This window comes from Ranitomeya variabilis, chromosome 1 (genome assembly GCF_051348905.1).
Source record: "Ranitomeya variabilis isolate aRanVar5 chromosome 1, aRanVar5.hap1, whole genome shotgun sequence".
Lineage (NCBI taxonomy): Eukaryota > Metazoa > Chordata > Amphibia > Anura > Dendrobatidae > Ranitomeya > Ranitomeya variabilis.
In genome coordinates, this window is record NC_135232.1 from 795,783,404 (window position 1) to 796,071,761 (window position 288,358).

At 42.8% G+C, this 288,358-nt stretch overlaps 3 protein-coding genes across 4 annotated transcripts; all 3 read right to left on the reverse strand.

The window, feature by feature from the left end:
- Window positions 1-53,346: 53,346 nt before the first annotated feature.
- On the reverse strand, window positions 53,347-140,872 carry LOC143799021 (uncharacterized). The gene is made up of 63 exons (XM_077281136.1): window positions 140,869-140,872; window positions 140,663-140,743; window positions 140,447-140,569; window positions 138,523-138,669; window positions 138,081-138,227; window positions 137,654-137,800; window positions 137,220-137,366; window positions 136,793-136,873; window positions 136,577-136,699; window positions 136,053-136,199; window positions 134,932-135,078; window positions 133,562-133,708; window positions 133,140-133,220; window positions 132,924-133,046; window positions 132,303-132,449; window positions 131,876-132,022; window positions 131,493-131,573; window positions 131,252-131,374; window positions 128,021-128,167; window positions 127,576-127,722; window positions 126,159-126,239; window positions 125,943-126,065; window positions 125,510-125,656; window positions 125,136-125,276; window positions 124,707-124,787; window positions 124,491-124,613; window positions 123,385-123,465; window positions 123,171-123,293; window positions 122,738-122,884; window positions 122,364-122,504; window positions 121,938-122,018; window positions 121,722-121,844; window positions 120,636-120,695; window positions 120,119-120,238; window positions 101,065-101,187; window positions 99,886-99,966; window positions 99,671-99,790; window positions 98,494-98,574; window positions 98,279-98,398; window positions 82,814-82,894; window positions 82,599-82,718; window positions 75,669-75,749; window positions 75,453-75,575; window positions 75,024-75,163; window positions 74,874-74,941; window positions 73,787-73,959; window positions 73,675-73,701; window positions 73,414-73,568; window positions 73,270-73,331; window positions 72,335-72,504; window positions 71,796-71,837; window positions 67,147-67,310; window positions 65,879-65,946; window positions 65,148-65,317; window positions 63,960-63,986; window positions 61,947-62,098; window positions 60,901-60,971; window positions 60,212-60,384; window positions 59,717-59,964; window positions 58,864-58,931; window positions 57,417-57,565; window positions 56,821-56,918; window positions 53,347-54,025 (listed from the first exon to the last, which is right to left on the reverse strand). Exons 1-63 carry the CDS (start codon window positions 140,870-140,872, stop codon window positions 53,927-53,929), a joined length of 7,263 nt encoding a protein of 2,420 aa, XP_077137251.1. The 3' UTR covers window positions 53,347-53,926.
- Window positions 140,873-140,962: 90 nt separating this feature from the next.
- Window positions 140,963-159,788, reverse strand: LOC143799037 (uncharacterized). Its single transcript, XM_077281137.1, has 17 exons — window positions 159,761-159,788; window positions 159,447-159,593; window positions 159,020-159,166; window positions 158,585-158,731; window positions 158,159-158,239; window positions 157,943-158,065; window positions 156,932-157,015; window positions 151,060-151,206; window positions 150,629-150,775; window positions 150,203-150,283; window positions 149,987-150,109; window positions 145,000-145,080; window positions 144,784-144,906; window positions 142,941-143,087; window positions 141,952-142,098; window positions 141,525-141,671; window positions 140,963-141,237 (listed from the first exon to the last, which is right to left on the reverse strand). Exons 1-17 carry the CDS (start codon window positions 159,786-159,788, stop codon window positions 140,999-141,001), a joined length of 2,139 nt encoding a protein of 712 aa, XP_077137252.1. The 3' UTR covers window positions 140,963-140,998.
- Window positions 159,789-159,810: 22 nt separating this feature from the next.
- On the reverse strand, window positions 159,811-206,787 carry LOC143768115 (uncharacterized). 2 transcript variants are annotated; one of them, XM_077256896.1, is made up of 8 exons: window positions 205,786-206,787; window positions 183,617-183,709; window positions 183,146-183,238; window positions 169,415-169,507; window positions 169,112-169,201; window positions 160,779-160,859; window positions 160,563-160,682; window positions 159,811-160,026 (listed from the first exon to the last, which is right to left on the reverse strand). In XM_077256896.1, the coding sequence occupies exons 1-8, from the start codon at window positions 206,750-206,752 to the stop codon at window positions 159,863-159,865; spliced, it is 1,701 nt and encodes a 566-aa protein (XP_077113011.1). In that variant the 5' UTR covers window positions 206,753-206,787; the 3' UTR covers window positions 159,811-159,862. The 2 variants fall into 2 exon arrangements, with proteins under 2 accessions (XP_077113011.1, XP_077112946.1); XM_077256831.1 differs by having other exon boundaries at window positions 160,563-160,685.
- Between the last annotated feature and the right edge of the window lie 81,571 nt (window positions 206,788-288,358).

Consider the following 288,358-nt stretch of genomic DNA (forward strand, 5'->3'; position numbering starts at 1 on the left):
TGCCATGTCCCGGCCATGATTTTATTCGTGTTTTTAACTACACATACTTGTTGTGTTTTCCCCTTTTTTATAGGTCCTTTCATATTATTTTGTGTATGTGTCTTTTCTATGTGCTCATCTTTACATTTGCTTTGCCTAGTACCGAAATAAATTCGAACCTCGGAATATTCACGGATCCATCTATTAAGTTCTTGTTTGTGGCTACGTGTCAACATCTTTTTGGGCTGCTGCTATTGTTTATTCTGGACATTTCTATCCTTGGTGCATCACCTTCAATTGTGCATTGTTAGAATTTGGATGTCGGTGTATATTTATGCATGTATGTACACACATAGTCATTTATATATGTACTTTTTGATATAACACTGTATTTTTGTTACCTATGTCTAGTGTCACAGTTATATAATCCTGTATTTGTGTTAGCAAGCTATGTGGGTTCATTACTCTTTATTGACATCTGATATTATGTTTTATGTTTCTTTTCCTTGTGTTATTGTATTTTCTGATGTTGCTTATATATTTTTTGTCTTATTTTTTGTTTGCCCTTACACTTGCCCTTTTTTAATATGGCATCCTTATATGTTTTATTCTGTGCGCATGCGCCTGCTACTTTGCGGTATGGACGCTTCCACTTGCCGTCCGGCGCTTGGTCACATGGGGCCCTGTGTGTTCCTTGTTGCCGGCGGCCATGATGGAGGCGGTCTGTACCGAAGACGTGCAGGTGCGGCAAGTTTGCCTTCATATGGCAATAGATAAAAGGCACATTTCGTCCATGATTTCCCCACCCCCTGAGGAAGGAGCGTTGCGTTAGCTCCGAAACGCGCGTTGGGGTTCGGCCCAGCTGTCCTGCTCGTGCACCGGTCTTGCAGCCTAGGTATGTACATTTCAATATGGTGATTGGTTTGCAGTACTGCACTGCCCATGCCTTGGATATCTATTTATAAGTATGCTTTTGAATTTATATGGGCCTGTGCAGTACATAATTTGGCATAATGTTGTACCTTTGCTGTTGACCTGGTTCATGAGTGGACACCTGGTCCTGTGTTTTGGCCTAGTCATGGTTTTATGGGTGCCCCCCTCCCCTATGCTTTTCCACCTGTTCAATTTTGGTATTTATAATGTTGTTTAAATAAAATCATTTCATATAGGATCCTTATGGCTGTTGTTTCTTGGTTGTTTTGCGTTATATTCCTGCAGCTGATCCTCATCAGTCCTTTCTGCATATTGGATTTTTTCTCCATTTAGGATACATACTATTTATTATTTACTGTAATATGCTTGCCTCAATACTTTTGTGGGATGGAGGATGTGTATGATGGTATATGGGCACGGGACTATGGGATGGAGGATGTGTATGATGGTATATGGGCACTGGACTATGGGATGGAGGATGTGTATGATGGGTATATGGGCATGGGACTATGGGATGGAGGATACGTATGATGGGTATATGGGCATGGGACTATGGGATGGAGGATGTGTATGATGGTATATGAACACTGAACTATGGGATGGAGGATGTGTATGATGGTATATGGGCACAGGACTATGGGATGGAGGATATGTATGATGGGTATATGGGCATGGGACTATGGGATGGAGGATGTGTATGATGGTATATGAACACTGAACTATGGGATGGAGGATGTGTATGATGGGTATATGGGCATGGGACTATGGGATGGAGGATGTGTATGATGGGTGTATGGGCACGGGACTATGGGATGGAGGATGTGTATGATGGGTATATGGGCACGGGACTATGGGATGGAGGATGTGTATGATGGTATATGGGCATGGGACTATGGGATGGAGGATATGTATGATGGGTATATGGGCATGGGACTATGGGATGGAGGATGTGTATGATGGTATATGGGCACTGGACTATGGGATGGAGGATGTGTATGATAGGTATATGGGCATGGGACTATGGGATTGAGGATGTGTATGATGGTATATGGGCACTGGACTATGGGATGGAGGATGTGTATGATAGGTATATGGGCATGGGACTATGGGATGGAGGATGTGTATGATGGTATATGGGCACTGGACTATGGGATGGAGGATGTGTATGATAGGTATATGGGCATGGGACTATGGGATGGAGGATGTGTATGATGGTATATGGGCACTGGACTATGGGATGGAGGATATGTATGATGGGTATATGGGCATGGGACTATGGGATGGAGGATGTGTATGATGGTATATGGGCACGGGACTATGGGATGGAGGATATGTATGATGGGTATATGGGCATGGGACTATGGGATGGAGGATGTGTATGATGGTATATGGGCACTGGACTATGGGATGGAGGATGTGTATGATAGGTATATGGGCATGGGACTATGGGATGGAGGATGTGTATGATGATATATGGGCACTGGACTATGGGATGGAGGATGTGTATGATAGGTATATGGGCATGGGACTATGGGATGGAGGATGTGTATGATGGTATATGGGCACTGGACTATGGGATGGAGGATATGTATGATGGGTATATGGGCATGGGACTATGGGATAGAGGATGTGTATGATGGTATATGGGCACTGGACTATGGGATGGAGGATGTGTATGATGGTATATGGGCACTGGACTATGGGATGGAGGATGTGTATGATGGGTATATGGGCATGGGACTATGGGATGGAGGATGTGTATGATGGGTGTATGGGCACGGGACTATGGGATGGAGGATGTGTATGATGGTATATGGGCACGGGACTATGGGATGGAGGATATGTATGATGGGTATATGGGCATGGGACTATGGGATGGAGGATGTGTATGATGGTATATGGGCACTGGACTATGGGATGGAGGATGTGTATGATAGGTATATGGGCATGGGACTATGGGATGGAGGATGTGTATGATGATATATGGGCACTGGACTATGGGATGGAGGATATGTATGATGGGTATATGGGCATGGGACTATGGGATGGAGGATGTGTATGATGGTATATGGGCACGGGACTATGGGATGGAGGATATGTATGATGGGTATATGGGCATGGGACTATGGGATGGAGGATGTGTATGATGGTATATGGGCACTGGACTATGGGATGGAGGATGTGTATGATAGGTATATGGGCATGGGACTATGGGATGGAGGATGTGTATGATGGTATATGGGCACTGGACTATGGGATGGAGGATATGTATGATGGGTATATGGGCATGGGACTATGGGATGGAGGATGTGTATGATGGTATATGGGCACGGGACTATGGGGTGGAGGATATGCATGATGGGTATATGGGCATGGGACTATGGGATGGAGGATGTGTATGATGGTATATGGGCACTGGACTATGGGATGGAGGATGTGTATGATAGGTATATGGGCATGGGACTATGGGATGGAGGATGTGTATGATGGTATATGGGCACTGGACTATGGGATGGAGGATATGTATGATGGGTATATGGGCATGGGACTATGGGATGGAGGATGTGTATGATGGTATATGGGCACGGGACTATGGGATGGAGGATATGTATGATGGGTATATGGGCATGGGACTATGGGATGGAGGATGTGTATGATAGGTATATGGGCATGGGACTATGGGATGGAGGATGTGTATGATGGTATATGGGCACTGGACTATGGGATCGAGGATGTGTATGATGGTATATGGGCATGGGACTATGGGATGGAGGATGTGTATGATAGGTATATGGGCATGGGACTATGGGATGGAGGATGTGTATGATGGGTATATGGGCATGGGACTATGGGATGGAGGATGTGTATGATAGGTATATGGGCATGGGACTATGGGATGGAGGATATGTGTGATGGGTATATGGGCATGGGACTATGGGATGGAGGATGTGTATGATGGGTATATGGGCACAGGGCTATGGGATGGAGGATATGTGTGATGGGTATATGGGCATGGGACTATGGGATGGAGGATGTGTATGATGGTATATGGGCACTGGACTATGGGATGGAGGATGTGTATGATGGTATATGGGCATGGGACTATGGGATGGAGGATGTGTATGATGGGTATATGGGCATGGGACTATGGGATGGAGGATGTGTATGATGGGTATATGGGCATGGGACTATGGGATGGAGGATATGTGTGATGGGCATATGGGCACGGGACTATGGGATGGAGGATGTGTATGATGGGTATATGGGTATGGGACTATGGGATGGAGGATGTGTATGATGGTATATGGGCACGGGACTATGGGATGGAGGATATGTATGATGGGTATATGGGCATGAGACTATGGGATGGAGGATGTGTATGATGGTATATGGGCACGGGACTATGGGATGGAGGATATGTATGATGGGTATATGGGCATGGGACTATGGGATGGAGGATGTGTATGATGGTATATGGGCACTGGACTATGGGATGGAGGATGTGTATGATGGTATATGGGCAAGGGACTATGGGATGGAGGATGTGTATGATGGGTATATGGGCACAGGGCTATGGGATGGAGGATATGTGTGATGGGTATATGGGCATGGGACTATGGGGTGGAGGATATGTATGATGGGTATATGGGCATGGGACTATGGGATGGAGGATGTGTATGATGGGTATATGGGCATGGGACTATGGGATGGAGGATGTGTATGATGGTATATGGGCACGGGACTATGGGATGGAGGATGTGTATGATGGGTATATGGGCATGGGACTATGGGATGGAGGATGTGTATGATGGGTATATGGGCACAGGGCTATGGGATGGAGGATATGTGTGATGGGTATATGGGCATGGGACTATGGGATGGAGGATGTGTATGATGGTATATGGGCACTGGACTATGGGATGGAGGATGTGTATGATGGTATATGGGCAAGGGACTATGGGATGGAGGATGTGTATGATGGGTATATGGGCACAGGGCTATGGGATGGAGGATATGTGTGATGGGTATATGGGCATGGGACTATGGGGTGGAGGATATGTATGATGGGTATATGGGCATGGGACTATGGGATGGAGGATGTGTATGATGGGTATATGGGCATGGGACTATGGGATGGAGGATGTGTATGATGGTATATGGGCACGGGACTATGGGATGGAGGATGTGTATGATGGGTATATGGGCATGGGACTATGGGATGGAGGATGTGTATGATGGGTATATGGGCACAGGGCTATGGGATGGAGGATATGTGTGATGGGTATATGGGCATGGGACTATGGGGTGGAGGATATGTATGACGGGTATATGGGCATGGGACTATGGGATGGAGGATGTGTATGATGGTATATGGGCATGGGACTATGGGATGGAGGATGTGTATGATGGTATTTGGCACGGGACTATGGGATGGAGGATACGTATGATGGTATATGGGCATGGGACTATGGGATGGAGGATGTGTATGATGGTATATGGGCACGGGACTATGGGATGGAGGATGTGTATGATGGGTATATGGGCATGGGACTATGGGATGGAGGATGTGTATGATGGTATATGGGCACGGGACTATGGGATGGAGGATGTGTATGATGGGTATATGGGCATGGGACTATGGGATGGAGGATGTGTATGATGGGTATATGGGCATGGGACTATGGGATGGAGGATGTGTATGATGGTATATGGGCATGGGACTATGGGATGGAGGATGTGTATGATGGGTATATGGGCATGGGACTATGGGATGGAGGATGTGTATGATGGTATATGGGCATGGGACTATGGGATGGAGGATGTGTATGATGGGTATATGAACACTGAACTATGGGATGGAGGATATGTATGATAGGAATATGGGCATGGGACTATGGGATGGAGAATGTGTGATGGGTATATGAACACTGAACTATGGGATGGAGAATGTGTATGATGGGTATATGGGCACTGGACTATGGGATGGAGGATGTGTGTTGGGTATATGGGCTCAGGACTATGGGGTGGAGGATATGTATGATGGGTATATGGACACGGGACTATGGGATAGAGGATGTGTGATGAGTATAAGGGCATATTACTATGGGATGGAGGATGTGTGATGGGTATATGGGCTCAGGACTATGGGATGGAGGATATGTGTGATGGGTATATGGGCACTGGACTATTGGATGGAGGATATGTATGATGGGTATATGGGCACAGGACTATGGGATGGAGGATATGTGTGATGGGTATATGGGCATGGGACTATGGGGTGGAGGATATGTATGATGGGTATATGGACACGGGACTATGGGATGTAGGATATGTATGATAGGTATGTGGGCATGGCACTATGGGATGTAGGATATGTATGATAGGTATGTGGGCATGGGACTATGGGATAGAGGATATGCATGATGGGTATATGGACACGGGACTATGGGATGAATGATATGTATGATGGGTATATGGGCCCGGTACTATGGGATGGAGGATATGTGTGTGTGTGATGGGTATATGGGCAGGGGACTATGGGATGGAGAATGTGTGATGTGTATATGGGCACGGGACTATGGGATGGAGGATATGTATGATGGGTGTATGTACACTGAACTATGGGATGGAGAATGTGTATAATGGGTATATGGGCACTGGACTATGGGATGGAGGATGTGTATTATGGGTATATGGGCACTGGACTATGGGATGGAGGATATGTATGATAGGTATATGGGCATGGGACTATGGGATGGAGAATGTGTGATGGGTATATGAACACTGAACTATGGGATGGAGAATGTGTATGATGGGTATATGGGCACTGGACTATGGGATGGAGGATGTGTGTTGGGTATATGGGCACTGGACTATGGGATGGAGGATATGTATTATGAATATATGGGCACTGGACTATGGGATGGAGGATATGTATGATAGGTATATGGGCATGGGACCATGGGATGGAGAATGTGTGATGGGTATATGGGCACTGGACTATGGGATAGAGGATGTGTGATGAGTATAAGGGCATAGTACTGTGGGATGGAGGATGTGTGATGGGTATATGGGCTCAGGACTATGGGATGGAGGATATGTATGATGGGTTATGGGCACAGGACTATGGAATGGAGGATATGTGTGATGGGTATATGGGCATGGGACTATGGGGTGGAGGATATGTATGATGGGTATATGGACACGGGACTATGGGATGTAGGATATGTATGATAGGTATGTGGACATGGGACTATGGGATGTAGGATATGTATGATAGGTATGTGGGCATGGGACTATGGGATAGAGGATATGTATTATGGGTATATGGACACGGGACTATGGGATGAATGATATGTATGATGGGTATATGGGCCCGGTGCTATGGGATGGAGGATATGTGTGATGGGTATATGGGCAGGGGACTATGGGATGGAGAATGTGTGATGTGTATATGGGCACTGGACTATGGGATGGAGGATGTGTGATGGGTGTATGGGCACTGGACTATGAGATGGAGGATGTGTGATGGGTAGTGTTGAGCGATACCGTCCGATACTTGAAAGTATCGGTATCGGAAAGTATCGGCCGATACCGGCAAAATATCGGATCCAATCCGATACCGATACCCGATACCAATACAAGTCAATGGGACTCATGTATCGGACGGTATTCCTGATGGTTCCCAGGGTCTGAAGGAGAGGAAACTCTCCTTCAGGCCCTGGGAACCATATAAATGTGTAAAAGAAAGAATTAAAATAAAAAATATCGCTATCCTCACCTCTCCGACGCAGCCGGGACTTCAGCGAGGGAACCGGCAGCGTTGTTTGTTTAAAATTTGCGCTATTACTTGGTTACGTGAATTCCCGGCTTGTGATTGGTCAGGTCGGCCATGTTGCCGGGACGCGGACCAATCACAGCAAGCCGTGACGAAATTACGTCACGGCTTGCTGTGATTGGTCCGCGTCCCGGCAATATGGCCGCCCTGACCAATCACAAGCCGTGACGTCACGGGAGGCTGGACACGCGCTCATTTTAAAATGGGCGTGTGTCCAGCCTCCCGTGACGTCACGGCTTGTGATTGGTTGCGCCGCGGTCAACCAATCACAAGCCGGGAGGCTGGACACGCTCATTTTAAAATGGGCGCGTGTCCAGCCTCCCGTGATGTCACGGCTTGTGATTGGTCAGGGCGGCCATATTGCCGGGACGCGGACCAATCACAGCAAGCCGTGACGTAATTTCGTCACGGCTTGCTGTGATTGGTCCGCGTCCCGGCAACGTGGCCGACCTGACCAATCACAAGCCGGGAATTCACGTAACCAAGTAATAGCGCGAATTTTAAACAAACAACGCTGCCGGTTCCCTCGCTGAAGTCCCGGCTGCGTCGGAGAGGTGAGTATAGCGATATTTTTTATTTTAATTCTCTCTTTTACACATTTTAACATTAATGTTGTTGCGATACCCGATACCCGATACCACAAGAGTATCGGAATCCCGGTATCGGAATTCCGATACAGCAAGTATCGGCCGATACCCGATACTTGCAGCATCGGAATGCTCAACACTAGTGATGGGTATATGGGCACTGGACTATGGGATGGAGGATATTTATGATGGGTATATGGTTACGGGACTATGGTATGGAGGATATGTATGATGGGTATATGGGCATGGTACTATAGGATGGAGGATATGTATGATGGTATATGAGCATGGGACTATGGGTTGAATGATATGTGTGATGGGTATATGGTAATGGGACTATGGGATGGAGGATATGTATGATGGGTATATGGGCATGGGACTATGGAATGGAGGATATGTATGATGGGTATATGGGCACAGGACTATGGGATGGAGGAAGTGCATGATGGGTATATGGGCACGGGACTATGGGATGGAGGATGTGTGCTAGGTATATGGGCACTGGACTGTGGGATGGAGGATGCTTGATGGGTATATGGTCACTGGACTATGGGATGGAGGATATGTATGATGGGTATATGTTCACTGCACTATAGGATGGAGGATAATCATTATAATTTTTCATAACCAGCCACAGTTACATACTATGCCCGGACAACGCCGGGCTCTTCAGCTAGTAGTATATAAAAAAGCAAAGAATCGCAGATCGCCTACAAACACTAGTGTATTTATTAACCCATGTAAACAAGTTTTTGCATGAGATCTACTATTAAGTACCATTATGTTTGCTTTGTGATGTTACTAAAAGCAAATGCACAAATAGTAAGCTGTAGCCACAGCCAACAGTATTGTTATGACACATACACTTGTTAAATTGGACTAGTAAAACAGTTATGCAAAATCTGAACATTTAATTTTACTATTAGTGATTTATTTTTTAAATTATCCCCCAATGACAAGGATGCAACTTGAGTAACCCTAAAATGCTAAACTTAGGTTCCCCACTAGGAAAGAACATGCCACAATAGCATGCAGTATGGGTGTGGGGTATTTGGTTGTTAAATTGGACTATTAAAGCATGTATTCAGAAATGAAAATGTATCCTTATTTAAAAACAAAGACACCCTCGGGCTCTTAACAAAAAAGACAGGACAAGAAAAGCAAGAAAAGCAAGGTATGATCACATCCCAATAGCATATTGGGGTGGCATCTAAGTGTGTATTTTTGGACTATTACAGCCATGAATTGTGCAGTTTTTTTTATATACAACATGCACACTAAACAAGGTAGACAGTTGGATTTAAATTCCTGGAATGTGAAAAAAAAAATTGCGCTTTTAAAAAAATATAGGTTGCCCATCTCACAAGTCAGGGAGCACATTTTCTCTAGCACAAGCCTCGGTTTCAGGATTTTTCTTCGTAAGCAAATACTGGAAAGAGAGTTATTAAACTGCCCTCCTTATTTGTAGTGTGTGAAAATGAAAAAAAGTTACGGTAATAATTGTGCATTACTGCAGCACATCATAGATCATTTGTCACGCAGACTTCCTGTGTCATTCAGATGAACTAGATGTCAGAATTTTCCCATGAGAAGCTGCTGTGCATCACAATTAGCACAGATGCGTGTCTGTGAATAGTTTAGGCCAACAGCAAAGCAAATAATTCCCTCCGGTTATTCACTTCGATCTGTAAGAAAAGATTTTTTCCAAAGACATTCTATATTGTGTAATACCTTCTGAACAGGTCAGCCACTTACTACAGTATTGTGCAGATTTGGGTAGGACCTTTATAATGTTCAGCATTAAAACCAGCACTTTCACATTCTGGGGAAACTTTTCAGCTGTGAAATGCTTATTGATCCGCCTGTCAGTTAATCGTGGACAAAAAAAGATATAAAGCAAAGTGCAAATATCAGCCTCACCAAACATTTTTACTTGTTTTCTATGCTTCTGGCTAAAATAACACAAAATAGTGCAACTAATCTTCAAGGACTAACTAGACTTAATCAATCCCTTTTGAAAAATAGTCAAAAAATGTCAATTCTAAAAATGTTTTTAAAGTAAACCATTTGTCTACAAAGATCCTTCTAAACTACCATGTAGCTATCCTTTTCTTTGTTTCTACATATGTCTTACTGTAGTTCTATGTCTACCAGAATGAGCTTGTTAACAGTACACAATGCATAATGCCCATTCGACTGCCTACAACATTCTCCAGCATGACCGGTTTGGCAGTGGGTCAGTAATGATGTGGGGAGGCATTTCTTTGGAGGGCTACACAGCCCTCCGTGTGCTCGCCAGAGGTACTCTCACTGCCATTAGATACTGGGATGAGATCCTCAGACCCATTGTGAGACCACATGTAGGTACAGTGGGCCCTGGGTTCCATCTGATGCATGACAATGCTAGGCCTGTGGCTGAAGTGTGTCAGCAATTCCTGCATGATAAAGACATTGATGCTATGGACTGTCTTGCCTTTTCCCCAGTCCTGAATTCAGTCACGCACATCTGGGACATCATGTTTCATTCCATCCACCAATGCCATTTTGCACCACAGATTGTCAAGGAGTTGGCTGATGCTTTAATCCAGGTCTGGCAGGAGATCCCTTATTAGGAGAACATCTGCCGCCTCAACAGGAGCAGGCTCAGGTGTTGTATGGAGCTCATACACGCACGTAGAGACCAAACACACTACTGAGCTTAATTTCCTTGACTTGAGACATTTCCACTGAAGTTGGATCAGCCTGTAATTTGATTTTTCCCTTTAATTTTGAGTATCATTCCAAATAGAGGCCTCCATGGAATATTAACTTTGATTTACATTGATCATTTTTATGTTTTATTATGTTCTATTGTTCTCAATGCATTCCACTTTGTAATGCATAAAGATTTGCAACTGGAATATTGAATTCAGTGAAATACTGTACATTTATATATATATATATATATATATATATATACATATATATATATATATATATGTATATATATATATATATATATATATATATATATATATATATATAACAAAAGAGAGATGGTATAAAACAGCATCATATCAGTAATCATATCATAAATCCAGTCTTTCAAATGCATTTGCTGTCAAACTTGCACATCATATAGAACAATCGCCAAAACTTGACAAAAGGGGAGGGGTGATATATATGTATCTTACGTTGCGTTCTTTATTACACAGTGCCCTCTCTTGTTATGCTTCTTTTCTAATGGAGGAGCTGATGGACTAGTCGTCTGGTCACCGGCTGCTCCGTCATTTTATATCTAACAAGAGAGGGGACTATGTAATAAAAGAGGGAGCCATGAATATGAAAAATAAGAATACACTATGTCAGAGACAGCACTGTGCATAACAGCATGGAAAGCTATATAATAAGGGACGGCACCATATATAACTAGAGAAGATGATACGTAATAAGGGACCTGAGATCCCTTCAGCGTGGGGCCCTTCCAAAGTCCTGGGGCCCATGTTGCGGTCATTAGTCCTGTAGTCTTCGGGACCCCTCCTGAGTCCCTGGAGTTCTTGAAGTCCTTGAAGTCCTTAGAGTCCTTAGAATCTGGGGCAACAGACCTCTTCCATCTGGCAGTGCCCTGTCTGTCATACATGTCTGCCCTGGCCAACATATCCGGGCAGTTCTGAGAAAGCAACAGCTTCCTCTCTCCTTGTGGCTGCAAGTCCAGCCTGTCTTCTGCTGCTGGACCAGCTCCTATTTTAAACATTTCTGTCCCTGACTCTACAGTCCTTAAAGGGGAACTTATACAATGCAAAGTATAACAACTACAGCACATACATTACATTAGCAACAGCTTCATCTCTCCTCCTGGCTGCAAGTCCAGCCTCTCTACTGCTGCAGGACCAGCCACTATTTTAACTATTCCTGTCTATGACTCTATACATAGTCATTAAGTTACATAGTTACATAGTTATCAAGGTTGAAGGAAGACTTTAAGTCCATCTAGTTCAACCCATAGCCTAACCTAACATGCCCTAACATGTTGATCCAGAGGAAGGCAAAAAAAAACCATGTGGCAAAGAGTAAGCTCCACATTGGGGAAAAAAATTCCTCCCTGACTCCACATACGGCAATCAGACTAGTTCCCTGGATCAACGCCCTATCAAGGAATCTAGTGTATATATCCTGTAACATTATACTTTTCCAGAAAGGTATCCAGTCCCCTCTTAAATTTAAGTAATGAATCACTCATTACAACATCATACGGCAGAGAGTTCCATAGTCTCACTGCTCTTACAGTAAAGAATCCGCGTCTGTTATTATGCTCAAACCTTCTTTCCTCCAGCTGTAGATGATGACCCCTTGTCCCTGTCTCAGGGTCTCATGATTAAAAAGATCATCAGAAAGGTCTTTGTACTGTCCCCTCATATATTTATACATTAACATAAGATCACCCCTTAGCCTTCGTTTTTCCAAACTAAATAGCCCCATGTGTAATAACCTATCTTGGTACTGCAGACCCCCCCCCCCAGTCCTCTAATAACCTTGGTCGCTCTTCTCTGCACCCACTCTAGTTCAGCTATGTCTTTCTTATACACCAGAGACCAGAACTGTGCACAGTATTCTAAGTGTGGTCGAACTAGTGACTTGTATAGAGGTAAAATTATGTTCTCCTCATGAGCATCTATGCCTCTTTTAATGCATCCCATTATTTTATTTGCCTTTGTAGCAGCTGCCTGACACTGGCCACTAAATGTGAGTTTGTCATCCACCCATACACCCAGGTCTTTTTCATTGACAGTTTTGCCCAGAGTTTTAGAATTAAGCACATAGTTATACATCTTATAACTTCTACACAAGTGCATGACCTTACATTTATCCCCATTAAAGCTCATTTGCCATTTATCAGCCCAAGCTTCTAGTTTACATAAATCAGCCTGTAATATAAAATTGCCCTCCCCTGTATTGATTACCCTGCAGAGTTTAGTGTCATCTGCAAATATTAAAATTCTACTCTGAATGCCCCCTACAAGGTCATTAATAAATATGTTAAAAAGAATAGGGCCCAATACTGACCCCTGTGGTACCCCACTGCTAACCGCGACCCAGTCCGAGTGTGCTCCATTAATAACCACCCTTTGTTTCCTATCCCTGAGCCAGCTCTCAACCCACTTACACATATATTTCCCCTATCCCCATTATTCTCATTTTATGTATCAAAAAATTAAAGGGGAACTTGCACAGTAAAAGGTATAACGATTACAGCACATACACTACATTACACATAAAACATACGGCTGCATAACACATGTGCATAAAGTGCTTGGGGATCACAAGAAAGGAGGAGAGGGCACTACTGAGCGGACTGGCCTCCTCCTTACACTTCCCCCTCCTTAAAGGGAAGGTGCCGCAATTTTGCTTTTGTATTAAAAATGATTGTTTATATAAACAATTATTTTTAATACAAAATAATTTTTTTAAACTTTAATATCTTTTTTATTATTAATTATTTTTGCAGCCACTGGGCGCCGCCATTTTCCTTTGCAGGAGTGTAAGAGTCCCAGCACGACACTTACACTCTGCAAATACGGCAGCCCTGGGCATAGGAGACTGCGGTCGGCGTCCGACCCCATACCTATCATTGAGTTGCTCCCTGCTGTGATCTGACCACGCCCCGTGGGCTGTCTCCACATCACAGCAAAGGCAGGAGGTCGGCGCCATCTTTCTTCAGCCCAGAGCTCACAGTGTACCTGACCTGTGAGCTCCACTGTGACTTGAGAGCTGTGAGAGCTGCGCTGTTATAGGAGGGACAACTCTATCTGTCTCTCCTTTCACACTGTCAGCAGCGGCCATTCCCTGTCCTCTGCTATGCTGCCTGGTGCCCTGGCTCTAATCTCTAGAAAGGGTGAAGTGCTGCTGTCTGATGTCCTCTTATCAGGAGCTGCAGAGAGGTAACAGAGGGGGATGGGGTAGGCTCTGTGCTGCTCCAACATTGCAGCTCCTCATCAGGACATCAGACCGTGTATCTATCACTATACTGTGGTGAGCCGTGTATCTAACCCTCTCCTGTGTGATACTGTCTGCTGAGCCATGTATCTAATCCTATCCTGTGTGATACTGTGATGAGCCGTGTATCTAATCCTCTCCTGTGTGATACTGACTGCTGAGCTGTGTATCTAATCTTATCCTGTGTGATACTGTGCTGAGCCGTGTATCTAATCCTCTCCTGTGTGATACTGACTGCTGAGCCGTGTATCTAATCCTATCCTGTGTGATACTGTGCTGAGCCGTGTATCTAATCCTATACTGTGTGATACTGTCTGCTGAGACGTGTATCTAATCCTATCCTGTGTGATACTGACTGCTGAGCCATGTATCTAATCCGCTCCTGTGTGATACTGTCTGCTGAGCCGTGTATCTAATCCTATCCTGTGTGATACTGTCTGGTGAACCGTGTATCTAATCCTCTCCTATGCACTCCTCTCCCCCCTGCATGTCTTTCCCCATTGCAAACACAACTCAATGTGTGCAATAACAGGAGCTGCAGGGGTCATGCTGTATTATGGCATTATGTGTGATCTATATGACGGTATTATGTGATCTGTATGGTGGTATTATGCTTGATCAGTATTGTGAGAATTATATGGTGGTATTGTGTGTGATCTATATGGCAGTATTACTTGAGATCTATGTGGCGGCATTGTGAGAAGTATGTGGCGGTAATGTGTGATCTATATGGCGGTATTATGTGAGAACACTGGCAGCATTATGTGTGATCTATATGGCGGTATTATGTGTGATCTATATGGTGGTATGTGAGAACACTGGCAGTATTATGTGTGATCTGTATGGTGGTATTATGTAAGAACTGTATGACAGTATTGTGTGATCTATTTGATAGTATTGTGTGTTATCTATATGATGTTATTATGTGAGAACTATAGGACAGTATTATGTGTGATCTGTATGGCGGTATTATGTGAGAACTGTATGATAGTATTGTGTGATCTATTTGATAGTATTGTGTGTGATCTGTATGGCAGTATGTGTGATCTATATGGCGGTATTATGTGAGAACACTATGGCGGTATTATGTGTGATCTATATGGCGGTATTATGTGAGAACTGTATGACAGTATTGTGTGATCTATTTGATAGTATTGTGTGTGATATATATGGCGGTATTATGTGTGATCTACATGGCGGTATTATGTGAGAACACTATGGCAGTATTATCTTCAGAAAGCGGACCCATTCTAGGGTGGTCCTGGCTGAGCAGCTGCACACGGGTCTGGGGTAATAGAGGGGGCAGCATGACCTCCAGTTAGGTGCAGTCAGGGGAAGGCTGGTGAGGCAGCTGAAGAGAGGGGTCTCATTTTTATCATTACCATATGGCTACATTTCCTTCCCAGCGTCACCACGTACTTCGCTTGTCGCTTCGCTTTCACACATCGCCAGGACAGGATGGAGAAGACAGGATCTGAGGAGGGGAATGGGGTCTGCATGCAAAGTCTGGATCAGAACAGGCCATCAATCCACAGAAATGTTTCCTGGATTTCTGTGGAGCAGTCAGTCCATCCATGTGTATAAAAGACAGCGCTCTATGTACAATCCCTGGCTGCTCCGCGCACTGAACATGGTGCCTCCATACACCAGCACACTGCTCTCCTGAAATACTCTGTGCTGCTGTCACCCTGCTCCCTCCACCACATATCTCCCAGAATCCTTGCTGCCTGCCATCCTCTGTGACTGTTTACTTGTCAGTATAACTTTGCAATCACCAACAAAATGGCTGCTCACTGTGTTCCTGAATATCATCCTCTCTTATCCTTTAGCAAACACCCAGAAGGGGAGGAGAGGAGACATCACACACGTCAGCAGACTCCGCCCATAATTACTGCAGTGCAGTAATGTGAGCTAGTTGTACACTAGGTTTTTGTGAAATTTCAGCAGCTGCTCCCCCTAGTGTTTAAAAGTGGAAATTCCAAAACTTTGCAAATTATTTTTCATATTTTACTAAATTATAAACAAATGATAATATTTTTTAAGAAAATGTAAACATTAATTCTTTACATTTTTTTCAATTGCTGTAAAAAAAAATTTTTGATGGCAAACTTGGCAAAACATAAAACAGAAATCCTAACACTCCACAGAGAAATACAGTCAATAGGTCCCAAAAAACGTATGTCTTTATTAAATATACATTAAAATACACAACAACATAAGGAAAAGGTACATAGGACAAAATGGGGCTAGTAGGAAAACAGTATGTCCATGCACAATACACATCGGGCTATGAGATCACATCACCGCAACAACCCATGATCTGCTGATAGTATAAACCACGCAGAGTGGATAAAAACATATCTACAGGCACACCTATGCAGGATAGTCTCCATATGACTAATGCTAGAAGTATAATGCAAGTGCACACAAAAAAACTCTAATCGCTAAATAGCAGCCATCTAGCACAGTGATACATGTCATGGAGATATTACCTGGTGTGCAGTAGCGGTGAGAGACCCCAAGCCCCCCCGACGCGTGTTTCGGAGCACCGCAATACTCCTTCCTCAGGGGGTGTGTCCTGTATTTCTCTGTGGAGTGTTAGGATTTCTGTTTTTCAGTTGTCCCTTCATTTGGTCCTAGCATACACACATGGAACACTAGTGTAGGTATTAATTTTTGATCTAGAGAATATGAGTGCCCCATGTGTGTAATATGTATGCCGCAACGTTATTACTAAAACATAAAACAGCAGATCATAAAACATACTCAGTTCTTTAACAGCTAATTATCCCTTTAACAAGGGCAGCCACAGTCCTTTTCCTGTGTAGGGGTCCATATGACCCTGGTCCTTTTGAAGACAGTCTCCCCCTCCTTCCATGCGGTGGATCACATTTAGCAGTTGTGGTCTGCTTTTACTAACATGGAGCTAGTCCGTGATTTGAAGTGGGGACAAAGTTCAGGAACGGGCAGTCCAGCAGCCACATCCAGAGTCCAGTGCTATTAACCCAATGGGGTCCTTGTCCCATGATCCAGCAGGGGGGAGACCAACGGGTGTAAACAAAATTGGGAGGAGTGAGAAAGCAAACAAATGTGGCCATCAACAGGTGGCCACCTCAAATGGCATCGTCCTTGGCTGTCATGCAAGGTCCATTGTCCTTTTGGAGAAGTGGAACAGTCCCTTTCTCTGGGGGTGCAACTGACACCAACATCAAATTTTAAGAAGAAGAAGAAGGGCACAAGTACATCATTGGATTTCCTGATCTCTTCCTGCACTCTCTACAGCTGCACCCACAGTAGCTACAGCAGCCGAAGATTTGCAGTAGTCCACACTCTGGAATCTGGGTGCCTGAGACCCCTTCAGCACAGGGACCTTCCAGAGTCCTGGGGCTTGTGTTGCGGTCATTAATCCTGTAGTCATCGGGATCCTTCCTGTGTCCCTGAAGTCCTTGAGGTCCTTGAAGTCCTTAGAGTCCTTAGAATCTGGGGCAACAGACCTCTTCCATCTGGCAGTGCCCTGTCTGTCATACATGTCTGCCCTGGCCAACATATCCGGGCAGTTCTGAGAAAGCAACAGCTTCCTCTCTCCTTGTGGCTGCAAGTCCAGCCTGTCTTCTGCTGCTGGACCAGCTCCTATTTTAACCATTTCTGTCCCTGACTCTACACATTCATTAAAGGGGAACTTACACAATGCAAGGTATAACAATTACAGCACATACATTACATTACACATAAAACGTGTGGGTGCATAACACATGTGCATAAAGTGCTCGGGGGGTCACAAGAAAGGAGGAGAGGGAACTATTGAGGGGACCGGCCACTTCCTTACAGGCTCATATAAAGGACTGGGCGAGATTAGGGTACTGGCTTAGCGTGAAAAAAAATTACAATGGTGCACTATATTCAGGGCAGTGTGAGTCCCTCTTTCTTATCATTTAAAGTTAGGAGGTAGGGTTGATGTGGTACTACTAGTCCCAGAACAACAAATTCCAGCTTTTAGTGTTTTTCTTCTTTAACACTGAAGGTTTACATTATTCAATTCCAAGTCTATATCTTATTATAAATGATCTTTTTGGTATTATATACTGGGTACCTTTTACCTATGTCTCATTTGTTTATTGTTACTGATTTTTAAAACTATGATGTCATTGTGTAACTCTTTATTACATTTTAACAATGGATGATAATATCAATATTTTAAATTTAAATTGTACACCACCATGTGTTAGCATTATGTATTATGTACTTTTACCTACAACTTATTTGTATATTTGCACTGACCCATAACCTCATACTGTCATTGTATAACCCTTTTCCTGTCTTTTTTTGTCTATTTATACTCTTATGCTTGTACTGCTAACATGCATACCTGGCCTGGGAGAGACATCTGCCTGATGATGAAATGCCTAGCCTTGTATTTTGAGTTAATTCTTATGAATATCCTTCCTGCCTGTTTGTTATACTCAGTAGTGCTGTATATACCTTCTTTTATTTCTTTTATTTCAACTGTTTATCATCTACATGATGGTACCTGCACCATTCTATCACCTGGGGCTTGCTGCAAAATCTTTATTCCATTTTGCTTTGAAACAGGGTTGTAGCTAGTATTTGCACTTCCACATTTGGTGAGCATACTACCATATAGTGGGGAAGTAAGTATTAGATAGGCTGCTAATTTTGCAAGTTTTCCCACCTACAAAGAGGTCTGTAATTTTTATTGCAGGTACACTTCAACTGGGAGAAACAGAATCTAAAAAAAAAACCAAGAAAATCACATTGTATGATTTTTACATAATTAAATTGCATTTTATTGTATGAAATAAGTATACGATCACCTACCAACCAGCAAGAATTCTGGCTCTCACAGACCCGTTAGTTTTTCCTTTAGAAACACTTCTACTTTGCACTCATTACCTGTATTAATGGCACCTGTTTGAACTTGTTACCTGTATAAAAGACACCTGTCCACACAATCAATTATACACCAAACTTCCCACCATGGCCAAGACCAAAGAGCTGTCTAAGGACACCAGGGACAAAATTGTAGACCTGCACAAGACTGGGATGGGCTTAAGGACAATAGGCAAGCAGCTTGGTGAGAAGGCAACAACTGTTGACATAACTAATAGAAAATAGAAGAAACATAAGATGGCTATCAATCTTCCTTGGTCTAGGGCTCCATGCAAAATCTCTCCCCCTGCTCACACCAGCTCATGTCCAATTCTGTTTGAAGTTCACCAAAGACCATCTGGATGATCCAGAGAAGGCATGGAAGAAGTTCATGAGATCAGATGAGACCAAAATAGAACTTTTTGGTATTAACTCCACTTGCCATGTGTGTAGGAAGAAGAAGGATGAGTACACTCCAAGAACACCATCTCAATCATGAAGAATGGTGTGGGAAACATCATATTTTGGTGGTTGGGGCTCCATACTTTGGTCTGAAAATCAATGTTGCCAAGCAACAGTTCGAAACCTGACAGATCTGGAGAAGATCTGTATGGAGGAGTTGGCCGAAATCCCAACTACAGTGTGTGCAAACTTGGTCAAGAAACACAGGAAATATCTGACCTCTGTAATTGCAAACAAAGGTTTCTGTACCAAAAATTAAGTTCTGTTTTTATTGTATCAAATACTTTTTCCATGCAGTAAAATACAAGTTAATTATTTAAATCATACAATGTGATTTTCTGAATTTTTTTTAAGATTCTGTCTGTCACAGTTGAAGTGTACCTATGATGAAACTTACATATCTCCCCATTCTTTGAAGGTGGGAAAACTTGCCAATTTTTCAGTACTTGTACTTATTTTCCCCACTTGTAGTTAGGTACTGCAGCATGCTTGCCTGCAGTGCCAGATTTGCTTACAGTGCCACATTATTTTTGGAAACAGGCAAAAAAAATTTGCATGTGTCCCTGGCCAAAAGGGGCAAAGCTTGTGCAAACCATGCCCACAAATGGGGTTGCAACTAAAGTGTTAATAAATTGGTATAGCAGTACTTGGGATCCACTGAGAGACAGGATGGAACAAAACTCCAGGGAAAGATTCAGGAAAAGAAGGGAGCAGGGGAGCGTCTCACCATGTCAGGGGTAAGTCAGATAACTAGCATGGAGGACGTGCTTAAGCACGCATAAAACCAAATTTATTAAGGGCTACCTGCTCTCCAGAATACTGTAAGTATGCACATAAGACGAATCCACCAACCCAAGAGAAGGGCTATAGGCACAGGAGGTTAACGTAAGTCATACTCTGTATTATTCCCTCAGGTCCAGTTTAAAATGTTATTCTCAAAATCACAATGTGGCCTTATAATAATATACACATATATTTAATCATTTATTCACAGTACCCTGCCTGAATGATTTTACCTCCTGCCTTCTACATCAGTATAATTGTCTGTGTGGTTTTACTTCATTGATAGCTAGATTGTTGCAGATCTCAACTCACCTGCTGACATAAAATTGCAATTGATGCTTTATTAATGCATATGGAAAAAATAATCTTTTGCCATATACATCAACACGGCAACATTTGCAGTTTCACAATAGTCATCTGTCAATCACAGGCAGCAATGCAATGAATGAGGAATATGGTGGTTCAAAGTCCACTCTGCCCAAGGTTCCAAAAATGTCTTTCAAGGTTTCCAATCTTGTTCATCAGGATCAAACCGCAATGATGAGAGGTGTGAAAATCTTGAAACGTGTTGACAAATAAACAGGAGTGGAGTGGGGGAGAAGAATGATGGGGGTGGTGGAGAGGACACAGTTGTAGTGGGGGAGAGGACAGTTGTTGTGGGGAGAACAATGATGAGGGTGGGAGAGAACAATTTTGAGGGTGGGGGAGAACAATGATAGGGCTGGTGGATATGATACGTGTGGTAGGGAGAACAATAATGGGATGGTGGAGAGGACAATTGGGGAGTGGAGGAGAAAAATGATGGGGTGGAGGAGAGGATAATGAGTGGGGTGTGGAATAGGACAATGAAAGGGGTGGGAAAGAGGACAATGATGGGGGGGTGAAGAGGATGATGATGATGAATGTGGGGGAAAAACAATGATGGGGAGAGAACAATGATGGATGTGGGGGAGAGAACAATGATGGGAGGAGATGACAGTGAAGAGGGTGGTGGAGAGGACAATGAGGGGGGTGGAGAATTAGGATGGGAGTAAGGCGGCTTATAATGGACTTATAAACAGGGGGAGGGGCAGGATGACATTAGATATGATATGGATGTAAAATGAATTGGGTGGTGGAGAGTGTGCTAAGCCCCTGATAGCATCCTCCCCATCTTACAATTCATTATGACACTATCAGTGACCTAAAATGTATTGAGGAGTGGGAGAGGGTAAGATGCATAGGACACTATATAATGAACTGAAAGGTGGGAGAAAAAGCTGTCAGTGACCTGTAATGAATTGGGAGGTGGCGGAGGATGCTCAGTACTTGATAATGTCTTCTCCCACCCCCAAATTAATTATTATGGAATTAGATGTTTATAATGAACTAGACGGTGGCCCGATTCTAAAGCATCGGGTATTCTAGAATATGTATGTTATTTATTTATGAAGATTTAAGAATAATGCAATGAATACACAGGATTTTCCGGGTAAAATATATACTGTACATTATCATTACATTTTATTGCTCAAAGAACTTAATACAACTGAACAAAATTATTAAACAGATCATCAAAATATATAAACCATTACATGAATATCTAACTGTATTTAAATAAATCATCGGACAAAAGAAATACATCGACACTATAATATATTTGTTAACAATATCAACCCAAAATATTTTTGTACACCACATTGACTGACTGAATGTGTTCAGTAAACGTGAGTGAACTATGTTGCACTGTGACTGACAGAACGTGTTCAGTAAACGTGACTGAACTACGTGGCACTGTGACTGACAGAACTTGTTCAGTAAACGTGAGTGAACTATGTCGCACTGTGACTGACAGAACTTCTTCAGTAAATGTGACTGAACTATGTGGCACTGTGACTGACAGAACTTGTTCACTAAACATGACTGAACTACGTGGCACTGTGACTCACAGAACTTGTTCAGTAAGCGTGATGGAACTACGTGGCACTGTGACTCACAAAACTTGTCCAGTAAAGATGACTGAACTACATCACACTGTGGCTGACAGAACTTGTTCACTAAACGTGACTAAACTACATGGCACTGTGACTGACAGAACTTGTTCAATAAACATGACTGAACTACGTGGCACTGTGACTGACAGAACTTGTTCAGTAAACGTGAGTGAACTACGTGGCACTGTGACTCACAGAACTTGTCCAGTAAACATGACTGAACTACATCACACTGTGGCTGACAGAACTTGTTCACTAAACGTGGCTAAACTAAGTGGCACTGTGACTGACAGAACTTGTTCAGTAAAAATGACTGAACTACGTGGCACTGTGACTGACAGAACTTGTTCAGTAAACATGACTGAACTGCGTGGCACTGTGACTGACAGAACTTGTTCAGTAAATGTGACTGAACTATGTGGTGACCAATCAGCAACGCGGGATTTCTGTTACAAAGAGACATAATTAGACGATTATATAGTAGATGATGAGGGGTTACAGGACAGGGACTAAGGCTATGTGCACATGTTCAGGATTTGCAGGAGAAAATTCTGCTGCAGGTCCTAATGTTTTTGCAGGGATAACGCTACATAAAACACATTTATTTTTTCCACGTTTTTTACATGCTTTTGTTGCGTATTTTCCCCTACTTACTAGTATGGGTAAAATATGTATGTGCAGCACCCAGGTGACCGGTTGCTGCAGTGATGTTGCTTTCCCTTCAGGGAGGGTGATATCATGCTCAGAGGCAATGGAGTTCTCTTCATCAGGTAAGGCACCCACACACAACACATTCCAAATACAGGCAAGGAGGGGGAGCTCAGGACCCGAATTTAGGGGAGCTTCCCTAAGCTATATGTATCCTGACCTGGAGCAGGAGCTAGACAGTTGGTTGAGGGAGACCAAGCAGGACAGTCTGAGAGAGACACTGAAGTAGAAGGAAGTCTGGAACTGAATGCAGACAGAGAGGCCTGGCAGCCATGAGGGAGCTGCAGCCTCTGGAAGGAGGAAGACCTGAGGGGTTGAATGTGGAGGAGCCGGAAGGGAAGAAGCAAAGTAGAGGAACAGGGTTCAGAGGGGAACTGTGATTGGGCACCCTCAGAGCCGAAGCGCAGTACAGGGTACCGGGAGCCTGAGGCCTTAGTGGAACTGTATGACACTTGGCAGAACCGGAGGGCTTGGAGCTTTATGTATTGGCCCACACCACGCCTGAGACGCAGCAGCACCTAGGAGCCCGGGGCATGATAGAGTCCCTGTAAAAAGGCTCAAGCTACCCATAATGCAGGTACCTGTCTCAGGACAGGGGGAATAGAGGACTCTGCAGGAAGCTTCAGGCAGCAGGGACCTCATATACAGCAAGCGCTAGTTGGAAAGGCTCACGGACCTCTACTGGAACAAGGGAACCCTCCATTGCCTCTGGGCTGGCCGTGCCTGGTACCCTGGACTGTGGCCTGCTAACTACAGTAAGCCAGTTAAAGACTTACAACTTGTGTCCTTTTCTCATTTACCGGCAACCATCATCACCACCATACACCTTAGGACCCCTGGGGACCCCGCTTCCCCTGTGGGAAGTGTACCATCAGTGCTGCAATAACATCACCCAGGAGACCCCTTTAACACAGCGTCAGTCCCACTATTGACCGAAAACCACAGGTGGCATCACGACAGACTTATAAACACTTTTCCCTTCAAAGACCATTCCCCTTTAATTGGAGGCCCAGGGCCACGGACCGGGTCGCAGCCACTGTGACATCCCCTTTAAGACCAGACCTGGTACCGAGTACCCCGCTGCCCCGGTTGGGGGTGCTCCATATGCACATGCTCCGTCACTCTGACGGAGATCATGGGCTTGCGATCCACCGCCGTGATCCGGAAGAGCATTAAAGAGTGCCCGGTCGGTGACTCATGCGCCGTCATGATGGGACTCTCCCTGCACAGTGCTGGTTATATGATGTAACACACCTACCGTTATTCTTTTTCTTATTGGATAAGACTAGTATAAATAACCTGGCAAATCCCTCCCCCAACACACGCCTCCTGAGGAAGACTAATGAAACGTGCATTGGGGCGAAGGGGTTGCCAATGTTACCAGCCGTTCATTTTGGTAAGTGCCCATTTTTACATTTTTCATCTATCTGTAAGTCAGGATTTAGTCTTATTATGATTTGATATACTTACTCACATTGAGAGTGCTAGCGACTCACTGCAAATATGCTCACACATGGCACTACCACTATTAATTTAGTGACCTATACAACAGGATCCATTATCAGAGCAACCATTGGGCTTTATGTAATTTTCTACTAATTTTTCTGGTGGTATCTTGATACCTTGAATAATATTGCACTTTGCACTTTGTATTTATATTCATATCCCAAGTGCTTTTTGACTAAATTATTGGTCATTGGATTAAATATTTATTCTTTCATATTTTTAGACATTTCTTGTACCATTCATTATTTATTCCATTACTTGTATCTGACCATTACTTGTATCTGATTGTGGATCAATCACGTGGCACTATTTGTAACCTTGGTCTCTGTATTCAGGAATGTAGCAGACTTTTGATTTCACTTTTTTAATTTATAATCTAACAAACAAATATATTTTTATATTTTATCTGGATTATACTCGGCTAGTGATGGTTTTATCATCTCCTCCATATGTAGTGTTATTACTGTAAAACGTTGCATATTTTCCATGTATGACACATGTATGTATATAATGTATGTGACCTTGTTATTTTTAGGGCTGCAATAATCATCATGACAAGACGATTTGTGGATAGGAGATGTCGACATGAGGGTCTGAACAAATGGAGAAGAAACAGCAGAAAACAATGTAAATATTATTCTGCATCTGTATTATGTGACGTGAAGTGATAATGTTATCTGTAAAATCCCTTGTGCCACATTCTCATATTTGTGGGAAATATCTGTGTCCTGCAAGATTTTTTTTATCACACAACACACAAAGTTGTAGAGTTTTATGGGTCCATTCACACATCTGGGAAAATCATGGATCTGTGAAGCAGATCTGTGAGAGTTAGAGAATGTCCTGTTCTGATTTGATTTTGAAGATCAGAATAGGACATGCTCAATGCATCAGTAAAAGCACACCGACACTGCACACAGTGAAATGTAGCCTTATTATGTATAGTACAGTCCTTTAGTATATAGTGTGCTCATTTATTATGTATAGCACAGTCCCTTAGTATACAGTGAACTCACTAATTATGTATAGCACCACCTCTAGATACATAGTTTCCTCTTTTATTATGTATAACACCGTCCCTTATTACGTATTATCCTCTTTAGTTATATATGGTGCCGTTCCAGTATATAGCCTTCTCTGCTGTTATGTACAGTGCTGTCTCTAATAAAGTAATAAACCAAATGAACTGTATAAGATTTTTAAAACAAAACCACAAAAACAAATATAATGGAATAAGACATCACAGGTAAGTTGAAAAAAGAAGCGGAAGACACCTAGTGACTGATGAATAAAGCCAAAGTGGAAGCCTTGCTAAGTAGGTAGTAGATGACATAAATAAAAAGATATATATAATTCCACACAAAATATATGCATTAGCAGCAATTGCATAATTATTCCAAACAGAGGAAAAGCTGGTCAAGCTAGAAAGAAAGGCAAAACAAGCAACACTTCTCAACGTAAGCCACCTAGAAGGACACTCATATGCCTATGTGTGATGGAACAATATGGCATAATAGACAAAAAATGAATACCCACAAATACCAAAAACTAACGGCAAGGCAGGGAACTGGGTCCCACTGCACACAATGTGCGTTTCACAGAAGATGCTTCTTCCAGGGGTGGCGGGATGTTAAAGTGCAAGAGATAAAACATCCAATAAGAAGACTATGTTAGTGACTCTGTACCTGTGTGGAAAAAAGTTACACCATTTGGCTTATCGCTATGAAACAACGATGCCCGCCATGAAAATTGAGCACAGATACCAACAGAAAGGGTAGACCATGGTGGCGCCGTATAGTCACATGGTAAAGCACAAACACATGGTGACCATGACACGGAATGTGGTTATGTGGTAACCGTGATGTGTCAAAACATGTGGCATGGTTAATCAGAAGAGAGGATAGGAGCCGTATGAGTCACAAGAGTTGACATGATCATATGCTAAACGTGGCACGTCTAAGCTACTTAACATGGCTGTTCCCTAAGTAGGAGGTGGAGCTGCAGTGATTTTGCCCAATCACATAATAGGAAACCATATGGTACTGAGAAGTAAAGATAACATCATGTAGGCTGCAGATCAAACCAGATAAAGGACACAACATAATGAAATCACATGATACCACATAATTATACTGTAATCATATATCAAAAGGGTCATCTGGAGAACTCTGGTCCCTAAATATTAAACAGAAATAAGAAAAACAGCAAAAAATAAATAAAAATAATGTTTTGCTTTACTCTTACTTTTCACTCTGCATGTATTGCTACAGTTTATATAAAGTCTGTATGCAATATACAGCTCTGGAAAAAATTAAGAGACCACCACATCAAAACCCTGTGATGGGCAGCCCAATCTCCAGACCTGAACCCCATTGAAAAGCTCTGGATAGTCACAAGCCATCAAAGAAGAACTGCTTAAATTTTTGCGCCAGAAGCAGTGTGAAAGACTGGTGGAAAGCATGCCAAGACTAAATCATGGTTATTTCACAAAATATTAATTTCTAAACTCTTACTGAGTTAAAATATTAATGTTGTTTTTAAATGATTATGAACTGGTTTTCTTTGCATTATTTGAGGTCTGAAAGCACTGGGTTTTTTTTTAATTTTGACCATTTTACCTTTTCAGAAAAAAAAATACAAAATTTATTGCTTGGAAATTTGGAGATATGTTGTCAGAAGTTTATTGAATAAATGAACAATTTACGTTTTACTCAAAAATATACCTATAAAGAGAAAAATCAGACAAACTGAACATTTTGCAGTGGTCTCTTAATTTTTCCAGAGCTGTATAGTTTTGGATCACCACATAGACATTAGTAAACACATTTTTCACTTGTGTTATGCACATAAAAAATATTTTTAAAAAGTGCAAAAATAAAAAAATATATATATGTGGAAGTGGATTTGAACTCATGTTTTTCACATATTGGTGGTGTCAGAGAGTTGGCTTGCTGAATGAGCCATATAGAATGAATGTGAAATGGAATTTCTAAAGAATCATATGGAAATAGTGGATATAAAAGACATTATGACATTAATATTTTGTGATATAAAATTTTGTGATATAAAATAATCTTTTGTGATATATTAATAACTTGCTCAAAATTGTTTGAGCTAATACTGTGTTACAGTCAGGACTCAGGTCACATTTGTTAATTATTGGGGTGCAGCCAAGAGGCCCTATTTGCTAATCAAAATCGTTAGGGCTTATATTAGGGTGCAGCCAGGAGGTCCCATTTGCTAATCAAAATCATTAGTGATAATATTGGGGTGCAGGTGCCAGGCCCCATTTCCTAAGCCAAATCATTTGGGCTAATACTGTGTCACAGTGAGAACTCAGGAGGTCACATTTGCTAAACAAAATTGTTAGGGCTAATATTGGGGTGCAATCAGGAGGCCCCATTTGCTAATCAAAATCGTTAGGGCTAATATTTGGTATGCAACCCGGAGGCCCCATTTGATAATCAAAATAGTTATGTATAATATTGGGGTGCAGCCAGGAGGCCTCATTTGCTAATCAAAAATGTGGTGGCTAATATTGGGGTGTAGGCACCAGGCCCCATTTCCTAAGCCAAATTGTTTGGGCTAATACGGTGTTGCAGTCAGGACTCAGGAGCCCCCATTTGCTAATCAAAATCGTTAGGGAAAATATTGAGGTGCAGCCAGGAGGCCCAATTTGCTTATCAAAAACATTAGGGCTAATATTAGGGTGCAGGCACCAGGCACAATTTCCTAACCCAAATTGTTTGTGTTAACAATATGTGGCAGTCAGGACTCAGGAGGTCACACTTACTAATGAAAATAACTTGGGCTAATATTGGTGTGCAGGCAGGAGTACACATTTCCTAATCAAAATTGCTTCAGCTAATACTCTGGTGCAGCCACCAGGCCTCGTTTCATTATATAAATCCTTTGTGATAATAATGTGCTGCAAGCATCAGGCCTCATTGCATAATCCAAATTGTTTGGCCTAATACTCTGGTGCAGATACCAGACCTCATTTCATAATCAAAATCACTTGGGGTAATATTCTAGTGCAGGCACCAGACCTCATTTCATAATCAAAATCGTTTTGGATAATACTCCGGTGCAGGCACCAGACCTAATTTCATAATATAAATCCTTTTTGCTTATAATATGCTGCAGGCCCCAGGTCTTATTTCATAATCCAAATTGTTGTGGATTCTGTTTTTGGGCTCCCTCTGGTGGTTACAACTGGTACTGGGTGACTTTGGTGGGTTGCGGTCTCTGGTTTCCACCTGTCCATCAGAGGCTGGGTGTTTCCTATTTAACCTGGCTTTCCTGTCATTCCCTTGCCGGCTATCAATGTATCAGTGTGTCTCTGTTACCTTTGCTACCTGCTCCTAGGCCTTCAAAACAAGCTAAGTCTGGATTTCCCTGTTTCATGTTTGCTTTCATGTTTTTAGTCCAGCTTGCAGATATGTAATTCTCTGCTGCTGGATGCTCTAGTGGGCTGAAATTACCACTCATGTACCATGAGTTGGCACATGAGTTCAAGTAATTTCAGGATGGTATTTTGAAGGGTTTTAAGCTGACCGCGCAGTTCACCTTTTGTATCCTCTGCTATCTAGCTTAAGCGGGCCTTATTTTGCTGAATCTGTTTTCATAACTACGTTTGTGCCTTCCTCTCATTTCACCGTCATTATATGTGGGGGGCTGCTATTTCTGTGGGAATATTTCTCTGGAGGCAAGATAGGTCTGTGATTCTTCTGATAGGGGTAGCTAGATCTCCGGCTGGCGCGAGACGTCTAGAGTCCCCCCAGGAACGTTCCCCGGCTGCTGTTAGTTGAGTGTTGAGGTTCAGGATCGCGGTCAGCTCAGGTTCCATCACCCTAGAGCTCGTCCTGTTTTTGCCCGTGTTATGTGTTTAATTCCCTGCCATTGGGATCATGACAGTATAGCCGGCCCACAAAGTGTTAATTGTTTGGGCTGAAGCAGGAGAAAAAGAAGTGTTGAAGGGAAATTTTTTTTTTTTTTTTTCCCTCAGAGTTTTGCTGCCTAGCCCTTAATTGCTGTCTAGCTGCTTCTTACCTCCTCTTAACCCTTGAATGGCTCTGACCTTAGCTGTTTAACATGGATGTCCAGAGTTTGGCTTCCAGCCTGAATAATCTTGCTGCAAAAGTTCAAAACATACAGGATTTTGTTGTTCACACTCCTATGTCTGAACCTAGAATTCCTATTCCAGAGTTTTTTTCTGGAGATAGATCTACCTTCCTGAATTTCAGGAACAATTGCAAATTGTTTCTTTCTTTGAAATCTCGCTCCCCTGGAGACCCTGTTCAGCAGGTCAAGATTGTAATATCTTTCCTGCGGGGCGACCCTCAGAATTGGGCATTTGCATTGGCACCAGGGGATCCTGCATTGCTCAGTGTGGATGCGTTTTTTCTGGCACTGGGATTGCTCTATGAGGAACCTAACCTGGAGATTCAGGCTGAAAAGGCTTTATTAGCCCTCTCTCAGGGGCATGATGAAGTGGAAGTATATTGTCAAAAATTTCGGAAATGGTCGGTGCTTACTCAGTGGAATGAGTGCGCCCTGGCTGCAAACTTCAGAGATGGTCTTTCTGAGGCCATTAAGGATATTATGGTGGGGTTCCCTGCGCCTACAGGTCTGAATGAGTCTATGGCTATGGCCATTCAGATTGATCGGCGTTTACGGGAGCGCAAACCTGTGCACCAGTTGGCGGTGTCTTCTGAACAGGCACCTGAGACTATGCAATGTGATAGAATTCAGTCCAGAAGTGAACGGCAAAATTATAGGCGGAAAAATGGATTGTGTTTTTATTGTGGTGATTCAGCTCATGTTATATCAGCATGCTCTAAACGCACAAAAAAGGTTGATAAATCTTTTGCCATTAGTACTCTGCAGTCTAAGTTCATTTTGTCTGTAACTCTGATTTGTTCACTGTCATCCATTTCCGTCTATGCCTATGTGGATTCGGGCGCTGCCCTGAGTCTTATGGATTGGTCATTTGCCAAACGCTGCAGTTTTAGTCTGGAGCCTCTGGAAGTTCCTATTCCTTTGAAGGGAATTGACTCTACACCATTGGCTATGAATAAACCACAGTACTGGACACAAGTGACCATGCGCATGACTCCCGTTCATCAGGAGGTGATTCGCTTCCTTGTACTGTATAATTTACATGATGTACTAGTGCTTGGTCTGCCATGGTTACAAACTCATAATCCAGTCCTGGATTGGAAAACAATGTCTGTGTTAAGCTGGGGATGTCAGGGGGTTCATGATGATGCACCTCTGATTTCAATCGCTTCATCTACTCCTTCTGAGGTCCCTGCGTTTTTGTCTGACTATCGGGATGTTTTTGAGGAGCCTAAGCTCAATTCGCTCCCTCCTCATAGGGATTGTGACTGTGCTATAGAATTAATTCCTGGCAGTAAGTTCCCTAAGGGTCGTTTATTTAATCTGTCAGTGCCAGAGCATACTGCTATGCGGAATTATATTAAGGAGTCCTTGGAAAAGGGACATATTCGTCCATCTTCGTCCCCTCTGGGAGCAGGTTTTTTTTTCGTGGCAAAAAAAGATGGTTCCCTGAGGCCTTGTATAGATTATCGCCTTCTGAATAAGATTACAGTCAAATATCAGTATCCATTGCCATTATTGACTGATTTGTTTGCTCGCATTAAGGGGGCTAGGTGGTTCACTAAGATAGATCTTCACGGTGCGTATAATCTTGTGCGGATAAAGCAGGGTGATGAGTGGAAAACCGCATTTAATATGCCTGAGGGCCATTTTGAGTATTTGGTAATGCCTTTTGGACTTTCTAATGCTCCTTCAGTCTTTCAGTCCTTTATGCACAATATTTTCCGTGAATATCTGGATAAGTTTATGATTGTGTATTTGGATGATATTTTGGTGTTTTCTGATGACTGGGAGTCTCATGTTCTACAGGTCAGGAAGGTGTTTCAAGTCCTGCGGGCCAATTCTCTGTTTGTGAAGGGCTCAAAATGTCTCTTCGGAGTCCAGAAGATTTCTTTTTTGGGGTACATTTTTTCTCCTTCTACTATTGAGATGGATCCCGTCAAGGTTCAGGCGATTTGTGACTGGACACAACCTACATCTGTTAAGAGTCTTCAGAAGTTCTTGGGTTTTGCTAATTTTTATCGTCGGTTCATTACTAATTTTTCCAGTGTTGTTAAACCTTTGACTGATTTGACTAAAAAGGGTGCTGATGTTGCTAATTGGTCTCCTACGGCTGTGGAGGCCTTTCAGGAACTTAAGCGCCGGTTTTCTTCTGCTCCTGTGTTATGTCAACCAGATGTTTCACTTCCTTTTCAGGTTGAGGTTGATGCTTCCGAGATTGGAGCGGGGGCGGTTTTGTCACAGAGAAGTTCCGATGGCTCGGTGATGAAGCCATGTGCGTTCTTTTCTAGAAAATTCTCGCCCGCCGAGCGCAATTATGATGTGGGTAATCGGGAGCTTTTGGCCATGAAGTGGGCATTTGAGGAGTGGCGTCATTGGCTTGAGGGTGCTAGTGTTGTGAAATTGGATTTTGGGCTCCCCCGGTGGCCACTGGTGGAATTGAACTGGTGTGCTTCATCCTCTCTGTTCACCTGTTTCCATCAGGATGTGGGAGTCGCTATTTAGCCTTGCTCCTCTGTCACTTCCATGCCGGTCAACATTGTAATCAGAAGCCTTTCTGTGCATGTTCCTGCTGCTAGACAACTCCCAGCTAAGTTGGACTTAGTCCTTGTTTGTTTTTGCATTTTGTTCCAGTTCACAGCTGTAGTTTCGTTTCTGTGTCTGGAAAGCTCTTGTGATCTGAAATTGCCACTCTGATGTTATGAGTTAATACTAGAGTCTTAAAGTAATTTCAGGATGGTATTTTGATAGGGTTTTCAGCTGACCATGAAAGTGCCCTTTCTGTCTTCCTGCTATCTAGTAAGCGGACCTCAATTTTGCTAAACCTATTTTCATACTACGTTTGTCATTTCATCTAAAATCACCGCCAATATTTGTGGGGGCCTCTGTCTGCCTTTCGGGGAAATTTCTCTAGAGGTGAGCCAGGACTATATTTTCCTCTGCCAGGATTAGTTAGTCCTCCGGCCGGCGCTGGGCGTCTAGGGATAAAACGCAGGCTACGCTACCCGGCTACTGTTAGTTGTGCGGCAGGTTTAGTTCATGGTCAGTTTAGTTTCCATCCTTCCAAGAGCTAGTTCGTATGTTTGCTGGGCTATGTTCTCTTGCCATTGAGAACCATAACAGTTTGACCGGCCCAAAAGGGTTAAATTAATTGACAGAGAAAGGAGAGAAAAGAGAAGTCTGCTGAAGATTTTTTTTTTTTTTTCCTCAGTTCTGAGTGTGCTTGTAATTGAATCTCTTGCAAGTCTGCCTATATTGCAGCCTTTCTCTCTCTCTCTCTTTCTAATCCTGGAATGGCTCTGTGTTCACCTGTTTAAAATGGATATTCAGAGTTTAGCTGCAGGTTTGAATAATCTCACCACGAAAGTTCAAAACTTACAAGATTTTGTTGTTCATGTTCCTATATCTGAACCTAGAATTCCTTTGCCTGAATTTTTCTCGGGGAATAGATCTTGCTTTCAAAATTTCAAAAATAATTGCAAGTTGTTTTTGTCCCTGAAATCTCGCTCTGCTGGAGATCCTGCTCAGCAGGTCAGGATTGTGATTTCTTTGCTCCGGGGCGACCCTCAGGATTGGGCTTTTGCATTGGCTCCAGGGGATCCTGCGTTGCTCAATGTGGATGCGTTTTTTCTGGCCTTGGGGTTGCTTTATGAGGAACCTCAGTTAGAACTTCAGGCGGAAAAGGCCTTGATGTCCCTATCTCAGGGGCAAGACGAAGCTGAAATATACTGCCAGAAATTCCGTAAATGGGCTGTGCTTACTCAGTGGAATGAGTGCGCCCTGGCGGCGAATTTCAGAGAGGGTCTCTCTGATGCCATTAAGGATGTTATGGTGGGGTTCCCTGTGCCTGCGGGTCTGAATGAGTCCATGACAATGGCTATCCAGATCGATAGGCGTCTGCGGGAGCGCAAACCTGTGCACCATTTGGCGGTGTCTACTGAGAAGACGCCAGAGAATATGCAATGTGATAGAATTCTGTCCAGAAGTGAACGGCAGAATTTTAGACGAAAAAATGGGTTGTGCTTCTATTGCGGTGATTCAACTCATGTTATATCAGCATGCTCTAAGCGTACTAAGAAGCTTGATAAGTCTGTTTCAATTGGCACTTTACAGTCTAAGTTTATTCTATCTGTGACCCTGATTTGTTCTTTATCATCTATTACCGCGGATGCCTATGTCGACTCTGGCGCCGCTTTGAGTCTTATGGATTGGTCCTTTGCCAAACGCTGTGGGTATGATTTGGAGCCTCTTGAAACTCCTATACCCCTGAAGGGGATTGACTCCACCCCATTGGCTAGCAATAAACCACAATACTGGACACAAGTAACTATGCGGATTAATCCGGATCACCAGGAGATTATTCGCTTTCTTGTGCTGTATGGCCTACATGATGTGTTGGTGCTTGGATTGCCATGGCTGCAATCTCATAACCCAGTCCTTGACTGGAAAGCTATGTCTGTGTTAAGCTGGGGATGTAAGGGGACGCATGGGGACGTACCTGTGGTTTCCATTTCATCATCTATTCCCTCTGAGATTCCTGAATTCTTGACTGAATATCGTGACGTTTTTGAAGAACCTAAGCTTGGTTCATTACCTCCGCACCGGGAGTGCGATTGTGCCATAGATTTGATTCCGGGTAGTAAATACCCTAAGGGTCGTTTATTTAATCTGTCTGTGCCTGAACATGCTGCTATGCGAGAATATATAAAGGAGTCCTTGGAAAAGGGACATATTCGTCCTTCGTCATCTCCCTTAGGAGCCGGTTTTTTCTTTGTGGCTAAGAAAGATGGCTCTTTGAGGCCGTGCATTGATTATCGGCTTTTGAATAAAATCACGGTTAAATATCAATATCCGTTGCCACTGCTGACTGATTTGTTTGCTCGCATAAAGGGGGCCAAGTGGTTCTCTAAGATAGATCTTCGTGGGGCGTATAATTTGGTGCGAATTAAGCAGGGGGATGAGTGGAAAACCGCATTTAATACGCCCGAGGGCCACTTTGAGTATTTGGTGATGCCTTTTGGTCTTTCAAATGCCCCTTCAGTCTTTCAGTCCTTTATGCATGACATTTTCCGTGATTATTTGGATAAATTTATGATTGTGTATCTGGATGATATTTTGATTTTTTCGGATGACTGGGACTCTCATGTCCAGCAGGTCAGGAGGGTTTTTCAGGTTTTGCGGTCTAATTCCTTGTGTGTGAAGGGTTCTAAGTGCGTTTTTGGGGTTCAAAAGATTTCCTTTTTGGGATATATTTTTTCCCCCTCTTCCATCGAGATGGATCCTGTCAAGGTTCAGGCTATTTGTGATTGGACGCAACCCTCTTCTCTTAAGAGTCTTCAGAAATTTTTGGGCTTTGCTAACTTTTATCGTCGATTTATTGCTGGTTTTTCTGATGTTGTTAAACCATTGACTGATTTGACTAAGAAGGGTGCTGATGTTGCTGATTGGTCCCCTGCTGCTGTGGAGGCCTTTCGGGAGCTTAAGCGCCGCTTTTCTTCCGCCCCTGTGTTGCGTCAGCCTGATGTTGCTCTTCCTTTTCAGGTTGAGGTCGACGCTTCTGAAATCGGAGCTGGGGCGGTTTTGTCGCAGAGAAGTTCCGATTGCTCCGTGATGAGACCTTGTGCTTTTTTCTCGCGTAAATTTTCGCCCGCCGAGCGGAATTATGATGTTGGGAATCGGGAGCTTTTGGCCATGAAGTGGGCTTTTGAGGAGTGGCGTCATTGGCTTGAGGGGGCTAGACATCAGGTGGTGGTATTGACTGACCACAAAAATCTAATTTATCTTGAGTCCGCCAGACGCCTGAATCCTAGACAGGCGCGCTGGTCGTTGTTTTTCTCTCGGTTTAATTTTGTGGTGTCCTACCTGCCGGGTTCTAAGAATGTTAAGGCGGATGCCCTTTCTAGGAGTTTTGAGCCTGACTCCCCTGGTAATTCTGAACCTACAGGTATCCTTAAGGATGGAGTGATATTGTCTGCCGTTTCTCCAGACCTGCGGCGGGCCTTGCAGGAGTTTCAGGCGGATAGACCTGATCGTTGCCCACCTGGTAGACTGTTTGTTCCTGATGATTGGACCAGTAAAGTCATTTCTGAGGTTCATTCTTCTGCGTTGGCAGGTCATCCTGGAATCTTTGGTACCAGGGATTTGGTGGCAAGGTCCTTCTGGTGGCCTTCCCTGTCTCGAGATGTGCGAGGCTTCGTGCAGTCTTGTGACGTTTGTGCTCGGGCCAAGCCTTGTTGTTCTCGGGCTAGTGGATTGTTGTTGCCCTTGCCTATCCCGAAGAGGCCCTGGACGCACATCTCGATGGATTTTATTTCGGATCTTCCTGTTTCTCAGAAGATGTCTGTCATCTGGGTGGTGTGTGATCGTTTCTCTAAGATGGTCCATTTGGTTCCCCTGCCTAAGTTGCCTTCTTCTTCCGAGTTGGTTCCTCTGTTTTTTCAAAATGTGGTCCGTTTGCATGGTATTCCGGAGAATATCGTTTCTGACAGAGGTACCCAATTCGTGTCTAGATTTTGGCGAGCATTCTGTGCTAGGATGGGCATAGATTTGTCTTTCTCGTCTGCTTTCCATCCTCAGACTAATGGCCAGACCGAGCGGACGAATCAGACCTTGGAGACATATTTGAGGTGTTTTGTGTCTGCAGATCAGGATGATTGGGTTGCTTTTTTGCCTTTAGCGGAGTTTGCCCTCAATAATCGGGCCAGTTCTGCCACCTTGGTGTCTCCCTTTTTCTGTAATTCGGGGTTTCATCCTCGATTTTCTTCTGGTCAGGTGGAATCTTCAGATTGTCCTGGAGTGGATGCTGTGGTGGAGAGGTTGCATCAGATTTGGGGGCAGGTAGTGGACAATTTGAAGTTGTCCCAGGAGAAGACTCAGCTTTTTGCCAACCGCCGGCGTCGGGTTGGTCCTCGGCTTTGTGTTGGGGACTTGGTGTGGTTGTCTTCTCGTTTTGTCCCTATGAGGGTTTCTTCTCCCAAGTTTAAGCCTCGGTTCATTGGCCCATACAAGATATTGGAGATTCTTAACCCTGTGTCCTTCCGTTTGGACCTCCCTGCATCTTTTTCTATTCATAATGTTTTTCATCGGTCATTATTGCGCAGGTATGAGGTACCGGTTGTGCCTTCCGTTGAGCCTCCTGCCCCGGTGTTGGTTGAGGGCGAGTTGGAGTACGTTGTGGAAAAAATCTTGGACTCCCGTGTTTCCAGACGGAAACTCCAGTATCTGGTCAAATGGAAGGGATACGGTCAGGAGGATAATTCTTGGGTGACTGCCTCTGATGTTCATGCCTCCGATTTGGTCCGTGCCTTTCATAGGGCTCATCCTGATCACCCTGGTGGTTCTGGTGAGGGTTCGGTGCCCCCTCCTTGAGGGGGGGGTACTGTTGTGAAATTGGATTTTGGGCTCCCCCGGTGGCCACTGGTGGAATTGAACTGGTGTGCTTCATCCTCTCTGTTCACCTGTTTCCATCAGGATGTGGGAGTCGCTATTTAGCCTTGCTCCTCTGTCACTTCCATGCCGGTCAACATTGTAATCAGAAGCCTTTCTGTGCATGTTCCTGCTGCTAGACAACTCCCAGCTAAGTTGGACTTAGTCCTTGTTTGTTTTTGCATTTTGTTCCAGTTCACAGCTGTAGTTTCGTTTCTGTGTCTGGAAAGCTCTTGTGATCTGAAATTGCCACTCTGATGTTATGAGTTAATACTAGAGTCTTAAAGTAATTTCAGGATGGTATTTTGATAGGGTTTTCAGCTGACCATGAAAGTGCCCTTTCTGTCTTCCTGCTATCTAGTAAGCGGACCTCAATTTTGCTAAACCTATTTTCATACTACGTTTGTCATTTCATCTAAAATCACCGCCAATATTTGTGGGGGCCTCTGTCTGCCTTTCGGGGAAATTTCTCTAGAGGTGAGCCAGGACTATATTTTCCTCTGCCAGGATTAGTTAGTCCTCCGGCCGGCGCTGGGCGTCTAGGGATAAAACGCAGGCTACGCTACCCGGCTACTGTTAGTTGTGCGGCAGGTTTAGTTCATGGTCAGTTTAGTTTCCATCCTTCCAAGAGCTAGTTCGTATGTTTGCTGGGCTATGTTCTCTTGCCATTGAGAACCATAACAGCTAGACATTGTGTGGTGGTCTTGACTGATCACAAAAATCTGATTTACCTTGAGTCTGCCAGGCGTCTGAATCCTAGACAGGCTCGTTGGTCGTTGTTTTTTTCTCGTTTCAATTTTGTGGTTTCATACCTGCCAGGTTCAAAGAATGTGAAGGCAGATGCTCTTTCCAGGAGTTTTGTGCCTGACTCTCCTGGAGACTCTGGGCCTACTGGTATCCTTAGGGATGGGGTAATATTGTCCGCCGTCTCCCCAGACTTGCGACGTGCATTGCAGGAGTTTCAGGCGGATAAACCTGATCGTTGTCCACCAGAAAGACTGTTTGTTCCGGATGATTGGACCAGTAGAGTCATCTCCGAGGTCCATTCTTCTGTGTTGGCTGGTCATCCTGGAATATTTGGTACTAGAGACTTGGTGGCCAGGTCTTTTTGGTGGCCTTCCTTGTCAAGGGATGTGCGCACCTTTGTGCAGTCTTGTGAAGTGTGTGCTCGGGCTAAGCCTTGCTGTTCTCGGGCCAGTGGGTTGTTGTTATCCTTGCCTATCCCAAAGAGGCCTTGGACACACATTTCCATGGATTTTATTTCAGATCTCCCTGTCTCACAGAAAATGTCCGTTATCTGGGTTGTGTGTGACCGCTTTTCTAAGATGGTTCATTTGGTACCCTTGCCTAAGTTGCCTTCCTCCTCTGAGTTGGTCCCTTTATTTTTTCAGAACGTGGTTCGTTTGCATGGGATTCCGGAGAATATCGTTTCTGACAGGGGATCCCAGTTTGTGTCTAGATTTTGGCGGACGTTTTGTGCTAAGATTGGCATTGATTTGTCTTTCTCGTCTGCATTCCATCCTCAGACGAATGGCCAGACGGAGCGAACTAATCAGACCTTGGAAACTTATTTAAGGTGTTTTGTTTCTGCTGATCAAGATGACTCGGTTGCCTTTTTGCCACTGGCCAAATTTGCCCTTAATAATCGGGCTAGTTCTGCTACTTTGGTTTCTCCTTTCTTTTGTAATTCGGGGTTTCATCCTCGTTTTTCCTCTGGTCAGGTGGAGCCTTCGGATTGTCCTGGAGTGGACGTGGTGGTGGACAGGCTACATCAGATTTGGAATCAGGTGGTGGACAATTTGAAGTTGTCTCAGGAGAAGACTCAGCAGTTTGCTAATCGCCGTCGCCGCGTGGGTCCCCGACTTCTTGTTGGGGACTTGGTGTGGTTGTCTTCTCGTTTTGTCCCTATGAAGGTCTCTTCTCCTAAGTTCAAGCCTCGGTTCATCGGTCCTTATAAGATCTTGGAGATTCTTAACCCTGTATCTTTTCGTTTGGATCTCCCAGCATCATTTGCTATTCATAATGTGTTCCATCGGTCGTTATTGCGGAGGTATGAGGTGCCCGTTGTTCCTTCGGTTGAGCCTCCTGCTCTGGTGCTGGTGGAGGGAGAATTGGAGTATGTTGTTGAGAAGATCTTGGATTCTCATGTTTCCAGACGTAAACTCCAGTATTTGGTTAAGTGGAAGGGTTATGGTCAGGAGGATAATTCCTGGGTGGTCGCCTCTGATGTTCATGCGACTGATTTGGTCCGCGCCTTCCATAGAGCTCATCCTGATCACCCTGGGGGTTCTCGTGAGGGTTCGGTGACCCCTCCTCAAGGGGGGGGTACTGTTGTGGATTCTGTTTTTGAGCTCCCTCTGGTGGTTACAACTGGTACTGGGTGACTTTGGTGGGTTGCGGTCTCTGGTTTCCACCTGTCCATCAGAGGCTGGGTGTTTCCTATTTAACCTGGCTTTCCTGTCATTCCCTTGCCGGCTATCAATGTATCAGTGTGTCTCTGTTACCTTTGCTACCTGCTCCTAGGCCTTCAAAACAAGCTAAGTCTGGATTTCCCTGTTTCATGTTTGCTTTCATGTTTTTAGTCCAGCTTGCAGATATGTAATTCTCTGCTGCTGGTTGCTCTAGTGGGCTGAAATTACCACTCATGTACCATGAGTTGGCACATGAGTTCAAGTAATTTCAGGATGGTATTTTGAAGGGTTTTAAGCTGACCGCGCAGTTCACCTTTTGTATCCTCTGCTATCTAGCTTAAGCGGGCCTTATTTTGCTGAATCTGTTTTCATAACTACGTTTGTGCCTTCCTCTCATTTCACCGTCATTATATGTGGGGGGCTGCTATTTCTGTGGGAATATTTCTCTGGAGGCAAGATAGGTCTGTGATTCTTCTGATAGGGGTAGCTAGATCTCCGGCTGGCGCGAGACGTCTAGAGTCCCCCCAGGAACGTTCCCCGGCTGCTGTTAGTTGAGTGTTGAGGTTCAGGATCGCGGTCAGCTCAGGTTCCATCACCCTAGAGCTCGTCCTGTTTTTGCCCGTGTTATGTGTTTAATTCCCTGCCATTGGGATCATGACACCAAATAGTTTGGGATAATACTCTGGTGCAGGCACCAGAACTCATTTCATAATCCAAATTGTTTGGCCTAATACTCTGATGCAGTCAACAGACCTAATTTTATTATGCAAATTGTTTTGGATAATACTCTTCAATTCATAATATAAATAGTTTGGAATAATTGTCTGGTGGAGGCACCAGGCCTCATTTCATAATCCAAATCATTTGACATAGTACTCTGGTGCAGGCACCAGACCTCATTTCATAATTCAAATAATTCTGAATAATACTCTGGTGCAGGCACTAGACCTCATTTTATAATCCAAATAATTTGACATAATACCCTGTTGCAGGCACCAGACCTAATTTCATAATCAAAATCATTTTGGACAATACTCTGTTGCAGGCACTAGACCTCATTTAGAAATATAAATCATTTGTGCTAATAATGTGTTGCAGTGACCAGGTCTCATTTCATAATCCAGATCGTTTGGCCTAATACTCTAGTGCAGGCACCAGACCTAATTTCATAATCAAAGTTGTTTGGGGTAGTTCTCTGGTACAGGCACCAGACCTCATTTTATAATTCAAATTCTTCAGCTTAACACTCTGGTGAAGGCACCAGACCTCATTTCATAGTACAATTTTTGGGGGGATAATTCTCTGGTGCAGGCACCAGGCTTCATTTCATAATATAACTAGTTTGTGATAATTGTCTGGTGGAGGCACCAGGCCTCATTTTAGAATCCATATCATTTGTGATAATAGTCTGGTGCAGGCACCAGATCTCATTTCATAACCTAAATTATTTGGGATAATACTCTGGAGCATTCAATAGGCCTCATTTTATAATCAAAATCTTTAGTGCCAGTTCTGTGGTCCTGCCATCAGTCCACATTTCAGCATCTAAATCCCTTGCGCTAATTGTGTGATCCAGCCAACAGTCCACATTTCAACATATTAAACTTTTGTGATAATTCTGTGGTCTATCCACACTATATCAGCCAATAAATACTGCTTATTAATTTCATGACAGGTGACTGACAGGTCTTGGCCTAGGATTGTGAAACAGCTGGTTAAAAAAGGGGAAGAATTCATCCAACATGAGTGTGGAAAAGCAAGGTTGTGGTGGAAGGGGGAATAGGCTTGGTGTTCAACGTGTAAGTGGGGTGGGTGGTAATGCATCTGAAAGTTCTTCTGAACAAAAACCGGCAGGTCCTATCCAAAGACAACTGACATCTTGTGTTTCTGTACGGGCTACTCAACTCCCTTTCTTTTGCAACTGGCCAACGGTATGTCTTGTAGATGAGGGCCAGAAAGAGCATGTGCTCCAGTGGATGGCAAACGCTGCATCAAGTGGCCTCTCTTTCGCCACCTTAACATCATACACAGTACAGTCCTCAGAGGCAGCACCCCAATTGTCCTTGTCCACCCCAGGTCACAACTCTCTTATTGCCCAATTGACCCAGAGTACAAATAGTATAATTGCGCATTATGGATGCATTGGAAAGGGTCTGGGACAAGGCTTGGACCAGCATTTCTAGCTTAAATATTGATCAGTAACAGATGGATGACTGACAGGTGTAGGCCTGGTGCTCTGAGAGATTTGCCAAATTCAGGCAACACAGATGAAGGAGACCCAACTTGGAGTCCAAACATTTCCAAATATTAGGGGCAGACATTAGGAAAAGTGGCAACAATTGACCCACTTTGTATTTAAGTTCAAATTAAGATGTGGGTGAAGGACCGATGTAGGCCTGCTGTGCTGGTAGCCCTGATACCTCATGCAACAGCTCAAACTGCTTTTCTGTTCAGCCACACCCAGGTGGCACAAATGTCAGCTTCGTAGACTACTATTGTTTAAAAAATTGAAAGAAAGTAACACAGGTAGTTGACTAAAAGTAAGTGCAGGCCTGCCGGTCTGGGAATCCTACTGCTACAGGCAACACACATGAAGGAGACCCAACTTGGAGTCCAAACATTTCCAAAAATTGGGGACAGACACCACTAAAGTGTCATCAATTTCCCCAGAGTAGAAATAGTAAAATGGGGCTCTGACACTCCTTCCACTACAGGCAAAACACCAGATGGAGACACAAGTTGGAGTCTCCACATTTCAAAAAATTGTTTGTAACATCAGCAGCAGTAGCAACAGCAGGCACAGAAGCCACAACAAAGGTGTCACAGACTGCAATAACCTGAGATTAATGCAGCACGCTAAAAACTACATCATCTAGTTTGCTCAGTCTGCGGCTGGGGTGTAAAAGTCATTGGAGATCCATAAGTTGTTCATCTTGAGGAAAGTTAGGTGGTCTACACTTTCAGGGGACAGCTGGATGCGTTTATCCGTTAGGACACCAAAGCAGCCTGAAGACATGTTCTGAGAGAATGCTAGCTGCCAGGCATGACAAACTCCAAGGCATTACAGGCGATCTTGTGGCACTCCTCAATTTTTCAAGACAAAAATGCAAAAGGGTCGAAATTCCCCCTGATGGTATTGATATTGAGTTGAAGATACTCCTGCATTATCCTCTCCAGTCGTTCACAATGTGTCAGACTTGTACTCTGTTCTGCTGGTGAATATGCTGGTCTGAAAAATGTGTGAAACGACTCACAAAAATTGATTATACTACTTACACTGCTGCTGCTCCTAATCTTCTTGTGTTGATGACTCAACGTTTTCAGGGTTGGAAGCCTATAACTGCTCGCTGTGTGCCTGAATGCTGTCTTGTGGAAAACCACTCTTAAGTTTGTGTACAAGGGTGTTTCGATACTCCAGCATGCACACGTACCTTTACAGGAGAGGACGCATCTGGCAAAATACACTCTTGTACTGTGGATCTGGCAACCCAGTAGTCAGTCCTATTTCAAATCTTAACAATCCAGGCCTCATGTTGCAGATAGTGCACCAAGAAGGAGCTCATGTGTGGGGTGCTTTCATGAGGTCCAAGTTCATGGTCTTTTGGTGGCAGGGTAACACTGAAGCTCCCACTAACCATGACAATAGAGGATCATTATCCTCTTCATCTCCTGACTGTTACATGCCCATCACCTCTTCCTCCTCATCCTCCACCATTTGTTCCTCAGCTCCTACACCTTCACTAACAATTTGTCTGGTACCATTACCCTACCTCGATCGCTGTAATCCACTCTCCCATGGCACCTGATTGTGCAAGAGAGTCCAAAACTGCGAGATATTGTTATTCATCCCACATCTTACTCTGCTTCCTCCTCTTCCTCTGGGACCACCGCCTTCTCCCGCAGACTATTCAAAGTGCGCTCCAACATGTAGATGACCGGAAAGTGATGCTGATGACGACATCGTCAGCGCTAACCATCTTAGTAGCCATTTCAAACTGTGCAGAAGGGTGCAGAGGTCCTTCTTCTGTGGTTACTGCACAATCATGATTTGCACCACGTCCGTACTCTGTTGGCCCAGGCTAGGCAAAAATACATATTGCACCAGGGCTCATCACTGATGCTACAGTCACTGCAACATGTGGAGAGTGGAATTCCACCGTGTCAGCACATTGTATATCAAATGGTTAACCGATAGGCCAAAAGACCTCTGTAGCGATGCAAGTCAATGACCTATTTGGTTCAAATGGTGGAAGTAAGAACAAAGCAACCAGTGTGTTCTGCAGCAGCGCATCCAGGCCAAGATAGTGGCAGAGAAATTGCTGTAACTACAGTTGAGGATGTGAGTCATGCAAGGCATTTGTGTGATGTTGCCTCAGCGTAGGGCAGGCAACAGGTTTGCACCGTTAGGTTCTGTGGAGACATCCATTTCTCAAACTCAGCCTGGATAGCTATCTACTGCTCTGTTACTGCAATCTCCAAGGCATATTCATTTAAGTACTGCCTGCTTGCAGTCAGCCCTGGCTATGCAGTACAGAGGTGGGAGGGATTCTCTTTGCATTGTTGGCAAGCATGTCTCATTAAGGGTGAGGAGGTGGAGGAGACAGAAGCAGTGAAGGAATTGTTATATTCAAAGGCTTGTCCATCAAGCTTTGGGGATTTCAAGATTTGGTGTCTATTGGTTTACTTCATCATCCCTTGTTGTATAGTGGTTTAGTTCTCCATACCCTGGTGTGTAGTAGTTTACTTATCCAACCCTAGGTTTTTAGTAGTATACTCCAACCACTGCTATCTAGTAATTTAGTTTTCCATCTTCTGGTGTGTAGTGGTTTAGTTATCCAATCTTAGGTGTTTAGTAGCTTAGCTTTTATCTAATGGTGTCTAGTGGTTTAGTTATCCAACTCTAGGTGTTCAGTAGTTTAGTTCTCCAACCCTTGTTGTCTAGTAGTTTAGTTCTTCATCCTCTACTGTGAAATGTTTTACTTCTGCATCCCCAAGAGCCCTGCAAGCCTTGGGGATTCCAAGACTTGTGGAGCAGCAGCCCCTTCCTCGCCTGCCCCCACAGCCACCAGAGTCACCCAGTGCCCAGTCAATGAGATTTAACGCCCCTGGCCATGCTTTCTCGTCCAGGTGTCAGTGGTGAAATTCAGCCTGGCAGACATTTTTTCAAGCAATGGGTGATGTCTGCAACATGCTGGTGTAACGCAGGCACAGCTTTCTGAGATAAGTAATGTTGTCTGGGCAACTGATACTAGGAGACTGCGACTGGCATCAGCTTTCGGAAAGCGTCTGTATACACCAGGCGGAGATGGTGAAGATCAAGCTTTTAGCTTTTCCATGTGTAGAAGGAAACAATCTTTTACATGACCACAACTGCGGGACCGAGGGTTGGCTGCTATGCTGAGAAGGTGGAGTAGGGTGAACACTACAAACTGCTGGACTGTGAGTGAGGTGCAGGTTGAGATGTTATGGTGGATTAAGAAAGATGTGATGTGCTTGAGCTCTGACAAAAACAGCAGGCATGTCCACTTCTGTAACAGCTGATGGGCTGTCACTCACCCCGACTGTAACGGGTAAACAAGTGGAGGTTCTGCGCCCGGAGACCTATGCGAGGACACTTGCCTCTGTGATGGAGGAGGAAGAAGCAGCAGATGCAGTTTATGGGGCAGCTGGTGGCTGGCGAGGCCCATTTGGCCACAGTTTAGTGCAATGAGATTGCCAAACTAATGCATGTTAATCACCCATATGCCTGTTCATGCATGTAGTAGTCAAATGATTGCAATTTTTGCCTCTACTGAGTATTGTTTACAAAGTTAGCAAATGGCGTGAGTTGGGTCATCCTTTTAGGTCTCAAAAAAGGCCCAGTCTAGGAAACCCTTGCCACTGATGCGAACTGCAGACCCACCACCGCTGCTGGCCACAGCCAGAGATTGCTGAGGAGGTACTTTTTCTCATGGTTGCATGATTCCTTGTCTGTGGGGCAAGCCGCAACATCATTTTACTCCTCCTCTGCTTAGCTACTCAGCTGCATGCCTCTGGGTTTACAAAAAGTGCAATCTACAACCTCATCTCCATCCTCTCTGTTCTCTCATTCCTTGCCCTGAGAGTCACCCTCTTCCTTTTCTTGCCCTGATAGCACAGTATGAACCTCATGCACCTCAGATATCTGACTCTTGTCAGCAACACCTTCACCTCCATGGATTAACGTCTGGCGACAAGGTTCTGGATTCTGCTCGGAATCTAATTCATACGGCCCTGGATCCAACTGAAAAAATGTTGGGCATCGGTGCAGATGCTTTCCTCCTCTTGAGTCTGTGAATATTTGGAGCAGACGTTTGATGCCCACAGGATAGAATGTGTGAACAGTGCTGCAGACTCACATATCTGTGGTTCCCCACAGTCAGTTGGGTGGTTGCAGAATGGAGACACTGGGGAAAACAAAGGTAATTGGGGTGCCTCCTCTAAGGACTGTACTGTGTGTGATGGTAAGTTGTGCTCTACGCTGAGGAGAGGTCAGAGTTTCCATGTAAATTCCCCAAAACCTTGATTCAGACAAAACCCCGGATGGAACCACTCACTTATAAGGCAAATGAGGTCACTTGGACTGGTCTGTGTTCTGGTGGTGTCCCATCATTTTAGGTGTCTTTATAGCACATAAGCGTGGGCGACCACAGATCTGTGCACATCTAAAAGGATGGATGCCAGCGGAGCAGACACCAAATGGAGTACAAAGTGTCTCCATGTGCCTCATGGTAGATGGTTCTGTTGGGGGCTTCGTCTGATTTGCAGTTTTGTGGGATTTACACGGAAAAACTCATGTAAGTGCTCAGTGTAGTACACATGAATGTGATCCAGCCTTATTCTGGAAGCGATCAAAAAATATTATATACCCCAAAATGTTACCAATAAAAACCCAAATTTATCCAGCATAAAACAAGCCCCCACTCAGGTCTGAAATCTCTCCCTGGAACTACAGAGGGTTCCCATATTACCTGTAGAACAAAGACTCTGGAAAAGCGACATGACTTCACCCCTGAAATAAAATCCAGTGAATTCTGCGCTCCAAAATCCTAATGCCCCCTCCTTCCTACTGGGCCTAAACTATAGTAGGCTGCCCCATGTTTGACATTATTACAGTGGGTAGAAAGCACTTAGCAATTTACAAGGTGTGTGTCGCCAGAAGCACAACCTGGGCACAATGTATAGGGGTGCTACACTATGTAAGGGCTCTAAACTGTATTGTGACACAATGTATGGGTACTAGACTGTCAGATTCCCTAGAAAAAAAAACTGACTGACTTCTGTGTATGTTATAGAATAGTCATTGCAGCCATAGATGAATTCATTGAAAGGTGCAGTTTCTATAATGGGGTCATTTTGAGGGTTTTTCTGCTGTTCCAACACCTTTGGGGCTCCGCAAATGTTGCCCATAAACTATTCTACCAAATTCTGTGTTCCAAAAGCCAAAAAGCGCTTCTTGCTTCTCAGCCCTGATGTGTGGCCTAACAGTAATTTCAGACAACATACAGTACAGACCAAAAGTTTGGACACACCTTCTCATTCAAAGATTTTTCTGTATTTTCATGACTATGAAAATTGTACATTCACACTGAAGGCATCAAAACTATGAATTAACACATGTGGAATTATATACTTAACAAAAAAGTGTGAAACAACTGAAAATATGTCTTGTATTCTAGGTTCTTCAAAATAGCCACCTTTTGCTTTGATTACTGCTTTGCACACTCTTGGCATTCTCTTTATGAGCTTCAAGAGGTAGTCACCGGGAATGGTTTTCACTTCATAGGTGTGCCCTGTCAGGTTTAATAAGTGGGATTTCTTGCCTTATAAATGGGGTTGGGACCATCAGTTGTGTTGTGCAGAAGTCTGGTGGATACAGAGCTTATAGTCCTACTGAATAGACTGTTAGAATTTGTATTATGGCAAGATAAAAGCATCTAAGTAAAGAAAAATGAGTGGCCATCATTACTTTAGGAAATGAAGGTCAGTCAGTCCCAAAAATTGGGAAAACTTTGAAAGTGTCCCTGTCACGGGGAGACTAGGTGGGCAAGAGCTAATAACCCCGGCCCCTGCAATTTCCCTCAGACTAGGGAAATCCTGACTGACCCTCTACCTAGAGTTTACACTGATGGTGTGCATTTCTAGGCCTCGACCCTCGCCCTGTCTCCTGTTTCAACCCTAGGCTGAAACCACCGCCCACCACCTAGTGAAAAGATCATACACCAATACCCACAGTTAGAACAGACAAGGATAACGGAAAATATACACCACGCCGCAGTCACTCAGGAATACACTATAAATGCGCAGGGCAAAATAAATACAAATATAGGAAGGAGTAAATAAGACAAAGGGAAATACACCACCAGCAATGATACTCCAACTTCCAGCTCACCACTCCAGACCGAGATAACAACACACAAGACAGAAGCTATAATCCGCGATGCCCAATGTTCAGGAGAACTATTTAAAGGCAATGGGCATGGCCCAGCTTCCAATCCGAGCATCAGGTAAATTAACCCCGGAACAGATAGATAAAATCTAGCCGACGCCAATGAGCACATAGTGGTCAAAAGCGGAATTACCGCTGTCTGTCGAACGACCTGGTCTGAACAGCGTCTGACATGAGAGTCCCCAAGTGCAGTTGCAAAAAGCATCAAGCGCTACAAAGAAACTGGCTCACATGAGGACCGCCCCAGGAAAGGAAGACCAAGAGTCACCTCTGCTTCTGAGGAGAAGTTTATCAGAGTCACTAGCCTCAGAAATCGCAGGTTAACAGCAGCTCAGATTAGAGACCAGGTCAATGCCATACAGAGTTCTAGCAGCAGACACATCTCTACAACAACTGTTAAGAGGAGACTTTGTGCAGCAGGCCTTCATGGTAAAATAGCTGCTAGGAAACCACTGCCAAGGACAGGCAACAAGCAGAAGAGACTTGTTTGGGCTAAAGAACACAAGGAATGGACATTAGACCAGTGGAAATCTGTGTTTTGGTCTGATGAGTCCAAATTTTAGATCTTTGGTTCCAACCACTGTGTCTTTGTGCGACACAGAAAAGGTGAACGGATGGACTCTATATGCCTGGTTCCCACCGTAAGCATGGAGGAGGAGGTGTGATGGTGTGGGGGTGCTTTGCTGGTGACACTGTTGGGGATTTATTCAAAATTGAAGGCATACTGAACCAGCATGGCTACCACAGCATCTTGCAGCGGCATGCTATTCCATCCAGTTTTTGTTTAGTTGGACCAGCATTTATTTTTAAAAGGACAATGACCCCAAACACACCTCCAGGCTGTGTAAGGGCTATTTGACGAAGAAGGAGAGTGATGGGGTGCTACGCCAGACCTGAACCCAATCGAAATGGTTTGGGGCGAGCTGGACCGCAGAGTGAAGGCAAAAGGGCCAACAAATGCTAAGCATCTCTGGGAACTCCTTCAAGATTGTTGGAAGACCATTTCCGGTGACTACCTCTTGAAGCTCATCAAGAGAATGCCAAGAGTGTGCAAAACAGTCATCAAAGCAAAAGGTGGCTACTTTGAAAAACCTAGAATATACACTCACCGGCCACTTTATTAGGTACACCTGTCCAACTTCTTGTTAACACTTAATTTCTAATCAGCCAATCACATGGCGGCAACTCAGTGCATTTAGGCATGTAGACATGGTCAAGACAATCTCCTGCAGTTCAAACCGAGCATCAGTATGGGGAAGAAAGGTGATTTGAGTGCCTTTGAACGTGGCATGGTTGTTGGTGCCAGAAGGGCTGGTCTGAGTATTTCAGAAACTGCTGATCTACTGGGATTTTCACGCACAACCATCTCTAGGGTTTACAGAGAATGGTCCGAAAAAGAAAAAAAATCCAGTGAGCGGCAGTTCTGTGGGCGGAAATGCCTTGTTGATGCCAGAGGTCAGAGGAGAATGGGCAGACTGGTTCGAGCTGATAGAAAGGCAACAGTGACTCAAATCGCCACCCGTTACAACAAAGGTAGGCCTAAGAGCATCTCTGAACGCACAGTGCGTCGAACTTTGAGGCAGATGGGCTACAGCAGCAGAAGACCACACCGGGTACCACTCCTTTCAGCTAAGAACAGGAAACTGAGGCTACAATTTGCACAAGCTCATCGAAATTGGACAGTAGAAGATTGGAAAAACGTTGCTTGGTCTGATGAGTCTCGATTTCTGCTGCGACATTCGGATGGTAGGGTCAGAATTTGGCGTAAACAACATGAAAGCATGGATCCATCCTGCCTTGTATGGAGCATCTTTGGGATGTGCAGCCGACAAATCTGCGGCAACTGTGTGATGCCATCATGTCAATATGGACCAAAATCTCTGAGGAATGCTTCCAGCACCTTGTTGAATCTATGCCACGAAGAATTGAGGCAGTTCTGAAGGCAAAAGGGGGTCCAACCCGTTACTAGCATGGTGTACCTAATAAAGTGGCCGGTGAGTGTAAGACATATTTTCAGTTGTTTCACACTTTTTTGTTTTGCTAAGTATATAATTCCACATGTGTTAATTCATAGTTTTGATGCCTTCAGTGTGAATGTACAATTTTCATAGTCATGAAAATACAGAAAAATCTTTAAATGAGAAGGTGTGTCCAAACTTTTGGTTTGTACTGTATGAGGCAGCACCGCGTTCGGGAAAAATTGTGCAATAAATTGTGGGGTCTAGTTTCACCTATTAACCCTTATGTACCTGACTAATTTGCAGCAAATACAAAAATTACATTTTTACCAGTAAAATGTCATATTTCCACGTCTCAATTAAATTAAATTCTGGGAGGCACCTATGGGTTCACAATACTCACAACACCCTTAGATGAATTCCATGATGGGTCTAGTTTCCAAAATGGGGTCACTTGTAGGGGCATCTGCTGTTTTCATGTCAGGAACTCTTCAAATGCAACATGGCATACACAATCTATCCCAGGCAAATAGCAAGAAGGTTACCAAGAAGGTTAGTACCAGCTCAGCTAACCACCGAGGGGTACAGGGACAATAGGAAGTGTGCAATACCCCCTTATAACCACTGTGAAAGAACACGCTGGACTCAGCTAACCACTGAGGGCTACAGGGGCGATAGGAAGTATACAATACCCCATTAGAATCACTGCAAAAGAACACGTGGGTTGAACTTGCTCTATGGTGCAATACCCTTTTAACCCCACAGGGAAATATAGCATTCACACGGTATGGAAACAGATAGCAAAAACTCAGTCAGCAAGAACATGCACCAAAACCTCCTCTCCGGAGGAGCCATAATTCTGATGGCTTGATGCCAGCCCTGAACTCACACAGCCAATCTCCTTTCCTGAGGTGTCGGAATTCTAAAACAAACACAAGTGACGCTAGCAAGCCCACATGCTTTCCTGAAAGCCCTTTATGCGAGAGGCTCCACCCCCAAACACTCATGCCTAGTATGATGGGGCATCACCTGGGGGCCAATCCAGAGCTGCCACATCACCAGAGCAGTCAGCACCCGAGCACCAATAAGAAGGTGCCACATCACGGACATGCTCAGTAAGATGATTTCTGGACTTAAACTAAAGAGGGTATGGCTGCCTCTGTATACCACTGGTTACCATAGACTTTAGCTTTAGAGCCAGCAGTAGCTACATGGACACTACAAAGCAGTGCAAGAAGCTGGGACTGACATCTGTGCTAAGCAACAATCCCAGCAGCTGGGCCTGAATGGGAGACCGCAGAGGAAGATTAGGCTTGGGATCCATCCTGCACAGCGGAAGAATCCTGGCGCTTAACGCCCGCATCTCAGTAGAAAATGTACAACAAATTTTTGGGTCCATTTTCTCCTGTTACCCTTGTGAAAATGAAAAAAATTGGGGCTAAAAGTTAATTTTTGTGGGTAAAATGTAATTTTGTTATTTCCACTGCTCTATGTTGTAAACTTCTGTGAGGCACTTGGGGGTTACACGTGCTCATTCCACATATAGATAAGTTCCCTAAGGGGTCTAGTTTCCAAAATGGGTTATGTGTGGGGGATTTCCACTGTTTAGACACATCAGGGGCACTCCAAACGTGACATGTTGTACTCTCTCAATTCCAGCCTTTTTTGCATTCAAAAAGTCAACTGGTGCTAATTCACTTCCGAGACCTGCCTGCCTTGCACCCAAACTGGATTACCTCCACATATGGGGTATCAGAATACTCAGGAGAGATTGCACAACACATTTTAGGGTCCATTTTTCCTGTTACCCTTGTGAAAATAACAAATTTGAGGCTAAAGTAAAAAAATTTTGAAAAAAAGTTACATTTTTATTTTTTCCTTCCACATTGCTTTAGTTCATGTGAAGCACCAGAAGGGTTAATAAACTTCTTGAATGTTGTTTTGCGTATTTTGTGGGGTGCAGCTTTTAGGATGGTGTCACTTTTGGGTATTTTCAGTCATATAGGCCCCCAAAGTCACTTCAAATGTGATGTAGTCACTAAAAAATTGGTTTTGCAAATTTTGTTGAAAAAATGAGAAATCACTGATCAACTTTAACCGTTAAAACTTCCTAACAAGAAAAATATTTTAAACAATGATGCAGATGTAAACTAGACATGTGGGAAATGTTATTTATGAACTATTTTGTGCAAAATAACTTTCTGATTTCAGGACATAAGAATTAAAAGTTTGAAAATTTCTAAATATTCAAACTTTTCACCAAATTTCCGATATTTTCACAAATAAAATGCAAGTCATATTGAACAAATGTTACCACTGTTATGAAGTACAATATGTCATGAAAAAACAATCGCAGAATCAGTGGGATCCATTGAAACATTCCCGAGTTATTACCACACAAATTGGCAATGGTCAGATTTAAAAAATTGGCCTGATTAAGGTCAAAATTGGCTTGGTCACTAAGAGGTTAAAATAAGACCAGTATCATCTCTGTACTGTATACAAGCAAGTCTCAAATTTACCCCTGATATCTCAGTCTGAGCCATGATGACCGTGGTGACTCAGGAAAGTATACCTCAAATATTTAGCAAGTATCCCCCGACCCTTTCAAATGTACAGTATGTATAGCTTTTCTATTTTAATATACTAGCATCTCCAAGTGTATTACACCATTTATTTTTGTTTTATATTCTTAAACAGTTGGAGGAGCCGGATATATGCAGTAGAAGTTAATAATTATGTGGCCTGGAGAAGTACCGTATGTGAGAAATGTAGATGTGATGGAATATCATCCATCACAGCCCTAAGAGGGTGCGGTATGTAGATTATTTAATGAGATTCATTTCAAATGTGTACAAAAAAGGGTAGGGTGAGAAAGTGCAGCAGGTTACATGTGACCGAGATGCTGCCCAATTTAATTTCACATTTGTGGGGCCTATCCTAAATGTAACATAACAGTCCCATGGCACATGCATCAGACTTGCTTCATCAATTACACACTTTGCACATCAATGGTTTAGTTGACTATGTGGCTAGAATTGCACAGTTGCAGTGGCCAATGGCCACACAATTTTTTTCAAGTCTTCAAGAAGGAGTAACACCCTTTAAGCAACTCAAAAAAGGGGTTCAACAAAATTTGTCACTTTTTGTCACCGAAAAAAAGAGCGTTATGGCCTCTGATTCCGGGGCTACTCCTGCTACGCCTAGATAACACTACACGTTCATGTTCTAAGGTAAAGTATGTTCTGTCCTTACGGGATTTTGTGACAGTGCAATTGATTTAAAGCTATTCCAATAATTCAGAATGTGGAAACCCAGTATTGAAGTAGGTGGAAAAATGAATGAGCTTTTTTTTTTGCATTAACACATTGATTTATTCATGGCAGATTAAAGTCATGTAAACACTGCATACATGTTTTTTAAAATACATTATACAATTCAATAAAAAAAGTCAAATAATTTTTAAATGAAGAAGAATAAAAAGTACAAATAAAGCTTAAATATTAAAGTTGCGATTTGATTGCTATAGAAAACGACTTGACTAGTTCTAATACACTAAGATTTAAGATGCTGGCTACCCTTTTATGTAAACTTTTAATATTCTTATATGAGGTATTTATCCCACTTGTCTGGCTTATAACATATTAAAAATATTAGCAAATACTTTTCAAGTAATAAATATTTGGGACACTTTGTAGTGCAATTACATCTTGAAACCACTGACAAATCAGCCACCTAAGTCAGAACGGCCTGCGAACCTCTTAGATGCTTTACAGTATATTAAGTTGTGCTTTTTTAGGTCCTGAATACAATGAAAGTGCTGATCTCACCACCATATGGCATGAGAACGTAGTATTAACGAGAGTAATGCAGGTGACGTCCATACATTACAACAGAGTAAGAGGAGGGCAATACTCAATATAGTTTTCTCAAATCTAGGTGCGGGAAATACATCCCATAAAGGCTTTGTTGTACGTCGTAAGATCCTTTACGTTTTCTCAAGCAAAGTAGAAGCTGTGAAAAAGGAAGGAAGATATAATTATTTTAATAGACACATTTGCATATTCACCTTTACTACTGTTGCTTATACGGTGGATCAGAGATTGATTTACCAGCTACGTGATTTATAAAATAGCCCAGGGTAACTACTTTTACAATGACAACTTTCCCATTGATTTGATATGTTGCTATAACACATGTTTTCCACTTCAACAAGAAATATCGCTGGTTGTTCTGGTTTTATAATATGGACATGATGTTTGGGCGGAGTACTACCGAGCAGTGGAATGTTACCGCACTAGAAATCAAAGGATTTACTACTGCAACCACTTAATACTATGTCAGTCATGTACAGGTGGAGCGAAAAACATTAGCAAATAGGTAACTGAAATTGGCAAATAGATTATTCTTATCTCCAAACTCTTCCTCATAGTTTACATCAAATACAATAAATATCATTTTTTTGGCTGAATCATATTAGGGGATTCTTTTAAATCTTTTTTTATGCAAATAGTTAAACATTGGAAAGGAGAATAATGGAAGTAGGCAGTAAATATAATGTACCATGAGGGGGAAAAAAGCAATATAATTTGAGGTAGTGTAAAAAAAGCATACAGTCTACATGCATAATGACAGGCACATGGCAACAAACAGAAAATAGTTAAAGGGTCTTACAAAATTGCAATTTATACTCTATCTATAGAAAAGATGATAAGTTGCTAATCCCATAACTGATCAAACCACGGATCAGAAGAAAGAGGATCTGGAGTTACCCATCTACATATGGTTTCGGTTGAGTATCACACTTCTGCTTCAATAATTAACAGAGATAGTGGAGTGCTCCACAAGCTCCATTGAAACAGATGAGTTGTATTTTTAATGGCACTTTTAAAGAGGACCTTTCACCAATATGAGCATGCTAAGCTGGCCACATAATGGAATAATGGCTGCAAAGCTGAGTAAAAAGTAGTTTTTCTTTTTTAATTTCTCCTCTCCATTGCAGAAGTATTCATTTGTAAAGTTTATGTTATAATTTATGATACGTCCAAGTTTGTGTTACCATATATTTGTCTTTTCAGGTTTGTGTTTCTTCTCCTGAATGATGTTGACTAATCATACAGGGAGAATAAAACATGTCCCTAGAGAAGCTTAGAGCAGGCTTTCTCCTCTGTGAGAAGTAATGATAGACAGCCCTGCTCTCAGCCTTGGTCTCTGCAGCTACTGTGTAAGGAAAACTCAACAATAAATAAAGCACCATGATTAAAGGGATAAAGTGTACGTAAATACAAAGCTAGTCATTATAGTGCTCACATATAGGACATATAGCAGGAGCAATCGCCAAAAATGAACATAACAAAAACAAAGCAAAAAAGCGATCAGAAGAGTCCAATATGATATAAAATAGTAAATATTTTATTAAAGATACACTAAATTTCAGGGAATATTTATCCTTAATAAAGTATTTACTATTTTATATAATATTGGACTGTTTTGATCGCTTTTTTGCTTCTTTGTTTAAGCTACTGTGTAGGGTAGAGCAGAGCTGAGTCAGAAAGCTAGAAGTGTTTGTAATCACACTCAGCTCTGCTGTATCCCCCTCCCCATACTGACTGCTTTGAGATGAGAAATGGAAATGTTTGTAATCACACTCAGTTCTGCTGTCTATCACTACAAGTCTCAAAAGCATGTTCTTCTGACCTTCTAGGGGTGTGTTATTTTTTCTCCTGAATGACGCCTCCTGCTTATGACCTGTCAACACCATGCAGGGGAAAAAAGTGCACACACCAAGAGAAAAATGTTGGTAACTCACATTTTACAAGATAATATCTCTGCAAAGGAGATGAGAAATTAAAAAATATGTTTTATTCAGCTCTGCAGCAACGATTCCATGCTAAACTGGTGAAAGCCCTCTTTAATATATCATGGAATATATTGCAAAATGTGGAAAAAAATTCATTTTGTGGTGGAAAAGTAAGAAGCTGCATTTCCAGCACCGATTTTAGTCATATTTTCATGCTGTTCACAGTGTGTAAGAATGACATATTAATATTATTTTGTGGGTCAGTATGATTATGTTGATGCCTTATAAGAATTTCAGCTTATGTGCTTTGTGTTACCATTAAAATATAAAAAAAAAACTTTGTGTCACTAATTTTTTCACCAATTATGCTGTTATCTATTATTTCTTTTACTTAATTCAGCTGCTTCATGAACAGAATCATTGGAGCCTATATGCAGCCTCAAGGATGCAATAAATAAAAAAAAAACAAGCCCAAATCTCCTATTCCAAATTCTGATGGAACAAGTTTTCTTACAAATAAGAGAAGAAGCATATGACAGCACATGGAGCACATATCGATCTTCAGTACAGAGCAACAGGAGCTCTGTGTGCTGCCACAAAATAAAATTAGAATTTATGAAATCACATACCGGTAATTAAATCATTAGAACCCAATCTAAAAGGACACACTCAGCATCTAGGGGAGTAAATGTCATATCTGGAGTATTGTACACAGTGGTGCCGCTCATCAGACCGAAAGTGCTTCAGTAAATCCAAAAAATGAGATTAGCTGTAAGCCACATAAGCTGTGGCACTCAGCCAGTAAAGTCTTTTATTCATATAATGGACAAAAGATACAGTTAGAATATGAATAAAAGACCATTTTAAAATGACAAGGTGAGTGTCAAACACAAGCCTAAATCCAGTTATGCAATCCATCATGTTCAACAGAGGGAAAGGAACAACCATAATTCAGACACATGAACGGACATGGTTCTGAAAATTAGAAGTTTATATATATATTACTTACCAAAAAGATGAGCAGGAATAGCAATACAAGGGCAAAGAGAACAGCCAAACAAATAAGAATGATTGCCCAAAATGGAAGTTCATTGGTTTGGGCTATTTCTGTTTTAGAAAAAGAGTTCATATTAGAAAAATAACAAGTGTTTTTTTTTTCATACTGTGCATTTACATTATGTAATGTTATGTAATCACTCTACAGTCTTGGTTCCATTTCCTATTCATTAGGTTTTAGCAAAGCACAAGCATTTGCCAAAATGTTTCTTTCTTCTGAAAGAAAGTAGCAGTGCGTTACGACAGACCACACTCCAATGGCAAAATCTTTCTTTATAGGGATCAGAATTTTCTTCTAAAGATGTTTTTGCATCATAAGGGCCACAGAAAACAGATCTACGTTTATATATATAATGTTTTTACTCAAAAATGGGAATGAATTTCAAAACAAATTAAGGTACACATTCTAAAATGTTAATTTTTCCCCTTTCCCTTGTGTCAAGTTGAGGAAAATAAGCCTCTTGTACACGTCTACAAACACCCTGCATCAAAGAGTTTTAATTTACCCATTTTACTTATTTCGGAAAAGTGTTACCAATTTTTTTTTACCTGTGACAGTAATGTCCTTCAATTGATACTTTGATCCTAATGTATTTCCTGTAACAGTCCCTTGGAAAAATTCATTCTTCACATTTGCCAAATTTATAGCCGGGTCATCTTCAAAGTAGCAGTTACATGATGCTATAATAGACCCATTCCTGAAAGTTTAAAAAAAAAAATAGTCACGACTTGGATACATTATTCTCATCTTCTATTTTTCATAGACAATAATTAGGAACTTGCCTATATGCTATAGCAACGTAGCACAGATGGACAGAACAAAATCCTATGAAAACATATTGTAGCCACGGTACTGTGGGTTATTTTAATTTTTTTTTTACCAAGATACAACAGACAATTTATAAAGTTGGATGACACTGCAAAAATCTGTCAGTTCATGACCTGGAATAAAGCCTAAAGTATTTCTAACATGAACAATAATAGTTTACTGTAAAAGAAAATTACACACAATAGGCTCTAAGACATAGACTATCTACAGTATTTAGTCATGTTCTGTCATGACGATTAACACAGGAGCCCAACTGATTGATTAGTGGCTATTCACATGAACTTTTAAGAACTCATGGACTGTTTTTGTCTGAGGCAATGATAAATGGATTGCTATGTATATTTTTTTATCTGCTGTATTCTGTAAAAGTAAGGCCCACGTTTATATAGTAAAACAGCTATATTCATTCTAAGCAAAAAAAATAGGAACTATTATCACTAATAGGAAACTATTACAGAAATGCTATAAATTGCATTAACAAACATAAAAGTAAAATGTAAACTTTACTATGAAGTGAGGAGTGGATAATAATTTATACTTGTCACTAACCAGAGATGAGAGGATCAAGCAAAATAGGAATTTGCCTGGATGCACTAATTTTCCCATAAAAGTTCAATTCGCAGAGAGGTTATTCTCCGCAAATTGAATGCCCCATATTATGCTCTGAGGAACTTTTAAACCCCCCAGCTTAGTAAAAAAATAATGTAGAAAATTTAAAAAACCTTATACTGATCTCACCACTCACCTCTCCAGGCACTCTGCTCCTCACAGTTCCCTGTTTGTTCCTCGTCGTTTTTTCTTATCACCGCAGCAAGCAATGAGCCCTTGGGCATCGTCATACTATGATGGGATTTCTGGCATTGAAGAGGCCTGGGACAGATCTGCACAAGCAGGCATAAGGTCACGTTGTCACAATATCACAACGTGAGCTGTGACCTTGCACATGCATGTGCGGAAACATCTTAGACCTCATCAGAGACTCATTCAGCACTCAAGGTGATAAGAAGATGCAACGAGGACCAGATGGATGATGATGAGAAAAGCAGTAAGCTGTATATTAATATTTATTTTAATGATTTAACCTTTTGATGGCCCTTTACAGTTTAGCAAAATTGTGCTTTAATAAAATATCAATTAATTCTAAATGTCAGAAAGAAAAACAGTTACCTCGCTGAGGCAAGCAGGCAATATTTAAACTTTTTGCCAAGTCCACTATTTTGGTATAACTCATTCATCTAGAAATAGAAAAAATATATACAACAAGATAAAATAACTGTGCCCAAGTACATTTAAGTATTTTCTTAGGTGATCTAAGGGGTAACATTTCTCCTTGAGGAGATTGCCAAGCCGGTGAAAAGAGACTTATAGGCAATGCAATGAAATTAGCCTATTCAAACAGGAAGAGGGCTAGAACTCCAGTGCTACCTTTTAGAGTAGCAATTCTAAAAGTCAATATTGACCCTTTAAGAAGTCTTGCCACATTATGATAAGAAGCAAAACCAGACACTCCATTTACAGACACGTATTTTTGGGTGTTTGCCTCTCATCAGTGCAAACCAAAGGAGTGTCTTGTTTGGCGAGGCTCATTAAAGAGTCAATAATGAAATTTAGCATTGCTACATTCAATACTTGGCATTTGAGTTCCTGTCCTCTTTCTTTCTGAAAATACAATTTATAGTGATCATTTACAAATGCTTAGTTTGCGTCATATTTATTGGGAGAAAATGAGCAATAAGCTGCACAAAGGGCATTTACTATGTATCATATATTTGCATAAAAAACAATATAAAATGATAATTAAGGTAACTTCTAATTTTAGTTGCTATTGATTTGTGATGTACAAGCATACTATGCATCCTGTCCTTAGTGACATAGCGCATTTCTAGAATACCGGTATATTAGGCTATATACTATTTATAATTGGTGATAGTGTCAAACTAATGTTTGTAGATGCGATATTAGCATTCAATACAGTTTTAATTGTATTCTTCATTCTTGTATTAACATTTTTTCAAATCACCTTCTGCACTATGTCCTGTTCTAGAAGTTTCCTCTGTTCAGGGTCGGCAGGCAAAGAATTGTTAGTGATGGTAAAATTAATGGCATAGCCAAGGTAATTATTAGTTGGGATGGCTCCTATAATGGTTGTTGTTGTTGTAGAAGCTGTGGTTGTTGTTGTAGTAGCAGTGGTTCTTGTTGTGGCAGTTGTTGTCGTAGTGGCAGTTGTTGTTGTAGCGGCAGTTGTTTCCCCAACATCTGTTCTGTAAACTAAACAGGGAAGCTAATTAATTGCATGACATAGTAAAACAGGTCACTTACTTGTCAAATATCACAGAATACCAGGATGTGAGCATGTACAATAAAATTGATTCAATTAATTTAATTCCTAGCTAAGATCCACTTTAGAGCATAGTTCTCGCAGGTCAATTTGAGAGAACTGATGATATAGTTCTATCATTGATACTAAGAAGATACTCCATACTGACATATTGTTGAGTTCAAAATTGGAACTTACTATTAACATTAATACTTGAGCTTGTTAAGGTAAAGTTGCCTAGAAGGGTACCATCGTTGGTAATGTTTAAGAGTGCTTCTTTGACATCATCTTCTGTGAAGACTCTGGCCAAGAGATCCACATTAAAAGTGCAGATGGTTTCTGCAGTAGTATTTGTATTAGATGGAGTTGACCTAGAAATATAGGAATCTTCAATTTAGCAGTTTGGTTGAAGAGTGACACTGAGAAATATTGACCAATCAATCATACCTATTGCATAGAAATAGTCAATAATTGGTTGAAACTAATGATGAGCGAACGTGCTCGAATAAGGTTTTGAGAATGCTCGAGTGCTAACCGAGTAACTTCAACGTGGTCAATCAATATGTTCGAGTCCCCGCACCCGCATGTCTCACAGCTGTTTGACAGCTGCAACACATACATGGATAACCTAACAAACAGACAATCCCTGCATGTGCTGGGAGACATGCATGCAAGGGGACTTGAACATATTTTTCGAGCATGCTGAAGACACTTTTTAGGTTTTTTTAATGAAATGGGTAAAAAACACAAACTACGGTATTTTATTCTTACCAAAGTCCAACATGTGTTTTTACTGCAAAGGGAAAAATAACCAAGTGTAGATGAAGGACAGAACATATATTTATGACATAATATAGTACAGCCTTCTATAGATCAAGAATACCTACCTGAACCCAGTTAGTGTACAGGTGGAAAACATGTCCTTTACTTTTGAGTTATTCCTGAAACCATCATTAAGCTGAGGAAGAAATGTACAAAGTCATGAGTAGCAGGAGATTTCAGTCATGGCATAAGTCTTCTTAATCCAAAGAAACATTTGAGTCAAATGTAAGTAAATATAATAAAATAGTAGATCACCTCAATTAGTCTATAGTTGTCTATAAGCTAAGGACTTCTGATTTCCCAGGTCCTCAGCTTATACTGTATCTCCCGAGTGATATATTCACATTGGGATTCTATGCAATTAGTGTGTTTTTAGTCTATTCTGCTCTTATGTCTACGTCTATGTCTATATACAGCTCTGGCAAAAATTAAGAGACCGCCACATCAAAACCCTATCATGGCAGCCCAATCTCCAGACCTGAACCCCATTGAAAACCTCTGGAATGTAATCAAGAGGATGATGGATAGTCACAAGCCATCAACAAAGAAGAACTGCTTACATTTTTGTACCAGGAGTGGCATAAGGTCACCCAAAAGCAGTGTGAAAGACTGGTGGAAAGCATGTCAAGACGCATGAAAGCTGTAATTAAAAATCATGGTTATTCCACAAAATATTGATTTCTGAACTCTTCCTGAGTTAAAACATTAGTATTGTTGTTTCTAAATTATTATGAACTAGTTTTCTTTGCATTATTTGAGGTCTGAAAGCACTGGGGTTTTTTCAATTTTGACCATTTCTCCTTTTCAGAAAAAAACGCAACATCTTTTTGCTTGGAAATTCGGAGACGTTGCAGACGTTTATAGAATAAATGAACAATTTACATTTTACTCAAAAAATATACCTATAAAGAGAAAAATCAGACAAACTGAACATTTTGCAGTGGTCTCTTAATTTTTGCAGGAGCTGTAGATGTCCACATACTGTACATATTAAAATATGTTAATATTCTAAGATGTATATGGAATTTTGCAATCTCCATTATACATCCAAGTAAATCAGTACTAATTCACTTTTTACATATTTTCTCATTTCTGTTACAACCCAACTTACCAGTTTCTCAATAAGCGTTTGCACTTTGATGTACTGATTGGAGCTGTTTATTGTTAAATTGCTGTTATACTTGAGGTTGGTAATGGTGAAGTTAATGAAAAAACTTTTTGGCCCAATAATCTGCATAGTGGTCATTATCGGTGGTTGAGTTGCTAAGGAAAAACATTGAAAGGGTTATAACCAAGTAATGAGATAATTCTGTGACAAGAAATTGGTGTATTGTACATATCCACACAATAAATGATGGCTTTCTTACTGCTACAAAATTCCTAAACACCCATAAGTTACAAATAGGGCGCTATTTACTAAGACCGATGTGCCAAATATGACCTTGGAATAAAAAACAACAAAATGATGTGCCATTCATTTTTCTTCTACTTTTGTAATTATTTTAGGACTTTCCCAAATGTGTTAAGCCAGCGCTACACAGCATATCCGACACTGAAATTGTAATGACACATTACAAGAGTGGATATAATGATTTCCTACGATGCCGCGTTGCGACCTGCCACATATGTTTCGCTAGTCACAATTTGCACGCAATGCACTTGCCACAAATTTCAATCCACGCTGCATGAGACATAAGACTTTCATGCAATTTGTCTGCGACTAGGCTGGGTTTTTTTTGCATCAAAATCTGAGCTCTAAAATAGTCCCGCGGCAGCAAGTCACAGACAAGTTGCACAAATGATATTGGCTTCGCAACCTGTTAGAGACCTATTATCTCAGGACACATCGTTGCTGTGTAGCCTCAGCCTAATTGTCTCTCAATCTGCATTCCCCAGAATTATATTTCAAATTTACTGTCCCCACTTAATTGTAAAGTGCTGCGGAATATGTTGGGGCTATATAAATAAAATTAGTGTCATGGATTTATGGGTGAATTTCATCAAGACTGATGTTTTGTATGCTAGTTTTATCCAGAGTTTGCTGGAAAAAGATGCACAAAATTTGTTAAGAGGGGTGCATTAGACTCTTCTTTAGCCCATGCACTAGTGTCATAAACATACTCCTGTATGTTGTAGATTATGATAAACGTTTTGGGTAGCACTTGGCGATTCCTCTTTTCTATTAGATCTACCCACTTTTTAAAAAATTTAAAATGGGGTTGGGGTTGAAATAAAAACCCTAAAGTTGCTAAATTTTTGTACAACTATTAGTGTTGAGCGATACCTTCCGATATGCAAAGGTATCGGTATCGGATTAGATCGGCCGATATCCAAAAAATATCGGATATCGCCGATACCGATACCCGATACCAATGCATATCAATGGGACACAAAATATCGGAATGGTTCCCAGGGTCTGAAGGAGAGGAAACTCTCCTTCAGGCCCTGGGATCCATATTCATGTATAAAACAAAGAATAAAAATAAAAAATATTGATATACTCACCCCTCCGACGGCCCCGGCTCTCACCGGTCCAAGCGTCTGCCTCCGTTCCTAAGAATACAGAGTGAAGGACCTTCGATGACGTCGCGGCTTGTGATTGGTCGCGTGACCGCTCACGCGACCAATCACAAGCCGTGACGTCATCGGAGGTCCTTCACCCCCTGCATTCTTAGGAACGGAGGCACCGCTAAGAGGCAGGGTTCTCGGAGGGGTGAGTATATCAATATTTTTTATTTTTATTATTTATTTTTTACATGAATATGGATCCCAGGGCCTGAAGGAGAGTCTCCTCTCCTCCAGACCCTGGGAACCATACGCACCGCAAACTTCCGATTCCGATTTCCGATATCGCAAAAATATCGGAACTCGGTATCGGAATTCCGATACAGCAAATATCGGCTGATACCCGATATTTGCAGTATCGGAATGCTCAACATGAACAACTATATATAAAAAAAAATCTAAATTAAAATGCTTAATTAATCTGTAGTAGGAACACAAAAACAAAAAAGACACATAACAAATAGAATATAATGATACTGGAAAATGTTGTAATAAACATTTCCAGCAGCCATATTTTTTCATTATAGTCGACACCTTTGGAAGCATATTAGTTACTTACTTGTTTCAGTCATGACCTTGTTGTAACCTAAATAATAAAAAGAAGGTATCAGAGTGTAACATTTTATGAGTACATATTTATTTTCAGCAATACATATCATTTAACATACAGGTAATCTATTAAAGGGAATCTGTCAGTAGGATCAACCCTCCTAAGTCATCAATATGGGCATGTAGATCATAGGAAGCTGAGTAAAATGATACCTTGATATCTGCAATCTGCTGTCTTATTCCAGAGAAACCCATGTTTTTCTTAACATGCAAATGAGCTGTTAAGATCTAAGGGTCAGACACTGATCTCCCTGAGAATCTGCCTCTAGAGTTTATTTTAAATGAAAGAGAGAATTACCACTGTGAGACAAGAAGAAAAGCCTGTCAGTCATTACATGTCTCACTCACGCTGGTAACACCCTTTCATTTAAAATAATCTCTGGAGACAGATTCTCATTGAGATCTTTGTTCTGCCCATAGATCTTATCAGCTCATTTATGTATTAAGAAAATATGATTTCTCAGGAATAAGACATCAGATCGCAGATATCAAGGTATCACTTTAATCAACTTTCTGTGACTTACATGCCCATATAGACGACTTATGAGGGTTGATCCTACTCACAGATTCCTTTTAAAGCACCACTTCAGCATTTTTTATGTTTCAGTGCTGGAGTGGTACAACTAATCTTGGTTTCCTGTCCCTAGTACTTACCAGCTCTTCTTTTCAGCTGTTCCCCGCACCGCTCCAGTCTCGCCCTGCCATCTTGTGACAGCAACTTCTGACTGACCAGAAGTCAGCGGTTGCGGTCACAAGTTCTCAATGTCACTCTATGAGAGCCTCATTTGTTGGGAATTCTGAATCACCCAGCAAACACTGGTGCGAACCGGCAGGTCATAAACTGCTGGAGACTGAATGGAGCGGCACGGATAACAGATCAAGACTTTGGCTGGTAAGTATAAGACTACGTGCAGGGAATTTAGATTAGCTGAACCACTCCAGTGCTGCAATAAAAAAAAAGACTATAATTATTATAAAATATAAATATAATATAACGTATATATCATATATATTAGAGAAAGACTGCATGTACGATGTGATGTTAAAGTGCAATAATTATTTGTGACCTTTACAAGCATTTTTAGACGTGGGTTGAGTAACTCTCACTAATTCACTTTACAGATACTATTAGTCTTACCATTAACATAGAGGCTGTTCTTGTCCAAAGTATAATTTCCCAGTTTGGTAATGTTTGAAGTTATATTTGCAAATTCATCATAAAAAGCAACTCTATCAAACTGAGCTCCAGATGTGTCTTTCTTGATTCTGCAAATGGAGTTTACTTTTGTGTTGCTTACACCAGAAATCCTGAAAAGAAAAAATTTAATAAAACCAAAATAGGTACAAATACTACTGCACCACAATTTAAGGGGTATTCTCAAGAACGTTCATATAGTGCTCTATGTATGCTGTAGTCTGCACTAATACTTCAGTCACAAGTCATGACTCCCTAGAAAAGACTCCTACGTTAATGTGAACAGTGCCTGGACTGTGGACCATGCTTGGTTTATATGAGGTATTGCTGCTATACTAAGTACTGTATATATGATGAGCTGCTGTGTATAACCAAGTGTAATGGATGAGTGCAGCATTTCCCCTTAGTTGTTTCCCAGCGTCTCCTCCTTCTCGCAGATATTCATTTTTTGCCATCAATGTCACCCAGCAATGAAGCCTCACCAGAGCCACAAGTCAACCTCCTGGGTGTGGTAGGGCCCACACTTACCATTTAGGTGCCTCACGATTCTATTTTTCTATTGAATCAGTAAATCAATATTTTAAAAACTCAGAATTATAAGCCATCCAAACTTCATATTAGCCATATAAATGTGATTAATCCCCCAGCTTCGCCCCTAGGTCTCATATACTTACTCAAAGCTGTCAATGCTACAGCCGATCAGTCTGCTGCTGACTGTGCTGTTCTTTATTAAGCTGGTTATCTAAGAAGAGAAAAAAGCGTCAATTGTTCCTTATAATTCACAGAAAGTTATAGCGTATATTTCTAAAGGTAATACAGATATATTATCATGGGTTTATTTTTTTGTAATCTTAAGGAGAATATATTGTTTATTTAATCTTGGTTTCATCAATGAAATTCAACTTTGTACCTATTCTAAAGTTTTGTTGGAAGGGGCTATATCTGATGAACACACTTCCAACACTTCATACAAGGACTTATCTGTGTATACAGTGTTATTTTCCTGGATTATCTGGCGTCCAACATTACAACAACACAGTCGTTAAATCCCTTAGTCTCCGTAGACACTGTCCCAGTCTACACAGCAAAGCCAGGAAGTGCTACAGACAGCAGAAAAGTCTGTAAATTGAAAGCTTTTTTCTATGGATGGGAACAATTGAAGATCTAAAAAATGCAGAAGATTTAACATTTTCCAATCACATTAAGTGATTTCATATTAGTAAAATGTGTCATCACTTATTGTTGGTAGGGGACAGACCTCTGGGACTACCACTAACTTTTGCTGAGGCCCCTCCGTTCTCAGGATTGATGGGGGTTCCTGGGATCCAACCATGACAAAATATAAAATGATTGTTATATATTGCTGGGATATGCCATCCCTTTATCAAATGAAAATATACCATAACCAGATTCTAGTTCTAATAGTCTGTAAAGTTTGTTGGGTCTAAAAACCTGTTAGAGCAAAATTCCCCAAAAATTAATTTGCGGATAAAAGAAAGCTAGCTGTTTGCTGGGAATTTGACCATTTGGACCCTCAACGATCCTGAGATCGAGGCCCTGGAGCACGGAGAAAGAGTACTGTAGCTCCATTCTGAATGGGTCTGAGGAGTTCATGTGCAGCTTTTACATACATTGTCTAAGGGACTGGCGAATAGATGGCTTGCCTATTTCTGTCAGTCCTATAGAAAAGAAATGGAGCAGAGCCTGTGAATATGCACCAATTTTTGGATTGCTGGAGATCCCAGTGGTCGAACCCCCCCATTGATCAGCAAGTTACATTTTTTTTGCATGCCTTTAAGTTTTTAATTTTTTTTATTTTATTTTAATCATATAAACACAATAATGGCCAGCGCAATACATAATTCTTATATACTGTACAGCCAGCAACATTTTCAATTCTGTCGCTTTTAAAAGCAGTGCGTGTTATCGTGTTCCTGCTTACCAAGGAAATGACATTTTCAGCAGTGGAGTTATAGTTTGCAGAGTTTTTTATTCCAAGGTCAGATGTGTAGATCAGGTTTGTCAGTGTAAAGTTGAGAGTGACGTCTTCAAATACTGTGGATTCAACTGGAGGTTGGGTCACCACCACTATAGGAGGCTCAACCGCTGATAAAAGGAATAAAAAAAGGGAAGAAAAGCTTCAAGATTTGATGATATGATGTGGCATTAAAGGGTATTCCCACCTCCAAGATCATATCAAAATATGTAGTAGCCGGTGTAATAATAATATTATTAGCAAATTCCTCCAATTAGTACTGTAGTATAGTTTTTCTAATTTGCTATGTCTTTTTCCTGATGTGCAGACATTGCAGGACCTTAGGTATCCATGGTTATGACCATTAGCAACTAGTTAACTGTCACTATATGAGTTGTCGTAACCACAGATACCTGCACATAGGAAAGAGACATGTCGAATCAGAAGATTTATACTACATTCCCAATTGGAGGTATTTGCTAATATTATTAATCCACCTACTACATATTGAGATAGGATCTTGTAGATGGGAATCCCCTTTAAATAATCTTTAACCCCCTAAGAAGTGCCAAGGTATTTTGTTTTTTATTAATAAGGTTGTCCGCATTGATTAGGCAGCATAAATGTGCAGAAAATCAGCACAAATGCTATCTAATACTCATGTATTTGTACCAAATAATGGATCCAATGCAAGTCAATGGGAAAGTCTGGGGGCATGAGAAAAAAGCTGAAATGGATGGGATAGATTAGATAGATAGATACATACATACATATAAATGAATAGCCAGCAATACATCTGCTGCATACAGTAAAATCACAGCCTGATAGGTTAGAGTAGAATAGATAGAATAGATGTATACACATAGAATAGTTTATATAGATGTCAGTAACACACATATATGTATACATGTATTACATCTATCTATCTATTTATCTATCTAGCTATCTATCTAAGGAAAGCCAGCATTTCAGCAGCCACGAACTGTAAAATCACAGCAGGAACCAACAGCATAGAATAGATGGATTACATACAGTATATGCATATAGAATAGAGAGTTATACAATTAGTGCAGTGTGTGTGCAGCTCACTGTACATGTATTTAATTATTAAAAGTTTATTTTTCAGAAAAAAAATGGTGTGGGCTCCTGCGTAATTTTCTTAACCAGCAGAGGGAAAGCCGATGTTTGGGGGCAGATGTTTATAGCCAGGGAAGAGGGTAATACCCATGAAGCTTCCCAGGCTATTAATATCAGCTCATAACTGTATTCTTAGCCTTTACTGGCAATTAAAATGGGGGACCCCCAAAAAATGGGGTCCTCCTATAATTAATAACCAGCAAATGCTATGCAGACAGCTGTGGGCTGATATTAATAGCCTAGGAATGGGCCATGGATATTGGCCCCCCCAGGCTACAAACATCATCTCTCAGCCATTTCAGAAAAGGCACATCTCTAAGATTTGCCAATACTGGTACTTAGCCTCCCTCTTCCCACTTGCCCTGTAGTGGTGGCAAGTGGGGTGATAGTTGCCCAGAGGTTAGTAATGGAGAGGCGTTAATAAGACGCCCCCATTACTAACTCCATAGTCATATTGTATAAAAACACAGACACACAAAAAAGTCCTTTAATTGAAAGAATGACACAGACTCCTTTAATAAATCTCAATTAAACCATATTTATGACGTCGCCCATTCCACCGATGCCATTGTCTTTTGCAAAAGAGTTAAAAAACAAACAATATTCCTCATCTTTCCCCATAGAAGATGATAATCCATTTGTCCCATGACAGGTCTAGCTCTTACATCTAGATGGCAGGCTGCATGGTTACATGATGCTACCATACAGCCTGTCATCCAGCAGAAGCACTGAGCAGCGTCTGATACCACTGCCCAGTGTCTCGCGGTGAACTAGTAGATCCTGTCTGACATCACTGCAAGCGTGAGAAAGTTCTCACACTCCTGGTGCCATCAGAATGGTCCTGAGAGTTCACAGCCAATGGACTCACTTCACCTTTCTGATGTCAGTATGATGGCCGATAGAAATTTTGCCACGGCGATCGAGCTAACGTCAAATCGGTGCCAGAGATATCAGTGTCCGTATGTGTAATACATGTGGCACACATGTAGCAACCATGTGCCGCCCGTGTGCCACATCAGTACCACACGGCGGGCGCCAGGGAAGCAGCTGTATAGTAAGCGCTGTTCCCTGTCACCTGGTGCTGAAGACTACTTTCATCATTCTCCCTGCTCTGCCGGCGATCAGCACAAGCAGGGGAGAATGATGAGAGTTATATTCAAGTGACAACAATGATAGCAGGTGGTGGCTGATGGGACTATTACTCCTATCAGCCAACACCTGCAGCCGCTTATAACAGTGACAGCAGGAGTGGCTGATGGGAGTATTCGTCAGCCGGCTCCTGTGCTATAAATAAATAAATAAATGAAAAATCCGATGTGGATTCCCCTGTATTTTCTATAAACAGCCAGGCAAAACTGACCGCTGGGGGTTGCAACCCTCAGCTGTCAGTTTTAGCAAGACTGGTTATCAAGAATAGAGGGGTCCCCATGCCGTATTTTTTAATTATTAAATATTTGACAACCATCCTTGCTAAAGCAGACAGCTGGGGCCATGGATATTGACCCCAAGCCTAGAAATAGCAGCCCGCAGCCGCTCAGAAAAGGCACATCTAGTAGAGGCGCTTTGCCTGGCTCTTCCCACTTGCCCCGTAGCGGTCGCAAGTGTGGTTCATATTTGAGGGGTTGATGTCACCTTTGTATTGTCAGGTGACATCATGTCTATGGATTACTAATGGAGAAGCGTCTATAAGACATCTATCCATTACTAATCCTATAGTTATATGGTAAATAAAGACACAGCAAGAATAACGTCCTTTATTAGAAATAAAACAAAACACGATTTTCCATTTTTATTTAAAAATAACAAACACAGTTATACTCACCTAACGACTAATTCCACTGAATCCCTCATCTCCTGTAAGAAAAATTAAAAATTAAAAAAAATATCCCCCACCTATCCATTTTTCTGTCCCACGCCATAATCCATGTCTGGTGATAAATAGTTTTCAACCTGGATGGTGCCAAGATGCAACCAGGCTGAGAACCACTGGTGAGTGAGCAGCTGCAAGTGCAACGTCAGTGACTAGCAGTGACGTCATTGAAGAAATTCTCATGGTGACCTGCAGTGAAGTCACTGAAGATGAATTGCAGTGACCTCATCACAGACTTTTCCCCACAGTGCTGAGGTCACCGCAGTTCAGCCCGACTGGGAACATAGCCTCAGTGACTAGAGGTAACCTTAATGATGTCACCGCTAGTCACTGAGACTCCGCTCGCAGCAGTTCATTCAATAGTGGTTCTCAGCCAGGACGGTCACATCTTGGCAGTGCACCATCCAGGTTGAAAACTGTTCTGTTTATCCCCAGACATGGATTACGGCTTGGAATAGAACGACGGACTGGTGGGGGATACTGTTGTTTTTTTTTGTTTTTTTACAGGAGACGGAGGATTCAGTAGAATCAGGCGTTGAGTATAACTGTGTTTGTTATTTTAAAATAAAAATGTAAAACTGTGTTTTGTTTTATTTCTAATAAAATACTTTATTCTGGCTGTGTCTTTATTGTGTCTTTATTCTGGCTGTGTCTTATTGATGTCTCTCCATTACTAATCCGTGGGCATGATGTCACCTACCAATACAACTGCTGACCGCTACAGGGCAAGTGGGAAGAGCCAGGCAAAGTGCCAGAATTGGCTCATCTAATAGATGCTCCTTTTCTGGTCAGTTATGGGCTGCTATTTTTAGGCTGGGGGGGTGTCAATATCCATGGCCCCTTAGCAGCTTGAGAATACCAGCCCCCAGCTGTCTGCTTTAGCAAGGCTGGTTGTCATAAATGTGGGGAACCCACGATGTTTTTTTAAACTATTTATTTAAATAATTAAAATAAACAGCTTGGGGACCCCTCTATTCTTGATTACCAGACTTGCTGAAGTTGACAGCTGAGGTTTGCTTTGAGTTTTGCCTGGCTGGTTATCAAAAATACAGGGGAACCCACGCTGGTTTTTTTTAAATTATTTATTTACAGTGCAGGAGCCGGCTGATGAATACTTCCATCAGCTGCTCCTGCTCTCACTGTTATTAGTGGCAGCAGTCGTCAGCTAATGGGAGCAGTAGTCCCATCAGCTGATACCAGTGACCGGAGGTGAACTTTATACCTCTGATCACAGCTGTGTACCGACGCTGTCTTTTGACAGCATGGAAACCGCGGCTGTCTGACCGGCTGTGATGATTTCACTGCCGCTCAGAAGCGGTGTTTACCGCACTGTCATGCACATGACAGCGTGACATATACCCAGTGTTCAGACAGCCAATCACAGCAATGAATGCCACACCGAAGATGGTACAAGCATTACTGCGATTGACAAGCAAATAAAGCGGCAAACACGCTGGGCGGGTCACTCGAATATACCGAGGTGAATACCAAATTACTAGCTGAGTAACGAATAGCCCGAATAGTATACTATTCGTGCGAGTAACAAATAGTGTGGAATATATTTGCTCATCACTATTTTCCATGCCATTTCTTAATTCCTATAACTTACTCTGAGATGGAGCTGGACTTGGTAACACCTTTTCATTGTATCCTTTGCAAAGAAAAAGATGAACATTTTAGTGTTTTGTTGCATTATTCTTAATTATGTTTTGTTTTCAAGATATATCGACATACAGAAGTATTATATAGTATGTGAAATAAAGAAAGAAAGAAAAAGGTTGATAATGAAATAGATGCAGAAATATAGGATAGACAGATAGATAGACAGACAGATAGATAGATAGATAGATAGATAGATAGATAGATAGATAGATAGATAGATAGATAGATACTGTAGATAGATAGATAGATAGATAGATAGATAGATAGATAGATAGATAGATAGATAGATAGATAGATACTGTAGATCGATAGATACTGTAGATAGATAGATAGATACTGTAGATAGATAGATAGATAGATAGATAGATAGATAGATAGATAGATAGATAGATAGATAGATAGATAGATACTGTAGATAGATAGATAGATAGATAGATAGATAGATAGATAGATAGATAGATAGATAGATAGATAGATAGATGGTACCATTGACATAAAGACTATTTGGGTCCAGTGTGTAGACTCCCAACTTTGTGATGTTATATGTCTGATTTTTCAGTTCCTTGTAGAAGTTTACTGTATCAAATACAGGCGTAGCCTTGTTGGAATAGTTGCAGATGGCATCAACTTTGGTGTTATTGTCACTGTTTGTCAAACTGCGGATCAGAAATGAGGCATTTACTATTTACTGAAGCTTGCATTTTTTATAGAGATATACATATATACATACTAATTAATTAAATACATTCTTCCATCAATGAAAGAAAACACGCAAAAATGACAATGCAGTGTTATCTACAGAACAATTTATCGACAAGTGGTGGTCTTCTATTCAATATACAAAGTATAAACATATTTTTAAAAACATAAAGCTCCGATTTACAAAAACTTGTAAAGATGCTTTGTCACCAGGTATAAAGTGTCCAGTTTCTGCTATTATGTTGTTCCCGCTGCTCCCCTTAGTATTCCTTTTTTTAGTTTATTTTAAATCCACCATACAGTTCCAGAGTTATGGGCCTTTTATTTAGTGCTAGATTTTATGGTCTTTGCCAAGAAGGTGTGGCTCACAGGAATCTCTGGCTGAATCCTACAATCACCGCCTCCTTGCTAAAAACCATAATATTTAGCATTAAATAAAAGGCCCATAGCTCTGGCACTGTATAGTGGCTTTGAAAATAAAATAATGGAATACCCAGCAGAGTATTGGGATTAAATAAGAGTAAAAACAGAACACTTTTCACTGGTGATAGGTCTCCAGAAAGGGTGGGTTTACATATTGTGTATATATGCATATGTGTGAAACCCTCAAGCATTCTTGGCTAGAAAGTAAAATATGGCATGTTGCCTCTTGCTGGCTTTAGAACACATCTAGTGGGTGGTAAAATTAGTAAAAATTGCCTACAATGTGCAGTATTTCTTACTTTATTATCCGGCATGAAGGTAAAGAAGATCCCAGGCTGGTGTTGTTTATTACCGCATTTAACTAAAAGGAAGAGAAAAATACCTTTAATTTGATGAACACTCTAAATTATCTTCACTTATGGGAAACAGATCTAAATACTCACTTGACTAGTTATAAAAAGACGTATGATAAGGAAGTTCCCAGAATTTGGGTTCCCAAAGTCCTCCTGATATTTCAGATTGGTCAGGGTGAAATTCACAGTGATGATAGAATTTGGTGGAGAGGTGGTAATAGAGGAGAGGGTGGAGGCCACAGTAGCTGTTCAAGAAATACAAAGATTACACATGTAAGCACCTTTGTAGCAATGTTACTTAGATTTCATAACTGGTTTTCAGTCTCTCATGGATAATGTAAGTTTACTTACTCAAAGATAATGTTGGCTCATTATAACCTGAAATAGAGAGCAATGATAATTATTGGGGCATGGCTTTTTCCAATATAGGTATAGTGTGTGAGCTAAGTCAATCCATTATTACCATCAATATATAGACTGGTGCTATCCAGTGGGTATTTGTCTAGCTTCTTGATGCCACTTGTGAGTTTACTGAATTCCTTGTACACAACTGTCCTGTCGAACGCTTGGCCTACTGTGTTGTTAATGTATGAGCACACCGCATTGATACTGAGAGAATTGGGTATATTTCCAATCCTGCAAGCAGAGACACATCACAAACATAAATTATTTAGGAAAAAATGGTCATATTATTATATATAGCTCATGTAAAATGTATTCAGATATAGTACGTAGTATATCTTCTTTCCTGACTAAGTCGATTACACATCAACATGGTTTCAATCTTTTCCAGTTCACCTGCCAGGGGACTAGAGACAGGCACGTGTACTGTAGCACATAGATAATACTTTGCACTTGATTAACAGCTGTACCTTTATCTCACATATAGTAGTAAAACAAACGGTGATTGTCCTAGCTGGCAAAATTCTCAACTTACGAGAGCCTCTCTTGGCCATCAAAACTTAAAAAGAACCTGTCACTGGATTCATGCTACCTGATCTATTCCAGCATGAACCAGTGCATGGCGATGTATCAGAGAAAATATAATTTGCATAGCGAGTGAGGGACCATAGCTAGAGACTAGAGTAGATCAGTATGGGACACAGTAGGCTTCTCTCTGCACTGATCTAATTGACTGACAGATCTCTCCCTAGATATACAAATGAGAGAGACTTGTCAATCAACTAGAGTGATGACCAGCCTAGGATGGAGTCAGATTTTACCAAGTCTTTATGAAATTGTGTAGAATTATCAGGAAGCTTGTTTTCCTCAGGAAAAATGGGTCAAAAAAGATATTTTACTAACTCTGAAAAATTGTTACAAGTCTTACAGAGGGGTGCAACACTCTTAAAACTGCTAAGATTTTCAGGCGTGACCAGAGAACCATCAAAAGTTTCTCTACCAACAGTCAACAGAATTGCCAAACATTCTGAGGGAAAGTCATAGCAAACTCTCTCATCTTAATCTCTGATCTTAAGCATACGTCATTAATATCCTAAACCAGGATACTAAATTACTTCACCATATTTAGCTGTGAATATAGGCCTTACCTGAATACAAGATTTCTGCAGCCTGTAAATGCTCCACCTATACTGGTATTTTGGAACACTTGGTCAGTCTGTTAAAGAAATGAAAATTTGCTTACCATATACAAATATGATAATGACTTAGATAAATGATTATTATATGACATATCTTACCAGTGATATCATGATAGCTGACATGAAGCGGCTGAAATCGGAAGATGGATCATCAAGCTCTGGGCTGTAGGTCACATTTAGTAAAGTTACATTAAATGTGAAATCCACTAGGTTTTGAGATCCTGGTGATGGAGTTGCAGCTAATAGGAAATACATAATATAAGTATATTAACAGTGCCTATATAGGAAAATGTGTATTCTAGATTAAAAGTAATGATTATTATGTCTGCAGAAGTAAAGTCGTAAAGAAAAAATCTGAGCCATATTCTATTAACAGAAGGGACAATTTTCAATTACAATGACTAATTAGTTAAGCCTATTGGAAAAAATGTCAGCATCTCCTCCCTCTCTAATAATTTATAGATACGTTTTTTTAAAGAAAAACTAAAAGTAATGTAAAAATCTGAGTTGCTGGTAAAGATAGCATACCTGTAGTAGATGGTTTTGATGTAATATTTGTAGGAGATACTGTAGAGGTGGGCACATTGGTAGTGGTAGAAGACTGGCTCACTGTCTGGACTGGTCCTGTACCGCTGACTGTTGGACTCACTTCTGTTAAGAACATAAAACATGAAATGATGTTACTCACCAAGGATCGATCATAGTTACAGATGAGGGAATACATGAGAGAATTTGGTAGCCCACCTGTAGTTGATGCTGCTGTTGTGTTGGGTCCATTGGGCTGCTGCACAGGCGCATTAGTTACCGGAACAATCGGAGCCTCAGCTGAGGAAAGAACATAGGAATTAAACAAAGGGTTCTCGGCAACAGAGAAAATACAGTAATACCTTGTCATCAAAGTAATGAAGATAGGAAAGTATTTTGCAATGCTACGAGACATGACTTGATCCTGTACTTGGCACTAATCACTATAATAATGCAGAAGACTGTGAAATGTTCATGTGTATGACACCTCAAGCTACATAAACAGTACAGTTATTGTTGGCTACCATCTCATAGCCCCTATATCATAAAGACATTTTTTATAATGAATTAAACATCAGAGCTCGGGAGATGCAAAAAACAGGGATTGTTGTGTACTCATCGTAAAATTCTTTTTTCTGAGCCACTCTTTGGGGGACACAGACCATGGGTGTATGCTGCTTGCCACTAGGAGGCAGGCACTAAGTTAACACAAAAAAGTTAGCTCCTCTTCTGCAGTATACACCCTCGTGCTGGCTCCCAGAGAACCAGTATGGTGCAAAAGCAGTAGGAACAAACAGTAACAACATAGAAGAGTACAACACGTCAACTTAAAAAACAGGCAAAAGCCATATAAGCCATTAGGCTAACAGGATGGGTGCTATGTCCCCCAATGAGTGGCTTGGAGAAAAGGATTTTATGGTGAGTACACAAAAATCCCTGTTTCTCCTTCGCCTCATTGGGGGACACAGACCATGGGACGTCCCAAAGCAGTCCCTGGGTGGAAAAACAACACAAAGTATTAGGCTTCATGCGACAACTGCCTAAATGTGCGCCACTGCTGCCTGCAGAATTCTTCTGCCCAGACTCGCATTCACTGAAGCCTGAGAGTGAATATTATAGTGCTTTGCGAAAGTATGTAAATGGGTCCAATTTGCAGCTTTACAGACCTGCTCTGCCGTCGCCTGATGCCAAATGGCCCAAGAAGCCTCCACCGCCCGTTGGGATGGGCTGACTTCTGGCTCGATATGACTCCTGGATGGTGGAACGAATCACCTGGCTATCGTGGCCTTAGAAGCGGCAATACCTTTCCTGTGACCTTCCAGGAGAACGAACAGAGAACCTGTTCTTCTGAAGGATGCCATCCTCGAGACGTACCTTTGCAGAGCTCTGACCAGGTCCAGAGTGTGGTGTGCTCTTTTAACCCTGTGAATAGGAGCCAGACAAAAGGAAAGAAGAGCAATGTCCTCGTTAAGATGGAAGGACGAAACGACCTTTGGCAAAAAGGACGGCCCGAGGACAACCTTGTCTAGATGGAAATTAAAGAAAGGCACCCGGCAGGATAAGGCAGCTAATTCCGAAACTCTTCTGATCGATTTGATCGCCACAAGGAACGCAACCTTCCAGGACAGAAAAACCAATGAAATGTCCTGAAGAGGTTCAAAGGGAAGTTCCTGAAGGGCACTTAGCACCAAGTTGAGGTCCCAAGGCTCTAAAGGCATGCGATAGGGAGGAAAAATGTGTGATACCCCTTTAAGAAAGGTCTTAACCTGAAGTTTTGACGTGATGCGTCTCTAAAATAAGACCGATAGAGCAAAGATTTGGCCCTTGAGAGAGCTGAGTGCCAGGCTAGAGTCCAGACCAGCTTGTAGGAACGTTAAAATGGAGGGAACTGAGAAGACAAGAGGGTAAAGAAAAGACCACCATCCTTGCACCAAGCAAAAAATGTCTTCCAGGTACGGGGATAGATATGGACCGATGTGGGTTTCCGGGCACTAACCATAGTGGAAATGACCTGTTGAGAAAACCCAGCCTGGGTCAAGACCCAGAATTCATCGACCACGCCATTAAACACAGGGCCCCTGAGTTCTGGTGGTAGATCGGGCCCTGGGAGAGCAGATCTGGCTGATCCAGCAGCCTCCAGGGTATGTCGGTGACGAGGCGTACCCACTTTGCAAACCACACACACGTGGCCAATCGGGAGAGACCAGGATCACTGGGACTTCTTCCACCTTGATCTTCCTGATTACTCTGGGGCGTAACGGTAGAGGAGGAAGAATGTACGGAAGGCAGAATTGGCACCACAAAAGAACCAGAGCATCCCCTCCGATTGCTCTTGGATATCGTGACCTCGCTATAAACTGGGGAACCTTGGCATGCAGTCTGGATGCCATGAGATTCACATCTGGGGTCCCCCAGCGAAGTCAGGTCTGGTTGAAGACTTCCGGAATAAGCTCCAACTCCCTCAAGGTGAGACCCTGATGGCTGAGGAAGTCCGCCATCCAGTTTTCCACTCCTGGAACATGCATCGCTGAGATCACTGAGTAGTTGTCCTCTGCCTATTGAAGAATGAGTTACCTCGGACATGGCCGCCCTGCTGCAGGTACCCCCTTGATGATTGATGTATGCCACAGCCATCGCGTTGTCTGATTGAATACGGATGGGGCGACTTGCTAGAAGATGATGGAACTGTTGCAGGGCCAGCCGAATAGCACGGATCTCCAGAACACTGATCGGTAGCTTTGATTCGTGAACTGACCAGTGACCTTGAGTAGTGTGGTAGTGGAAGAATGCTCCCAAGTCCAAAAGACTGGCATCAGTAGTCACCACCAACCATTGAACAGGTAGACTTCCTCCGGTTGAGGGAAGAGTTCAACGTCCACCACCTGAGAGCCTGTCTGACTTGCAGGGACAAGTGGCACCTGCGGTCGAGAGAGAACAGGTTTCTGTCTCTAACTGCCAGAAGGACATGTTGTAGGGGACAAAGGTGCAGTTGGGCAAAATGGACCGCTTCCATTGCAGCCACCATCTTTCCTAGTACCCTCATTGCAAACCGGATGGAGTGAGGGGAAGACTGACGATGCGCTCAGGCTCCTTGTTGAAGGGCTAAGACTTTGTCTGGAGGGAGAATTACCAACCCCTGAGACAAGTCCAGGGACATTCCTAGAAAGGAAATCTGTTGGGCTAGGACAGAAGAGGATTTGCTTAAGTTTATCAGCCAGCCCAGACGAGAAAAGGTATCGCAAGTAATGCGAATTGACTCCGTGCAGTTGTGCAAAGATGGACCCTTGATCAACAGGTCATCCAGATAGGGCAGAATGATCACACTCCGAGAGTGCAGGATGGACATAACAGCTGACCTTCGTGAACACTCTGGGGGCAGTAGCAAGGCCAAAGGGCAGGGCCTTGAATTGAAAATGCTGGTTGCGAATGGCGAAGCGCAGGAATCTCTGGTGAGGGGGCAAAATCGGAATATGTAAGTAAGCATCACGGATGTCGACTGAGGCCAAGAATTCTCCCTCTTCCAGGGAAGTGATAACTGAGTGCAGAGATTCCATGTGGAAATGATGGACCTTGACAAACTTGTTTAGAAGTTTGAGGTCTAGTATGGATCTTACCTTTCCGTCCTTCTTTGAGATGACAAAAAGGTTCGAATACAAACCCTGAAACCTTTTGCTTTCTGGGACGGGGACAATGACGCCATCGTGACGCAATGTGTCTATGGCCTGGGAGGAAGTGTTTGCCCTTGCCTCTGAAGAGAGAGGACAGGAGGGAAAGAAACGTGAAGGGGGCACGTAGCAAAGTTAATCTTGTATGCAGACGACACAAGATTTCAGACCCACTCATCTGAGACGACGGAAAGCCAGACCTGAAGAAAGACAAGTAGGCAGCCACCTACTCTGCCGTTGTCGACCAGATAGCACTGGTAGTCAGCATGAGGAAAATTTCTGAGACCTATGACCTTTAGGTCTCGACGGCTTGGGTCGGAACTTCCAACGTTGGTTAGGTCTATACGAGACCTGAGCTCCTCCATCCCTTCGTGGAGAACAGCCTGGAGTGGAGTGAAATGAATGGAAACGGATTTGTTGCTGTCTCTGAAAGGGACGCCTAAGTCTCTGTTGGGGAAGGAATTTGCTCTTTCCTCCCATAACATTGGAAATAAGCTGATTCATCTTTTTCTCTAAATAAGTGACCGCTTTGATAAAGAAGGGAGGTGAGAGACTTTTTTGATGCAGAGTCCGCCTTCCACTCCCTGAGCCATAATGTCCTTCTGATAGTGATGGCATTGGCTGCTGACTGAGCAGCACAACTGGCCACATCCAAGGATGCATGTACCAGGTAATCGCCTGCCTGGGAAATTGGATTGGCAAGGTGCGCCGCCTCTGGAGGAAAGTTACTGCTCTGAAGTGAAGTAGCTATGGTCTCTGACCAAAAAATCATTGCCTTAGCTACCTATGCTGTGGCAAAGGATGGATAGAGAGCCGAACCTGAGGCCTCAAAGACAGGGCGAGCCAAACTTTCTCTCTGACAGTCTGTGGGATTTTTGATGGATGAGCCATCCGGCACGGACAGAAGAGTTCTCTGAAAATCTGGCGAATCCGGATAGAAGGAACCATCAGATTCACACTCAGATTCGCGTTCACTACTGACCTCTGGAGAGGGAGAGCGAGAAACAGGCTCTGTGGTGACAAAGCACGTGTCTGCTCAGGAGACGTGCTATGGATCCATTTTCTAGGTGCCTGACGGCTTCTAGAGTGCTTTCGGACCCTGCTAACCGACTGCTCCTGGCTTGGGGAGGATCCATCTCCATCAGTCCTGCAAATCCTCCGGGCCCCCGAAGGATCACGGAGGGATTCAATCACTTTGGCCAGCGAAGACATGGATTGAGACAGTGACGAAGCCCACTCAGGGGGACTAGGTACACTGGGCTTGGTGGCGGGCTCCTGAGAGCAGTTAGGGTCACAGGCATTGCAGAGCGGCGAACTCTGGGCCTTAGGAAACACAGACTGGCAGGAGGAGCATGAAGTAAAAAATATAGCCATAGTCTAGTTAGACTTTTTAGATGCCTTAGGCTGGGACATGATGTACCCTTCAATGTGGTCCTATAATAATAGGTGCTGCTGAGAAGGGATACTGCTGAGAAAAGGGTTACAGCAGGAGGATGTGTAAAGCAGCACTCCCTTAACCAGGTCTGTGTCCCCGCTGCTCCTGCGTTTCTCCAACTGCATGGCCCCTGCGCTGAGAACACTTGCTGCCAGGACCTTTCCTTCATGATGGCAGTTAGTGTGTCCTGAGGTGGTCTGGGGGGATAAAGATGGCCCCCGAGATCTCAGAGGCGCTTCTCGTGCTGTGTGAGAAGCGCCAGGACTGGTGGGCGGAGCCTCCACATCGTATCATTGCATGGGCGGAGATAGGGGTTGCGGCCTAGCACAGGGCCGAAGCCGGGGACTAAATTTGCGGCGCCACCTGGCGCTGAGGCAGGATTGTGCGCCCCCGCAGTCAAAACCTTGAAAGGTTCCGTCACCCCTTCATTCCACTTGGAAAAATGTAAAAATTGGTAACAATGTAAAAATAAAATAATAAAGAGCTTTTAGTCTGAAGACCAGACCCATGTGCCTTCTACGGACACTAAGCAAGAACTGGTTCTCTGGGAACCAGCACGAGGGTGTATACTGCAGAGGAGGAGCTAACTTTTTTTGTGTTAACTTAGTGAGTGTCAGCCTCCTAGTGGCAAGAAGCATACACCCATGGTCTGTGTCCCCCAATGAGGCGAAAGAGAAAAGTAGAGTTAATAGTAAACTATATGCCTCAATATAGGTATCAAAATAGGCTGCATCAAATGGGAGGGTGTACAATAGGTACAGAGTCCATATTGCTGAAATCATCTGTCCACTTTGGAAAGAATAACTGAGTCCTTAACTTGCTTAGTTACTATGAGAAAATGTTTAAAACTTGTTGATGTTGACACATCTGAGAAAACATCCCTAAGGGTACTGTCACACAGTGCAATTTTGATCGCTACGACGGTACGATTCGTGACGTTCTAGCGATATCGTTACGATATCGCAGTGTCTGACATGCAGCAGCGATCAGGGATCCTGCTGAGAATCGTACGTCGTAGCAGATCGTTTGGAACTTTCTTTCGTCGCTTGATCACCCGCTGACATCACTGGATCGTTGTGTGTGACAGCGATCCAGCGATGTGTTCGCTTGTAACCAGGGTAAACATCGGGTAACTAAGCGCAGGGCCGCGCTTAGTAACCCGATGTTTACCCTGGTTACCAGCGTAAATGTAAAAAAACCAAACAGTACATACTTACATTCCGGTGTCTGTCCTCCGGCGTCTCAGCTTCTCTGCACTGTGAGCGCCGGCCGGAAAGCGAGCACAGCGGTGACGTCTGACGTCACCGCTGTGCTTTCCGGCTATGGTGCTTACACAGTGGAGAGAAGCAGAACGCCGGGGGACAGACACCGGAATGTAAGTATGTACTGTTTGTTTTTTTTACGTTTACACTGGTAACCAGGGTAAACATTGGGTTACTAAGCGCGGCCCTGCGCTTAGTAACCCGATGTTTACCCTGGTTACCCGGGGACTTCGGCATCACTCCAGCGCCGTGATTGCAACGTGTGACCGCAGTCTACGACGCTGGAGTGATAATCATACGATCGCTGCGACGTCACGGATCGTGCCGTCGTAGCGATCAAAATTGCACTGTGTGACAGTACCCTAAGATCAAGTTGTAAATTTAAGAAATGTTGTCTTGCAAGGGTATTCACACTTAACTCAACTATTTCAACTTGCCAAACCCAGCTTGCAGTTGCTAATGGGCTAATGTTAATGGGGCTGCAGCTTTAGGGAGAGGTATATTATACAGTAAGTATATTAACAGTGCCTATATATGCAAATGTGAATTCTAGCTTATTAGTAAGGATTATAACATCAGCAGTTGTAAGGTGGTAATGAAGAAATCTGATAGATTTTCTCTTGACAGCATGGACAATTTCCCATGACAATTACTAATTAGGGAAGACTAGTAAAATTATTAGATCCTTCAACAGCCCCTCACTGATGGTTTCCAGATATGCATTTTTATTTTATTTTTTTCATTAAACGTAATGTGAAAATGTAAATGGCTCATAAAGGTAACATACCTGTAGTAGATGGTTTTGATGTGACATTTGTAGTAGATACTGTAGAGGTGGGCACATTGGTAGTGGTAGAAGACTGGCTCACTGTCTGGACTGGTCCTGTACTGCTGACTGTTGGACTCACTTATGTTGATAAAATAAAACATGAAATTATGTTATCACCAAGGTCCGATCATAGTTACTGATGAGGGAATATATGAGAGAATTCGGCAGCCCACCTGTAGTTGATGCTGCTGTTGTGTTGGGTCCATTGGGCTGCTGCACAGGCGCATTAGTCACAGGAATAATCAGAGCCTCAGCTGAGGAAAGAACATAGGAATTAAAGAAAGGGATCTTGGCAACAGAAGAAATATAGTAATACCTTATCACAAAAAATATGATGATAGAAAAGTATTTTGCAATACTATGAGACATGACTTGATCCTGTCCTTGGCACTAATTACTACAATAATGCAGAAGGCTGTGATGTGTTCATGTGTATGACACCTCAAGCTGCATAAAGAGTACAGTTATCAACGCGTTTCCGGTGACTAAGCACCCTTGATCATGATTAAGGGTGCTTAGTCACCGGAAACGCGTTGATCTTGGTTTTTAACCCTTTTGTATGCTGATGTTTTGTCCTTACACCATGCTATTTTCGACGTGAAATAAAACTATGGACTTTTCACTATATCGTTGAGCTGGATCTTCTCCTTTTTTCCTGTTTGTTCACGCCCTGACACAGCGGTTCCGTGCTCCGAGACCTGGGGAATGTCGGTATGGTGAGCTGGACTTTGTTCCTTTACTCAGTAAAAAATATAGCCATAGTCTAGTTAGACTTTTTAGATGCCTTAGGTTGGGACATGATGTACCCTTCAATGTGGTCCTATAATAATAGGTGCTGCTGAGAAGGGATACTGCTGAGAAAAGGGTTACCGGAGGAGGATGTGTAAGGAGTTAAAAGCACAAGAAGAGTCTGGGGGCGGTTACCTTCTCGGCTCTGTGCCCGGAACCATTGAGCTGTGCTGCGGGTTCCCTAGGGAGAGACTGATAGACTGGGACAGAAACGAAGCAGCCAGAGGGCGGGAAAGGGACGCACGCAGGAGACAGAGCAGCGTGCAGAGCAGCGTGCAGAGCAGGGTGCAGCTGCGCTCCAGAAGAGAGAGAGAGAGAGCTCCCAGTCTGAGGACAAATAGAGAGAGACTGCCCAGAAAGACTGTATCTCGTGAGTACATAAAGCGGACTCTGCTGTGACTGGAGAGGGGCGCTTTGAGACCCGTTTTAGAGACTACGACACCCTGGTCCCCGCGGTATCAGTACAGAGACTTAACAGTACAGAGCCCCTGACTCCTGGTACAGAGACTTAACAGTGCAGAGCCCCTGTTTTCCTGGTATAGAGACAACAGTGCGGAGCCCCGATTGATTTCCTGGTTGTGCTGTAAAAGTTAAAGACTCAGAGCCTGTGCATACCACATTAACTCCCGAAACCCCAGGCAGCAGGCTCTCAGACACTACTCTGCCCACGGACAACAGAGGGACGACAAGTGCCGCTGTTTCTCGGCGCCTTCGTTGGAGAAGACGACCCTCCAAGCAAGTCATCTTCAGACTGATAAGTGTTCTTTTCTCAAGGAATCCTGCTTAATTATGTTATATTGTTTAACTCCCGTATTTTTGCATTGTTTTATTGTTAGTTATTTTGCATTGCTCCCTCCCTGTGAGGAGAACCTTATTCCTGTTATTAAACCCCTCAACTGTTGGTCTGTCTGTTCCGTGGTGACATACTCAGTACCTGCATCCTATTACATTTGGCGTAGTCGGCAGGATGTCACATGGTAGCGCAGACAGGGCAGACCAAGCAGCTGGGGAAGTTCCCAGGTCTAGCATTTCCCTGGGAGCCATGTTGAATAATTTGCCAAGGTTCACTGGGAACAATGTAATGTGGAGTTGGACAGAGCGTATCCGGGGAATGATGCGTATGCACCCCATGACACCAGCCCTGGAGGCAGAAATTGCATTGATGGCCCTGGAGTGGGAGGCGCGGGATTCTGTCATGCATAGGTCCCCCCGGGAGAGAGATACTCTGGACAAAGTGCTGCGCATACTTGAGGAAACGCATGGGGACCCCACTGACGTAGGGGAACTTTGCATGCGACTGTTTCACCGGGTACAACGGGAGGGGGAGACCGTGACCCAATTCATGAATGCCCTACAAGAGCTTCACACTGCTATCAGATGAAAGGACGGTGTAGGAGTAGGGTCAGTTGATGTGGTGCTCAGAGATTAGCTAGTGACAGGACTGCGTGACGCAATGATGAAACAGGCACTGCGAGAGCGCATGCGAGTAAAGCCAGACATGACTTTCTCTGAGGTTGGCAGTGAGGCGCGTGTGTGAGAACAAGAACAGGGAGTGACGGGGCTGGTAGGAAGGGTGCAGAGCGGGGAGGTAACCACCACCGCAGGCAATATTCCTCAGTGGGTGGAGGACCTGAGAATGGAGATTAGACAGGTCCGTGAAGAAATGGCGGCCACCAGAAGAACTCTGGCAGAGGGGCCAGGCCCTCTGGTGCGAGACAGAGAAGCTGCCCCCCAAAGGGAGGGTGAAACTACCAGGAGGAGAAGCCCTCTTACATGCTACACTTGTGGAGAGTCCGGCCACATTGCTCGATGTTGTCCCCGGCGGAGCCGACCATCCCCACATCCTCCTTTAAACTAGGTGGCTCTGGGCTTGAGGGGCGCCGCTCAGAGCGTGAAGAACAGAGGAGGAGGAGTAAAAGTCCCCACAGCCTTGTTTCCATGTGCCCTCTGGTCTGGGCAGAAATCAATGGAAGAGCAGTGCGATGCTTGATGGACACCGGCTCACAAGTGACCACCATGCCTGAGAGATATTTCCGCCATCACTTCACAGAGGTGCTACGGCCCGAATGGGGCCCTGTGATCAAACTTATGGCGGCCAATCACTTGCCCATCCCGGTCGCAGGGGTGGTATGGATGAACATAGAAGTCTGCAGAAAAGACTTTGGGAGGAGAGGAGTGGTACTGGTGGATGGAGAGGTAGCTAAAGACCATACCGTGACCCTGGGCATGAATGTGTTAAAAGACCTCGGAAGCCTCATTTTCAATGAGTCCCCGGAACAGTTCCTACAACAATGGAGCGACCAAACCCCCCAGAGAAGGGTCTTCCAACAACTGATTCGGACCACCCAGGTTCAGGAAGCATACAGCGACGGAAAGGAACTCGGCAAAGTCGTCGCCCCCGCCTCCGTCAATCGAGTGTTGCCCCCTGGGCAGACAGTGCTTCCCCTGCCTGTACGAGCTGGCATCCCGCTGGAGAGGGTTGAAGTCCAAATTGAGCCCAGCAAAGCCGACCAGTCAGGAATATTGGTCGCACGGTCCCTGGCTACCGTGCGGGATGGAACTGTCCTTGTGCGCTGTATCAATTTGTGGGAGACAGATACAACTTTGCCCCCTAGAAGCGAAGTCGCTCAAGTCCTGGGCCTTCCAAACGAGTTGGTCCCCACTTAGGCGGTACAGCTGACAGCAAGGCCAGAAGACCCGTGGCTGGTGACCGTCAAGGCGGAGGCAGCTCCGGACCCCAGATTAATGCAAGGAGGGTGCCAAATACTGGAACGCATGAGGGCAGAGCTCTCGGAACTTACTCTGCAGCAGGTACCTCAGGTAGAAGCTGTATTGGGGAAATTTCAGGATGCGTTCGCCAAAGATGAAGATGACTTTGGACGTACCACGGCCATCACCCACGAGATACCCACAGGGGATGCGGCACCAATCCGGGAACGGTACCGCCAAATACCCCCACAGATGTACCAAGAGTTGAAGGGAATGCTGACACACATGCTGAAGAAGGGAGTTATACGTGAGAGTCAGAGCCCGTGGGCTGCCCCTATCGTCTTGGTGAGAAAGAAAGACGGGTCCCTGCGGTTCTGTGTGGACTATCGGCGGCTCAACGCTTGCACAGTGCGGGACTTGTACCTACTGCCCAGGATAGAGGAGACCCTGACGGCACTAGGGAATGCCAGATATTTCTCCACGTTAGACATGGCCAGCGGCTACTGGCAGGTGCCCATGTCTGAGCAAGACCGCGCCAAGACGGCTTTCATCCTTCCAATGGGACTGTATGAGTTCGACCGGATGCCCTTCGGCCTAGCAAACGCCCCAGGAACATTTCAGCGACTCATGGAGAGATGTCTGGGAGACCTGAACTTTGAAGCCACTTTGATCTACTTGGATGATATCATCGTCTTTGCCCCCACCTTTGAGGAGCATCTGCAGAGACTAGAGCAAGTTCTGAGTCGGCTACAGAAGTATGGCTTGAAAGTGAAACCCCAGAAATGCCACCTCTTCCGTACCGAGATTGAATACTTGGGACATGTTGTCTCCGCTGAGGGGGTGAGGCCTTCCCAGGAGTAGATCGCTGCGGCACAAGAGTGGCCAACTCCAAAAACGGTGAAAGATGTGCGTGCGTTCCTGGGACTCACTGGATACTTCAGACGCTTTGTAAAAGACTTTACCCGCCTTGCTAATCCACTCCAGGAGTTGTTGAGGGGAGTGCCCTCTTGCGCCAAAAACAGGAACATACAGTGGGGGAAGCATCAGGAGGAGGCATTCTTGGCTTTGAAGAAGGCTTTGACGGAGGCCCCCGTGCTGGCCTACGCTGACTTCACACAACCGTTCATCTTGCACACTGATGGGAGCCTGCAGGGCCTCGGGGCTGTACTGTCACAGATGCAGGACAGGAAAGAGCGCGTCATCGCATACGCCAGTCGGTCTCTGCATGACTCAGAAAGGAATCCAGAAAACTACAGTTCATTCAAGTTGGAGTTGTTGGCGCTGGTGTGGGCAATGACTGAGAAGTTCGCGGAATATCTGGCTGGCTCAGAAGTTCATGTACGCACCGATAACAATCCGTTGGCCCATCTCGAGAATGCCAAGTTAGGCACCCTAGAACAACATTGGGTAGCCCGAATGGCCAAGTTCCGACACAGAATTTCGTATAAAAGAGGAGCTGAGAATGTACATGCGGATGCCCTCTCCCGAGTAAACTATCGCAAACCAGCACCCAGCCAGGATGAAGAACTGGAAGATGTAGAGGTTCCAGGTTTTGGAGAGACTGCCAGGACGGTGGCAGTGGCGCGGGAAATTGAACAGGAAGAGGCCTGTGTGAACTTGCTGGAGCAGCCTCGCGATGAGTGGGTCCGAGTACAGCAGGAGGATCCGGAGCTAGCTCAGTTGAGAAGGTGGGTCGTGTCTGAACAAATGCCCAATCGACATGAGAGGAGGTCCATGTCACCTGAAGTACTGAAGATGCTACGCCAGTGGGAGAGGCTCGAGTTGCGGGATGGTATCCTGTACCGGAAGGTATTCCTGCAAACAGAACTCAGTCTTGTATGGCAGACAGTGATTCCCTCGTCCATGATAGACCAGGTGGCTAAGGAAGCACACGAGAAAGGAGCACACTTTGGTCCAGAAAAGACTTTCCAGTGGTTACAGCGCCTTTTTTATCACCCCCACTTAAGGAACACTGTGGATAAAGTATGTCGGCAATGCAGAAGTTGCGAGCTGGTCAAACCACCAGAACAACGAGCTCCCACAGAGACGGTGAGGTCTTCTGGCCCCATGGACCTACTGGCAATAGATTACTTGACAATTGGACCAGCACACCAAGGTTATGAGCATTGTTTAGTGATGATAGACCACTTTACTAAATTTGCCGTAGTGACGCCCACGCAGGACCAGACTGCCGAGTCTGCGGCTCACGCAATCTGCAAACACTTCATTCAGGTGTACGTGTCGGGTGTCCCAAGCGCATTCATTCTGATCAAGGGGCCTGCTTCCTCGGAAGAGTGATGGAGGAGCTGCACCAGCTGTACAAAATCGATAAGTCCCGGACCACCCCTTATCATCCACAGGGGAATGGGGCTTGTGAAAGATTTAACCGCACTCTGATTCAAATGCTAAGGACCCTGGAGGAGGACCAGAAGGCGAAGTGGACTGAGTCCGTCCCTGAATTGGTGTGGGCGTATAACAATCGTAAACACAGCACCACCGGATTCACCCCCTACTCTCTGTTCTTTGGCCGACCCAGGAAGGGACTGGCAGAGCTGGCGCTGGAACCCGAGGAGGACTACCCACAGACAGAGGGGTGTACTCCTGGGTTCAAGAACATTGTCGTCGGCTGCGGAAAATTCAACATCTAGTGCAGGACCGGCTGCAAGAATTGGAGCATCCCCAGGTAGCTCCTCAAAAGGGGACAGCCCTGCGGCCTGGAGACCGAGTCTAAGTGAGGGAAAAGCGCCCACACAACAAACTAGAGTACCGGTGGGAGAAAAGGCCGTACCGAGTGAAGCGGCGGTTCGGCAACGGGGGTCCCATTTATGAGGTCCAGCCCGAAACAGAAGAAGGGACTCCCACCCGCACGCTGCATGGGAATATGTTGCGTCCATGTTTGTCTCGAGCTCCTGAATTAGTCCAATTGACTCCAGCACCCCCACCGGCGGCGCCAGTGATCAATGTAGATGTGGAAGACGAGGAAGACTCCGAATCTCTTCCAGTGAACCCAGGAACAGGGCTGGTGCCAGATTCTACCAACGTATCGGAGGAAGCCTCGACTCCTCCCACAGCAGCTGACACCACCGACCCTGCTGGTTTGAGACGCTCTGAACGTTCAACGGCTGGTGTACCCCCTGTTCGCTACAATCAGGACGAGTTCATCTGGCAGCAGATTGTGCAAGGACTGGAAGATTGCCAACAGGAACTCCTGAAGATCTCGCCCGTGGAATGGCAAGCAGAAAGAGGGGGGGAATGTAAGGAGATAAAAGCACAAGAAGAGTCTGGGGGCGGTTACCTTCTCGGCTCTGTGCCCGGAATCATTGAGCTGTGCTGCGGGATCCCTAGGGAGAGACTGATAGACTGGGACAGAAAGGAAGCAGCCAGAGGGCGGGAAAGGGATGCGCGCAGGAGACAGAGCAGCGTGCAGAGCAGGGTGCAGCTGCGATCCAGAAGAGAGAGAGAGCTCCCAGTCTGAGGACAAATAGAAAGAGACTGCCCAGAAAGACTGTATCTCGTGAGTACATAAAGCGGACTCTGCTGTGACTGGAGAGGGGCGCTTTGAGACCCGTTTTAGAGACTACGACACCCTGGTCCCCGCGGTATCAGTACAGAGACTTAAAAGTACAGAGCCCCTGACTCCTGGTACAGAGACTTAACAGTGCAGAGCCCCTGTTTTCCTGGTATAGAGACAACAGTGCGGAGCCCCGATTTCCTGGTTGTGCTGTAAAAGTTAAAGACTCAGAGCCTGTGCATACCACATTAACTCCCGAAACCCCAGGAAGCAGGCTCTCAGAGACTACTCTGCCCATGGACAACAGCGGGACGACAAGTGCCGCTGTTTCTCGGCGCCTATGTTGGAGAAGACGACCCTCCAAGCAAGTCATCTTCAGACTGATAAGTGTTCTTTTCTCAAGGAATCCTGCTTAATTCTGTTATATTGTTTAACTCCCGTATTTTTGCATTGTTTTATTGTTAGTTATTTTGCATTGCTCCCTCCCTGCGAGGAGAACCTTATTCCTGTTATTAAACCCCTCAACTGTTGGTCTGTCTGTTCCGTGGTGACATACTCAGTACCTGCATCCTATTACAGATTTGTATTGCAGCACTCCCTTAACCAGGTCTGTGTCCCCGCTGCTCCTGCGTTTCTCCAACTGCATGGCCCCTGTGCTGAGAACACTTGCTGCCAGGACCTTTCCTTCATGATGGCAGTTAGTGTGTCCTGAGGTGGTCTGGGGGGAGAAAGATGGCCCCCGAGATCTCAGAGGCGCTTCTCGTGCTGTGTGAGAAGCGCCAGGACTGGGGGGCGGAGCCTCCACATCGTATCATTGCATGGGCGGAGATAAGGGTTGCGGCCTAGCACAGGGCCGAAGCCGGGGAATAAATTTGCGGTGCCGCCCGGCGCTGAGGCAGGATTGTGCGCCCCCGCAGTCAAAACCTTGAAAGGATCCGTCACCCCTTCATTCCACTTGGAAAAATGTAAAAATTGGTAACAATGTAAAAATAAAATAATAAAGACCAGACCCATGTGCCTCCTACGGACACTAAGCAAGAACTGGTTCTCTGGGAACCAGCACGAGGGTGTATACTGCAGAGGAGGAGCTAACTTTTTTTGTGTTAACTTAGTGAGTGTCAGCCTCCTAGTGGCAAGAAGCATACACCCATGGTCTGTGTCCCCCAAAGAGGCGAAGGAGAAAAGTAGAGTTAATAGTAAACTATATGCCTCAATATAGGTATCAAAATAGGCTGCATAAAAATGGGAGGGTGTACAAAATGTACAGAGTCCATATTGCTAAAATCATCTGTCCGCTTTGGAAAGAATAACTGAGTTCTTAACTTGCTTAGTTACTATGAGAAAATGTTTAAAACTTGTTGACACATCTGAGAAAACATCCCTAAGATCAAGTTGTAAATTTAAGAAATGTTGTCTTGCAAGGGTATTCACACTTAACTCAACTATTTCAACTTGCCAAACCCAGCTTGCAGTTGCTAATGGGCTAATGTTAATGGGGCTGCAGCTTTAGGGAGAGGTACATTATACAGTAAGTATATTAACAGTGCCTATATATGCAAATGTGAATTCTAGCTTATTAGTAAGGATTATAACATCAGCAGTTGTAAGGTGGTAATGAAGAAATCTGATAGATTTTCTCATGACAGCATGGACAATTTCCCATGACAATTACTAACTAGGGAAGTCTAGTAAAATTATTAGATCCTTCAACAGCCACTCACTCAGGGGCTGACTGGCCCATGTGGCAAAGAGGCAAATGCCCCCCGGGCCGCTCCCCCAGCAGCTGTTCAGGGCCGGCTGCCTGGTGGTGGCTACAGCCACACAGCAAATTGTGCGCAGCCATGTCTGCTGTACTGTGACGTGGCTGGCAGCAGACACAGCCGCATCACAGTTAGCACACACGTCTGCGCTGGGGCCAGGAGCTATGCTTGGCTGTCACCTTGACGGCTGCGCAGCTACTGCTCCCTTCATGTTCTCTATACTTCCAGGTTAGCTGTTGGACATGCACGATGGCGTCCTCACGCACACGCCGACATGACCCAGATGCTAGGAGCAGAGAGGCACTGCAGGGGAGCGACTGGTGAGGTAAGTATGAAGAACTTTTTTGTTTTCTTTATAAAATAAATTTAATGGTGGGTAACTGCAAGTTATGAAGTGGGGGGTGTAAGGAGGCTGCACATGATAGAATTTGTGGGTTAAAGGAGACTGCACATGATGGAGTGAGGGGGTAAGTGGGGCTGCACATGAAGGTTGAGTGGGGCTGTACATGGAGTGGGGCTGCACATGATGAAGGGGAGTGGGGCTGCACATGATAGTTTAGTGGATAAAGGAGACTGCACATGATGAAGTGGGGAGAGTGGGGCTGTACATGATGGAATGGGGCAGCACATGAAGGGGGATTGCGCATGATGAAGGGGGAGTGGGGCTGCACATGAAGTGGGGGGTAAGGGGGACTGCACATGATGAAGTGGGGGGTAAGGGGGACTGCACATGAAGTGGGGGTAATGGGGACTGCACATGATAAAGTGGAGTGTAAGATGGACTGCACATGAAGTGGGGGGTAAGGGTGACTGCACATAATGAAGTGGGGGGTAAGGGGACTGCACATGATGAAGGGGGGGTAAGGGGACTGCACATGATGAAGTGGGAGAAGGGGACTGCAGGACTGCACATGATGAAGTGTGTCTGATGTGGGACTGCTCATGATGAAATGGAAGGGGGATAGGGGGCTGCAAATGATGAAGGGTCACTGCAGATGAAGTGAGGGGGTAATCGAGGACTGCAATGAATGAAGTAAGGGGACTTCAAATTAAAGTGGGGGGACTGCAAAATTATAAATTCAGTGTGAGGGACAGGGGACAGCAATTTAATTGAAGGTGGGGAGAGCAAATGATCAATTGAAGAGGGTGGTGAGAGCAAATGATGATCTAGGGGAAGAACAAATAATGAATTTTAAGGGTGGGGAAGTAAATGATGTATTGAATGTGGGGTAGAGCAGTTGATAATGAATAGAGGGTGAGAGAGAAAGACATGACAATGAATTGGGGTGGGAGGGGCATGTAACTATAATGAATTGGGGTTAGGGTTAGAGTGGTACATAGTGCAGGGCGTTGAGGATGAAGTGACTGGTAATGCATTGGGGGAAAGAGTACAGGTGCTAATTAATTTATATATTAAATGGGGAAAGTGGCTATTTATAGTTAGTGGGTGCACAGTGGTGGATTATAATTTATATTTGGAATGGTCAGTTAATAATAATAATTATAATAATTTTATTTCTATAGTGCCAACACTTTACATTTTAGACGGGACTTGTACAGACAATGGACATTAAGCATAGCAATAAACACATAGATCAACAGATACCAAAAGGAATGAGGGCCCTGCTCGCAAGCTTACAATCTATGAGGTTGCATAATAACCAATTATATATTTTGTGGGTGCACCTCTGTATTCAGATGTCTAGTGTACACCATGTTCCAAATTATTATGCAAATTGGATTTAAGTGTCATAAAGATTTAATTGTTTTGTTTTTCAAATAAACTCGTGGATGGTATTGTGTCTCAGGGCTCAATGGATCACTGAAATCAATCTTAAACACATGTGATCATTAGTTTTCCAGGTGATTCTAATTAAAGAAAAACTACTTTAAAATTATGTTCCACATTATAAAGCAGACCACAGGTTTCAAGCAAAATGGGAAATAAAAAGGATCTCTCTGCTGCTGAAAAGCATTAAATAGTGCAATGCCTTGGTCAAAGTATGAAAACATTAGATATTTCACGAAAACTTAAGAGTGATCATCATACTGTGAAGAGATTTGTGACTGAAACAGAGCACAGACAGAGTTCATGCAGATAAAGGCATAATGAGGAAGGTTTCTGCCAGACAAATTCATCGGATAAAGAGAGCAGCTGCCAAAATACCATTACAAAGCAGCAAACAGTTATTTGAAGCTGCTGGTGCCTCTGGAGTCCTTCGAACCTCAAGGTGTAGGATCCTTCAAAGGCTTGCTGTGGTGCATAAACCTACTATTCGGCCACCCCTAAACAGTGTTCACAAGCCGAAACGGTTGCAGTGGGCCCAGACACACATGAAGACTGATTTCCAAACAGTCTTGCTTACTGATGAGTGTCGAGCAACCCTGGGTGGTCCAGATGGATGGAGTAGTGGATGGTTGGTGGATGGCCACCATGTCCCAACAAGGCTGCAACGTCAGCAAGGAGATGGAGGAGTAATGTTTTGGGCTGGAATCATGGGGAAACAGCTGGAAGGGCCCTTTAAGGTACCTGAAGGTTTGAAAATGACCTCGGCAAAGTATATAGAGTTTCTGACTGACAACCTTCTTCCATGGTATAAAAATCATCTTCATGCATGTCAATGCACCATCTCATGCTGAAAAGAATAACTCTGAGTCATTGGCTGCTATGGGCATAAAAGGAGATAAACTCATGGTATTGCCACCATCTTCCCCTGACCTCAACCCTATACAGAACCTTTGGAGTATCATCAAGCAAAAGATCTATGAGGGTGAGAGGCAGTTCACATCAAAACAGCAGCTCTGGGAGGCGATTCTGACTTCATGCAAAGAAATACAAGCAGAAACTCTCCAAATACTCACAAGTTCAATGGAGGCGAGAATTGTGAAGGTGATAACAAAGAAGGGTTCCTATGGTTACATGTGACTTGGCCTGTTAGGATGTTTTGGAGTTAAATAGCTTTTTTGTTCAGTGAATGTGACCTCCTAATGCTGCATATTCCACAAATTAGCATTTTCAGTTCTTTAAAACAGATCAAATGTTTAGAAATTCTACTGTGCCTAATAATTTGGAACAGTGCATTTTGAGTTTTTATTCATTTTGGAGATTATACTGTTATCATTGGGAGGTTTCTCCAATAAAATTCGATGTATACTCTAACGGGTGATGACTTTTATTAGACTGACTGTCATTTGCACCGACCATTTAGGAAAATCTGAGAAAAATATAATTTGCATAATAATTTGGAACATGGTGTAGAAGAAAGGGAAAAAGTGGGGAATGTGGTCTGGAAGCCGTTCTCTAGGTAACTGTGTTATTTTATGCAGAGACGAGTCCTGGCTGGAAGAAGTGATGGCAGTCTGTGCTGGATGAAAATGAAAAGCAAAGATCAAGGACTTCAGCTAGAGACGTCACTAGTGAGTCAGTGTATTACCTGTACACTGACACTATACACTGTATACTATATACAAAGCTCCTATGTATAATGTCACTGGCAGTGGTGATCACTGTATTACCTGTACACTGACACCTTATACAGATCTCCTGTGTATAATGTCACCAGTGATCACTGTAATATCTTTACACTGACCGTAAATACAGAGTTCTTGTATACAATGGCACTTAGTGTTGTGCTTTTTTAAAATTAATGATCAGTATTGTAGTATACAAGTAGTAAAAGTTGTACACTCCCTGACAGAAGTAATGTCGCTTATCCATGTTATGTAAATAAAAGCTTATAACCAGAAGTTAAATTCATCCATTGGTTGCATAAATTATTCTTTTGAAAGCTGAAACCTTCCAAAATGTGGTTTAGGTTAAGAAAATAAATTGACATCAATGCAGAAATATTGATCAGTTAATGGACACAGAATGGTCAGATTTTAGCAAGACAAAAGTTTTGTCGCCTGGTCATATAATGCACCCAATCCTAGATTACATCCTCACCTGTGCTCAGTAAATGATCGGTTATTTAGTGTGTGTGTATAAAAAGAAACCCAGCACCCCAGACCTTCATTTGCACTGCAACTTGAGCTCTTGACAACATGCCAAAAATAAACCCTGCGACCAAAGCCTGGATTATCAAGAGGCTGAAGACCAGATCCACTGCAGAGGTGGCGGGCACCTTTAATGTGTCTCAGCGTCAAGTACAAAGAATTAAAAAAAAGATTTGAAGAGACTGGATGTCACGGGAGTACTGGGTAGACTACAGCTGATTACCCGGACCCCGCAAGACAACTGCTCACGAGGAATGTTTGTTGGTTCGAAAATCCAAAGCAAGCCCCTCTTCCACAGCAGTAGAGCTCCAACAGGTCTGGTCACCTCAAGTCCCTGTGTCAACTAGTTAAATTCACCGCACGTGACATGCCGATCATTAGCAAGGCGCGGGAGCGCCGCTTGTCATAACAGACACTGCAGGTCCACACTACTGGACAGGATCTTCCATAGGCGGACATTTAGATTACAATAGAGCTTATATTGCACCGCTGGGACTTTCCGCCTTCTCTGTGTATCACTATCTTAGCTGGAACAAGCGATTACGTGACAAAGGCTCTGGTTGAGCTGAAACATTGTATATAAAAAAGCGCAGATGCTGTAATATTCTGTTACACTCCCAGTTTATGTATAATAAATTTATACCAGACTTTGCATAAGAAACCTAGAGAGAGTGCAGTGAATTTAACTTTTACTGTTATTCTGGGCCATTGGTCCGTTACACCAGCACCTCGCCATATTAAGGCTGAGTGCACACCTAAACCTTTACCTGTGTCAACTAGAACAGTTTGTAGGATTCTGTCTCAAAATGGCCTCCATGGTCGAATCAGTGCCCAGAAGCCAGCACTAACAAAAGGCAAATAAAAAACCGTGTGGCATTTGCAAACTCCCACAGCCTGCTAAATAGATGGACGCTGGAAAAGTGGCAGAAGATGGATTTCTCTTCAGTAGAATTACACCACAGCTGCCACAAACACTGCAGGAGACCTACTGGAGCCCGTATGGATCCAAAATACACCCAGAAGACAGTTAAATTTGGTGGTTGAAAGATCATGGTCTGGGGTTACATTCAGTATGGGGGTGTGCGAAACATTTGCAAGGTGGAAGGCAATATCAATAGCCTAAAATATCAAGAAGTATTAGCTACCTCTTATATTCCAAATCATAAAAGAGGTCAAATTCTGCAGCAGGATGGTGCTCCATCTCTACAACAAAGTTCCTCCAGGCAAAAAAGATCAAGGTGCTCAAGGACTGGCCAGCCCAGTCACCAGACATGAACATCATTGAGCATGTTTGGGGAAGGATGAAAGAGGAAGCTTGGAAGACAAAACCAAAGAATGTAGATGAGCACCACAACTTCATTCATCAATGTTATGCAACATATATTTGTATTTTAAGTTAATTATTTGTCTGTGGGCAACAAAAATGTTGTCTTGCCAAAATCTGTCCATTCTGTGTCCATTAACTGATCAATATTTCTGCTTTGATAACAATTTATTTTCTTAACCTAAATCACATTTTGGAGGGTTCCAGCTTTCAAAAGAATAACTTATACAACCAATGGATGAATTTAACATCAGGTTATAAGCTTTTATTTACATAACATGGATAAGCGACATAACTTCTGTCAGGGAGTGTATGGTGGCATCATTGGTCTTTGTATAGAATGTAGTTTCATGCAGAGATAATGGTGATATTATAATATTATGTATTCTCTGTGTAGTGGTGATAATACTAGGCACTGTGTAGCTGTATTGTTGTATGTTTGTAAGTAAGCTCCGTTATGGCACCATATCTAAGCAAGCTTGGTTCTGGTACTCTATCAATGTAGTAATCTAGATTATGGTACTGTATGTATGTCGTAATCTCAGTTCTGCTCCAGTTTCTATGTAGCAGACTTGGTTCCATGTAGTAGACTTATTAAGCTCGGTTCAGCTCCCTTATCTCTGTAGTAAGCTCGGTTCTGCTCCCATATCTCTGCAGTAAGCTCAGTTCTGCTCCCATATCTCTGTAGTAAGCTTGGTTCTGCTCCCTTCTCTCTCTAGTATGCTAGGTTCTGCTCCCATATCTCTGTAGTAAGTTTGGTTCTGCTCCCATATCTCTGTAGTAAGGTCGATTCTGTTCCCATATCTCTGCAGTAAGCTCGGTTCTGCTCCCATTTCTCTGCACTAAGCTCGGTTCTGCTCCCATATCTCTGTAGTAAGCTTGGTTCTGCTCCCATATCTTTGCACTAAGCTCGGTTCTGCGTCCATATCTCTGTAGTAAGCTCGGTTCTGTTCCCATATCTCTGTAGTAAGCTCGTTTCTGCTTCCTTATCTCTGTAGTAAGCTCGTTTCTGCTGCCATATCTCTGTAGTAAGCTCGGTTCTGTTCCCCTATCTCTGTAGTAAGCTTGGTTCTGCTCCCATATCCTTGTTGTTAGCTCGGTTCTGCTCCCATATCTCTGTAGTAAGCTCGGTTCTGCTCCCATATCTTTGCAGTAAGCTCGGTTCGGCTCCCATATCTCTGAATCTAGTAAGTTCAGTTCTGCTCCCATATCTCTATAATAAGCTCTGTTCTGCTCCCATATCTCTGTAGTAAGCTCTGTTCTGCTCACATATCTCTGTAGTAAGCTCCGTTCAGTTCCCATATCTGTGTACCAGCCTGTTTTTAAAGCCTGTTATATCTGCTACTTTAATGCAGTGGCCAGATATAAGCAGGGAAAAGGAGGGCCACCGCAACACGAGGGCCACTGCCTTGTGATTGCCCCCCAGGCTGAAAATTGCCAGCCAGCCCCTGCACTCACTGATGGTTTCCAGATATGCATTTTTATTTTAATTTTATTTTTTTCATTAAACGTAACGTGAAAATGTAAATGGCTCATAAAGGTAACATACCTGTAGTAGATGGTTTTGATGTGACATTTGTAGTAGATACTGTAGAGGCGGGCACATTGGTAGTGGTAGAAGACTGGCTCACTGTCTGGACTGGTCCTGTACTACTGACTGCTGGACTCACTTATGTTGATAAAATAAAACATGAAATTATGTTATCATCAAGGTCCGATCATAGTTACTGATGAGGGAATATATGAGAGAATTTGGTAGCCCACCTGTAGTTGATGCTGCTGTTGTGTTGGGTCCATTGGGCTGCTGCACAGGCGCATTAGTTACAGGAACAATCAGAGCCTCAGCTGAGGAAAGAACATAGGAATTAAACAATGGGATCTTGGCGACAGAAGAAATATAGTAATACCTTATCACAAAAATTATGAAGATAGAAAAGTATTTTGCAATGCTATGAGACATGACTTGATCCTGTCCTTGGCACTAATTACTATAATAATGCAGAAGGCTGTGATGTGTTCATGTGTATGACACCTCAAGCTTCATAAAGAGTACAGTTATTGTTGGCCGCCATTTTTCTTTTATGTAAAAACAAGGAATATGGTAATTTTCCTAGAGCAATATTTTCCTCCACTTCTGTGGAGATACTGTGTATAGAGGGTTAAAAGAGACCTAAACCCATCAAATTCAACCTCTTATTCCTACATAGAACAATTAATCCAATGGAAGGTAACAGAACAGGATTTTAAATGTAATTGTCATTTTATAGCCCCTGTACCATGAAGAAATTTTTTATAATGAATTAAACATTGGAGTTTGGGAGATGCAAAAAAGTAGAGTTACGGTAATAGTAAACTATATGCCTCAATATAGGTATCAAAATAGGCTGCATCAAACAGGAGGGTGTACAATAGGTACAGAGTCCATGTGGCTGAAATCATTAGTCCACTTTGGAAAGAATAACTGAGTTCTTAACTTGCTGCTTAGTTACTATGAGAAAATGTTTAAAACTTGTTGACTCATCCGAGAAAACATCCCTAAGGTCAAGTTATCAATTGTAAATTTAAGAAATGTTGTCCTGCAAGGGTATTCACACTTAACTCAACTAATTCACCTTGCCAAACCCAGCTTGCAGTTGCCAATGGGCTAATGTTAATGGGGCTGCAGCTTTAGGGAGAGTTATATTATACAGTAAGTATATTAACCGTGAATTCTAGCTTATTAGTAAGGATTATAACATCAGCAGTTGTAAGGTGGTAGTGAAGAAATCTGATAGATTTTCTCTCGACAGCAGGGACAATTTCCCATGACAATTACTAATTAGGGAAGATTAGTAAAATTATTAGACCCATCAACATCCCCTCACTGATGGTTTCTAGATATGCATTTTTTTTTTCATTAAACGTAATGTGAAAATGTAAATGGCTCATAAAGGTAACATACCTGTAGTAGATGGTTTTGATGTGACATTTGTAGTAGATACTGTAGAGGCGGGCACATTGGTAGTGGTAGAAGACTGGCTCACTGTCTGGACTGGTCCTGTACTACTGACTGCTGGACTCACTTATGTTGATAAAATAAAACATGAAATTATGTTATCACCAAGGTCCGATCATAGTTACTGATGAGGGAATATATGAGAGAATTCGGTAGCCCACCTGTAGTTGATGCTGTTGTTGTGTTGGGTCCATTGGGCTGCTGCACAGGCGCATTAGTTACAGGAACAATCAGAGCCTCAGCTGAGGAAAGAACATAGGAATTGAAGAAAGGGATCTCAGCAACAGAAGAAATATAGTAATACCTTATCACAAAAAATATGATGACAGAAAAGTATTTTGCAATGCTATGAGACATGACGTGATCCTGTCCTTGGCACTAATTACTATAATAATGCAGAAGGCTGTGATGTGTTCATGTGTATGACACCTCAAGCTGCATAAAGAGTACAGTTATTGTTGGCCGCCATTTTTCTTTTATGTAAAAGCAAGGAATATGGTAATTTTCCTAGAGTTATATTTTCCTCCACTTCTGTGGAGATACTGTGTATAAAGGGTTAAAAGAGACCTAAACCCATCAAATTCAACCTCTTATTCTTACATAGAACAATTAATCCAAAGGAAGGTAACAGAACAGGATTTTAAATGTAATTGTCATTTTATAGCCCCTGTACCATGAAGACATTTTTTTATAATGAATTAAACATCGGAGTTTGGGAGATGCAAAAAAGTTGAGTTACGGTAATAGTAAACTATATGCCTCAATATAGGTATCAAAATAGGCTGCATCAAACAGGAGGGTGTACAATAGGTACAGAGTCCATGTGGCTGAAATCATTAGTCCACTTTGGAAAGAATAACTGAGTTCTTAACTTGCTGCTTAGTTACTATGAGAAAATGTTTAAAACTTGTTGACTCATCCGAGAAACCATCCCTAAGATCAAGTTATCAATTGTAAATTTAAGAAATGTTGTCCTGCAAGGGTATTCACACTTAACTCAACTATTTCAATTTGCCAAACCCAGCTTGCAGTTGCCAATGGGCTTATGTCAATGGGGCTGCAGCTTTGGTATATTATACAGTAAGTATATTAACCGTGAATTCTAGCTTATTAGTAAGGATTATAACATCAGCAGTTGTAAGGTGGTAATGAAGAAATCTGATCAGATTTTCTCTCGACAGCAGGAACAATTTTCCATAACAATTACAAATTAGGGAAGACTAGTAAAATTATTAGATCCATCAACGGCCCCTCACTGATGGTTTCCAGATATGTGTTTTTATTTTTATTTTTCATTAAAAGTAATGTGAAAATGTAAATGGCTCATAAAGGTAACATACCTGTAGTAGATGGTTTTGATGTGACATTTGTAGCAGGTACTGTAGAGGTGGGCACATTGGTAGTGGTAGAAGACTGGCTCACTGTCTGGACTGGTCCTGTACTACTGACTGCTGGACTCACTTCTGTTGATAACATAAAACATGAAATGATGTTAGGCTAGTTTCACACTAGTGTTTTGCTGAGCTGCGGAGGGCTGCGCACTTCCTCCGTGAAACCCCACCCACCTCCGCCGCTCAGCTCTGCCTACGTTCGCATGTGGCTTGCGTACCTATCTTTAACATTAGGTACGCAGGTGGTGCGGATGTCTCCGCATGCGTTGTTTTGATGATGCGTCGACCCGCGTCGAACGCAGCTGGTTGGAATTTCTTATTTTCTCTGCATCATCAAAACGACGCATGCGGAGGCATCTGCATACATCCGCATGACCTGCGTACCTAATGTTAAAGATAGGTACGCAGGCCGCATGCGGACGTAGACGGAGCTGAGCGGTGGAGGAGCGGCCGTGGGCAGGGCTTCACGGAGGAATCTCTGAGACCTATGACCTTTAGGTCTCGACGGCTTGGGTCGGGACTTCCAATGTTGGTTAGGTCTGTACGAGACCTGAGCTCCTCCATCTCTTCGTAGAGAACATCCTGAAGCGGACAAAGTAATGATAGTGGCCCAGCCTGGAGTGGAGTGAAATGAATGGAAACGGATTTGTTGCTGTCTCTGAAAGGGAAGCCTAAGTCTCTGTTGGGGAAGGAATTTGCTCTTTCCGTCCGTAACATCGGAAATAAGCTGATTCATCTTTTTCTCTAAATAAGTGACCGCTTTGATAAAGAAGGGAGGTGAGAGACTTTTTTGATGCAGAGTCCGCCTTCCACTCCCTGAGCCATAATGTCCTTCTCATAGTGATGGCATTGGCTGCTGACTGAGCAGCACAACCGGCCGCATCCAAGGATGCATGTACCAGGTAATCGCCTGCTCGGGAAATTGGATTGGCAAGGTGCGCCGTCTCTGGAGGAAAGTTACTGCTCTGAAGTGCAGTAGCTATGGTCTCTGACCAAAAAAATCATTGCCTTAGCTACCTATGCTGCGGCAAAGGATGGATAGAGAGCCGAACCTGAGGCCTCAAAGACAGGGCGAGCCAAACTTTCTATCTGACAGTCTGTGGGATTTTTGATGGATGAGCCATCCGGCACGGACAGAAGAGTTTTCTGAAAATCTGGCGAATCCGGATAGAAGGAACCATCAGATTCACACTCAGATTCGCGTTCACTACTGACCTCTGGAGAGGGAGAGCGAGAAACAGAGCTCTGTGGTGACAAGGCACGTTGTTATGATCCCAGTGGTAGAGGATCTCTGATATTCCGGCAAGATAGCAAAAAACTAAATACTGCTCTAGGGAGGTGGAAACTGGGCTAACCGCATACCTGATCCTAACACACACAACTAGAAGCAGCCGGTGAACGTGCCTACGTTGGTTCTAGACGTCTCGAGCCAGCCGGAGAACTGACTACCCCTAGAGGGAAAATAAGACCTCACTTGCCTCCAGAGAAATTGAACCCCAAAGATATAGAAAGCCCCCAACAAATAATAACGGTGAGGCAAGAGGAAAACACAAACGTAGAAATGAACTAGATTCAGCAAAGTGAGGCCCACTAGTCTAGATAGGCAGAAAATAGATAGTGGACTATGCGGTCAGCAGAAAACCCTACAAAAACATCCACGCTGAACATTCAAGAACCCCCACACCGACTGACAGTGCGGAGGGAGAATATCAGCCCCCCTAGAGCTTCCAGCGAGCCAGAAAATCAAATTTTAAGCAAGCTGGACAAAAACACTGAAAAATGCAAACGATCCAAATTATACAAAACGGACTTAGCTTTTCTTGCATGAGACAGACTGAAAGGAATCCGGAGGAGACCATATAGGTCTGGATACAACTATGCCAGGCAAGAGACTGAGTCCAGAGGAGACTTAAATAGGGAACACCCGCTGCTTAACGACACAGCTGGAGCTCAGGCCTGCAACAAGACATGCCTAACACAATACCGTTAGTGACCACCAGAGGGAGCCCAGAAACACAGTTCACAACAGTACCCCCCCCTTGAGGAGGGGTCACCGAACCCTCACCAAGACCCCCAGGGCGATCAGGATGAGCAGCGTGAAAGGCATGAACCAAATCAGCCGCATGAACATCAGAGGCGACAACCCAGGAATTATCCTCCTGACCATAGCCTTTCCACTTAACTAAATACTGGAGTTTCCGTCTAGAGATACGAGAATCCAGAATCTTCTCCGCCACGTACTCCAACTCGCCCTCAACCAAAACCGGGGCAGGAGGCTCAACAGCAGGAACCATAGGCACCACGTACCGCCGCAACAAGGACCTATGGAACACATTATGAATAGCAAATGACGCTGGAAGGTCCAAGCGAAAAGACACCGGGTTAAGGATTTCCAAAATCTTATAAGGACCGATAAAGCGAGGCTTGAACTTAGGAGAGGAGACTTTCAAAGGAACATGCCGAGAAGACAACCAAACCAAATCCCCAACACGAAGTCGGGGACCCACACCGCGGCGGCGGTTGGCAAAACGCTGGGCCTTGTCTTGTGACAATTTCAAATTGTCCACCACATGGTTCCAAATCCGCTGCAACCTATCCACCACAGAATCAACCCCAGGACAGTCAGAAGGTTCAACCTGGCCCGAGGAGAAACGAGGATGGAAACCAGAGTTGCAGAAAAAGGGTGAAACCAAAGTGGCAGAACTAGCCCGATTATTAAGGGCAAACTCGGCCAGTGGCAAAAAGGTAACCCAGTCGTCCTGATCAGCAGAAACAAAACATCTCAAATAAGTCTCCAACGTCTGATTAGTTCGCTCGGTCTGGCCATTAGTCTGAGGATGAAAAGCCGACGAAAAGGACAAATCAATACCCATCTTAGCACAAAAGGATCGCCAGAATCTGGACACAAACTGGGATCCTCTGTCAGACACAATATTCTCAGGGATGCCGTGCAAACAAACCACATTCTGAAAGAACAAAGGGACCAAATCAGAGGAGGAAGGCAACTTAGGCAAGGGCACCAAATGGACCATTTTAGAAAAACGATCGCACACCACCCAGATGACAGACATCTTCCGAGATACCGGAAGATCCGAAATGAAATCCATGGAAATGTGCGTCCAAGGCCTCTTCGGGATAGGCAAGGGCAAAAGCAACCCGCTGGCACGAGAACAGCAAGGCTTAGCCCGAGCACAAATCCCACAGGACTGCACAAAAGAACGCACATCCCGCGACAAGGAAGGCCACCAAAAGGACCTAGCCACCAAATCTCTGGTACCGAAAATCCCAGGATGTCCCACCAACACTGAAGAATGAACCTCAGAAATAACTCTGCTGGTCCATCTGTCAAGGACAAACAGTCTCTCTGTTTGTGGGCAACGATCAGGCCTATCAGCCTGAAATTTCTGCAGCACTCGTCGCAAATCTGGGGAAATGGCAGACAAAATCACTCCCTCTCTGAGAATACCAGCCGGCTCCGAGACTCCCGGAGAGTCAGGCACAAAACTCCTAGAAAGTGCATCAGCCTTCACGTTCTTCGAACCAGGCAGGTACGAGACCACAAAGTCAAAACGGGAGAAAAACAACGACCAACGAGCCTGTCTAGGATTCAGGCGCTTGGCAGACTCGAGGTAAATCAGATTTTTATGATCAGTCAAGACCACCACACGATGTCTAGCTCCCTCGAGCCAATGTCGCCACTCCTCAAATGCCCACTTCATAGCCAACAACTCCCGATTACCAACATCATAGTTCCGCTCAGCAGGCGAAAATTTTCTTGAAAAGAAGGCGCATGGCTTCATCACGGAGCCATCAGAACTTTTTTGCGACAAAACAGCCCCTGCACCAATCTCAGAAGCATCAACTTCAACCTGGAAGGGAAGAGAGACATCCGGCTGGCACAAGACTGGCGCTGAAGTAAACCGACGCTTCAGCTCCCGAAAGGCCTCCACGGCCGCAGGAGACCAATTAGCAACATCAGAACCCTTCTTGGTCATATCCGTCAAAGGTTTAACCACGCTGGAAAAATTAGCGATAAAACGACGGTAAAAATTAGCAAAGCCCAAGAACTTTTGCAGGCTCTTAACAGACGTGGGCTGAGTCCAGTCATGAATGGCACGGACCTTGACTGGGTCCATCTCCACGGTAGAAGGGGAAAAAATAAAACCCAAAAAAGAAACCTTCTGTACCCCAAAGATACATTTTGAGCCCTTCACAAATAGAGCATTCTCCCGCAGAACCTGAAACACCATCCTGACCTGGTTCACATGGGACTCCCAATCATCAGAAAAAACCAAAATATCATCCAGATAAATAATCATAAATTTATCCAGATATTTCCGGAAGATGTCATGCATGAAGGACTGAAACACAGAAGGAGCATTCGATAATCCAAAAGGCATCGCCAGGTACTCAAAATGACCCTCGGGCGTATTAAATGCCGTTTTCCATTCATCTCCCTGCTTTATGCGCACAAGGTTATACGCACCACGAAGATCTATCTTAGTGAACCAACTGGATCCCTTAATCCGAGCAAACAAATCAGACAACAATGGCAAAGGATACTGAAATTTAACCGTGATCTTATTCAGAAGACGATAATCTATACAAGGTCTCAAAGACCCGTCTTTCTTGCCCACAAAAAAGAATCCTGCACCAAGAGGAGAAGAGGATGGGCGAATATGTCCCTTCTCCAAAGACTCCTTTATATAACTCCGCATCGCGGCATGCTCTGGCACAGATAAATTAAAGAGTCGTCCCTTAGGAAACTTACTACCAGGAATCAAATCTATAGCACAATCACAGTCCCTATGAGGAGGAAGGGCACTGGACCTGGCCTCATTAAATACATCCTGAAAGTCTGACAAAAACTCAGGGATCTCAGAAGGGGTAGAAGAAGCAATAGACACCAATGGAGAATCGCCATGAATTCTCTGACACCCCCATCTAGACACAGTCCTAGCTTTCCAATCTAAAACTGGATTATGGGCCTGTAACCATGGCAGACCCAAAACGACAACATCATGCATTTTATGCAGTACCAGAAAATGAATCACCTCCTGACGTACAGGAGTCATGCACATGGTCACTTGCGTCCAATACTGAGGTTTATTCTCTGCCAATGGCGTAGAATCAATTCCTCTAAGAGGAATAGGATTTTCCAAAAGCTCCAGGACAAAACCGCAGCGCTTGGCAAACGACAAATCCATCAGACTTAAAGCAGCACCAGAATCCACAAAAGCCATAACTGAGTAAGAACATAATGAACAAATTAAAGTCACAGACAAAATAAACTTAGGCTGAAAAGTACCAATGGCGACAGGATTAACAATTTTTTTTAAGCGTTTAGAGCATGCTGAGATAACATGTGTTGAATCACCACAGTAGAAACACAACCCATTTTGACGTCTATGATTTTGTCGCTCGACTCTGGTCAGAATTCTGTCACATTGCATAGAATCAGGTGACCGTTCAGACAGCACCGCCAAAGGATTAACAGATTTGCGCTCCCACAAACGTCGATCAATTTGAATGGCCAGAGCCATTGAATCATTCAGACCTGTAGGGATAGGAAACCCCACCATCACATCTTTAATGGCTTCAGAAAGACCATTTCTGAAATTTGCGGCCAGTGCACACTCATTCCATTGAGTAAGCACGGACCATTTCCGAAATTTTTGACAATATACCTCCGCTTCGTCCTGACCCTGAGAGATAGCCAGCAACATCTTTTCAGCCTGATTTTCAAGATTAGGCTCCTCATAAAGCAAACCAAGTGCCAGGAAAAACGCATCAACATTCACCAATGCAGGATCTCCTGGTGCCAGAGAGAAGGCCCAATCTTGAGGGTCGCCGCGCAAGAAGGAAATAACAATCTTAACTTGCTGAGCGGAATCAACAGAGGAACGAGGTTTCAGAGACAGAAACAATTTGAATTATTCCTAAAATTAAGGAACTTAGATCTATCTCCAAAAAACGGCTCAGGAATAGGTATTTTTGGTTCAGACATAGGGCTATGAATAACAAAATCCTGAATGCTTTGCACCCTAGCAGCAAGCTGATCCACACTAGAAGTCAGAGTCTGGACATTCATATCTGCAGCAGAGTTCCAGCCACTCAGAGAAAAAGGGGATGGAAGAAGCTAGGCAAACTGCAGCAACAAAAAAAAACAAAAAAAAACAACTCAGAACTTCTTTTTAATCCCGCTTCTGCGATGCAATAAACATTTTCTTTCGGCCTGGCATACTGTTATGATCCCAGTGGTAGAGGATCTCTGATCTTCCGGCAAGATAGCAAAAAACTAAATACTGCTCTAGGGAGGTGGAAACTGGGCTAACCGCATACCTGATCCTAACACACACAACTAGAAGCAGCCGGTGAACGTGCCTACGTTGGTTCTAGACGTCTCGAGCCAGCCGGAGAACTGACTACCCCTAGAGGGAAAATAAGACCTCACTTGCCTCCAGAGAAATTGAACCCCAAAGATATAGAAAGCCCCCAACAAATAATAACTGTGATGCAAGAGGAAAACACAAACGTAGAAATGAACTAGATTCAGCAAAGTGAGGCCCACTAGTCTAGATAGGCAGAAAATAGATAGTGGACTATGCGGTCAGCAGAAAACCCTACAAAAACATCCACGCTGAACATTCAAGAACCCCCACACCGACTGACGGTGCGGAGGGAGAATATCAGCCCCCCTAGAGCTTCCAGCGAGCCAGAAAATCAAATTTTAAGCAAGCTGGACAAAAACCACTGAAAAATGCAAACGATCCAAATTATACAAAACGGACTTAGCTTTTCTTGCATGAGACAGACTGAAAGGAATCCGGAGGAGACCATATAGGTCTGGATACAACGATGCCAGGCAAGAGACTGAGTCCAGAGGAGACTTAAATAGGGAACACCCGCTGCTTAACGACACAGCTGGAGCTCAGGCCTGCAACAAGACATGCCTAACACAATACCGTTAGTGACCACCAGAGGGAGCCCAGAAACACAGTTCACAACAGCACGTGTCTGCTCAGGAGACGTGCTATGGATCCATTTTCTAGGTGCCTGACGGCTTCTAGAGTGTTTTCTGACCCTGCTAACCGACTGCTCCCTGCTTGGGGAGGATCCGTCTCCATCAGTCCTGCAAATCCTCCGGTCCCCCGAAGGATCACGGAGGGATTCAATCACTTTGGCCAGCGAAGACATGGATTGAGACAGTGACGAAGCCCACTCAGGGGGACTAGGTACACTGGGCTTGGTGGCGGGCTCCTGAGCGCAGTTAGGGTCACAGGCATTGCAGAGTGGCGAACTCTGGGCCTTAGGAAACGCAGACTGGCAGGAGGAGCATGAAGTAAAAAATATAGCCATAGCCTAGTTAGACTTTTTAGATGCCTTAGGCTGGGACATGATGTACCCTTCAATGTGGTCCTATAATAATAGGTGCTGCTAAGAAGGGATACTGCTGAGAAAAGGGTTACAGGAGGGGGATGTGTAATGCAGCACTCCCTTAACCAGGTCTGTGTCCCCGCTGCTCCTGCATTTCTCCAACTGCATGGCCCCTGCGCTGAGAAAACTTGCTGCCAGGACCTTTCCTTCATGATGGCAGTTAGTGTGTCCTGAGGTGGTCTGGGGGGAGAAATATGGCCCCCGAGATCTCAGAGGCGCTTCTCGTGCTGTGTGAGAAGCGCCAGGACTGGTGGGCAGAGCCTCCACATCGCATCATTGCATGGGTGGAGATAAGGGTTGCGGCCTAGCACAGGGCCGAAGCCGAGGACTAAATTTGCGGTGCCGCCCGGCGCTGAGGCAGGATTGTGCGCCCCCGCAGTCAAAACCTTGAAAAGATCTGTCACCCCTTCATTCCACTTGGAAAAATTTAAAAATTGGTAACAATGTAAAAATAAAATAATAAAGAGCTTTTAGTCTGAAGACCAGACCCATGTGCCTCCTACGGACACTAAGCAAGAACTGGTTCTCTGGGAACCAGCACGAGGGTGTATACTGCAGAGGAGGAGCTAACTTTTTTTGTTTTAACTTAGTGAGTGTCAGCCTCCTAGTGGCAAGAAGCATACACCCATGGTCTGTGTCCCCCAAAGAGGCGAAGGAGAAAAGTAGAGTTAATAGTAAACTATATGCCTCAATATAGGTATCCAAATAGGCTGCATCAAATGGGAGGGTGTACAATAGGTACAGAGTCCATATTGCTGAAATCATCTGTCCGCTTTGGAAAGAGTAAGGATATGTGCACACTTTGCGGTGTGCTCTGTGGGTTCTCCTGCAGCAGATTTGATAAATCTGCAGGGCAAACCCGCTGCGATTATCCCTGCAGATTTATCGCGGCATGTTTTGCGGTTTCCGCTGCAGGTTTTACTCCTATACTATTGATGCTGCATATGCAGCAATATGCAGCATCAATAGTAATGTTAAAAATAATAAAAAATGCTTTATAGTAACCCTCTGACGTCCGGATCTCCTCGGCGCTGCACGCGGCGATCCGGTTCCAAAGATGCTGTGTGAGAAGGACCTTCGTGACGTCACGGTCATGTGACCGCGGCGTCATCACGGTCATGTGACCGCGACGTCACCGCAGGTCCTGCTCGCACACCAACCCTGAGACCGGACGGCCGCGTGCAGCGCTGAGAGGTGAGTATAGCATTATTTTTTATTTTAATTCTTTTTTTTTACATAAATATGGTTCCCAGGGCCTGGAGGAGAGTCTCCTCTCCTCCACCCCGGGTACCATCTGCACATTATCCGCTTACTTCCCACAACGTGGGCACAGCCCCATGCGGGAAGTTAGCGGATTATTGCATTCCTATGGGTGCAGAATCGCAGCGATTCTGCACAAAGAAGAGACATACTGCGGGTTGTAAACCGCTGCGTTTCTGCACGGGTTTTCCCGCAGCATGTGCACAGCGGTTTGCAGTTTCCATAGGGTTTACCTGTAAATGTAAACGCAATGGAAACTGCTGCGGACCCGCAGCATCAAAATCGCCGCGGATCCGCGGTAAAAACCGCAAAATGTGAACATGGCCTAACTGAGTTCTTAACTTGCTTAGTTACTATGAGAAAATGTTTAAAACTTGTTGACACATCCCTAAGATCAAGTTGTAAATTTAACCCCTTAGTGACAGAGCCAATTTGGTACTTAATGACCGAGCCAATTTTTACAATTCTGACCACTGTCACTTTATGAGGTTATAACTCTGGAACGCTTTATCAGATCCCGCTGATTCTGAGAATGTTTTTTCGTGACATGTTGTACTTCAAGATAGTGGTAACATTTCTTCGATATTACTTGCGATTATTTATGAAAAAAATGGAAATATGGCGAAAATTTTTAAAATTTTGCAATTTTCAAACTTTGTATTTTTATGCCCTTAAATCAGAGAGATATGTCACAAAAAATAGTTAATAACTAACATTTCTCACATGTCTACTTTACATCAGCACAATTTTGGAAACAATTTTTTTTTTTCTTAGGGAGTTATAAGGGTTAAAAGTTGACCAGCAATTTCTCATTTTTACAACACCATGTTTTTTTTAGGGACCACATCACCTTTGAAGTGATTTTGAGGGGTCTATATGATAGAAAATAACCAAGTGTGACACCATTCTAAAAACTGCACCCCTCAAGCTGCTCAAAACCACATTCAAGAAGTTTATTAACCCTTTACGTACTTCACAGGAACTAAAACAATGTGGAAGAAAAAAATGAACATTTTACTTTTTTTTGCAAACATTTTACTTCAGAACCATTTTTTTTAAATTTTCACAAGTGTAAAAACAGAAATTTAACCACAAATTTTGTTGTGCAATTTTTCCTGAGTACGCTGATACCCCATATGTGGAGGTAAACCACTCTTTGGGCGCACCGCAGAGCTTGGAAGTGAAGGAGCACCGTTTGACTGTTTCAATGCAGAATTGGCTGGAATTGAGATCGGACGCCATGTCGCGTTTGGAGAGCCCCTAATGTGCCTAAACAGTGGAAACCCCCCACAATTGACACCATTTTGGAAACTAGACCCCCCAAGGAACTTATCTAGATGTGTGGTGAGCACTTTGAACCCCCAAGTGCTTCACAGAAGTTTATAACGTAGAGCCGTGAAAATAAAAAATCGCATTTGTTTTCACAAAAATGATTTTTTCGCCGACAAATTCTTATTTTCACAAGGGTAACAGGAGAAATTAGACCACAAAAGTTGTTGTGCAATTTCTCCTGAGTACGTCGATACCCCATATGTGGAGGTAAACCACTGTTTGGGCGCACCGCAGAGCTTGGAAGTGAAGGAGCACCGTTTGACTTTTTCAATGCAGAATTGGCTGGAATTGAGATCGGATGCCATGTCGCGTTTGGAGAGTCCCTGATGTGCCTAAACAGTGGAAACCCCCCACAAGTGATACCATTTTGGAAACTAGACCCCTTAAGGAACTTATCTAGATGTGTGGTGAGCACTTTGAACCCCCAAGTGCTTCACAGAAGTTTATAACGTAGAGCCGTGAAAATAAAAAATCTAATTTTTTCTACAAAAATGGTCTTTTTGCCCCCAAATTTTTATTTTCACAAGGGTAACAGGAGAAATTAGACCACAAAAGTTGTTGTGCAATTTCTCCTAAGTACGTCGATACCCCATATATGGGGGTAAACCACTGTTTGGGCGCACCGCAGAGCTTGGAAGAGAAGGAGTGTCGTTTTACTTTTTCAATGTAGAATTGGCTGGAATTGAGATCGGACGCCATGTCACGTTTGGAGAGCCGCTGATGTGCCTAAACAGTAGAGACCTCCCACATATGACACCATTTTGGAAACTAGACCCCTTAAGGAACTTATCTAGATGTGTGGTGAGCACTTTAAACCCCCAGGTGCTTCACAGAAGTTTATAACGTAGAGCCGTGAAAATAAAAAAATCGCATTTTTTCTACAAAAATGATCTTTTTGCCTCCAAATTTTTATTTTACCAAGGGTAACAGGAGAAAATGGACCCCAGAAGCTGTTGTACAATTTGTCTTGAGTACGCCGACACCCCATATGTGGGGGTAAACCACTGTTTGGGCGCATGGCTGAGCTCGGAAGCAAAGGAGCGCCATTTGACTTTTCAATGCAAAATTGACTGGAATTGAGATCGGACGCCATGTCGCGTTTGGAGAGCCCCTGATGTGCCTAAACAGCAGAAACCCCCCAAAAGTGACCCCATTTTGGAAACTAGAACCCCCATGGAACTTATCTAGATGTGTAGTGAGAACTTTGAATGCCCAAGTGCATCACAGAAGTTTATAATGCAGAGTCGTGAAAATAAAAAAAATATATTTTTTAACAATAAAGATTTTTTAGCCCCCAAGTTTTTATTTTCACAAGGGTAACAAGAGAAATTGGACCCCAAAAGTTGTTGTCCAATTTGTCCTGAGTATGCTGGTACCCCATATGTGGGGGTAAACCACTGTTTGGGCGCACGGCAGAGCTCGGAAGGGAAGGAGCGCCATTTTGGAATGCAGACTTTGATAGAATTGTCTGCGGGCGTTATGTTGCGTTTGCAGACCCCTAATGTACCTAAACAGTAGAAACCCCCAACAAGTGACCCCATTTTGGAAAATAGACCCCCCAAGGAACTTATCTAGATATGTGGTGAGAACTTTGAATGCCCAAGTGCTTCACAGAAGTTTATAATGCAGAGTAGTGAAAATAAAAAATATTTTTTTTCCCACAAAAAAGATTTTTTTAGCCCCCAAATTTTTATTTTCACAAGGGTAACAAGAGAAATTGGACCCCAAAAGTTGTTGTCCAATTTGTCCTGAGTATGCTGGTACCCCATATGTGGGGGTAAACCACTGTTTGGGCGCACGGCAGAGCTCGGAAGGGAAGGAGCGCCATTTTGGAATGCAGACTTTGATAGAATTGTCTGCGGGCGTTATGTTGCGTTTGCAGACCCCTAATGTACCTAAACAGTAGAAACCCCCAACAAGTGACCCCATTTTGGAAAATAGACCCCCCAAGGAACTTATCTAGATATGTGGTGAGAACTTTGAATGCCCAAGTGCTTCACAGAAGTTTATAATGCAGAGTAGTGAAAATAAAAAATATTTTTTTTCCCACAAAAAAGATTTTTTTAGCCTCCAAATTTTTATTTTCACAAAGGTAACAAGAGAAATTGGATGCCAATATTTGTTCTCCAATTTGTCCTGAGTATGCTGGTACCCCATATGTGGGGGTAAACCACTGTTTGGGCGCACGGCAGAGCTCGGAAGGGAAGGAGCGCCATTTTGGAATGCAGACTTTGATAGAATTGTCTGCGGGCGTTATGTTGCGTTTGCAGACCCCTAATGTACCTAAACAGTAGAAACCCCCAACAAGTGACCCCATTTTGGAAAATAGACCCCCCAAGGAACTTATCTAGATATGTGGTGAGAACTTTGAATGCCCAAGTGCTTCACAGAAGTTTATAATGCAGAGTAGTGAAAATAAAAAATATTTTTTTTCCCACAAAAAAGATTTTTTTAGCCTCCAAATTTTTATTTTCACAAAGGTAAGAAGAGAAATTGGATGCCAATATTTGTTCTCCAATTTGTCCTGAGTATGCTGGTACCCCATATGTGGGGGTAAACCACTGTTTGGGCGCACGGCAGAGCTCGGAAGGGAAGGAGCACCATTTTGGAATGCAGACTTTGATAGAATTGTCTGCGGGCGTTATGTTGCGTTTGCAGACCCCTAATGTACCTAAACAGTAGAAACCCCCAACAAGTGACCCCATTTTGGAAAATAGACCCCCCAAGGAACTTATCTAGATATGTGGTGAGAACTTTGAATGCCCAAGTGCTTCACAGAAGTTTATAATGCAGAGTAGTGAAAATAAAAAATATTTTTTTTCCCACAAAAAAGATTTTTTTAGCCCCCAAATTTTTATTTTCACAAGGGTAACAAGAGAAATTGGACCCCAAAAGTTGTTCTCCAATTTGTCCTGAGTATGCTGGTACCCCATATGTGGGGGTAAACCACTGTTTGGGCGCACGGCAGAGCTCGGAAGGGAAGGAGCGCCATTTTGGAATGCAGACTTTGATAGAATTGTCTGCGGGCGTTATGTTGCGTTTGCAGACCCCTAATGTACCTAAACAGTAGAAACCCCCAACAAGTGACCCCATTTTGGAAAATAGACCCCCCAAGGAACTTATCTAGATATGTGGTGAGAACTTTGAATGCCCAAGTGCTTCACAGAAGTTTATAATGCAGAGTAGTGAAAATAAAAAATATTTTTTTTCCCACAAAAAAGATTTTTTTAGCCTCCAAATTTTTATTTTCACAAAGGTAACAAGAGAAATTGGATGCCAATATTTGTTCTCCAATTTGTCCTGAGTATGCTGGTACCCCATATGTGGGGGTAAACCACTGTTTGGGCGCACGGCAGAGCTCGGAAGGGAAGGAGCGCCATTTTGGAATGCAGACTTTGATAGAATTGTCTGCGGGCGTTATGTTGCGTTTGCAGACCCCTAATGTACCTAAACAGTAGAAACCCCCAACAAGTGACCCCATTTTGGAAAATAGACCCCCCAAGGAACTTATCTAGATATGTGGTGAGAACTTTGAATGCCCAAGTGCTTCACAGAAGTTTATAATGCAGAGTAGTGAAAATAAAAAATATTTTTTTTCCCACAAAAAAGATTTTTTTAGCCCCCAAATTTTTATTTTCACAAGGGTAACAAGAGAAATTGGACCCCAAAAGTTGTTGTCCAATTTGTCCTGAGTATGCTGGTACCCCATATGTGGGGGTAAACCACTGTTTGGGCGCACGGCAGAGCTCGGAAGGGAAGGAGCGCCATTTTGGAATGCAGACTTTGATAGAATTGTCTGCGGGCGTTATGTTGCGTTTGCAGACCCCTAATGTACCTAAACAGTAGAAACCCCCAACAAGTGACCCCATTTTGGAAAATAGACCCCCCAAGGAACTTATCTAGATATGTGGTGAGAACTTTGAATGCCCAAGTGCTTCACAGAAGTTTATAATGCAGAGTAGTGAAAATAAAAAATATTTTTTTTCCCACAAAAAAGATTTTTTTAGCCTCCAAATTTTTATTTTCACAAAGGTAACAAGAGAAATTGGATGCCAATATTTGTTCTCCAATTTGTCCTGAGTATGCTGGTACCCCATATGTGGGGGTAAACCACTGTTTGGGCGCACGGCAGAGCTCGGAAGGGAAGGAGCGCCATTTTGGAATGCAGACTTTGATAGAATTGTCTGCGGGCGTTATGTTGCGTTTGCAGACCCCTAATGTACCTAAACAGTAGAAACCCCCAACAAGTGACCCCATTTTGGAAAATAGACCCCCCAAGGAACTTATCTAGATATGTGGTGAGAACTTTGAATGCCCAAGTGCTTCACAGAAGTTTATAATGCAGAGTAGTGAAAATAAAAAATATTTTTTTCCCACAAAAAAGATTTTTTTAGCCTCCAAATTTTTATTTTCACAAAGGTAACAAGAGAAATTGGATGCCAATATTTGTTCTCCAATTTGTCCTGAGTATGCTGGTACCCCATATGTGAGGGTAAACCACTGTTTGGGCGCACGGCAGAGCTCGGAAGGGAAGGAGCGCCATTTTGGAATGCAGACTTTGATAGAATTGTCTGCGGGCGTTATGTTGCGTTTGCAGACCCCTAATGTACCTAAACAGTAGAAACCCCCAACAAGTGACCCCATTTTGGAAAATAGACCCCCCAAGGAACTTATCTAGATATGTGGTGAGAACTTTGAATGCCCAAGTGCTTCACAGAAGTTTATAATGCAGAGTAGTGAAAATAAAAAATATTTTTTTTCCCACAAAAAAGATTTTTTTAGCCTCCAAATTTTTATTTTCACAAAGGTAACAAGAGAAATTGGATGCCAATATTTGTTCTCCAATTTGTCCTGAGTATGCTGGTACCCCATATGTGGGGGTAAACCACTGTTTGGGCGCACGGCAGAGCTCGGAAGGGAAGGAGCGCCATTTTGGAATGCAGACTTTGATAGAATTGTCTGCGGGCGTTATGTTGCGTTTGCAGACCCCTAATGTACCTAAACAGTAGAAACCCCCAACAAGTGACCCCATTTTGGAAAATAGACCCCCCAAGGAACTTATCTAGATATGTGGTGAGAACTTTGAATGCCCAAGTGCTTCACAGAAGTTTATAATGCAGAGTAGTGAAAATAAAAAATATTTTTTTTCCCACAAAAAAGATTTTTTTAGCCCCCAAATTTTTATTTTCACAAGGGTAACAAGAGAAATTGGACCCCAAAAGTTGTTGTCCAATTTGTCCTGAGTATGCTGGTACCCCATATGTGGGGGTAAACCACTGTTTGGGCGCACGGCAGAGCTCGGAAGGGAAGGAGCGCCATTTTGGAATGCAGACTTTGATAGAATTGTCTGCGGGCGTTATGTTGCGTTTGCAGACCCCTAATGTACCTAAACAGTAGAAACCCCCAACAAGTGACCCCATTTTGGAAAATAGACCCCCCAAGGAACTTATCTAGATATGTGGTGAGAACTTTGAATGCCCAAGTGCTTCACAGAAGTTTATAATGCAGAGTAGTGAAAATAAAAAATATTTTTTTTCCCACAAAAAAGATTTTTTTAGCCTCCAAATTTTTATTTTCACAAAGGTAACAAGAGAAATTGGATGCCAATATTTGTTCTCCAATTTGTCCTGAGTATGCTGGTACCCCATATGTGGGGGTAAACCACTGTTTGGGCGCACGGCAGAGCTCGGAAGGGAAGGAGCGCCATTTTGGAATGCAGACTTTGATAGAATTGTCTGCGGGCGTTATGTTGCGTTTGCAGACCCCTAATGTACCTAAACAGTAGAAACCCCCAACAAGTGACCCCATTTTGGAAAATAGACCCCCCAAGGAACTTATCTAGATATGTGGTGAGAACTTTGAATGCCCAAGTGCTTCACAGAAGTTTATAATGCAGAGTAGTGAAAATAAAAAATATTTTTTTCCCACAAAAAAGATTTTTTTAGCCTCCAAATTTTTATTTTCACAAAGGTAACAAGAGAAATTGGATGCCAATATTTGTTCTCCAATTTGTCCTGAGTATGCTGGTACCCCATATGTGAGGGTAAACCACTGTTTGGGCGCACGGCAGAGCTCGGAAGGGAAGGAGCGCCATTTTGGAATGCAGACTTTGATAGAATTGTCTGCGGGCGTTATGTTGCGTTTGCAGACCCCTAATGTACCTAAACAGTAGAAACCCCCACAAGTGACCAAATTTTGGAAACGGAAACTAGACCCCCTAAGGAACTTATCTAGATATGTGGTGAGAACTTTGAAAGCTCAAGTGCTTCACAGAAATTTATAATGCAGAGTAGTGAAAATAAAAAAATATATTTTTTTCCAACAAAAAAGATTTTTAGCCCCCAAGTTTTTATTTTCACAAGGGTAACAGGAGAAATTGGACCCCAAAAGTTGTTGTCCAATTTATCCCGAGTACGCTGATGCCCCATATGTGGGGGTAAACCACTGTTTGGGCGCACGGCAGAGCTCAGAAGGGAGGGAGTACCATTTGACTTTTTTAGCGCAAAATTGGCTGTCGTGTTTGGAGACCCCCTGATGTACCTAAACAGTGGAAACCCCCCAATTCTAACTCCAACCCTAACCCCAACACAGCCCTAACCCTAATCTCAACCCGATCCATAATCCTAATCACAACCCTAACGATAATCACAACCCTAACCCCAAAACAGCCCTAATCTCAACCCTAACCATAACCCTAATCAAAACCCTAAATCCAACACACCCCTAACCCTAATCCCAACCCTAACCCTAATCCCAACCCTAATCCCAAACGTAACACTAATCCCAACCCTAATCCAAACCCTAACCCTAATCCCAACTCTAACCCTAACTTTAGCCCCAACCCTAACTTTAGCCCCAACCCTAACCATAACTTTAGCCCCCGTCGTCACAAAAAAAGTTCAATGTAACCTTTTTTTTGTACGTCGCGTCCGCCATTTCCGCGGATGCGTGGCCGTAACTCTGCCCCCTCCTCCCCAGGACATAGACTGGGCAGCGGATGCGTTGAAAAACTGCATCCGCTGCCCACGTTGTGCACAATTTTCACAACGTGCGTCGGTACATCGGGCCGACGCATTGCGACCGCCCCGTACCGACGCAAGTGTGAAAGAAGCCTAAGGCTACTTTCACACTAGCGTCGTACTCGGCCCATCGCAGTGTGTCGGGCCGACGTACCGACGCTAGCGTTGTAAGCGCCGCACAACGGGTGCAGCGGATGCTGTTTTTTCAACGCATCCGCTGCCCCATTGTGAGGTGCGGGGAGGCGGGGGCGGAGTTCCGGCCACGCATGCGCGGTCGGAAATGGCGGACACGTCGCACAAAAAAGTTACATGTAGTTTTTTTTGTGTCGACGGTCCGCCGAAGCACGACGCATCCGTCGCACGACGGATGCGACATGTGGCAATCCGTCGCAATGCGTCGCTAATGCAAGCCAATGGAGAAAAAACGCATCCTGCAAGCACTTTTGCAGGATGCGTTTTTTCTCCAACGACGCATTGCGACGGAAGCCAAAAAACGCTAGTGTGAAAGTAGCCTAACCCTAACCCTAGCCCTAACCCTAACCCTAAATTTAGCCCCAACCCTAACCCTAACCCTAACTCTAACCCTAACCCTAACTCTAACCCTAATCCTAACCCTAACTCTAACCCTAACCCTAACCCTAACCCTAACCCTAACTCTAACCCTAACCCTAACCCTAACCCTAACCCTAACTCTAACCCTAACCCTAACCCTAACCCTAACTCTAACCCTAACCCTAATTTTAGCCCCAACTTGTCTTCTCCTGCCGGCCGACAGATGGCAGCAGATGGCGGGCGCACTGCGCATGCGCCCGCCATGATGAAAAAGCCGGCTGGCAGGAGAAGACAGAAGAGGACCCAGGGACCCCGGGTGAGTATGATAGGGTCCCCGAATCCCCCTATTTCTCTGTCCTCTGATGTGCGATCACATCAGAGGACAGAAAAATAACTGATCGCTTTTTTTTTTTTTTTTTGCGGTCGCCGGTAAACTGTTAATTACCGGCGATCGCAAAGCAGGGGTCGGTGCAAACCGACCCCGATCATGTTCTTTGGGGTCTCGGCTACCCCCGGCAGCCGAGACCCCAAAGAACATCCGGGTGCCGGGCGGCGGGTGCACTGCGCGTGCGCCCGCCATTTTTTCCCGGAAAAAAGATGGCGGCGCCCATGGGGAGACACGAGGAGCACCGGGGGAGGTAGGTAAGTATTGGGGGGCTATTGGGGGCCATCGGGGACCACATTTCTCTGTCCTCCGATGTGCGATCACATCGGAGGACAGAGAAATTAAACGGCAAATCGCGTTTTTTTTTTTTTTTGTTGCGACCGCCGGTAAACGGTTAATTACCGGCGATCGCAACTCGGGGGTCGGTAAAAACCCCCCGAATCATGTTCTCTGGGGTCTCGGCTACCCTCGGCAACCGAGACCCCAGAGAAAATCCGACTCTGGGGGGCGCTATTCACTTTTTCCACAGCGCCGTTAATTAACGGCGCTGTGGATTAAGTACCCTTAGCGGCCGCCGTTAAAAGGCGTATCGGCGGTCGTTAAGGGGTTAAGAAATGTTGTCTTGCAAGGGTATTCACACTTAACTCAACTATTTCAACTTGCCAAACCCAGCTTGCAGTTGCTAATGGGCTAATGTTAATGGGGCTGCAGCTTTAGGGAGAGGTATATTATACAGTAAGTATATTAACAGTGCCTTTATAAGCAAATGTGAATTCTAGCTTATTAGTAAGGATTATAACATCAGCAGTTGTAAGGTGTAATGAAGAAATCTGATAGATTTTCTCTTGACAGCATGGACAATTTTCCATGATAATTACTAATTAGGGAAGACTAGTAAAATTATTAGATCCTTCAACAGCCCCTCACTGATGGTTTCCAGATATGCATTTTTATTTTAATTTTATTTTTTTCATTAAACGTAATGTGAAAATGTAAATGGCTCATAAAGGTAACATACCTGTAGTAGATGGTTTTGATGTGACATTTGTAGTAGATACTGTAGAGGCGGGCACATTGGTAGTGGTAGAAGACTGGCTCACTGTCTGGACTGGTCCTGTACTACTGACTGCTGGACTCACTTATGTTGATAAAATAAAACATGAAATGATGTTAGGCTAGTTTCACACTAGCGTTTTGCTGAGCTGCGGAGGGCTGCGGACTTCCTCCGTGAAACCCCCGCGTCGAATGCAGCTGGTTGGAATTTCTTATTTTCTCTGCATCATCAAAATGATGCGTGCGGTGGCATCTGCATACATCCGCACGACCTGCATACCTAATGTTAAAGATAAGTGCGCAGGCCGCATGCGGACGTAGGAGGAGCTGAGCGGCGGAGGAGCGGCCGTGGGCAGGGCTTCACGGAGGAAGTCTGCAGCCTTCCGCAGCTCAGCAAGACGCTAGTGTGAAACTAGCCTTACTCACCAAGATGCGATCATTGTTACAGATAAGGGAATATATGAGAGAATTCAGTAGCCCACCTGTAGTTGATGCTGCTGTTGTGTTGGGTCCATTGGGCTGCTGCACAGACGCATTAGTTACTGGAATAATAAGACATAGGAATTATGCAATGGGATGTTGGCAACAGATAGGAAAGTCTTTTGCAATGCTGTAAGATAAAATCTGATCCTCTCGCTGACAATAATTACTATGTTAATGCATAAGATTGTGAAATTCTCATATGAATGAGACCTAAAGCTACATAATTTGTACAGTTACTGTTGACCGATATCTTCCTTTAATGCAGAAGTTAGAAATATGAAAATCTATCTGCAGTTATAATTTCCTCCACCTTTGTGAATGGCGCATAGTTACTGTATATAGAGTTTATAGAGACCTAGGCCCGACACGTTCAACCTCTTATTCTTCCATATACCAATTAATCCAAAGGAAGCTGACAGAACACATTTTAAGCGTAGTTGTCATTTTATAGCCCTGTACTCTAACAGAAACCTTTGAAATAGATGAAACATCGGGGTTGGGAGACGCAAAGAAAAAGTGCAGCCATTGGGAACTATATGCTTCACATGGTTAGGAAAGTAGCCTATGGCAAACCAGGAGGACGTGCGTGAGGTGCAGCATTCATATTGCTGAACTCATTAGTCAGCTCTTGAAAATTGTGAACTCAGAAAAAATATCCCTAAAATCAAGTTTTAAATTAGTAATTTGAGAAATGTTGTGCTGCAAGAGTAGTAGCTTAACTCAGTTATTTCAGCTTGCCCAACCCAGTCTGCAGTTGCTAAGCCACTAAGTGGCTCATGTTAATGGAGCTGCAGCTTAGAGGAGAAATATATTCTAAGCATAATAACAGCGTCTAAACAGACCAATGTGTATTCTAACTTAATAGTAATGATTACTATGTCAGCAGTAGTGCGAAGTATGATAGTAATAAAGAAATCTGAGCCATGTTCTGTTGACAGCAGGGTTAATTTTCCATTGAAATTACTAAATAAGGAAACCTGCTAAAAATTAAAGATCCGTCCTTCCTTATGGTTTCAGAATAAGTGTTTATTAAAAAGAAAACCTGAAAATCATGTTTAAATCTGATTTACAAAAAAGTGGCATACCTGCGGTAGATTGTTGTGAAGTCCCATTTGTAGACGATACTGTAGAGGCGGGCACAGTGGTAGTGGTAGAAGACTGGCTCACTGTCTGGACTGGTCCGGTACTACTGACTGTTGGACTCATTTCTGTTGATAACATAAAACATGAAATGATGTTACTCACCAAGGTCCGATCATAGTTACAGATGAGGGAATATATGAGAGAATTTGGTAGCCCACCTGTAGTTGGTGCTGCTGTTGTGTTGGGTCCATTGGGCTGCTGCACAGGCGCATTAGTTACTGGAACAATCAGAGCCTCAGCTGAGGAAAGAACATAGGAGTTAAACAATGGGATCTTGGCAACAGAGGAAATACACTGTCGCTGTATAATGTCACAGGAGTTATGACATTAGGAAAGTCTTTGGCAATGTTATAAAATTGGATCTGCTGTGTATTCCAGCTTAGTAGTAATGATTATCATGTGACAGCAGTAAGGTGGTAATGAGGAAATCTGAGCCAGGGGCAATTTTCTACTATAATGATTATTTAGGGAAGCCTAGTAAAAATATGAGATCCGTCAACATCTCATCAATAATAGATTCCAGATAGGTGTTTTGCAAAAAAAAACACAAAAGCAAATGTGAATTGCTTGTAAAGGTGGCACACCTGTGGTAGATGATTTTGAAGTGGCATCTGTAGGAGATATTGTGGAGGCGGACACATTGGTAGTGGAAGAAGACTGGCTCACTGTCTGGACTGGTCCTGTACTACTGACTGATGAACTCACCACAGCTCCTGTTGATGGAGCTGCAGAAAAAATAATTGTAATGTGTTATAAATAATAATAAGGTGGTAATGAACAAATATGAGCCATATTCTGTAAACAGCAGGGGCAATTTTCAATTACAATAACTAATTAGGCAAGTATAAAGGAAAAATATCAGATCCGTCAGCGTCTCCTCTTTAATGGTTTCAAGATTGGTGTTTTACACAAAATCTAGCAATAATGGAAAATCAGAGTTGCTTGAGAGGTAGCATACCTGTGGTAGATGGATTTGAAGTGGCACTGGTAGGAAATACTGTAGAGGTGGGCACATTGGTAGTGGTGGAAGCCTGGCTCACTGTCTTGACTGGTTCTGTACTGCTGACTGATGGACTCTCTGTGGATCCTAGTGATGGAGCTGCAGCTAAAATAAGAGATATGTTATAAGTATATTAATAGTACCTATACAGGGAAAGGTGTAATTTATATTAATAGCAATGATTATCAGTAGTAAGCTGGTGATCAAGAAATCTGAGACATATTCTATTAACAGCAGGGGCAATTTTTCATTGCAACAACTAAATAAGGAAACCTAGTAAAAATAACAGATCTGCCACTGACTCCTCCTTGATGGTTTCCAGAGGTATATTTAATAAAAAAAAAACCAGAAAATGAAGTCAAAATGTGAATTACTCATAAAGGTAACATACCTGTGGTAGATGGTTTTGAAGTGATATCTGTAGGAGATACTGTAGAGGTGGGCACATTGGTAGTGGTAGAAGACTGGCTCACTGTCTGGACTGGTCTTGTACTACTGACTGTTGGACTCACTTCTGTTGATAACATAAAACATGAAATTATGTTACTCACCAAAGTCCGATCATAGTCACAGATGAGGGAATATATGAGAGTTTGGATGCCCACCTGTAGTTAATGCTGTTGTTGTGTTGGGTCCATTGGGCTGCTGCACAGGCGCATTAGTTACTGGAACAATCAGAGCCTCCGCTGGGGAAAGAACATAGGAATTAAACAATGTGATCTTGGCAACAGAAGAAATAATAAATTGTCTCTGGAGTTATGATGATAGGAAAGTCTTTTGCAATGCTGTAAGATAAGATCTGATCCTTCTCCCTGGCAATAATAACTATGTTAATGCACAAGACTGGGAAATGCTCATGTGATTGAGACCTAACCCTACATAAACAGTACAGTGACTGTTGACCAATATTTTTTTTTATTCAGAAGTTTGAAATATGAAAATCTATATGGAGTTATAATTTCCTCAACCTTTGTGAATGGTACAAAGTTACTGAATATATAGAGTTTATAGAGACCTAGACCCATCACGTTCAACCTCTTATTCTTCCATATACCAATTAATCCAAAGGAAGCTGACAGAACACCCTTTTAAAAGTAGTTGTCATTTTATAGCCCTGTACTCTAACAGAAACCTTTGAAATAGATGAAACATCGGGGTTGGGAGGCGCAAAGAAAAAGTGCAGCCATTGGGAACTATATGCTTCACATGGTTAGGAAAGTAGCCTATGGCAAACCAGGAGGACATGTGGGAGGTGCAGCATCCATATTGCTGAAATCATTAGTCAGCTCTTGAAAATTGTGAACTCAGAAAAAATATCCCTAAAATCTAGTTTTAAATTAGTAATTTGAGAAATGTTGTGCTGCAAGAGCAGTAGCTTAACTCAGTTATTTCAGCTTGCCCAACCCAGTCTGCAGTTGCTAAGCCACTAAGTGGCTCGTGTTAATGGAGCTGCAGCTTAGGGGACAGATATATTCTAAGCATAATAACAGCGTCTAAACAGGCCAATGTGTATTCTAACTTAATAGTAATGATTACTATGTCAGCAGTAGTGCGAAGTACGATGTTAAGAAAGAAATTTGAGCCAAATTACTAAATAAGGAAACCTGCTAAAAATTATAGATCTGTCCTTCCTTATGGTTTCAAAATAAGTGTTTTTTTAAAAATACCCAGAAAGTCATGTTTAAATCTGATTTACAAAAAGGTGGCATACCTGTGGTAGATGGTTTTGAAGTGGCATCTGTAGCAGATACTGTAGAGGTGGGCACATTGGTAGTGGTAGAAGACTGGCTCACTGTCTGGACTGGTCCTGTACTACTGACTGCTGGACTCACTTCTGTTGAGAACATAAAATATGAAATGATGTTATTCACCAAGGTCTGATCATAGTTACAGATGAGGGAATATATGAGAGAATTTGGAAGCCCACCTGTAGTTGGTGCTGCTGTTGTGTTGGGTCCATTGGGCTGCTGCACAGGCGCATTAGTTACTGGAACAATCAGAGCCTCAGCTGAGGAAAGAACATAGGAGTTAAACAATGGGATCTTGGCAACAGAGGAAATACACTGTCGCTGTATAATGTCACAGGAGTTATGACATTAGGAAAGTCTTTGGCAATGTTATAAAATTGGATCTACTGTGTATTCCAGTTTGGTAGTAATGCTTATCATGTGACAGCAGTAAGGTGGTAATGAGGAGATCTGAGCCAGGGGCAATTTTCTACTAAAATGATTATGTAGGGAAGCCTAGTAAAAATATGAGATCCGTCAACATCTCATCAATAATAGATTCCAGATAGGTGTTTTGCACAAAAAAAAACCACAAAAGCAAATGTGAATTGCTTGTAAAGGTGGCATACCTGTGGTAGATGATTTTGAAGTGGCATCTGTAGGAGATATTGTGGAGGCGGACACATTGGTAGTGGTAGAAGACTGGCTCACTGTCTGGACTGGTCCTGTACTACTGACTGATGAACTCACCACAGCTCCTGCTGATGGAGCTGCAGAAAAATTAATTGTAATGTGTTATAAATAATAATAAGGTGGTAATGAACAAATATGAGCCATATTCTGTAAACAGCAGGGGCAATTTTCAATTACAATAACTAATTAGGCAAATATAAAGGAAAGATATCAGATCCGTCAGCGTCTCCTCTTTAATGGTTTCAAGATTGGTGTTTTACACAAAATCTAGCAATAATGGAAAATCTGAGTTGCTTGAGAGGTAGCATACCTGTGGTAGATGGATTTGAAGTGGCACTGGTAGGAAATACTGTAGAGGTGGGCACATTGGTAGTGGTGGGAGACTGGCTCACTGTCTTGACTGGTTCTGTACTGCTGACTGATGGACTCACTGTGGATCCTAGTGATGGAGCTGCAGCTAAGATAAGAGATATGTTATAAGTATATTAATAGTACCTATACAGGGAAAGGTGTAATTTATATTAATAGCAATGATTATCAGTAGTAAGCTGGTGATCAAGAAATCTGAGACATATTCTATTAACAGCAGGGGCAATTTTTCATTGCAACAACTAAATAAGGAAACCTAGTAAAAATAACAGATCTGCCACTGCCTCCTCCTTGATGGTTTCCAGAGGTATATTTAATAAAAAAAACAACAGAAAATGAAGTAAAAATGTGAATTACTCATAAAGGTAACATACCTGTGGTAGATGGTTTTGAAGTGACATCTGTAGGAGATACTGTAGAGGTGGGCACATTGGTAGTGGTAGAAGACTGGCTCACTGTCTGGACTGGTCTTGTACTACTGACTGTTGGACTCACTTCTGTTGATAACATAAAACATGAAATTATGTTACTCACCAAAGTCCGATCATAGTCACAGATGAGGGAATATATGAGAGAGTTTGGAAGCCCACCTGTAGTTAATGCTGTTGTTGTGTTGGGTCCATTGGGCTGCTGCACAGGCGCATTAGTTACTGGAACAATCAGAGCCTCAGCTGGGGAAAGAACATAGGAATTAAACAATGTGATCTTGGCAACAGAGAAAATAATAAATTGTCTCTGGAGTTATGATGATAGGAAAGTCTTTTGCAATGCTGTAAGATAAGATCTGATCCTCTCCCTGGCAATAATAACTATGTTAATGCACAAGACTGGGAAATGCTCATGTGATTGAGACCTAACCCTACATAAACAGTACAGTGACTGTTGACCAATATTTTTTTTTTATTCAGAAGTTTGAAATATGATAATAATTTATCTGGAGTTATAATTTCCTCGACCTTTGTGAATGGCACATAGTTACTGTATATAGAGTTTATAGAGACCTAGACCCATCACGTTCAACCTCTTATTCTTCCATATACCATTTAATCCAAAGGAAGCTGACAGAACACCCTTTGAAATGTAGTTGTCATTTTATAGCCCTATACTGTAAAAAAAAAACCTTTGTAATAGATTAAACATCGGGGTTGGGAGACGCAAGTAAAAAAGTGCAGCCATTGGCAATTATATGCTTCACATAGCTAGGAAAGTAGCCTACGGCAAACCAGGAGGACATGTGGGAGGTGCAGCATCCATATTGCCGAAATCATTAGTCAGCTCTTGAAAATTGTGAACTCAGAAAAAATATCCCTAAAATCAAGTTTTAAATTAGTAATTTGAGAAATGTTGTGCTGCAAGAGTAGTAGCTTAACTCAGTTATTTCAGCTTGCCCAACCCAGTCTGCAGTTGCTAAGCCACTAAGTGGCTCGTGTTAATGGAGCTGCAGCTTAGGGGACAGATATATTCTAAGCATAATAACAGCGTCTAAACAGGCCAATATGTATTCTAACTTAATAGTAATGATTACTATGTCAGCAGTAGTGCGAAGTACGATGTTAAGAAAGAAATCTGAGCCAAATTACTAAATAAGGCTACGTTCACACTAGCGTTGTGCGCCGCTGCGTCGGCGACGCAACGCACAACGCACGCAAAAACGCGTCAAAACGTACGCAAAAACGCTGCGTTTTGCGACGCATGCGTCGGTTTTTGCCGAAAATCGGACGCAAGAAAAATGCAACTTGTTGCGTTTTCTTGGTCCGACGCTTGCGGCAAAAAAGACGCATGTGTCGCACAACGCAACAAAAAAAACCGCATGCGTCCCCCATGTTAAGTATAGGGGCGCATGACGCATGCGTCGCCGCTGCGTCGCCGACGCAAACCCGACGCACATTAGCTTAACGCTAATGTGAACGTAGCCTAAGGAAACCTGCTAAAAATTATAGATCCGTCCTTCCTTATGGTTTCAAAATAAAGTAATGTTTAAATCTGATTTACAAAAAGGTGGCATACCTGTGGTAGATGGTTTTGATGTGACATTTGTAGTAGATACTGTAGAGGTGGGCACATTGGTAGTGGTAGAAGACTGGCTCACTGTCTGCACTGGTCCTGTACTACTCACTGTTGGACTCACTGTGGCTCCCGTTAATGGAACTGCAGCTAAGCAAAGAGATATCATCCAAGTATATTAACAGTAACTGTATTGGCAAATGTGTATTTTAGATTACAAGCAATGATTATTATATCTGCAGTAGTAAGGTGGTAGTGAAGAAATCTGGGACACATTCTCTAAGTATCAGGGACAAATTTACCTTACAAAAACTAAAGAGAGAAGCTTATTAATAAAGAACAGATCAGTCAACATCTCCTCACTGATGTTTTCCAGATATGTGTTTATTCGGAAAAAATAAACATAACGTTAATATGAAAATTTGAGTTGCTCATAAAGTTAGCATACCTGTGGTAGATGGTTTTGAAGTGACATCTGTAGGAGATACTGTAGAGGCGGGCACATTGGTAGTGGTAGAAGACTGGCTCACTGTCTGGACTGGTCCTGTACTACTGACTGTTGGACCCACTGTGGATCCTGTTGATGGAGCTGCAGCTAAGAGAAGAGATACAAGTATATTAACGGTACATAGGTATCTAGGTAAATGTGTATTCTAAAATATAAACAATGAATATTACAGGTCCTTCTCAAAAAATTAGCATATAGTGTTAAATTTCATTATTTACCATAATGTAATGATTACAATTAAACTTTCATATATTATAGATTCATTATCCACCAACTGAAATTTGTCAGGTCTTTTATTGTTTTAATACTGATGATTTTGGCCTACAACTCCTGATAACCCAAAAAACCTGTCTCAATAAATTAGCATATTTCACCCGTCCAATCAAATAAAAGTGTTTTTTAATAACAAACAAAAAAACCATCAAATAATAATGTTCAGTTATGCACTCAATACTTGGACGGGAATCCTTTGGCAAAAATGACTGCTTCAATGCGGCGTGGCATGGAGGCAATCAGCCTGTGACACTGCTGAGATGTTATGGAGGCCCAGGATGCTTCAATAGCGGCCTTAAGCTCATCCAGAGTATTGGGTCTTGCGTCTCTCAACTTTCTCTTCACAATATCCCACAGATTCTCTATGGGGTTCAGGTCAGGAGAGTTGGCAGGCCAATTGAGCACAGTAATACCATGGTCAGTAAACCATTTACCAGTGGTTTTGGCACTGTGAGCAGGTGCCAGGTCGTGCTGAAAAATGAAATCTTCATCTCCATAAAGCATTTCAGCCGATGGAAGCATGAAGTGCTCCAAAATCTCCTGATAGCTAGCTGCATTGACCCTGCCCTTGATGAAACACAGTGGACCAACACCAGCAGCTGACATGGCACCCCACACCATCACTGACTGTGGGTACTTGACACTGGACTTCAGGCATTTTGGCATTTCCTTCTCCCCAGTCTTCCTCCAGACTCTGGCACCTTGATTTCCGAATGACATGCAAAATTTGCTTTCATCAGAAAAAAGTACTTGGGACCACTTAGCAACAGTCCAGTGCTGCTTCTCTGTAGCCCAGGTCAGGCGCTTCTGCCGCTGTTTATGGTTCAAAAGTGGCTTTACCTGGGGAATGCAGCACCTGTAGCCCATTTCCTGCACACGCCTGTGCACGGTGGCTCTGGATGTTTCCACACCAGACTCAGTCCACTGCTTCCTCAGGTTCCCCAAGGTCTGGAATCGGTCCTTCTCCACAATCTTCCTCAGGGTCCGGTCACCTCTTCTCGTTGTACAGCGTTTTCTGCCACATTGTTTCCTTCCAACAGACTTACCATTGAGGTGCCTTGATACAGCACTCTGGGAACAGCCTATTTGTTGAGAAATTTCTTTCTGGGTCTTACCCTCTTGCTTGAGGGTGTCAATGATGGCCTTCTTGACATCTGTCAGGTCGCTAGTCTTACCCATGATGGGGGTTTTGAGTAATGAACCAGGCAGGGAGTTTTTAAAAGCCTCAGGTATCTTTTGCATGTGTTTAGAGTTAATTAGTTGATTCAGAAGATTAGGGTAATAGGTCGTTTAGAGAACCTTTTCTTGATATGCTAATTTATTGAGACAGGTTTTTTGGGTTATCAGGAGTTGTAGGCCAAAATCATCAGTATTAAAACAATAAAAGACCTGACAAATTTCAGTTGGTGGATAATGAATCTATAATATATGAAAGTTTAATTGTAATCATTACATTATGGTAAATAATGAAATTTAACACTATATGCTAATTTTTTGAGAAGGACCTGTATGTCAGACTCAGCAGTAGTAAGGTAGTAATGAAGAAATCTGACCCATATTCTATTAAGATCAGCGACAAATTTACATTACAAAAACTAAATTGAGAAACTTATTAAAAATAAATCAATGTAACCCCTTCATGACCTGAGCTTTTTTCGGTTTTGCATTTTCGTTTTCCACTCCCCTTCTTTCCAAAGCCATAACTTTTTATATTTCCGTCAATATGGCCATTTGAGGGCTTATTTTTTGAGGGACAAGTTGTACTTTTGAACGACATCATTGGTTTTACCATGTTGTGTAATAGAAAACAGGAAAAAATTCCAAGTACGGTGAAATAAAAAAAAATACAATCCCACACTTGTTTTTGTTTGGCTTTTTTGCTAGGTTCACTAAATGCTAAAACTGACCTGCAATTATGATTGTTCAGGTCATTACGAGTTTGCAGACACCTCACATGTCTAGGTTCTTTTTTATCTAAGTGGTGAAAAAAAATTCCAAAGTTTGCTAAAAAAAAAAAGCATCATATTCCGAGACTCGTGGTGTCTCCATTTTTTGTGACCTCGGGTTGGGTCAGGACTTATTTTTTGCGTGGCGAGCTGACGTTTTTAATTATACCATTTTTGTGCAGATACAATCTTTTGATCACCCGTTATTGCATTTAAATGCAATGTCGCGGCGACCAAAAAAACGTAATTCTGGCGTTTTGATTTTTTTTCACTACGCCATTTAGAGATCAGGTTAATCCTTTTTTTATTGATAGATCGGACGATCCTGAACGTGGCAATACGAAATATGTCTATGTTTGATTTAATTTTTATTGTTTTATTTTGAATGGGGCGAAAAAGGGGTGATTTGAACTTTTATGTTTTGTTTTTTTTTCAGATTTTTTTAAACATTTTTTTTTACTTTTGGCATGATTCAATAGCCTTCATGGGAGACTAGAAGCTGCCACAACTTGATCAGCTGTGATCACCTCTATGTAGCTGAATTGCAGACCTGCTATGAGCACCGATCACAGGGTGGCGCTCTCAGCAATCCGGCATCAACAACCATAGAGGTCTCAAGGAGACCTCTGTTTGTCATGCCGACACACCGGTGACCCACAATCACGTGATGCAGATCACCGGTGAGCGCATTTCCGGCCGCATGGCCTTAAGCGCTTGTTAAGTGCCACTGTCTGAGTTTGACAGCGGCATTTAACTATTTATTAGCCATGGGCGGATCGCTACTGTGGGCACATGTCCGCTGTTGGAAACAGCGGACATGTCCTGGCTTTGAGGTGGGCTCACCGTTGGAGCAAACATCAAAGCGGGGGAAACTGACATCAGACGTACTATTACGTCCGAAGTCAGTAAGGGGTTAATATGAAAATTTGAGTTTCTCATAAAGCTGGAATACCTGTTGTAGATGGTTTTGAAGTGGCATCTGTAGGAGATACTGTAGACACGGGCACATTGGTAGTGGTAGAAGACTGGCTCACTGTCTGCACTGGTCCTGTACTACTCACTGTTGGACTCACTTCTGTTGAGAACATAAACATGAAATGATGTTACTCACCAAGGTCCGATCATAGTTACTGATGAGAGAATGAGAGATGAGAGAATGAGAATGAGAGAAATGAGAGAATTTGGTAGCCCACCTGTAGTTGATGCTGCTGTTGTGTTGGGTCCATTGGGCTGCTGCACAGGCGCATTAGTTACTGGAACAATCAGAGCCTCAGCTGAGGAAAGAACATAGGAATTAAACAATGGGATCTTGGCAACACAGGAAATACACTGTCGCTGTATAATGTCCCTGGAGTTATCACATTAGGAAAGTCTTTGGCAATGCTATAAAATAGGATCTCATGTGCCTTTTACCTTAGTAGCAATCATTATTACATAGCAGCAGTAAGGTGGTAATGAGGAAATCAAGTCAGGGGCAATTTTCTTCTCTAATGATTATTTAGGGAAGTTTAGTAAAAATATGACATCAAAAAACAAAAACAAAAGCAAATGTGTGTTGGTGGTAAAGGTAGCATACCTGTGGTAGATGGTTGTGAAGTGGCATCAGTAGGAGATACTGTAGAGGTGGGCACAGTGGTAGTGGTAGAAGACTGGCTCACTGTCTGCACTGGTCCTGTACTACTGACTGTTGGACTCTCTGTGGCTCCTGTTGTTGGAGCTGAAGCTAAGAGAAGAGATATATTATAAGTGTAATAACATTGTCTACAAAAGTGTATTCTAGCTTATTAATTATGATTAGTATGTCAGCAGTAGTAAAATGGCAATGAAGAAATCTGAGCCTTATTCTAATAACATCATGGATAACTTTCCATTACAATGACTAAATAAGAAATCCAAGTAAAAATAACAGATCCATCAATATCCCATGATGGTTATCATATATTTATTTCATTAAAAAAATGAAAATAATGTGAAAATCTGAATTGCTCATAAAGGTGGCCTACCTGTGGTAGATAGTGCTGAAGTGGCATCTGTAGGAGATACTGTAGAGATGGGCACATTGGTAGTGGTAGAAGACTGGCTCAGTGTCTGGACTGGTCCTGTACTACTGACTGTTGCACTCACTGTGGATCCTGTTGATGGAGCTGAAGCTAAGAGAAGAGATATGTTATAATAATATTAATTGTACCTATATAGGGAAATTTGTATTTTAGATTAATAGTAATGATTATTAAGTCAGCAGTAGTAAGCTGATAATGAAGAAATCTGAGCCTTATTCTATTAACAGCAGGGATAAATTTTAATTTCACAACTAAATAAGGAAACCTAATAAAAATAACAGATCTATCACTACCTTTTCCCTGATGGGTTCCAGAGGCACGGGTGTAACTATAACAGGTGCAGGGGTTGCAATCGCACCCGGGCCCTGGAGCCTAGGGGCCCTAAAATTCCCTTTGGCCTATAGAAAAAGACTATTGCTGTTAAAGATTTAAAATATTTGAGGGCCGGGCCCCATTGGAGCTCATGAGTTTCAAATTATGCCACTGTCCAGAGGTATATTTAATTTAAAAAAGAAAAACTGGAATGTGATGTAAAAATGTGAATTACTCATAAAAGTAGCATACCAGTGGTAGATGGTTTTGAAGTGACATCTGTAGGAGATAATGTAGGGGCGGGCACATTGGTAGTGGTAGAAGACTGGCTCACTGTCTGGACTGGTCCGGTACCACTGACTGTTGGACTCACTTCTGTTGATAACATAAAGCATGAAATGATGTTACTCACCAAGGTCCGATCATAGTTACAGATGAGGGAATATATGAGAGAATTTGGAAGCCCACCTGTAGTTGATGCTGCTGTTGTGTTGGGTCCATTGGGCTGCTGCACAGGCGCATTAGTTACTGGAACAATCAGAGCCTCAGCTGAAGAAAGAACATAGAAATTAAATGATGGGAATCTTGGCAACAGAGGAAATACACTGTCACTTTATAATGTAACAGGAGTTATGACATTACGAAAATCTTTGGCAATGATTTAAAGAAGGATCTGATGTGTATTCTGGCATAATAGTAATGATTATTACGTAGCAGCAGTAAGGTGGTAATGAGGAAATCTGAGTCAGGGGCAATTTTCTTCTATGATGATTATTTCAGAAAACCTAGTAAAAATATGAGATCCGTCAAGATCTCCACCCTGATTAGATAACAGATAGGTGGTTTGCAAAAACAAAAGCAAATTTGAGCTGCTCATAAAGGTAGCACACCTGTGGTAGATGGTTTTGAAGTGACATCTGTAGGAGATACTGTAGAGGTGGGCACAGTGGTAGTGGTAGAAGACTGGCTCACTGTCTGCACTGGTCCTGTACTTCTCACTGTTGGACTCACTGTGGCTCCTGTTGATGGAGCTGCAGCTAAGAGAAGAGATACAAGTATAATAATGTTACTTACCGTATTTTCCGCTTTGTAAGACGCACTTTTTTCCCCCCAAATTTTGGGGAAAAATAGGGGGTGCATCTTACAGTGCGGACATACCTTATCGGTGCTGCCGCTGCGGGTGTCCGATGCTTGCTGCCACACTATCCCAGATGGTGCCGTGTGCTGCTGCTGCTGCGCTGTGTCCCCGGTGCTGCCGTGTGCTGCTGCTGCCGTGCTGTGTCACAGGTGTTTGCTGCAGCTCTCTGTTCCATGCTGCGCTAGGGGGCTCTGCAGTTCCATCTATGCTTTCCTGTGCGGTGGATTCTTTCCAGGAAAATGGCCGCGGGGAGGTCTCGGGAGATGAGATCTCCTTGCTGAAATCTCATCTCCCGAGATCTTGTTGCCGAGATCTCTATCTGTGCATGCGCCACTTCCCGGCGGCCATTTTCCCAGAAGGAATCCACCGCACAGGAAAGCATGGATGGAACTGCAGAGCTCCTTCATGCAGCACGGGACAGAGAGCGGCGGCAGCACCCGGCAGCATTGGACAGAACATGGCGTCAAGCATCGGGGACACAGCATGGCAGCCTCACCCGGTAAAAGAGCTTGGCAGCAAGCATCAGGGATACAGTGTGGTAGCAGCACCCAGTAAAATAGTGTGGCAGCAAGCATCGGGGACACAGCATGGTGGCAGCACATGGCAGCAAGGGACAGAGTGCGAGGGCAAGCTTCGGGGACACAGCATGGCAGCAGCACATGGCAGCATGGGACAGAGTGCGACGGCAACACCCACCTCCTCCAGCAGCAACGCTGAGACCCTGCTTCACCACAGCCACCACCCCAGTAAGCAATAAGATGCATGGATTATAAGAAGCACCACCATTTTATTAAAAAAGTTTTTTCCTATTTTTCTCCTCAAAATTTGGGATGCGTCTTATAATCCGGAGCGTCTTATAAAGCGAAAAATACAGTATATAGGCAAATGTGTATTCTAGATTATAAGCAATGATTATTATGTCAGCAGTAGTAAGATGGTAATGAAGAAATCTGAGCCATATTCAATTAACATGAGGGGCAAATTTGCATTACAAAAACTAAATAGAGAAGTTTATTAAAAATAACGCTCAATATTACTCAACATCTCCAAAAATGTGTTTATTCAGAAAACAAAAATGTAATATTAATATGAAAATTTGAGCTGCTCATAAAGGTAGAATACCTGTGGTAGATGGTTTTGAATTGGCATCTGTAGGAGATACTGTAGAGTTGGGCACATTGGTAGTGGTAGAAGACTGGCTCATTGTCTGGACTGGTCCTGTACTACTGACTGTTGGACTCACTGTGGATCCTGTTGTTTGAGCTGAAGCTAAGAGAAGAGATATAATATAAGTATATTAAACCCCTTCGCGACCTGCACAGTACTAGTACTGCGCAGGTCCCTTCTCTCCCTTTGATGTGGGCTCCAGCCGGTCCTGTCGTTGTCAATAATTATGGAAATTCCCAGGATTTCAATATACTCCTGGGTATGTGACCTAAAGCTACATAAAAAGTGCAGTTACTTTTCGTTGCCTTTTCCTTTTATGTAAAAGCAAAAAAATGAGGTAATTTTCCTGGAGCTATATTTTATTCCACCTCTGTGATAGGTGCATAGTTACTGTATATATAGAAGATTAGACGAGACCTAAGCCCATCCAGTTAAAACCTCAAATTCTTAGATATGAGATTTAATCCAAAGGGAACAGAACAGCCATTTAAATGCGATTGTCATTTTACAGACCATAGAATATAAAGAAAACCTGTATAATGGACTAGAGAATAGGGTTCGGAGATGCAAAGGATAATAGTACAGCTAATGGTGAAATATATGCCTCACATAGTTATGAAAGTAATCTACACAATTCAGGAGGACGTGCGGGAAGTGCAGAGTTTATATTGCGGAAATCATCAGTCCACTTTGGAAAGAATCACAGATTTCTTACTTCCCTTAGTTACAATGAGAAATTGTTTGAAATTTGCCAACCATCCCGAAGAATACATTTTAAAATAGTAATTTAAGAATTATTATCCTGCAAAGGTAAAGGAGCTGCAGCCTAGGGGAGAGGTATATTATACCCATAATAACAGCGTCCATATAGGGCAATGTGTATTCTAGCTTGGTAGTAATGATTGCTACGTAGCAGCAGTAATGAGGGAATCTGAGCCAGGGGCAATAGTCTACTATGATGATTAATTAGGGAAGCCGAGTAAAAATATGAGATCCGTCAAGATCTCATCAATGATGAATTCCAGATAGGCGTTTTGCACAAAAGCAAATGTGAATTGCTTGGAAAGGTGGCCTACCTGTTGTAGATGGTTGTGAAGTGACATCTGTAGGAGATACTGTAGAGGTGGGCACATTGGTAGTGGTGGAAGACTGGCTCACTGTCTGGACTGGTCCTGTACTACTGACTGATGAACTCAGTGTGGATCCTGTTGCTGGAGCTGAAGCTAAGAGAAGAGATATGTTATAAGAATAATAACATTGTTTATATAGGAAAAAGTTTATTCTAGATTATTAATTATGATTATTATGTCAACAGCAGTAAGTTAACAATGAAGAAATCTGAGCCATATTCTAATAACATCATGGATAACTTTCCATTACATTGATTAAATAAGGAATCCTAATAAAAATAACAGATCCATCAATAAACCATAATGGTTTCCATAAAAAAGACTATTGCTGTTAACGATTTAAAATATTTGAGGGCCCCATTGGAGCTCATGAGTTTCAAATTATGCCACTGTCCAGAGGTATATTTAATTTAAAAAAGAAAAACGGGAAAGTGATGTAAAAATGTGAATTACTCATAAAAGTAGCATACCAGTGGTAGATGGTTGTGAAGTGGCATCTGTAGGAGATACTGTAGAGGTGGGCACAGTGGTAGTGGTAGAAGACTGGCTCACTGTCTGGACTGGTCCGGTACTACTGACTGCTGGACTCTCTTCTGTTGATAACATAAAACATGAAATGATGTTACTCACCAAGGTCTGATCATAGTTACAGAAGGGGGAATATATGAGAGAATTTGGTAGCCCACCTTTAGTTGATGCTGATGTTGTGTTGGGTCCATTGGGCTGCTGCACAGGCGCATTAGTTACTGGAACAATCAGAGCTTCAGCTGAGGAAAGAACATAGGAATTAAACAAAGGGTTCTCGGCAACAGAGAAAATACACTGTCGCTGTATAATGTCACAGGAGTTATAACGTCAGGAAAGTCTTTGGCAATGCTATAAAATAGGAACTCATGTACTTTCTAGCTTAGTTGTAATGATTATTACGTAGCAGCAGTAAGGTGGTAATGAGGAAATCTGAGTCAGGGGCAATTTTCTTTTATAATTATTATATAGTGAAGTCTAGTTAAAATATGAGATCTGTCAAGATCTCCTCCCAGATTAGATAACAGATAAGTGTTTTGCAAAAAAAAAAGCAAAAGCAAATGTGAGTTCCTGGTAAATGTGGCCTACCTGTGGTAGATGGTAGTGAAGTGATATCTGTAGGAGATACTGTAGAGGTGGGCACAGTGGTAGTGGTAGAAGACTGGCTCACTGTCTGGACTGGTCCTGTACTACTGACTGTTGGATTCACTGTGGATCCTGTTGTTTTAGCTGAAGCTAAGAGAAGAGATATGCTATAAGAATAATAATATTGTCTATATAGGAAAAAGTGTATTCTAGCTAATTATTTATGATTATTATGTCAGCATTAGTAAGCTGATAATGAAGAAATCTGAGCCATGTTCTATTAGCATCATGGATAACTTTCCATTACAATGACTAAAAAAGTAATCCCAGTAAAAATAACAGATCCATCAATATCTCATGATGGTTTCCAAATATTTATTTAATTAAAAAAACTGAAAATAATGTGAAAAACTGAATTGCTGGTAAAGGTGGCCTACCTGTGGTAGATAGTGCTGAAGTGACATCTGTAGGAGATACTGTAGAGGTGGGCACATTGGTAGTGGTAGAAGACTGGCTCACTGTCTGGACTGGTCCTGTACTACTGACTGTTGGACTCACTGTGGCTCCTGTTGTTGGAGCTGCAGCTAAGAGAAGAGATATGTTACAAGTGTAATAAAATTGTCTACAAAAGTGTATTCTAGCTTATTAATTATGATTATCATGTCAGCAGTAGTAAAATGGCAATGAAGAAATCTGAGCCATATTCTAATAACATCTTGGATAACTTTCCATTACAATGACTAAATAAGGAATCCAAGAAAAAATACCAGAACCATCAATATCCCATGATGGTTTTCAGATATTTATTTAATTAAAAAAATGAAAATAATGTGAAAATCTGAATTGCTCATAAAGGTGGCACACCTGTGGTAGATAGTGCTGAAGTGGCATCTGTAGGAGATACTGTAGAGGTGGGCACATTGGTAGTGGTAGAAGACTGGCTCACTGTCTGGACTGGTCGTGTACTACTGACTGTTGGGCTCTCTGTGGATCCTGGTGTTGGAGCTGTAGCTAATAGAAGAGATATAAGTATATTAATTGTACCTATATAGGAAACGGTGCATTCTAGCTTATCAGTAATGAATGTTATGTCAGCAGTAGTAAGGTCAGGTGGTAATGAAAAATTCAGAGCCATAATATGTTTAAATCATGGACAACTTTACATTGCAATGACTAGGGAAACCTAGCAAATATAACAGATTCTTCAGCATCTCCTCCATGATAGTTTTTAGATAGATGTTTGGGTTAAAAAAAATAAAAAATAAAAGTGATTTGAAAATCTGGATTGTTCACTAAAGTAGCATACCTGTGGTAGATAGTGCTGAAGTGACATCTGTAGGAGATACTGTAGAGGTGGGCACATTGGTAGTGGTAGAAGACTGGCTCACTGTCTGGACTGGTCCTGTACTACTGACTGTTGGACTAACTGTGGCTCCTGTTGTTTTAGCTGAAGCTAAGAGAATAGATATGTTATAAGAATAATAGCATTGTCTATATAGGAAAAAGTGTATTCTAGCTAATTATTTATGACTAGATGGTGGCCCGATTCTAACGTATTGGGTATTCTAGAATATGTATGTATATTTGTATATAGCAGCCACATAGTATATAGCACAGGCCACATAGTATATAGGAGCCATATAGTATATAGCAGACAAATACTACGTGGCCTGTGCTATATACTATGTGGCTGCTAAATACATACATACATATTGTAGAATACCCGATGCGTTAATACAAGCCACGCAGTACATAACAGTGGCCACGCAGTATATAACACAGCCCACGCAGTATATAACACTGGCCACGTAATATGTAGCACAGCCCACGCAGTATATAACATTGCCCACGCAGTATATAACACAGCCCACACAGTATATAGCAGCCACGTAGTATATAACACAGGCGACGTAATATATAACACAGCCCATGCAGTATATAACACTGGACACGTAATATATAGCACAGCCCATGCAGTATATAACAGCCCACGCAGTATATAACACTACCCACATAGTATCTAACACTGGCCAGGTAGTATATAGCAGCCACGCGGTATATAACACAGCCCACATAGTATTTAGCAGTGTGGGCACCATATCCCTGTAAAAAAAATAATTAAAATAAAAAATAGTTATATACTTACCCGCCGGGATCCAGCGAAGCTGTGCCAATGCGCGCGCGGCTGCCGCCATCTTCCGTTCCCAGGATGCATTGCGAAATTACCCAGATGACTTAGCAGTTTCGCAATGCCTCGGCGGACTACGGAAGGTGAGAATAGCAGGTTTTTTGTTTTTTTATTATTTTTAACATGACATCTTTTTACTATTGATGCTGCATAGGCAGCATCAATAGTAAAAAGTTGGGGACACACACAGTTAATAGCATCCAGGAAAAAAGAAAGAAAAAAGATCACCTCTGCACAACTGCAGCCAAACTAACCACCTAGCATGACAATCAAATAATGCTGAGAGTCCCACACGGCAGCTCCAGTGGTGCGGTATCCAAGGAAAACAAGACGATAAATATCCAAGTGTATAAGAAGAGAGGAACGCACTCACCGGGCAGGTAAAATCCAATCCTTTATTGCAGCATGGATAAACTTAGGGAGGGGAGTGGAGGATGACGTATTGTCCGTCATCCTCCACTCCCCTCCCTGCTAAGTTTATCCATGCTGCAATAAAGGATTGGATTTTACCTGCCCGGTGAGTGCGTTCCTCTCTTCTTATACACAGTTAATAGCAGCGTTAACGGAGTGCGTTACCCGCGGCATAATGCGGTCCGTTAACGCTGGCATCAACTCTGTGTGAGCGCTGACTGGAGGGGAGTATGCGGGTGCTGGGCACTGACTGGACGGAAGTAGGGAGGGACTAATTCTCGGCCAGACTGTGCCTGTCGCTGATTGGTCACGGCAGCCAGGACAGGCAGCTGGCGAGACCAATCATTGACGCGGGATTTCCTTTACAGACAGAAGGACAGACAGAAAGACGGAAGTACCCCTTAGACAATTATATAGTAGATTATTATGTCAGCATTAGTAAGCTGATAATGAAGAAATCTGAGCCATGTTCTATTAGCATCATGGATAACTTTCCATTACAATGACTAAATAAGTAATCCTAGTAAAAATAACAGATTCATCAATATCTCATGATGGTTTCCAGATATTTATTTAATTAAAAAAACTGAAAATAATGTGAAAAACTGAATTGCTTGTAAAGATGGCCTACCTGTGGTAGATGGTTGTGAAGTGACATCTGTAGGAGATACTGTAGAGGTGGGCACAGTGGTAGTGGTAGAAGATTGGCTCACTGTCTGGACTGGCCCTGTACTACTGACTGTTGGACTCACTTCTGTTGATAACATAAAGCATGAAATGATGTTACTCTCTAAGGACCAATCATAGTTACAGATGAGGGAATATATGAGAGAGTTTGGTAGCCCACCTGTAGTTGATGCTGTTGTTGTGTTGGGTCCATTGGGCTGCTGCACAGGCGCATTAGTTACTGGAACAATCGGAGCCTCAGCTGAGGAAAGAACATAGGAATTAAATGATGAGTTCTTGGCGACAGAAGAAATACACTGTCGCTGTATAATGTCACAGAGGTTTATGACATTAGGAAAGTCTTTGGCAATGCTACAAAATAGGAACTCATGTGTTTTTAATCTTAGTAGTAATGATGATTATTATGTAGCAGCAGTAATGTGGTAATGAGGAAATCTGAGCCAGGAGCAATTTTTTCTATATTGATTATTTAGGGAAGTCTAGTAAAAATATGAGATCAGTCAAGATCTCCTCCCTGATTAGATAACAAATAGGTGTTTTGTAGAAAGAAACAAAAGCAAATGTGAGTTGCTGGTAAAGGTGGCCTACCCGTGGTAGATGGTTGTGAAGTGACATCTGTAGGAGATACTGTAGAGGTGGGCACAGTGGTAGTGGTAGAAGACTGGCTCACTGTCTGGACTGGTCCTGTACCACTGACTGTTGGACTCTCTGTGGCTCCTGTTGTTTTAGCTGAAGCTAAGAGAAGAGAAATGTTATAAGAATAATAACATTGTCTATATAGGAAAAAGTCTATTCTAGCTAATTATTTATGATTATTATGTCAGCATTAGTAAGCTGATAATGAAGAAATCTGAGCCATATTCTATTAGCATCATGGATAACTTTCCATTACAATGACTAAATAAGTAATCCTAGTAAAAATAACAGATCCATCAATATCTCTTGATGGTTTCCAGATATTTATGTAATTAAAAAAACTGAAAATAATGTGAAAAACTGAATTGCTCGTAAAGGTGGCCTACCTGTGGTAGGTGGTTTGGAAGTGGCATCTGTAGCAGATACTATAGAGGTGGGCACATTGGTAGTGGTAGAAGACTGGCTCACTGTCTGGACTGGTCCTGTACTACTGACTGTTGGACTAAATGCGGGTCCTGTTGTTGGAGCTGCAGCTAAGAGAAGAGATATGTTATAAGTGTAATAACATTGTCTACAAAAGTGTATTCTAGCTAATTATTTATGATTATTATGTTAGCATTAGTAAGCTGATAATGAAGAAATCTGAGCCATATTCTAATAACATCTTGGATAACTTTCCATTACAATTACTAAATAAGAAATCCAAGTAAAAATAACAGATCCATCAATATCCCATGATGGTTTTCAGATATGTATTTAATTAAAAAAATGAAAATAATATTAAAATCTGAATTGCTCATAAAGGTGGCACACCTGTGGTGGATGGTGCTGAAGTGGCATCTGTAGCAGATACTGTAGAGGTGGGCACATTGGTAGTGGTAGAAGACTGGCTCACTGTCTGGACTGGTCCTGTACTACTGACTGTAGGACTCTCTGTGGATCCTGGTGTTGGAGCTGTAGCTAATAGAAGAGATATAAGTATATTAATTGCACCTATGTAGGAAACGGTGTATTCTAGCTTATCAGTAATGAATGTTATGTCAGCAGTAGTAAGGTCAGGTGGTAATGAAAAATTCAGAGCCATAATATGTTTAAATCATGGACAATTTTACATTGCAATGACTAGGGAAACCTAGCAAATATAACAGATTCTTCAGCATCCCCTCCATGATAGTTTTTAGATAGATGTTTGGGTAAAAAAAATAAAAAATAAAAGTGATTTGAAAAACTGGATTGTTCACTAAAGTAGCATACCTGTAGTAGATAGTGCTGAAGTGGCATCTGTAGGAGATACTGTAGAGGCGGGCACATTGGTAGTGGTGGAAGACTGGTTCACTGTCTGGACTGGTCCTGTACTACTGACTGTTGGATTCACTGTGGATCCTGTTGATGAGGCTGCAGCTAAGAGAAGAGAAAAGAATGAGTATAATAACATTGTCTACATAGAAAAATGTGTATTCTTATCAGCAAAAGTCATTACATAATAGTAGTAAGGTGGTAATAAAAAAATGTGGGTGATATTCTATTAACATAAAGGACAGTTTTGCATTGCTATGACTAAATAGAGAACCCCAGTCAAAATAACAGATCCATCAACATATCCTTACTGATGTTTTTTATAGTTACTTATGTAAAAAAAATAAAAAAAAATAAAAGTAATATCAAATATTTCCCTTTAGCAGTGCCTATATTGGAAACTTGAAGTCTAACTTATTAGTAATGTGTACTGTAGATGTTTGGATAAAAAAAAATAAAAAATAAAAGTGATTTGAAAATCTGGATTGTTCACTAAAGTAGCATACCTGTGGTAGATAGTGCTGAAGTGACATCTGTAAAAGATACTGTAGAGGTGGGCACATTGGTAGTGGTAGAAGACTGGTTCACTGTCTGGACTGGTCCTGTACTACTGACTGTTGGACTCACTGTGGCTCCTGTTGTTTTAGCTGAAGCTAAGAGAAGAGATATGTTATAAGAATAATAGCATTGTCTATATAGGAAAAAGTGTATTCTAGCTAATTATTTATGACTAGATGGTGGCCCGATTCTAACGTATTGGGTATTCTAGAATATGTATGTATATTTGTGTATAGCAGCCACATAGTATATAGCACAGGCCACATAGTATATAGGAGCCATATAGTATATAGCAGACAAATACTACGTGGCCTGTGCTATATACTATGTGGCTGCTATATACATACATACATATTGTAGAATACCCGATGCGTTAATACAAGTTACGCAGTATATAACAGTGGCCACGCAGTATATAACACAGCCCACACAGTATATAGCAGCCACGTAGTATATAACACAGGCGACGTAATATATAACACAGCCCATGCAGTATATAACACTGGCCACGTAATATATAGCACAGCCCATGCAGTATATAACAGCCCACACAGTATATAACACTACTCACATAGTATCTAACACTGGCCAGGTAGTATATAGCAGCCATGCAGTATGTAACACAGCCCACGTAGTATTTAGCAGTGTGGGCACCATATCCCTGTAAAAAAAATAATTAAAATAAAAAATAGTTATATACTTACCCGCCGGGATCCAGCGAAGCTGTGCCAATGCGCGCGCGGCTGCCGCCATCTTCCGTTCCCAGGATGCATTGCGAAATTACCCAGATGACTTAGCAGTTTCGCAATGCCTCGGCGGACTACGGAAGGTGAGAATAGCAGGTTTTTTGTTTTTTTTTTATTATTTTTAACATGACATCTTTTTACTATTGATGCTGCATAGGCAGCATCAATAGTAAAAAGTTGGGGACACACACAGTTAATAGCATCCAGGAAAAAAGAAAGAAAAAAGATCACCTCCGCACAGCTGCAGCCAAACTAACCACCTAGCATGACAATCAAATAATGCTGAGAGTCCCACACGGCAGCTCCAGTGGTGCGGTATCCAAGGAAAACAAGACGATAAATATCCAAGTGTATAAGAAGAGAGGAACGCACTCACCGGGCAGGTAAAATCCAATCCTTTATTGCAGCATGGATAAACTTAGGGAGGGGAGTGGAGGATGACGTATTGTCCGTCATCCTCCACTCCCCTCCCTGCTAAGTTTATCCATGCTGCAATAAAGGATTGGATTTTACCTGCCCGGTGAGTGCGTTCCTCTCTTCTTATACACTGTTAATAGCAGCGTTAACGGAGTGCGTTACCCGCGGCATAATGCGGTCCGTTAACGCTGGCATCAACTCTGTGTGAGCGCTGACTGGAGGGGAGTATGCGGGTGCTGGGCACTGACTGGACGGAAGTAGGGAGGGACTAATTCTCGGCCAGACTGTGCCTGTCGCTGATTGGTCATGGCAGCCAGGACAGGCAGCTGGTGAGACCAATCATTGACGCGGGATTTCCTTTACAGACAGAAGGACAGACAGAAAGACGGAAGTACCCCTTAGACAATTATATAGTAGATTATTATGTCAGCATTAGTAAGCTGATAATGAAGAAATCTGAGCCATGTTGTATTAGCATCATGGATAACTTTCCATTACAATGACTAAATAAGTAATCCTAGTAAAAATAACAGATCCATCAATATCTCATGATGGTTTCCAGATATTTATTTAATTTAAAAAACTGAAAATAATGTGAAAAACTGAATTGCTTGTAAAGGTGGCCTACCTGTGGTAGATGGTTGTGAAGTGACATCTGTAGGAGATACTTTAGAGGTGGGCACAGTGGTAGTGGTAGAAGACTGGCTCACTGTCTGCACTGGCCCTGTACTACTGACTGTTGGACTCACTTCTGTTGATAACATAAAGCATGAAATGATGTTACTCTCTAAGAACCAATCATAGTTACAGATGAGGGAATATATGAGAGAGTTTGGTAGCCCACCTGTAGTTGATGCTGTTGTTGTGTTGGGTCCATTGGGCTGCTGCACAGGCGCATTAGTTACTGGAACAATCAGAGCCTCAGCTGAGTAAAGAACATAGGAATTAAATGATGAGATCTTGGCGACAGAAGAAATACACTGTTACTGTATAATGTCACAGAGGTTTATGACATTAGGAAAGTCTATGGCAATGCTATAAAATAGGAACTCGTGTTTTTAATCTTAGTAGTAATGATGATTGTTATGTAGCAGCAGTAATGTGGTAATGAGGAAATCTGAGCCAGGAGCAATTTTTTCTATATTGATTATTTAGGGAAGTCTAGTAAAAATATGAGATCAGTCAAGATCTCCTCCCTGATTAGATAACAAATAGGTGTTTTGTAGAAAGAAACAAAAGCAAATGTGAGTTGCTGGCAAAGGTGGCCTACCTGTGGTAGATAGTGCTGAAGTGGCATCTGTAGGAGATACTGTAGAGGTGGGCACAGTGGTAGTGGTAGAAGACTGGCTCACTGTCTGGACTGGTCCTGTACTACTGACTGTTGGACTCTCTGTGGCTCCTGTTGTTTTAGCTGAAGCTAAGAGAAGAGAAATGTTATAAGAATAATAACACTGTCTATGTAGGAAAAAGTCTATTCTAGCTAATTATTTATGATTATTATGTCAGCATTAGTAAGTTGATAATGAAGAAATCTGAGCCATATTCTATTAGCATCATGGATAACTTTCCATTACAATGACTAAATAAGTAATCCTAGTAAAAATAACAGATCCATCAATATCTCATGATGGTTTCCAGATATTTATGTAATTAAAAAAACTGAAAATAATGTGAAAAACTGAATTGCTCGTAAAGGTGGCCTACCTGTGGTAGGTGGTTGTGAAGTGGCATCTGTAGGAGATACTGTAGAGGCGGGCACATTGGTAGTGGTAGAAGACTGGCTCACTGTCTGGACTGGTCCGGTAGTACTGACTGTTGGACTAAATGCGGGTCCTGTTGTTGGAGCTGCAGCTAAGAGAAGAGATATGTTATAAGTGTAATAACATTGTCTACAAAAGTGTATTCTAGCTAATTATTTATGATTATTATGTCAGCATTAGTAAGCTGATAATGAAGAAATCTGAGCCATATTCTAATAACATCTTGGATAACTTTCCATTACAATGACTAAATAAGAAATCCAAGTAAAAATAACAGATCCATCAATATCCCATGATGGTTTTCAGATATGTATTTAATTAAAAAAATGAAAATAATATTAAAATCTGAATTGCTCATAAAGGTGGCACACCTGTGGTGGATGGTGCTGAAGTGGCATCTTTAGGAGATACTGTAGAGGTGGGCACATTGGTAGTGGTAGAAGACTGGCTCACTGTCTGGACTGGTCCTGTACTACTGACTGTTGGGCTCTCTGTGGATCCTGGTGTTGGAGCTGTAGCTAAGAGAAGAGATATAAGTATATTAATTGCACCTATGTAGGAAACGGTGCATTCTAGCTTATCAGTAATGAATGTTATGTCAGCAGTAGTAAGGTCAGGTGGTAATGAAAAATTCAGAGCCATAATATGTTTAAATCATGGACAATTTTACATTGCAATGACTAGGGAAACCTAGCAAATATAACAGATTCTTCAGCATCTCCTCCATGATAGTTTTTAGATAGACGTTTAGGTAAAAAAATAAATGAAAAATAAAAGTGATTTGAAAATCTCAATTGTTCATAAAAGTAGCATACCTGTGGTAGATAGTGCTGAAGTGACATCTGTAGGAGATACTGTAGAGGTGGGCACATTGGTAGTGGTAGAAGACTGGCTCACTGTCTGGACTGGCCCTGTACTACTGACAGTTGGACTCACTTCTGTTGATAACATAAAACATGAAATGATGTTACTCACCAAGGTCCGATCATAGTTACTGATGAGGCGGTACATGAGAGAATTTGGTAGCCCACCTGCAGTTGATGCTGCTGTTGTGTTGGATCCATTGGGCTGCTGCACAGGCACATTAGTTACTGGAACAATCAGAGCCTCAACTGAGGAAAGAACATAGGAATTAAATGATAGGATCTTGGCAACAGAGGAAATACACTGTCGCTGTATAATGCCATAGAAGATATGACAGTAGGAAAGTTTTTGGCAATGCTATGAATGCTATAAAATAGGATCTGGTGTTTATTCTAGCTTAGTAGTAATGATTATTACGTAGCAGCACTAAAGGTACCGTCACACTAAACGATATCGCTAGTGATCCGTGACGTTGCAGCGTCCTGGCTAGCGATATCGTTGAGTGTGACAGGCAGCAGCGATCAGGATCCTGCTGTGATGTCGCTGGTCATTGAAGAAAGTTCAGAACTTTATTTGGTCATCAGACCGGCGTGTATCGTCGTGTTTGACACCAAAAGCAACGATACCAGCGATGTTTTACACTGGTAACCAGGGTAAACATCGGGTTGCTAAGCGCAAGGCCGCGCTTAGTAACCCGATGTTTACCCTGGTTACCAGTGTAAAAAGTAAAAAAACAAACAGCACATACTCACCTTCGCGTCCCCCGCAGTCCGCTTCCCACACTGACTGAGCGCCGGCCGTAAAGTGAAAGTACAGCACAGCGGTGACGTCACCGCTCTGCTGTTAGGGCCAGGCAGTCAGTGCAGGAAGCGGACGCCGGGGGACGCGAAGGTGAGTATGTACTGTTTGTTTTTTTACTTTTTACACTGGTAACCAGGGTAAACATCGGGTTACTAAGCGCGGCCCTGCGCTTAGCAACCGATGTTTACCCTGGTTACCCGGGGACCTCGGCATCGTTGCTCGCTGGAGAGCTGTCTGTGTGATAGCTCTCCAGCGACCAAACAGCGACGCTGCAGCGATCGGCATCGTTGTCTGTATCGCTGCAGCGTCGCTAAGTGTGAAGGTACCTTAAGGTGTTAATGAGGAAATCTTAGCCAGTGGCAATTTTCTTCTATAATGATTATTTACGGAAGTCTTGGTAAAATATGAGACACGTCAAGATCTCCGCCCTGATTAGATAACAGATAGGTGTTTTGAAAAAAAACAAACAAAAGCAAATGTGAGTTGCTGGTAAAGGTGGGCTACCTGTGGTAGATGGTGCTGAATTGACATCTGTAGGAGATACTGTAGAGGTGGGCACATTGGTAGTGGTAGAAGACTGGCTCACTGTCTGGACTGGTCCTGTACTACTGACTGTTGGACTAACTGTGGCTCCTGTTGTTTTAGCTGAAGCTAAGAGAATAGATATGTTATAAGAATAATAGCATTGTCTATATAGGAAAAAGTGTATTCTAGCTAATTATTTATGACTAGATGGTGGCCCGATTCTAACGTATTGGGTATTCTAGAATGTGTATGTATATTTGTATATAGCAGCCACATAGTATATAGCACAGGCCACATAGTATATAGGAGCCATATAGTATATAGCAGACAAATACTACGTGGCCTGTGCTATATACTATGTGGCTGCTATATACATACATACATATTGTAGAATACCCGATGCGTTAACACAAGCCACGCAGTATATAACAGTGGCCACGCAGTATATAACACTGGCCACGTAATATGTAGCACAGCCCACGCAGTATATAACATTGCCCACGCAGTATATAACACAGCCCACACAGTATATAGCAGCCACGTAGTATATAACACAGACGACGTAATATATAACACAGCCCATGCAGTATATAACACTGGCCACGTAATATATAGCACAGCCCATGCAGTATATAACAGCCCACGCAGTATATAACACTACCCACATAGTATCTAACACTGGCCAGGTAGTATATAGCAGCCACGCGGTATATAACACAGCCCACGTAGTATTTAGCAGTGTGGGCACCAAATCCCTGTAAAAAAATAATTAAAATAAAAAATAGTTATATACTTACCCGCCGGGATCCAGCGAAGCTGTGCCAATGCGCGCGCGGCTGCCGCCATCTTCCGTTCCCAGGATGCATTGCGAAATTACCCAGATGACTTAGCAGTTTCGCAATGCCTCGGCGGACTACGGAAGGTGAGAATAGCAGGTTTTTTGTTTTTTTATTATTTTTAACATGACATCTTTTTACTATTGATGCTGCATAGGCAGCATCAATAGTAAAAAGTTGGGGACACACACAGTTAATAGCATCCAGGAAAAAAGAAAGAAAAAAGATCACCTCCGCACAGCTGCAGCCAAACTAACCACCTAGCATGACAATCAAATAATGCTGAGAGTCCCACACGGCAGCTCCAGTGGTGCAGTATCCAAGGAAAACAAGACGATAAATATCCAAGTGTATAAGAAGAGAGGAACGCACTCACCGGGCAGGTAAAATCCAATCCTTTATTGCAGCATGGATAAACTTAGGGAGGGGAGTGGAGGATGACGTATTGTCCGTCATCCTCCACTCCCCTCCCTGCTAAGTTTATCCATGCTGCAATAAAGGATTGGATTTTACCTGCCCGGTGAGTGCGTTCCTCTCTTCTTATACACAGTTAATAGCAGCGTTAACGGAGTGCGTTACCCGCGGCATAATGCGGTCCGTTAACGCTGGCATCAACTCTGTGTGAGCGCTGACTGGAGGGGAGTATGCGGGTGCTGGGCACTGACTGGACGGAAGTAGGGAGGGACTAATTCTCGGCCAGACTGTGCCTGTCGCTGATTGGTCACGGCAGCCAGGACAGGCAGCTGGCGAGACCAATCATTGACGCGGGATTTCCTTTACAGACAGAAGGACAGACAGAAAGACGGAAGTACCCCTTAGACAATTATATAGTAGATTATTATGTCAGCATTAGTAAGCTGATAATGAAGAAATCTGAGCCATGTTCTATTAGCATCATGGATAACTTTCCATTACAATGACTAAATAAGTAATCCTAGTAAAAATAACAGATTCATCAATATCTCATGATGGTTTCCAGATATTTATTTAATTTAAAAAACTGAAAATAATGTGAAAAACTGAATTGCTTGTAAAGATGGCCTACCTGTGGTAGATGGTTGTGAAGTGGCATCTGTAGGAGATACTGTAGAGGTGGGCACAGTGGTAGTGGTAGAAGACTGGCTCACTGTCTGGACTGGCCCTGTACTACTGACTGTTGGACTCACTTCTGTTGATAACATAAAGCATGAAATGATGTTACTCTCTAAGGACCAATCATAGTTACAGATGAGGGAATATATGAGAGAGTTTGGTAGCCCACCTGTAGTTGATGCTGTTGTTGTGTTGGGTCCATTGGGCTGCTGCACAGGCGCATTAGTTACAGGAACAATCAGAGCCTCAGCTGAGGAAAGAACATAGGAATTAAATGATGAGATCTTGACGACAGAAGAAATACACTGTTACTGTATAATGTCACAGAGGTTTATGACCTTAGGAAAGTCTATGGCAATGCTATAAAATAGGAACTCGTGTTTTTAATCTTAGTAGTAATGATGATTATTATGTAGCAGCAGTAATGTGGTAATGAGGAAATCTGAGCCAGGAGCAATTTTTTCTATATTGATTATTTAGGGAAGCCTAGTAAAAATATGAGATCAGTCAAGATCTCCTCCCTGATTAGATAACAAAAAGGTGTTTTGTAGAAAGAAACAAAAGCAAATGTGAGTTGCTGGTAAAGGTGGCCTACCTGTGGTAGATAGTGCTGAAGTGACATCTGTAGGAGATACTGTAGAGGTGGGCACAGTGGTAGTGGTAGAAGACTGGCTCACTGTCTGGACTGGTCCTGTACTACTGACTGTTGGACTCTCTGTGGCTCCTGTTGTTGGAGCTGTAGCTAAGCGAAGAGATATATTATAAGTGTAATAACATTGTCTACAAAAGTGTATTCTAGCTTATTAATTATGATTAGTATGTCAGCAGTAGTAAAATGGCAATGAAGAAATCTGAGCCATGTTCTAATAACATCTTGGATAACTTTCCATTGCAATGACCAAATAAGGAATCCTAATAAAAATAACAGATCCATCAATATCCCATGATGGTTTTCAGATGTGTATTACCGTATATTAAAAAAATGAATATAATATGAAAATCTAAATTGCTCTAAAGGTGGCCTACCTGTGGTGGATGGTGCTGAAGTGGCATCTGTAGGAGATACTGTAGAGGTGGGCACATTGGTAGTGGTAGAAGACTGGCTCACTGTCTGGACTGGTCCTGTACTACTGACTGTAGGACTCTCTGTGGATCCTGGTGTTGGAGCTGTAGCTAAGAGAAGAGATATAAGTATATTAATTGCACCTACATAGGAAATGGTGTATTCCAGCTTATCATTAATGAATGTTATGTCAGCAGTAGTAAGGTGGTAATGAAAAATTTGGAGCCATAATATGTTTAACCCCTTAAGCCCCGAGGGTGGTTTGCACGTTAATGACCGGGCCAATTTTTACAATTCTGACCACTGTCCCTTTATGAGGCTATAACTCTGGAACGCTTTGACGGATCTTGGCGATTCTGACATTGTTTTCTCATGACATATTGTACTTCATGTTAGTGGTAAAATTTATTCGATATAACTTGCGTTTATTTGTGAAAAAAATGGAAATTTGGAGAAAATTTTGAAAATTTTGCAATTTTCCAACTTTGAATTTTTATGCCCTTAAATCACAGACATATGTCACGCAAAATACTTAATAAGTAACATTTCCCACATGTCTACTTTACATCAGTACAATTTTGGAACCAAAATTTTTTTTTGTGACGGAGTTATAAGGGTTAAAAGTTGACCAGCAATTTCTCATTTTTACAACACCATTTTTTTTTAGGGACCACATCTCATTTGAAGTCATTTTGAGGGGTCTATATGATAGAAAATACCCAAGTGTGACACCATTCTAAAAACTGCACCCCTCAAGGTGCTCAAAACCACATTCAAGAAGTTTATTAACCCTTCAGGTGTTTCACAGGAATTTTTGGAATGTTTAAATAAAAATGAACATTTAACTTTTTTTCACACAAAATTTATTTCAGCTCCAATTTGTTTTATTTTACCAAGGGTAACAGGAGAAAATGGACCCCCAAAGTTGTTGTACAATTTGTCCTGAGTACGCTGATACCCCATATGTGGGGGTAAACCACTGTTTGGGCGCATGGCAGAGCTCGGAAGGAAAGGAGCGCCATTTGACTTTTCAATGCAAAATTGACTGGAATTGAGATGGGACGCCATGTTGCGTTTGGAGAGCCCCTGATGTGCCTAAACACTGAAACCCCCTACAAGTGACACCATTTTGGAAAGTAGACCCCCTAAGGAACTTATCTTGATGTGTGATGAGCACTTTGACCCACCAAGTGCTTCACAGAAGTTTATAATGCAGAGCCGTAAAAAAAAAAATCATATTTTTTCACAAAAATGATCTTTTCGCCCCCAATTTTTTATTTTCCCAAGGGTAAGAGAAGAAATTGGACCCCAAAAAATGTTGTGCAATTTGTCCTGAGTACGCTGATACCCCATATGTGGGTGTAAACCATTGTTTGGGCGCATGGCAGAGCTTGGAAGGGAAGGAGCGCCATTTGACTTTTCAATGCAAAATTGACTGGAATTGAGATGGGACGCCATGTTGCGTTTGGAGAGCCCCTGATGTGCCTAAACATTGAAACCCCCTACAAGTGACACCATTTTGGAAAGTAGACCCCCTAAGGAACTTATCTAGATGTGTGGTGAGCACTTTGACCCACCAAGTGCTTCACAGAAGTTTATAATGCAGAGCCGTAAAAATAAAAAATCATATTTTTTCACAAAAATGATCTTTTCACCCCCAATTTTTTATTTTCCCAAGGGTAAGAGAAGAAATTGGACCCCAAAAAATGTTGTGCAATTTGTCCTGAGTACGCTGATACCCCATATGTGGGTGTAAACCATTGTTTGGGCGCATGGCAGAGCTTGGAAGGGAAGGAGCGCCATTTGACTTTTCAATGCAAAATTGACTGGAATTGAGATGGGACGCCATGTTGCGTTTGGAGAGCCCCTGATGTGCCTAAAGATTGAAACTCCCTACAAGTGACACCATTTTGGAAAGTAGACCCCCTAAGGAACTTATCTAGATGTGTGGTGAGCACTTTGACCCACCAAGTGCTTCACAGAAGTTTATAATGCAGAGCCGTAAAAATAAAAAATCATATTTTTTCACAAAAATGATCTTTTCGCCCCCAATTTTTTATTTTCCCAAGGGTAAGAGAAGAAATTGGACCCCAAAAAATGTTGTGCAATTTGTCCTGAGTACGCTGATACCCCATATGTGGGTGTAAACCATTGTTTGGGCGCATGGCAGAGCTTGGAAGGGAAGGAGCGCCATTTGACTTTTCAATGCAAAATTGACTGGAATTGAGATGGGACGCCATGTTGCGTTTGGAGAGCCCCTGATGTGCCTAAACATTAAAACCCCCCACAAGTGACACCATTTTGGAAAGTAGACCCCCTAAGGAACTTATCTAGATGTGTTTTGAGAGCTTTGAACCCCCAAGTGTTTCACTACAGATTATAACGCAGAGCCGTGAAAATATATATTTTTTTTCTCAAAAATGATTTTTTAGCCCCCAGCTTTGTATTTTTACAAGGGTAACAGAATAAATTGGACCCCAAAATTTGTTTTCCAATTTGTCCTGAGTACGCTGATACCCCATATGTAGGGGGAACCACTGTTTGGGCACATGACAGAGCTCGGAAGGGAAGGAGCGCCATTTGGAATGCAGACTTAAATGGATTGGTCAGCAGCCGTCACGTTGCATTTGCAGAGCCCCTGATGTACCCAAACAGTACAAACCCCCCACAAGTGACCCCATATTGGAAACTAGACCTCCCAAGGAACTTATCTAGATGTGTTTTGAGAACTTTGAACACCCAAGTGTTTCACTAAAGTTTATAGCGCAAAGCCGTGAAAATAAAAATTCCTTTTTTTTTTCACAAAAATGATTTTTTAGCCCCCAGTTTTGTATTTTCACAAGGATAACAGGATAAATTAGACCCCAAAAGTTGTTGTCCAATTTGTCCTGAGTACGCTGATACCCCATATGTGGGGGGGAACCACTGTTTGGGTGCATGACAGAGCTCGGAAGGGAAGGAGCGCCATTTGGAATGCAGCCTTAAATGGATTGGTCTGCAGGCGTCACGTTGCATTTGCAGAGCCCCTGATGTACCCAAACAGTACAAACCCCCCACAAGTGACCCCATATTGGAAACTAGACCTCCCAAGGAACTTATCTAGATGTGTTGTGAGAACTTTGAACCCCCAAGTGTTTCACTACAGTTTATAACGCAGAGCCGTGAAAATAAAACATCTTTTTTTTCCCACAAAAATGATTTTTAGCCCCCCAAATTTTTATTTTCCTAAGGATAACATGAGAACTTGGACCCCAGAAGTTGTTGTTCAATTTGTCCCGAGTACGCTGATAACACATATGTTGGGGTAAACCCCTTTTTGGGCGCACGGGAGAGCTCGGAAGGGAAGGAGCACTGTTTTACTTTTTCAACGCAGAATTGGCTGGAATTGAGATTGGACGCCATGTCGCGCTTGGAGAGCCCCTGATGTGCCTGGACAGTGGAAACTCCCCAATTCTACCTGAAACCCTAACCCAAACACACCCCTAACCCTAATCCCAACGATAACCCTTAACCACACCCCTAGCCCTGACACACCCATAATTCTAATCCCAACCCTAATCCAAACCGTAAATGTAATCCAAACCCTAACTTTAGCCCCAACCCTAACCCTAACTTTGCCTCCAACCCTAGCCCTAACCCTAACCCTACCCCTACCCCTAACCCTAAACGTGACTGAAATACGTGGCACTGAAATACGTGGCACTGAAATACGTGGCACTGAAATACGTGATACGTGGCACTGAAACACGTGGCACTTAAATACGTGGCACTGAAACACGTGGCACTGAAATACGTGGCACTGAAATACGTGGCACTGAAATACGTGGCACTGAAATACGTGGCACTGAAATAAGTGCAACTGAAATACGTGCAACTGAAATCCGTGGCACTTAAATATGTGGCACTGAAATACGTGATACGTGGCACTGAAATACGTGATATGTGGCACTTAAATACGTGGCACTGAAACACATGGCACTGAAATACGTGATACGTGGCACTTAAATACGTGGCACTGAAACACGTGGCACTGAAATACGTGATACGTGGCACTGAAAAACGTGGCACTGAAATACGTGGCACTGAAATACGTGGCACTGAAATACGTGCAACTGAAATACGTGCAACTGAAATACGTGGCACTGAAATACGTGGCACTATGACTGTCAGAAAATGTTCATTAAACGGTTAGGGGTGAGGTTAGGGGTAGAGTTAGGGTTAGGGTTTGGATCTCTTTATCACCTTGATGGTGGTGGGTGGCTTTTCAGTGTGTTTTCTGTTTTTTTTTCGATAAAAACGCATGCGTTTTTAACGCAAACGCATGTGCTTAAAAACGCAAGAAAATACTGCAGGTTGTATTTCTGAAAATGAACGCATGCAGAAAAAAACGCATGCGTTTGAAAACGCGACCAAACCCGTACAAAAAAACGCATGCGTTTTCAATGTTAAATATAGGGAAAAAACGCATGCGTTTTTTTGTGCAAAAAACGCTGCAGACAAAAACGCAAGTGTGAAACCAGCGACGCTTTTTATAGCAAAAAAGTTTTTGCGTCTCCACATTTTGAGACCTATAATTTTTCCACATTTTGCTCCACAGAGTCATGTGAGGTCTTGTTTTTTGCGGGAGGAGTTGACGTTTTTATTGGTAACATTTTCGGACACGTGACCGTTTTTGATCACTTTTTATTCCGATTTTTGTGAGGCAGAATGACCAAAAACCTGCTATTCATGAATTTCTTTTGGGAGAGGCGTTTATACCGTTCCGCGTTTGGTAAATTTGATAAAGCAGTTTTATTCGACGGGTCAGTACGATTACAGTGATATCTCATTTATATCATTTTTTTATGTTTTGGCGCTTTTATACGATAAAAACTATTTTATAGAAAACATAATTATTTTGGTATCGCTTTATTCTCAGGACTATAACTTTTTTATTTTTTAGCTGATGATGCTGTATGGTAGCTTCTTTTTTGCGGGACAAGATGACGTTGATACTAAATATGTGTACTTTTATTGTTTTGTTTTTTTTATTTAGATAAAGAAATGTATTTATGGGAATAATATATATTTTTTTTGATTATTTATTTAGGAATTTTTTTATTTTTTTTTTACACATGTGGAAAAAAAATTTTTTTTAATTTTTTACTTTGTCCCAGGGGGGGACATCACAGATCGATGATCTGATAGTGTGCACAGCACACTTACATCTCACTTACATCGGTGCAGGCTTACCAGCGTCTGCTCTGAGCAGGCACTCGGTAAGCCACCTCCTTCCCTGCAGGACCCGGATGCCGCGGCCATCTTGGATCCGGGACCTGCAGCCAGGAAGGAGGTAGGAGACCCTCGCAGCAACGCGATCACATCGCGTTGCTCCGGGGGTCTCAGGGAAGCCCGCAGGGAGCCACCTCCCTGCGCGATGCTTCCCTATACCGCCGGTAAACCGCGATCATGTTTGATCGCGGTGTGCCGGGGGTTAATGTGCCGGGGGCGGTCTGTGACCGCTCCTGGCACATAGTGCCGGATGTCAGCTGCGATAGGCAGCTGACAACCGGCCGCGATCGGCCGCGCTCCCCCCGTGAGCGCGGCCGATCGCGTATGACGTACTATCCCGTCACCCGGAATTAAGTCCCAGGTCACCTTGACGGGATAGTACGTCATACGGGATTAAGGGGTTAAGTTGTTGACAACTTTGCATTGCAATGACTAGGGAAACCTAGCAAATATAACAGATTTTTCAGCATCCCCTCCATGATAGTTTTTAGATAGATGTTTGGGTAAGAAAAATAAAAAATAAAAGTGATTTGAAAAACTGGATTGTTCACTAAAGTAGCATACCTGTAGTAGATAGTGCTGAAGTGAGCCACGTAGTATATAACACAGGCGACGTAATATATAACACAGGCCATGCAGTATATAACACTGGCCACGTAATATATAGCACAGACCATGCAGTATATAACAGCCCACGCAGTATATAACACTGCCCACATAGTATCTAACACTGGCCAGGTAGTATATAGCAGTCACGCGGTATATAACACAGCCCACGTAGTATTTAGCAGTGTGGGCACCATATCAATGTAAAAAAAATAATTAAAAATAAAAAATAGTTATATACTCACCCACCGGGATCCAGCAAAGCTGTGCCGATGCGCGCGGCTGCCGCCATCTTCCGTTCCCAGGATGCATTGCGAAATTACCCAGATGACTTTGCAGTTTCGCAATGCCTCGGCGGACTACGGAAGGTTAGAATAGCAGTTTTTTGTTTTTTTATTATTTTTAACATGACATCTTTTTACTATTGATGCTGCATAGGCAGCATCAATAGTAAAAAGTTGGTGACACACACAGTTAATAGCAGCGTTAACGGAGTGCATTACCCGCGGCATAATGCGGTCCGTTAACGCTGGCATCAACTCTGTGTGAGCGCTGACTGGAGGGGAGTATGCGGGTGCTGGGGACTGACTGGACGGAAGTAGGGAGGGACTAATTCTCGGCCGGACTGTGCCTGTCGCTGATTGGTCGCGGCAGCCAGGACAGGCAGCTGGCGAGACCAATCAGCGATGCGGGATTTCCGTTACAGACAGAAGGACAGACAGAAAGACGGAAGTACCCCTTAGACAATTATATAGTAGATTATTATGTCAGCATTAGTAAGCTGATAATGAAGAAATCTGAGCCATTTTCTATTAGCATCATGGATAACTTTCCATTACAATGGCTAAATAAGTAATCCTAGTAAAAGTAACAGATCCATCAATATCTCATGATGGTTTCCAGATATTTATTTAATTAAAAAAACTGAAAATAATGTGAAAAACTGAATTGCTTGTAAAGGTGGCCTACCTGTGGTAGATGGTTGTGACGTGACATCTGTAGGAGATACTGTAGAGGTGGGCACAGTGGTAGTGGTAGAAGATTGGCTCACTGTCTGGACTGGCCCTGTACTACTGACTGTTGGACTCACTTCTGTTGATAACATAAAGCATGAAATGATGTTACTCTCTAAGGACCAATCATAGTTACAGATGAGGGAATATATGAGAGAGTTTGGTAGCCCACCTGTAGTTGATGCTGTTGTTGTGTTGGGTCCATTGGGCTGCTGCACAGGCGCATTAGTTACTGGAACAATCAGAGCCTCAGCTGAGGAAAGAACATAGGAATTAAATGATGAGTTCTTGGCGACAGAAGAAATACACTGTTACTGTATAATGTCACAGAGGTTTATGACATTAGGAAAGTCTATGGCAATGCTGCAAAAGAGGAACTCGTCTTTTTAATCTTAGTAGTAATGATGATTATTATGTAGCAGCAGTAATGTGGTAATGAGGAAATCTGAGCTAGGAGCAATTTTTTCTATATTGATTATTTAGGGAAGTCTAGTAAAAATATGAGCTCAGTCAAGATCTCCTCCCTGATTAGATAACAAAAAGGTGTTTTGTAGAAAGAAACAAAAGCAAATGTGAGTTGCTGGTAAAGGTGGCCTACCTGTGGTAGATGGTTGTGAAGTGACATCTGTAGGAGATACTGTAGAGGTGGGCACAGTGGTAGTGGTAGAAGACTGGCTCACTGTCTGGACTGGTCCTGTACTACTGACTGTTGGACTCTCTGTGGCTCCTGTTGTTTTAGCTGAAGCTAAGAGAAGAGATATGTTATAAGAATAATAACATTGTCTATATAGGAAAAAGTCTATTCTAGCTAATTATTTATGATTATTATGTTAGCATTAGTAAGCTGATAATGAAGAAATCTGAGCCATGTTCTATTAGCATCATGGATAACTTTCCATTACAATGACTAAATAAGTAATCCTAGTAAAAATAACAGATCCATCAATATCTCATGATGGTTTCCAGATATTTATTTAATTTAAAAAAACTGAAAATAATGTGAAAAACTGAATTGCTCGTAAAGGTGGCCTACCTGTGGTAGATGGTGCTGAAGTGGCATCTGTAGGAGATACTGTAGAGGCGGGCACATTGGTAGTGGTAGAAGACTGGCTCACTGTCTGGACTGGTCCTGTACTACTGACTGTTGGACTCACTGTGGATCCTGTTGTTGGAGCAGCAGCTAAGAGAAGAGATATGTTATAAGTATAATAAGATTGTCTACAAAAGTGTATTCTAGCTTATTAATTATGATTATCATGTCAGCAGTAGTAAAATGGCAATGAAGAAATCTGAGCCATGTTCTAATAACATCTTGGATAACTTTCCATTACAATGACTAAATAAGAAATCCAAGTAAAAATAACAGATCCTTCAATATCCCATGATGGTTTTCAGATATTTATTTAATTAAAAAGATGAAAATAATGTGAAAATCTGAATTTCTCGTAAAGGTGGCCTACCTGTGGTGGATGGTGCTGAAGTGGCATCTGTAGGAGATACTGTAGAGGTGGGCACATTGGTAGTGGTAGAAGACTGGCTCACTGTCTGGACTGGTCCTGTACTACTGACTGTTGGGCTCTCTGTGGATCCTGGTGTTGGAGCTGTAGCTAAGAGAAGAGATATAAGTATATTAATTGCACCTACATAGGAAACGGTGTATTCCAGCTTATCATTAATGAATGTTATGTCAGCAGTAGTAAGGTGGTAATGAAAAATTTGGTGCAATAATATGTTTAAGTTGTGGACAACTTTGCATTGCAATGACTAGGGAAACCTAGCAAAAATAACAGATTCTTCAGCATCTCCTACATGATAGTTTTTAGATAGATATTTAGGTTTAAAAAAAAAATTAAAGTGATTTGAAAATCTGAATTGTTCATAAAAGTGGCATACCTGTGGTAGATGGTTGTGAAGTGGCATCTGTAGGAGATACTGTAGAGGCGGGCACAGTGGTAGTGGTAGAAGAATGGCTCACTGTCTGGACTGGTCCTGTACTACTGACTGTTGGATTCACTGTGGATCCTGTTGATGAGGCTGCAGCTAAGAGAAGAGAAAAGAATGAGTATAATAACATTGTCTACATAGAAAAAGTCATTACAGCAAAAGTCATTACATAATAGTAGTAAGGTGGTAATAAAAAAATGTGAGTGATATTCTATTAACATAAAGGACAGTTTTGCATTGCTATGACTAAATAGAGAACCCCAGTCAAAATAACAGATCCGTCAACATATCCTTACTGATGTTTTTTATAGTTACTTATGTAAAAAAAAAATAAAAGTAATATCAAATATTTCCCTTTAGCAGTGCCTATATTGGAAATTTGAAGTCTAACTTATTAGTAATGTGTATTACGTCAGCAGTAGTAAGGTGGTAAGGAATAAATCTGAGCCATATTCAGTTAACATTAGGGCAATTTTCTATTACAATGACTATATAAAGAAGCCTAATAAAAATGACAGATCCGTTAACATCTCCCTGAAAATAGTTTCCAGACATGTGTATTTTTAAACTAATAGTAATAATAATAACTAATAGTGAATTAAAAATCTGAATTGTTCGTAATAGTGGCATACCTGTGGTAGATGGTTCTGAAGTGGCATCTGTAGCAGATACTGTAGAGGTGGGCACATTGGTAGTGGTAGAAGACTGGCTCACTGTCTGGACTGGTCCTGTACTACTGACTGTTGGACTCACTTCTGTTGATAATATAAAACATGAAATGATATTTCTCACTAAGGACTGATCATAGTTACAGATGAGGGAATATATGAGAGAATTTGGTAGCCCACCTGTAGTTGATGCTGTTGTTGTGTTGGGTCCATTGGGCTGCTGCACAGGCGCATTAGTTACAGGAACAATCGGAGCCTCAACTGAAGAAAGAACATAGGAATTAAATGATGGGATCTTGGCAACAGAGAGAATATATCAATACCTTGTCACTGCACAACATCACCAGAGGTTTAACATTAGGAATATATTTTGCAATGCTGTAAAATAGGATATATCCTGTCCTTATCACTAATTATTATGCTAATGGCCAAGATTATGATATGCAATGTGTATGAGACATAAAATTGCATAAACAGTACTGTTATTGTTGGCCGCCATTTTTCCCTTTGTGATTGGTACGTATATACTGTATAGAACATTAAAAAGACTTAAGCCCATCAAGTTCAACCTCGTATTCTTAAATATGACAATTAATCCAAAGGAAGGTAAGATAAATCCCTTGTAAATGCAATGGTAATTTTTTATCCACTAGAACATAAAGAAAACCTTTATAAAAGTTTAAACATTGGGTTTGAGAGACACAAAGTAAAAAGTACAGCTGATGATGAACTATATGTCTCCACATAGTTATGGAAGTAGCCTGCACCAAACCAGGAGGAGGACGTGCGGGAGGTCAAGAGTTGATATTGCCGAAATCATGAGTCCACTTTGGAAAGAATCACTGATTGCTTAACTTGCTTAGTTATTATGAGAAAATGTTTAAAACTTGTCAACTCATGTGAGAAAACATCCCTAAGATCAAGTCATGAAAATGTAATGTAAGAAATGTTGTCCTGCAAGGGTACATATTTCAGCTTGCCGAACCCAGTCTGCAGACACTAGCCAAAATAATTACAAGTGCCCTGGGTGAGGGTGGCTACCTGTATCTCTTTTACTCTTTTAGTAAAAGTTTCATTGTTTCCTTATGATGATGATCAGTGTGTTACGTGCTTTCCTTCTACTTGTGCTTGGCGTCTCTTCTTGGTAACCGCTATTACTGTACTGTCCTGTTTAGTTCACAATGCAGAGACATCTAAAGTGGCACGTATGTACTAATTTCATGTTATCCAAGTGATCAGGTGGCCAGCCACCTCTCTGTCCTTCTGGTTCCTTACCTTGTGTGGGCTACAACCATGTGTTGTTCTTTTAATAATTGTTTAATAAAGATTATAATTTGTAGCCGTGTTTATCCTCTTTGGTGTCTTAAAGAGGACCTGTCACTTATGCTGCACCCTTGATTATTCTGCTTTTTGTTTTTTCATTTCACCATATGTATCCAGAGATAAGAGCCTTTTTATTTAGTGCTCATTTTTATGTCCTTTACCAAAGGGTCATCGTTCACAAACTAATTATGCAGAGCAGTGTAAGACATCCACATGAGGATCCTGTTACCAACGCCCATTGGATAGAGACCATAAAAATTAGCACCAAATAAAAAATCCCATATCTCTGGAACCGTATAGGAGATTTACAAAAAAACGGAATAGACAGGAAAGTAAAATACAAGCAAGAATTGGCCTCCTCCTCCCTAATCCTTCCCTCCCTACATAGAATTTCATCAGTAGAAACTGCCATCTCCTATCTCAGTAATGGGAAAAGCTGTCTTCACGGAATACAGATTTTGCCTCTTGAGAATTTTGAGAATGAATGATCAGTCCAGGCAAAGAAAGAAGCAGATTTCTCTGATAACATATGTTACAAAGTTGCTTATTTTTTTTATGAATTATTGATTTATGAGATAAAAATGCTAACAATGGTTACACTTTAAATTAAATTTCACAAATAAACACAATAGAAGTTTTGTGCTAAAATGAAGGCTATCAGCCAAACACGCTGAACCAGAAATCACTGTGCCTAGTTCAACAGTATAATGCCATTTGTAATATCGTCCGGACATTTCTTCCATTTTAAATTCATTAGATTATTGTATTAGAAAAAATGATGTCTGATGTTGATGATACTTGACAGACGCCATCTCCTAGACTATTTATGGATCAGCCACTAACTTAAAATGTTTCAATATCATGTATGTTTCTCCATATTTTCATTACTAATTGAAGTTATAAAATCAGACAAGACAAACATATGGAATCCCAGTTTTGTTAAACATTATATCTGGTTACTTATACAGCGTGTAACAACCGGTATATAAATTTCACAACATGCATCCAAAAACTACAATACCAAGACAATAGTGACATGTTAACCAACAAAAAATACAAATATTTCAGCTGTGTCATCCCATTTTTCAGATGTACGTGATAACGATAGTATAGTGGATCTAATGTATAATCAAACCTAGGTGGGAATTTCCATAAACAATAACTCAATAGGGAAACCTTTTAGATTTCATTACTGATTATCATTTGTGCCATTATGTTTACATTAACAAAAAAAAACAAGACGTTATTCTTCTATATTAATATGTGGCGGTAATTTGTGTCTCTATATATAATTTGCATTTATTTTTATTGGCAAGTTGTTATTGCATAAACATATATATGTATCGACGAGCTGATTGATTTTCTGCTGATTTGTTGCTGATTGACTGGTATCTGTATTTTACCCTTAATAACTGGTCGCTCATCTAAAACTGCAACATCCCAAAATGCATTGACATTGGATCGCCTATCTAATTGCAAATGGAATGTATATATTTTAATGTACTGTGGATGATGTTTAACATTTTGGGGATACGCAGCTGCTGGCATCACCTTCTAACCTCATATAACATCTGCAAGTACAAGGCATGTGCAGTATTGAATGACATATATAGAGCAAGCTGGGTTTCTTCTTTCCTGGTGTTATTAATGCGCTGCTCAGGATACGCATGGAGGCATATCTGTAATGGTGATAATGGAACAGTGTCCAGCATGATTGTAAAGGGCCAGTATGTGTCGCAGAGGGAGTCTGCTCTGTTAGCCTGTAGTATTGTTGTTCTGGGACCTGTAGTACCACAAGTATTTGTATAGTTTGTAAAGGGAGGCTTGCAGGGTTAGCTGGAGAGGTGGGTGGGTCTGGCTAACCACACACACACCTCCCACCTATGGGGGTGGTTACAGCTACATAATGTGACCAGGGTTTGGGTCACATGTTCAGAGTGAATAAGCCAGAATGGTCGGTGTGTAAAGTCCTGGATGGTCTGTGTTGGAATGTCCTGGAGTGGACAGGATTCCTGGAAGCACATGGTGAGGCCATGGACTGAAGGCCTGTATGTTGGAAGTGCCTGGGACTGGACTTCCTGAATAGCGCACGAAGAGGCCATATCTGCAGAGCCTGAGTTGGCTACTGTGTTGGGGAAGCTACAGTTCGGTCTGTGGGTCTGGACTATCTGAAGTGCCCTGGTCACACGGATGGTGATCCTAGTTCAGCAGCTTCTCTGGAAAGCAGGACTGACAGGAGTCAGTGTGTGGAGCAGGAGCTCCTGTAAGGTAACTCCTGATAAAGGGAGTTACGAGCAGAGAAGTATCTGCCATTGGAACAGACTGTCGGTGGTTGTTATGTTCCAGGGAGGTATATAATGAACTGTCATGGTATGGTTTATGATGCCTAAATAAACCAAATAGACTGTTTTTTGAGAAACCATGCCTGAGTGCTTTAATCCTGTTGCCAAGTGAATGTGCCCCAGGGTGCACTATGTCACAAAAGGAAAAAAAAGGCGGTCTAAGAGAGGACCAGAGCAGGCTCAGTTAAGTAAAGGCCCAGATAGGAGCAGGCTCAGTTAAGTAAAGGCCCAGATAGGTTTTTAAGTGGTGGAGAAAATGAAAGGGTTAATTAGCATGGAAGGAGAAGAGATGTGGGAGTCGGGGGAGAAGAGTGAGACAGTTATATCTCATGAGTAAAAAAACTTGGTTTGTTTGGCTGTAATTATCTGGAATAAGGATTGGGTTCAGTACTTGTTTAAAGAAGAGGAGAAGAAATCTGCATTCGAGCTGGACCCATGACCAAATAATGGCCCTACCGCCTACCCTAATCTTTCTTGAAACTAGCTTAGTGAAGCAAGGGTATGGGTAGCTTAAACTATGTCACAGTAGTTGACGGTGAGGAAGTCAGTGATGCCCTTGATTAAAGTGGATGGGCTTGCATCAGAGGTATGGTTACACCTATTTATGAGTTATGGTTTTCATTCTAGCTGGGATGGTTCCTAGGTAACAGGTTAAAATGGTCCAATATGCAGTAGTTTGGCCATACTTTTCCACGTCACTAAGTATCTGTTTTATTAATACAGTTGAAGACATCTATGTCATCTACACTACCTTAGTAATTATAAAAATAGCTTGTTGACATCATCAGGCAGCTTGGGAAACAGACACTGATTTCTTTATTTGCTTAGTTAGTATGAGAAAATGCTTGAAATTTGTAAACTCAGAGAAAACATCCCTAAGATCAAGTTTTTAATAAGTAATTTAAGAAATGTTGTTCTGCAACTTGCCAAACCCAGGCTGCAATAGCTTAAAAAATATTTTTGACCCTTCAGCTACTGTTTCTATCACAGACTGTCCCTTGTGTAGTTTATTTTTAATGCTAATAAATGTAGAAATGTACAATATAACTGTCCAATGCTAGGAAAATCTCATATCCAAAACTAACCCAAACTATTTTCTTTAGTTGTCTAAAAAAACCGTGACCCTGTGGGTCTGCGAAGCAGCTCGCAGCGAACAGAAGCGCTGACTCCTCTTACCGGACACATAGTACAGAACCCGAGCTAACATACCACATGGACACTCAGTTGCCATATGCATCAAACCCAGGCAACAGGCACTTTTTATCTCCCACTGAGACAATATAATTAAGGAGATATCCACACCGCTGAAATAGTTTGTTCTGAAGAAGGTCCAAATAAGGACCGAAAACGTTCAACTATTATTGCCTGGATGGATAATAATTGAACCACTTTTTTCTTTGAATTTCGAGTGCCAAGTTTTTTTAAACTATTGATTACGGGCCGGGCCAGCATTTCAACAATGGAGTGCCATGTTTTTCTTATACAACGTGTATATTTTCTTTAGTTGATTATATATAAGTTTATATACTTGATTTCCAAATTTTTCATGTTGAACAGGACATGCCATGTAATAGCAGCTCAGAGCAGAATAAAAATATTTTTTTAATTTCACCTCCCCATAGCGGAGATATTATCAACCAAATATTTGCCACCTAATGAGTTAGCGTTAGTTAAGTCCAAGTGGGTGCTATAGGATAGTTTTCACTGGGTGCATGCACTTCTGCATTTCTATGCACTCTGATGATATCATCACTAGTGTTGAGCGATACCGTCCGATACTTGAAAGTATCGGTATCGGAAAGTATCGGCCGATACCGGCAAAGTATCGGATCCAATCCGATACCGATACCCGATACCAATACAAGTCAATGGGACTCAAGTATCGGACGGTATTCCTGATGGTTCCCAGGGTCTGAAGGAGAGGAAACTCTCCTTCAGGCCCTGGGAACCATATTAATGTGTAAAAGAAAGAATTAAAATAAAAAATATTGCTATACTCACCTCTCCGAGGGAACCGGCAGCGTTGTTTGCTTAAAATTCACGCTTTTCTTTCCTTACGTGAAGTCCCGGCTTTGTGATTGGTTGCGTCGCAGTCACATGGGCGACGCAACCAATCACAGCAAGCCGTGACGTAATTTCAGGTCCTTAAGGATTTTAAAATTACGTCCCGGCTTTGTGATTGGTTGCGTCGCAGTCACATGGGCGACGCAACCAATCACAGCAAGCCGTGACGTAATTTCAGGCCCTTAAGGATTTTAAAATTACGTCCCGGCTTTGTGATTGGTTGCGTCGCAGTCACATGGGCGACGCAACCAATCACAAGCCGTGACGTCACGGGAGGCTGGACACGCGCGCATTTTAAAATGCGCGCTTGTCCAGCCTCCCGTGACGTCCCGGCTTGTGATTGGTTGCATCGCGGTCAACCAATCACAAGCCGGGAGGCTGGACACGCGCGCATTTTAAAATGCGCGCTTGTCCAGCCTCCCGTGACGTCCCGGATTGTGATTGGTTGCGTCGCGGTCAACCAATCACAAGCCGGGAGGCTGGACACGCGCGCATTTTAAAATTTTTAAAATGCGCGCGTGTCCAGCCTCCCGGCTTGTGATTGGTTGACCGCGACGCAACCAATCACAAGCCGGGACGTCACGGGAGGCTGGACAAGCGCGCATTTTAAAATGCGCGCGTGTCCAGCCTCCCGGCTTGTGATTGGTTGACCGCGACGCAACCAATCACAAGCCGGGACGTCACGGGAGGCTGGACAAGCGCGCATTTTAAAATGCGCGCGTGTCCAGCCTCCCGTGACGTCACGGCTTGTGATTGGTTGCGTCGCCCATGTGACTGCGACGCAACCAATCACAAAGCCGGGACGTAAATTTAAAATCCTTAAGGGCCTGAAATTACGTCACGGCTTGGTGTGATTGGTTGCGTCGCCCATGTGACTGCGACGCAACCAATCACAAAGCCGGGACGTAATTTTAAAATCCTTAAGGACCTGAAATTACGTCACGGCTTGCTGTGATTGGTTGCGTCGCCCATGTGACTGCGACGCAACCAATCACAAGCCGGGACTTCACGTAAAGGAAAGAAAAGCGCGAATTTTAAACAAAGAACGCTGCCGCTTCCCTCGGTAAGGTGCAGGCTGCGTCGGAGAGGTGAGTATAGCAATATTTTTTATTTTAATTCTCTCTTTTACACATTTTTACATTAATGTTGTTTCGATACCGATACCCGATACCACAAAAGTATCGGATCTCGGTATCGGAATTCCGATACCCGCAAGTATCGGCCGATACCCGATACTTGCAGTATCGGAATGCTCAACACTAATCATCACAGATCCTTCTGCATTTCTATGCTGCTGTTTGCTTATGATTGGTCAGCGTCATACAGTAGGCAGAAGTACACACCCCTAGTGAAAAAATCTAATAACTCCCATTTGGATTTAACTAAAGTTAACTCAATAGGTGCTAAATATTTGACAGCTAATATCTCCACAATGGAGAGGCTCTGTAGCCACTATTACATTCTGTGTCCAGTTCAACATGAAAAATTTGGTGAATTGGTGGGGATGCCAGGTGTCGAATCCTTACCGATCTGATATTAATTTCATATCCTAAGGATAGGCCATCAATATAAATGTGCTGGACAATCCCTTTAAATGTAATGTGCCTTCAAAACGCCATTGATTTTTTTTTACATCAGATAGACACTGCTACACTTTAAAAACGTAACCCCAGAGGACTACCAACATGTTTTTAAATGAAAAAATGACTGCAGTAGGTAGTGTAATATCAAAAGATTATTGTTTTACATATTACCCTCTTGGGTATCTGAATATCCTTCCCTCGTAGGCCATTTAGCTCCCGACATGTGCCACGCCTAAGCCATGTTCTTGAGAACATGCTTGTGTCCCTCAACTCTGCACTGTGTTCACCACTGGTCTCCTGACATCAACATCTGGCGGGTGAAAGGAGGGGTGCCACGTGGTAGCTGTAGTCAATCAGCAGCTGCTGACAGACAGCAGACTTCACATTCCTTCTGAACAATTTACTCCTAACCAAACTAAGATGGAATTATTATTTATACAATACCGTAGTTGGATGATAAGATGAATTGTGGTATAGAAACAGGGTTACACAGTTACATTTGGAAATTATGTTTTAACCTTGTGTTGATGAAACTGGTTATGCTGCTGTGGTGGGTTCCCTTGAATTCCGTTGTAGATGAAATATGCCCAAATATTCTTACTGATTAATTATGTTTTTAATAAAGATGCACCTGAACTCTAGGACTATGCACCTTATCAGATGTTCTGAACTTTATATAAATTTTGCTAAACTCTTTATGACGTTATTTATTATTTTTCTGTTCTAATGGAATTAGAGTAAGCAACGATTGATATTCAGATTTTCCTAATTTGATAAATTCTAACTTTTATTCCGTAATTATGGCTTTGTATGTTATATCTATTTCTTTTGAGACCAATGAAGTTTTGGGAATGTAGCTATTATTACGGTAAGCATTATTCATACAGAAATGTTATTTCTGATGTTAAAACTGTTATGACTACTTTATATGTTGTGTTTATTGATTAACTTTTTTTGGATAGATGTGGTAGAATATGACTATTTTTGTTAGCATAAGATAGAACAGTCTAATTTCTAATAAATCATTGTGTAACGACTAGTGATTTCTCTGTTGATGTACTTTACATCTGTCTGTGGTACAATAGTTGTTTGAGTAGCTATGTAAAGAAAGGCATTTACAATTTTGAGTAATTATTTTTTATGTCAAACTCAGTCCATAGACAAATCTAATAATATTATACAGAACATAAATGTTACCTACCAGTGGAACTTTGTGTAGTCATTAATGTAGTTGGATTTGTAGACTGGTTTATTAGTTTTGTTGTAGCTGTTTGAACTGTTCCTTCCGTAACTATAGTATAGAACATAATAATACCATATAAACAACATTTCATTGTTCAGACAAAACCTCAAACTTCAAAGAAAACAGTCAAAGATTGTTGTGTACAAAACAATAAGATTCACGAAGACTACAGGCAATGTCTGCAGACATTCTGTACATAGTTTCATCCAAAAGGACATGAATTTCTCATCCACCATATAACATACAGTAACTAAACCTTACCAGTGGAGCTCTGTGTAGTTGGTATTGTGGTTGTGTTTACTGGAGCTTGGTTTACTGGGTTTACAGTAACCTGTTGGATTGGCGGTTCTGTTACTGTAAAAGAAAATATAATTATTATTAAAATAATATTCACCTATATAACTACTATCTAATGAAATGCCTGCAGGGAGGGTAAATACAACATATGTTTTACATGATGAATGATTGTTTTAGTTGAAATCATTCAATCTAATATATATGGAGGCCCATCGTATAGCTAGGATATGCCATCACTGTATGATAGTGGAGGTACAACTTATGGGACGTTCATTGACTGGCCACAGTTCTATTTTACATCTATGTGGAAGGTGAGTACGTGGGTACTACTACTGATGATGCTCAGGTAGGTTCCCACATCATGTGATAATAATCAAAAGAACCTGGCACTCAACTTAATGCTGTGAAAATATTATTGTAGTACCAAAAAACGTTTCGGTCCAAGTTCTGGACCTTCATCAGTTACGTACTAATGGGTGAATGTGTTTTTAGTGATTAGAACCCAATGGTAATAACCTGCGTCAATTAGTAGTTTAGAGTAGTCATTCTGAGTATGTGCTTAGGCAACGTGTGTTCCATGATCCAGACGTGGCATCCTCGAGCGGTGGATGCCGCGTCTGGATCATGGAACACACGCTGCCTAAGCACATACTCAGAATGACTACTCTAATCTACTAATTGACGCAGGTTATTACTATTGGGTTCTAATCACTAAAAAGGCATACTCCCATTAGTACCTAACTGATGAAGGTCCAGACCTTAGACCGAAACGTTTTTTGGTACTACAATAAAATTCTCACAGCATTAAGTTGAGTGCCAGGTTCTTTTGATTACTATTTTACATCTATATCTCTTTCTATGTTTGCATGGACCCATCATGCATTTCCAAGCACACCATGAGTTTGAGGTTCTTCTAATTGAATATTGCAGCCCCTTAATTTATAGGATAAGTGGGGTCTGAGAAGTTTGTGATATGCAATTACATTATCCGATGGGAATAACTTTGAAACCCTTTACCAACATCTTTAAATGCAGTCAAAACTAGGTATTTCAACTGAAAAGTGCAAGATGTATACTAACATGAGCCACTTTTTGAATATACCCATCTACTGTATATATATAATTGTCTAAGGGTTTTTCCGTCTGTCTGTCTTTCTGTCTGTCTGTCCTGGAAATCCCGCGTCCAATCAGCGATGGGCACAGTATCGAGGTAGATGTCATAATGGTTGCCATGGCGACGATGATGTCATAAAGGTTGCCTCGACCAATCAGCAACGGGCACAGTCTGCCGCGAATCACATACTACGGGGACGTGCATATTCTAGAATACCCGATGCTTTAGAATCGGGCCACAGTCTAATACATTATATATCAACATAACTTGGTTATTGATAAACGTTGTGCAGTAATTGTTTTATTCTGAACACCTTATGCAAATTGTGTTCTTTATTATGTGCTGAAAATGCATCTGCTCAGTTATCTATGCAGGCTTTGTATCCAACAGCATCATATTTGTTGGAAATTTATATTCAATACCTCTCAGTGATGATGCATTTAAGGGAAAATCCTTTCATACAATGAAAACCAAGGCTTTTGAAAAATTTGGAAAACCAATTCGGAAACATTTCTGGAAAGCCAAGATTTATTAAATATTTTCTCCTTGGACCTCAACAACCAAACCAAGGTGATATGGGGCCTCACCATTGGTAGTAGCATTGTGAATGCAGAAAAATATGTCTTGCATGTTCACTTTCACATTAAACTCCAAAAGGACATGGCCAAATTTGGGTGATCAGACCTCAGCATCATAATCTTTTCACACCAACATAAGTTTATGAGGGCTTCTTTTTTTGTAGAATGAGTTCTGGATTTTATTCAGACAAGTTTGTCATACATAGAATGTATTGTTTAACTTTTATTCCATTTTTATTTTTACATTTTACTCTGCATACTATGTTACACAAATCTACCACAAATCCGCCACTCACTGTGTTGTAGGGACGCAGTGAATGACAGCTCAGCTGCCCAATAGATGGCATGAATGTACTGAGCTGTAAGTATTGGAATGGGATAGCCCAGCCACCAAAAAAGGGATTGGAGTGTGCTAACTATCCTCATGCTAATTAGGGACAGTCCAATCAGGGCCAGTGCTTGCAAATTTAGGATTGCCCAGCAGCCCAGTCACAAGCTGTGCTTGCTAGGCTTCCTCCAGGTGTCACCCTTTCAGATCACCTGGCTATTTATCTGGCTGGCAATGGTCAGACCACTGTGGTTGTAGCTTTACTCGGTTCAGTTCATGTCTTCTGCCTTAGTGTTATGATGTTCTAATCTTTTGCTGCCTGACTTTGGACCTTGTTTTTGACTATTCCTTTGCCTAGCCCCTTCTTTTGATCCACACTGTTTTATACTGCTGATTTCAGACTGTGCCTGTTAACTCTTTTGTTTTGCCCCTCTACCTCTACCGTACACTTTTTAATGACTCACATGCCTGACAACTAGTCCAGGAGAATTGAGGATAGCCAGCGTTATACTATGGAATTTACATGTAATTTTATTTTGCTCTACATTGTGATTATAGGGATATAACAAATGTATGTTTTTGACATTTTGCTACATTTGCATAAAATTATAATCTTTTATGAACAAAATCTTTTTATGTCACAGATTTCTGAGAGCCATAAAACGTCTGTAAATGTAAATGCCCATCTTATAAAATGATGGACTTATTCTAAGATATGATATTGCTTAATAATAACTGTGAGATTGACCACTTTTACTCCCATGGATCCTGTGTATAAAACTCTGTAGAGTAGCACTCTCTGCTATCTGGCCATTTAAGAAACAACAGTCAGCTTCAATTTCTTATATGGAGCCATGCCACAGATCCCTAAACACATCTGAATGGTGGGGATCGGTCTAGGATGCCCACAAGTCATGAGAATATGCATCTGTTACTTGGAAAATATAAGTATTACTTGGCTTTAATAAATAGTTTAATACACATGTACAACAGACTTCACATTTGTAGTCTTTTTTTTGTTGTTTGACTCTGACGAGCAGAAGAAGACAAGTGATCTCAAGTTCACTTTGGATACCATCAGCTGGACCACTCTTGATACATCTATGGCAAATTCTATGCATATGCATTGTCATTCATCAAAATACATAATTATCCAAACTAAAATTACTAATGTGTTTTTGTTCGCCCAGTGATTATTATGTTTCCTGGTTTTAGGGAATTCTCACAATGTGTTTTCAAGAGCATCTCCGATGCCTTCCAGCTTCCTACTGCTGAGGGCAGTGCTGTCCTGATGACTGACAGCTCTGATCAGTAGTATTATTGAGTCTCTGGACCAAACTGTGTACTCTTCGATGCTGCAAACAGAGATAGCTTTGCTTTGATGCATTGGTGGAGTATAGGGAAACTTCTGAATAGCACCTGAACTTCTATAGAAAAAAGCCTGTAAATAGTGCACTTCTTGTTCTGAAGCCCTACCACACCTGGTAGACAGCAGAGGAGGTCGATAACCAAGGCAACAAGGCGTACATCATAAAAATAAAAAATCCCTCTGTCCTTGAAAATGGAGAGGATTATTAATAAAAGGTAAACTGCAAAGTTGGTTGAAAGAACTTTTCAATTTTATTTAAGAAGTTGAGACAAATTTTTAATACTAAACATTACTATTGTATCTTATCTTCCTAATCGTTGTGTTCAGAAAAAAATAAAACTGGTTCATTTCCCAGATTTGTATCTATTTCCTCTATTGTATGCCATGAAAAAACATAATTTAATTTATGTCAGAGTTCTATTTGCTGAAATAGATGGAAGGGCAAATTTTCTGTGGCGTCATCATGCTAACTTACCTATAAATGTTGGAGATGATCTTACAGTTACAGCTGTAGTTGTTTCCATAATTTTTGAACTTCCCATTGTACTCACTGCAGGTGAGCTTAATTGGTCTAATCTTGTTAATATTTCTGGGAAAGATGTAGTGTTTTTTCCATTTGTTGATAAAAGAGTTATTGTAGTTCCTGATTCAGTATTTGGAGTACTTGTACTTTCCTGAATTGTTGATAATAGTGTTTGTTCAGAGGTTGTAATTTCAGTTGATTCCAGTTTAGTTAATTCTGCACTCTGGATTATAGTTAAGGGTACCACTGTTCCATCTGAGCTTATACTTGTTTTCATTCCCGTTGAACTGGCCTCGTCATCTGAGGATATTAAATTAGTAGCAAAAGATTGAGAATAAACAGTAAACAGTGCTTTTTCTTATTCCTGTAGATTTTATGGCTTGAGATGTAGTGCCTGTTTCAGGTATTGTAGCAACTGTAGTTACTATTACATCAGAGGTTGTAGTTGATGCCAGTCTAGCTGATAGACAGAGAATATATAATCACTGCCCTCATACGATGGAAATACTTGATTCATGTGAATACTTTTATTGAGAAAATGTTCGGGTGGAGCGATAAGTACAAAACGTTTCGGCCAACCCGTGGCCTTGATCACTTAATCGCCTTAGGTAGAAATTCTTTTTTCTAGAGTGTAACTGGTGCTGCTAGGGTATCAGCCAAAAGATAGGGGTAGACAAACCTTAACCAGCCTGAGCTCATGTGCATTAATTTTAGCTGGGATCCACGTTGGTGGATAAGTGGGATGTGCAGACACCAGCCGTGTCAATGCATGTGGCAGCCACTTATCCACCAACGTGGATCCCAGCCACTGAGTGTACGGAACCCTGAGGAACGGATCTACACTGACTCCCTCACCCTGCGGGTCTATCTTGCTAAAATTAACGCACATGAGCTCAGGCTGGCTCCTTAAACAAGAAGCTGGGCAGGTTTTTCCAGAGGACGGGTCCACCCCTTTAAAAGCACCAGGCACTCGCCTTGATAGGCTTCTCAATCTAACAGCCTTTGATGGATATAGCAACCGACTTCTTTCCACAGCGGCCGCTGCACTAATAAGATTAAGGTTTGTCTACCCCTATCTTTTGGCTGATACCCTAGCAGCACCAGTTACACTCTAGAAAAAAGAATTTCTACCTAAGGCGATTAAGTGATCAAGGCCACGGGTTGGCCAAAACGTTTTGTACTTATCGCTCCACCCGAACATTTTCTCAATAAAAGTATTCACATGAATCAAGTATTTCCATCGTATGAGTGCAGTGATTATATATTCTGTGACTGAGAGGACCATAGGTTCCGTTCACTTGCACCTTCACTACCATGTTTGCCGAGTGCTAGCCTTCCGTACTCTCTCTCTAGTCTAGCTGATAGAGCAGCATCTGAAGTAGTTGATGGCAACACTATTGTTACGCCAGTAATTTTTTCAGTTCCTACTGTAGCGTTTTCAGCTTTTGTGGATAGGAAGTAAGTAGTAGAAGATTGGGAGGAAAATGTGTTTTGCCTATTGCTGAAAATGTAGAGTCTGGTGATAAAGTTGTTTTTGGGGTGGTAGTTAGAAAGAGTGAAGTATTTGATGAACTTGATTTTACATCTACTGTTGAACTTTCAGTAGTTACCACTGCAGTAGAAGAAAGAAGTGGAAAGGTTGTTTGGTCTATTGCTAATTTTTCTGTAAAAGATAGAATGGTTTCTTCCTTTGTAGTTGCAGCTACTGATTCACTCATTATACTAACTATTGTTTCCTGAACAGTTGATGATACTGTTTGCTCAGAATTTGTAATTCCCGTCAATTCCATTTTAGCTGATGACATCACCAGTGTTGTTGCTGAGCTTTTACTTGTTTCTGATTCTTTTGAAAAAGCTCCAGCATTTGTGGTCAAGTTTCCAATAGAAGATTGAGAAGAAAGAGTTGTTTGGATTGTTGTTGAAGATGTAGCTGTGTCTTGTGATAAGGTTGTTTCTGGGATCGTTGTTAATAACAGTCATGTAGATGGTGAAACTTTTTGTGAAGTTGTTAAATCTTCTGTTGTTGAACTTTCAGTTGTAACTGTGGTATGAGAACAAGGTGGCAAACTTGTTTGGCTTGTTGTTGATATATCAGTTAAAGATGCAGATGTTTCTCCATTTGTTAATACAATAGAAGTTGTAGTTCTTGATTCATTTGTTGCAGAAATTGTTGTTTTTCCAAGGTTTGTTGACACGGTTGCTACAGAAGTTGCAGTTCCAGTTGGCACCTGTTAGTTGATTGTGATGACTCTGAAGTATTTAATGGCACCACGGTTGTTATTGTTGAGGTTGTACTTGTTTTTGGTCCGTTTGTAGTCATTTTAGGATTTGTGGTTTTCAAATCAGAAGTAGAAAATTGAGAAGAAAGTGTTGTTTGGCTTATTGCTGTTGTTTCTGGGGTTGAGGTTGTTATTAACAGTGATGTTGTTGGTGATGTTTTTAGTGAAGTTGTTAAATCTTCTGTTGAGCTTTCAGTTGTTGTCATTACTGTAGAAGAAAGAAGTGGAAAGCTTGTTTGACTTGTTGTTGATAAATTTTTTAAAGATTTAGCAGTTTGTCCATTTGTTAATAAAGTAGTGGTTGTATTTCCAGGTTCATTTGTTGTACAAACTGCTGTTTCTTCAACGGTTTTTGATAGTTTTGCTTTAGAAGTTTCTGCTTCATTTACCACCAGTGTAGTTGATTGTGTACTTATTACGGAAGTAATTAATGGTTCCACTGCTGTTGTTGAAGTTGTAAGTTTTCTTATTCCTGTAGTGGCTTCAGCATTCGTGGTTAGCAAATCAGAGGTAGAAGATTGAGAAAAAAGAGTTGTTTGGCTTATTGTTGAAGATGTAGTTGTGTCTTGTGATAAGGTTGTTTCTGGGGTTATTAACCGTAATGTAGTTGGAAAAGGTTTTAGTGAAGTTGCTAAACCTTTTGTTGAACATTGCAGTTGTTGTCAATATGGTGGAATAAATAAGTGGAATGCTTGTTTTAATTGCTGTTGATATATCTGCCAAAGATGCAGTAGTTTCTCCATTTGTTAATAAAGTAGTAGTTGTAGTTCCCAATTCATTTGTTATAGAAACTGTTGTTTCTTCAACAGTTGTTAATACTTTGGCTTCAGCAGTTGCTATTTCAGTTACCACCAGTTTAGCTGATTGTGTAGTTTCTGAAGCACTTATTGGTACCACTATTGTTGTTGAAGTTGTACTTGTTTTTATTCCTGTAGTAGCTTCAGCATTCATAGTTTGTAAATCAGAAGTAGACGATTGAGAAGAAAGAGTTTTTTAGCTCATGGCTGAAGATGTAGTTGTGATTTGTGATAAGGTTGTTTCTGGGGGTTTTATTAAGCGTAATGCAGTTGGAAAAGTTTTTAGTAAAGTTGTTAAATCTTCTTTTGTTGAACCTGCAGTTGCTGTCATTATGGTAGGAGAAAGAGGTGGAATGCTGGTTTCACATGTTGTTGATATATCTGCCAAAGATGTAGTAGTTTCTCCATTTGTTAATAAAGAAGTAATTGCAGTTACCAATTCCTTTGTTATAGAAACTGTTGTTTCTTCAACGGTTGTTAATACTTTTGCATCAGAAGTTGCTGTTTCAGTTACCACCAGTTTAGTTGATTGTGTAGTTTCTGAAGTACTTAATGGTACCACTGTTGTTGTTGAATTTGTACTTGCTTTTATTCTTGTAGTAACTTCAGCATTCTTGGTTTGTAAATCAGAAGTAGAAGATTAAGAAGAAAGAGTTGCCATGCTTATTGACGAAGATGTAGTTTTGTCTTGTGATAAGATTGTTTCTGGGGTAGTTGTTATTAACAGTGATGTAAATGAAGACCTTTTTAATGAAGTTGTTACATCTGCTGTTGTTACACTTTCAGATGTAACTGTGGTAGGAAAAAAAGTGGCTAAATTGTTTGGTTTGTTGTTGATATATTTGTTAAAGATGCAGATGTTTCTCCATTTGTTAATAAAATAGTAGTTGTAGATCTTGATACATTTGGTGTAAAAACTGTTGTTTCTTCAAAGGTTGTAGACACTGTTGCTTCAGAACTTGCTGCTTCAGTTACCACCAGCATATTTGATTGTGTACTTTCTGAAATAGTTAATGGTACCACTGTTGTTGTTGAAGTTGCACTTTTTCTTATTCAAGTAGTAGCTTCAGCATTTGTGGTTAGCATATCAGAGGTAGAAGACTGAGAAGAAAGAGTTGTTTGGCTTATTGCTGAAGATGTAGTTGTGTCTTGTGATAAGGTTGTTTCTGGGGTTGTTATTAACTGTAGTGTAGCTGGAAAAGTTTTTAGTGACGTTGTTAAACCTTCTTTTGTTGAACCTACAGTTGTTGTCATTATGGTAGAAGTAAGAGGTGGAATGCTTGTTTGACTTGTTATATCTGCTAAAGATGTAGTAGTTTCTCCATTTGTTAATAAAGTAGTAGCTGTAGTTCCCAATTCATTTGTCATAGAAACTGTTGTTTCTTCAATGGTTGTTAATTCTTTTGTTTGACAAGTTGCTGTTTCAGTAACCACCAGTTTAGTTGATTGTGTAGCTTCTGAGCTAGTTAATGGAATCACTGTTGTTGTTGAATTTGTACTTGTTTTTATTCCTGTAGTAGCTTCAACATTTGTGGTTAGCAAAGTAGAAGTAGAATATTGGGAAGAAGAAGATGTTTGGCTTATTGCTGAAGATGTAGTTGTTTCTTGCGATAAGGTTGCTTCTGGGGTTGTTATTAACAGTGATGTTGTTGGTGACATTTTTAATGAAGTTGTTAAGCTGTCTTTACTTGAACCTGCAGCTGTTGTCATAATGGTAAAAGAAAGAGGTGGAATGTTTGTTTGACTTGTTGTTGCTATATCTGCCAAAGATGTAGTAGTTTCTCCATTTGTTAATAAAGAAGAAATTGTAGTTCCCAATTCATTTCTTACAGCAGCTGTTGTTTCTTCAACGGTTGTTACTACTTTTGCTTTAGAAGTTGCTGTTTCAGCTACCACCAGTTTAGTTGACTGTGTAGCTTCTGAAGTAGTTAATGGGACCACTGTTGTTGTTGATATTGTACTTGTTTTTATTCCTGTAGTAGCTTCAGTATTCATGGTTTGCAAATCAGAAGTAGAAGATTGAGAAGAAAGAGTTGTTTGGCTTACTGCTGAAGATGGATATGTGTCTTGTGATAAGATTGTTTCTGGGGTTATTAACAGTGCTGTAGATGGTGAAATTTTTAGTGAAGTTGTTAAATCTTCTGCTGTTGAACTTTCAGTTGTAACTGTGGTAGGAGAAAGAAGTGACAAATTTGTATGGCTTGTTGATGTTTCTCTATTTGTTAATAAAATAGTAGTTGTAGTTCTTGATTCATTTGTTGTTTCTTCAAATGTTGTTGAAACAGTTGCTTCAGAAGTTGCAGTTGCAGTTGGAAACGGTTTAGTTGTTTGTGATGAAGCAGTTAATGGCACTACGGTTGTTGTTGAGGTTGTACTTGTTTTGGTTCCTGTTGTAGTCATTTTAAGGTTTGTGGCTTTCAAATCAGAAGGAGAAGATTGAGAAGATAGTGTTTGGCTTATTGCTGTTTTTTCTGGGGTTGCTATTAACAGTGATATTGTTGGTGACCCTTTTAGTGAAGTTGTTAAATTTTTTGTTGTTGACCTTTCAGTTGTTGTCATTATGATAGAAGAAACAAGTGGCAAGCTTGTTTGGCTTGTTGTTGATACACTTGTTAAAGATGTAGTAGTTTCTCCATTTGTTAATAAAATACCAGTTGTAGTTCTGGGGTCATTTGTTGTAAAAGTTGTTGCTTCTTCAACAGTTGTTGATACTTTTGCTTCAGAAGTTGCTTTTTCAGTCAGAACCAGTTTAGTTGATTGTGTAGTTTCTGAAGTAGTTAATGGTATTATTGTTGTTGCTAAACTAGTACTTGTTTTTATTCCTCTAGTAGCTTTATTTGTGTTTATCAAGTCAGAAGTAGAAGACTGAGAAGAATGAGTTGTTTGGCTTATCGCTGAAGATATAGTTGTGTCATGTGATAAAGTAATTTCTGGGCTTGTTGTGCTTAACAGTGATGTAGTAGGTGTAGTATTTAGTGAAGTTGTTAGATCTTTTATTGTTAAGCTTTCAGTAATTGTCACTGTGGAAGAAGAAGGAAGTGACAAGTTTGTTTGGCTTAATGTTGCAATGCCTGTCAAAGATGAAGTTGTTTCTCCATTTGCTAACAAAGTAGTAGTTAAAATTCCTGATTCTTTTGTTGAAGGAACTGTTGTTTCTTCAGTGGTTGTTGATACCTTTGCTTCAGAGGTTGCAGTTCCAGTTAGCACCAGTTTAGTTGATTGTGTAGTCTCTAAATTAGTTAATGGCACCATGGTGGTTATTATTGAGCTTGTACTTGTTTTTATTCCTGTAGTAGCTTTAGCATTTGTGCTTATCAAATCAGAAGTAGAGGATAGAGAAGAAAGAGTTGTTTGGCTTATTGCTGAAGATGTAGTTGTGTCTTGTGATAAGGTCATTTCTGGGCTCGGTACTAACTGTGATGTAGAAAGTGCAGGTTTTAGTGAAGTTGTTAAATCTTTTATTGTTGAACTTTCAATTGTTGTCACTGTAGTAGAAGAAAGAAGTGACAAGCTTTGATCAATTTAGGTGTTGATAATTTTTTTCTGTGCCATGATATCACAGTGCTGGGTTATATGAGTTCAAGATGACCTTTGTTAGATGTAATTTTACTTACTTTATTTAACTCTATTTTATGGATAGACATTATAGATGATTTCAAAGATTCTGTAACTGTGACTGATGCGTCTGCGCTTGAACATTATATGAACGAGTTCTTCCACTACTATAAGATTTAATGAGTAATCAAGGAAAGAGTGAGGGGGAAAGGAGAGGAAAACTTCCAGTACTCAGGGTACTGGAAATTTACTCTTCCTTTCCCCCTCCCTTTTTCCTTGATTACTCTGTTGATTGACCAAGGTTAGCGACCTGGACGACTCCATGGACATTTTGGTATTGCTTGCAGTGTAGCAGTAAGCTGATTTCCGTTAACATATTTTGTATAAGATTTAAGCCTAATGAACCAAGGGCTCTGTAAAAAAAAGGCACAAAAACAAAACAACTTATACTCACCTACCAAACCAGCGTGTGCACTACACTCTGTACTATAAACCCAGACCGGTCAACTGACATCAACATCCAGAGGGGGGCGTCACATAACTGCTGCCACCAGTCAACAGCTGCTGTTAATAAGAAGCTTTGATTTTCTGTAAAGTTTGTTCCTGTTTGGATTTTTATGATTGAGGAGAACTCCTTTAAAGATATTGTCATGAACTAAGATGTACTCTCCATGATACTTAAAGGGGTTTATCACACCGGTAAAAGTGCTGTCTATTTAATACAGAATGAAAAATTAAGCATTTTCACAAATGGATGTGTGAAAAAATAATGTTACTGTGCAGAGATATCTTGAAAATGGTACATCTGCTTTATCCTGTGTAATGGCTTATGCCCAACCATATAGCAGTGTTTTAGCAGCTAATCAGCACCTGGTGTTCATTTTGATCTAAAAATGAATGAAGAGTGAATATTCTCTACTGATTGGGCTTGCCTGGGCTATTACAAGCTTATATCATTACTCCTCTCTGCCTGCTATGCACTATAGCAGAGGAGCCTGGGACTCACCTTAATAAGTCACACCATTGTAGTACAACAAGCTTAGTGGCTGAACATATAAACTGAAAGAACAGTGTATATGTCCAGCTACAGAACTGGTTGTACTGAACTGGTGTGATTTATTGAGGTGAGCTGAAAAGTCTTGTGCTATAGCACCTACCATTGCTATTTAAATCGGACCGAGATTGAAATGCAATGCTCAAACTGACCGGCGGCTCTTCCCACCCGAGAGTGACAGCTGCTTTGAAATGCATTAAGCTGTCATGCTGGGATGGGAAGATCCGCCGGTCAGTCTGAGCATTGTTGTACAATCTTGGTCCAATTTAAAAAGCTGTCTGACTGCACCCTTAGGGTACTGTCACACTCTGCAACTTTCCAACGATCACGACCAGCGATACGACCTGGCCATGATCGTTGGAAAGTCGTTGTGTGGTCGCTGGGGAGCTGTCACACAGACCGCTCTCCAGCGACCAACGATGCCGAAGGCCCCAGGTAACCAGGGTAAACATCGGGTTACTAAGTGCAGGGCCGCGCTTAGTAACCCGATGTTTACCGTGGTTACCAGCGTAAAAGTAAAAAAAAAAAAACGTACATACTCACATTCCGGTATCCTGCAGGTCACTTGCCATCTGCTTCCCGCACTGACTGACTGCCGCCGTAAAGTGAAAGCAGATCACAGCGGTGACGTCGCTGCTGTGCTGTGCCACTGCCTTACGGCCGGCAGTCAGTCAGAGCGGGAAGCAGACGGCAAGGGACCTGAAGGACACCGGAATGTGAGTATGTACTGTTTTTTTTTTTTTACTTTTACGCTGGTAACCAGGGTAAACATCGGGTTACTAAGCGTGGCCCTGCGCTTAGTAACCCGATGTTTACTCTGGTTAGAAGCGAACGCATCGCTGGATCGGTGTCACACACAATGATCCAGCGATGACAACAGGAGATCCAGCAACGAAATAAAGTTCCAAACGATCTGCTACGACGTACGATTCTCAGCAGGGTCCCTGATCGCTGCTGCGTGTCAGACACAGCGATATCGTATGGATATCGCTGGAACGTCACGGATCGTACCGTCGTAGCGACAAAAGTGCCACTGTGAGACAGTACCCTTAGAAGAAAGAAAGGCAGGGAGGAATAATGACAAAAGCAAATAATAGCCCCTGCTAGAGCCATTAGTAGAGGATATTCACAACTCCCTCTTTCTGTTGTATCAGTGCAAACATCACATGCTGACCAGCAACTAATGCACCTCTAAATGGATAATACAAGCTGCTACACAAGCCACTTTCAGTTTATTTCTGCAAAGCAACATTTTTTAAAAGCACATCCAATTGTAAAATGCTTAGTTTTCCATTATCTATCGATTAGCACTTTTGCTATGGGGAAATGCCTTTAAGGGTGCTGATGTCCTTGTAGTATGGTTAATTAGTGTCAATCAAACAAAATTGCTTATTAAGGTGGATACAAGTATTCTTAGAAGTTATGTTTTAATGGGTGTTGATGAAAAGGTTGTGGTTCTGTAGCAGGTACGTTTGTACTAAACACCATTGTACACACAGTATGCTCAATTCTTCTTATATATTCTGTTGTTGTTAATAAAAATGCACCTGAATTCAAGGATTATGCACTTTATCAGCTGTTCCTATATCTTTTTACCTTTTATTTTGTAGTTATTTTCATGAAATGATCTCCAGCAAAGATAGATTTTAGGATTTTCATATTTTGATTTTTTATTCCTTCATTGTGACTTTATACTATTTAATCATGGTCTACAGTGTTTTTTTTCTATTGCGACCAATGAAGTGTTAATGTTCTATAGATGCTTCAAGTACTGAACAAGTTCTGTTTTTTGATGATGCATTAAAATATATGGACCTTTAAACTGAAAGATTTGGTAAAGTATGATATTTTTAGTTTGCATATGAAATAACTTTTATGCACGCAACTCAACTGTTCAAATTATATACAGATTTCAGACAAATCATTTTGTAATAACGTTGTGATTTCTATGTTGGTGTACTTTCCAATGGGCTGGTTACAATCATTGTTTGTCCAGCAGTTTAAAAAAAGACTTTTACAAATTTGAATTCATTAATTATTTGGAACCCAATCCATAGACAAATATAATAATACTCTACCGAATAGAAATGTTACTTACTTGCAGGACTTTGTGTAGTCTTTGCAGTTGGAATTGAAGACTGGGTTATTAGATTTGCTGTAACTGTTTGAGTTGTTTCTTCCATAACTGTAACTTATAACATATAAACAAACTTTATTAGTGTCTTTAGGCATTCTAAACATAATTTTATTCCAAAAGGACATCAATTGATCAACAATTGTATGACATATAGTTACTGAAAGCCCCAATTAGACTAAAGATGAATTGGCGGGATTGGCCATTCATCTACAGTGTATGGTACCTACTCAGATGATGTTGAGAGAGAGAAGGATCCGGTTATTGAAATTTCTAAGGCCAATCCATTTGTTTGGTGGGAAGATAAGCTGTTGCCAAAGGCGTTCCAATAAGGAACACAGAAATACTTGGACGAGCTGAGCATCTTTGTGTATGGGAGAGATGGTCGGAGATAGCGGACAGTTATCTGAAGTGTAAAAGGATCTTTAAATTTACCTGTTGAGCTCTGTGAAGTTGGAATTGTTGATGTATTTACTGGAGCCTGGTTTACAGGGTTAACAGTGACCTTTTGGATTGGTGGTTCAGATACTGCAAAAAGAAAATTCTCAGAAAATAATACAACAAATAATATTTAGCTATGTTACTAAAATGATTGATGTTTTTATGTTAGCTGTAGCCACCCAATTTTTCTCTCTGCATATTTATTGTTTTGTTGTTTGTTTGTTTGTTTGTTTTTTCTGGGAATGTTTTTACATGTACCAATTTGTATAGTACCACCATCATACACCATCACAGGACTGCTAAAAATAAACTGAGGACTAAATTGGCTTTTCTATATTAGCGTGTCTTATGGCAGCAAAAGATATTTAGATATTTTGATTCTAAACATCCCCATACTCTTTAAAGTGTGTTGCTGGTTGAATAATTGTTTGATATAGTTCTAAAAACGTGTATATGAAGAGGTGCTAGTCCGACCTTTGTATGGACATATGGACTGAGCAGTGGGATAGCGCTATCAAAGACTCATACAAGTCAAATATTTCAATGGCTCTTCATGAGTCTTATTTTAAATTAATGACAAGATCGTACTTAAGTGCCATCATGTTGTCGCTTATAAATCAGGAACACTCTCCCTTATGTTGGAGAGAATGCGGGCAGCAAGGTAATCTCTATCACTTATTCTGGGGTTGTCCGAAAATAAAAAATCTTTGGTTTCAGATTTCGCGCCACATTAACTCCTTTTCTGAAAACTTTGTGATCACCCCTCAGAGGGCGCTTCTTTCCTTTGATATGGAAAAATTTGACCCCTTGGTTAAATACGTCATTATGCATATCCTCCTAGTTGCTAAAAATACACTGGTATACTGGTGGAAAAAACCCGAACCACCCAAATTCTCAGATATTTTGGACAAACTTCACCAGCATAGCACTCTGAAATTGAGATTTGTGATCAACAGTAATAGTGTCCATAAATATTATAAGAAGTGGAAGATCTGGAATACTAAATTTTGAAACACATAAATTTCTGGTTATTTGCGAATGCATGACGATGGTTTAAAATTGCCATTTAATATCTCTTTCCTTGGAATTATGCACAGTTAAGTATGACACCTACTTATAACTTCCTTCAAATTGCAAACTAGTACTCGTTTGTTAGAGATTCTTATGAGGGTTCTCAAATTTTATTGATCCCTTCCTCTGTCTATTGTTAACCCTTCCCTTCCCCTCCTATACTGCCCTAATCCCGGTTTTATTATAAAATCTAATAAAAATATTTAAAAAAGAATAATTGTTTGTTACGCAATTGCCTAACAAATAACCAAAATGCTGACACAGTCATATATATTTTAGTTCATATTGACTGTTATAAGTTCAGTGGCATCAAGTGATATAGGAGAAAAGTAAGTTGAGATTGTAAGGGGTCCCGCTAGATGGACCACCAGTGATCATACTGTACGGACCACCAGTGATCATACATTTAGTGGAAAATTCCTTCATATTATGAAAACCAGAGGACTGCAAACATTTTCTGCTTGAATCTCAACAACCAAACCCAGGTGATGATGGGGCATCACTAATGGTTGACAATGCTGTGGAAGCAGTAAAACAAGTTTTGCATTCTCATATTTCCTCATATTGTCACTTTCATGTTGAATACCCAAAGTACATAGCCTAATTTGGCCTTTCAGGGTTCAGTGTTGATATTTGTTTATTCATTACTGCATTTTGAGAGATTCAACATTTTTCCATAGACCAATGAGGATTTTTTTGCAGAGCAAAGTATGATTTTTAAGGTTCAAAATTAGTGTACATGCATATAATTTATTAACTTTTAAAACAAATGTTTCACTGTGCAATGCAACGTGTTAAAAAGGTTATCTGAGAAATTTGGTTATTTTTTTGTATGGGGCTAAGAACTTATTGGCATATAGTTGATATCTACCTTCCCGTTCTGCCCGGCCATGATCTCCGCCTGCTTGGGTAGTGACTTTTCTGTTTCCTTTGACATCATATCAATATAGCACCTCATTCTCTTCAGGGAGCAGGCACCATAGAATTGGCAGTAAATCAGTATGAAATCGGAAGAGACTCCTCATCGACATAGCAGAGTGAAAGATAAGAAGCTGCTTAGTTAATGTGGTGTCACCAGAAGCAGGAGAATTGCTGGCAGGAGTGGTCTGTGACCAAACTAAGTTAACAAAGATCGTCGTCAGGCAGAAAAGGCAGTTAGTTAGCAATTACCTACCGGAAAAATCTTAGCCCTGTACAAAAAAATAGTCAAAGTCCTGGATAACCCCTTTAACTTTAATTTGCAATACATTATGATTGTGAGTATAACAAACATGTATATTTTTCATATGTTGTTACATTAGCGTAATTGCATCCTGTTTTCTTAGAAAAAATATTAATTTTGCTGCACCGTAAAAGATGTTTAAAGGGAAGGTACCACGTTTGTAGATCATTAATAATTCAATGTAATGTAGCATAACATGCTGTTATAGCTAAGCTTTGATTGCATTTGAAATATATTTCATGTGTTATAGGAGTTTAAAGAAGGCACTGGAGGCTGATATCTTGATTTCACAGTAGCAGCTCAACACTTTCAGTGTCATAATATGGCACCCTATGGTCATAGGAGATAACAGACTGACTCCGACCCTATCTATTGTAATAGAACTGTCACTGCTGTGAACTGGTCATGCCTCTGTGGGCTGCAAAATTCACAGTAGTGGGAGTGTTCTACTGCCATATTTATGGAGCCCTCGGATCTGCTAACATAAGCAGTACTGCTTCCAGCAGAACAGATCCTAGATTGACAGGAGATAAAATGCAGGAAAAAAGCCAGGGCAGAGTATTAGAAACTGCAAAGACATCAAGGAGGAACAGTGTACGGATCAGCATTATCGGAGCAGGAGCTGTCAGCTGCTCGGCAGGAGCTGTGATTAATCCCTCGGATAAGATAAGAAGGAGCTACAGATCTGTAGTGAATGGCCAGGCATTGTGGAGGGGGGTGGGAGATACATGTAATCTGGGTGAGAGAGACATATAAAAACTTATGGGAGAGAGAGAGAGAGACAGTAAAGGTACCGTCACATTAAGCGACGCTGCAGCGATATCGACAATGATGCCGATCGCTGCAGCATTGCTGTGTGGTCGCTGGAGAGCTGTCACACAGACAGCTCTCCAGCGACCAACGATGCTGAAGTCCCCGGGTAACCAGGGTAAACATCGGGTTACTAAGCGCAGGGCCGCGCTTAGTAACCCGATGTTTACCCTGGTTACCATTGTAAATGTAAAAAAAAAACAGTACATACTCACCTTCTGATGTCCGTCAGGTCCCTGGCCGTCTGCTTCCCGCACTGACTGTGAGCTCCGGCTGGCCGTAAAGTAAAAGCAGAGCACAGCGGTGACGTCACCGCTGTGCTGTGCTTTACGGCCGGCCGTAACATTGCACATTGATGTCATCCATGTAACACGCATAGGGAACGGGGAAGAAGCGCTACACTAAGCGTTGTTCCCCGGTGGTGGGTGCTGAAGACAGCTCTCATCATTCTCCCTGCTCTGCCAGCGATCGGCACAAGCAGAAGAGAATGATGAGAGTGATATTAAAGTCAGAATGATGATGGCAGGTGGGGGCTTTTGGGACTATTACTCCCATCATCGAGACCTGCTGCCACTAATAACAGTGACAACAAGAGCGGATGATGGGGGTATTCCTCACCCGCCGCCTACGATATAACTAAATAAATGAATGAAAAACCTGGCATGGGTTCTTCCAATTTTTTAACCAACCAGGCAAAACTCACAGCTGAGGGCTTCAACCTTCAGCTGTCAGCTTCAGCAAGGTTGGTTATCAAGAATAGATGGGTCCCAAGCTGTTTTTTCAATTATTTAAATAAATAATAAAAAAAACGGTATAGGGTTCTCCGATTTTTGACAACGAGCCTTGCTAAAGCTCACAGCTGGGGACTGGTACTCTCAGGCTGGTAAGGGGCCAGTGATATAGGTCCCCAGCCTAAAAATAGCAGCCCGCAGCTGCCCAGAAAAGGTGTCATCAAGTAGGTGCGCCAATTCTGGTACTTTTCCCGGGTCTTCCCTGTTGCCCTGTAGTGGTGGCTAGGGTTGAGCGACTTTCATTTTTTTAAGATCGAGTAGGGTTTTGGGAAACCCGATTTTGTCCAGAGTCGAGTCGAGTGCAGTCGGCCGATTATCGCTAAAAGTCGGGGATCGACCGAAACACGAAACCCAATGCAAGTCAATGGGGAAGCATAGTCGGCAGTGAGTGGAGGCCAGGAAAACACCTACAGTGCCCATTTTAATGCCAAAAACATCCATTCTTGTTTCTGAAGCTTGCCAATCTTAATTAACTGTATAATAATAGTTGGGCATAGGGAATTGGGGGAAAGTTGTGGGGGGAGTAGGGCTGGCTCAAGTTTTTCGTGGGCCCAGGAAATGCGGACTACGTCACGGCGGTGTTGCAGGGAAAGGTAAGTATTTAAAAGTTGCAAGTGCTGTGATCCTGAGCAAGCAGGGGGGGCCCACTCGTTCGCATTGCCACTGGCACAGGGCCCCTCAAAGTACGGCGGTGTGTTTGCATGGCGGGGGCGCCTCCCACCAGCAGCGACACTTTTGCGTACTCTGAGGGGCCCTGTGCCAGTGACGTCGCCAACGAGTATGCCCCCCCACCTGATGAAGGAACCTGCACTTTCATCTGCACCTTCCTCTTTGTCCCTGTGTAAGGTGGTATAACATGCGGGAAGGGGAACCTTACTTTCAGCAGGGACAGATTCTGGCTGTGTAGAGTACAAGGGGAATGTAGTGGTCTAGGTCAATGTACCAGCAGACTCATTTAGCAGTGGCTGGGCAATGGGCAGGATGAGGAGGAAACAGATATAGGGCCAAAGAATAAAGTAGGCTACATGCAGTTCAAAATTGGTAACAGGACTAAACAGGCGGCATTGCTTTGTTCAGTGGAGTAGCAAACCCAAGAGCAGCAGACACTGTTTCAAGGGCCTAACCACACTAGTAGGCCAAATGCAGTTTAATATCTGATAGTATAGGGCGAAAGCCAGAATGTGGAAGCTCAGCTTTGTTCAGTTGAGGACAACACCAGGGAGGGGCAGACACCTTTAGTAGGCCGGAAAAGCCTATTGCATTTTTTAAAATGGTAATTTGGAGCAGAAGGTTGAAGCTCAGCTTTATTTACTTGAGGGCAACACCAGGGAGGGGCAGAAGCCGTTAGTAGGCCCTAACCACCATTTTTTTTTTTTAAACCACATAATGAGAGCCGGAAGGTTGAAGCTCAGCTTTATTTAGTTGAGGACAACACCAGGGAGGGGCACACAGACAGACACCTTTAGTAGGCCTGAAAAGCCTATTGCATTTTTCAAAATGGTAATTTGGAGCAGAAGGTTGAAGCTCAGCTTTATTTAGTTGAGGGCAACACCAGGGAGGGGCAGAAGCCGTTAGTAGGCCCTAACCACCATTTTTTTTTTAAAACCACATAATGAGAGCCGGAAGGTTGAAGCTCAGCTTTGTTCAGTTGAGGACAACACCAGGGAGGGGCAGACACCTTTAGTAGGCCGGAAAAGCCTATTGCATTTTTTAAAATGGTAATTTGGAGCAGAAGGTTGAAGCTCAGCTTTATTTAGTTGAGGGCAACACCAGGGAGGGGCAGAAGCCGTTAGTAGGCCCTAACCACCATTTTTTTTTTTTAAACCACATAATGAGAGCCGGAAGGTTGAAGCTCAGCTTTATTTAGTTGAGGACAACACCAGGGAGGGGCACACAGACAGACACCTTTAGTAGGCCTGAAAAGCCTATTGCATTTTTTAAAATGGTAATTTGGAGCAGAAGGTTGAAGCTCAGCTTTATTTAGTTGAGGGCAACACCAGGGAGGGGCAGAAGCCGTTAGTAGGCCCTAACCACCATTTTTTTTTTTAAAACCACATAATGAGAGCCGGAAGGTTGAAGCTCAGCTTTATTTAGTTGAGGACAACACCAGGGAGGGGCACACAGACAGACACCTTTTGTAGGCCTGAAAAGCCTATTGCATTTTTCAAAATGGTAATTTGGAGCAGAAGGTTGAAGCTCAGCTTTATTTAGTTGAGGGCAACACCAGGGAGGGGCAGAAGCCGTTAGTAGGCCCTAACCACCATTTTTTTTTTAAAACCACATAATGAGAGCCGGAAGGTTGAAGCTCAGCTTTGTTCAGTTGAGGACAACACCAGGGAGGGGCAGACACCTTTAGTAGGCCGGAAAAGCCTATTGCATTTTTTAAAATGGTAATTTGGAGCAGAAGGTTGAAGCTCAGCTTTATTTAGTTGAGGGCAACACCAGGGAGGGGCAGAAGCCGTTAGTAGGCCCTAACCACCATTTTTTTTTTAAAACCACATAATGAGAGCCGGAAGGTTGAAGCTCAGCTTTATTTAGTTGAGGACAACACCAGGGAGGGGCAGAAGCCGTTAGTAGGCCCTAACCACCATTTTTTTTTTTAAAACCACATAATGAGAGCCGGAAGGTTGAAGCTCAGCTTTATTTAGTTGAGGACAACACCAGGGAGGGGCACACAGACAGACACCTTTAGTAGGCCTGAAAAGCCTATTGCATTTTTCAAAATGGTAATTTGGAGCAGAAGGTTGAAGCTCAGCTTTATTTAGTTGAGGGCAACACCAGGGAGGGGCAGAAGCCGTTAGTAGGCCCTAACCACCATTTTTTTTTTAAAACCACATAATGAGAGCCGGAAGGTTGAAGCTCAGCTTTATTTAGTTGAGGACAACACCAGGGAGGGGCACACAGACAGACACCTTTTGTAGGCCTGAAAAGCCTATTGCATTTTTCAAAATGGTAATTTGGAGCAGAAGGTTGAAGCTCAGCTTTATTTAGTTGAGGGCAACACCAGGGAGGGGCAGAAGCCGTTAGTAGGCCCTAACCACCATTTTTTTTTTAAAACCACATAATGAGAGCCGGAAGGTTGAAGCTCAGCTTTGTTCAGTTGAGGACAACACCAGGGAGGGGCAGACACCTTTAGTAGGCCGGAAAAGCCTATTGCATTTTTTAAAATGGTAATTTGGAGCAGAAGGTTGAAGCTCAGCTTTATTTAGTTGAGGGCAACACCAGGGAGGGGCAGAAGCCGTTAGTAGGCCCTAACCACCATTTTTTTTTTAAAACCACATAATGAGAGCCGGAAGGTTGAAGCTCAGCTTTATTTAGTTGAGGACAACACCAGGGAGGGGCACACAGACAGACACCTTTTGTAGGCCTGAAAAGCCTATTGCATTTTTCAAAATGGTAATTTGGAGCAGAAGGTTGAAGCTCAGCTTTATTTAGTTGAGGGCAACACCAGGGAGGGGCAGAAGCCGTTAGTAGGCCCTAACCACCATTTTTTTTTTAAAACCACATAATGAGAGCCGGAAGGTTGAAGCTCAGCTTTATTTAGTTGAGGACAACACCAGGGAGGGGCAGAAGCCGTTAGTAGGCCCTAACCACCATTTTTTTTTTTAAAACCACATAATGAGAGCCGGAAGGTTGAAGCTCAGCTTTATTTAGTTGAGGACAACACCAGGGAGGGGCACACAGACAGACACCTTTAGTAGGCCTGAAAAGCCTATTGCATTTTTTAAAATGGTAATTTGGAGCAGAAGGTTGAAGCTCAGCTTTATTTAGTTGAGGGCAACACCAGGGAGGGGCAGAAGCCGTTAGTAGGCCCTAACCACCATTTTTTTTTTTTAAACCACATAATGAGAGCCGGAAGGTTGAAGCTCAGCTTTATTTAGTTGAGGGCAACACCAGGGAGGGGCAGAAGCCGTTAGTAGGCCCTAACCAAAGTTGAAGGCCAAATGCAGTTTAATTTCTGATACTATAGGCCGAAAGCCAGAAGGTGGAAGTTCCGATTTAGACAGTGGAGGACAATTTGAATTAGGGACTGCAGACAGACTTAGTAGGCTGTCCCCTGTGGACCATGCATCCACCACATTAACCCATTGCGCCGTAATGGACACGTAATCTTCCGTGGCCATGCCTACAGGTCCATGCGTCTGTTGTCAGGTGCACCTTTGTACTCACAGATTGCCAGAGTGCATGGACAATGCGGTCTTCTACATGCTGGTGGAGGGTTGGGATGGCTTTTCTCGCAAAAGAAGTGTCGACTGGTTAGCTTGTAGCGTGGTACAGCGTAGTCCATCATGGCCTTATTAATAGTAAATAAAATATATAACTAGGCTCTATGAACTTTTAAATAGGTTCCAGGGGTACACGGGCAGCATTGGTGTGGTCAGTGGAGGAGTATTGCAAGTAGGGGCTGCAGACAGGCTATCAAAGGCCTAAAATAACAAACAGTAGGCAGTCATGGCAGTTTTACATCGGTTACATGGATACACAGGCAGGCACTCCAGGCAGCATTGTGGTCAGTGGAGGAGTATTGCAAGTAGGGGCCGCAGACAGGCTATCAAAGGCCTAAAATAACAAACAATAGGCTCATGGCAGTTTTACAGCGGTTACATGGATACACGGGCAGGCAGCTTGGTGGTCAGTGGAGGAGTATTTAAAGTAGGGACCGCAGACAGGCTTCAAAGGCCTAACATAAGAAAATGGGCTGGCTGTAGGCACTTTATAATTGGTTCCAGGGGTACACGGGCAGCAGTGGTCTGGTCAGTGGAGGAGTATTTAAAGTAGGGACCGCAGACAGGCTATCAAAGGCCTAACATAACAAACAATAGGCTCATGGCAGTTTCACAGCGGTTACATGGATACACGGGCAGGCAGCTTGGTGGTCAGTGGAGGAGTATTGCAAGTAGGGGCTGCAGACAGGCTATCAAAGGCCTAAAATAACAAACAGTAGGCAGTCATGGCAGTTTTACATCGGTTACATGGATACACAGGCAGGCACTCCAGGCAGCATTGTGGTCAGTGGAGGAGTATTGCAAGTAGGGGCCGCAGACAGGCTATCAAAGGCCTAAAATAACAAACAATAGGCTCATGGCAGTTTTACAGCGGTTACATGGATACACGGGCAGGCAGCTTGGTGGTCAGTGGAGGAGTATTTAAAGTAGGGACCGCAGACAGGCTTCAAAGGCCTAACATAAGAAAATGGGCTGGCTGTAGGCACTTTATAATTGGTTCCAGGGGTACACGGGCAGCAGTGGTCTGGTCAGTGGAGGAGTATTTAAAGTAGGGACCGCAGACAGGCTATCAAAGGCCTAACATAACAAACAATAGGCTCATGGCAGTTTCACAGCGGTTACATGGATACACGGGCAGGCAGCTTGGTGGTCAGTGGAGGAGTATTGCAAGTAGGGGCCGCAGACAGGCTATCAAAGGCCTAAAATAACAAACAATAGGCTCATGGCAGTTTTACAGCGGTTACATGGATACACAGGCAGCTTGGTGGTGAGTGGAGGAGTAGTGCAAGGAGTGTCTGTCCCAGTACTCCCAAAATATAAATAGATGTTAATGTCTCGCAAAACAACCAAAACAAAAAAAAAAGGTGGCATACTTAGGTACAGGGGTGGGCTCATCTACTGAGTTTCTGACATAGTAATTTGGCAGTAACTATTTAATGGTGCCAATATAGGACACAGACACAGACTACTTTAAGTTGCATCATAGATGTCTACAAATTTGTATTGTCAGTGCCAGACATTGAATGATGTCAGCGAATAGACTAAAGATTGGTGGAGCTGTGCGACATAATTTTGCACGTGGTAGAGCACATTTTGAGCTGGGGTAGGGGGGAACTCTCTTGAGGCCGGCGGGACCGCCCCAGGGCCCCTCATGTTACAACGGTGTGTCTGACGTTGGGTGCGCACCACCACCGCCAGAGACACTACATTGTACTATGAGGGACCCAGTAGCAATGCCGTCAACCAAAAGCGAGCACACCCACCTCTTCAGACAAACAGCAGTCTCACGGGTGCTTGCGCCAAGTCGCGATACCACGGCCCCGTGTGGGGAGTTTTGCCATTTAGGGAGGTGTAAACATGTCGTATGCTGTACAATCAGCTGCAGCAAATTAGACATTAGAAAAGTAATTCACAGGCAAGAGCTTTTCATAGGAAAGCTAGGTGTCGGCCGGGCAAGGTGGGGCAAAAGATTTCGAAATCCAGTTGTGGTTCATTTTAATGAATGTTAGATCGTCAACATTTTGGGTAGCCAGACGAGTCCTTTTTTCGGTTAATATTGAACCTGCAGCACTGAATACTCTTTCTGATAGGACACTTGCTGCCGGGCAAGCAAGCTCCTGCAATGCATATTCTGCCAATTCTGGCCAGGTGTCTAATTTGGAGGCCCAGTAATCAAATGGGAATGACGGTTGAGGGAGAACATCGATAAGGGATGAAAAATAGTTAGTAACCATACTGGACAAATGTTGTCTCCTGTCACTTTCAATTGATGCAGCAGTACCTGTCCTGTCTGCGGTCATAGCAAAATCACTCCACAACCTGGTCAGAAAACCCCTCTGTCCAATGCCACTTCTGATGTGTGCACCCCTAACACTCCTAGTCTGCTGCCCCCTGGAGCTCGTGTGAGAACGATCACGTGCGCTGTGTGCTGGGAATGCCTGAAGCAAACGGTCAACAAGAGTTGATTGTTTGGTTGCTAATATTAGTTCCAAGTTCTCATGTGGCATAATATTTTGCAATTTGCCTTTATAGCGTGGATCAAGGAGGCAGGCCAACCAGTAATCGTCATCGTTCATCATTTTCGTAATGCGTGTGTCCCTTTTTAGGATACGTAAGGCATAATCCGCCATGTGGGCCAAAGTTCCAGTTGTCAAATCTCCGGTTGTGATTGGTTGAGGGGCAGTTGCAGGCAAATCTACGTCACTTGTGTCCCTCAAAAAACCAGAACCCGGCCGTGACACGCAACCAAATTCCTGTGCCCCCGGGAAAGGTTCGGCATTAAAAATATACTCATCCCCATCATCCTCCTCGTCCTCCACCTCCTCTTCGCCCGCTACCTCGTCCTGTACACTGCCCTGACCAGACAATGGCTGACTGTCATCAAGGCTTTCCTCTTCCTCTGGTGCAGACGCCTGCTCCTTTATGTGCGTCAAACTTTGCATCAGCAGACGCATTAGGGGGATGCTCATGCTTATTACGGCGTTGTCTGCACTAACCAGCCGTGTGCATTCCTCAAAGCACTGAAGGACTTGACACATGTCTTGTATCTTAGACCACTGCACACCTGACAACTCCATGTCTGCCATCCTACTGCCTGCCCGTGTATCCTCCCACAAATAAATAACAGCACGCCTCTGTTCGCACAGTCTCTGAAGCATGTGCAGTGTTGAGTTCCACTTTGTTGCAACGTCTATGATTAGGCGATGCTGGGGAAGGTTCAAAGACCGCTGATAGGTCTGCATACGGCTGGCGTGTACAGGCGAACGTCGGATATGTGAGCAAAGTGCACGCACTTTGAGGAGCAGGTCGGAGAACCCAGGATAAGTTTTCAATAAGCACTGCACCACCAGGTTTAAGGTGTGAGCCAGGCAAGGAATGTGTTTCAGTTGGGAAAGGGAGATGGCAGCCATGAAATTCCTTCCGTTATCACTCACTACCTTGCCTGCCTCAAGATCTACTGTGCCCAGCCACGACTGCGTTTCTTGTTGCAAGAACTCGGACAGAACTTCCGCGGTGTGTCTATTGTCGCCCAAGCACTTCATAGCCAATACAGCCTGCTGACGCTTGGCAGTAGCTGGCCCATAATGGGACAACTGGTGTGCAACAGTGTCATCTGCCGATGGAGTGGTTGGCAGACTGCGTTCTGTGGAAGAGCTGTAGCTTCTGCAGGAGGACGAGGAGGAGGAGGAGGAGGGGGTGCGAACGCCTACAGCCAACTGTTTCCTAGACCGTGGGCTAGGCACAACTGTCCCTAAATTGATGTCGCCTGTGGACCCTGCATCCACCACATTCACCCAGTGTGCCGTGATGGACACATAACGTCCCTGGCCATGCCTACTGGTCCATGCATCTGTAGTCAGGTGCACCTTTGTACTCACAGATTGCCTGAGTGCATGGACGATGCGCTGTTTAACATGCTGGTGCAGGGCTGGGATGGCTTTTCTGGAAAAAAAGTGTCGACTGGGTAGCTCGTATCGTGGTTCAGCGTACTCCATCAGGGCTTTGAAAGCTTCGCTTTCAACTAACCGGTAGGGCATCATCTCTAACGAGATTAGTCTAGCTATGTGGGCGTTAAAACCCTGTGTACGCGGATGCGAGGATAAGTACTTCCTTTTTCTAACCAGAGTCTCATGTAGGGTGAGCTGGACTGGAGAGCTGGAGATCGTGGAACTTTCGGGTGTGCCGGTGTACATGGCAGACTGAGAGACGGTTGGAGACGGTATTGTTTCCGCCGGTGCCCTAGATGCAATATTTCCTCCTACAAAACTGGTGATTCCCTGACCCTGACTGCTTTTGGCTGGCAAAGAAACCTGCACAGATACTGCCTGTGGTGCGGAAAATGGTGGCCTTACAGTGACGGAAGGGATGTTGCGTTGCTGACTAGCTTCATTGGCCGAGGGTGCTACAACCTTGAGGGACGTTTGGTAGTTAGTCCAGGCTTGAAAATGCATGGTGGTTAAGTGTCTATGCATGCAACTAGTATTTAGACTTTTCAGATTCTGACCTCTGCTTAAGCTAGTTGAACATTTTTGACAGATGACTTTGCGCTGATCAGTTGGATGTTGTTTAAAAAAATGCCAGACTGCACTCTTCCTAGACTCGGATCCCTTTTCAGGGATTGCAGACTGAGCTTTAACCGGATGGCAACGCTGTGCTCCAACAGGTTTTGGCTTTGACACGCGTTTTGGGCCAGATACGGGCCCGGCAGATGTAACCTGTTGCGATGTTGATGCCTGCTGCGGCCCCTCCTCCACCTCCGCTTCTGAACTACTGCCGCCTGCACCCTGTTCCCCCAATGGCTGCCAATCGGGGTCAATAACTGGGTCATCTATTACCTCCTCTTCGAGCTCGTGTGCAACTTCGTCTGTGTCACTGTGTCGGTCGGTGGTATAGCGTTCGTGGCGGGGCAACATAGTCTCATCAGGGTCTGATTGTGGATCTGTACCCTGAGAGGGCAATGTGGTGGTCTGAGTCAAAGGAGCAGCATAGTACTCTGGCTGTGGCTGTGCATCAGTGCACTCCATGTCAGAATATACTTGTAATGGGCATGGCCTGTTAAATGTTTCACTTTCTAAGCCAGGGACGGTATGTGTAAAGAGCTCCATGGAGTGACCCGTTGTGTCGCCTGCTGCATCCTTCTCTCTTGTTGTAGTTTTTGCTGAGGAGGACAAGGAAGCGACTTGTCCCTGACCGTGAACATCCACAAGCGACGCGCTGCTTTTACATTTACCAGTTTCGGAAGAGGAGGCAAAAGAGCTAGAGGCTGAGTCTGCAATGTAAGCCAAAACTTGCTGTTGCTGCTCCGCCTTTAAAAGCGGTTTTCCTACTCCCAGAAAAGAGAGCGTTCGAGGCCTTGTGTAGCCTGACGACGAAACTGGCTCCACAGCTCCAGACTTAGGTGGAATATTTTTATCCCCACGACCACCTGATGCTCCTCTACCACTACCATCATTACCAGCTGACAATGAACGCCCACGACGACCTCTTGCACCAGACTTCCTCATTGTTTTAAAATCTTAACCAAAGTAACTTTATTTGTTGCTGTCAAACAACTTACACGGTGAGCTATAACTTCAGTATGATTTCAATATCCCTTAACAGGTTGGTGAGACCACAAGGAAAATCAGGCACAATGTTACACACTCTGTTTTCTGTGGCACAAAATCACAGAGATGACACACACGCAGGACTGTCACTCAAGCACTAATGTCAATATTAATCTCCCACCTAATTTATTTTTTTTTTTTTCTCAGGGAGACTTTAGAAACCAAATAATATTAAAAAAAAAAAAAAAAAAGGCTTTCTATGGCCCACAATTAGAGAGAGAGAGGTGGCACACCCAGGAGTCAAGACTGGCACACAAGCTGAGAGGGCAATATTACTCTCCCACTGTTTTTTTATGTATTTTTTGTTTTTTCAGGGAGACTTTAGAAACCCAATAATATTTTAAAAAAAAAATAAATAGGCTTTCTATGGCCCACTGAATGAGAGGGAGAGAGGTGGCACACCCAGGAGTCAAGACTGGCACACAAGCTGAAAGGGCAATATTACTCTCCCACTGTTTTTTTATGTATTTTTTGTTTTTTCAGGGAGACTTTAGAAACCCAATAATATTTTAAAAAAAAAATAAATAGGCTTTCTATGGCCCGCTGAATGAGAGGGAGAGAGGTGGCACACCCAGGAGTCAAGACTGGCACACAAGCTGAAAGGGCAATATTATTCTCCCACTGTTTTTTTAGGTTTTTTTTTTTTTTTCAGGGAGAATTAGAAACCAAATAATATTAAAAAAAAAAAATAAATAGGCTTTCTATGGCCCACTGAATGAGAGGGAGAGAGGTGGCACACCCAGGAGTCAAGACTGGCACACAAGCTGAAAGGGCAATATTACTCTCCCACTGTTTTTTTATGTATTTTTTGTTTTTTCAGGGAGACTTTAGAAACCCAATAATATTTAAAAAAAAAAATAAATAGGCTTTCTATGGCCCACTGAATGAGAGGGAGAGAGGTGGCACACCCAGGAGTCAAGACTGGCACACAAGCTGAAAGGGCAATATTACTCTCCCACTGTTTTTTTAGGTTTTTTTTTTTTTTTCAGGGAGACTTTAGAAACCAAATAATATAAAAAAAAAAAAAAAAAATAGGCTTGCTATAGCCCACTGAATGAGAGATAGCACACACAGCAGTGGCACACAAGCCCTGACTGAGGCCAATATTTTTCTCCCACTGATTGATGTAGTGTTTTTGTGTTGAGGTAGAATTTAGAACACAAATCACGGAAAAAATAAATAGGCTTTCTATGGCCCACTGAATGAAAGGGAGAGAGGTGGCACACCCAGGAGTCAAGACTGGCACACAAGCTGAAAGGGCAATATTACTCTCCCACTGTTTTTTTATGTATTTTTTGTTTTTTCAGGGAGACTTTAGAAACCCAATAATATTTAAAAAAAAAAATAAATAGGCTTTCTATGGCCCACTGAATGAGAGGGAGAGAGGTGGCACACCCAGGAGTCAAGACTGGCACACAAGCTGAAAGGGCAATATTACTCTCCCACTGTTTTTTTAGGTTTTTTTTTTTTTTTCAGGGAGACTTTAGAAACCAAATAATATAAAAAAAAAAAAAAAAAATAGGCTTGCTATAGCCCACTGAATGAGAGATAGCACACACAGCAGTGGCACACAAGCCCTGACTGAGGCCAATATTTTTCTCCCACTGATTGATGTAGTGTTTTTGTGTTGAGGTAGAATTTAGAACACAAATCACGGAAAAAATAAATAGGCTTTCTATGGCCCACTGAATGAAAGGGAGAGAGGTGGCACACCCAGGAGTCAAGACTGGCACACAAGCTGAAAGGGCAATATTACTCTCCCACTGTTTTTTTATGTATTTTTTGTTTTTTCAGGGAGACTTTAGAAACCCAATAATATTTAAAAAAAAAATAAATAGGCTTTCTATGGCCCACTGAATGAGAGGGAGAGAGGTGGCACACCCAGGAGTCAAGACTGGCACACAAGCTGAAAGGGCAATATTACTCTCCCACTGTTTTTTTAGGTTTTTTTTTTTTTTTTCAGGGAGACTTTAGAAACCCAATAATATTTTAAAAAAAAAATAAATAGGCTTTCTATGGCCCACTGAATGAGAGGGAGAGAGGTGGCACACCCAGGAGTCAAGACTGGCACACAAGCTGAAAGGGCAATATTACTCTCCCACTGTTTTTTTAGGTTTTTTTTTTTTTTTCAGGGAGACTTTAGAAACCCAATAATATTTAAAAAAAAAAATAAATAGGCTTTCTATGGCCCACTGAATGAAAGGGAGAGAGGTGGCACACCCAGGAGTCAAGACTGGCACACAAGCTGAAAGGGCAATATTACTCTCCCACTGTTTTTTTATGTATTTTTTGTTTTTTCAGGGAGACTTTAGAAACCCAATAATATTTTTAAAAAAAAATAAATAGGCTTTCTATGGCCCGCTGAATGAGAGGGAGAGAGGTGGCACACCCAGGAGTCAAGACTGGCACACAAGCTGAAAGGGCAATATTATTCTCCCACTGTTTTTTTAGGTTTTTTTTTTTTTTTCAGGGAGAATTAGAAACCAAATAATATTAAAAAAAAAAAATAAATAGGCTTTCTATGGCCCACTGAATGAGAGGGAGAGAGGTGGCACACCCAGGAGTCAAGACTGGCACACAAGCTGAAAGGGCAATATTACTCTCCCACTGTTTTTTTAGGTTTTTTTTTTTTTTTCAGGGAGACTTTAGAAACCAAATAATATTAAAAAAAAAAAAAAAAAAAAAAAAAATAGGCTTGCTATAGCCCACTGAATGAGAGATAGCACACACAGCAGTGGCACACAAGCCCTGACTGAGGCCAATATTTTTCTCCCACTGATTGATGTAGTGTTTTTGTGTTGAGGTAGAATTTAGAACACAAATCACGGAAAAAATAAATAGGCTTTCTATGGCCCACTGAATGAAAGGGAGAGAGGTGGCACACCCAGGAGTCAAGACTGGCACACAAGCTGAAAGGGCAATATTACTCTCCCACTGTTTTTTTATGTATTTTTTGTTTTTTCAGGGAGACTTTAGAAACCCAATAATATTTTTTAAAAAAAATAAATAGGCTTTCTATGGCCCACTGAATGAGAGGGAGAGAGGTGGCACACCCAGGAGTCAAGACTGGCACACAAGCTGAAAGGGCAATATTACTCTCCCACTGTTTTTTTAGGTTTTTTTTTTTTTTCAGGGAGACTTTAGAAACCAAATAATATTAAAAAAAAAAAAAAAAAATAGGCTTGCTATAGCCCACTGAATGAGAGATAGCACACACAGCAGTGGCACACAAGCCCTGACTGAGGCCAATATTTTTCTCCCACTGATTGATGTAGTGTTTTTGTGTTGAGGTAGATTTTAGAACACAAATCACGGAAAAAATAAATAGGCTTTCTATGGCCCACTCAGTGAGAGATGGCACACACAGGGATGGCACTGTAGCAGAAATGCCAATCTTAATCTCCCACAAAAAAAAAAAAAAAAAAAAAAAAAAACTGTCCTACAATTACTATCTCCCTGCAGTAATGTAAGCCAGGTATGGCAGGCAGCAATAGGAGTGGACTGATGCACAAATTAAATAAAAAGTGTGGACAAACAAAAAAGATAGCTGTGCAGAAAGGAAGGAACAAGAGGATATGTGCTTTGAAAAAAGCAGTTGGTTTCCACAGTGGCGTACACACAGCAATACAGCTATCACGGAGCCTTCTAGGGCAGCCCAATGAGCTACAGCGCTGAGGGGAAAAAAAAAAAAAAATAGCTTCCACAGTCCCTGCACACCGAAGGTGGTGTTGGACAGTGGAAATCGCTGCAGCACAAGCGGTTTGGTGGTTAGTGGACCCTGCCTAACGCTCTCCCTGCTTCTGACGAAGCGGCAGCAACCTCTCCCTAAGCTCAGATCAGCAGCAGTAAGATGGCGGTCGGCGGGAACGCCCCTTTATAGCCCCTGTGACGCCGCAGACAGCAAGCCAATCACTGCAATGCCCTTCTCTAAGATGGTGGGGACCAGGATCTATGTCATCACGCTGCCCACACTCTGCGTTCACCTTCATTGGCTGAGAAATGGCGCTTTTCGCGTCATTGAAACGCGACTTTGGCGCGAAAGTCGCGTACCGCATGGCCGACAAGCACAGGGGTCGGATCGGGTTTCATGAGACGCCGACTTAGCCAAAAGTCGGCGACTTTTGAAAATGATCGACCCGTTTCGCTCAACCCTAGTGGTGGCAAGTGGGGTTCATATTTGTGGGGTTGATGTCACCTTTATATTTTCAGGTGACATAAAGCCCACGGCTTAGTAATGGAGAAGTGTCTATAAGACACCACCTATCCATTACTAATTCTATAGTTGTATTGTAAATAAAAACACAGCCAGAATAAAGTCTTTTATTATAAATAAAACAAAACACACTTTTCATTTTTTTGATTTAAGAATAGCAAACACAGTTATGTTCATCATTGACCAGTGGTGACATCATTGAGGCCAGGCTGAACTGCGGTGAACTCAGGACTGTGGGGAAATGCCAGTGATGATGTCACCGCTGGTCAATGATGTGCGCTCATAGCAGCTCATTCACCAGTGGTTCTCAGCCTGAACGGTCGCAACTTGGCACCATCCAGCATATAAAAGAACCAGCACTGAAAATGCTATTAGATATACGAAACTCAAACGAATCATGAATAACGAGGAGAATAAGGAGTTTTTACGTATAAAAATGTATATTTTATTATATATAGTATAAATAAGTATCTCAAAAATACAAATACAATGACAATTTATCAATATAGAATAAATAGATGATCAAACTAGGTGCGAGCACAAAGTGATCGCTAGATGACCAGAACTGACTATTGTGCAGCAATTCAAAAACTGATATTAGACTCACAGATAAGCATGTGCTAAATAATTCTAAGTAGTCCTATATCAGGTAAGTATGGCGATAAATGTAATGTAACGGTGCTAACCGCGCGTATATTAAATTCACAGCGCCAAAAAATTCTGAATAGTCCTATGTCAGGTGAGTATAGTAACAAATAGAATATAGTAGTACTGACCGCGTTTGTATTACAGCGCTAGTCTACCCATTCCTAAACATATTACCAAAAAGACACCAAGTAATGGAGCCGCACATAGGACAATAAGAAAGATATATTAGGATTATTTACCCATGGTGTTTAGGTAGTCAGTCCTGGAGGCGATCGCTCTCCCCGACGCGCGTTTCGCAAGACACAAGTCTCGCTTCCTCAAGGGGCGTGGTCTAACAGGGGTTTACATCAGCTTTAAATACCATCTATTTCCGGTTTTTTGTGTGTTGGTCTTATGGTGGTTTTTAATCCATGTTTATTGTGTTTTTATTCATTGTTTCCTCTCTTTGCTTCAATTTTAGATTCATGGCGATTGATGTTTTTGTATGGCTGGCAACTCATCACATTTATTTATTCGGAGTTCACCTTGAAGATCACACTCATTGTATTATTCTTTATAATATATTTGTTTTGTATTTTTATTAACAAATTGATATACAATTTCATTCATTGTGATTACACTTTTATAATAACACATTGTTTGTAATAATAATTACATTTGTATCGTATTATATGTGATAATTATGGTTCTTTCATTGTACACTTTTTATGAGTTCACCTATGCACTTTAATTATGTATGGCTGCCCATACATTCATCATATCGTCGTTTTAGTTTTTTCTATTTTGTATAGTATGTTTTTGTATTTCAATATGGAAACAAGTGTTAAACCTATCCGATCGTATTTTTATGATAGCACAGCTGTCTTCGGCTGTACCGTCTGTCGGTGGCCTCCTGTTGCCTGTCGGGTGTCATGCGTCTTGGTGCCGGCCGCTGCTCCCGGCAGGTACATGGTGTTTGCTGTCAGACTGTGCAGATTGAATACGGCGCTTATACTCACGATCGGAGGCGTCATGCTATTTGCCGGTCCATAACCATGTGACCGGAAATAGATGGTATTTAAAGCTGACGTAAACCCCTGTTAGACCACGCCCCTTGAGGAAGCGAGACTTGTGTCTTGCGAAACGCGCGTCGGGGAGAGCGATCGCCTCCAGGACTGACTACCTAAACACCATGGGTAAATAATCCTAATATATCTTTCTTATTGTCCTATGTGCGGCTCCATTACTTGGTGTCTTTTTGGTAATATGTTTAGGAATGGGTAGACTAGCGCTGTAATACAAACGCGGTCAGTACTACTATATTCTATTTGTTACTATACTCACCTGACATAGGACTATTCAGAATTTTTTGGCGCTGTGAATTTAATATACGCGCGGTTAGCACCGTTACATTACATTTATCGCCATACTTACCTGATATAGGACTACTTAGAATTATTTAGCACATGCTTATCTGTGAGTCTAATATCAGTTTTTGAATTGCTGCACAATAGTCAGTTCTGGTCATCTAGCGATCACTTTGTGCTCACACCTAGTTTGATCATCTATTTATTCTATATTGATAAATTGTCATTGTATTTGTATTTTTGAGATACTTATTTATACTATATATAATAAAATATACATTTTTATACGTAAAAACTCCTTATTCTCCTTGTTATTCTTGGCACCATCCAGGTTGAAAACTATTTAGCCCCCAGACATGGATAACGACGTGGGACACAACGACAGACAGGTATGGTATATTGTTGTTTTTTTATTTTATTTTTGTTACAGGAGATGAAGGGCTTCAGTGGAATTAGGTGTTAGGTGAGTATAACTATGTTTGTTATTTTTAAATAAAAAAGGAAAATTGTGTTTTGTTTATTTTATAATCAAAGACTTTATTCTGTCTGTGTCTTTACTTACAATACAAATATAGCATTAGTAATGGATAGGTGTTTTTACTCTTGATAATCAGCCTTTCTGAAGATGACAGTTGAGGGTTGCAGCCCCCGGCTGTGAATTTTGCCTGGTTGGTTAAAGATAATAGGTAGAACCCATGCCGGGTTTTTAATTCATTTATTTAGTTCTAGCATAGGCAGCCAGTGAGGAGTACCCCGATCTTCCTCTCCTGCTGTCACTGTTATTAGCTGCAGTAGGTGTCGGATGATGGGAGTAATAGTCCCAAAAGCCCCCACCTGCTGTTATCGTTCTGACGTTAATATAATTTTCATCATTATTTTCTGCTCTCGCCCGTCGCCGGCAGAGCAGGGGAGAATGAAGCGAGCCGTATTCAGTACACGCAAGCGGGGAACAGCGCTTACTGTAGCGCTTTTTTCCCGGCAGCCACATGAATACGGATATCTCCAGTATCATTTTTCTGGTACTGGAAATAAACGGACGAGTGAAAGAGGCCCATCATACAAAATGATGGTGGAAAATTGCTAGTAATGCCATCATCAGTTTATAATTAATGCAAGTTGGACTTCTACTACATTTATAGCTCATGGGAATAAAGAAGCTCAAGATCAGAGAGTGGTCTGCCTTCTTCTAGATCTCTGAACATTTGATCTCCCTGTGTTTTCACTATCTATAAAACTGCAATCAGTCTCAATCTGTTGAATGGGCCATGATTTAGTGCCATAAGCACATATGAGTGATGGAGATGTGTCAGTTTAGGATGTTCATAAAACATGAGAACGTGAGTGGTAAAATAAATGCTAACTGGTAAATTACAAGCATTACTTGGCTACAATAAATAGAGTAATGCAAATATTTAGCAAACTTTCCAAATTTCTAATCACGGAAACTGTAAGGGATAAGTGATCTCTATTCCACTTTGGGTACGACCAGCCGGACGACTCCTGATACAAATGACACAACATTTATGGCATATTATATGCACATTCTGCACACTGTCGATTATCAAGATACATATTAGAAATATAATAACTAAAATGTTTATTTAGGACTATTAAGGACCTTGTTATGTTTCTGAATATCATTATTGATTTTTATCATGTTAAACTAGTCTGTGAGAATAATAATGAATTAAATCCTTAGTTTCCCAGAATTTCATTTGTCTACTCTCTTTTCATTGTACTGTATGTCTTCAGTTACATTCCCACATACCAAAAAAATGCAATGACATTCGCACTATGTGTTCATTTTGGAACAAACTGTTGCACTTTAGAGTGCATGAGATTTTAATAAATTTCATACATTTGCTGAGAAAATATCTGCTGTGTAAATTGACAAGAACTGTGAGTGTAAGATCCTCAGCATGTAAATTTATACTGCTTCTGGTGTGATTTTCATCCGTTATGGTGCAAAGTGTGTTAAGCGCAGATACCCTCTTCCTTCTTTACAATAATTTCTACCGCAGAAAACATAATTTCTGTTATCACTGAGGGACCTAATCTGCAAAAGGTCTAAAGTAGGAAATGTTAAAAATGCAACATTTAACTTTCTGTAACTGTTCCACTAGTTTGAACTTTATGTAACTCTTCCACTAGATTGAACTTTATGTAACTGTTCCACTAGTTTGTTCAGTAGTGTGTGCATATTGTCTGTGTTATCATCACCATGACTTACCTGTTAATTCTGGAGTGGTTTTGACTGTTAACGATTCAGTTGTTAATTTAGTAGACAAAAAAGTTGATTCCGGTTCAGTTGATTGTGCAAGTTCTGAAGAAGTTAAGTGAAAAACAGTGGTGGTTGTACTGGTTTCAGTTCCTGATTTAGTATATTCAGCACTTGTGGTCAAAGCATCAGTAGTGGAATACTGAAGATTAACTGAAGTAAGGCCTATTGCTGGAGACGTACTTTTTTCTTGCAATACAGTTGTTATAGGGGTTGTTGTTAGTATTAGTGAAGTTGTTGGTGATGTTGTTAAATCTGTTGTTAAACTTTCAGTTGTTGCTGTGGTAGAAGTAAGAGGTGGCAAGCTTGTTTGGCCTGTTGTTGATGTTTCTGGAACAGAAGTTGTGGTTTCTCCATTTGTTGATAAAACAGTCAATGTCGTTGGTGATTCAGGTATAGAAACTGTTGTTTCTTGAACAGTCGTTGACAGCATTGCTTCAGAGGTTGTTTCCAGCTTAGCTGATTGTGTGGCTTGTGAAGAAGTTAGTGGCACCACGGTGGTTGTTACTGAGCTAGTACTTGTTTCTGTTCCTGCTGTAGTTGCTTCAGGACTTGTAGTTATAGCAACAGTAGTGGAAGACTGAGGGTTAACTGTTGTTTGGCTTACTGTTGGAGACGTAGTTGTTTCTTGCAATAAAGTTGTTGTTAGTAATAGTGAAGTTGATGGTGAAGTTGTTACATCTGTTGTTAAACTTTCAGTTGTCACTGTGGTAGAAGTAAGAGGTGGCAAGCTTGTTTGGCCTGTTGTTGATGTTTCTGGAACAGAAGTTGTGGTTTCTCCATTTGTTGATAAAGTAGTAATTGTCGTTGGTGATTCAGTTGTAGAAACTGTTGTTTCTTGAACAGTGGTTGATACTATTGCTTCAGAGGTTGTTTCCAGTGTAGTTGATTGTGTAGCCTCTGAAGAAGTTACCGGCATCAAGGTGGTTGTTGCTGAGCTAGTACTTGTTTCTGTTCCTGTTGTAGTTGCTTCAGGACTTGTAGTTATAGCAACAGTAGTGGAAGACTGAGGGTCAACTGTTGTTTGGCTTACTGTTGGAGACGTAGTTGTTTCTTGCAATAAAGTTGTTGTAGGTAATAGTGAAGTTGATGGTGAAGTTGTTACATCTGTTGTTAAACTTTCAGTTGTCACTGTGGTAGAAGTAAGAGGTGGCAAGCTTGTTTGTCCTGTTGTTGATGTTTCTGGAACAGAAGTTGTGGTTTCTCCATTTGTTGATAAAGTAGTAATTGTCGTTGGTGATTCAGTTATAGAAACTGTTGTTTCTTGAACAGTGGTTGATACTATTGCTTCAGAGGTTATTTCCAGTTTAGTTGATTGTGTGGCTTGTGATGAAGTTAATGGCACCACGGTGGTTGTTGCTGAGCTAGTGCTTGTTTCTGTTCCTGTTGTAGTTGCTTCAGGACTTGTAGTTATAGCAACAGTAGTGGAAGACTGAGGGTTAACTGTTGTTTGGCTTACTGTTGGAGACGTAGTTGTTTCTTGCAATAAAGTTGTTGTAGGTAGTAGTGAAGTTGATGGTGAAGTTGTTGCATCTGTTGTTAAACTTTCAGTTGTCACTGTGGTAGAAGTAAGAGGTGGCAAGCTTGTTTGGCCTGTTGTTGATGTTTCTGGAACAGAAGTTGTGGTTTCTCCATTTGTTGATAAAGTAGTAATTGTCGTTGGTGATTCAGTTGAAGAAAATGTTGTTTCTTGAACAGTGGTTGATGCTGTTGCTTTTGAGGTTGTTTCCAGTTTAGTTGATTGTGTAGCCTCTGAAGAAGTTAATGGCACCACGGTGGTTGTTGCTGAGCTAGTACTTGTTTCTGTTCCTGTTGTAGTTGCTTCAGGACTTGTAGTTATAGCAAGAGTAGTGGAAGACTGAGGGTTAATTGTTGTTTGGCTTATTGTTGGAGACGAAGTTGTTTCTTGCAACATACTTGTTGTAGGTAATAGTGAAGTTGATGGTGCAGTTGTTACATCTGTTGTTAAACTTTCAGTTGTCACTGTGGTAGAAGTAAGAGGTGGCAAGCTTGTTTGGCCTGTTGTTGATGTTTCTGGAACAGAAGTAGTGGTTTCTCCATTTGTTGATAAAGTAGTAATTGTCGTTGGTGATTCAGTTGAAGAAAATGTTGTTTCTTGAACAGTGGTTGATGCTGTTGCTTCAGAGGTTGTTTCCAGTTTAGTTGATTGTGTGGCTTGTGACGAAGTTAATGGCACCACGGTGGTTGTTGCTGAGCTAGTACTTGTTTCTGTTCCTGTTGTAGTTGCTTCAGGACTTGTAGTTATAGCAACAGTAGTGGAAGACTGAGGGTTAACTGTTGTTTGGCTTACTGTTGGAGACGTAGTTGTTTCTTGCAATAAAGTTGTTATAGGTAATAGTGAAGTTGATGGTGAAGTTGTTTCATCTGTTGTTAAACTTTCAGTTGTCACTATGGTAGAAGTAAGAGGTGGCAAGCTTATTTGGCCTGTTGTTGATGTTTCTGCAACAGAAGTTGTGGTTTCTCCATTTGTTGATAAAGTAGTAATTGTCGTTGGTGATTCAGTTGAAGAAAATGTTGTTTCTTGAACAGTGGTTGATGCTGTTGCTTCAGAGGTTGTTTCCAGTTTAGTTGATTGTGTAGCCTCTGAAGAAGTTAGTGGCACCACGGTTGTTGTTGCTGAGCTAGTGCTTGCTTCTGTTCCTGTTGTAGTTGCTTCAGGACTTGTAGTTATAGCAAGAGTAGTGGAAGACTGAGGGTTAACTGTTGTTTGGCTTATTGTTGGAGACAATGTTGTTTCTTGCAATAAAGTTGTTGTAGGTAATAGTGAAGTTGATGGTGAAGTTGTTACATCTGTTGTTAAACTTTCCGTTGTCACTGTGGTAGAAGTAAGAGTTGGCAAGCTTGTTTGGCCTGTTGTTGATGTTTCTGGAACAGAAGTTGTGGTTTCTGCATTTGTTGATAAAGTAGTAATTGTCGTTGGTGATTCAGTTGTAGAAACTGTTGTTTCTTGAACAGTGGTTGATACTATTGCTTCAGAGGTTGTTTCCAGTTTAGTTGATTGTGTGGCTTGTGACGAAGTTAATGGCACCACGGTGGTTGTTGCTGAGCTAGTACTTGTTTCTGTTCCTGTTGTAGTTGCTTCAGGACTTGTAGTTATAGCAACAGTAGTGGAAGACTGAGGGTTAACTGTTGTTTGGCTTATTGTTATAGACGAAGTTGTTTCTTGCAATATAGTTGTTGTAGGTAATACTGAAGTTGATGTTGAAATTGTTACATCTGTTGTTAAACTTTCAGTTGTCACTGTGGTAGAAGTAAGAGGTGGCAAGCTTGTTTGGCCTGTTGCTGATGTTTCTGGAACAGAAGTTGTGGTTTCTCCATTTGTTGATAAAGTAGTAATTGTCGTTGGTGATTCAGTTGTAGAAACTGTTGTTTCTTGAACAGTGGTTGATACTATTGCTTCAGAGGTTGTTTCCAGTTTAGTTGATTGTGTAGCCTCTGAAGAAGTTAATGGCACCACGGTGGTTGTTGCTGAGCTAGTACTTGTTTCTGTTCCTGTTGTAGTTGCTTCAGGACTTGTAGTTATAGCAACAGTAGTGGAAGACTGAGGGTTAACTGTTTGGCTTACTGTTGGAGACGTAGTTGTTTCTTGCAATAAAGTTGTTGTAGGTAATAGTGAAGTTGATGGTGAAGTTGTTACATCTGTTGTTAAACTTTCAGTTGTCACTGTGGTAGAAGTAAGAGGTGGCAAGCTTGTTTGGCCTGTTATTGATGTTTCTGGAACAGAAGTTGTGGTTTCTCCATTTGTTGATAAAGTAGTAATTGTCGTTGGTGATTCAGTTGTAGAAACTGTTGTTTCTTGAACAGTGATTGATGCTGTTGCTTCAGAGGTTGTTTCCAGTTTAGTTGATTGTGTAGCCTCTGAAGAAGTTAGTGGCACCACGGTGGTTGTTGCTGAGCTAGTACTTGTTTCTGTTCCTGTTGTAGTTGCTTCAGGACTTGTAGTTATAGCAACAGTAGTGGAAGACTGAGGGTTAACTGTTGTTTGGCTTATTGTTGGAGACGAAGTTGTTTCTTGCAATATAGTTGTTGTAGGTAATACTGAAGTTGATGGTGAAGTTGTTACATCTGTTGTTAAACTTTCAGTTGTCACTGTGGTAGAAGTAAGAGGTGGCAAGCTTGTTTGACCTGTTGTTGATGTTTCTGGAACAGAAGTTGTAATTTCTCCATTTGTTGATAAAGTAGTAATTGTCGTTGGTGATTCAGTTGTAGAAACTGTTGTTTCTTGAACAGTGGTTGATACTATTGCTTCAGAGGTTGTTTCCAGTTTAGTTGATTGTGTAGCCTCTGAAGAAGTTAATGGCACCACGGTGGTTGTTGCTGAGCTAGTACTTGTTTCTGTTCCTGTTGTAGTTGCTTCAGGACTTGTAGTTATAGCAACAGTAGTGGAAGACTGAGGGTTAACTGTTGTTTGGCTTATTGTTAGAGACGAAGTTGTTTCTTGCAATATAGTTGTTGTAGGTAATACTGAAGTTGATGGTGAAGTTGTTACATCTGTTGTTAAACTTTCAGTTGTCACTGTGGTAGAAGTAAGAGGTGGCAAGCTTGTTTGACCTGTTGTTGATGTTTCTGGAACAGAAGTTGTGGTTTCTCCATTTGTTGATAAAGTAGTAATTGTCGTTGGTGATTCAGTTGTAGAAACTGTTGTTTCTTGAACAGTGGTTGATATTATTGCTTCTGAGGTTGTTTCCAGTTTAGTTGATTGTGTGGCTTGTGACGAAGTTAATGGCACCACGGTGGTTGTTGCTGAGCTAGTACTTGTTTCTGTTCCTGTTGTAGTTGCTTCAGGACTTGTAGTTATAGCAACAGTAGTGGAAGACTGAGGGTTAACTGTTGTTTGGCTTACTGTTGGAGACGTAGTTGTTTCTTGCAATAAAGTTGTTGTAGGTAATAGTGAAGTTGATGGTGAAGTTGTTACATCTGTTGTTAAACTTTCAGTTGTCACTGTGGTAGAAGTAAGAGGTGGCAAGCTTGTTTGGCCTGTTGTTGATGTTTCTGGAACAGAAGTTGTGGTTTCTCCATTTGTTGATAAAGTAGTAATTGTCGTTGGTGATTCAGTTGTAGAAACTGTTGCTTCTTGAACAGTGGTTGATACTATTGCTTCAGAGGTTGTTTCCAGTTTAGTTGATTGTGTAGCCTCTGAAGAAGTTAATGGCACCACGGTGGTTGTTGCTGAGCTAGTACTTGTTTCTGTTCCTGTTGTAGTTGCTTCAGGACTTGTAGTTATAGCAAGAGTAGTGGAAGACTGAGGGTTAATTGTTGTTTGGCTTATTGTTGGAGACGAAGTTGTTTCTTGCAACATACTTGTTGTAGGTAATAGTGAAGTTGATGGTGCAGTTGTTACATCTGTTGTTAAACTTTCAGTTGTCACTGTGGTAGAAGTAAGAGGTGGCAAGCTTGTTTGGCCTGTTGTTGATGTTTCTGGAACAGAAGTAGTGGTTTCTCCATTTGTTGATAAAGTAGTAATTGTCGTTGGTGATTCAGTTGAAGAAAATGTTGTTTCTTGAACAGTGGTTGATGCTGTTGCTTCAGAGGTTGTTTCCAGTTTAGTTGATTGTGTGGCTTGTGACGAAGTTAATGGCACCACGGTGGTTGTTGCTGAGCTAGTACTTGTTTCTGTTCCTGTTGTAGTTGCTTCAGGACTTGTAGTTATAGCAACAGTAGTGGAAGACTGAGGGTTAACTGTTGTTTGGCTTACTGTTGGAGACGTAGTTGTTTCTTGCAATAAAGTTGTTATAGGTAATAGTGAAGTTGATGGTGAAGTTGTTTCATCTGTTGTTAAACTTTCAGTTGTCACTATGGTAGAAGTAAGAGGTGGCAAGCTTATTTGGCCTGTTGTTGATGTTTCTGCAACAGAAGTTGTGGTTTCTCCATTTGTTGATAAAGTAGTAATTGTAGTTGGTGATTCAGTTGAAGAAAATGTTGTTTCTTGAACAGTGGTTGATGCTGTTGCTTCAGAGGTTGTTTCCAGTTTAGTTGATTGTGTAGCCTCTGAAGAAGTTAGTGGCACCACGGTTGTTGTTGCTGAGCTAGTGCTTGCTTCTGTTCCTGTTGTAGTTGCTTCAGGACTTGTAGTTATAGCAAGAGTAGTGGAAGACTGAGGGTTAACTGTTGTTTGGCTTATTGTTGGAGACAAAGTTGTTTCTTGCAATAAAGTTGTTGTAGGTAATAGTGAAGTTGATGGTGAAGTTGTTACATCTGTTGTTAAACTTTCCGTTGTCACTGTGGTAGAAGTAAGAGTTGGCAAGCTTGTTTGGCCTGTTGTTGATGTTTCTGGAACAGAAGTTGTGGTTTCTGCATTTGTTGATAAAGTAGTAATTGTCGTTGGTGATTCAGTTGTAGAAACTGTTGTTTCTTGAACAGTGGTTGATACTATTGCTTCAGAGGTTGTTTCCAGTTTAGTTGATTGTGTGGCTTGTGACGAAGTTAATGGCACCACGGTGGTTGTTGCTGAGCTAGTACTTGTTTCTGTTCCTGTTGTAGTTGCTTCAGGACTTGTAGTTATAGCAACAGTAGTGGAAGACTGAGGGTTAACTGTTGTTTGGCTTATTGTTATAGACGAAGTTGTTTCTTGCAATATAGTTGTTGTAGGTAATACTGAAGTTGATGTTGAAATTGTTACATCTGTTGTTAAACTTTCAGTTGTCACTGTGGTAGAAGTAAGAGGTGGCAAGCTTGTTTGGCCTGTTGCTGATGTTTCTGGAACAGAAGTTGTGGTTTCTCCATTTGTTGATAAAGTAGTAATTGTCGTTGGTGATTCAGTTGTAGAAACTGTTGTTTCTTGAACAGTGGTTGATACTATTGCTTCAGAGGTTGTTTCCAGTTTAGTTGATTGTGTAGCCTCTGAAGAAGTTAATGGCACCACAGTGGTTGTTGCTGAGCTAGTACTTGTTTCTGTTCCTGTTGTAGTTGCTTCAGGACTTGTAGTTATAGCAACAGTAGTGGAAGACTGAGGGTTAACTGTTGTTTGGCTTATTGTTAGAGACGAAGTTGTTTCTTGCAATATAGTTGTTGTAGGTAATACTGAAGTTGATGGTGAAGTTGTTACATCTGTTGTTAAACTTTCAGTTGTCACTGTGGTAGAAGTAAGAGGTGGCAAGCTTGTTTGACCTGTTGTTGATGTTTCTGGAACAGAAGTTGTGGTTTCTCCATTTGTTGATAAAGTAGTAATTGTCGTTGGTGATTCAGTTGTAGAAACTGTTGTTTCTTGAACAGTGGTTGTTACTATTGCTTCAGAGGTTGTTTCCAGTGTAGTTGATTGTGTAGCCTCTGAAGAAGTTACTGGCATCAAGGTGGTTGTTGCTGAGCTAGTACTTGTTTCTGTTCCTGTTGTAGTTGCTTCAGGACTTGTAGTTATAGCAACAGTAGTGGAAGACTGAGGGTTAACTGTTGTTTGGCTTACTGTTGGAGACGTAGTTGTTTCTTGCAATAAAGTTGTTGTAGGTAATAGTGAAGTTGATGGTGAAGTTGTTACATCTGTTGTTAAACTTTCAGTTGTCACTGTGGTAGAAGTAAGAGGTGGCAAGCTTGTTTGGCCTGTTATTGATGTTTCTGGAACAGAAGTTGTGGTTTCTCCATTTGTTGATAAAGTAGTAATTGTCGTTGGTGATTCAGTTGTAGAAACTGTTGTTTCTTGAACAGTGATTGATGCTGTTGCTTCAGAGGTTGTTTCCAGTTTAGTTGATTGTGTAGCCTCTGAAGAAGTTAGTGGCACCACGGTGGTTGTTGCTGAGCTAGTACTTGTTTCTGTTCCTGTTGTAGTTGCTTCAGGACTTGTAGTTATAGCAACAGTAGTGGAAGACTGAGGGTTAACTGTTGTTTGGCTTATTGTTGGAGACGAAGTTGTTTCTTGCAATATAGTTGTTGTAGGTAATACTGAAGTTGATGGTGAAGTTGTTACATCTGTTGTTAAACTTTCAGTTGTCACTGTGGTAGAAGTAAGAGGTGGCAAGCTTGTTTGACCTGTTGTTGATGTTTCTGGAACAGAAGTTGTAATTTCTCCATTTGTTGATAAAGTAGTAATTGTCGTTGGTGATTCAGTTGTAGAAACTGTTGTTTCTTGAACAGTGGTTGATACTATTGCTTCCGAGGTTGTTTCCAGTTTAGTTGATTGTGTGGCTTGTGACGAAGTTAATGGCACCACGGTGGTTGTTGCTGAGCTAGTACTTGTTTCTGTTCCTGTTGTAGTTGCTTCAGGACTTGTAGTTATAGCAACAGTAGTGGAAGACTGAGGGTTAACTGTTGTTTGGCTTACTGTTGGAGACGTAGTTGTTTCTTGCAATAAAGTTGTTGTAGGTAATAGTGAAGTTGATGGTGAAGTTGTTACATCTGTTGTTAAACTTTCAGTTGTCACTGTGGTAGAAGTAAGAGGTGGCAAGCTTGTTTGGCCTGTTGTTGATGTTTCTGGAACAGAAGTTGTGGTTTCTCCATTTGTTGATAAAGTAGTAATTGTCGTTGGTGATTCAGTTGAAGAAAATGTTGTTTCTTTAACAGTGGTTAATGCTGTTGCTTCAGAGGTTGTTTCCAGTTTAGTTGATTGTGTAGCCTCTGAAGAAGTTAGTGGCACCACGGTGGTTGTTGCTGAGCTAGTGCTTGTTTCTGTTCCTGTTGTAGTTGCTTCAGGACTTGTAGTTATAGCAAGAGTAGTGGAAGACTGAGGGTTAACTGTTGTTTGGCTTATTGTTGGAGACAAAGTTGTTTCTTGCAATAAAGTTGTTGTAGGTAATAGTGAAGTTGATGGTGAAGTTGTTACATCTGTTGTTAAACTTTCCGTTGTCACTGTGGTAGAAGTAAGAGGTGGCAAGCTTGTTTGGCCTGTTGTTGATGTTTCTGGAACAGAAGTTGTGGTTTCTCCATTTGTTGATAAAGTAGTAATTGTCGTTGGTGATTCAGTTGTAGAAACTGTTGTTTCTTGAACAGTCGTTGATACTATTGCTTCTGAGGTTGTTTCCAGTTTAGTTGATTGTGTAGCCTCTGAAGAAGTTAGTGGCACCACGGTGGTTGTTGCTGAGCTAGTACTTGTTTCTGTTCCTGTTGTAGTTGCTTCAGGACTTGTAGTTATAGCAACAGTAGTGGAAGACTGAGGGTTAACTGTTGTTTGGCTTATTGTTGGAGACGAAGTTGTTTCTTGCAATATAGTTGTTGTAGGTAATACTGAAGTTGATGGTGAAGTTGTTACATCTGTTGTTAAACTTTCAGTTGTCACTGTGGTAGAAGTAAGAGGTGGCAAGCTTGTTTGACCTGTTGTTGATGTTTCTGGAACAGAAGTTGTGGTTTCTCCATTTGTTGATAAAGTAGTAATTGTCGTTGGTGATTCAGTTGTAGAAACTGTTGTTTCTTGAACAGTGGTTGATACTATTGCTTCCGAGGTTGTTTCCAGTTTAGTTGATTGTGTGGCTTGTGATGAAGTTAGTGGCACCACGGTGGTTGTTGCTGAGCTAGTACTTGTTTCTGTTCCTGTTGTAGTTGCTTCAGGACTTGTAGTTATAGCAACAGTAGTGGAAGACTGAGGGTTAACTGTTGTTTGGCTTACTGTTGGAGACGTAGTTGTTTCTTGCAATAAAGTTGTTGTAGGTAATAGTGAAGTTGATGGTGAAGTTGTTACATCTGTTGTTAAACTTTCAGTTGTCACTGTGGTAGAAGTAAGAGGTGGCAAGCTTGTTTGGCCTGTTGTTGATGTTTCTGGAACAGAAGTTGTGGTTTCTCCATTTGTTGATAAAGTAGTAATTGTCGTTGGTGATTCAGTTGAAGAAAATGTTGTTTCTTGAACAGTGGTTGATGCTGTTGCTTCAGAGGTTGTTTCCAGTTTAGTTGATTGTGTAGCCTCTGAAGAAGTTAGTGGCACCACGGTGGTTGTTGCTGAGCTAGTGCTTGTTTCTGTTCCTGTTGTAGTTGCTTCAGGACTTGTAGTTATAGCAAGAGTAGTGGAAGACTGAGGGTTAACTGTTGTTTGGCTTATTGTTGGAGACAAAGTTGTTTCTTGCAATAAAGTTGTTGTAGGTAATAGTGAAGTTGATGGTGAAGTTGTTACATCTGTTGTTAAACTTTCAGTTGTCACTGTGGTAGAAGTAAGAGGTGGCAAGCTTGTTTGGCCTGTTGTTGATGTTTCTGGAACAGAAGTTGTGGTTTCTCCATTTGTTGATAAAGTAGTAATTGTCGTTGGTGATTCAGTTGTAGAAACTGTTGTATCTTGAACAGTGGTTGATGCTGTTGCTTCAGAGGTTGTTTCCAGTTTAGTTGATTGTGTAGCCTCTGAAGAAGTTAGTGGCACCACGGTGGTTGTTGCTGAGCTAGTGCTTGTTTCTGTTCCTGTTGTAGTTGCTTCAGGACTTGTAGTTATAGCAAGAGTAGTGGAAGACTGAGGGTTAACTGTTGTTTGGCTTATTGTTGGAGACAAAGTTGTTTCTTGCAATAAAGTTGTTGTAGGTAATAGTGAAGTTGATGGTGAAGTTGTTACATCTGTTGTTAAACTTTCCGTTGTCACTGTGGTAGAAGTAAGAGGTGGCAAGCTTGTTTGGCCTGTTGTTGATGTTTCTGGAACAGAAGTTGTGGTTTCTCCATTTGTTGATAAAGTAGTAATTGTCGTTGGTGATTCAGTTGTAGAAACTGTTGTTTCTTGAACAGTCGTTGATACTATTGCTTCTGAGGTTGTTTCCAGTTTAGTTGATTGTGTAGCCTCTGAAGAAGTTAATGGCACCACGGTGGTTGTTGCTGAACTAGTACTTGTTTCTGTTCCTGTTGTAGTTGCTTCAGGACTTGTAGTTATAGCAACAGTAGTGGAAGACTGAGGGTTAACTGTTGTTTGGCTTATTGTTGGAGACGAAGTTGTTTCTTGCAATATAGTTGTTGCAGGTAATAGTGAAGTTGATGGTGAAGTTGTTACATCTGTTGTTAAACTTTCAGTTGTCACTGTGGTAGAAGTAAGAGGTGGCAAGCTTGTTTGACCTGTTGTTGATGTTTCTGGAACAGAAGTTGTGGTTTCTCCATTTGTTGATAAAGTAGTAATTGTCGTTGGTGATTCAGTTGTAGAAACTGTTGTTTCTTGAACAGTGGTTGATACTATTGCTTCTGAGGTTGTTTCCAGTTTAGTTGATTGTGTGGCTTGTGACAAAGTTAATGGCACCACGGTGGTTGTTGCTGAGCTAGTACTTGTTTCTGTTCCTGTTGTAGTTGCTTCAGGACTTGTAGTTATAGCAACAGTAGTGGAAGACTGAGGGTTAAGTGTTGTTTGGCTTATTGTTGGAGACGAAGTTGTTTCTTGCAATATAGTTGTTGTAGGTAATAGTGAAGTTGATGGTGAAGTTGTTACATCTGTTGTTAAACTTTCAGTTGTCACTGTGGTAGAAGTAAGAGGTGGCAAGCTTGTTTGACCTGTTGTTGATGTTTCTGGAACAGAAGTTGTGGTTTCTCCATTTGTTGATAAAGTAGTAATTGTCGTTGGTGATTCAGTTGTAGAAACTGTTGTTTCTTGAACAGTGGTTGATATTATTGCTTCTGAGGTTGTTTCCAGTTTAGTTGATTGTGTGGCTTGTGACGAAGTTAATGGCACCACGGTGGTTGTTGCTGAGCTAGTACTTGTTTCTGTTCCTGTTGTAGTTGCTTCAGGACTTGTAGTTATAGCAACAGTAGTGGAAGACTGAGGGTTAACCGTTGTTTGGCTTACTGTTGGAGACGTAGATGTTTCTTGCAATAAAGTTGTTGTAGGTAATAGTGAAGTTGATGGTGAAGTTGTTACATCTGTTGTTAAACTTTCAGTTGTCACTGTGGTAGAAGTAAGAGGTGGCAAGCTTGTTTGGCCTGTTATTGATGTTTCTGGAACAGAAGTTGTGGTTTCTCCATTTGTTGATAAAGTAGTAATTGTCGTTGGTGATTCAGTTGAAGAAAATGTTGTTTCTTGAACAGTGGTTGATGCTGTTGCTTCAGAGGTTGTTTCCTGTTTAGTTGATTGTGTAGCCTCTGAAGAAGTTAGTGGCACCACGGTGGTTGTTGCTGAGCTAGTGCTTGTTTCTGTTCCTGTTGTAGTTGCTTCAGGACTTGTAGTTATAGCAAGAGTAGTGGAAGACTGAGGGTTAACTGTTGTTTGGCTTATTGTTGGAGACAAAGTTGTTTCTTGCAATAAAGTTGTTGTAGGTAATAGTGAAGTTGATGGTGAAGTTGTTACATCTGTTGTTAAACTTTCCGTTGTCACTGTGGTAGAAGTAAGAGGTGGCAAGCTTGTTTGGCCTGTTGTTGATGTTTCTGGAACAGAAGTTGTGGTTTCTCCATTTGTTGATAAAGTAGTAATTGTCGTTGGTGATTCAGTTGTAGAAACTGTTGTTTCTTGAACAGTGGTTGATACTATTGCTTCTGAGGTTGTTTCCAGTTTAGTTGATTGTGTAGCCTCTGAAGAAGTTAATGGCACCACGGTGGTTGTTGCTGAACTAGTACTTGTTTCTGTTCCTGTTGTAGTTGCTTCAGGACTTGTAGTTATAGCAACAGTAGTGGAAGACTGAGGGTTAACTGTTGTTTGGCTTATTGTTGGAGACGAAGTTGTTTCTTGCAACATAGTTGTTGTAGGTAATAGTGAAGTTGATGGTGAAATTGTTACATCTGTTGTTAAACTTTCAGTTGTCACTGTGGTAGAAGTAAGAGGTGGCAAGCTTGTTTGGCCTGTTGTTGATGTTTCTGGAACAGAAGTTGTGGTTTCTCCATTTGTTGATAAAGTAGTAATTGTCGTTGGTGATTCAGTTGTAGAAACTGTTGTTTCTTGAAAAGTGGTTGATACTATTGCTTCCGAGGTTGTTTCCAGTTTAGTTGATTGTGTGGCTTGTGACGAAGTTAATGGCACCACGGAGGTTGTTGCTGAGCTAGTACTTGTTTCTGTTCCTGTTGTAGTTGCTTCAGGACTTGTAGTTATAGCAACAGTAGTGGAAGACTGAGGGTTAACTGTTGTTTGGCTTACTGTTGGAGACAAAGTTGTTTCTTGCAATAAAGTTGTTGTAGGTAATAGTGAAGTTGATGGTGAAGTTGTTACATCTGTTGTTAAACTTTCCGTTTTCACTGTGGTAGAAGTAAGAGGTGGCAAGCTTGTTTGGCCTGTTGTTGATGTTTCTGAAACAGAAGTTGTGGTTTCTCCATTTGTTGATAAAGTAGTAATTGTCGTTGGTGATTCAGTTGCAGAAACTGTTGTTTCTTGAACAGTGGTGGATACTATTGCTTCAGAGGTTGTTTCAAGATTATTTGACTGTGTAGTAGTCTCCGAAGAAGTTATTGGGACCACAATGTTCGTGGTTGAGCTTGTATTTGATTCTATTCCTGTTGTAGTATGTACAGTATTTGTGATTATTAAATCTCCAGTTGTTGTAGTTGTAGTTTCTGATTGGAAATAAAAAGTATATAGTTTTAAATACTATTATTTTTATATCTTTTTTTATGGATGGCCTTCAACTGTTAACATTGATTTACTTGGGAGGTGTGTTTTATCTTTGAAATGATTTAATCTTACTATAGTATGACATTGCTTTATCATCATTATGTGTTTCACCTTCATTACACCCTACAGCAGAGCTGAATATCCCTTTTCTGTTACATTATGTACTATGATATGATATTTCTTTCTTTGATGAAAGCTGATTAGCTGACATTACATAATTGGCAGTAGACACTGCCTTTGTTAATCAGTCATCGTCTTACTCCCATAGGTGTTAGTGGAGATATGCTGTGCTCACTGTTGTTAAACTTTAAAAGCTGCTGTCAGTTTCTGACAGTGGCACTTAATCAGCCCAAACCGTGGGGGGGGGGGGGAAGGGGTGAAGCGCATCTATCTGCTCTTTGTAGCACGATTAAAGGCTGCTGATGGATTGCTATGGCAGCCTGTGGTCTGATGATTTCCGTGCCTGATATTTTATTATTCTTGTGAACAACAATCTGTGGCTATTTCTGTTTTTTAAAAATATGAAAAAATATCCAAATAAAAGTATTTTAATTTTTTTGGAATCACCTCCCTTTATCCCTCAATAAAATTAATGAAAGTATAAGAAATAAAAAATACATATATTTAGGATACCTGCAGTTTTACAAGTTTGATCTATGAAAATATAAAATTAGTTATTCTAATCAGAAAATGTCAAATCGAGAGAAAAATGGGAACATTATTTCTTGACCACCTCAACCCCTTAACAACCTGAGGTATTTTTGTTTTTGCATTTTTATTTTTTGCTCCCCTTCTTCCCGGAACAAATCTTTTCCTTTTTTTTGGTCAAAATGGCCATGTGAGGGCTTGTTATTTGCAGGACGAGTTGTACTTTTGAACGACACCATTGGTTTTAACATATCGTGTACTGGAAAATGGGAAAAAAATTCCAAGTGTGGTGAAATTGCAAAAAAGTGCAATCCCATGTTTTTTGGTTTTTTTTACTTTGTTCGCTAAATGCTAACACTGACCTACCTTTATGATTTTTTAAGTCATTACCTAATTTGTGGATTTCTTGTTGTTTTTAATTTTTTTTCTAACTTTAATTAGTTTTTGATGTATTATATGCTATAGGATTGATTTCCTTCTACCTTATGCATCTGTCTGCTGTGTTCATGAGCTGCTGACTATTTCCTTGATTGGACCACCTAGAGCAGAATGTGGTGAGACTATTTAGAAGTTACTATTACTCCCTCATACTTACCATGATTAAGACCTAGAGTCAAAATGCGTTGGTCGCAAATGCTGCACTGCACTTTTGCTGTTATGTGCCGTTTTATTTTGGTGGATTATCTTTTTCTAATGTCATGTTTTTATATGGCCGAATAAAAGCTATATTTTAATATAAAAAGTTGTTCCCATTGGATCCCGCTGGATTGCACTTGCTTCGATTGCCATTATGATTCTCCAGTTCATTGTGAGTTCAGAGCCACCACACAAACAAATATGTATAGGCTCTTTTTATTAAAGTGGTGAAAAACAACTAAATTTGTTAAAAAAAAGAAAAGTTTTGCCATTTTCCGATACCCATAGCGTCTCCATTTTTCGTGATCTGGGGTCAGGTGAGGGCTTATTTTTTGCATGCCAAGCTGACGTTTTTAATTATACCATTTTGATGCAGATACGATCTTTTGATCACCCGTTATTGCATTTTAATGCAATGTTGCGGGCACCAAAAAAACGTAATTCTGGCGTTTTGACTTATTTTCCTGTTATGCCGTTTAGCGATCAGGTTAATTCTTTTGTTATATTTGTTTGTAGCTAGGATGTATACCACCAATAATTCTGAATGAAAATACCCAAAAATTGTAAAATTTAACTTTTAATGATACAGCTGAAAAGGTTATCACCTAACCCAGACATAGGCAAATCGTGGCCCGCGGGTCACATCCAGCCCTCTGGCTGTCTCAGTCCAGCCCGTGGACCGAGACAGCCATGGGGCTGAAAACCTGAGGTCTGTGGGCCGCAGCGTGCCCGCCCGCTCGCTCGCTGTCTCCAACAGTCAGCAATGGTGGAGGAGGGGCCTCTGGCCACTTCCTCCACCAATCAGCATGTGAAACAGCTGATGCGATGACGCCATGTCATCGCGTCAGCTGTGTACCGCCGGAGAGTCAGTGCATCAGAGACAGCAACAAAAGTAGAAGCATGGCTCCTGGGAACGGGACCAAGGTGAGTATGTGGTGTTTTTTTTTTTCATGTGTATGAACATGGGGATTCTATGGGGCGAACATTGGGATTCTATGGGAGTGAACATGGGGATTCTATGGGGGTGAACATGGAGATTCTATGGGGGTGAACATAGAGATTCTATGAGGTGAACATAGAGATTCTATGAGGTAAACATGGGGATTCTAAGGGGTGAACATGGAGATTCTAGGGGGTGAACATGGGGATTCTATGGGGTGAACATGGGGATTCTATGGGGGTGAACATGGGGATTCTATGGGGGTGAACATGGGGATTCTATGGAGTGAACATGGGGATTCTATGGGGGTGAACATGGGGATTCTATGTGGTGAACATGGGGATTCTATGGGGATTCTATGGGGTGAACATGGGGATTCTATGGGGGTGACATGCAGCACATGGGGAGGATATGGAGGTGGCATGCTGCACATAGGGAGGCTATGGGGGTGTCATGCTGCACACGGGGAGGATATGGGGTGTCATGCTGCACACGGGGAGGCTATGGGGGTGTCATGCTGCACGAGGGGAGGCTATGGAGATGTCATGATGCACACGGGAAGGCTATGGGAGTGTCATGCTGCACATGGGGAGGCTATGGGGGTATCATGCTGCACATGGGGAGGCTATGGGGTGACATGCTGCACATGGTGATGCTATGGCAAGGCTGTATACTGTTATGCAATATATGGGGAGGCTGTGTGGGGCTCAATCAGTATATGGGGAGGCTGTCGGGCCTCATGCAGTATATGGGAGGCTGTGTGGGGCCTCATTCAGTATGTGGAGAGACTGTGGGGCTCATGCTGTAAATAAGTAGGCTGTGTGGAGCTCATGCAGTTTATAGGGAGGCTGTGTGGGGCTTCTTGCAGTATATGGGGAAACTGGGGCTCATGCTGTTCATGGGGAGGCTGTGTGGGGCTCATGCTGTACAAGGGGAGGCTGTGTGGGGCTCATGCTGTACATTGGGAGGCTGTGCTGGGCTCATACTGTACATGGGGAGGCTGTGTGGGACTCATGCTGTACATGGGGAGGCTGTGTGGGGCTTATGCTGACATGGGGAGGCTGTGTGGGGCTCATACTGTTCATGGGGAGGCTTTGAGGGGTTTATGCTGTGCAAGGGGAGGCTGTGTGAGGCTCATGCTGACATGGGGAGGCTGTGCGGGGCTCATGCTGTTCATGGGGAGGCTTTGTGGGGCATATGCTGTGCAAGCGGAGGCTGTGTGGGGCTCATGCTGACATGGGGAGGCTGTGTGGGGCTCATGCAGTATATAGGGAGGCTGTGTGGGGCTCATGCTGTAAATGGGGAGGCTGTGTGTGGCTCATGCTTTACATGTGGAGGTGGTGTGGGGCTCATGCTGTACATGGGGAGGCTGTGTGGGGCTAATACTGTACATGGGGAGGCTGTGTGGGGCTCATGCTGTACATGGGGAGACTCTGTGGGGCTCATGCTGTACATGGGGAGGCTGTGTGGGGCTCATGCTGTATATGGGGAGGCTGTGTGGGGCTCATGTCTTATATAGGAAGGCTGTGTGGGGCTCATGCTGTATATAGAGAGGCTGTGTGGGGCTCATGCCATATATTGGGAGGCTGTGTGGGGCTCATGCCGTATATAGGGAGGCTGTGTGGGGCTCATGCCGTATAAAGAGAGGCTGTGTGGGGCTTATGCATATATAGGGAGGCTGTGTGGGGCTCATGCTGTATACATGGGCAGGCTGTGTGGGGCTCATGCTGTACATTGGGAGGCTGTGCTGGGCTCATACTGTACATGGGGAGGCTGTGTGGGGCTCATGCTGTAAATGGGGAGGCTGTGTGTGGCTCATGCTTTACATGTGGAGGTTGTGTGGGGCTCATGCTGTACATGGGGAGGCTGTGTGGGGCTCATACTGTACATGGGGAGGCTGTGTGGGGCTCATGCTGTACATGGGGAGGCTCTGTGGGGCTCATGCTGTATGTGGGGAGGCTGTGTGGGGCTCATGTCTTATATAGGAAGGCTGTGTGGGGCTCATGCTGTATATAGAGAGGCTGTGTGGGGCTCATGCAGTTTATATGGAGGCTGTGTGGGGCTTCTTGCAGTATATGGGGAAACTGGGACTCATGCTGTTCATGGGGAGGCTATGTGGGGCTCATGCTGTGCAAGGGGAGGCTGTGTGGGGCTCATGCTGTACATTGGGAGGCTGTGCTGGGCTCATACTGTACATGGGGAGGCTGTGTGGGACTCATGCTGTACATGGGGAGGCTGTGTGGGTCTCATGCTTTGCAAGGGGAGGCTGTGTGGGGCTTATGCTGACATGGGGAGGCTGTGTGGGGCTCATGCTGTTCATGGGGAGGCTTTGAGGGGTTCATGCTGTGCAAGGGGAGGCTGTGTGAGGCTCATGCTGACATGGGGAGGCTGTGCAGGGCTCATGCTGTTCATGGGGAGGCATTGTGGGGCATATGCTGTGCAAGCAGAGGCTGTGTGGGGCTCATGCTGACATGTGGAGTTTGTGTGGGGCGCATGCTGTACATGGGGAGGCTGTGTGGGGCTCATACTGTACATGGGGAGGCTGTGTGGGGCTCATGCTGTAAATGAGGAGGCTCTGTGGGGCTCATGCTGTACATGGGGAGGCTGTGTGGGGCTCATGCTGTATATGGGGAGGCTGTGTGGGGCTCATGTCTTATATAGGAAGGCTGTGTGGGGCTCATGCTGTATATAGAGAGGCTGTGTGGGGCTCATGCCATATATTGGGAGGCTGTGTGGGGCTCATGCCTTATATAGGGAGGCTGTGTGGGGCTCATGCCGTATATAGAGAGGCTGTGTGGGGCTTATGCCGTATATAGGGAGGCTGTGTGGGGCTCATGCTGTATACATGGGGAGGCTGTGTGGTGCTCATGCTGTACATTGGGAGGCTGTGCTGGGCTCATACTGTACATGGGGAGACTGTGTGGGGCTCATGCTGTAAATGGGGAGGCTGTGTGTGGCTCATGCTTTACATGTGGAGGTTGTGTGGGGCTCATGCTGTACATGGGGAGGCTCTGTGGGGCTCATGCTGTACATGGGGAGGCTGTGTGGGGCTCATGCTGTATATGGGGAGGCTGTGTGGGGCTCATGTCTTATATAGGAAGGCTGTGTGGGGCTCATGCTGTATATAGAGAGGCTGTGTGGGGCTTATGCCATATATAGGGAGGCTGTGTGGGGCTCATGCTGACATAGGGAGGCTGTGCAGGGCTCATGCTGTGCAAGCGGAGGCTGTGTGGGGCTCATGCTGACATGGGGAGGCTGTGTGGGGCTCATGCAGTATATAGGGAGGCTGTGTGGGGCTCATGCTGTAAATGGGGAGGCTGTGTGTGGCTCATGCTTTACATGTGGAGGTTGTGTGGGGCTCATGCTGTATATGGGGAGGCTGTGTGGGGCTCATGCTGTACATGGGGAGGCTCTGTGGGGCTCATGCTGTACATGGGGAGGCTGTGTGGGGCTCATGTCATATATTGGGAGGCTGTGTGGGGCTCATGCCATATATAGGGAGGCTGTGTGGGCTCATGCCTTATATAGAGAGGCTGTGTGGGGCTTATGCCATATATAGGGAGGCTGTGTGGGGCTCATGCTGACATAGGGAGGCTGTGCAGGGCTCATGCTGTGCAAGCGGAGGCTGTGTGGGGCTCATGCTGACATGGGGAGGCTGTGTGGGGCTCATGCAGTATATAGGGAGGCTGTGTGGGGCTCATGCTGTAAATGGGGAGGCTGTGTGTGGCTCATGCTTTACATGTGGAGGTTGTGTGGGGCTCATGCTGTACATGGGGAGGCTGAGTGGGGCTCATGCTGTACATGGGGAGGCTGTGTGGGGCTCATACTGTACATGGGGAGGCTCTGTGGGGCTCATGCTGTACATGGGGAGGCTGTGTGGGGCTCATGCTGTATATGGGGAGGCTGTGTGGGGCTCATGTCTTATATAGGAAGGCTGTGTGGGGCTCATGCTGTATATAGAGAGGCTGTGTGGGGCTCATGTCATATATTGGGAGGCTGTGTGGGGCTCATGCCGTATATAGGGAGGCTGTGTGGGCTCATGCCTTATATAGAGAGGCTGTGTGGGGCTTATGCCATATATAGGGAGGCTGTGTGGGGCTCATGCTGACATAGGGAGGCTGTGCAGGGCTCATGCTGTTCATGGGGAGGCTTTGTGGGGCATATGCTGTGCAAGCGGAGGCTGTGTGGGGCTCATGCTGACATGGGGAGGCTGTGTGGGGCTCATGCAGTATATAGGGAGGCTGTGTGGGGCTCATGCTGTAAATGGGGAGGCTGTGTGTGGCTCATGCTTTACATGGGGAGGCTGTGTGGGGCTCATGCTGTACATGGGGAGGCTGTGTGGGGCTCATACTGTACATGGGGAGGCTGTGTGGGGCTCATGCTGTACATGGGGAGGCTCTGTGGGGCTCATGCTGTATATGGGGAGGCTGTGTGGGGCTCATGTCTTATATAGGAAGGCTGTGTGGGGCTCATGCTGTATATAGAGAGGCTGTGTGTGGCTCATGCCATATATTGGGAGGCTGTGTGGGGCTCATGCCATATATATGGAGGCTGTGTGGGGCTCATGCCGTATATAGAGAGGCTGTGTGGGGCTTATGCCGTATATGGGGAGGCTGTGTGGGGCTCATGTCTTATATAGGAAGGCTGTGTGGGGCTCATGCTGTATATAGAGAGGCTGTGTGGGGCTCATGCCATATATTGGGAGGCTGTGTGGGGCACATGCCGTATATAGAGAGGCTGTGTGGGGCTTATGCCGTATATAGGGAGGCTGTGTGGGGCTCATGCTGTATACATGGGGAGGCTGTGTGGGGCTCATGCTCTATATGGGGAGGCTGTGTGGGGCTCATGCCATATATAGAGAGGCTGTGTGGGGCTCATGCCGTATATAGGTAGGCTGTGTGGGGCTTATGCCATATATAGGGAGGCTGTGTGGGGCTCATGCCGTATATAGGTAGTCTGTGTGGGGCTTATGCCATATATAAGGAGGCTGTGTGGGCTCATGACGCATATGAGGGGCTGTGAGGGGGTTCAAAGATATATGGGGGGGTGTCAGCATACTTAATGATGCTCAATATTAAGTAATCTAATTAATATTAATAAATAAATATTGAGTAGAATTAATTTCAAGCTACTAGTTCGGCCCTCCACAACAGTCATGGTGTCTCATGTGGCCCCGCGGGAAAATTAATTGCCCACCCCTGACCTAACCTCATAAAAAAGTGCTCAAGTGCTCAAAACATGCAAAAAAAGAAAGAAAAAATGGACCCAACTTATAAAAAGCAAGTGTGGTGCCCCTAGGGTTATTTGCCACAAAAATAGTTATTGACACCAAATACAAATACTAGAATAGCAAGACTGCACTACCATCTCCGGCCAGAAGGGGGAGCTCCAGAGACTCCCCTTGATCTATTCTGGTCTGAGAAAAGGACTGGCAGTTGGGTTGAGGAGCTGAAAGTGAGAGGTCGTATAACTGAACTCCTAACAGCCCTATGACGGATTATAGGCCCGTAATACCCATAGTAGGAAAAGAGGAATAGAGAAAAAGGACATTGTGAGAATCGGGTAGCAATAACCTCTACCCAGAATAGGCGGAGAGAAGGATACCGGATCCGTGGCTATATTCATTATATATAATACAGCAACCGGAAGGAAGTGAGGTGATATCAGCTTCACCAGGGTAAGACGCAGCACCAGACACTGAGTTCAGCGGTACTCCCAGAGGGGGTAAGCCGACAAAAAAAAGGACTCGGGTTGTCCGTCGAACCAGAGCACAGAAGAGACAGATTGGGTCGGCAGCCAGTTCACAAACAGCAGCAGGGCCATACAGAAACTGCGCAAAATAAGAGGTGGAAATCCTGACAGGGTCAAAGTAATTCAGAGTTCTTAAACAGACTCCGGTGACAGTATTGGTGGCAAATCCCTTTTTGTTGAAGTAAATTGGTTAAACGTTTCAGCGCCTCAGTCTTTCATTTGGACAATAGCCATCGATCCATGATCGGGGTCATCACAGCTGAGAGGATCTGCTGCTGATCAAGTAAGTGTCTGTTCCTTCATGATATCCCTTACACTGTGCATCGCCTGAGGCCACAGCACCGGGTCAAGCCACTAGTGACATCCCTATCAAGAGACGTACCTCATTGATCTGGTGCTGGGTACCTTGGTCTCCCGGGCGTCACACAAGCATGTGTGAATTGCCTATTCAAATAAGCTCTTAAATCCGTAGTCTTATGAAAGGTAAAATAACCAATTGGCACTACCACTTTTCACACACTTGGTGATATTAAATTGAGCTGTGGATTCTTTAACTCATTTTATCAAATCTATATTAATGCACAAACAGTTAGTGCTCATTGGTATTCATGCACATTTTGTCAAGACATTGAAAAATCAATACTCCACATATTATGTTACTCTCAACCATGAAAAAAACGCCAATATTTTGCTGAGTTGTGGATATCGTAACTGATTTAATCATAGCTGTATTCTATTGCACAGACATATAATGTCCATTAATATCAATTCACATTTTTCATTTTTATTTTACCAAGGCATTTAGAAAACAGAAACCTTGCATAGTTTAGCAATGGAATTACTATAATACACTCAATACAGGAACTATATCAGTCCCTCACCCGGTATCCTTTTATATATACAATATTTGCAGCAACTTATAAAGTGCATTTAAATTGTTGACCCATACATCTTAAGTCACATGTAGCACTTTCATGTATATGCAGAGATATGTTGAGTGCTTATGAATTCTTAACCCATATAACAATTTGGTCAATGTAGCACTTATTGGAACGCTCTGACCGGGCATTTAGGAGGGGATTCCATCATTCCCACATTCCTTTCTATTGCATCATCCGATGTGCGTGCTATTCGTGGCCTCCCTCCCGACGCGTTTCGTCATGGCAGACTCATCAGGGGAGCCGCATAAGGGCCTATGTATAGAAAAGCTGCTATGGTGCTGCATGCCGCTGCCTCCACTTTATAATGCGCGCCTTCAATGGAAGCCGCCGTCTCGTTTCCGATGAATGGAGCGCACGCTCGGGATTATGGTCGACTTCCGGTTCCTGGAACGCAAACCTCCAGCTGGCGACATGCATGAGTCACATCCGGGGTCCAGGCTCACAGTTGCTGTACACACATCCTCCCGATAGTTACGAGGGAAGCAATTAGACGCTTAGTCTCGCTTCCTAGTAAATAGATTATTACTCATTAGTTTCTGCCTTCATTTATTTCAGCAGAAACCAGAGTCTAACAGAGTATTACAATGGGAAGGATGAAAAAATTACTCTGTTAATGTCCTATAAGGTTTCCTGCCATATCTGTCTCAGGATTTAACTGGAAAATGGTCACTGCTCGAAAAAGGGGGCAAAAAAACACAGATCACTTACATTAAAAGGGGGTGCCCCATATTCACAGGAGTAAGAGAGTATGGGGAGAGGATTTTTTCTCTTAAGGGGGGTTATACAAATCATTTCATTACACGCTACACAGCAGATCCTAACGCAAAACTAGGGGGAAAGAGAAAGAAAAAGTTAAATCCCTACATTCACCCTAACTCACAGAGGCCCTACCTAACATGAAGGTTGGCACCCTATTTATCCTGTGCATTGGTGCCCCCACTCATCAACGGCTATCCCTCGCTAGATTCCCTACTGATCCCTGTCAAAGAAAAGAAGAAAATTAAAGTTGTTCATTTAAACCAGTGGGGTATACCGTTTTTAAACGGAATATCCATTGTGTCTCCTTTTATCCCAATTACCCCCTCTGGAGTGTGGGGTAATTTTCTCTATCCCCATAAACTTCATTTTCTTTGTGTCCCCTCCATGCATCAGGTTCAGATGGTTGGCTATTGGTGTGTCCTTCTTCTTAGCTCTGTCATCGTTTTGCCAACATATTCAATGCCGCTTTCACATGTGGCCTTGTTTATGACACCTTTGGATTGAAAATTAATAAAGCTGCGAATCGGATATATCATCCCTGTTACATTACTACAGAATTCCTTTCTAGGTGCTATGGCTACAAAAAACTTACACCCACTACACTTTAAACTCCGTTTTGGTGGATTACTCAGCCATGATTGATTCACTGTTGGTTGTGCAGTAGATAGCTATGAACTAGGCTATCTTTTAGAGATTTCCCTTTCCTCTATGTTATTTGAGATATTGCTGAAATGTTCTTTTTGATGTCTTCATCCATGAGCAGAATGGACCAATGCTTTTCATTGATATCCCTCTCCATTTCTCGTGACCTTGGGTTGGGTGAGGGCTTATTTTTTGCGTGCCAATCTGCCGTTTTTAATGATACCATTTTGGTGCAGATACAATCTTTTGATCGCAACGTTGCGGTGACAAAAAAACTTAATTCTGGCACTTTTAATTTTTTTCTTGTTACGCCATTTAGCGATTGGGTTAATTCACTTTTTATATTAATAGATTGGGCGATTCTGAGAGCGGCTATATGAAATATATGTATGTTTGATTTTTTTATTGTTTTATTTTGAATGGGGCAAAAGGGTGGTGATTTGAACTTTTTTATACCTTTAAAAACATTTTTTTTACTTTTGGCATGTTTCAAAAGTCTCCATGGGAGACTAGAAGCTGCCATAATCTGATCAGCTCTGCCACTGTTGTGAACTCCGTTTTCAGGTTCCCTCTTGTGGTCACAGATGGTATTGTGTGACTTTGGTTTTTTGGCTCCCCCTGGTGGTTTGGTTTATTATCCTGCGGGTCTGCTGGATCAGCTGCCTCGTTATTCACCAGGGAGGCTCCTATTTAGCTCTGCTTCACTTCCACTTGTTGCCGGCTGTCAATGTATTCAGTGCTATTCTGATTACTCCTGATTATCTCGTTTTCTGCCTCTTCAGGATAAGCTAAGTTCTGTTTGAATATTTTTTGCTCATCTGCCTGCAATATGATTTCTGTGTATGATGAGTCTAGTCCAGCTTGCTAACATGTGATTTCTTTTTGCTGGTAAGCTCTGGGGTACGGAGTTGCTTCCCCCGCACCGTTAGTTGGTGCGGGGGCTCGAGCAATCTCTGCGTGGATATTTTGAATAGGGTTTTTTATTGACCGCACAGTTTCCTTCCTATTTTCTGCTATCTAGTATTAGCGGGCCTCATTTGCTAAATCTGATTTCATCTCTGCGTTTGTGCTTTCCCCTTAACTCACCGTTAATATTTGTGGGGGGCTATTCTATATCTTTGGGGTCTTCCTCTGAGGCAAGTGAGGACTTACTTTCCCTCCAGGAATAGTCAGTTTCTCAGGCCGTGACGAGACGTCTAGGATTTTTTAGGTAACGTTCCACGGCTGCCTATAGTTGTTTGCAGATAGGATCAGGTTGCGGTCAATCTAGTTACCACTTCCCCAGAGCTAGTAGTCTGTTCAGTTACTTAGCTAGTCCGACCTGCGATCCTTGCCACTAGGATCATCACAGTACAGCCGGCCACAAATGTGTTAATTGCATGGCAGAAGCAGGAGAAAAGAAGCTTGGAGATATTTTTTTTTTTTGCTGCCGTGTGTCTAGCTGCTGTGTGTCTGGCTTCTCTCCTCCTCTTAATCTTGGTGTGGCTCTGAGTTCAGCTGCTGATATGGATATCCAGAGTTTAGCCTCCAGTGTAGATCATCTTGCTGCAAGGGTACAAAGTATTCAGGATTTTGTTGTGCACAGTCCTATGTCAGAGCCTAGAATACCTATTCCAGAGTTGTTTTCTGGAGATAGATCTAGGTTCCTGAATTTTAAGAACAATTGCAAGTTGTTTCTTTCTTTGAAACCTCGTTCCTCTGGGGATTCTGTTCAGCAAGTTAAGATTATTATTTCTTTCTTGCGTGGCGATCCTCAAGATTGGGCTTTCGCATTGGCTCCAGGGGATCCTGCGTTGCTCAGTGTGGATGCGTTTTTTCTGGCCCTTGGATTGCTCTATGAGGAACCTAATCTTGAGAACCAGGCTGAAAAAGCGTTGTTGGCCCTCTCTCAGGGGCAAGATGATGCAGAGGTGTACTGCCAGAAATTTCGGAAATGGTCGGTGCTTACTCAATGGAATGAGTGTGCCCTGGCTGCAAATTTCAGAAAAGGTCTTTCTGAAGCCATTAAGAATGTCATGGTGGGATTCCCTATGCCTGCAGGTCTGAATGAGTCAATGACTCTGGCCATTCAGATTGATCGGCGTTTGCGGGAGCGCAAACCTGCGCACCATTTGGCGGTGTCTTCTGAACAGACACCTGAGTCTATGCAATGTGATAGAATTCTGACCAGAAGTGAACGGCAAAATTATAGACGGCAAAATGGGTTGTGCTTTTACTGTGGTGACTCAGCTCATGTTATCTCAGCATGCTCTAAGCGCACAAAAAAGATTGATAAATCTGTCACCATCGGTACTTTACAGCCTAAGTTTATTTTGTCTGTTACCCTGATTTGTTCCCTGTCATCTTACCCGGTTATGGCTTTTGTGGATTCAGGTGCTGCCCTGAGTCTGATGGATTTGTCATTTGCCAGGCGCTGTGGTTTTGTTTTGGAGCCTTTAAAATTCCCTATTCCACTAAGGGGAATTGATGCTACACCATTGGCTACGAATAAACCTCAGTACTGGACACAAGTGACCATGTGCATGACTCCTGTTCATCAGGAGGTGATTCGCTTTCTTGTATTGCATCATTTGCATGATGTTGTCGTGTTGGGCCTGCCATGGTTGCAGACTCATAATCCAGTCCTGGATTGGAAAGCAATGTCTGTGTCAAGTTGGGGTTGTCAGGGAATTCATGGCGACGCTCCTGTGGTGTCAATTGCTTCATCCACTCCTTCTGAGGTCCCTGCGTTTTTGTCAGATTACCAGGATGTATTTGATGAGCCCAAACTCAGTTCTCTACTTCCTCATAGGGATTGTGATTGTGCTATAAATTTGATTCCTGGTAGTAAGTTTCCTAAGGGACGACTTTTCAATTTGTCAGTGCCGGAGCATGCTGCTATGCGGAGTTATATAAAGGAGTCTTTGGAGAAAGGACTTATTCGCCCCTCCTCCTCCCCTCTTGGTGCGGGGTTCTTTTTTGTGGCTAAGAAGGATGGTTCCTTGAGACCTTGTATTGATTATCACCTTCTAAACAAAATCACGGTCAAATTTCAGTATCCTTTGCCATTGTTATCTGATCTGTTTGCTCGCATTAAAGGTACCTTCACACGAAGCGACGCTGCAGCGATAGCGACAACGATGCCGATCGCTGCAGCGTCGCTGTTTGATCGCTGGGGAGCTGTCACACAGACCGCTCTCCAGCGACGAACGATGCCGAGGTCCCCTGGTAACCAGGGTAAACATCGGGTTGCTAAGCGCAGGGCCGCGCTTAGTAACCCGATGTTTACCCTGGTTACCAGCGTAAAAGTAAAAAAAACAAACAGTACATGCTCACCTGCGCGTCCCCCAGCGTCTGCTTCCTGACACTGACTGAGCTCCGGCCCTAACAGCACAGCGGTGACGTCACCGCTGTGCTTTCACTTTCACTTTAGGGCCGGCGCTCAGTAAGTGTCAGGAAGCAGACGCTGGGGGACGCGCAGGTGAGTATGTACTGTTTGTTTTTTTTACTTTTACGCTGGTAACCAGGGTAAACATCGGGTTACTAAGCGCGGCCCTGCGCTTGGTAACCCGATGTTTACCCTGGTTACCAGTGTAAAACATCGCTGGTATCGTTGTTTTTGCTTTCAAACACAACGATACACGGCGATCGGACGACCAAATAAAGTTCTGGACTTTATTCAGCGACCAGCGACATCACAGCAGGATCCTGATCGCTGCTGAGTGTCAAACTAAACGATATCGCTAGCGAGGACACTGCAACGTCACGGATCGCTAGCGATATCGTTACAAAGTCGTTTCGTGTGAAGGTACCTTAAGGGGTCTAGTTGGTTCACCAAGATAGATCTTCGTGGTGCGTATAACCTTGTGCGTATTAAGCAGGGTGATGAATGGAAAACTGCATTTAATACGCCCGAAGGCCATTTTGAGTACTTGGTGATGCCTTTTGGACTTTCTAACGCTCCTTCTGTCTTTCAGTCCTTTATGCACGACATCTTCCGCGAATATCTGGATAAATTTATGATTGTGTATCTGGATGATATTCTGTTTTTTTCGGACGATTGGGAGTCCCATGTTAAGCAGGTCAGGATGGTGTTTCAGGTCCTGCGTGCCAATGCTTTATTTGTGAAGGGCTCAAAATGTCTTTTTGGAGTCCAGAAGGTCTCTTTTTTGGGTTTCATTTTTTCTCCTTCTGCTATTGAGATGGACCCAGTCAAGGTTCAGGCTATTCATGACTGGACTCAGCCTACATCTGTTAAGAGTCTTCAGAAGTTCTTGGGTTTTGCTAATTTTTACCGTCGCTTCATCCCTAATTTTTCTGGTGTTGTTAAGCCATTGACGGATTTGACCAAGAAGGGTTCTGATGTTACTAATTGGTCTCCTGCGGCTGTGGAGGCCTTTCGGGAGCTGAAGCGCCGGTTTTCTTCGGCTCCGGTCTTATGTCAGCCAGACGTCTCCCTTCCTTTCCAGGTCGAGGTTGATGCTTCTGAGATTGGAGCGGGGGCTGTTTTGTCGCAGAGAAGCTCTGATGGCTCTGTGATGAAGCCATGTGCTTTCTTTTCAAGAAAATTTTCGCCTGCCGAGCGGAATTATGATGTTGGTAATCGGGAGTTGTTGGCTATGAAGTGGGCATTTGAGGAGTGGCGACATTGGCTCGAGGGAGCTAAGCATCGTGTGGTGGTCTTGACTGATCACAAGAATTTGATTTATCTCGAGTCGGCCAAGCGGCTGAATCCTAGACAGGCTCGTTGGTCGTTGTTTTTCTCTCGTTTTGATTTCGTGGTCTCATACCTGCCTGGTTCGAAGAATGTGAAGGCTGATGCTCTTTCTAGGAGTTTTGTGCCTGACTCTCCTGGTGATTCAGAGCCAGCTGGTATCCTCAGAGAAGGGGTGATTTTGTCTGCCATCTCCCCAGATCTGCGACGAGTGCTGCAGGAGTTTCAGGCGGATAGACCTGACTGTTGTCCACCGGAGAGACTGTTTGTCCCGGATAGATGGACCAGCAGAGTTATTTCCGAGGTTCATTCTTCGGTGTTGGCAGGCCATCCTGGGATTTTTGGTACCAGAGATTTGGTGGCTAGGTCCTTCTGGTGGCCTTCCTTGTCGCGGGATGTGCGTTCCTTTGTGCAGTCTTGTGGAATTTGTGCTCGGGCTAAGCCTTGCTGTTCTCGTGCCAGTGGCTTGTTGTTGCCTTTGCCTGTCCCAAAGAGGCCTTGGACGCACATTTCCATGGATTTTATTTCAGATCTCCCTGTCTCTCAGAGAATGTCGGTCATTTGGGTGGTGTGTGATCGTTTTTCTAAAATGGTCCATTTGGTGCCCTTGCCTAAGTTGCCTTCCTCCTCCGAGTTGGTTCCTCTGTTTTTTCAAAATGTGGTTCGTTTGCACGGTATCCCTGAAAATATTGGTTCCGACAGAGGATCCCAGTTTGTGTCTAGATTTTGGCGGAAATTCTGTGCTAAGATGGGCATTAATTTGTCTTTTTCGTCGGCCTTCCATCCTCAGACGAATGGCCAAACCGAGCGCACTAATCAGACTTTGGAAACCTATTTAAGATGTTTTGTTTCTGCTGATCAGGACGACTGGGTGACTTTTTTGCCATTGGCCGAGTTTGCCCTTAATAATCAGGCTAGTTCTGCTACTTTGGTTTCGCCTTTTTTTTGTAATTCAGGGTTTCATCCTCGTTTTTCCTCGGGTCAGGTGGAGTCTTCTGACTGTCCTGGAGTGGATGTTGTGGTGGATAGGTTGCATCAGATTTGGAATCATGTGGTGGACAATTTGAAGCTGTCACAAGAGAAGGCTCAGCGCTTTGCCAACCGCCGTCGCTGTGTGGGTCCCCGACTTCGCGTTGGGGATTTGGTGTGGTTGTCTTCTCGCTTTGTTCCTATGAAGGTCTCCTCTCCTAAGTTTAAGCCTCGGTTTATCGGTCCTTATAAGATTTTGGAAGTCCTTAACCCTGTGTCATTTCGTTTGGACCTCCCGGCATCGTTTGCTATTCATAATGTGTTCCATCGGTCGTTGTTGCGGAGGTATGTGGTGCCTGTGGTTCCTTCGGTTGAGCCTCCTGCCCCTGTGCTGGTTGAGGGAGAATTGGAATACGTGGTGGAGAAGATCTTGGATTCTCATATTTCTAGACGGAGGCTTCAGTATTTGGTTAAGTGGAAAGGCTATGGTCAGGAGGATAATTCCTGGGTTGTCGCCTCTGATGTTCATGCGGCCGATTTGGTTCGTGCCTTCCATGTGGCCCACCCTGATCACCCTGGGGGTTTTGATGAGGGTTCGGTGACCCCTCCTCAAGAAGGGGGTACTGTTGTGAACTCCGTTTTCAGGCTCCCTCTTGTGGTCACAGATGGTATTGTGTGACTTTGGTTTTTTGGCTCCCCCTGGTGGTTTGGTTTATTATCCTGCGGGTCTGCTGGATCAGCTGCCTCGTTATTCACCAGGGAGGCTCCTATTTAGCTCTGCTTCACTTCCACTTGTTGCCGGCTGTCAATGTATTCAGTGCTATTCTGATTACTCCTGATTATCTCGTTTTCTGCCTCTTCAGGATAAGCTAAGTTCTGTTTGAATATTTTTTGCTCATCTGCCTGCAATATGATTTCTGTGTATGATGAGTCTAGTCCAGCTTGCTAACATGTGATTTCTTTTTGCTGGTAAGCTCTGGGGTACGGAGTTGCTTCCCCCGCACCGTTAGTTGGTGCGGGGGCTCGAGCAATCTCTGCGTGGATATTTTGAATAGGGTTTTTTATTGACCGCACAGTTTCCTTCCTATTTTCTGCTATCTAGTATTAGCGGGCCTCATTTGCTAAATCTGATTTCATCTCTGCGTTTGTGCTTTCCCCTTAACTCACCATTAATATTTGTGGGGGGCTATTCTATATCTTTGGGGTCTTCCTCTGAGGCAAGTGAGGACTTACTTTCCCTTCAGGAATAGTCAGTTTCTCAGGCCGTGACGAGACGTCTAGGTTTTTTAGGTAACGTTCCACGGCTGCCTATAGTTGTTTGTGGATAGGATCAGGTTGCAGTCAATCTAGTTACCACTTCCCCAGAGCTAGTAGTCTGTTCAGTTACTTAGCTAGTCCGACCTGCGATCCTTGCCACTAGGATCATAACAGCCACATACAGACAATGATCAGATTGCCTGTATGTAGCAGAATTGCTGATTTGCTATGAGTGCCAACAACCGGGTGGCGCTCATAGCAATGCAGCAGTGAAAACCATAGAGGTCTGCTGGAGACTTCTGGTTGTCATGCCAACCCATTGTTGACCCGAGATCATGTGAAAAAGTAATCGATGGGCAGGATTTCCGGCACGCTTGCCAAAAGCACGAGTTAAATGCTACTGTCAGAGATTGACAGTGACATTTAGTGGGTTAACAGCCGCAGGTGGATCGTGATTCCACCCGCGGCTGTTAGAGGCACATGTCAGTTGTTCAAAACAGTTGACATGTGCCGGAAAAGATTTGGGCTCAGCGCCAGAGCCCACATGAAGGGGAGGGAGTCTGACATCAGCGTACTATTACGCCTGATATCGGAAAGGGGTTAACACCCAAAAGAAATGCAAATAGGAGCAATCATACAATTGTATCCATTCTAATATGCATCAATAAAAACATCAGTGCGACACCCAAAAAAAACATGCCACCACACAGTTACATTTATAGAAAAATTTTAACTTTATGTGTCTTGGAAAAGGAAAATACAATCACATTTTTTAGGGTTAATTTGCTATTTTTTTCACTAATTTAAAAAGTAACTACGGTATACATACATTTCGTGTTGCTGTAACTGTACTGACCTAAGAGTATCATGTTGCCAGTTAATTTTTACTACACAATAAACACTGTAAAAAGAAAACTTAAAGAAAATGCAGAATTGTGCTTTGTGCACAATTTTACCACACTTGGATTTTTTTGCCTGTTTTACAGTACATTGTATTGTAAAATGAATAGTGTCATTTAAAACTACCAAAAAACAAAGCCGTTGTTTGGCTACATGGTTAGAAAAAAAAAGAAAATATTTTGGCTCTTGGAATAAGAGGAAAAAAGAAAAACACAAAAATGGTGGAAAATCATTATGTTAAAGGGCTTTCCCATGAACAAAAGTTCATTTTAATCAATAGAGATAATGCAGGCATTACAGCATGGGATCGCAGCTGATTCTTTCTTTGAAGTAAAACATTGTTTAAAAACAGTCAGGGAAATTTTTTACCTCACAAAAAGAATCAGCTGTTATCCTGTGCTGGAATCTTTATATATTCTCTTTTGCGTCCTCCCCTGTCCAGGAGCTGTGGTATGATCAGACTATGTTCCTGCACGCTCATACACGGCCATTACACAGTACATAACAGGGGCACATTTATAAGATTATCTCAGCACAGGAACATTTCATTTAAAGGGAACGTGTCATCTTGTTTTTAGCTATTTAACTGGTCCCAGTGTGCTGTTAGCGATGCTATGTGCATCACTAACATATTTTTATCATTGAAAATCTCCAAGTATTAGGCTTAAAAAACACCTTATATCATTATAGGATTCCCTCACATACTTTTTTTTTAGTCATAGGGGTGGTGACTTTATCTTTTCAGTCACGAATCATTCATTGTACTTTTAAAATGAGGCTTGCCCACAGCATTGCATTTGATTGATGTGACTGGCCCAAAGTCACGGCAACCACGTATCAAATCCTGAGTGTGCACAGTGCCCATCCACTCCCCCGGGCATGTGCACTGACTCTGGGTGTACAGCCCCTAGCTTCATGTCAGATGAGCCAGCGCCGTTCTGAATCAGTTGCCAACGTGATGTGTGAGCGTGCGCGCCACTGTGTCCCCTCCATTATGCACTCCGGCACATGCGCGCATCTGACATGCAGCTGGGGCTGTACACCCAGTCAGTGCACATGCCCGGGGAGTAGATGGGCAGTGCGCACGGGCAGGATTTGATACGTGGTTGCTGTGATTACGGCCAGTCACAGCAATCAAATGTAATGATGTGGGCGTATAAAATGATCGGCTCGCTGGGACCAGTTTAATAGCTAAAAATGAGGTGACAGGTTTCCTTTCAGTACAACCCATTGTGGAAGTTATTATTATTCCAAAATGTATTGATTAAAATCAACTTTTGTTCGTGTGAAAAGCCCTTTAAGTGCTGCATTACCTTTTAGGCCAGGATCACTTTGGCATATAGTATCAGATGTGAGAGCATCCAAAGCAACGATATGTTCATGACACTCAGCTCCAGCTCTGCTCTTCTATGAGAGAATTGCAGCATTGGTGCGAAGGAGACGGAGAAAGTAATTACTCCATCTCCTCCACTGATGACATCCGTGTGCAGTCCGATGTTTCACACACACCCATAGGCTTGTATGAGTGTGTGTGAGCCGAGCCGAGTCGGGCATGCTGCAATTGTTCTCTCATGCCGAATTGGGTGCCCCGTAGTAGTATAACACTGATCCAAGTGCTACTCCATGTTTCATCACCCTCGTGTGAGTGAGCCCTTACTTTCACATCAGTGCCCTTACTTTTTTCCCATTTGCGCTGCTCACTTGTTATGAATTCCGCTATTTGTACACAACAGGTGAACAGACAATAATTAGTAACTACATCATTAAAACCACAAAGGTGTTTCCTTCCCTGATCGGTCTGATCAGTGACTAAAGCGCTTTTCTAGGAAAGGTGCTCGAAAACAGGTAATCACAGCTTGGCTGCCTAGTTGCCAATTGATAAACATACAGGCTATTAGCTCCCATTATGCAGAAACCATATGACTATGGGAACACCAGTCGTTACGAAATAGGATCTGAGTCAACAGTTGAGAGATCCTCTTTAACAATTGAAAATTATAACAATTAAAGACATTTGCATACAATAAAAACAGTTGTTTGACTGACAAAGAAGGTATTTTTCTCGAGTACCATTTTTGTGTAGATTTATTTTTATTTAGTTTATGCAATAGTTATATTTAACTTTGTTAATTTTTACTTCACTAAAAATACTAGTATCATTTAAATTTATTTATTTATTTTTTAGAATTAGTAAATTAGCCACACGTGCTATTCGATTATTAGTTAGTCTTTCACCCCTGTACACAGACTGTCATCACTCACATCATTTCCTTATGGGATTAGCAGACAAATCGCTAATCACAAATAAGCATAAGAACGCACTAGTTTCATAGGAAACTAATGTATCAGCATATTTTGTGGAGCACCACTATTGTTTTAATAAAAATATGGATGTTGTGTCAAGTAAGGAATATGGCATCTACCCTATAATAAGGCAATGGAAAATATTTCATGGTCTTCCAAGGCAACTAAATGACCTCAGGTGATGTAATAATACCAATGAAATAGACCAGAGATTAAAGAGCTCATATTCTTTACTGGTTGTTATGTATAAAAAATACATAACAAAAGCTAACAAAAAATTTTAGAAGACGAACATAATGTACAGCAGTGTAAAGAGATCCTCAATATTCGCACATCTAATTTCCCTCATAGCTAATGTTAGAGAAAGTAAATAGTCAGTGTTTTCGGAGTGTGCACAATTGTGAACAAATCTGATTTTTTTAAATTGATTTTTATGTTTTAAAGATTTTATGCTGACATCACATTTTAAAAAAAATGGGCTTTTCTATTGAGTTTTTTTGTTTAAGTGCCATTTGTCTCATTACGTAACCAAATATGATGTTTTGCCTGCCTGGAAAACATTGCAATAATATACTTAACAATTTTTTTTTCTAAAAAGGCACATTTTCCCATTAAAATAAATGTAAGTGTATTTTTTGCACGCCCTTTACAGCAAAATCCTACTCTATGCTAATAATCATATAGTATGAATTATGTTCTAATTAGTCTTAAAATATCATCAAAATGAAGTGAAGGGAATTCTATACAATGCTTACAAAATAGCCACTAATATAACAGGAAGAATCAATGCAGGTGACAATGTACATTAATTCTAGCATCCTGGAAAACCACTACTTATGTTAGGAATTATCCTGCGTCAACTTCCTACACATGACAAGAATATTTTCCTATTGTCTCCAACAATGATTCTAAAAAAAAGCTTCAGTTTTATCCTCACTGTTTGTGATTAACTAAAAACTATGATTGTTATATTTACTATACATAGACAGAGCTCAATAGATTAATGGTAAGAAATACAAATAAATACATTCTATCTATGCATATAAATTAATAATTGATAAAATAGATACAAATTATTTTGAATCCATACCTATTTGCATGCTGCAAAGAACCATCAAAATAGCTGTACCCCATAGTCTAGATAGAAGAGCATGGCTGTACCACTCCATTGCTCCTGCTTCGTATGAGTGGCTGTGAAAAATAATCCTTGCTGTGTCCCTTTTCTACCTCAAAGACTTATGATTATTAAAAGTTGCCGTTGCTTAAGCACCTGTGTTAACTTTTTTTTTGGAGTGAGGCAAGTGACACACCTGTGCCTGAAGCAAGTACTGTATGTCACTTCATGAATTCTTTTGAAAGGTCCAAGGTAAAGAATTTTGGAAAAAGGTCATCGACTGAGTCATTTTAACCCTGCCCAAACTATTGCCCAGTTGAAATAAATATTTGCTGACTATGATCAGAGGAATGTACAGTGATGGATTTATGTTTATCTGAATCACTTTACCACCTGAAATCCTTCAGCCACAAGAGGCACACAATAGCTTCCTCCCGAAACTGCAGCCAGTGTCTTAAAGTCTGGTATTCTGGCAAAAATTCAGGATGATATAGCTTATCAGATTATTTATGGCTTATATATTGAACCACATGTATTAGCATTGACTCATTAGTAGAGCTTAGCGAAATGTTCTAAATTCGAATTTGTAGGATTCGCCGAATTCTTCCCAAAATTTTATTTGAAGTAAATGAGTTTGCTACAGATCAAAATACTGCAAAGCCTGTAATTGTACTGAATGTAGATGCATAAGGCAGAGGTCTTTCTAGGACTGTATTGAATTCATTTTGTGCACATTAATAGCTTTACTGATGTCCATGTGACCTCAACCTATCTAGGTAGATGAACACAGATGGGAGACTGTGTTAAAGGAAGTACAGGTGCTTGAAGGTGAGAAGGTGTCTGAAGGCACTTGAAGGTGAGAAGGTGCATGTAAATGTTTGACCGTGTCAAGAGTGCACAGCCAAACATGCACCTTCTCACTTATTTGTTTTCCCTCTATCTTCAACGTCCATCCCTTCTTCCTCAACTTTGACTGACAGCATTGACTTTATAGAGCCAGAGAAGGACAGAGATAAATGAAAAACAAGTAGGTGGAAAGGCAAACTTAAATGTTTGGCCAAACCAAGGGTGCACTAAGCACCTCTACTTGGTTGGAACAGTCATTCTGTGCTGTCAAACGCCCTTTAAATGACAGGTTATATAATAACACACTGCAGTGTCAGACTTAGTTAGGTAGCTTAAAGTGAACCTTTCAGGTCTGATAATGCTATTACTGAGCAGATGTAAGGTAAATCGGCAGGTTAATATAATGCCTGACCCCAGTAATGACAGTGCAGCATGCGGGAGAAAATGAACTTTATTTCTTCTTGGAGCTGCCAGCTTTTAGTCATGCAGATGTGCCCAAAGCAAATATAGTTATTACTCATTCCATTGAGATCAGTGGCTGTAATCACATGCATCATTGCAGAGCTGGCTGTCAGTGCTGGGTCATGCTTACAGCCGCCACTTTCACTGCTGTGAGCAGTGACTTGCCGTGCAAGTGGAAAATTATACCTGTTTGGGAAGTATATAGAACTTTATTCTATTCAAAATTTAGTCATTATAGCTTCATTACAAGCTGTACAAAAAATACAACTTTCTTAAGGGATTCAAAACAGGTACAGTATATTGTTTTGAAAGTGAAGAAATGTTGTCTTTTCAAATAGGGTTGAAAAAAATATCCATTTTGGAATGTTCAGCAGGTTTGCTATTCACAAAGTTCTTAAATAAGAAATATCTAATTATTTAATTGTAAAAACCGACTACTGTTGTGCCTGTGTCCTACAGTTGTTCAGCGCTGATCAGTGACGCACACTAATTGGCATCTGGTTGTTGTTTTTTGTTTATTTTTCTGTCAAAAACGACTACTAAAAAATAATTTAGATTAGTTGATAGGGCTACATTAGGGACTAGGGTTGAGCGACACGGGTCGGCCATTCTCAGAAGTCGCTGACTTTTGGCAAAGTCGGGTTTCATGAAACCCGACCCGACCCCTGTGTGGGGTCGGCCATGAGGTCGGCGATCTTCTGAATCTGGTATCGGAATTCCGATACCGAGTTCCGATATGTTTGCGATATCAGGAATCGGTATCGGAATCCATATTTAAGTGTTAAATAAAGAATCAAACTAAAAAATATTGATATACTCACCCTCGGACGTGCCCTGGTACTAACCGGCAGGCTTCCTTCCTAAGAATGAGCGCGTGAATGACCTGCGGTGACGTTGCGGCTTGTGATTGGTCGCGAGCGGTCACATGGACAAGCCGCGACGTCATCTAAGGTCCTTCACGCACTCATTCTTAGGAAGGAAGGCTGCCGGAAAGAAGCAGGGCGCGTCCGAGGGTGAGTATATTCCTATTAGGTATATACTCACCCTCGGACGCACCCTGCTTCTTTCCGGCAGCCTTCTTTCCTAAGAATGAGCGCGTGAAGGACCTTAGATGACATCGCGGCTTGTCCATGTGACCGCTCGCGACCAATCACAAGCCGCGACGTCACCGCAGGTCATTCACGCGCTCATTCTTAGGAAGGAAGCCTGCTGGTTAGTACCAGGGCGCGTCCGAGGGTGAGTATATCAATATTTTTTATTTTGATTCTTTATTTTACAGATTAATATGGATCCCAGGGCCTGAAGGAGAGTTTCCTCTCCTTCAGACCCTGGGAACCATAGTATCCCATTGCACTGCATTGGGTTTCGTGTTTCAGCCGACCCCGACCCCGACTTTTTTATAGGATAGGCCGATTTCACTCGACCCGACTTTTGAGAAAGTCGGGTTTCGTGAAACCCGACCCGATCCTATAAAAATAAAGGTCGCTCAACCCTATTAGGGACAGTAAAAATATACTGTAGCAATCAACATCTTTTATAGTATTTTTTACGGAATATAGTCAGGTTAGTGTCAGATAGTTGCGGGCGCTCAGTAATTTTTTTTTACTGATTCTTTTTAGTAAGATTGTTTTTTAATTTACCAATTTTGTGTATCCTTTTTATTTTATTTTATTTACACCTGAATAAAATATGATATATTCACACTACTCACGTGAAAACATGTCTCGTTCATCCAAAACACGTTATTTAGACTCTGCAAACTGTGTGAGAGTACCTCGGGGTAAACCAACAGATTTAGAGTTTATGATGGAATGATGTGCGGGCCACATGTCACATTTGGAGAGATCCTGATGTGCATAAACAGTAGAAACCCCACAAAAATGACCCTATATTGGAATTGATCTAATATTTTCCTGGTATGTGGCATAAGTGAGTTGTGTAGAATGCATCAGGTTAACATATAGTATGCAAGTCGTCAAAATCTACTAGAAACAAAATGATCATAATATACCCTGCTGTAACTAAATAAGTAAAACAGCAAAAGTGCATTTTATTATCAGAGTTCTTAGTAAACACTGTTTTTGATCAAAAAAGAATACAATCCATCCTACCATCAGTAAGGTGACCCTGAACAGGGTTACCTTGCCAATGGTGGGATGGCTTTTATGCTTTTTTGATCAAAACACAGTGTTTACTAAGAACCCTGTGATTTAAATGCACTTTTACTTTTTTACTCATTTATTTACAGCAGGATATACGATAATTTTCTTTCTTGTAGGTTTTGACTACTTACATACTGTATGCCAATCTGATGCACTGTATACAACTCACGTATGCCACATACCATGAAACCACTAGATCAATTCCAATATAAGGTCATTTATTGGGGGTTTCCACTGTTTAGCCACATTGGGATCTTTCCAAATGTGACATGTCACCCACTGATCATTCCATCAAAGTCTGCGCTTCAAAACCAAAGTGATAACAAAAGCATTAGTGAAAATGCAATGATTTACTGAACTGTGACTGAATTTTGCCAACTTTGATAATAATGCTTGTGAAACCGAACAGGAATCCGAATGTATTACATCCATGCCGAATTTGAGATCAGCCAACATTTTCCAAACAAGTTCCCTCATCTCTACTCATCTCAAAAACATTAGTAGCAGCAGTATAAGTGGCATAAGCAGTTTCTGTGAGTCGCAAACACCTGCCAGGCTTTGTGGGATGTTCTCTATGAGGAATTTATCCCCCTACCCACCATGGAAATCTGGCAGGAAAATGCTGATAAATACTGGTACATTTTTAATTTTCCCAACTGGGAGCAGTGGATAGAAAACATGTTAGAATTACCAAACCGGCTGGAACTGGATCAGAGTATTTTAATTGTAAAAAATATTTTTCCATAGTGCTCATGGAGATAGCAGCTGTGGACTGTAAGTTTGTTGCCGTGGACATTGGATCTTTTGGCTGTGGTAATGACTCCCAGACATTTAAAAACTCGGACATGGGCCAACGGTTGTATGGCAATCATTTCAATTTCCCCCTGCCACAACCTCTTCCCAACACTGAAGGCCCAACAATGCCATTTGTTGTGGTTGGGGTTGAAGCCTTTCAGATGTTTGGAAACCTCCTGAAACCATACTCCAGGGCATGAAGAACAGTTGAGTGTGCCTTTGGTATCCTTGTCTCAAAATGGCTCATTTTAGGGACAGCAATTAATCTAAAAATTCAGACAGTCGATGAGGTTGTCAAGGCGTGTGTGGTTCTGCACAACTACATAATGGCTAAAGAGCGACCCAACGTTGAACTTGATGAACCTGTTTCTAGCCCAATGCCAGATTACCATCATCACCCTCTCAGGACAACAGTTGAAGTTGCTCAAATGAGGAATACATTTGCATCCAACCTTGTTTCTGAGAGTGGACGTCTTTCCTGGCAAGATGAAATGGTTTAGTGTTCTTGTAATGTTGTGTAATGTTATGTACCTGTAATTATTAAAATGTACTTTAAATGTTTGCTGACAATAAAACACCTCTAGTTAAACACCTGTTCCAAGTGCCCTCTATATTAGAGTAATTTTTAAAAAAGTTTAATAAGGTGATCACCGGTTCACAACTACAGTTTTTATAAAATCTACTCGCTGTATCAGGCAGATTGCATGAGACATGGATTGGATTATAACCAAATTAGGTTATATTATCCATGATTTACACTACATTTCTTGTCTGTGAGGTCAGTGATATGGTAGGTGACATTGGATTAGCTCCATCGTCTCTTCAGTCTGCATTTCTATAGTTCTAAATATTAATGCAGACTGAAGAGATGATGGAGCTAATCCACCTCATATCTTTACTCACCTGCCCATGTGTCAGAACTAGTGCACTCAGGATGCAGAAAACACAGCATCCTGAGTGCACTAGTGCTGAAACCTGGGCAGGTGAGCATTGTTGACCCCTGACCTTATTTTTGGAGGATTTTCAGTCCTGTTTGTGTTTTTGCCACCTCATAGCTCCATGACAGACACAAGAAGCAAAGCTGCAGTGTAAAGCAAAAAAAGAAGCGGGGAAGTAGATTGTGTGTTATGGAGCTATGAGGTGGCAAAAACACAGTGTGTGTACACGGCGACATGTGTGTTGCCAGCGATGAAAGAGACAAAGATCAAGCAGTGATTGGGGAAAAACAACACAAATTTATTTAAAAAAAAATAACTTTTACGAACCAATGAGGGGAAAATGTTATGGACCTGGGGGGTGTGGAGCTGGGAGGATTGGCTATGGGTAGATGATGAAGGGTTCCAGGGGAAGGGCTAACTAAACTTGTGGGGTCTGGGAGGTCAAGGATGGAAGTAGACACATTAGGAGTGGAAGCATGGGATGGGAGAGACACATTGAAAGGGAGAGAAAAACTGGACAACACAGACACATTGGGAGGTGAGGGTGGAGGTAGTACGACACTTCTGCTGGTATAAGTCTTTTTGGCATTTTGTCCCGTTTTATGCTGCAGCTTCCTTTTTTTGTGTCTCCTTGGGAGGGTGGGAGTGGTGGGGTCAGCAAGTCATTTAGAATGTGGACCCGGCCTGGTGGTGCCGGTGAACAGCCATGCAGGATCTTGAGGTGGCCTAGTGGTGGTGGACAGCCGTGCAGGATCTTGAGGCAGCCTAGTGCTGGTGGCGGTAACAGCCGTGCAAGAGCAGGACTCGACATGGTGGTGGTGGTGGAGTGGCTTTCAGCAGCACCCGGCATGGTGGTGGCGGTGTAGTGGTGTGCAGCAGGACTTGTCATGGTGGTGGCCATACAGTGGTTTGCAACAGAACTCGGTATTGAGGTTAAAGGCAACATGTCACCAGGTGTTTGTAATTAAAAGAGCCATCTTGTGCAGCACTAATGCTGCATTCTGACAAGGTGGCTCTTTTAGTTATTGTTCGTTGCACTGCAGAAATAATCCCCTTTGAATTTGGTCCCTCATGCCTGTGAAATCGCTAGGGAGGCAGGTCTTTTCCCCCTCATCCAGACACAACACAGCCGTCACTCTGCGAGAAGGATGCCGCCTCCTCGGCGTTATTCAGTTGTCCAGGCACCTCTGCGGCCATATTCTGCCTTGGGCATGCGCAGTTCGCTCTGCCCGACAACTGACATCATTTGATATCTTGTTTACTGCGCCTGTGTGCACACGCGGCCCGAGATCCCACGCGTGAGGGGGTAAAGACCTGCCTCCCTGGTGATTACACAGGTATAAGGGACCAAATTCAAAAGCAATTATTTCTGCAGTGCAACGAACAATAACTAAAAGAGTCACCTTTTCAGAATGCAGCATTAGTGCTGCAAAAGATGGCTCTTTTAGTTTCAAACGCCTGGGGGGGTGACAGGTTCCCTTTAAGTGTGTAATTTGTGGCACAGGTGGAAATACCACCTGTGGCAGCTGTAAGTACCGAGTCTGCTGCATAGCCTGAACGTAACCAGCACTGCAGGCCTGCATCACGTTGAGCTGGAGTTCAGGCATAAGGTGTTTCCGACATGCCCTGCTCTATCTTATTAAAAAAAAATGGTGTGCTGGTCTCTGGAGGTTGGCTTCCAGATGGTTAAGGCGTTGGTTGACATCCTGGAAAAGTGTGTTAATATGGGTCAGACCACTTTCTAGTCTATCTCCCAATGCCTTTAAGCCATTCTGGAAGACCAAGCTCAAGGGAATAAACTCGGACATGAGTGACTGTCCGAGGCCTTGTGCCGCTGGCGGGAAGAGCCCCCCCCCAAAAAAAAGAGGCAGAGGACTGGGACAGGGGAATTCCTGAATGACCAGCTGCCTGTTCTCTAGACTGTGATGCCGGCCCACTTGCTGCTTTACTGGTAGATGGCTGGGACTGGTCCGTGGCTGTTCGATGAGGGACCTCTCCAGATGACGATCCAGGTTCGAGGGTGCCGCTACAGGTTCTGTGAAAAGAAAAGTAAAACAATACTACCAAAAAATAACAACTTTAAAAGCGCCAACTCCTGTGGAATAGAAGAATTCAGATTAGGGAATACAACACAATGGAATACAACACAAAAATACTTACGTTCTCTGAGCAAGGACAGGCCTCAGGAAAGACATCACCCGGTGGTATTTGTATTTTCTGATCCTTGCTGCAGCACCACTGCGAACTTGGATCTGCTGTCTCAGGTCCTTTTTGAAGCGATCCTTCATCGAACTCCAACGGGTTTTGACTTTCTTCACTGTGAATAGAGAAAAAATTTGTTAAACAATGCACTTTAGGCCGGGAACCTTTCAGGAGTTTTTCGCATCAAACGCGGTTGTGTGATCCTGGCCTTCAGGTTCACTGCCACATTAGACCACACTGCAATACTTAAGAAAAGCTTTTCTGACTCGTGGCATTGTCCCAGTCATCCATCAGCGCTTGTGCAACCTCATTCCACAGCCCCTGGATCACCACAGTGTCCGAGTGCTGCTGCTCTCAGGTGTCCCACAATGCAACTCGCTCCTGCACCGAGGTGATGAGGAGGTCGTTGTCGAGCAATTCCTCCTACTGTTGTGGAACCTAGAAATGAAACAAAGACATTAATATTGGAAGGATAAAACACTTAAAACAAAAAAGGGAAAATAATTTTAAAAAAAAGGCAAGACTACCAAAAACAATCAAGAATAAATAAAAACAGTCAAGAATACGTACACGCCGTCTTGCCACCGGAACTTGGGCCTGAGCCTGCTGCTCCTGCTCATCTGCACTGGAATGGTTCGGTAAAAAGAAAAATAAATATTTTGCCGCATGTGTAATAGTAACAGCGAATACTTACAAATCAGTAGCAAATGTACTCACTTCAGTCTTCTGTCCACTGTGAGGTCTGGTCTTCACTGGAGGACATAATGAGGAATGCTGCAAGAGAGACAGAAATGATTACAGACTGCAGGGAGAAAAATAAACAGGCAGACATATAGCTCATATACTCACATTATAGTCAGAGTCTTCCAACACTTCCAAAAAAGTCTTCCAATCTTAGTAGAGTCTTTAGAGTAATGGACTTCCACTGCCCAGACCTTCTTTTATAAGGTTTGTTTGGAGGTGGCTTAAAACCAGTTGCTAGACATGTTTACTCATAAGAACTTGCGTACCAATGCGTTCCCATAGACTGTAATGCGTTTATTTTACGCGCTCCTTCCTCAAGCATCCGCATGCGTATGGCAGCGGAAATTTGCCGCCACAAAAAATGCAACATGGTGCATTAGCCACGCCCAGCCGCACATCGCGAAAAGATGCATGCGTAAGCAAACGTGGGCGAACGCATGCAGACGCATGCACCTGCGTCTACAGTGTTAAAGATAGGAAATCAAGCTGCATGCAGATGTATGCATCAGAAACACTGTGGACACAACCGAAAATGTGAAACCGGCCTAAATGATAGACTCTCACTGAGTTTGCATCACCCAGTGGAGAAACACGTGGCTGTGCCAATCGCACACAGCGACAGAAAGGAACTCTGCTTTGGGACCGTGTTTATAGGTACACAGCCGCAGAGTGAACATGGCGCTAAACACGTATCCTGTTAGCGTCACAGGAGTACGCAGGCCCCACTGGGGCACGGGAACTGCTAGTGGACTCCAAGCACTCACAGAACTCCTCTCCGGAGGGACTGGAATTCTAAAGGCACTAGCACCTGCCCTGAATTCAACTACACAAACTCCTCTCCCGAGAAGCTGGAATTCTAAAGGCACTGCCTGCCCTGAGCACATACAGCTGAGACCATACTACCATTAGGTTCCTCACACACACCAAACATAAATGATCTTAGTGCATCGATTGACGTGCCAAAGATCCTTTTATAGTTTCTGTCAATCTGACAGGACCTTGCTCACTGGCCAATCCGGAGGCAGACCAGGACCTGAGAATGTGACGGACGACCACTAACGAGAAGTCGACCAACGAGCATGCTCAGTAGACCAAAACTTGGACTTATAAATATATGTAAAAGGGGTGCACCCCTATACTGATGATGATACAGGGTGCAAAACTTAGTCTGTAGGGCAAACTAGATACAGCAAAAAAGAGAAAAGACTAGACTAATGATGGTATGCACACCCGAAAATTATAAAAAATCTGAAAACTTTTATTATTACACCTCAAGACAGACACAGATAAAACCATTTAAAAGGGCCTAAGATATAGGACCGATAAGCGACACCCCTATATATCGCAAATAAAGTATAGTACAACCAAAAAAACATTGTAATTATAAGCAAATATGCATAATATAATAGGCTGTACAGATATAAATAACAAAATGTTTCTTGCTCATAGGTTAAATAAGTCAAGTCTCCTAGTATTGAACCAAAACAAAAAGAATGTCATGACACACAATGTGCTGCAAACATATACACACATAATTGAAACCCTATAAAATAGGCATGACTATAATGAGTAACAGTGTTATCTAAGCATGCTCAATGCCTGAAAAGCCCAAATACCAATATTCATATCACAATGTTAGGCTTGAATGTTGTCACAGACCCCACAATGATATATACGCCTATACATTACATAACAGTATTGTCTGAGCATGCTAGGTACCTGGAAAGCCTAAGTCCCAATGTGCACATTACAATATTAGGGTATGTGTCCACGTTCAGGATTGCATCAGGATTTGGTCAGGATTTTTCATCAGTATTTGTAAGCCAAAACCAGGAGTGGAACAATTAGAGGAAAAGTATAACAGAAACATATGCACCACTTCTGCATTTATCACCCACTCCTGGTTTTGGCTTACAAATACTGTGGAAAAATCCTGACCAAATCCTGATGTAATCCTGAACGTGGACACATACCCTTAGGCTGACACATAAGCATAAACCCCACAAAGATGTTTGTCCAAATACCTACGTGGACCTGGTCCAACAGAAATAGGCAGCAACTGATAACAAATAACGTGTAATTCCGCCTGTAATTATATCTGTACAGCCTATTATATTATGCATATTTGTGTATAATTACAACTTTTTTGGTTGTACTATACTTTATTTGCGATATATAGGGGTGTCGCTTATCGGTCCTATATCTTAGGCCCTTTTAAATGGTTTTATCTGTGTCTGTCTTTTTTGAGGTGTAATAATAAAAGTTTTCTGATTTTTTATAATTTTCGGGTGTGCATACCATCATTAGTCTAGTCTTTTCTCTTTTTTGCTGTATCTACGAAACCTGGACTTAGTCTTAGGAGTGACTGCTCGCTGCTGAGTATTGCCAGTTACTATAGCTGAACCTGGAGAGGCAGCAGTAATCAAGTGTACAGCCCAGATCTGAGCAAGATGCTGAGACCGATGTCTTTGCTCAGCAGCATTCACTGCATTTGAGACTAAATGGGGGACTGCAGGAGAAGACAAGGCTTGGGATCCATACTGTGCAGAGGAAGAATCCTGGCACCTAACACACACACCTGCTAGATAAGTATACACTGTTTATTTAACCAATATAACTTTTTTATCTCATCTTTATGACACATGCCAACATCAGACGTTAAAAAATTATTGGCACTGGTAAATAGTGATGTTTGCTTCTCACAACTACTAGATAAATATAGTATACGCTATTTATTTAGCCAATAGCAGAGTAATTTTTTTGTTATATATCACGTTTATGACACACACCAAAAGCAGAACCAGGAAAATTATTGGTAAATAGTGACGTTTGAATATTTCTGCAGGCTTTGCGCCAGTCGCACAACTGCTAGATAAATATACGCTATTTATTTAACCAATAGAATTTATTTTAAAAATCGCCTTTATGACACATGCCAACAGCAGACTCAGGGAAATTACTGGTAAATAGTGACCTTTGCATATCTCATTAGGTTTTGCACCAGTCGCACAACTGCTACATAAATATACGCTATTTCTGCAATAGTAAAGGAATATTATTTAGCTGTAAAATTTAGTAGTGTGAACACAGCATTCAAGGGGTTGTCCATCACTTTCTAAACTTTTCTTAATGTGGCCAGGTAAGAATGAAATGGTAAATGGTTGTGGCTGTGGGTGTAGTCAAGGGTGTGGCACAAATGTTGCCTCATGTTCTTTCCCTCTTTCTCTTCTTCAAAAGTTGGGATATATGACTTCTGATACCACCAATGATGCTAGGATTGGGGTTCAGCAGCACATCCTAAACAAAATGAAGGTACACATACTCAGCCTCCAATCCATTCATTGTCTGTGTGACTGCCAGAGAAGGTATTTATGGGGCACAAAGCAGCACATTGCATAGGGGTCACGACTAGACATGAGCGAATATGTTCGGCTCCCTCCTTATTCAGCAAGCTCTGCTTCATCTCTCTGGTTGTGTAACTACAAGCTGCAGATGTGTTCCGCCCACAGCCCCTCCTTCCTCTTCCTGCAAGCTAGCTCTTCTTTTCACTGTCAGCCCCTCCCTCCCCCCTGCATTCAGCTGTAACATGAGTTCCTTTACATTTTTGGCCTCTGCATCGGCCGAGCCATCACACTGTGCTTTTTCTAAGCTCTAACCCACAGGATCCGAGATATAGATTTTGGCTTAACCGGGTGGCACAGCCACCCCATGTTTAGACTTAAATGTAAGCTACTGTTGTGAGAAGGCATATAATACTTTTGTCGTCCTTCCACAAGCCCCTCCCCAAGAGTTATGAGTAATAGAAGATTTGACATAACTTCCAAAGGGGAGTGCATTCCAGGGTGCAACTCACTCAGTGAGGTCATGGAGCAGAGAAATATAACATTGATGAGCTGAGTTAGGAGCAGTTTTGCCTTGGGAGTCAGCTGAGAGAGGCTCTGCAAATCTGCTCTGATGCATTGGGATGTGTCTCCCTTTGCCCCACCACATGACTTGCCATTGTCTGAGAGAACTGTAAGTGCTTTACACTTTTAATTCATTTTATTTTGTACTCGTTGTGTACATATTGTATTTGTCTCATCTTGTAATATTATTTTTATACTTTTTGCCTAATCTTTTTGTAGTAAAAGCTATAATATTTACTAGTCTTGTTTTCCTTGCTTTAAAATGTACTCCCAACGTCCTCTGAAGTAAATTATGCTACTTATTGGGTTGGCTTTTGACTCTCTATTAATCATAGTAATAGGAGCTGGTGGCAGGGAAGTGTCTTTAACTTTTGGGAAAACTGGCAGTGATGGACGGCGTTTGATAATTGTAATTCCTGCCTGAGCGGGAGTAGTTACATCTCCCTCATTGCTTCGTGCTCAATAGCCAGTACACACCGGGCAGCCTTTCTGGCGACTAATTATCCTAGGTGCAATTCCCTGACTTAACTGAGGATAAAGGGGGCGCCAGAGAGCTGCAAGTTCCAAACCGGAACTGGGAAGTGGCACATAAATAAATCCCTGATGAGCAACTGGGGGAACCAAACACCCCCGTTTCATGACAGCAAGGTATAGCGCTTACCAAAAAAGCTGCAGAGGGAACCAGGTTACCTGGAGCACTCCAATAATCTGCTGTTCAATTCCATTTCTACATGTGCTCCGATGTGTGACAGTCACAACACACAGGTTCTCCATACATGTCCATACATGCCGCTGCGGCGCCAGACACCTGATTATCGGAGCTCTCCAGGTATCTAGGTTCCCACTACAGCTTCTTTGGTAAGCACTATAGCTTACCGAATAAGGAGGGAGCTGAACATATTCACTCATGTCTAGTCACGACCTACACTCACTGGCCACTTTATTAGGTACACCTGTCCAACTTCTTGTTAACACTTAATTTCTAATCAGCCAATCACATGGCGGCAACTCAGTGCATTTAGGCATGTAGACATGGTCAAGACAATCTCCTGCAGTTCAAACCGAGCATCAGTATGGGGAAGAAAGGTGATTTGAGTGCCTTTGAACGTGGCATGGTTGTTGGTGCCAGAAGGGCTGGTCTGAGTATTTCAGAAACTGCTGATCTACTGGGATTTTCACGCACAACCATCTCTAGGGTTTACAGAGAATGGTCCGAAAAAGAAAAAAAATCCAGTGAGCGGCAGTTCTGTGGGCGGAAATGCCTTGTTGATGCCAGAGGTCAGGGGAGAATGGGCAGACTGGTTCGAGCTGATAGAAAGGCAACAGTGACTCAAATCGCCACCCGTTACAACCAAGGTAGGCCTAAGAGCATCTCTGAACGCACAGTGCGTCGAACTTTGAGGCAGATGGGCTACAGCAGCAGAAGACCACACCGGGTACCACTCCTTTCAGCTAAGAACAGGAAACTGAGGCTACAATTTGTACAAGCTCATCGAAATTGGACAGTAGAAGATTGGAAAAACGTTGCTTGGTCTGATGAGTCTCGATTTCTGCTGCGACATTCGGATGGTAGGGTCAGAATTTGGCATAAACAACATGAAAGCATGGATCCATCCTGCCTTGTATGGAGCATCTTTGGGATGTGCAGCCGACAAATCTGCGGCAACTGTGTGATGCCATCATGTCAATATGGACCAAAATCTCTGAGGAATGCTTCCAGCACCTTGTTGAATCTATGCCACGAAGAATTGAGGCAGTTCTGAAGGCAAAAGGGGGTCCAACCCGTTACTAGTAGTGTTGAGCATTCCGATACTGCAAGTATCGGGTATCGGCCGATACTTGCTGTATCGGAATTTCCGATACCGAGATCCGATATTTTTGTGATATCGGGTATCGGGTATCGCAACAACATTAATGTAATAATGTGTAAAAAAGAGAATTAAAATAAAAAATATCGCTATACTCACCTGTCCGACGCAGCCGGGACCTCAGCGAGGGAACCGGCAGCGTTGTTTGTTTAAATTTCGCACTTTTACTTGGTTACGTGAAGTCCCGGCTTGTGATTGGTCAGGGCGGCCATGTTGCCGGGACGCGGACCAATCACAGCAAGCCGTGACGAAATTACGTCACGGCTTGCTGTGATTGGTCCGCGTCCCGGCAACATGGCCGCCATTAACCAATCACAAGCCGTGACGTCACGGGAGGCTGGACATGCGCGTATTTTGAAAAGCGCGCGTGTCCAGCCTCCAGTGACGTCCCGGCAACATGGCCGCCATTAACCAATCACAAGCCGGGACGTCACGGGAGGCTGGACATGCGCGTATTTTGAAAAGCGCGCGTGTCCAGCCTCCAGTGACGTCCCGGCAACATGGCCGCCATTAACCAATCACAAGCCGGGACGTCACTGGAGGCTGGACACGCGCGCTTTTCAAAATACGCGCATGTCCAGCCTCCCGTGACGTCACGGCTTGTGATTGGTTAATGGCGGCCATGTTGCCGGGACGCGGACCAATCACAGCAAGCCGTGACGTAATTTCGTCACGGCTTGCTGTGATTGGTCCGCGTCCCGGCAACATGGCCGCCCTGACCAATCACAAGCCGGGACCTCACGTAACCAAGTAAAAGCGCGAATTTTAAACAAACAACGCTGCCGGTTCCCTCGCTGAGGTCCCGGCTGCGTCGGACAGGTGAGTATAGCGATATTTTTTATTTTAATTCTTTCTTTTACACATTAATATGGTTCCCAGGGCCTGAAGGAGAGTTTCCTCTCCTTCAGACCCTGGGAACCATCAGGAATACCGTCCGATACCTGAGTCCCATTGACTTGTATTGGTATCGGGTATCGGTATCGGATTGGATCCGATACTTTGCCGGTATCGGCCGATACTTTCCGATACCGATACTTTCAAGTATCGGACGGTATCGCTCAACACTAGTTACTAGCATGGTGTACCTAATAAAGTGGCCGGTGAGTGTATATGCCTCCATAAAGTAATAATAGGTGGCACTATTACTATATGGAGGCATAGAGACGGTAACAAAATAACATTGAGGTAGAAAGAGTATGGTGGTGGTTTTTGGGGACACAAAAAAGTATATAAGTAAATAATTGTATTAGCAGAAATATATTCCTCACACTTTACAGTTAAGCGGGGACACGTACAGACAGTAAAGACATTACCGATGAACACATAGTTCTGGTCCAGAAGAGAATTAATAAGAACAGTAAGAGTTTTTGCAGTTTTAAATGTGAGAAAAGGATGGATTTTGAAGATGTTTTTAAGGTGCAGGTGACATGAGCAAGTGAGTGATTAGATATAATGTGCAGTGACCTTTGAAGCTGAGTTTGAGCCAGAAGTTCCGGTCTAGAACGAACTGGCTGTTGCTACAGGGTAACGAAAAGGAGACACGTTTTAAAGAACAATGGTAGAAAACTTTATTGATACATATAAAAAAACAATTAAAATATTATAGCCAATAGTGCTTAGTAAGCCAAAAATAGCAACAAAAGGCGTCACCAACGAGAGGGTAAGGTGTTTACAGAAATAACTATATAAACACAAAACATGCCACGATGAGATGGATAAGGATAATGGATCATAGACAGAGGGGAAGTATAAAATAATCACCACCAGTAAGTATAAATAATGTCCCACAACTATGAACCATAAATCCTTACTGGTGGTGATTATTTTATACTTCCCCTCTGTCTATGATCCATTATCCTTATCCATCTCATCGTGGCATGTTTTGTGTTTATATAGTTATTTCTGTAAACACCTTACCCTCTCATTGGTGACGCCTTTTGTTGCTATTTTTGGCTTACTAAGCACTATTGGCTATAATATTTTAATTGTTTTTTTTATATGTATCAATAAAGTTTTCTACCATTGTTCTTTAAAACGTGTCTCCTTGTATGTTTATATCTGCTTTCACGTTGAACCTGTTTTCCATTAGTACTGATTAAGATACCATTATAGTACCTTTTGGTTAGTGTTTAGACTATAGTGTTACAACTGGAGGTATCTTCTAGTTGGAAATATCAATATGGTGTGAGGGTAACGAAAAGGTTGCTTTGAGGACCAGATTAAGGTTGAGCGACTTTTCATTTTTTGAGATCGAGTCGGGTTTCACGAGTGAAATCGGCCGATCTTATTGAAAAGTCGGGGTCGGGGATCGGCCAAAACACAAAACCCAATGCATTTCAATGGGGAAGCATACTTTTTTAATATTTGCTTCAGCGCAATAATGTTGAAAAGCCGGTAATTCAATTGCCAGCTTTTCATTTCTCCTGCCTAAACCCGACATGATATGAGACATGGTTTACATACAGTAAACCATCTCATAGCCCCCTTTTTTTTGCATATTCCACACTACTAATGTTAGTAGTGTGTATGTGCAAAATTTCGGCGCTGTAGCTATTAAATTTAAGGGTTAAATCACGGAAAAAATTGGCGTGGGCTCCCGCGCAATTTTCTCCGCCAGAGCGGTAAAGCCAGTGACTGACAGCAGATATTAATAGCCTAGAGAGGGTCCATGGTTATTGGCCCCCCCGTGGCTAAAAACATCTGCCCCCAGCCACCCCAGAAAAGGCACATCTGGAAGATGCGCCTATTCTGGCACTTGGCCACTCTCTTCCCACTCTCACTCCCGTGTAGCAATCCATTTGAGGTTTATTATTTTTCCAAGCGAGGGTGTTCCTGATGGATTGAGAGAGCAATAAAATATTAAAACAACCGGTGTGTTTATTTCATTAAAATACTTTTTAATCATGTGTGTGTGTGTTTTTTAACCCTTTCAAACAATTGGATTAATAATGGATAGGTGTCATAATTGACGCCTCTCCATTATTAATCTGGCTTAATGTCACCTTACAATAGCAAGGTGGCATTAACCCTTCATTACCCCATATCCCACCATTACAGGGAGTGGGAAGAGAGTGGCCAAGTGCCAGAATAGGCGCATCTTCCAGATGTGCCTTTTCTGGGGTGGCTGGGGGCAGATGTTTTTAGCCACGGGGGGGCCAATAACCATGGACCCTCTCCTGGCTATTAATATCTGCCGTCAGTCACTGGCTTTACCGCTCTGGGGTACACAGGCAGCATTGGTGTGGTCAGTGGAGGACAATTGGAAGGAGGGACCGCAGACAGACTTCCTAGGCCTAAAATAATAACATAGGCTCTATGCAGTTTTAAATTGGTTACAGGGGTACACAGGCAGCATTGGTGTGGTCAGTGGAGGACAATTGGAAGGAGGGACCGCAGACAGACTTCCTAGGCCTAAAATAATAACATAGGCTCGATGCAGCTTCCATGATGTGGCAGGGGTACACAGGCAGCATTGGTGTGGTCAGTGGAGGACAGAAGGAGTGTCTGACACAGTAAGTACCCCGAGTCCCAAAACCTAAAGTGATGTTAATGTATCCAAAACAAAAATAACCCCCCCCCCCCAAAAAAAAAGGGTGGCATACTTAGGTACAGGGGTGTGCTCCTATGCTGACTTTCAGACATTGTAATTTGGCGCAAAGTATTTACTGGTGCAAATGTAGGACAGGGCCCCTGACTATTTTAACTAGCATCATACATGTCATCAAACTGTTATTGTCTGTGCCAGGCATGGAAGGATTTCAGCGCCTATACTAAACAGTGGTGGAGCAGCGACAGATAATTTAGCAAGTGGTAGAGCACTGTTTGACCTTGGGGGGGGGACACTCTCTCCTGGCCGGCGGTACAAGCCCAGGGCCCCTCATGTTACAACGGTGTGTCTGACGTTGGGTGCGCGCCACCACCGCCAAAGACACTTCATTGTACTATGAGGGACCCAGTGCCAGTCCCGTCGACCAAAAGTGGGCACACACACCTCTTCAGACAAACGGCACTCTGACCGGTGCTTGTGACAAGTGGCGAGACCACGGCCCCGTGGGGGGAGTTAGTTCATTTAGGGAGGTGAAAACATGTCGTATTCTGGACAAACAGCAGCTGCAAATTAAGAGATTGGAACAGTCAGTAACACCAGTCCCAAAGCAAGACCTTTTTACAGGAAAGCTAGGTGTCAGCCGGGAAAGGTGGGGCAAAATAATTTGAAATCCATGAGTGGTTCATTTTTATGAAGGTTAGCTCATCAACATTTTGGGTAGCCAGACGAGTCCTTTTTTCAGTCAGTATTGAACCAGCAGCACTGAATACTCTTTCTGATAGCACACTAGCTGCTGGGCAAGCAAGCTCCTGCAATGCATATTCAGCCAATTCAGGCCAGGTGTCTATTTTGGATGCCCAGTAATCAAAGGGGAATGACGGTTGAGGGAGAACATCGGTAATGGAGGAAAAATAGTTAGTAACCATACTGGACAAATGTTGTCTCCTGTCACTTTGAATGGATGCTGCTGTACCTGTCGTGTCTGCGGTCATTGCGAAATCACTCCACAACCTTGCCAGAAAACCCCTCTGTCCTACGTCACTTCTGATCTGTGCACCTCTAACACCTCTGCCCTGTTGCCCCCTGCGGCTCATGTGAGAACCATCACTGGCGCTGTGTGCTGGGAATGCCTGCATCAAACGGTCTACAAGAGTAGCTTGTTTGGTTGCCAATATCTGTTCGAGGTTCTCATGTGGCATGATATTTTGCAATTTGCCTTTATAGCGAGGATCAAGGAGGCAGGCCAACCAGTAATCATCATCTGTCATCATTTTTAAAATGCGTGGGTCCCTTTTGAGGATACGCAAGGCATAATCCGCCATGTGGGCCAATGTTCCAGTTGTCAAGTCAGTGCTTATGCTGGGTTGAGGAGCACTTTCTGGCAAATCCACTTCACTTGTCTCCCTCAAAAACCCAGAACCCGGCCTTGCACCGCCAGCAGTTTCTATTGCACCCTGAGAAGCTTCCTCATCCAACAAATAGTCATCCCCATCATCCTCCTCGTCCTCCTCCTCTTCGCCCGCCACCTCGTTCTGTAGACTTCCCTGAGCAGATAATGGCTGACTGTCATCAAGGCTTCCCTCGTCCTCGGCTGCAGACGCCTGTTCCTTTATGTGCGGCAAACTTTGCATCAGCAGACACATAAGGATGCTCATGCTTATTATGGCGTTGTCTGCACTAACCAGCCGTGTGCATTCCTCAAAACACTGAAGGACTTGACACAGGTCTTGGAGCTTAGACCACTGCACAGCTGACAACTCCATGTCTGCCATCCAACTGCCTGCCCGTGTATCCTCCCACAAATACATAACAGCACGCCTCTGTTCGCACAGTCTTTGAAGCATGTGCAGTGTGGAGGTCCACCTTGTTGCAATGTCGATGATTAGGCGATGCTGTGGAAGGTTCAAAGCCCGCTGATGGTTATGCATACGGCTGGAGTGTACGGGCGAACGGTGGATGTGAGAGCAAAGTCTGCGCACTTTCAGCAGCAGGTCGGGTAACCCCGGATAACTTTTCAGGAAGCACTGCACCACCAGGTTTAAGGTATGAGCCAGGCAAGGAATGTGTTTCAGTTGTGAAAGGGCTATGGCAGCCATAAAATTCCTTCCTGCAAAAAGAAAAAAAAGAGCACCCATGCTGCGAGACTGAGCCCCCATGACTCCAGACCGCGCCGCCCCACCAGCACAAAGCCACAGCAACAATGGCCGCCACACAGCACCAGCACCAAAATGAAAAGGAGCATTTAAACTCACCTTCCTCCAGCTCTTCAGTGAGAGCCAAAATGGGCTAGACCCCTTACTTTGCAGTCTCCTGCTAATTAAAATCACCTGAGCCAAATGGGAGGAGTGCTGGTCCAAAGAAAGACAAGTACCGTATATACTCGAGTATAAGCCGACCCGAGTATAAGCCGACCCCCCTAATTTTGCCACAAAAAACTGGGAAAACTTATTGACTCGAGTATAAGCCTAGAGTGGAAAATGCAGCAGCTACCGGTGAATTTCAAAAATAAAAATAGATGCTCCATACCGTTCATTATGGCCCCATAGCTGTGCCATATAGTGCTCTGCACCATTCATTATTGCCCCATAGCTGTACCATAGAAAGCTGTGCCATATAGTGCTCTGCACCGTTCATTATTGCCCCATAGCTGTGCCATATAGTGCTCTGCACCGTTCATAATTGCCCCATAGCTGTGCCATATAGTGCTCTGCACCGTTCATTATTGCCCCATAGCTGTGCCATATAGTGCTCTGCACCGTTCATTATTGCCCCATAGCTGTGCCATATAGTGCTCTGCACCGTTCATTATTGACCCATAGCTGTGCCATATAGTGCTCTGCACTGTTCATAATTGCCCCATAGCTGTGCCATATAGTGCTCTGCACCGTTCATTATTGTCCCATAGCTGTGCCATATAGTGCTCTGCACCGTTCAGAATTGCCCCATAGCTGTGCCATATAGTGCTCTGCACCGTTCATTATTGCCCCATAGATGTACCATAGAAAGCTGTGCCATTGCTGCTGCTGCTGCTGCAATAAAAATAATAAAATGACATACTCACCTCTCTTGCTTGCAGCTCCTCAGCGTCCCGTCCCGGCGTCTCTCCGCACTGACTGATCAGGCAGAGGGCGGCGCGCACACTATATGCGTCATCGCGCCCTCTGACCTGCACAGTCAGTGCGGAGAGAGAGACGCTGGGAAGACAGAGCGGCGCCCGGCGCGTGGAACGCGGACAGGTGAATATGCGATACTTACCTGCTCCCGGCGTCCCGCTCCTTCCCCCGGACAGCTGGTCTTCGGTGCCGCAGCCTCTTCCTCTGTCAGCGGTCACCGTTACCGCTGATTGGAGAAATGAATAGGCGGCTCCGCCCCTATGGGATCCACTCCCATAGGGGCGGAGCCGCCTATTCATTTCTCTAATGAGCGGTCCCACGTGACCGCTGACAGAGGAAGAACTGCGGCACCCGGAGATCGTGGGACGGGCAGGGGGAGCGCCAGGAGCCCCGGAAGCAGGTAAGTATGCCTCAGCGCCCTCTCCCCCTCACCCGCTGACCGTGACTCGAGTATAAGCCGAGAGGGGCACTTTCAGCCCAAAAATTTGGGCTGAAAATCTCGGCTTATACTCGAGTATATACGGTACATGCTTTGTGCAAAAAGAAAAAAGGAGCATGAACCGCACATCCCAAAATCATACGTTGATCTAAAGCCACTAGGCAAAAATTTAAATACTGAACATGAGGTTTTCAGTTTAACATTCTGATCAGACTGTATGAAGCCCACTGCCCCTTCACGGCAAACCTCGTAGTGGGTCCTAACGCCCTAACGGAGCGGAGCCGTGCGGCGACCACCGCCGCAGCAGCCATGCACCAGCAGGGCGGACGGCCTGTTGCCCCACAGCACCCATGCTGCGAGACTGAGCCCCCATGACTCCAGACCGCGCCGCCCCACCAGCACAAAGCCACAGCAACAATGGCCGCCACACAGCACCAGCACCAAAATGAAAAGGAGCATTTAAACTCACCTTCCTCCAGCTCTTCAGTGAGAGCCAAAATGGGCTAGACCCCTTACTTTGCAGTCTCCTGCTAATTAAAATCACCTGAGCCAAATGGGAGGAGTGCTGGTCCAAAGAAAGTCAAGTACATACTTTGTGCAAAAAGAAAAAAAAGAGCATGAACCGCACATCCCAAAATCATACGTTGATCTAAAGCCACTAGGCAAAAATTTAAATACTGAACATGAGGTTTTCAGTTTAACATTCTGATCAGACTGTATGAAGCCCACTGCCCCTTCACGGCAAACCTCGTAGTGGGTCCTAACGCCCTAACGGAGCGGAGCCGTGCGGCGACCACCGCCGCAGCGGCCATGCACCAGCAGGGCGGACGGCCTGTTTCCCCACAGCACCCATGCTGCGAGACTGAGCCCCCATGACTCCAGACCGCGCCGCCCCACCAGCACAAAGCCACAGCAACAATGGCTGCCACACAGCACCAGCACCAGTCTCGCAGCATGGGTGCTGTGGGGCAACAGGCCGTCCGCCCTGCTGGTGCATGGCCGCTGCGGCGGTGGTCGCCGCACGGCTCCGCTCCGTTAGGGCGTTAGGACCCACTACGAGGTTTGCCGTGAAGGGGCAGTGGGCTTCATACAGTCTGATCAGAATGTTAAACTGAAAACCTCATGTTCAGTATTTAAATTTTTGCCTAGCGGCTTTAGATCAACGCATGATTTTGGGATGTGCGGTTCATGCTCTTTTTTTTCTTTTTGCACAAAGCATGTACTTGTCTTTTTTTGGACCAGCACTCCTCCCATTTGGCTCAGGTGATTTTAATTAGCAGGAGACTGCAAAGTAAGGGGTCTAGCCCATTTTTGCTCTCACTGAAGAGCTGGAGGAAGGTGAGTTTAAATGCTCCTTTTCATTTTGGTGCTGGTGCTGTGTGGCGGCCATTGTTGCTGTGGCTTTGTGCTGGTGGGGCGGCGCGGTCTGGAGTCATGGGGGCTCAGTCTCGCAGCATGGGTGCTGTGGGGCAACAGGCCGTCCGCCCTGCTGGTGCATGGCCGCTGCGGCGGTGGTCGCCGCACGGCTCCGCTCCGTTAGGGCGTTAGGACCCACTATGAGGTTTGCCGTGAAGGGGCAGTGGGCTTCATACAGTCTGATCAGAATGTTAAACTGAAAACCTCATGTTCAGTATTTAAATTTTTGCCTAGCGGCTTTAGATCAACGCATGATTTTGGGATGTGCGGTTCATGCTCTTTTTTTTCTTTTTGCACATAAAATTCCTTCCGTTGTCACTGACTACCTTGCCTGCCTCAAGATGTACAGTGCCCAGCCATGACTCAGTTTCTTGCTGCAAGAACTCGGACAGAACTTCCGCGGTGTGTCTGTTGTCACCCAAACACTTCATTGCCAATACAGCCTGCTGACGCTTGCCACAAGCTGTTCCATAATTGGACACCTCGTGTGCAACAGTGGCAGCTGCGGATGGAGTGGTCGTGCGACTGCGGTCTGTGGACGAGCTCTCGCTTCTGCTGGAGGACGAGGAGGAGGAGGGGGGACGAACGCCTACAGCCAACTGTTTCCTACACCGTGGGCTAGGCAGAACTGTCCCAATATTACTGTCCCCTCTGGACCCTGCATCCACCACATTAACCCAGTGTGCCGTGATGGAGACGTAACGCCCCTGGCCATGCCTATTGGTCCATGCATCTGTTGTCAGGTGCACCTTTCTACTCACAGATTGCCTGAGCGCATGGACAATGCGGTCTTTTACATGCTGGTGGAGGGCTGGGATGGCTTTTCTCGAAAAGAAGTGTCGACTGGGTAGCTCGTAGCGTGGTACAGCGTAGTCCATCAGGGCTTTGAAAGCTTCGGTTTCAACTAACCGGTAGGGCATCACCGCTAACGAGATTAGTCTAGCAATGTGGGCGTTCAAACCCTGTGTACGCGGATGCGAGGATGAGTACTTCCTTTTCCTAACGAGAGTCTCATGTAGGGTGAGCTGGACTGGAGAGCTGCATACGGTGGAACTAGCGGGGGTGCCGGTGGACATGGGTGACTGAGAGAGGGTTGGTGACGGTATTCTTGATGGTGCCCTACATACAGTTTTTCCGACCACGAACCTGGTGATTCCCTGACTGCTTTGGCCTTGCGACGAAACCGCCACATTACCTGCAGGTGGTGTGGTAAACGGCGGGCTTATAGTGAGGGAAGGGATGTCGCCTTGCTGATTAGCTTCATTGTGAGAGGGTGCTACAACATTAAGGGACGTTTGGTAGTGTGTCCAGGCTTGCAAGTGCATGGTGGTTAAATGTCGATGCATGCAACTTGTATTTAAATTTTTAACATTCTGACCTCTGCTGAAGGTCCTGGAGCATTTCTTACAGATGACTTTGCGCTGATCATTGGGATCTTGGTTAAAAAAATTCCACACTGCACTCTTCCTATCGGATACCTTTTCAGGCATTGCACACTGAGCTACTTGAACCCGATGGCCACGCTGTCCTACAACTGGTTTTGGTTTTGCCACACGTTTTTGGCCAGATACGGGCCTGCCAGATAGAACCTGTTGCGATGTTGATGTCTGCTGCGGCTCCTCCTCCTCCGCTTCAGAGCTACTGCCGCCTGCACCCTGTTCCCCCAATGGCTGCCAATCGGGGTCAACAACTGGGTCATCTATGACCTCCTCTTCTATGTTCTGTGCACCTTCCTCTGGGTCACCGTGTAAGCCGGTGCTATAGCGTTCGTGACGGAGATCCATAGTCTCCTCGGGGTCAGATTCTGGATCAGTACACTGCGAGGGCAATGTTCTGATCTGAGTCAAAGGAACAGCATTATAATCTGGCTGTGGCTGTGCATCTGTGCACTCCATGTCCGATTCATCTTGTAATGGGCATGGCCTGTTAACAATTTCACTTTCGAACCCAGGAACGGTATGTGTAAAGAGCTCCATGCAGTAACCAGTTGTGTCGCCTGACGCATCCTTCACTGTTGTTCTGGGTGAAGGACACAAGGAAGCGACTTGTTCCTGAGCGGGAGCATCCACTGACGACACACTGCTCTGACATTTGGCACTTTCCGAGGAGGAGAAAGAGGTAGAGGCAGAGTCAGCAATGAAAGCCAATACTTGTTCCTGCTGCTCTGGCTTCAAAAGCGGTTTTCCTACTCCCAGAAAAGGGAGCCTTCGAGGCCTTGTGTAGCCAGACGATGACGCTGGCTCAACAACTCGAGACTTAGGGGCTATATTGCTTTTCCCACGACAACCTGATGCTCCACGACCACCACCACTAACATCATTACCAGCTGGCAGTGATTGCCCACGGCCATGACCTCTTCCACCAGACTTCCTCATTATTGGAAAAATGTAATCAAACTAACAACTGTTATGTGGTCCAGTAAAACCAGGAAGAAGGTGTACGTGAACTGGTTGTGAATTTAAATCTCCCTTTTTTATGTGTGGGAGAATCCAGGGAAAAATCAGGCCCACTGTATTACACAACAACACAGTTTGATTAGCAGAAAGAGGCTGGCAGATATGGCACTAACAAGAGTGACGCAGATAAAAACACTGGCAATAGAAATGTCCCTATTTATGTGTGGGAGAATCCAGGGAAAAATCAGGCCCACTGTATTACACAACAACACAGTTTGGTTGGCAGAAAGAGGCTGGCAGATATGGCAGTAACAGGAGTGACACAGATAAAAACACTGGCAAATAGAAATGTCCCTATTTATGTGTGGGAGAATCCAGGGAAAAATCAGGCCCACTGTATTACACAACAACACAGTTTGGTTGGCAGAAAGAGGCTGGCAGATATGGCAGTAACAGGAGTGACACAGATAAAAACACTGGCAAATAGAAATGTCCCTATTTATGTGTGGGAGAATCCAGGGAAAAATCAGGCCCACTGTATTACACAACAACACAGTTTGGTTGGCAGAAAGAGGCTGGCAGATATGGCAGTAACAGGAGTGACACAGATAAAAACACTGGCAATAGAAATGTCACTATTTATGTGTGGGAGAATCCAGGGAAAAATCAGGCCCACTGTATTAGGCCGGCGTCACACTGGCGAGTTTTACGGACGTAAGAGCGCAGAAACTACGTCCGTAAAACTCGCATTACATACGGCACAATTATTCTCAATGGGGCTGCTCCTATCAGCCGTATATTACGGTTCAGTATTATACGGCTTTCTACGGCCGTACAAAATCGCAGCATGCTGCGTTTGTCAGCGTATTGCGCAAATAATACGCCAATGAAAGTCTATGGGGGCGAGAAAAATGCGGATTCCACACGGACCAGCAGTGTGACCTGCAAGAAATACGCAGCGGTGTTAGTGAAAAGTCGGTAATTCAATTGCCGGCTTTTCATTTCTCCTGCACAAACCCGACATGATATGAGACATGGTTTACATACAGTAAACCATCTCATATCCCCATTTTTTTTGCATATTCCACACTACTAATGTTAGTAGTGTGTATGTGCAAAATTTGTGCGCTGTAGCTGCTAAAATAAAGGGTTAAATGGCGGAAAAAATTGGCGTGGGCTCCCGCGCAATTTTCTCCGCCAGAGTGGTAAAGCCAGTGACTGAGGGCAGATATTAATAGCCAGGAGAGGGTCCATGGTTATTGGCCCCCCGTGGCTAAAAACATCTGCCCCCAGCCACCCCAGAAAAGGCACATCTGGAAGATGCGCCTATTCTGGCACTTGGCCACTCTCTTCCCACTCCCTGTAGCGGTGGGATATGGGGTAATGAAGGGTTAATGCCACCTTGCTATTGGAAGGTGACATTAAGCCAGATTAATAATGGAGAGGCGTCAATTATGACACCTATCCATTATTAATCCAATTGTAGGAAAGGGTTAAAAAACACACACACACATGATTAAAAAGGATTTTAATGAAATAAACACAGCGGTTGTTGTAATAATTTATTGTTCTCGCAATCCATCAGGAACACCCTCGCTTGGCAAAATAATAAACGCACAAGATACATACCTTCTGGTGAACCGTCTCGTCCCACGAAGTAATCCATCTGAAGGGGTTAACTAATATTACAGGCACGAGCTGCGATAAACCACTCGCTCGTTCCTGTAATCCCCGGGTGCTGAAAGGAAAGCAGGATCTGTACTTACATTGAGTCGCGGTGAGGCGCCCTCTGGTGGATATTCTCATGAACTGCAGCCTGGGAACTTTTTCCCACGCTCCAGGTCATATGAGGACATCCACCAGGGGGCGCATCACCGCGACTGAAGGAAATGTAGGTCATTGACCTACATTTCATTCATTCGCCGGGGATTACAGGCACGGAGCACAGCTGCATTTAGCAGGGCTCCTGCCTGTAATATTAGTTAACCCCTTCAGATGGATTACTTCGTGGGACGAGACGGTTCACCAGAAGGTATGTATCTTGTGCGTTTATTATTTTTCCAAGCGAGGGTGTTCCTGATGGATTGAGAGAACAATAAATTATTACAACAACCGCTGTGTTTATTTCATTAAACTACTTTTAAATCATGTGTGTGTGTGTGTTTTTTAACCCTTTCCAACAATTGGATTAATAATGGATAGGTGTCATAATTGACGCCTCTCCATTATTAATCTGGCTTAATGTCACCTTCCAATAGCAAGGTGGCATTAACCCTTCATTACCCCATATCCCACCGCTACAGGGAGTGGAAAGAGAGTGGCCAAGTGCCAGAATAGGCGCATCTTCCAGATGTGCCTTTTCTGGGGTGGCTGGGGGCAGATGTTTTTAGCCACGGGGGGGGCCAATAACCATGGACCCTCTCCTGGCTATTAATATCTGCCCTCAGTCACTGGCTTTACCACTCTGGCGGAGAAAATTGCGCGGGAGCCCACGCCAATTTTTTCCGCAATTTAACCCTTTATTTCAGCAGCTACAGCGCTGAAATTTTGCACATACACACTACTAACATTAGTAGTGTGGAATATGCAAAAAAAATGGGGATATGAGATGGTTTACTGTATGTAAACCATGTCTCATATCATGTCGGGTTTGTGCAGGAGAAATGAGAAGCCGGCAATTGAATTACCGGCTTTTAACACATATCGCGCTGAATGAAATCTAAATACAGAATATATATATATGTGTCTCAATGACATATATATATATATATATATATATATATACTGTATATATGTTTTCCCGAACATTTGAGCACATAAATCCATTAGATGTCGGTTTTGCAAGCCTGCGCGAAAATCTCGCAGTACGGATGCCATACGGATTACATACGGAGGATGCCATGCGCAAAATACGCTGACACACCCTGACTACGGATCAATATTTTGGGAACATTTCTCCGTATTACGGCCGTAGTACGGACGTATAATACGTGGCGTATTGTCTTACGCCCAGTGTGAGGCCGGCCTTACACAACAACACAGTTTGGTTGGCAGAAAGAGGCTGGCAGATATGGCAGTAACAGGAGTGACACAGATAAAAACACTGGCAATAGAAATGTCCCTATTTATGTGTGGGAGAATCCAGGGAAAAATCAGGCCCACTGTATTACACAACAACACAGTTTGGTTGGCAGAAAGAGGCTGGCAGGTATGGCAGTAACAGGAGTGACTCAGATAAAAACACTGGCAATAGAAATGTCCCTATTTATGTGTGGGAGAATCCAGGGAAAAATCAGGCCCACTGTATTACACAACAACACAGTTTGGTTGGCAGAAAGAGGCTGGCAGATATGGCAGTAACAGGAGTGACACAGATAAAAACACTGGCAATAGAAATGTCCCTATTTATGTGTGGGAGAATCCAGGGAAAAATCAGGCCCACTGTATTAGGCCGGCGTCACACTGGCGAGTTTTACGGACGTAAGAGTGCAGAAACTACGTCCGTAAAACTCGCATTACATACGGCACAATTATTCTCAATGGGGCTGCTCCTATCAGCCGTATATTACGGTTCAGTATTATACGGCTTTCTACGGCCGTACAAAATCGCAGCATGCTGCGTTTGTCAGCGTATTGCGCAAATAATACGCCAATGAAAGTCTATGGGGGCGAGAAAAATACGGATTCCACACGGACCAGCAGTGTGACCTGCAAGAAATACGCAGCGGTGTTAGTGAAAAGTCGGTAATTCAATTGCCGGCTTTTCATTTCTCCTGCACAAACCCGACATTATATGAGACATGGTTTACATACAGTAAACCATCTCATATCCCCATTTTTTTGCATATTCCACACTACTAATGTTAGTAGTGTGTATGTGCAAAATTTGTGCGCTGTAGCTGCTAAAATAAAGGGTTAAATGGCGGAAAAAATTGGCGTGGGCTCCCGCGCAATTTTCTCCGCCAGAGTGGTAAAGCCAGTGACTGAGGGCAGATATTAATAGCCAGGAGAGGGTCCATGGTTATTGGCCCCCCGTGGCTAAAAACATCTGCCCCCAGCCACCCCAGAAAAGGCACATCTGGAAGATGCGCCTATTCTGGCACTTGGCCACTCTCTTCCCACTCCCTGTAGCGGTGGGATATGGGGTAATGAAGGGTTAATGCCACCTTGCTATTGGAAGGTGACATTAAGCCAGATTAATAATGGAGAGGCGTCAATTATGACACCTATCCATTATTAATCCAATTGTAGGAAAGGGTTAAAAAACACACACACACATGATTAAAAAGGATTTTAATGAAATAAACACAGCGGTTGTTGTAATAATTTATTGTTCTCGCAATCCATCAGGAACACCCTCGCTTGGCAAAATAATAAACGCACAAGATACATACCTTCTGGTGAACCGTCTCGTCCCACGAAGTAATCCATCTGAAGGGGTTAACTAATATTACAGGCACGAGCTGCGATAAACCACTCGCTCGTTCCTGTAATCCCCGGGTGCTGAAAGGAAAGCTGGATCTGTACTTACATTGAGTCGCGGTGAGGCGCCCTCTGGTGGATATTCTCATGAACTGCAGCCTGGGAACTTTTTCCCACGCTCCAGGTCATATGAGGACATCCACCAGGGGGCGCATCACCGCGACTGAAGGAAATGTAGGTCATTGACCTACATTTCATTCATTCGCCGGGGATTACAGGCACGGAGCACAGCTGCATTTAGCAGGGCTCCTGCCTGTAATATTAGTTAACCCCTTCAGATGGATTACTTCGTGGGACGAGACGGTTCACCAGAAGGTATGTATCGTGTGCGTTTATTATTTTTCCAAGCGAGGGTGTTCCTGATGGATTGAGAGAACAATAAATTATTACAACAACCGCTGTGTTTATTTCATTAAACTACTTTTAAATCATGTGTGTGTGTGTGTTTTTTAACCCTTTCCAACAATTGGATTAATAATGGATAGGTGTCATGCGAAACACCCATATTGCCAGATTGCTAGCCCTGGAAATGTTGCCGTTTCGACTTTTGGAAACTGAGTCTTTCCATGACCTTTAGGCAGTGGCAGTCCCACAGTTCTTGATTTCCAGCCGACACTATTTTTCACAGTGTGACGTCCCTGCATTACATAAGCACATGTTACACAATATCAGCTGTGCTCTGGCCAACGCAGTCACAGAGAAAGTACACCTAACCACAGACACGTGGACAAGTTCTTGTGGACAGGGACAATACATTTCCCTGACTGCAAACTGGGTGAACCTGGTGGAGTCTGGGACAGAATCAGAGGCTGGGACATCACACATCTTTCCCACACCAAGAATAGCAGGCCCAACTTCCATCAGGGATTCCGTATCCTCGTATTCCACTTCCTGTCTCTCCTCCTCCTTCTCATTCTCAGCAGAACTAGCCTCCACATCACTCCCCAGCTGGGAAATCTGCAGCACTGCCTTGGCAAAGCAGCAGCACACTTTGCTGAAGCTCATCTGTTTAGCTGATAAAGCTCACTAAGCAGCAGAGCTGTTGAAAGGGATAAAATAACAGACCGATCAGTGGCTCTCCCTGCTTACCCTCCAACCAGGTCTGGTTGTGTGCGATAATGGGCGTAATGATATTAGCAGCCAATGTTAGCAATGAAGCAAAGTGCAGCTGTAAGTAAATACAAAAGGATCAGGGAGAGAGACAATACATGACCTGTATATGCAGCGCATATACAAGATACAAAATTCCCCCAAGGAAGAAGCTAAACGCGAAACGCTCGTCGGGGTCTGCGCTGCATATACAGGTCATGTATTGTCTCTCTCCCTGAGCCTTTTGTATTTACTTACAGCTGCACTTTGCTTCATTGCTACCATTGGCTGCTAATATCATTATGTCACTTGGTACTTTACTTTTTTGCCCCTAATGAGGATAGCGTTGTCTTTTATGGATGGTATTTTTCTGAAGAAATAGCCCCTATATTTTCACTTAGTTGCACTTTATATTATAAATATGGGATATATATGAAATATAATCTTTGTCACTAGGCACTTTATTTGTACCTTATCCAGGGCTTGCGCTGCCCACTATGGGTCAATACTTTTTGCTTCAGCGTCCAATGAGTAATAATAACATCTGTCAGTATATTATGCAGCACTAGGCTATTGATTATATTTTTTTGTCATTCTCTATTTATTGTATTTTGGTATACAGACTTTTTGTGATATATCTCTATATATGCACTTGTTATTTTGAGATAGATATTTATTAGTCCGGGTGCATTTCGTGCCTGATGTGTACTACAATATATTATCACATTATCATTCTTTGGTAGCTATTTATTATGAAAAGGCTGTATAGGCACTTTTGTATGGAGGGCATGGCTCTGTAGTAGCAGCTATTTTGTATTGTATTTCTCCGTTTTGATTGTGTATATGTTATGTGTAATAAAATATATAATTTTTATCCTTAATTGGCATCTGCTTCCGTTTTGGTTTATAGGAGTAATGGTACACGTTCCATGCATAGCCTACGTGCTGAACTTGTTTGTACAGCGGTTTTTAACAACATACCCTGACTTGCCTGACCTACTTCCTAAGGTACACCATGCCAGCGCACATTTCCAAAAGTCATCTGAGGCTTTCGCTGGTCTAGCTTTGCTGCAGCAGCGCTTTAAGTTGCCTAGTCACTGAATAATTTGTGACCTGCCCACATGCTGGAATTCGACCTTCCATATGGCAAGACTTAGTGAGCAGCAGAGGGCTATCTCTGAATTTCAGCTTTTCAATGCCCATCAGAGTAACACTCAGCCCAAACATATAACAACTGCCGAGTGGGTGTGGATCACTGACCTATGTGAGGTTCTTCAAAACTTTAAGTACTACACCAAGATGGTGAGCGCTGATGGTGCTATCATGAGCATAACCATCCCACTGCTCTGTCTATTAAAATGTTCGCTGATGGGAGGGCGTTCCCAGAAGTGGATGGAGTCGGACGCATGGTGCTGAGTTCTGCTCCCTGTCAGCCCTAAAATAACGGTTTTGTATCTGAAAAGGCAGCCCCAGGACCATAAATTATGGTCAGAAAGACTGCACAGCGTACACAGACAAGAATGATGACACTTAATGCCGGCACCGTGACCCAGGGACCGCTGGATGTTTATTTACAGGCAGACACCTCAGCCTCAGCAGCTGCCCACAGAGCAATGGCGCCCAAGGCCACTATACAGGAACAAGAGGGCAGCGGCGAGATCCCTGGAGCATTAGAGGGGAACCAGAGGGAATTATGCACAGTGGTGAGTGAAGTTTCCCCTGAGACACTGGAGGGTCGTGTGGATGTTAGACAGGAGCAGAAGAGTCTGCAGCCCCCCTCAGGTCCACCCCTCCCCCCCTCCCAGAGTTAAGGTACCGTCACACTAAACGATATCGCTAGCAATCCGTGACGTTGCAGCGTCCTCGCTAGCGATATCGTTTAGTTTGACACGCAGCAGCGATCAGGATCCTGCTGTGATGTCGCTGGTCGCTGAATAAAGTTCAGAACTTTATTTGGTCGTCCGATCGCCGTGTATCGTTGTGTTTGACACCAAAAGCAACGATACCAGCGATGTTTTACACTGGTAACCAGGGTAAACATCGGGTTACCAAGCACAGGGCCGCGCTTAGTAACCCGATGTTTACCCTGGTTACCAGCGTAAAAGTAAAAAAAAACAAACAGTACATACTCACCTGCGCGTCCCCCAGCGCCTGCTTCCTGACACTGACTGAGCGCCGGCCCTAAAGTGAAAGTGAAAGCCGCTGTGCTGTTAGGGCCGGAGCTCAGTCAGTGTCAGGAAGCAGAAGCTGGGGGACGCTGGGTGAGTATGTACTGTTTGTTTTTTTTACTTTTACGCTGGTAACCAGGGTAAACATCGGGTTACTAAGCGCGGCCCTGCGCTTAGCAACCCGATGTTTACCCTGGTTACCCGGGGACCTCGGCATCGTTGGTCGCTGGAGAGCGGTCTGTATGACAGCTCTCCAGCGATCAAACAGCGACGCTGCAGCGATCGGCATCGTTGTCGCTATCGCTGCAGCGTCGCTTAATGTGACGGTACCTTTACACATGCAAAAGGAACTTTCCAAGCAGAGCTGTGTGTTAGCTCAGCCTGCAGCACAGGAGACATCTCCCATCCCAGAGCCAGGTCAGGGATATAACTACAGACAAGATCCATGTATAGCAGATTCAGAAGGGAATAAGGCTGATATATCAAGTACTCCCTGCCTGTCTCAATTTGCTAGTAATACAGACCAGGAATTCTCTTCAGACTCTGAGTTTACTGCACCTGATGATGCTCATGATAAATGGAACTCATATATGAAACAACTTCCCACAAAAGCAGATTTTAAATTGCTTATAGCTGAAGTGCGTGATGCATGCAGAGTGGAGATTATGACTGTAAGGAGGGATATTCAACTTATTTCACACAGAGTTGAGACCCTAGAAGATGACCATGATCTAACCTGTACATATGTTTCTCAGCTCCATTCCACGTTTATGGCGCAGCATGAAGCTTTGTGGCTATCAAAGACACCTGGAGGATTTGGACAATAGGGGTCGCAGACATAATATTAGGGTTCGTGGCTTGCCAGAACCTCACGGCGAGGAAAATCTTCCTAAGATTTTACAGAATATTTTTAACAAAATAATGGACGCTCTTCCTGCTCAACAGAACAAACTAGATAGGGCACATAGAGCACTACATCCTAAAAGATCATCTCCACTGCCCCGTGATATCATATGCTGTGTCACAGATTATGGACTAAAGGAAGAAATAATGTTCCATGCCAGGAGAAAACGAAGCATTGAGTTTGAGGGAAATCAACTCCAGATCCTGCCAGACCTCTCCTGGGTCACTCTGCAAAGGAGGCATCTGCTACGTCCTATTCTAACAACATTGAAAGATAACCAAATCATGTACAGATGGGTGTTCCCATTCAGCCTTACAGCCAGAAGAAATGGCAGCTCAACCACCCTTAGAGTTGCAGCTGACCTGCACCAGTTTTGCTCAGCCTTAGAAATTCCGGTCCCAAAACTACCAAACTGGGAACTGACTCCCCCTGCTCCACCGCCGTCCCCAGCTTGGCAGAAAGTTTCAGCTAAAAAACGGCGTGCCTCCCCCCTGGTCCTATCTCAGGAGAAAAAACACCACCCTTCTAGGTGCTGATGGAAAATTAAGAGGACTATTTTGCCTGTGTTGTCAACATGAACAGACCCTGGGACTTGCACTTCGGATCATCTTATATCTACAGAAATATGACCGCATAAGATAATACTGCCTCAACTGCAAGGCTGGCAGGGAGTGCAAGAAGACACTCTAACGGATCAGACTACTTGAAATCTCCAGAATCTTCTAGTTCGGTTTTTTTTTTTGCTGTCTTTTACCCCCGTATTGACATTTCCAGTTTCCTGATGTCAGTTCGGGCGTCCGAGAAGGAATATGGTCAATGTAGGATTTTGACCACAGTTCAAAAAGTAATCGGGCTCTGGACTTGTTTTTGGAGTCTAATTTCGAATGGGGTCACACTTGGTAACGTGACCAAGAGTTTGTTTGTTCCCTACCTTCACTTCTCCCTCCTCCCTTCTTGTCTTCCTTCTTTTCTTTTCTTTCTCCTAGGTAACGGCATCATGTATCTATCCCAGTATGGAGTGGGCAGCTTTGTGGTCCACTACTTGGTCAAGAGAGGGGGCCAGTAGACCTGGAAGGGGGTGAGATATATTGCTTCATCTCGTATATATTGTTTTTTTTTTTAGACAATGGCTCTATCATGGTGCGTCTCATGTCATTAAATGTTAAGGGGCTCAACTCGAATGTTAAGAGACACCTCCTTCAACGAGAATTGAAGTCTTCAAAGGAAGGTATTGTCTTTCTGCAGGAAATGCACCATGATGCAACATGATCCTTCAACTTTGCTAGGGGAAGATTCCCAATAGTATATACAGTCACCCAAAATAGGAAAAAAGCTGGAGTGGCAATTATGATAGCTCAAAATTGCCCTTTCCAGGTTATTAGCTTGGACTCAGACCCTAATGGACGATACTTGATCCTAGCGGGAACTTTGAAGGGAGTCCCTGTGATACTATGTAACGTGTATGTAATAATTATAGGGGATAACTCAGAAAACTCTTTGCGTGGAACAAGACAACTACAGGACACAGTTTTATAAGAGGTAAAGTCTATATTATCACACGGTGATTCAAACAGGTGCAGAGAGAAACTCAAGTCCACAACACTTGGTGCAAATATCAAATGCAGCTCAGCAGTTTATAGGAAACTTCAGGGGAAAATGCAATCACGCAGAAAGTCTATGAAGCACAATTATTCCTGAGGATACTTGACACGAAATCGTTGTCTTAGTCCAAACACGGATAGATAAGCTTATAAGGCAGTTCAAATAATATGTTAGCTCAACCAGGGAGGCCTGGTTAATAGTCTCAGGTTTTTGCAGAGCAGCAAACAGCTTACATGTCCAGCAAATGCAGATGGAAGTAAATACGAGCAGCAGATGAAGGAAGATTACTGGAACTGGTGTATGCAGCAGGAACTCAGAGCAGAGTAGCAGGATCACCACACAGGTTCACAGGAGCAGGTATATAGCCAGGGAGTAATCAGAGGTCAGGAGCTGGGTGCAAGGCAGAATACTCTAGCACAGACTGAAGGCTGGGGTGGAGTTTTATAGCAGGAAGACACAGTGCACATGAGACCAAAGACGCCATCTTGGAAAAGGGCAGTAATGCACAAAAGGTAAAAAATGTTCAGAGTCCTGACAGTGTATGTCCCCAATTCTGGACAGTTACTTTTCCTAAATTGGGTATTAGCTAAATTACGTCAAACCCCATCACATGCGCTATATTTGGGGGTGATTTTAATTTGATTTTTTCAGCATTAAGGGACAGGCTTTCTGTAAGTGGCGCCCCAACCCCATTGACTTTGACTAGACAAACGAAGGCGTTCCGTGCGCTCGTGCGCTAATTCGAAAGCATGGCCGCTATGACCTGTGGCGTACCTCGAACCCGACAGCCAAGCAATACACATTCTATTCACATCCACACTCAACCCACACGCGGATAGACTCTTTCTTTGGCAATCTCTTGGCTTTGCGATGAACTGCAACAGCAAACATTGGCCAAATTACATGGTCGGATCATGTGCCAGTTATACTGGATCTCCGCCCAGCCACCTCACCAAGACGAGAATGTCATTGGAGGCTAAATGATTATTTACTCAAACACCCAATGCATAAAGCCAAACTCCAAGAACAGTTGGAGGATTACTTTACTCTAAATAAAGACTCTGTCCCTTCACTCTCCTCAGTTTGGGAGGTGCATAAAGTTGTAATGAGGGGGAACTGCATTTCATTAGCATCACACTTAAAAAGAGACAGTAATAATCAACAGATGACCCTTTTAGCACGTCTCAATAAGTTGGAACAAAGAATGTCTGTGCAACACTCTAAACGTACACGTAAAAAAAATTGTTGAGGTAAGGGGTGAGCTGAGGGATCTCGCTATCCAGAAAGTTGAAAAAATGATGGTGTATACTAAGCAAAAATACTATGAGAGTGGTAATAAGGCCCACTCTCTCTTGGCAGCTCAGTTGAGGGAGAGATTGGTTCAGGCTTCCCCCTTTGCCATCAAAAATAAAAAGGGACACCTCATATATGACCCACAGAAACAAGCAAACATATTTCAGGATTACTATTCCCATCTATATTTATTACCCTCCACTCTACCCATAGACCAGATTGATAGATCTGAAAGACTCAAAACTTACTTGGACTCCTGTCAATTACCAACCTTGAGTGCGGAAGCCCTTTTAACACTAAACAACAATATAACCGAAGAAGAACTGGAGAATGCAATTAAAGAATTGCCCCAGGGTAAAGCCCCAGGACCTGATGGGTTCACATATTTATATTACAAAACATTCCAGAAAAAATTAATGGCTTTTATGTTACCGCTCTTTAATTCCTTCATGTCGGGTTCTCCCATTCCCCCCTCTATGCTGAGTTCAGATATCACAGTAATACATAAACAGGGAAAGGACCCTGCTGATTGCGCCAGCTATCCTCCTATATCCCTACTAAAATATATTTACTAAAATCTTGGCTAATAGATTGAGTTTGCTTCTGGATTTAATCCATAAAGATCAGGTCGGTTTTGTGGCAAATAGGCAAGCGGGTGATAGCACTAGACGTACTATAGATCTTATTGATGTCCTTGAAAGAAATGGGCAATCTGGTCTTCTGCTCAGTTTAGATGCTGAGAAGGCATTTGACCGACTGAGTTGGCCTTTTTTATTTGCGTCTTTACGCAGGTATGGCCATTTCTTCAGGCTATACAAGCTTTATATTCCTTGCCCAATGCTGTGGTTAAACTCCCCCATGCGTCTTCCTCTCGTATCAATATCTCAAATGGATCTAGACAGGGGTGTCCTCTCTCTTTCCTGCTGTTTGTCCCCTGTATAGAGCCCTTGGCTTCCAAAATAAGGAATAATCCAGATATCCAGGGCATTAAGGTGCGGGAGAGAGAGTTCAAGTTGTCTCTATTTGCGGATGATATTCTCCTCACCCTCACCAACCTACACATTTCCCTCCCCAATCTTCAATCTACCTTGACAGAATATGGACTACTCTCAAGATACAAGGTAAATACAACAAAGACTGAAGCTCTCTCAATTAACTTACCGTGCGCAATGGTGGACGCTCTGAAATCAAAGTTTAAATTTGCTTGGAAGGACACCAAAATTAAATATTTGGGTATTTTCCTGACTGGCTTTATAGACCATAATTTCCTGGCCTTCTTTCAAGAGATTAATGGGTTACTTTCTAGATGGTCTAAACTTCCTCTCTCACTTTTTGGCAGAGCAAATGCGATAAAGATGTCTATTATACCTAAGTTCTTATACATGGTGGAGGTTTTGCCGGTGCCGATTGCACGAGCGGTGTTGAGGAGGATTCAGACTGTGCTTCTTAATTTTTTTGGGGGTTCAGAGACGACATTGGATAGCTAAATCAGTCCTCACATCTCCAAAAATGCAGGGGGGTATTGCCTTTCCAGACATCTGGAGATATTACTTGGCCATGCACCTTAGAAGGATACCAGTTGGGCCTCCTTGCGGGCTTATAGCAAATGGGTAGAAATCGAGAAACTTTGGATGGCTCCAGCACATCCCAATTCATTGCTATGGGAAGATGGGAGTACATGCCCCTCAATGCCTCTGCTGGGCTCTATGGCATTTACAATGAAAATCTGGAGGTTAAGCAGCAAGGCCTTTCCATTGATCTCCCCCAAGTCCCCTATGATCTCCTTCCTTTTTACACCCTCTATACCTGATAGTCTTACTGCAGCTATGACAGAACCATGGCTTCAAGCACAATTATTTTATTACGCGGATATTGTAGACCCCTTGAAAAGAAATATTCTTCCTTTTCAGACTCTTAGAGAGCGGTTTAAACTCCCACTTAGGACTTACTTCTCATACTTACAAATCCGCCACCTGGCCTTAACTTTATATAAAAACACAACATTCTCCACCCCCACGCCCTTTGAGTGACTCTGTAAAGGGAATCCCTCTACAAAAGGTTTGATCACGGACATTTATAGTATACTGTTCACTCCCCCTCCTAAACATGCTTACATGATAAAGTGGGAGAGATACCTGGGGAGGGAACTTCCGCTTCCTATCTGGCAGGTCATATGGTCTAAGGCAGCTAAATCGTCACCATGCATAACACAAAAGGAAAATCAGTACAAGATACTGATGCATTGGTATCATACGCCGGAGGTTTTATATAATACTAGATGGTGGCCCGATTCTAACGCATCGGGTATTCTAGAATATGCTATTGCCCAGCCACGTAGTATATTGCCCAGCCACATAGTATATTGCCCAGCCACATAGTATATTGCCCAGTCACGTAGTATAGTGCCCAGCCACATAGTATACTGCCCAGCGACGTAGTATATCGCCCAGCCACATAGTATACTGCCCAGTCACGTAGTTTATTGGCCAGCCACATAGTATATTGCCCAGTCACGTAGTATATTGCCCAGTGACGTAGTATAGTGCCCAGCCACATAGTATAGTGCCCAGCCACGTAGTATACTGCCCAGTCACGTATGTAGTATATTGCCCAGCCACATAGTATACTGGCCAGTCACATAGTATATTGCCCAGTGACGTAGTATAGTGACCAGCCACATAGTATATTGCCCAGCCACGTAGTATAGTGCCCAGCCACGTAGTATAGTGCCCAGCCACATAGTATACTGCCCAGTCACGTAGTATAGTGCCCAGCCACATAGTATACTGCCCAGTCACGTAGTTTATTGGCCAGCCATATAGTATATTGCCCAGTCACGTAGTATATTGCCCAGTGACGTAGTATAGTGCCCAGCCACATAGTATATTGCCCAGTCAAGTAGTATATTGCCCAGTCACTGCCCAGTCACGTAGTATAGTGCCCAGCCACATAGTATACTGCCCAGTCACGTAGTATATTGCCCAGTCACGTAGTATAGTGCCAGTATAGTGCCCAGCCACATAGTATACTGCCCAGTCACGTAGTATATTGCCGAGCCACGTAGTATGCATCATATCCCTGTTAAAAAAAAATAATAATAAAATAAAAAATAGTTATATACTCACCTTTCGGAGCCTCAGGATCGAAGCAGCCGGTTACCGATCCTCGCGTGCTCCGGTCTGAAGATTGCATTGTGGTCAAGTAGACTATTGACACCGCATAGGCAGCATCAATAGTAAAACGTTGGTCACACAGGGTTAATAGCAGCGTTAACCGACAGCGGCATAGCAGCATAGCATAGGCCATTTTCTTCCGGACTGTGCCTGTCGCTGATTGGTCACAGCAGCCATGACAGGCAGCTGGCGAGACCAATCAGCGAACGAATAACCGCGACAGACACAGACAGAAGGACAGACAGACGGAAGTGACCCTTAGACAATTATATAGTAGATTTACCCTGCCACGTCATATAAATGCTGGAGATGCCTGGGGGCTGGGGGCTCATTGCCATATATATTCTGGGATTGCCAGACTATATTTCCATTCTGGAAGAGAGTACAGGGGTTGATTTCTCTGGTGTTAGATGTAGAGATTCCTGTGGATCCTGTGACTTTTTTGCTTATTGTTCCCCCTGTGCCTATGACAATGGGCCCTGCCAGGCTGCTCCTCCATATCCTAACATCGGCGAAATGTCTATTAGCCTCATACTGGAAGAAAAGATCAGTTCCCACTATGAAAAAACTGAAGATTAAAGAAATGAGACGTATGGAGAATCTTACGGCCTGTATTAATAATCAACTTGATTTGTTCAATCGCATCTGGGCTCCATGGGATGACTATGTAACTAAGCTAACCAACTGATGTTACGTGCCTTTTTTCTTTCTTTCTGTGTCTTTTCCCCTCCCTGACTTTTTCCCTATCCCTTCCCTGTACCCCACCTACTCTTAGATGATTCATTAGATGTTTGCCCTAATTTTAGCAGGAGCAGCAGTGCTGCACACTGTGCCACTGGAAGAAACATCTAAAATGTTTTGCATTGTTTTGCATAATTTTGCTACAACTATACTTATGTTTATGATGTTAATTGTACGAGAAAAAGGAAAATCTTTCAAAAATAAACAGTTTAAAAAAAACAAACATGTTCACTGATGAATCTGAAAAAGGAAGCTTTGAATGCCAAGCAGTTGGCTATGGAGCAAGATTGTACAGTGGTTGATACCACACAGCCCGACCTCACACAGTATTCTCAGGCCCCATTGGGTGATGACGAGGAACAGGAGGAGGAGGAAGAACAGGATTTTTTGCTCTGCACTACAGAGGGGACTCCCAATCTCTTCATGCCTGTCTAGCATGGATGGCCTGAAGAGGAGGAGGAGGAAGAGGCTATGCGTCGTGAGGAGGAGAGGATGGTTAGTGTTGTTCTTGGTGAAGACACTGAAGGTTTGACTCTTTGTAGCCTGCCACACATGGCAGAGTTCATGTCCAGATGCATTTACCAAGACCCTCACTTGAAATACATTTTGTCCACCATGAAAAACTGGCTATGCACCTTTCTTGACCCACAGTACAAGGAGAAATTTGCTTCTCTAATGTCGGAGGCAGGACATTTTCAGTGCATGCATGCCAGAGGGCTGTAGTGGAAGATTTCCTCAACAGATTACTCTTAGACAACTCTGGTGGCAGAAGTACCGGCTCTTTTCGCCCACAAGGATTACATAGGAGAGCCACAAACACCCGGTGCAACTCAGGATGGGGGGGAATATCCATCAAGTGGGCCATTTTCATGACACCGTCCCATCAGCAAGGGTCGTGTGGGTATAACTATGACGAGGAGGGAGAAGTTGACCAAAATGGTGAAAGACTACTTAAGTGACCATACCAGCGTCCTTTCTGATTCTTCAGTGCCCTTTAACTATTAGTCGTCCAAGCTACACACTTGACCCGACCTCTCCTTGTATACATTGGTGGTGCTGCCATGCCCTGCCACGAATGTGTTGTCTGAGTGGGTTTTTAGTTTGTCAGGTGCAATCAAAATGGATAGGCGCACATGCCTGTCAATGGAAAATGCAGACAGTATGTCTTTGGAATGCGGAAGGAACCCCGAGTACTCGGAGGAAACTCACACAAATATGGGGAGAACATACAAACTCCTTGCAGATGCAGGCTAAATGTTTGTTTTGGGAAGTTGTCTTAATTTCCATCCCTTACCATCCAAAACCATTTTGTTCAGGAAATCACCTCCTCCTCCTGTTTCTGCAACAAGTACTTAGTGTTCATCTATGTATACACCACGTGGGTATTGTTTTGTAATTTTTGAAACCTTTGCACATTGTACAATGGTGAAACTTGTACTCTATATCTCTACCTCTTGTAATAACTGCTAAGTGTATTGTGATATCCCCTTCACGGCATCTTTCAGCTTGTCTGAGAGAGACCCCTTGACTAAATTTTGGAAACATTTGGACATTGTGCAATGTTGAAACGTGTACTCTCTACCTCTTGAAATAACTGCTAAGTGTTTTGTGATATCCCCCTCACGGCATCTTTCAGCTGGTCTGAGAGAGACCCCTTGGCTAATTTTTGGTAACCATTGCACATTGCACTATGGCTGGTCCGAACAACAAAAGCAATTGCTACCATCCACCTCTCGTGTCTCCTCTTTTTCCTCATAGTTTGTAAACTTGCGAGCAGAGCCCTCACTCCTCTTGGTATTTGTTTTGAACTGTGATTATTGTTATGCTGTTATGTCTATTGTCTGTACAAATCCCCTCTATAATTGTAAAGCGCTGCGGAATTTGTTGGCGCTATATAAATAAAATTATTATTATTATTGTGCAATGGTGAAACTTGTACTCTATATCTCTACCTCTTGTAATAACTGCTAGGTGTATTATGATATCCCCATCACGGCATCTCTCAGCTGGTCTGAGAGAGACCCGTTGGCTAATTTTTTGGAAACCATTGCACATTGTGCAATGGTGAAACTTGTACTTTCTATCTCTACCTCTTGTAGTAACTGCAAAGTGTATTGTGATGCCCCCATGACGGCATCTTTCAGCATGTATGATATAGACCCATTGTACCTTTGTACATTGTGCAATGGTCAAATTTCTACTCTCAATCTCTTAATAATCTATTATTATAATTTTTTTATTGTGTTGCTCTTCTCACGGTGTCTTTAAGCATGTATCTGGTAGCCTGATGTTGATTTTTGGGTCTGCACTTGGACATTGTGGAATATCAACGCATTCATACACTCAACATACTTATTCATGTTTCAGCCTTAGGCCAGTGTCACACTTGCAACTGCAATGCGAGAAACTCGCGCAAGTCTCTCGCCTTAAGGCCGGTGTAACACTCAGCGTATGGAAATACGGTCCGTTTTTTATGGCCATCATACGCAGAAAAGTCCCCAAAATAGTGATCCGTATGTCATCCGTAGGCAGGGTGTGTCAGCGTATTTTGCGCATGGCATCCTCCGTATGTAATCTGTATGGCATCCGTACTGCAATATTTTCTCGCAGGCTTGCAAAACCGACATCTAATGGATTTATGTGCTCAAATGTTCGGTAAAACATATATACAGTATATATATATATATATATATATATATATATATATATACTGTATATATGTAATTGAGAAACATATATATATATTTTCTGTATTTATATTTAATTCAGCGCGATATATGTGAAAAGCCGGTAATTCAATTGCCGGCTTTTCATTTCTCCTTCACAAACCCGACATGATATGAGACATGGTTTACATACAGTAAATTAAAGGGTTAACTGGCGGAAAAAATTGGCGTGGGCTCCCGCGCAATTTTCTCCACCAGAGTGGTAAAGCCAGTGACTGAGGGCAGATATTAATAGCCTAGAGAGGGACCATGGTTATTGGCCCCCCCTGGCTACAAACATCTGCCCCCAGCCACCCCAGAAAAGGCACATCTGGAAGATGCGCCCATTCTGGCACTTGGCCACTCTTTTCCCACTCCCGAGTAGCGGTGGGATATGGAGTAATGAAGGGTTAATGTCACCTTGCTATTGTAAGGTGACATTAAGCCAAATTAATAATGGAGAGGCGTCAATTATGACACCTATCCATTATTAATCCAATAGTACGAAATGGTTAATAAAACACACACACATTATTACAAAGTATTTTAATGAAATAAAGACACATGTTGTTGTAATATTTTACTAGACTCTTAATCCAGCTGAAGACCATCGTCCTGAAACAAAGTTAAAAAAACATACAACAATATTCCATACCTTCCGTCGTTATGTCCCACGATGTAAATCCATCTGAAGGGGTTAAATCATTTTACAGCCAGGAGCTGTGCGAATGCACTCGCTCGTTCCTGTAAAACCCCGGGTACTGAATGGAAAGCAGGGAATTGTCCTGTACTTACCTTGAGTTGCGGTGAGGCACCCTCTGCTGGATGTCCTCATATGAACTCGAGCGTGGGAACTTTTCCAAGGCTCCAGTTCATGAGGACATCCAGCAGAGGGCGCATCACCGCAACTCAAGGTAAGTACAGGACAATCCCCTGCTTTCCATTCAGTACCCGGGGTTTTACAGGAACGAGCGAGTGCATTAGCACAGCTCCTGGCTGTAAAATGATTTAACCCCTTCAGATGGATTTACATCGTGGGACATAACAACGGAAGGTATGGAATATTGTTGTTTTTTTATTTTTCCTTTGTTACAGAACTTCAGGTGGATTACCAGTATAATAAAATATTACAACAACCTGTGTCTTTATTTCATTAAAGGACTTTGTAATAATGTGTGTGTGTTTTCTTAAAAATTCGTACGATTGGATTAATAATGGATAGGTGTCATAATTGACGCCTCTCCATTATTAATCTGGCTTAATGTCACCTTACAATAGCAAGGTGACATTAACCCTTCATTACCCCATATCCCACCACTACACGGGAGTGGGAAGAGAGAGGCCAAGTGCCAGAATAGGTGCATCTTCCAGATGTGCCTTTTCTGGGGTGGCTGGGGGCAGATGTTTTTAGCCAAGGGGGGGCAATAACCATGGACCCTCTCTAGGCTATTAATATCTGCCCTCAGTCACTGGCTTTACCACTCTGGCGGAGAAAATTGCGCGGGAGCCCACACCAAATTTTTTCCGCCATTTAACCCTTTATTTACAAGCTACAGCGCCCAAATTTTGCACATACACACTACTAACATTAGTAGTGTGGAATATGCAAAAAAAAAGGCGATATGAGATGGTTTACTGTATGTATACCATGTCTCATATCCTGTCGGGTTTGGGAAGGAGAAATGAAAAGCCGGCAATTGAATTACCGGCTTTTCTATAGAACACCGCTGCGTATTTCTCGCAAGTCACACTGCTGGTCTGTGTGTAATCCGTATTTTTCTTGCCCCCATAGACTTTCATTGGCAATTTTTTTGCGCAATACGGTGACAAACGCAGTATGCTGCGATTTTCTATGGCCGTGCAAGACCGTATAATACGGATCAGTAAAATACGGCTGATAGGAGCTGGGCCATAGAGAATCATTGGGCCATGTGTTATGCGTATTTTACGGATGTATTTTCTGCTCTCATACGTCCGTAAAACTCGCCAGTGTGACGCCGGCCTAATACCCGGCACTGCGGCTGGCACTCGGGACCGGAGTGTGCACCTGCATGTATTTCTATGCAGCTGAACGCTCTGGTCCGAACCACCAACGGCTGTGACGGGTATTGAGGCGAGATACTCGCGCGACTTGCAGTTGCAAGTGTGACACTGGCCTTACGCAGAATAATAATATGAGTAATGAAGCATGCTCTATATATATGCTGCTAGTTTGAAAATCCTACCCATACATCCCTTTATAAAGGGAAATTTGACAAAATACCTCTGTTAGCATACGCCATATCCTGCTCATATATGCAGCACTGCAGTAGGTGGGCGGAATGCCTGGGTACAAAATCTATGTCTGACGATGAAACCACTGGCCCTTTCCCTGTGTCACATCCTTCCCAATGTGCTGTGTTATGATCTGGTGGCCTAGGAGCAGCATGGACGAGCTCTGGAGTAGGTGGCCTCTATACTGACCGCAGACCCTGAACTTAACACCGCAACTATAAGTAGCCGTGGGATGTTCCTGTCACCCCCTCGACACCTCGTCACGGCCGGAGGACTAATTACCCCTAAAGAAAGAAACAGGAAAACTATCTTGCCTCAGAGAAAATCCCCAAAGGAAAGACAGCCCCCCACAAATATTGACTGTGAGAGGAGAGGGAAATTACAAACGCAGACTGAAAACAGAATTTAGCAAAGGAGGCCACGCTACCTAGAAAGAAAAGACAGGACAGAGTACTGTGCGGTCAGTATTAAATTACTACAAAAATCCACCACAGAGAATACAAAAATCTCCACACCTAACTAAAGGCATGGAGGGTAACTCTGCGACTCCAGAGCTTCCAACTTGGCTCAATAAATCCTTACACAGACAAAGCTGGACAAGAAAAAACATAGCAATTCACTGAACTATAAAGTCCACCGCATGTGGACTGCAAAAACAAAGCCAGGACTTATCTTTGATGATTTGGACAATCCAGCAGGAGAAACCAAGCAGAGATGTGAATCCTCCAGAAAAACAATGGACAACTGGCACTCACTAAAGGGTGAAGCCAGACTAAATAGCCCCGTCCAAAGTGGAAGCACCTGATGACTGCTGTGAAGGACAAACAGCAGCACTACCACTTATAACCACCGGAGAGAGCCCAAGAGCAGAACCCACAACAGAATTCACAACAGTGCTGTCTAGGAAGGAGGTGCTGAACCCTCCAGTCCACAACCTGCAGTGGCACAGACACAGCAGTCATCAACAACGTCCAGTTCATTGTCCCAGCGCAGCATTCAGTTGTCCCTTGTCAGCATACAGTATATGTCTATTCACAAATTTTTAGTTAGATAGGGCATACATATTAGTTAGCAATTTACATTGTCCGGTGCTGGACAAAAACTATTGCTGACTTTTCCAGGCTCCTAAAGGAGACTTTTATCTCTTTATTAAACCATCGCTTCCCTTTAATGATGAGCGAGCACAAAAATGCTCGGGTGCTCGTTGCTCGGGTTGAGCAAATTGGAATGCTCGGGGGCTCAACCCGAGCAACGAGCCCAATGTAAGTCTATGAGAAAATAGAGCATTTTTGCCGCAACCCCCACTGCAAAGGTCTTTTGAAGGTCTAAAAACTGCGGAAATCAATGGGAAAAGTGCTTAAATGACATGGGAACAGCAAGGGGAAGAGCCCTGGAAGCATTTCTGACTGCCAGGTCACTGCTGTGAGCAATGTTACATTTTGAAATTTGGTGGAAAATATGTGTGTTTGTCTACTATTGTCTGCGTGTGTGTGCGGTTGTCTGCGTGTGTGTGCAGATGTCTGCGTGTGTTCAGCTGTCTGCGTGTGTGTGCAGCTGTGTGCGGGTGTTTGTGTGTGTGTGCAGGTGTCTGTGTGTCTGTGCGGGTGTCTGTGTGTACGGTAACACTACCGCCAGTACTGTTGGTCACAGCGCTGCGGGATAATGCTGGCAGATGTCAGCGTGATTTCACAGCTGACTGTGTCCCACAGCGGTGAAGCAGGCATGGCCCAATGAGACTACTACTCCCATCCGGCTATGTCTGGTGTCACTGTTAATAGTGATAGCAGGTGCTGCTGATGGGAGAGTAGTATCATCTGTCGGCGCCTGGGCCAATGAGACTACTGCTCCCATCGGGATATCTCTGGTGTCACTGATAACAGTGACAACAGGTGCCACTGATGGGAGAGTATTATGATCTGCAGGCACCTATTTATTCAAATAAATCATGCATATTCACATAGAAGTAAAAAAAATACTCACCACACACCAAATCCCCGATGCACTCGTCTCCTAGAAATAACGTAAAATAATAAACCGACCGGCGATACACTGACAGGAGATAATCGCCCCTACAGTGTATCAGATGATCGGCTCTGGTGCTGTCACTTACGGCACCGCTGCGTGGGAAAGTTCTCACACAGCGGTGCTGCCGTAAACTGAGAGCACCAGAGTGATGAACTCCGGTGAACTCTCACTGCAGCTCTGTGATACACTGCGGGAAATATTAGCTCCTATATCACCGGAGGCCCGGTAGAGCGGTCACATGTGACTGTTCTAC

What these genes read in the sequence shown, in the direction of transcription:
- LOC143799021 (XM_077281136.1), bottom strand. An exon ending in TTCAAAACCATCTACCACAG is followed by an intron (nt 125,657 to 125,942) that starts GTATGTTACCTT and finishes CTCTTATCTTAG; the next exon opens with CTGCAGCTCCATCACTAGGA. An exon ending in ATCAAAACCATCTACTACAG is followed by an intron (nt 75,750 to 82,598) that starts GTATGTTACCTT and finishes TTCTTTCCTCAG; the next exon opens with CTGAGGCTCCGATTGTTCCG.
- LOC143799037 (XM_077281137.1), bottom strand. Translation starts at nt 159,788, where the DNA reads ATGCTGAAGAATCTGTTATTTTTGCTAG. An exon ending in GTCACAACCATCTACCACAG is followed by an intron (nt 157,016 to 157,942) that starts GTAGGCCACCTT and finishes TTACGTGGCCAG; the next exon opens with TGTTATATACTGCATGGCCT. An exon ending in TTCAGCACTATCTACTACAG is followed by an intron (nt 151,207 to 156,931) that starts GTATGCTACTTT and finishes CTCTTCTCTTAG; the next exon opens with CTACAGCTCCAACACCAGGA.
- LOC143768115 (XM_077256831.1), bottom strand. Translation starts at nt 206,752, where the DNA reads ATGCCGGTAACTTCTTCAGAGGCTACACAATCAACTACACTGGAAACA. An exon ending in AACTTCACAGAGCTCAACAG is followed by an intron (nt 183,239 to 183,616) that starts GTAAATTTAAAG and finishes ATATGTTATAAG; the next exon opens with TTACAGTTATGGAAGAAACA. An exon ending in GACTACACAAAGTCCTGCAA is followed by an intron (nt 169,508 to 183,145) that starts GTAAGTAACATT and finishes TTTCTTTTACAG; the next exon opens with TAACAGAACCGCCAATCCAA.